The 288,358-nt window shown below is 35.5% G+C and overlaps 1 non-coding gene across 1 annotated transcript; it reads left to right on the top strand.

Annotated features, from left to right (window-relative positions):
• Positions 1-56,753: 56,753 nt before the first annotated feature.
• On the top strand, positions 56,754-56,825 carry TRNAT-AGU (transfer RNA threonine (anticodon AGU)). The gene has a single exon. It is a non-coding gene; the product is annotated as a tRNA-Thr (tRNA).
• The last annotated feature ends 231,533 nt before the right edge of the window (positions 56,826-288,358 follow it).

The raw sequence follows: 288,358 nt of genomic DNA, 5'->3' as shown, positions 1-288,358 counted from the left end.
ACATAAAATAATTAATAAATTTTATTAATAAAATTCCCTAAAGGAATTTTAATCTAACATCCATATTTAATTAAATATGAAAAATAACTATATAATATTCTCATTAACAACCCTTGTTAATAAAATTAATTCAATTATGCGATTAATATAACTATATAAAAATTAATCCCCAATTTAAATAGACCTAGATAATATAGACTATATTAAAAAATCAATTTCACCCTAGTCAATATTAGGAGTTACTAAATCTCGCATATTGACTATAGCTAAATGGAGGGATTTTTTTTTTCAAATTTTAAAAAGAATTCCCCCTCCACTCATTTTAACAATATTTAAATTCAAACCCTAGTTAGGGTTGATTTATCCCTTTACTAACCTATTCTTTTTATATTTTCTAAATACTAACCCTAACCCAAATATAAGCTAGGGTTGCATATCTTATTCTCTCTTTTATTTTAAAAGCTAACCCTAACCTGAAAATGGGTCAGGGTTGGATATTTTAACATATTTTAATCTTTGTTTTTGTTTTGCCCATGTGTGTGTGTGCAGGTTTACTGGAGGTGGCTTAGCAAGGGCATTATCTAAGGGGATGGTCGTAGGTTTATGGAGGCAGCCGCTGCAATGGCCACCACTGGGGGTTGCCACCCGCAGTGGCATCACAAGCATCCCTGTGGGTCTCGGCTCATAGTGGCGGCCAAGGTCACCCCTACGGGTCATGGCCCATAGTGGCGTCGAGGGTGCCCCTATGGGTTTCAGCCCACTGAGGGGGTTCGAGCCACCCCACTGCATGCTCGCAAGGGGCTGCAGGAGGGGGGTTTGAGCTCCCTCGGTTTTTTACTAGCATTTTTTTATTATTATATTTAAATTTTTATTTAAAGTTCTTATATATATATATATATATATAAGAACTTTAAATAAAAATTTAAATATAATAATAAAAAAATGCTAGTAAAAAACCGAGGGAGCTCAAACCCCTATATATATATATATATATATATATATATATATATATATATATATATATATATATAGATATATATATATATATAAGATTTTGGTTGACCTACATGATTTTAGTAAAAACCAGAAACTTAAAATGACAAGTATTTTTATTTCCAGGAATAGATGTATATATATAAGATTTTGGTTGACTTGCATGATTTTAGTAAAAACCAGAAACTTAAAATGACAAGTATTTTCATTTCCAGGAATAGATGTAAATAAGTAAATAAATATATATTTATATATACACCTATACATGAGCATGTTTATTTTACTTATTTACAGCAGCATACATGTCAATTTTATATATATATTTTTGAACGACAACTTAGTTTTAAATAATAAAAACTGCAGGCATTATCCCTTGTAAAAATATATATTTTTACATATGGAAATATATATAAGTTTACAGATTTGAGCCTGTATTTATATTATTTAGAGCAGGTTATTCTTTTTTAATAAACAGAGTAGATTAATTTTACTATTTTTATAGAATGTAAAGAAATGACATAATTAAGTTATTTTTCCTACTTAACATGCATTTCCAAAATAGAAAAATGTATAACAGCAATAAAGTTATTTACAGCTACAACTATCTTTTTTTTATTTACATTTCTTTATAACAATAAACAACAAGATGCAATGTAGATTTATTCTAGATCTAAAATGTCTATTTATTTCCTTCTTTTAACATGTATTTTTCAGAATGGAAAAAAAAAAACATAAACAACAATATAATTCTTCCTAAATCCATTGATTAATAACAACAAGATAATATGCAGTATTAACTGTAGATATCTATTTATTTTTCCCTTTTTTTTTTGTAACACACAGAAACAGAAAATAATTTTTGTTCCTTTTTGCATTAAAATTTTAAAACAGAATAAAACATCATTTTCCAGCAACTATAACAAAAACAAAAATAATCCAAAATGTATTCATTTTATTTAAAGGGCCAATACTTCAAATAAAATGCATTTTATTACATGGTAATACTTAGTCAATAATACATTTTCTTTTCTTTTTTATTTGGAATAATAATACAATAAGAAAAAATCCTTTCCTTCTTTTCAACTCAAATACAAAAGGAAATTATTTTCCTTTTTCTACAACTAAAATACAATAATACATAGGATCATTCCAAAGATTTTTCTCCAACTTTTTTCTCAAGCAAAACCTGCAATAAAAAGTTTAAGGTTGTGACCATGGAGGCTCACCTCCCAACCTTGGTTTACAAGAAGCCACCCCTAAGCTAGGAGAATCAAGGCTAGATAGGAAATACACATATTAACACATACATGTAAAAACTCATAACAACAAAGACACTCCCAACCCAAGGATTACACAATGTCACATATGTGACTTTTCAATGGGGTGAAGGTGGACTATGTACCTTGAGGAGAATTTTGAAAATACAAAACATAATGCCATAACAAGAATGAAAATAACACATCCACAAGTTCCAAAATTGTCCCTATAATCCCTTATGTCCCCAAGGCATACAAGCCAACAAAACTTCCCTTATGACCCTCATTGCATAAACAAAACATAATGCAGCAAGGGTCACAAAATCCCTTGTGAATCACTCTCTTCCAAAGAGAGCCTCTTACTCAAAGGCTATCAAACAACCCTTCACCCCAAGGCCACTCTACCCTCCCAAGGGTGAGTTTGGCCTTGAAAACTCCCAAAACAAGGAAACACAAAAACACATCAAAAAAACATAAGGAAGAATTCTACTCCTTACTACACATAAAAAACAACAACAACAATGGAAAACAAAAACAACGACAATCTTTTCAAAAGAAAACAATATCATAAAATAGTTAGGAGTTCAACCAACCTTAATATTCCAAAAGAGTAAGAGAATTTGTAGGAGAGGTACCCAATTCCACAACTTTTTCTCCTTCAAAGCTTATCCAAAATCTTCCCAATACTTTCAAAAATTCTAAAAATTTAAGTTTTCCAAAATGGAGAGTGGGTGATCAAACTTCTCTCTCCCAAACTATTCCCTATGAAGCCACACCTCACTCTTTCCAACCTACTTGGAAAGGGTGAAGGATGCTCATTGGTTGGTCTTCCCAAAGCCTTACACAATCCCTAACCAAGGCATCTCAAAGGGGGAAATGGAATGGGGAAGAGAAATGACACTCATGAAGTGGGTTATCTAACCTAGGAAGGCTCTTCTAAAGATGAAATTCGGCCAACTTGGGAAACTCACTTTTTGGGGAGGTTAAACAGGCCCTAGGTAGTGGACACATGGATAAATTTCACCTTCATCCATAGGTACATCATATGGCCCACTAAAAATTCCCCTAACTTGACCTTAGGAGTTATTTTAACCTCCTTGAAGTCCACCCAAAGTTTACCTATGGATCAACCCTGAGTTGACCCTTCTAATTGCTCCCTATCCAAGGTTTACTTGGGACCATTTTAGGATAATTGAAAATATATGCATTGGTAAAATAAATTTCCTCAAAAAGAGACATGACAATGCCAACTCATCTTACAACACATATGTCAAGTGACACTACAAAAAGAATTACACATCACTAAAACACACATGGCAAATGTCTATTTTTTTGAAATTTATAAATTAAACAATTTCCAAATTAAATACTCATTCAGGCATAACATTTACAAATTAAAACACATTTACAAATGAGGGGTTGTCTCTCCAAATGGACAACCCCTGGCTTCACAATCGCACATAGGCCTAGGCTTGATTCTCTGAATAATTTCCATGGTCACATGGAATAATTTTCCTGTGCCTCACTTTCACATTAGTAATTCCAAAAATCACGTATAATATTATCAAAAGAATACAATTCAGACATCGCATAAAATTTCAATTATAAAAATAAAGTATCCAATTATCTGATAACATCCACATGCAATCATCTACTAAATGGCATCATCCTCATAAACATGGAATTAAATCATATATAGAGCATGCATCTGATCTGTAATTTCAAGTATCAAAATAAAGTACTGCAAATCAAATTAAATGACATAATCATATCAATGTTATCCACCACACGAGATCATATAAAATATGTCCAAAATGCATCACCATATAGTATCCAAAATAGGTCCAACATGAAATTAATAGAAATGCTATGATAGATCGAGGTAGGGCCTCACACCTTCCCCCTCTAGGCATGAACTTCCTCCTGGAGTTCATCAAAAATATGGGGGTACTAAGATCTCATCTACACTGCGTCCTCCCATGATGTCGTAACCTCATCATAACAATCCCACTGGACCCTAACCTGGTCCAGCTCTTGACCTTGAAGAGACAGCATCCGGCTAGCCAAAATGTGGATGGGCTCCAAAGCTAGTTGCTCGTCCGACTCCACCTGCAAGGCATCTCAATCCAGAATATGAGACTCATCATAAATGTACTTCCTCAGAACTGATACATGAAACACATCATGGATGCATGACAGGCTAGGTGGAAAAGCTAGATGATATGCGACTGGTCCTATCCTCTCGAGGATCTCAAATGGTCCGACAAAGAAAGGTGCGAGATTAGAACCCTTTCCATAATGGATTGGACTCTTATGTGGTTGCACTCTTAGGAAAACTTTGTCCCCAACCATGAAGCTTCGGTCTATCCTCTTCACATCTGCATACTTACATCTGCTTATCTTATGCCTCTCTAAGGCACTATCTAATCAAAATCACCTACTACTCCATATCACGAACCATCTCAGGACCTATAGCCACTCTATCCTCAATACCATCCCAACTCAAAGGTGTCCTGCAAGTTCTTTCGTACAAAGCCTGAAAAGGTGGCATCCCCAAAGAAGTGTGATGCCCATTATTATAGGCACTCTACTAAAGGAAGGTACTCTTCCCATCTAGTCTAATGATCCATGACGTATATGCGGAGCAGATCTTCTAACACCTGGTTTACCCTCTTTGTCTATCCATCTGTTTCCGAATGATAGGCTATACTGAAGTTGAGTCTGGTACCCATGGTTGTCTGTAATGCCTTCTAAAAGGAAGAAGTGAAGAGGGAGTCTCTATGTGAAATAATCTTATGTGGAATGCCATGAAGTCTGAAAATATCTTGCAAGAATACCTATCCCACTACTAGTGTTGTGAAGGTAGTCCAAACTGGTGAGAAGTGGGCCACCTTGGTCAACTTGTCAACTGTCACCATGATTGCATCATGATGATGTGGTGACATAGGAAGACCCATGACAAAGTCCATCGATATAGTATCCCACTTCCACTCTGGTATCACATGAGACTGGAGCAACCCACCTGGATGGCGATGCTCCACCTTGACTCTTTGGCACTCAAGGCATCGGGCTACTAGTATAGCAACGAACTGTCGCATACCTGGCCAATGATAAAGGTGTCTCAAATCTACATGCATCTTCTTAACTCTGGGATGCACTACATAAGGAGCTCTATGAGCCTCTAACACAATGAAATCACGCAATCGTCTAGAAGAAGGTACATAGATGCACCCTCTATGGCATAGTAGTCCATCGAACTCTAAATAAGAGCCTACATATCTCCCTTCCAGGGTCTCTTGATATCGCACTACCTGGCATACCTCTAGATACCACTTGTCCTCTAACAGCTACATCAATATATGACCTCTCAAATCTGTGTCCATAGTCATGGATCATATCTCATGGCGTCTCCTACTCAAGGCATTTGCAACTACATTCTCTTTCCCCTATGTAGTGAACATCAAAATCATACTCACATAGAAACTCCATCCAACTCCTCTGATGGGCATTAAGATTAGGCTGGGTGAATATGTACTGCAAGATCTGATGATCTGAATGAAGCTCAAAATGATGACCCAAAAGGAAGTGTCTCCACCTCACAAGTGCATGCACTATTGTTGCGAGCTCAAGATCATGTGTAGGGTAGTTAAGCTCGTGAGTCTTAAATTTCCTAGACTCATATGCTATAGCTCGATCCTCATGCATAAGGACTACTCCTAATCCATCCAAGGAAGCATCTGTGCATACCATGAAATTAGCCAAGGGATTTGGCACAATAAGAATAGGTGCACTAGTGAGTGCCCTTTTTAGATCCTGAAAGGCCCTCTCACACCTTTTTGTCTACTCAAATTTCTTTCCCTTTTGCTGAAGGGATGTAATGGGATGTGCAAACCTAGAGAACCCCTCAATGAAGTGTTTGTAGTACCCTACTATACCCATTAAACTCCCGACCTCTATCACACTAGATGGCGATGGCCAATCCATAATAGCTCTGATCTTTGATGGGTCAACTGGGATCCCATCGCCAGATATAACATGACCTAAATATCTAACCTCTGATCTAAAGAATGTACACTTCGACAGACTATCATATAACTAATTGTCCCTCAAGCACTACAATACCTATCTCAAGTGCTCCTTGTGCTCCTTCTCATTCCAAGAATATATCAATATGTCATTGAGGAACACAATCATAAACCAGTCAAGGAAAGTACAAAATACCCCATTCATGAGACTCATGAATACAGTTGGAGCTTTCATAAGACCGAATGGGACCATGGTGAACTCATAGTGGCCATATCTGGTATGAAAAGAGGTCTTGTGGATATCACTCTTTACAATCCTCGACTGATGGTACCCCAATTTCAGATCTATTTTGGAAAACACTTTAGCATCCTAAAGTTGATCAAATAAGTCATCGATCCTGGGCAAGGGATAACAGTTCTTGATGGTCACTTTGTTCAACTTCTTGTAATCCATACATAATCGAATGGACCCATCCTTCTTCTTCATGAAGATGACTGGTACGCCCCAAGGGGCAATACTAGGATGAATGTGACCCTTCTCCAAGAGTTCCTCAAGCTACATCTTGAGCTCATTAAGCTCATTTGTGGTCATCCTATAAGGTTCTCTCACAACTGACTCGGCTCTTGGTATAAGATCTATGTGAAAATCAATCTCTCTGCTAGGTGGCATACCAGGTAGCTTAGAAGGAAACACATCTACAAACTCCTCAAGGATGGGATGATCATATAGGGAAGGCTCCTTCTCATTCTCTTCCCCTCTATCATTGATGGTGATAGAAAACAACTGACATCCCTTTCGCACACTTCGCTTAAGCTACATAGCAGAAATCATATGAAGTGACATGGGCCTCTAAATCCTTAAATAACTATGGAGGTACCCTGATCGTCCACACACTCAATCTTCTTCTCGCGACAATCCATCTTGGCTTTGTGGGCATATAGGCAATCCATGCCAAGAACAATGTCATAAGATCCTAGAGGTGTGACTCGAAGGTCTACTAAGGTGGTCGTACTCCCAATCTGAAGCTAACAACCCCTATCCACTGACTCAATAGACACTCTAGCTCCTAAAGCCAACTCCACTTCCCAACTAACACCTTGCCTAGATGCCACTAGCCCACAACACTCCACTACCAATGGAGATATAAAATAATTAGTAGCTCCTAAATCAAACAAGATAGAAACATGGCTACCTCTGATCATACTTGCAGCCTCTATGACTATGGCCTGATGTTCTACCTGGCAGTTGTCAACCACTACAAAGACTCTATGAGACTTACCCATGTCCCCAATTGTAGGCTCTAAACCTGCCATCCTCTGATTACCTACCAACTGACCCTATGGACACTCTCTCTCCATGTGCCCCATGGCCCTAGAAGTGAAACAAGCACCATGTGTCTGATACTATGCACCCTATGGCCTAGAGAATCCCTATCCTCCTATCCTTCTTGAACCACTGAAACCACCCCTAGAGGATTGTTGAGTCTGTGTCGTAGGTGTGTAAGGACCCTATGATTCTACAGTGACTTAAAGCCACTGCTTGGGCTTAAAGCCCTTCTGTCCTTGTGGAGGCCTTTGCCTCTTATTCTGCAGTGACTACTATGGAGGAGGGTGTTTAAAGGACCCCAATGAATTCTTGTGGTTACCCTTCCAATGGGGTTTCTGAAACGCAAAAGATTGTGGTGCAGGGTTTTAATTCTAATGTTGATCCCGCATGTCCTATGATCTACCCTGAATCTCCTCTAAAATCAAGGCCTTCTCCATGGAAACCCGAAGGCTCCCTGGAGCTACCATCCTAACAGGTCCTACTATCCTGACATTCAATCCTCTGATGAATCGGTTGATGAGTAACATCTCATCTTTCAGGTAGTCTACGTAGGGTAAAATCTCAAAAAACTTGCTTCCATACTGGGACACGGAGAGACCCTTCTGCTGAAGGTCATGGAACTCATTTATCATGTGTTTCCTATAATACTCTGATAGGTACCTATCTTTGAATCTCTCTATAAAGATGTCCCAAGTAATAGTGTCTCTGGATAAATCATTCTTGTACTCCTCTTGCCTCCACCATGTGGAAGTCGTCCCTCTCAGAAAGTGAATGGAAATCCGTGCCTTCAAATTTCTTTCATAGGGACGCATTTTGAAGCACCTATCTAAACTCAAAAGTCAAGCCTCAGCCTCTACCCCATCGGTAGATCCTGCAAAGGATAGTGGCTGAAGGCATAGAATCTCTCTGATCTGATCCCCGGGATCACAGGCATAGAATCTCTCTGAAAAATAACTTGTGCCACTACTGGAGGTGCCTTAGGTAGATGGACTAACTCAAGCTCATGCTCAGCCTGAACCTCTATATGGTTAGGAGGTGGACTCCTACTCCACTCTCTAGTTATGAATCTAGGACTCCCAGAACTCTGGTGTTCTACCTATCGATCTATTGTTGGGAGTCTATCCTAAACTATGCCTAGCAGGTTCTGGAGTGCAACCAAAATGTCTCTATTGGGGTCAACGAAATGCTCAGGAAGATCTTCTGATCCCCTTCTAGATCTGACTCATCCCACACAACGTCCTTCCATGCCATGTGAGCACGTTTAGGACCCCTACCACGCTTACGAGCTTGTTGTGTAACTAGCAACATCCTTAATGATCAATAAAATAAAATAAAGTAAATAAATAAAATTTATAAGAATTCTTTAAAGAAAAATAATTATTAAAAGCGAAATGTAATGGAGAAAGGTTCCTATTGTTGGAAACCTTGCTCTAATACCAAAATGTCAAGGCCAAACTTTTGGGCAAAAACTGAATAACAATTTTTTTTTAAACCAACATAAATTCAGTAAGTAATCTACTTCAAAATGGAATTAAATAAGTTTTATCTTAACTAAGGGTTAACTCTGGGTTAAATAGAATCATTTACTAAAGTTGATTTAATTAACTAAATCAATATGGGGACAATAATTAGAGAAGACTAATTATTCCCTAAGAGGGTCATCTCAACTTAATTAATTGAATGCACGCAATTTCACTTTTAAATATAACTAATAAAGTTAACTAATTCAATTATGATATTTGCCAAATAAATATATTTTATATTAAAGTCGATTTTAAATCCCCCTAAGACATTTAAATTTCAACTATTAAATAATCGGCCAATAATGACCTCATAGGCTAGAATTTTACCTAAAATAATTAATAAATTTTATTAATAAAATTCCCCAAAGGAATTTTAATCTAACATCCATATTTAATTAAATATGAAAAATAACTATATAATATTCTCATTAATAGCCCTTGTTAATAAAATTAAATCAATTATGCGATAAATATATCTATATAAAATTTAATCCCCAATTTAAATAGACCTAAATAATATAGACTATATTAAAAAATCAATTTCACACTAGTCAATATTAGGAGTTATTAAATCCCACATATTGACTATAGCTAAATGGGGGGATATTCTTTTTCAAATTTTAAAAAGAATCCGCCCTCCACTTATTTTAACAATATTTAAATTCAAACCCTAGTTAGGGTTGATTTATCTCTTTACTAACCTATTCTTTTTACATTTTCTAAATGCGAACCCTAACCCGAATATGGGCTAGGGTTTCATATCATATTCTCTCTTTTATTTTAAAAGCTAACCCTAACCTGAAAATGGGTTAGGGTTGCATATTTTAACATATCTTAATCTTTTTTATTGTTTTGCCCCTGTGTGTGTGTTTGTGTGTGCCGAGCAAGGGCATTATGCAAGGGGATGGCCACAGGTTTATGGAGGCGGTGGCGGTCGTTGCGTGCTCGCAAGGGGCTACGGGAGGGGGGTTTGAGCTCCCTCATTTTTTTACTAGCATTTTTTTATTATTATTATATTTAAATTTTTATTTAAAGTTCTTATATATATATATATATATATTTGAACAACAGCTTAGTTTTAAATAATTAAAACTACAGGCATTATCCCTTGTAAAAATATATATTTTTACATATGGAAATATATATAAGTTTACTACAACTGCAACTATCTTTTTTTATTTACATTTCTTTATAACAATAAACAACAAGATGCAATGTAGATTTATTCTAGATCTAAAATGTCTATTTATTTCCTTCTTTTAACATGTATTTTTCAGAATGGAAAAAAATAACATAAACAACAATATAATTCTTCCTAAATCCATTGATTAATAACAACAAGATAATATGCAGTATTAACTCTAGATATATATTTATTTTTCCCTTATTTTTCGTAACACATAGAAATAGAAAATAATTTTTATTCCTTTCTGCATTCAAATTTTAAAACAGAATAAAATATCATTTTCTAGCAACTATAACAAAAAAAAAATAATCCAAAATACATTCATTTTATTTAAAGGATCGATGCTTCAAATAAAATGCATTTTATTACATGGTAATACTTAGTCAATAATACATTTTCTTTTTTTTTCTTTGCAATAAAAATACAATAAGAAAACTTCCTTTCTTTCTTTTCAACTAAAATACCATAGGAAATTATTTTCCTTTTTCTGCAACTAAAATACAATAATACATAGGATCATTCCAAATCTTTTTTCCAACTTTTTCCCCAAGAAAAACCTGCAATAAAAAGCTTAAGGTTGTGACCATAGAGGCTCACCTCCCAACCTAGGCTTACTAGAAGCCACCCTCGAGCTAGGAGAATCAAGGCTAGACAAGAAACACTCATACAAACACATACATGCAGAAACCCATAACAACAAAGACACTCCCAACCCAAGGATTACACAATGTCACATATGTGACTTTTCAAATGGGGTGAAGGTGGACTATGTACCTTGAGGAGAATTCTGCAAATAGAGAACATAATGCCATAACAAGGTTGCAAATAACACATCCACAAGTTCCAAACTTGTCCCTATAATCCCTTATGTCCCCCAAGGCATACAAGCCAACAAAACTCCCCTTATGACCCCCATTGCATAAACAAAACATAATGCAACAAGTGTCACAAAATCCCTTGAGAATCACTCTCTTCCAGAGAGAGCCTCTCACTCAAAGGCTATCAAACAACCCTTCACCCCAAGGCCACTCCACCCTCCCAAGGGTGAGTTTGGCCTTGAAAACTCCCAAAACAAGGAAACACAAAAATACAACAAAAACACATAAGGAATATTTCTACTCCTTCCTACACATAAAAAAACCAAGAACAATGAAAAACAAAAACAACCACAATCTTTTCAAAAAAAAACAACATCATACAATAGTTAGGAGTTCAACCAACCTTAATCTTCCAAAAGGGTAAGAGAATTTGTAGGAGACCTGCCCAAATCCACAACTTTTCCTCCTTCAAATCTTAGCCAAAATCTTCCCAATACTTTCAAAAATTCTAAAAATTCTAAGTCTCCAAAATGGAGAGTGGGTGATCAAACTATTCCCTATGAAGCCACACCTTACTCTTTCCAACCTACATGGGAAGGGTGAATGATGCTCATTTTTTGGTATTCTCAAAACCTTACACACTCATAATGAAGGCACCTTAAAAAGGAGAAATGGAATGGGGAAGAGAAATGACACTCATGAAGTGGGTTATCTAATCTAGGAAGGCTCTTCTAAAGATGAAATTCGGCCAACTTGGGAAACTCACTTTTTGGGGAGGTTAAACATGCCCTAGGGAGTGGAAACATAGCTAAATTTGGCCTTCATCCATAGGTACATTATATGGACAACTAAAAATGCCCCTAACTTGACCCCAGGAGTTAGTTTAACCTCCTTGAAGTCCACCCAAAGTTTACCTACGGATCAACCCTGAGTTGACCCTTCTAATGGCTCCCTATCCAACGTTTACTTGGGAACATTTTAGGATAATTGAAAATTTATGCATTGGTAAAATAAATTTCCTCAAAAAGAGACATGACAATGTCAACTCATCTTACAACACATGTCAAGTGACACTACAAAAAAAATTACACATCACTAAAACACACATGGCAAATGTCCCTTTTTTTGAAATTTATAAATTAAACAATTTCCAAATTAAACACTCATCCAGGCATAACATTTTCAAATTAAAACATATTTACAAATGATGGGTTGTCTCTCCAAATAGACAACCCTTGGCTTCACAATCACACATAGGCCTAGGCTTGATTCTCCAAATAATTTCCGTGGTCACATGGAATAATTTTCCTGCACATCTCACTTGCACATTAGTAATTTCAAAAATCGCATATAATATTATCGAAAGAATATAATTCTCAATTATAAAAATCAAGTATCCAATTATCTGATAACATCCACATACAGTCATCTACTAAATGGAATCATCCTCATAAACATGGAATTAAATCATTTATAGAGCATGCATCTGTAATGTCAAGCATCTAAATAAAGTACTGCAAATCAAAGTAAAAGACATAATCATATCAATGTTATCCACCACATGAGATCATATAAAATCTATGTCTAAAATGAATCACCATATAGTATCCAAAATAGGTCCAACATGAAAATAACAGAAATGCTATGACGGGTTGGGGTAAGGCCTCACATGTGGTGTTTATGTCTTATGTTTCCTTTTTAATTTAGCATGTATGAATGACATTATGGTTAAAATGTATAATGTAGATTAAATGATGTTGACCTTAAATGCATGTATGTAGTCATCCTATTAAATGCAATAATTTGGATCATGAAGAATGTAGATTTGAATAATGGAAAGTATTCATAAGTTTATAATGCAATTTAAGTATGTAATGAGATTGGATGGATGTCATATGTTTTGAATGTAAGATTGAACATAATGTATGGTTATATTGTAATGGATGAACTTAATCATGTTATCTATAATTTTATCTTACCGAACAAATTTATCCTTGTTTAAAGTATTATCATGTCATTAAGTTAATCAACTTAATTGGATTAATTAGCGTGAGTTGAGTTAAGTGTTGAATTAAGTAATCATGTTGGGAAACTCTTTAGGTGTTATTTAAGTCTTTCGTTGTGTTATTTGATCTTATGATAACTCATTGTATCATTATGTTGTGTTTAATTTTTTTTAAATAAATTATTTGCACTCTATTCTTGTGTTTTAGCTTTATCCCTTTGGGGTTTCCTAGCGGGGCATTACAGATTCTCACAAGGCTACCAGGAATTTTTTGACAAGTGTTTACTACTACTATTTATGGATTCTTTCAATCTTTCGATCTCAATAATTGTTCATGAGAACAGTTCCTAAGGGGGATTGCATCATCTGCCATGATAAATATGATGATAATATATAGATCTAGTACACCAAAAGGATAATTTAAAGTCATATGAACATTCTCTTAGACAAAATTACTGGATATGTATTCAAATTAATTCTAAGATCTAATATTTAAATTTTGTATGAATTAAAATGAAAAATTTAATTTTATTCTAAATACAAGATAGTAAGTTCTTAAAAATTTCAAGATATATTAAAAATTAAATATTAAATTAAATTGAACACAAGATCATAAATGTTGAAATCAATTTCATATCATCTACAGTCTACTAGATCTACAAAAATCAAGATTACATCGTGTACATGAGAACATAGAATGCATGCATCATAGTGTAAATGTACATGTATGTGCATCGCACTTATTCATGCATCAATTATGTATTATAAACATGCATGATGTGAGTATTAAATGTATGCACATGAGAGAGAGGGAGTCTTAAGGGGAGATAAAGAGAGATTGAGAGAGAGATTGTCCACAAGGTTGAGGGGAGAAAGAAAGAGAGATCTAGAGAGAGAGAGAGAGAGAGAGAGAGAGAGGACCCGTGAATTGAGAAATTTAAGGAAAAGGATCAAAACATAAGTTTTTTAGGAGATCTTTAAGCCTCAAGTGGTAAATCAAGGATAATATGATAAGAATATACAAATTTAAAGAGGTCACATTTTAACAAAAATGTGTCTAGTTAATTGGTAGTTCTTTCATTGGTAAGTTCTTTATATTTCATGTTTTGATAATTACAAAATAATTGAAGGTTCTAGTTAATCTAAAAAGTTTAATCTCTTAAATGAATATATATTTATGTTTAATGTTTTATGCCTCATTTGATTTAGTTTCAAGAGATTAAATTAACATTTAATATTTTATTTAAAATAACTAAAAATTTCAACTTTTTCTAATCAACATATAATATTTTAAATCAAACATAAAACATCAACATATAACATACATGTACACACAATTTTTTCTATCATGAAACATAAAACATAACACATTTTAACACACACACACATGTGTGTGTGTGTGTATGCGCATATATGCATATATACATTATATATATATGTACATGTATATACACATATATATACATGTACATATATACACACATAACTACATATATACATACACATAACTATGTATGCATATATATGTATATATACACATATACATGTATATCTAATACACACACACACACACACACACACACACACATATATGTACATATATACACATACATATATAGACATATACATACACATACACACACACATGTATATATGTATATATATGTATACATATACATATACATATAGACATACATATACATATGTGTATATGTATATGTATATGTATATATACATATACATATGCATATACATATACATGCATACATATATATATATATACATATGTATATGTATATGTATATGTATATGTATATGTATATATGTGTGTGTGTGTGTATATATATATACATACATATATATATACACATACACACACACACATATATATACATACATATACATACACATATACATATATGTATACATATATATATATATGTATGTATGTATGTATGTATGTATGTATGTATGTATGTGTGTGTGTATTTATATATATACACACACATATATATACATACATACACACACACACACACACACACACACACACACACACACACACACACACACACACACACACACACACACACACACACACACACACACACACACACACACACACACACACACACACACACACATATATATATAATTGTTGCCATAAGTGATGGTGTTGGCACAACTAGTTCATCAGTTAGTATTGTCATTGATGACTAACACTTACCGGTGAATAAGGCCAAGCTCGTAGGCAAGGAGGTGTTATAAACCTTAATGGTTTACTCATGGCTGCAAACAGTATGGAGGATTCAATGCTTCCCTAATATGCATTATTGACACACTTAAGTAGTGTGTTGGTCAAAGACTAATCCGTTGAAAGATAAACAGAGTAGCTTACCAGTCATTCAAGCATCTGATAGGTGTTGAGATTAGTCTCTTAAACTTATAGTTGAAAAGATGACTCGGTCATAGGAGGTGACTCATAATATAGTTAAGAATTCTTATGTATGACTGAACACTCTAGATAGATAGGTGATCGGTCTTCTTGATGATCAATGACTAGTGGCAAAAGATGAAGAGTTACACTGGTGAACCGGTGATACAGGTTGAAGGATGCTTTCCACCAAGAATCTCAGAGCAATGACCGGTAAGTTGGATGTGATGACCAAAGGTGAGTTAGTTAGGATGAGATATCATCAAAAAAATTTCTAGTGAAGTCTACAACAGTTAGCAATCAATTAAACTGATATTTGTGCACTTTTTCTAGTTCGCATTAAATAGGAAGAACATGACCTATAAGTTGCTAAAATTATGAGTTGTGATGGCAGATAAGGATGAGTTATTGACGAGAATGATGGAGAGAAAGAAGAGAAAGTGCAGGAAGATTTGGGAAGATTTGAATTTCAAATCTACCAAGTGTTAAGTGTAAACTCATTTAGGAATCAACAAGTATGTGTTGGAAAAAGCATGGTATAAAGGTTTTTGGTGAAAACCAAAAAATTTGATTGTAAAATTGCTAGGTGTAATTTTGAAGAGAGGCAATCCAGCAAGGTGAGAAGAGTGTAGAACTGCTAAGTGAATGATAGACTAGTGAAGAGAGTTTGCAGAGCTTGGATAGTGTGAAGAGTAGAGAGAATGCAGAGAACTAGTAGAGTGCAGAGAAAGTGTAATGTAGAGCACCAGTAGAGTGTAGAGAAAGTGTAATCGATGGTCAAACCAAAGAGATTTAATTGGACCTGATTAAGATAAGAGTAGCTATTATAGAAGATCATTCTCTTTGTTATTTTATAATAACTACAACAGTAAAATCCCTTAACCGAGTTGACTTTAACAACTCCCTTTGTAAATTCCCTTAACTGGGTGACATCTTAATTGATGATCCTAAGTCCTTTAACAAAGCTACCTCTAATAGGGTAAAGGTTCTAAAAAGCCTTCAAGAATGTCCCTTAACTAGGTGGCACCTGACAGTGTCTTTATAATCTCCTAACAAGGATGGCTCCTCATCGGGCGTACTCCAGAAGAATGCAGATTTTGTGAGTTTCTACTCACACCGTGGTTTTCTCCCATTTAGGTTTCCACATGATAAACCTTGTTGTTCAGGTGTGATTGATTTTAAGTGTGCATGTTTCTTATTAATGTTTCCTTTACTGATAAGTGTTAAGTTTGAGTAAAAACTCTGATAAAGGTTAAATCTAGTAAAATTAGTATAGTTCTAATTAACCCCTCTACTCTTAGCACCGATGGGGACCAACAATTGGTATCAGAGCCTTGGTCCTTATATTTAGAAGAGTTTAACTGCTTAAGAAAATATTCAAGATGATACGAAAGGAAGGCCCCAAGTTCTCTAAGGAGAATTACACATTATGGTGTGGTAGAATGAAGTTGTACCTAAGAACCCTATGAGATCATAACTGGAATCATGTAAGCATAGAGTAGAATGAACCTATAGGGGTTCTCATTATAGATCAAATCAAAGAGAAGCAAGATAACATCAAAACTATGGAGGTGATTGCTAGTACTCTATTTGATAATGAGTAGGCTGAGATTCAAGATCTAAAAATAGTCTCTAAGATGTGGAATAAACTAAAGACTATTTATGGAGGAGACCCTCATGTACAAAAGGCTAAGGTGGACAGTTGGAGAGGCAAATTTGATGAGATGAGGATGCAAGAAGGAGAGAATATAGAACATTACAACAAAAAATAAATGATGTGGTAAATTTAATTAGAAATGCTGGAGGAAAACTTTAGTTAGATGATGTGGTCAACAAAATCTTGAGAACCTTGCTGCCACAATATGCCATAAGGGTTTCTGCAATTCAGGAACTCATATCTTTGGGAACAGTTAATGTTACACTTGACTCCCTGGTCGGTAAGTTGATTGAGTTTGAATTGAGCAACTATGATAACATCATGCCAAAGATTGATGCTTCCTTCAAATCTTCCATGACACTTGCACCAACAATGAGATGAAAATAAATCAGAAGTAGTTCTACTACAAGAACTAATCATTCTCATGAACATGACAACTTGTTATCTAAAGAACGGGAACAAGATGATCTTGAATCTCTAATAGTAAGAAGGTTGCCAAGAGGAAAAGGAAAGTACAGAGGTAAACTACCCCTGAAGTATTTATCTTGCAATAAAATAGGTCATATTGTATCTAGATATCCTGACAATGATAGGAAGGATAACTTTAGAAGATACAAAGAGAAGAGAAATAAGGAGTGTTATCTTGCAGAAGAAGGAGTTACCGATGAACAATCAGAAGGATTTGATGAAGAAGGGATTGTATTTGTAGCAGTAAAGGAAGATAACATAGAGGAAAGTGATATGGCACTGATTTAGTTCAAACCGGTGTGGAGACTAGGTAATTGACAGTGGTTGCACTCACCACATGACTGGTGATGGAAACAAATTCCTCAGCATGGAGGACTGTGATGGAGAATTGATGAGATTCGGCAATGATGCTCCCTGTGCAGTAAAAGGTAAGGGATCTATAGCCCTAAATTATAAACCCAATTGTGAAGATGTTTACTGGGTAGAAGGGCTAAAGTATAGTCTATTAAGTGTTGTACAACTTAACAATAAGGGTTACCAGTTAGAATTTAATGAAGGAATATAAAAAATAAGTGATAAATCAAGAGGTCTAATTGCTACCGATAAACAAACTACAGGTAATATGTTCTACCTACACACCACTGTAGGAAGTTACCTAATGGAAAAGATAGAAGATAGTTGGTTGTGGGACAAAATATTGTGTCATGTTAATTTTGATGGCATAGAAAAGGTTAGTAAAATGAAGTCTGTCACAGGTATGTCTAACATTATGAAACTTGAGAATGCTATGTGTTTAAATAATGTCAAATAGGAAAGTTGACTGGATCTAGCTTCAACAAAAAATCTTATTCATCTGAGAATGTGTTGGACTTAGTGCATACAGATTTGTGTGGTCTTATGAGGACTAAGAGTTTCTATGGGGACCGGTACTTCATGTTGCTTGTAGATGACTTCTCAAGAATGATGTGGGTTGTATTTTTGAAAGAAAAATATGAATCCTTTCACATGTTTTAAGGTCTTCAGGGCTCGAGTGGAGAGAGGAACTGATAAGAGTCTAAAATGTTTGAGATCGGATAGAGGAGGAGAGTTCACCTCTCAAGAGTTCATAAATTACTATGAAGAACAGGGGATTATGAGGTAGATGTTTGCACCCAGAACAACTCAGCAGAATGGGGTTGTTGAAAGAAGAAACAAAACTCTAATTGATTGTGTGAGGACTCTAATGATTTAGAAGGATATTCCACATATGTTCTGGAGAGAAGAAGTGAGTACTGTTGTGTATACTTTGAATCAGATATAGGTGAAGAAGGGGATAAATAAGACTCCCTATAAATTATGGTGTGGATACTCACCCAATGTGCATTACTTCAAGGTATTTGGAAGCAGGTGCTACATCAAGAGAAATGAGTACTCTAGAAAGTTTGTTCCTAAGAGTGATGAAGGAATCTTCTTAAGTTACTCCACAAAGAGTAAAGCATACTGATGTTTGAGCAAAAGGACCAGTAAAATTGTGGAAAGTACAAATGTCAGAGTAGATGAGTTCTTTGAGGAAAATGAACAGGACAACAAGAGTGAATCAGAGGAATATCAAGGATTTGACTACACTGTACTGGTCGAACCTATTGTAGAGAATCCTAGTGTAGCTGCAAATGAGGAAGCATGTGAAGTAGAACCTACACAATTGATAGAATAAGCCCCAAGAAATGAACCGACACCACCAAGGTATGTCAAAAAAAATCATATTAGAGACAATATTATTGGTGATAAAAATGCAGGAGTATTGACTAGAAGAAAAGAAAGGGAGAGTACCTATCTTCTCTCTAAAATTGAGCCCAAAATAGAAAAGGAGGCTTTGAATAATGAAGACTAGATGAAAGCTATGGATGAAGAACTGGAGTAGATTGAGAAAAATGAAACCTGGACCCTTGTGTCCACACCGAAGAACGAAAATATGATAGGCACCAAGTCGATGTTTAAAAACAAAATGGATGAAACCGGTGAAGTAATAAGAAACAAAGCAAGGTTAGTCTGCAAGGCATATGCACAACAAGAAGGCTTGGATTATAGGGAGACCTTTGCATCGGTGGTTAGACTGGAAGGGTCAGAATCTTTCTTTCTTATGTTGCTTATATGAAGTTCAAGGTCTACCAAATAGATATCAAATCAGCATTCTTGAATGGTGTTCTAGAGGAATAAGTGTATATTGAGCAACCATAAGGGTTTTCTTCAAAAGATGGAAGAGATATGGTATGTAAGATGAATAAGGCTTTGTATGGGCTAAAACAAGCACCAAGAGCTTGGTATGAAAGATTGCACTCATACCTAATAAGTATAGGGTTCATGAGAACCAGTGACAACACTAACTTGTATTTAAAGATTAGAAAACAAGGAAAACATCTGATTGCAGAGATTTTTGTAGATGACATCATCTTTGGAGGAGATGATGAAATGAGAAAAGGTTTTGCAGAAGAAATGAAGAAAGAATTTGAAATCTCCATGATCGGTGAAATAAAATTCTTCATTGGTCTACAAGTATCTCAGCTAAAGAATGGTATATTCATTAGCCAGACCAAATATATAAGGAAAATATCGAAGACCTTGGGAATGGAAGATTCCAAACTTGTTGGAACTTTGATCATTATAGGTTGCAAGCTCTCCAAAGATGATGAGGCTAATGAAGTGAATGAGACACTATACTAATCCATGATCAGTAAGTTGCATTATGCAGTGCACAGTAGACTGAATATAGCACAAGTAGTTGGCTTGGTTGATAGATTTGTTGCAAATCCAAAAGAGACTCATATGGTGGCAGTTAAGAGGATATTCAAATACCTTAAAGGGGCTGATAAGTATGGTCTCTGGTATCCACATAAGGTAAATTTCAACTTAAGTGTCTTCACCAATGTAGATTGGGTAGGGAACATTGATGACAGAAAGAGCACTAGTGGAGGTACATTCTTTCTTAGAGATAGGATTATGTCATGGACAAGCAAGAAACAAAATTGTATCTCTCAATCCATAGCTGAGGCAGAGTATGTGGCTATTGCAATCAACTGTACACATGTAGTATGGATTAAGCATACCTTGGAAGGTATCCAAGAAAAGGTGATTGAACCTATGGTGATACACTATGACAATACAAGTGCCATCAACATATCAAAAATCCCGATAATGCACTCTAAAACCAAGCATATTCTAATAAAATATCATTATCTTACAAAACATGTGCAGGACAAATAAGTTAGACTGGAATATGTGCCAACCAAGGAACAAGTTGTAGACATATTCACCAAGCCGCTACCTAAGGATACTTTTGAGTATCTCAGAGGTAAGCTAGGGGTAATTCCTCTGCATGCTCTAACATGAGTGAAGATTGGAACAAAATCAATCCAGTATGACTGTCCTAAAAATTCTATGTATTTGGATTGATGATTATGGACTACTCCTATTAGGGGAACAATCATTGCAGTATGTGAAATAAAATGTCTAGACTACACCTTTGGCATTGATGTCAAAGGGGTAGTGAATTCAGATGAAACATGAAGGGAGATGAAGCCAGATGTGACATGAATGGAAGCCATTGAAAGGGGGAGTAAGATTTTTACTCAAGATCAAACAGATAAGTTGATCGGTACAGCAGAAGCAGAAGTGACTGGTTTCTAAAAGAGAAGTTTTAAGTGTTGCCATCAATGCCAAAAGGGGACATTTTTGGCGTAATTGATGGTGTTGGTACAACCAGTTCTTCAGTTGTCATTGATGACTAACACTTATCGGTGAATAAGGCCAAGATCATAGGCAAGGAGGTGCTGTAAACCTTAATGGTTTACTCATGGCTACAAATAGTATGGAGGATTCAATGCTTCCCTAATATGTATTATTGACACACTTAAGCAACGTGTTGGTCAAAGACTAATTTGTTCAAGGATAAATAGAGTAGTTGACCGATCAGTCAAGCATCTGATAGGTGTTGAGATTAGTCTCTTAAACTGAAAGTTGAAATGATGATGCAGTCACAGGAGGTGACTCGGAATGTAGTTAATAAGTCTTATGTATGACCAAAACACTCTGGATAGATAGGTGATTAATCTTCTTGATGATCAGTGACAAGTGGCAAAAGATGAAGAGTTACACCAGTGAACCAGTCATACAGGTTGAAGGTTGCTTTCCACTAAAAATTTTAGAGCAGTGAATGATAAGTTGGATACAACGACCAAAGGTGAGTCAATCAAGATGTGACATCATCAAAAAAAATGCTAGTGAAGTCTACAACCGTTAGCAATAAATTAAAGAGAGAGTTGTGTGGATTTTCTGATTTGCATTAAATAGGAAGAACATGACCCAGAAGTTGCTAAAATTATGAGTTATGGTGGCTAATAAGGATGAGTTGCTGGTGAGAATGATGGAGAGCATGCAGAGAAAGTGTGGGAAGATTTGGGAATATTTGAATTTCAAATCTATCGAGTGTTAGGTGTAAACACATTTAGGAATCAATAGGTATATGTTGGCAAAAACATGGTAAAAAGGTTTTTGGCGAAAACCAAAAAGTTTGATCGTTAAATTGCTATGCAATTTTGAAGAGAGGTGATCCAGCAAGGTGAGAAGAGTGTAGAACTGCTAAGTGAATAGCACAGTGGTGAAGAGAGTGTGCAGAGATCGGATATTGTGAAGAGTAGAGAAAGAATGCAAAGCACCAGTAGAGTGCAGAGAAAGTGTAATGCAAAGCACCAATAGAGGGTATAGAAAGTGTAACCGGTGGTCAAACCGAAGAGATTCAATTGGATCTGATTAAGCTAAGAGTAGCTATTATAGAAGATCATTCTCTCTGTTGCTTTCTAATAACTACAATAGTAAAATCCCTTAACTAAGTGGACTTTAACAGGTTCCTTTGTAAAATCCCTTAACCGAGTGACATCTTAATTCATGATCCTAAGTCTTTTAATGAGGCTACCTCTAATAGGGTAAAGGTTCTAATAGGCTTTCAATAAAATCCTTTAACCGGGTGGCCCCAGACAATGTCTTTGTAATCTCCTAACATGGATGGCTCCTCACCGAGCGTACTCCAGAAGAGTGTAGATTTTGTGATTTTTTACTGACACCGTGGTTTTCTCCCATTTGGGTTTCCATGTGATAAACCTTGTTGCTCATGTGAGATTGATTTTATGTGTGCATGTTTCTTATTAATGATACCTTTACTGATAAGTGTTAAGTTTGAGTAAAAACTTTGATTAAGGTTAAATCTTGTAAAATTGGTATAGTGTTGATTCACCCCTCCACTCTCAGCACCGGTGGGGACCAACATATGTATATACACCTAAAAAAAATTTAAAATATGATAGAGAAACAAAATTTACACCCAAAATGACAAAAAAATCCCAACCTATTTTCGAGGTTTGTGGGTGGGGTTTGATGGCCTCACTGTGGAGCTCTCACAGTTCAAATGGTCCCTAATTGTCAAAAATGACAATTAGGGATTTTTGTTTTAAAAAACCCCTAAATAAATGGGTTTGATTGAACCCATTTGAATATTGATTAAAAAAACAAAAAAGTACTTTTGATCAAATCCCATATTCGATCGAAAGTGACTTTCGATAGAACGTGCATAAAAATTCGATTTTGACAAAGAGTGAAATTCTTTCATCCGATTTTCCACTTTTATTTTTTTTAAAATAAAAATTCTTTCATCCAAAAGAGTGTAACCCACTATTGTGGGTTCACCCTTATTTAAATTCCTAAAACCCCTCCCCCACTTGCACTTTCTATAAAATGCAATTTTCAAGTTAACCTTCCTCCTAATCATGTCTAAACCCCTATTATTAGCCTGATCACCTTTTAATGCTTTGCACATTCCTAAATCAAAGGTTAACCCAAAACGCATCAACTCAAACCTTTAATGGTTTTCTTCTAGAGTCTTCAAGCCTTTACTCGTTTCCTTTAAAGTCTTGAAGCCTTTAATGGTTTCACTCTAGAGTCTTCTCAAGCCTTTAATGGCTTCCTTCTAGAGTCGTCTTAAGCCTTTAATGACTTCCTTCAAGTCTTAAAGCATTTAATGCTTTATCCCCTTTCTTTTCATTTAAATAAATTAAGATTTATTTAAATAAAATCCAAAATTAACATGCACATTTAAATAAATAAAAAATAATTAAAAATCCTATTTATCTTCACCCACTTGCATTTTCCTACAATGCCCTCTTGCACACTAACCTTCCTTCTAATTTATTTTAATCCCTTATAAATTATCCTAATCCTCTTCTAAGTGTTTGCACATTCCTAATTAAGGGATAAGTGAATAGTCACTTGTCGAAAACATTTAAGGCTCTTACAAAGCCTTAAAGGCCTTCTCCCTTCAACAAGTTAACCCACATGGGTCCTTGACCAAATTAACCCCCCTTGGACCCTTGGTTAAATTCTTTTTCTCTAACTCAACCATCCATCTAACCTTGAAGTCTCTTCAAGCATTTAATGCTTTGACTAAGGTAACCCTTTAACCCTTGCACATTTATTTATCCCTTGGATAAAAGATTTATCTGGATTAACCTAACCTTAACTCAACCACATGAGGTTACCTTCATGTCCCCTCAAGCATTTAATTCATCTTCCCTATCCTCTCAAGCCTCCTCATGATTCTACTTGTCTCCATGGCATTGGTGGAATTTGTAAACATGGATTGGAGATCAAGCCTCCTCATGCAATCCTAGCCCTTGCTAAGTCAAATCCATGTTAGCAATCTAATTGCTCATTTCTTCTATAAATAGAGCTAATTTTCTCATCATCAAGAGGCTGTACACATTGTTCTCTCATTAATCAAGTTTCTTTCATAAAAGTTTCTCTCACTCAAGCATTTTAGCATAGCACAGTAGTTTCATAAGCATAGCATAGTAGTTTCATTACCACAAGCATAATATTTCCATTATCATAGATCAATTTTAATAGCATGGTTATCATCATATAAGATCTTAACTACATAGCATGCATATCATTACATCATAATAGTTGTTCTTTGAGTTGTCATTCTGAAGGTTGATTTCTCAACCATTTGAGAGAAAAACCATGACTTGAGGAATCCTTGCGGATAGAGAACAATGAAACTCCTTTGAAGAATTGTTTGTTTAATTAAGTTTATGAATTAAATCCTTTTGTATATGGGCTATCCCACAATAATGGTTCCCACTTTTTCCAATGAAGAAAATTGGCAGAGATGGGGAAATTTTTTTGGCTAGGTTCGAACAAACTAGGGGTGTTCGATCGAACCTGAAATTGGACATGGGTTCGATCAAACCCCAGGTGGGTTTGTGGGTTCGACTGAACCCATTAAAATATTTATTTTTAATGGGTTCAATTGAACCCATTTTTAAACTATTTTAAAAAAAGATTCTATAAAAACCGAAAATGACAGCTTAACTATCATTTTCAAGTTTGGATTTTTCTATGTCTAGAGGGGGTTAGAGAGAACCAGATGTCGGCACCACGTCACCATGCCTTGTCAGCAGCAGCAAGCGCTTCTCACCTTTCAACTTTCAACCTACATTATTTCAGGTGCACAAAATAACCTTTTTTGTTTAGTAATGGTTTTTTTAATTAAATTTATTTAAAAATTAATAAATAATTTGTTTGTTAATTTATTTTTTTAATTAAATAATTATATATTTATTATTTTTCAGCATTTTAGAAAAACCTTTGAAAATTTAATGTTTTGATTTAACGTCAATTTGTTTTTAAAATTAAATAATTGTATATGTTTTTTATTTGCAACTTTTAAAAAAAATGTTATGAAAAACTTAGAAAACTAAGGTAGTAAATTAAAACATAGAAAAACATTAAGAAAAACATTAGCAAAATTAAAAATTAGAAAAATGTTACAAAACTAAATATAATAAATTAAAACATTAGAAAAATTAATAAATTTAAATTTAAAAAAACATTATAAAACTTAGATAACAAATTTAAACAAATTAGATAAAATAAAACCTCTACAACCCCTTTTCACATCCTATTACACACACAACTTGACCCCTTAGGACCCCTTAAGACCACATATGCCCCTGATGACATTATATGTTCCCTTAGGACCATAGAGGATCACATAGTGGACCCTAAGGGGTCATATGTGGTCCTAAGGGGTCATGCATGTGTTCTAACACATGCGTAACCCCTTAGGACCGGATGTGACCCCTTATAAAATCCTAGTGTGTACGACATACCCCTTAGTCCATCACATAGTGTCCTAAGGGGTCATATGTGGTCCTAAGGGGTCACGCATGTGTTAACAAATGCATGACCCCTTAGGAACACATATGACCCTTTATAACATCCTAGTGTGTACAACATACCCCTTAGGATCAAATAGTGTCCTAAGGGGTCGTATATGGTCCTAAGGGGTCACACATGTGTGACCCCTTAAAACCGCATATGACCTCTTATAAAATCCTAGTGTGAAAGACATACCCCTTAGTCCATCACATAGTGTCCTAAGGGGTCAAATGTGGTCCTATGGAGTCACACATGTGTTAACACAAGTGTGACCCATTAGGACCACATATGACCCCTTATAACATCCTATTGTATACAACAGGTACCCCTTAGGATCACATAGTGTCCTAGAAGGGGTCATATGTGGTCATAAGGGTCATGCATGTGTGTTCTAACATTGTACATGTGTGACCCCTTAGGACCACATATGACCCCTTATAACATCCTAGTGTCTATGACATACGATTTATTAAGATCGCATGTACAGTGTCCTAAGGGGTTGAATATGTGGTCCTAAGGGGTCACGAATGCGTTCTAACACATGTGTGACCCCTTAGGACCACATATGACCCCTTATAACATCCTAGTGTGTACACCATATGGTCCCTTAAGATCACATATATAAAAGTGTCATAAAGGGTCAAGAATATGTGGTCCTAAGGGGTCACGCATGTGTTATAACACATGCGTGACCCCTTAGGACCAAATATGACCCCTTATAAGATCCTAGTGTACATACGACATTCCCCTTAGGACCATCTATGACCCCTTATAACATCCTAGTGTACTAGTGTACATACGACATTCCCCTTAGGATCATATAGTGTCCTAAGGGGTCATGTGTGGTCCTAAGAGGTCACACGTGTGTTCTAACACATGCGTGACCCCTTAGAACCACATATGGCCCCTTATAAAATCCTAGTGTGTACGACATATCGGTCTCTTAAGATCACATATATTAGTGTCCTAACAGGTCAAGAATATGTGGTCCTAAGGGGTCACGCATGTGTTCTAACACATGCATGACCCCTTCGAACCGCATATGACCCCTTATAAAATCTCTCTTCCCTTAATTTGCATGACTGGCATGTGTTTTAATTTTTAAAAATTATGTTTTAATTTAGTACATGATGTATATATCTTTAATGATGTCTCTCTCCCCCCCCCCCTCTCTCTCTCTCTCTCTCTCACTCTCACTCTCTCTCTCTCTTTTGTCATGAAAATGATCTCCCTCTCTCTCTTGAATTAATGTTTTAATAATTTAAAATGTATGTATGCGATCTATATAGATAAATTTATATATGTTTTAATTTAGTAACTATATGTGTATATCTTCAATGATCTCTCTCTCTCTCTCTGAAATTAATGTTAGATCTCTCTCTAGATGTCATGATTTCAATGATCTCCCTCTCTCTGTCATTAATCTTTTAATAATTTAAAATGTATGTATGTAGTCTATATAGATAAATTTATATATGTTTTTGTCATGCTCTGTGAAGTGTACCTGTACTTGCGACCACAATGCACTCAATAAATCATTATAAGCAATAGTTAGTAAATTGAAACAATGACAGTTAAAACCATAGCTAATCGACTTATTGCCTCCTAGTAAATGCAAGTATGAAAATGCTCTCAAATCTGATTATGCATATTCTAGAGACTTGACTACACTTAGATGGAGGATTTGAATTTTGAAAATGCATGATCTAGCAATAATAGCATGATTAAGCTATATGAATGATTGATCTAGCATGATTAAGCTAAGATTTAAGCTAAAATTGAGCGTGATAACATTGCTAAAACTAATAAACTATAAGCTAGATGCCTATAATAACAATGCATAAGATGAAAATTAGATGGGATCCATATTGCTCAAAATGAGGTTTATTTATAGGATTTTCCAAGGCTAGGGGTGATGTGGCAAGAATCAATGGTCAAGATTGATCTGAAGATATCAATGGTTAAATTGGAGGAGGTTGGAAAAGGGGGTTGGATTAAAGGGAACATTTGTCATCTCTATGGTGACAAGTGTCAAGAGGCTTCTAGAAGGAGGTTAGATGAAAGGGAACACTTAGTGACAAGTGTCACAAGGTTCTAGAAGATGTTGGATGAAAGGGGACATGGAGGTAGGTAGAATGGGTTAGGTTTAGGAATGGTTAGGTTTAGGAGTGGTAGAAGTTAGGAGAATTTGAATTTAGAAATTCAAATAATATGAAAAGGATAATTAATCTCAACAACTCATAATTGATTTGTTTTAATTAATTAAGGGATTAGAAGAAATTATTTTGGTGGAGGGAATTAATTAATTTGAATTAATTAATTAAAGGGGATGAAATGAAATGAACCTATTCAATAAATCCTTAGATTTATTAATAAGTAGATGAATAGGGAAATTTAATCAAATTACTTAGTGAATTCAATTAAATTGGGAAGGGATATTAATTAAATAATTGCTTATTTAATTAATTATCTTCAGACCATTTTTAGGTGTATACATTTTGCCCCTCTTTGAAGTGAGGTGTAATGACGCTTTGATTCAAAGAATAATCTCATTTTGATGATGGTATTGATTTGATAGGATGCCCTAGCTCTTGATTGCTAAATTCTGGTATGATGATGCCCCCTCGGGAGATCAATTGAGATAATTGATCTTTGGAGTTTTTGTGAGATTGATATCCTGATAGATTTGATTTGATTTCTGCAACTGTGGTTGATGAAAATGTGAGTTCTTCAATTAGCTTGATTGCTTAGATTGATAAGATTGAAAAATATTTATTGATTAGATTCAGTCTGGTTTCAGGAAGGATTCATCCTGTATAAGACAACGATGATCAAAGTGTCTGAATTCAAGAAGGATTCATCTTGTATAAGATATGATCAGAACGTCTGGTTTCAGGAAGGATACATCCTATATAAGACATGAATCAGAATCAGATCGTCTAGTTTTAGGAAGGATTCATCCTGTATAAGACGTGATAGAATTGATTAGGTTTGATTGATTGATTTGATTTGATAAGGTTGATTAGATAAAGAACTGACAATTTGTTGATATCAAGTTACTGAAATATTTGGATATGTTGATTGTTGATTCTGTTGAGAGAGATAACATAAGATTTGGCTAGGTTGACGATATCATGAGAGAGATAAGTCATCATTCTGATTGCGTATACACCTGTGATGATACTTTAATGATTCCTGTGATAGATTTAACCTTGGATAAAAGGAGCTTTCAGGATCCCATACAAGAATGAAATGCAAACTAAAATGTGAATGAAAATGCTACGACCGGACCAGTCACTAGATTATTTTGTGTTTTTGTCATCATTGAGTTTTTGAAATGTGGGAAGTGAGTGAAAACATCGATGGTATAATTAAACCATGATGACCTGTGGGCACTTCTTTCCTGGATTTTGATATAGCAAGTTAACACAAGCATCGAGGTATAATTGAACCGAGATGAGTTGAGTGTTGTTTGCGTAAAACAGGAAATATTAATCATTTCAATACGCGAATCAAAAATGTCTTCGATGATCATGTCCTGAGACAAATTTGCATATATTAATGATTAATTTTCAGACAACAGACAAGAAAAATATCATGTTTCTTCCTTGTTCCTCTAGTCAATGACATCCTGGAGGCACTCAGAAATCATGATAGCGAAAAGCATTATAGAAAATTTGAACAATCATATTACAATCATTATCCAAAAGATATTATCCATTGAAAAGTATGTGATGTGCTTTGATTGATTTTGTGATAGCTTAATAGTTGATAGTTTGATCTTGTGTTCAATGTTGGATGTGTCTTAGTTTTCGCTTGATAAGAGTTGTCTAACTGTTTGTTCCACTTGTTTGATTAAGCTCAAAATGATCCAAAGTTTTGCCCCTAGCTAGGTGTAGGATTTTGCCCCAAGCCTAGAAACAAATTTGTTATGATATATCCAATGATCCAAACCATGGTAAGAAGCAACCTAGGATGTTTGCATATGTACAAAGGCTTAGGATAGTTAGCACTGATGAATGAATGCAAGCAGAAAAATGCATGAACTAATAGATGGAAGAGCTAGCTAGCAAGTAGCGTCTGTTTGCCAGGTTTTCACTATCTATTTTTATTGCACTTTTTCTGTTATTTGATTTTTTTTTTCTTTTTCTGCTTTTTCACTTTTTTTCATTTTTTTTTATTTTTCACTTCTTCTATTTTTTTCTAATTTTTCACTTTTTTTTCATTTTTTTTTATTTTTCCCTTTTTTTTATTTTTCTAATTTTTCACCGTTTTTTATTTTTTTGATTTTTCAGACATAGAATTTCTTCAGGTGCATGCTATTGATAGGTTCTTCAAGCTGATCTTCGTCTTGTGTTGATAGCTGATATGCTCCTGATCCAAATATTGTTGTAACCACAAATGGACCTAACTAGTTTGGTTCAAACTTTCCTTTCTTTTCTCGATCTACCTGGTTGTGTGGATTTTCTTTTAGCACTAGTTCTCCCACTTGAAATATTTGTGGTTTGACCTTATGATTATAGCTCCAGCACATTCTTTGTTGATATACCTTTAGATGATCAAAGGCATTTGTCTTCATTCCTGGATTAGTTCTAACTCTTGTAGTCTAGATACTTGTTGTTATTCATCTGGGATGAGACCTTTTAGTGATACACATAGAGAGGGTATCTCTACTTCGATTGGCAATATGGCTTCTGATCCATATACAAGAGAGAAAGGTGTGGCTCTTGTCGGTGTGCGGATACTGGTGCGGTAAGCCCATAGAGCAGGGTTCAGTTGAATATGTCAATCTTTCCCAGCATCATTCACTATCTTTTTGAGGATTTTCAGAATAGTTTTGTCAGATGCTTCTGCCTGCCCATTTCCCTGTGGAGAATTTGTGCTAGATTTTGAACTTCTCACATAGCTCTTGTACATCCTGATTCTTGAATGGTCGCCCATTATCAGTGATAATGGTCATTGGTATTCCATAGCGACAAATGATATAGTTTAAGATAAATGTAGCAATTTGTTTTCCTATGATATTGATGAGAGGTACTGCCTCAATCCATTTTTAAAAATATTCTATAGCTACAAGAATGAATTTGTGTCCATTAGATGAGGAAGGATTTATCTTTCCTACTAGATCAAGTCCCCATTGACAAAAAGGCCAAGATGTTGCTAAAGCATGTAGTTCTTGTGCTAGTGCATGGATCAAATTCCCATGGATTTGACATTGTTTGCATGTTCTTGCTATCTTAAAATAATCTCATTCCATAGCTGGCCAATAGTAGCCCAAGCGTATGAGTTTTTTTGAAAGGGTAAGACCACTTGAATGAGTGCCATAAATGTCATTATGGACTTCATGTAAGGCCTTCTCAGATTCTTCTTGTTCAAGACATCTTAAGAGAGTACCATCTAGACCTCGTTTAAACAGGGTATCTGCGATGAGAGTAAAATGGGAGGATTGGTGAATAAAGTTTCTCTTTTGGTTCTTTGATAAATCAGGAGGTAGGATATTGTCTTTCAGGTATGTGTAAGTTTGGCCATAATGGGAGGAATCGTGTCCAATAAGCTGACATATGGTTTGGGAATCATGACAATTATAGGCAGGATGAAACAACTCTTCAACCAGGAATACATAACATTGTTGATTTTTCTGTGTCTGCAATAGAGAAGCAAGTGTAGCCATGGCATCTGTTGCTTTATTGTCATTTCTTGGAATCTGTTCAAAAGTTATTTCTACAAAGTACTTCTTGATATCATCTACTATCTTTTTGTAAGGCATGAGTTTGTCATCTTTTGTTTGATAGTCATCATTGAGTTGATTAATGACAAGCTGAGAGTCTCCAAAGACTTGAAGTTGTTTTATATTCCATTCTACAACTATTTTGATACCTGTTACCAATGCTTCATATTCTGCTCCCGATCCATGATGTGTTCCATTATTGATGTCTGCTCCTGGACTGATATTTGGGTGTTGTATTGTAAGATATGGATCAAACCCTAGAATGTTTGTATATGACCAGGGTAGGTTGACTTGCCATATTTTGAAGGATTCAAAATATTTTTGCCTTGCTGGTTCTGATAAAGAGATTGTTGTTGGATGTAGATCAGTTGTGCTAATGATAGTTGCCTTTGTTGGTGCTATTATGATAGATAACTTCTCTTGATAACAATCAGGTAAGGTGTCAAATCTCCCATCTTCCGGCACCTGAAGGAGGTTTTTACCGTTAGATGTTTCCTTTGTTTTTACTTTTTCCCAGTCTAATGTTGCCAATAAATGGTTTTCAGCATTAGACTTGATATTCTTTTCTTGATTTTCACTTTTTCGACTAGGAGATCTGGCACCCACTTGACTCAAAGATACATTAGTGGAATCCTTGGTGAAAGTTGTTGCAAGTTTGATTTCATTAAGATATAAGGATATGGCATGGTCATTTGGAAAGGTATCAATAGTAGTATGTCCTTCACTCTCCCAGTCCATAGGTTCAGGATAGCTTAAGGATAAAGGATCTTCAGGTTGAATAGTTTCAAAGATATTAGGGGTCATGATAGAGACGACAGAGGTTTCAATGTGTATTTCAATGTCTAGAACGATACTCTCATCAGAATGACCTTGTATATGAAAATCCTGATCATCCTCGGTTACTTCCATGTCAACCAAATATGATTCTGATTCAAGTGGGCTAGTTCCTAATGTTTGTTCTGCATACATGTGAACTACATCGACTACTATATCTGCTTCTTCCCTTTCAATTTCAAGTTGCTCTTGTTTGTTTTTCCATGATAGAAAATATTCTCCAGTCCCTTGATCTTTTAGCTGCATTTGTTCTTCCATGTTTGATGCAAATGATTGTTCCTTGGATTGTGTGCTTGAAGGTACTGCCTCTTTGTTATGTGAAACTATGATCTCTTAAGCTGATCTCAGATTACTACAACACTGCAATGGATTTGATTTTGCTAATATTATGATTTCATGTCCATTGTATGGAAATTTTAAGCATTGATGACATGTTGATGGTATAGCTTGTATGTCCTGAATCCATGGTCTCCCCAAGAGTATGTTGTATGGTAGGTCCACATCTAGAACTTGGCATGCTATATCCTTTTGCAAAGGTCCCACTGTGATGGGTAATATCACCATTCCTTTAGATGAATGTTCTTCTTCATTATGTGCTTTGATTTTTATCTTTTTCTGGGGATCGACTACATCTTCTGAATAGCCTAGAGCATGGACAAGGTTCATAGAGAAAATGTTCAAGCCAACTCCCCCATCTATTAGGACATGTTTAACAAGCGTTCTATGAATGAGGACTTCAATTTTCAAGGAAGTGCTATGGGGATGTTGCAATGAATCAATGCTTGGATATGAAGGAGATGAGCTTTGAATAGGATCTTCTGAAATAGGTTTGATGGCAATCCTGGATATCCCTTGGGAAACTTCAGCTTTGGATGTATCGTTTGGCAAGGATGCTATGGAAGGTTCTTGCAAGCTTTCAGGAGGTGTAGGAATAGATGCCTTTGGAGAGTCAATTTTCTTATGGATGGATGGATCATTGTTAGACATGGGTGCACGATTTTGATCTTCTTTAGCCAAATCCTTTAGGAATCTCTTTAAGAGGTGCATAAAAGAGCCACCTTTCTTTTGAGATGTATTTAAATCCTTGTGAGGTTTTAACATAGTTGGATTTTGATTTTGAACTTGTTTGATTGCTCTGATATGTTGGTTTCTTTTGTTTTCTTCTTGTGTTTTTATTTGGTATGTCATGTTGATATGATTTTCAGCTATTGCAAATGTTTCTATTTCTATTTCAGGGGTTTGATTGCCAAAATGTTGTTTTGGGTAACTGATCAATAGTCAATTTCAAGGCCATAGAGTGATATGACACTAAAAGAGGATTCAAGTGTTTAAAGGTTTGCAAGTTTTTCTATCTTCGGTTTAGGAGTGCAATGATGGTGATTTGATAAGAACCAAGTCTAGTAGGAATGATCTATCCTACGATGTGGGACAAGGTTATCCTGACCAAACATTTCAGTTTCGTGATAAAGGATGATTGATCCTGATGAGAAACTATGTTTGATTGATCAGTTTATCAAAGAGGGTGATAATGCACTTTAAGATGTTTAGATCTTGAACTTGTTGGGGGTAAGCACTTGAAAATATTGAGGTGTTTATCTTCTAAAGTTTGATTTTGATAGATGATAACTTGACCAGGCAAACCAAGCAGACAATCTAAGCATGGATTGACAGATAATAGGTGTTTATGTTTACTGCAAATTGATTAGGCAGAAATGACAAGTCTGAAACAGGCATGTAAGACACAGTTCTAGACTGACAGATGCAAAGTTTCATATGACAGATTATGTAGCATGGAATGATAAGAGATACAAGACAGAACAACAGACTAGTGACTTCATGTGAAAAATAGTGTTTCGTACGACATAGAACCTTGACTCGTACGATAGATGATCAAGCAGTACGACAAAATATCTTGACTTGTACGACAGGTATTTTAACAGGTGTAAAAAGTGTTTGTTTGTTTGAGTTTTGATCACTGAATTTTGATGTTTTACTTTGGTTTTCCAGTTGTAAGTGTCTGATTTTTCAATTTAGGAATGAATACACAGCAAACACATGATGTGATAAATGACTCCAATCAAGCTAAACCCTAAGGAAGTTGGCTGAGAATGAAAACCTTTGCTTACTGACTTAGGTACACACCCAATAGCTAATCAGAATACAACCACTGAGTCTCGCGCAATGGATTCTCAACACCGTATTATCCAACTCCAAACACTAATGGGGGCATGATATGGCAAGTGTCTTGGGAGAGTTACTATCTCTCTTGCACAAAGATTATCACCCTTTCAGAGGTGAATCGGGTAGCTTCTATTTTAACCGGCACTAGCAAGGGATCCGTTCAGCACGTCGGGGTATAAACTCAATTAAGAGGTCTCCCGGCCTTGAAAACTAAGGTTTGATATACCCGAAGGTACGAAGGAGAGCTATTCCCGAGCACTGTCGTTGCTTTGATTTTCATCAAAAACACATTTATTTTATAGTGGGTTGGATTACTTTGTGTTAGATGTTCCCACTTAGGTCATTCCCCTCTCACCAGCCTTAAGGGCTAAGAGTTAATAACTCCTCAGGAGGGCAGGCCTGCTAAAGAGACGCACTAATGAAAGTAAAAGGATGAGTCTAGCTTTTTGATCACCTAAGAAAGGTGAGAGCATACTCGCCTATCATCAAAGACATGAAATACATGGTTGCTCATTTTTATCCCAAATTGAAGTGTGCCTAAAAATCTTAAAGAATACACAAAGTTTTCTTTTGTTGAATCCTTAGGCAACCTACAAAATAGATCCATTAGTAGTCATGATTGTGTTTTGAATTTGTCTTTGACAAGCGTATCTTTGACAAGCATCCTGTAGAAAAGAGTTAGGCTGCAAACATCTCATAGACATAACAAGATTAGCATCAGTGATCCGAACTATGAAATTTTCAAAAAAATCTTATGAAATTTTAGCCTAACTTCAAATAGGCATAACTTTCTGCTTGGGACTTGAAATTACGAATCATTTAACTCGTTCAAAAGGTCTCCAAGAGTTGTAGATGATATTTTGAAAGAGCATATGCTAGAAAGAGCATACACTAGCTATGCTCTTTCAGCACTTTCAAGGGCTAAAATGACCAGAAGGCCTTCAAAAATGCAAATTACCAATGTATAGACAATCTTGAAAATTCTAATTTGCAGTTTATGGAAAAACACAGACGTAGAAACTCGTACGACATGATGTACTAGTTAGTATGACACAAATTTAGATTTCGCACAGGAATAAAAGTAAACTCATATGACATAAGATTTTGAAGCCAGAAATTCATATGAAACAAAATTAGCTTTAGTATGATAGTGAAAATCAACTCGTATGACACAGGAATGAGCTAGAACGAATAAAGAATTTTCAATGTAAAAGCTCGTACGAGTCAGAATTATACCTAGTATGAGTCAGGATGAAGTGTTGTCTGAAGCTAAAAGGAAGTTCGTACGAGCCACAAAGAGAGCTTGTACGAGTTTCTGATTCTATCTCGAGTAGAGAGGAAGATTGATGCAGCTTGAGAGGTCGAAAATGATGATTTATGCCCCACAGTGGGTGCCAAAATGTCACACTCTATGAAGTGTACCTATACGTGCAACCACAATGCACTCAATAAATCATTATAAGCAATGGTTAGTAAATTGAAACAATGAAAGACAAAACCATAGCTAATCGACTTATTGCCTCCTAGTAAATGCGAGTATGAAAATGCTCTCAGATCTAATTATGCATATTCTAGTGACTTGACTACACTTAGATGGAGGATTTGAATGTTGAAAATGCATGATCTAGCAAGAATAGAATGATTAAGCTATATGAATGATTGATCTAGCATGATTAAGCTAAAATTGAGCATGATAACATTGCGAAAACTGATAAACTATAAGCTAGATGCCTATAATAACAATGCATAAGATGAAAATGAGATGGGATCCATATTGCTCAAAATGAGGTTTATTTATAGGATTTTCCAAGGCTAGGGGTGATGTGGCAAGAATCAACGGTCAAGATTGATTTGAAGATATCAATGGTTAAATTGGAGGAGGTTGGCAAAGGGGGTTGGATTAAAGGGAACATATGTCATCTCTATGGTGAAAAGTGTCAAGAGGCTTCTAGAAGGAGGTTAGATGAAAGGGAACACTTAGTGACAAGTGTCACAAGGTTCTAGAAGATGTTGGATGAAAGGGGACATGGTGGTAGGTAGAATGGGTTAGGTTTAGGAATGGTTAGGTTTAGAAGTGGTAGAAGTTAGGAGAACTTGAATTTAGAAATTCAAATAATATGAAAAGGATAATTAATCTCAACAACTCAAAATTGATTTTCTTTAATTAATTAAGGGATTAGAATAAATTATTTTGGTGGAGGGAATTAATTAATTTGAGTTAATTAATTAAAGGGGATGAAATGAAATGAACCTATTAAATAAATCCTTAGATTTATTAATAAGTAGATGAAAGGGGAAATTTAATCAAATTACTTAGTGAATTCAGTTAAATTGGGAAGGGAGATTACTTAAATAATTGCTTATTTAGTTATTTATCTTCAAACCATTTTTAGGTGTATACAGTTTTAATTTAGTAAATGATGTATATATATCTTTAATGATCTATCTCTCTCTGAAATTAATGTTATCTCTCTCTCTCTGTCATGAAAATGATCTCCCTCTCTCTCTCATTAATGTTTTAATAATTTAAAATGTACATGTATGCGATCTCTATATAGATAAATTTAAATATTTTTAATGATCTCCCTCTCACTCGAGCTTCAAAATTATTTATTTAAAACAGGCTGATGGTGTGTACAAGAGTACATGTGAATCCATTTTTGATAGTTTGCGGACATTGAGGGACCACCTAGTTAGTCACACCTCATTTTCACTTGAGGTTATAGCTGATATTTATAGACAGTTGAGGAGTGAGGTGAGGGGTCATGATTCTTTTGCTGATGTGGTGAGGGTGGTCTCAAAGGAGACCATCAAGGAGAGATGTTTTCCACAATATCAGGAGAAGAGTAAGGTGATGGTGTAGGGGCACTAGAAAATGCATGTCTACTTCACTAGGACATGTGTCTACATCATTTTGATTCATGGTTATGTTAGGAATAGAATGTGCAATGTGTGTGTTTGAAGGCCTATTGATTAGGCCTAGACAATGTAATAAGCCCTGAGGCTCCAAGGTGTGTCAACCTTGTCAAAGGCCTTGTATAGGAATTTATATGTATTTTTTATGTTTATGGGTCTGTAATGTGTGGTATGTTCATTCTTGACCTTTGGTGTGAAGGTGAGACCAAATTGTATAAATTTGTCAAAAGTTGCAAAGTTGCATTGTTGTCTTAAGCAACTTTTCTTGCAAGATTTTGAAATATGGTCACCCCAATGGTTAGTTGGTTGTTTGTATGAGTTGGAGTTAGTTGGAAGATTTCCTTGGCATTATATAATCCTATAGGAATTATTCCTACTGGTTAGAGATGAATTTGAATGAATTTCTTATCTTCAAAGTAAACAGTTATTGTGATTTCCTACATTCTTCTTGAGTTTTTTGTTCTTGCATAATTCCTTGTGAATGGTGGGAATGAATTAAAGTTTTGGAAAGTTGTAGGATAGATTCACCATCCATTTGGAGTTTATTTTAGGTCTTGTATCCTTCGGGTTTGGAAGAAAGAGAATTTTCTATCCCACTAGCCTGACAAAACCCTCAAAACCAGGGTTTGGATGCAAACAGTGACCCAAATCAACATCTCTCTATGGGATCGATCTGAAACCTAGGAGAATGTTTATTTGAAATTTATAATAGATGTTCTTTGTATTTTTGGAGACAATAAGTGTCATTTGTCTTTCCTAAGATGATGCCCTTGGCTTGACATTGCTCATGTGGCAAGCCTGTGCAATAGGAAAAGAGGGTGGAAACTTTGAAAAATAGATTGAAGGATGGTCAAAATTGGAATAAGAAGTACCCTTGAACAAGTATAGACCCTTGGAAAGTGTTATCCTTACATTCCTTTATGAGTGGTGAAGCTTTTGAAAGCTTAAACCCCAATACCAACTGGAAGAGGCTAAATAGGGTTAGTAGGGTTTGACCATCTGTACTAAAAATCCAGATGTAGAAGTTTGGAATATTATAGAATTCCCAAAAGGGTATTCTAATATAAAATTTATTTAGGGGGTTGTTCAGGTAGGTTGTGAGAAAAATCAAGAAAAGTACAAATGGAGGGCTAATTGCTTGTAGCCCTATTTCCTAGGTCCAAAAGAGGAAAAGGTACAAAGAGATAGTAAACACCTATCTAAGGGGTCAAGATTAGTGAAAATTCCATATAACACATGTGTAAACACTCACATAGGTTAGATTCCACCTTTTGAGTAAAGATCATGTTGCTTGGGGTTTGGGGTTGTTAGGTGTCCTTGGTTGAAGGGTTGCAACCTTAGGGGTAGGAGACTCCTTATCAATTGTGAGTTGTCCCGAGTGAAGAAATCCTTGGGAATGATCTAGGGTAAGCTTTAGAAACCTTGAGAAGGTTAAAGACATTGGTCCATTGGATGGTACCAACTGGAGACCCTTTTTTTAGTAGAAAGCAAGAAAGTGAAATAACATCCCAAACCCTCTGCATCAGGTGAGAGGATATCAGGTCACGAGATGTATTGATCCATGGGTTATATTGTTGATTTACCCACACTTCTTAGCTGCCCATGGTTAGTATCCTAATAATGACCAGATACTAATATACTTTGCACAACAGGTATTTGTTGAGGTTCGTTGTCAAATGAAACCAAACTACCTTGATACTCTAGCATATTATGGACAAGGGAGGGGCAGGATTGATAATAGAGATGCATATCATAGGTGTGATAGAGCTCCACCTAGACACAGGGACCTTGTTGGCGAGAGATTTCTAGTAGTAGTCCCAGCCCTCACCCCCATAGCGAATCACGTTGGGATTGCTTTTAAGAGAGAAGAAATTGATAGGATTAGACAGATTGCATCAACAACAACCACCATATCATCTGATAGGTTGGGCAGATATATGATGAGCCGACCATGTTCGAGATCATCCACAAATCATGTATCTTCTAGTCACTGAGTGGCTTCAGATTCAGATGATTGGTATATTACTATTGGCATCCCCTCCCCAAATGAGATAGTGGCTATAGTAGGAGGCGGTATACATGTACATATGTCGTAGTATTTAGCCGAGGACCTACTACATTCTTACCATTTTAATTCATCTCGACTTGGGATACCATTGGCTGTTGTTAGAGGGGAGATTCTCAGAGACGGGCAGGATACCACTGCATCGATGCATACCTTGAGGCAGTCAAAACATTCTGATCACTCTACGCATGCTTCGGGCACTCACCCACCTACAGATCACTTTGTTGTTGCAGAGGAGGAGATACGAGTTGATAAAGTCCATATCACAGATGAGGGATTGGATTCATTTGAGGAGCAACTGAGAGGTTTAATTCATACTGGGTTTATGGATATGTTACTATAGTCAGACACTTCACCCATGATGCCTAGTCATCTAGTTAGCCCTTTACACTCCTTAGTCATATGTACAACCAGAGAGAGATATGCAGGCATGAGTGATGTGGTTGATATGATCACAAGACATGATCAGACTATACAACCTACTCCTAATACATAGGTATGTACATGTGTGTTTAAATTTTTAAAAGATGTATATGTTGTAATGTATGATAAATCTATATAGATCATTTAATAAATAATAGAAGTTAACTTGTATCATTTAAATTGATCCTGGACTAATCCTTAAATACATGTATATACATATGCATAACAGTTAGCTCATGTCACTCCTAGCTTGAGCTTTGAGAATGTGTGTAGGAGAGATTCTTTTGATGCTACACAGGTTGTTAGTGGACAAGTTAGTTATGGTTTTTTGTATATATGTACATGCATGTATGTGTGTTACAATTTATATTTTAATTTTAATTTAACTAGTCGGATTTGATTATATTTAAAAATATGCACATATGTATATGTGTAGAGATCTATATTTAATATTTAAATAAATTCTACTTTTTCAGGGGTCTATTGGACATCCAGACTCTCACCAAGTCTCTGCCTCAGATGGCCGCTCTATTCGTGGTTGACATGATGCATGTTGATTTGCTAGAATTTATAGCTCATTTGTTTATCTTTTTATATATGTACATTTTAGACTTTCATATTATATATTCATGCATGTATGAAGTTATAGATTATACTTTATACAGTTTGTGTTTGATCAAATTATATATTTCATGTATGTATGTTAGATTATGTACTTTATACAGTTTGTGTTTGATCTTGAATTATATATATCATGTCCATGTATGGTTAGATTATACTTTATATGTATAGTTTGTACATTTGATACTGGATTATATATCACATCATTTGTATTCAGATTATATATGATCATGCACATGTTAGATTACTTACACACACACACACACACACACACACACACACACACACACACACACACTATATATATATATATATATATATATATATATATATATATATATATATATATGCACAGTTTGTGTTTGATCATATTTGCATGTTTGATATATATACTTTAAATATTTATTTAAGTTAAATGATGTGTTTGATTATATGTAACTTATTAGATCACATGTGTATATGTATGTGCATGTTTGATTATTCTTTTAAATTATATTATATAAGATCATCTAGATTGAATAATTGGTGTAAATTTCCAATTTAAAAAATGTTTTTAAGAACTCTAAAACTTTCAAATTTATATTTCTCTGATTGAATTTGTGTAAATGTAGATAGATTATAAAAAGATTGATATGTTTATTTAAATTTTAAGTTTTACTACATGTAACATGTATATGTAGATATGCATTGAATTTAAATGAATTTGTGAACAATATATCCACTCCATTGTGGAAGCCATGAACAATATAAAAATCACACTTGATCATATCAAATGAACAAACTCAAGTTAATAAACATATTCAATAATTTAAATTCTAGAATTTTCATCTGGAACAAGTTAAGTAGAAGTGAACATTCTAAAGTATCAAAAATTAAAAATTCATACATGTAGGTTCAAACACGTGTACTTCTAGGTGTACTAAATAGTTCACACCACATCAAGTGGTTCAGACGGCTCTTCAATTATTACACACATGTCCTAATTCAATATCAAATTTACACATACATCCTAATTTAATATGCATTTTTAATTAAATTTACACATGTGCATTTTTAATTAAATAAATACATGTACTAATTCAGTTTACATACATGCTAAATTATTTCAACAACTTACAAATTACATATGCATACATGCATTTAGAATTAGATAGACTATGCATCCTAATTGTACATGTGACCCCCTTAAGACCTATTCAAATTTACACACATATGTATCTTAATTTAATATCAAATTTCATACAAATGCATTTTTAAAATTAAATGAATACATGTACATCCTAATTTACTTAAAACATACATACATGCTAAAATATTTTAACAACTTACAAATTATGCATGTGCATTTAGAATTTTATATATATATATATATATATATATATATATATATATATATATATATATCCTAATAAAGTGCATACATTGGGCCTTAACACATTTTCAACTCATCCACATGTCCCAATTTACTTTACATACATGCACGTAAGTATTATTTAACATGTACATTAACTTCATACATCCTAATTTAATATAATTGAAAATTTCATATTTAACTAATGGGTTGAAACACATGTACTTTGGTTTACTAAATAGTTCATACCACATCAAGTGGTCCAGACCGCTCTTCAATAACACTTAATATTTTCTCATGATCTTCACTATCTAGTCTCCACTTTTGAGACCGCATGCGACGTGGAACTATATGAAGAATTAGGCCAACAACAATGACCTAGTGGCTATACTGATATACCTTGTTGTCAATTTGGTATTCAGTGAAATGAATCCCATGCTGAACAATTTTAAATTGTTTGAAATATGTCCCTTTCACTACAACTGAGCATGCATGTACATGTATATAAGAAACGAGAAATTAAAAATTTGCACGTAAGCGAGTTGTGTACATATAAAAATTAAAACATGTGCAAATGTACAAATGTTCATGTTTAAAATAAATTTATTTAAAATAATTTAAAATTTCAAATAAGTTCAAACCTGTGGGAGAGGAAATTCCATCACTCATTTCAGATTTTGTTAACCTCTTCATCTCTTCTATGCAACAAAATAAATAATAACTAACACCTTCTATATTTCCATCTTCTGCTATGCCTGCAAATATATCTCTTGCAATTTGAAACAAGTTAAATAAATTTAAAATGTATGTACTCGATTTAAAACTTATATAATTTATTTACATGTATGCAACATTTTTAAAGGAAATAAATAAATATATATATATATATAATTTAAATATATGTGTATGTCATATACCTTTTTTTAATCAATCCTGAAATATGGTCATAATCACCAGAAATCAAAGGAATGTCTTCAAAGATTTCATCCTCATTTGAATCCTCATATGTGTCAGAAACATCTAGTGGAACCAATTTCCATTCACTAACATATCCAAGCTCTTGGTTCTTGAAATCAACATGGTTTTCCAAAATGCAATCAGAACAAAAACATGAATAATCCCTAGTATACAATGTCCATGGGTCATTATCTGTACTCGTGACACAATACAAAGATCTTGTCTCTCCACGCTCTTGCATCCATGCATTGATCTTCTATCCACATCTACAAAATGTACATGTGTACATGAACATACATGTAGATCAAGTTGTTAAATTAAAACATTTGAACAAGGAATATTTTAAAAAATTTAAAAAACATTTAAATAAAATACTAAAAGAGAACACGTACCAGTTATCTCCCAAAACACTCTATATGGAATGGGCTTGTATGTTCTCGATGATGATTCACCATAATAATTATATTGCACAAAGTGTTTCTTACACCATTCAACAACATCATGTGAATCATCTATATGTTCTCCTATATAATTTATTTGATTCTTTCTTAGAGCACATTTGATACAAGCTCTTGCACCATCATGTTCACCCTTTCCATGACCACTCTAAAAGAAACTCCAAACATGTGGTATTTTTTCATTTCGATGATATCTACATAGTACATAAAATGGTATCAAAGATTTGAATTGTGTCTCACATCCATCAGACCAAATAAAATGTTTAACTATTGTTATGCCTCTCTCTTTCAAATATTCAAAAAACTTCTTAAAGCAATGTTGTACAAAAAGTGTGTCATGCTCCTTATCATCACTAATATAGAAGTGGTACTCTTTCTTAATGACACTTGATTTTAAAATATACTATCAACACCATCCAAATACATTTGTGCATGTCAATAACACACATGCACCATAATAGTCATTTGCTTTGAAATATGTGGTCATGTTATTAAGTCACAATAAGACCACGTTATTATGACTTAATAATAGTGATTTGCTTTGAAATATGTGCTTAGTAATACATGGTCATGTTATTAAGTCATAATAAGACCTATCATGTCATAATAGGTTCTATTATGTCATATGTAAGATAGGTATTATCACATATAATAGGTCTTAATATCACATAATAAGTCCTAGTATCACATAATATAGGTTTTAAGGGGACTCAAGTAAAATGTGAAATATTTTTGCATACACTTGAAAACAAATAAGACACAATGTTTGTTTGTTTGAAAGTGTTTGATTGTTTTTATCATGCAAGCACAAATCCTAGGGTTGGACGAGACAATAGTTGTTGAATCTGACTTGGGGGGTTACCTCGAGCTACACAATTCAGAGCGAATACTTAGGTGTTTGAACCCATTGGCTCCCCTCCATGACACTCACTTCTCTAGGGAAGCCAAGCACCAGTCCCCATGAAAACTCCTTGTGGAAAACTTTGTATCTCTACTAAGAACCATAAGAATGTGAGCTGCTTTAGAGGTCTGACCTCCTGCACCAACAACTAGAAGGTTTTTGGCTTCTAACATAAAAGGTGTCTAGTAAGGGCATCCATTCGAGTGGCTATAATCAGTAGTGTGTTAAACTCTATTAAATGGAAGGCCTCCCAGCCTATAGAGGTTGTGCTCTATAGGGTTTATGGGGAGTCATAATATCATTATAAAAGCACAAACACATTTATTTATAGTGGCTTGGAAGAGCTTGGCTTTAGCTTGTTACCACTTTGGGTCATTCCCTCTCACTGAGCTTTAAGGGCTACTCGAGAGGCAGGCCCCTTTCTAAAGAAAAAACAAAAAGAGCCTATTGCTAAACACACAAAAGACAAGTTTGTTAATTTTAGAGCACCAAATGAAGTGTTTGCTAAACTATAAAGACACATGGCTTCAAAATCTAAATTAAATTATATGTTTATGGACTATCTAAATTAAATTATAAATTATAAATAATAAATAGGAAAGAGAGGGATCCTAAAGATCTAAATTTTAAATTAAAACCATGATCTATTATAAATGGACTTAAGGGGGTAGAGAAAATGTCAATTACACAACAAACAAGTTAATGGAATTTGAAATTTGCAAATACACATTATTTCAAATTAAAACATAATTATTTTTAATTAAAACAAGATTATTTTTAATCCTACTATTTCCAATTAATTTAATAAAAATAACATCATTTAGAGTTAATTAAGATAGAATTATTATATAAATTAAATTAATTTAATTTAATTAATATTATTTAAAATAATTTTCATAAAAATATTAAATAAAAAATATTTAACTAATACTAACAAATAAATACAATTTTTGGTACATAATGCATATAAAATTAAATAGAAATAAAAATAAAAATACATACTTGCATCGTGATATCTTTGCCTTCTTTGTTCTCAATATCTTTCTTCCATTTCGGGAGAATAATTCCTTGAAGTCTTATTTTGCCTTCTCTTCTTGTTCCTCATGCTTTTAAAATAACCTTCTAATATCTTCAAATTATTGCCCTCAAAATAACTTTCAAATGTCTTCTTTCATCCAAAAATGCGAATTGTTTTAATCATTTGTGAGTAAAAAAATGAAAAAAATTATGTATATTTATATGATTGTACAAAAATGTAAAAAAAAAATGGGTCGGTCAGGGTTTGAACAAACGCCGATAGTTACAAAAGGTTGGGTCCGTTCGAACCCGACCGTTACATGAAAGTACACGCCATTATTTTTCCTAGGGGATTCGATCGAACCCCTTATGGTTTGATTGAACCCCCCTTCCCTCAAACTATTGTTCGTTCGAACCCCCTCTTTAGAGATCTCTCCCCAAATTTTTCAGAGTTCTAAGAAATTTTTGCCTTCGGACCTCTGGTTCAAGGCACAAATGAAAGAATCTTGATAACCCAAAAATATAAGATAGTAGTGCTCAGAGCAAGCTTTCCAATGAGTATAATTTTATTACATTGTGAATTTAGTATGTTCTTATTTTTTTAGTTTTATGGAATATTGGTTTTTCACTGAACATGAACTAATCTGTTCAATGCATTGGGAAAAATAGGAAACTAATTCAAAAAAATTCTGAAAACTATCTATGCCCCAAGTATCAATGTCTTATTTTTAACAAAAAAAATAAAAATGAATTTCGATATATAGAGAACAAGTTATGTGTTCAAACTTAAACCTATGTTTGAATTATACCTAGTTGGACTTCAAAACTTAATAAAATGAAAAATATTCAACATATCATGATCAAACCAACAAAAAGCCCTGGATATTGATGTTACAAACCAAAATTCAAAAGAATTGAGTTTTTATCATTTATAGGAAAAAAGATATGCGTTTTGGGAGGCATATCAGTCTTAAAAAGTGTAGTTTGTTGTAAAAAACTACTTTTTGAAGGAGATGGAAATTTTTTAAAACAAATCTTCAAAAAAATTGAAAAAAACATATTTAGAATCTATAGAAAAAATTCTACAAATCACTAATTTACATCATCTTCAAATTCTTAATAGTTTAAAAGTTATAGTTGTTGGAAGTTGAATATTATTTTAAAAATGTTCATCTCATTGTCAAAAGTGGAAAAAAAGTGGAAACCATTATTGTGAGTTCACCCATATATTATTTCATTGGTATGTTATTTGCTTCATTTCTATTTGATTGATTAATCATAATTTTAGCAGACAGTGAGTATTCTGAAAGGAGTTGGTTGCTCTCTCCATCAAGGGCTTATTTATGCCCTTTACTAGTATGCCTTCGACCTTTCCCCTACCAAACTTTTTTTCTTACTCTTCCTAGGCATTCTGAGTCTAGAGATGATGCCCCTCACTCCTTTGTTTGAATCAATCTTATAAAAACTAACCCCTTTCTAGCTAATGAGTAAAGCCCTGCTTCAAAGATTAAGGGTAAAAAACTCAAAGAAGAGCCTATTTCAGAAAACCTGAGGTTGCCCTACTTAGAATGACCCTTGAAAAATGAAGAGTTTCTACCCCCAAAAACAACCAAGCTAAAGTGAGGAAAATTGGGAAAGACTCCAGTATAAAATAGATAACAATTGATTTAGACATGCATGACTCTCAAGTGGAGGAACACCCTGCATGAATATGAAAAATAGGAGGGTAGCTCTACGGAAATGTATTCTACTGACCTCCCCGCAAAGGATAAAAAAGAGAAATTTGAAATGAAAGGGGCTTCCTCTGAGCTTGCAAAGGTTGTTACCCATAAGGATGATGATGGCTCCTCAAATTATGACTTAGAGGATGATGATTTCTAGGAAGCAGAGGAGGAGCAAGTGGGTGATAGTAGGGAGGATTCAAAGGGTTTAAGTGAATCAAAGGAAGAGAAAGATAGCTTTCACCAAACTTCCCCTTCTCTGGTGGCATTTGAAGATGATGAAATCGTTGCATATTTCCAAAAAACCCCTATTGATAAGAAAGAGATCAATGCCAATCAATTGAAAATTCATATTATTGACCTCCAAGTTAAGGTCATGAATTTTGAGGTGAAGGTCGAGTATAGACAAGGCTATAGGTTGATAGGGGTTGACTTGATTTCCCTCCATGTTATCACTAATTGGGTAATGCAAAAAGCAACCATGGGATTTATTTCTAGACAGAGGTGAATGAAGACGAAAGCCAAAAAATTGCAAGGCAAAGACAACAAGCAAGTGGACGAGTAGAAGGAGAACAAGCTGAGCCCTGAAGTTTGGCAAGAGCAGATGAAGAGACTGGTCAAGAATTGGCATCTCATCAATCAAGACTAGGCTATTGTTTGATGGTGCAACTTTTTTGCTAGTTTTATATATGAATACTAGTTTAGATAGTTTTAGTTGTGTCTACTTTTGGTTAATTAAGCTCTTTTTTATTTCTCTGGACTTATGGTTAATTGGGCCTATGATCCCTCTAAGACTATTATTATTAACTTTGAATATGGGTGCTATCATTAGTATGAAATTTTATCAGTTATATGCTAGCATATTTAGGTTTGGTAGGAGATGGTATGGTAGGTTAATTTTGGACAACTACATTCGTACATTTATTTTTTATTACTTCTAAGGCCTAGCTTTTTTGTCTGTGATGATTGTCTGGCTATATGATGCCTAAGGTTGTTTTGTTGCTCTCTATTTTTGTTGTTTTCTGAGGGTTCGGGGCCCTTTCCTTGCTAAAGTAATCAAAAACATGAATGACACATGAGGTCATAAAAAATATCTCATCTAAGCTATCAATAAAAAAATAAGGTCGATTTTTTACATATGATTGTGTCTTTTATGGACATATACTTGCATTAAGATATCCTTTAAAATGAAAATCGAAATAAATCAGCATTGACTTGTGTATGCAAATTTCATCATTACAATAATAAAATCAAAATGATAATAAATAGTATATATAAAGATGTTTTTTTTTAGAATTATAAAAAAATTATAAGTTAAATATGAAATCATTTAACTATCATTAATATTATAGGGTTTTTTTTTAAATTTTGAAGTCGTACAAAATGAAGGTGAGTTGATCTTAAAACCTTTTAAGAGGATTTTTAAAATAATGATATGTGTTATTTGACCCTAAAACTTCGCTTATGAAATCAATGGCCTTATCGTCACTTTGGCAAAGACATTTTCAGACCAAGTATGACCTTCTTTTACGATTATAGTGACATCCCCAGACCAAGACATTGCCATAAGACTCAACCATGGAAAGCAGAAAACCATTACCAGATGATACACATATTATATATAAAATGAGGGTAAGAATTGTAGAGCATCGATTTCAAAACCTATTCTTTGTTTGCAGCTTAAACTTCCTCTAAAACCAACGCCCCCCTCTTCAATCAATCCCTTCTAGAGATGGATTAAACCGATATACCAATGCCTCTTTTGTTTATTATGATACAAATTGTGCTGATGATGGAAAATGTGCATAGATGGAAAGAAAATATCATATAAACAACAAAAGAGTTTTTCAGCTATGGATATGTGAAACCCTTTGCACAATCAACAAAAATGTGAAATGTAATGTCACAGATTAACCACGTAAATGACCTTGCACATTTCCACGTACTTGAAACTTGCAAAATGCCTGCTTGATTTTCTATAGTCATCCACCTAATTTTTTAATTGTTAAAAAAAACCTCAGGCAAAAATGAAAACCACCAATCAGAAATAGAAATGGATATCAAAAATTTGATTTTAATAGGAAAATTTGTACAGACTATAGGATAAACTAACACTACATGAGACTAACATAACGAAAATATTAGTCTCTGCCTATAAAATAGTAAGGGACTAAAAACAATAAAAAATATTTTATTATCATAATACCTCATGTTTCTTTATCCCTAGCATTCGTAAAGGGGACTTAATAAGGAATGCTTATGTTGTTCAGTTCATGTCTTATTGTTTACCCCTCCAATATTTTAATTGAAATGCACATAGTGAAGAAATATGCATGGGTTTTAATCTTTGCGTGAGTGAAACCTCTCCTCTCTGTAACCAAAGCATTTGGTACATTCCTTCAAAATAATTTTCACACAAGTTTTGTGAATTAAATAGATAGTTTTAGAAATAATGTTTATCATTGACAAATTTAAAGAAAAAAAAAAATTAATAAAATATTATTTATCTTATTTCGATGTAATTTTAAATTGCATTGACATTCACGCATTTCTCTTTCTTTCTAAGAGTGTATATCCTTACTTCAAAGACAAGCTTAAGCTAAACACCAAAATCTCATACTTAATTGGAGAGACACTAACTCGATTTTTTCATAGAAATATCACAAAATTTCCTCTTACAATATAAACCTAGGATGACCCCCAACTAAATTTCATAGTTCCAAATGATAAATATCACAAACATTTCCCTTATTAATTCAAATTCATAAATGTCGCTTGTTGACCACTTGACTGAACTGCTCAATCTAAACATCCATGAATAAGACTATCAAAATTTAGGGATCATTTCTAGCATTCTTCATGAGACTTTAAAAGTCACTGTAATACATTTAAAAACCTAGCAATATATATTTACAGACTACATTTTTTAATACATATATCTTGAAAAAGGATTATGTTCAGTTTTTTATATTTCCCTTTAGATTGTGGTATTTTCTTTTTACAACCATGTCTACTATGATTGAATGAAAAATATTGACATTGCTTCTCAAAGCTTTTTCTCTACATTGAAAGTATTGATATAGTACTCTTTTGTGGATGCAACAACTTCATACAATTTATAGAGGTATTTCATATTTCAAAAGCACAACATTTATGAGCATATATAACTTGGTAATCAATAAATCCTTTACAATTATATAACTTCTATTAAAAAGGAGCGATGGATTTGTAACATTGTTCAAATGAGTGGTGTTTAAGGTTAGCCTTTAGATGTTGTTTGTTAAAAAATAACTTTAGTTTAAAAACATACCCTCAAATTTTATTCAAATCATTGCAAGTCTTCATTATATCATGTCATATAATGCAAACAATGCAAACATTAGCTATTAGAAAATGAAACTTAATGATATTTATCCCCTTCAACCAAACACCCACTATGAAATGAGCAAATTACCTATAGACTGAAATATTTAAATTCTAGTTCCAATATATACAAGATTCCATATATTGACATTGTTTGATTTATCTTCGTTTAAAATATAATTTATTTTATTATATTAATCTATATTTAAAAAGGATTCATTTACTCTAATTAGTGCTTTCTTTCCTTGACTCATGACATGGAGTATTCATTGGATTTCATCGAGCTTGCTTGGACTAAATTTATTAATACTAAATAATAAATATTTAAAGTTTTCTCCTATAGTATAAACCCATAATGACCCCTAAACTGAACTCCATAGTGTCAAATGAAGATTACATCAAAATTTTCTTTTTAATTAACTCAAATTGGCAAAGTTATATTACTGATTACATGTTAATTATATGTAATTTTCTTTTTTACAAGATCAACTTCTGCAAGGGAAAAAAATCCCCAATGCAATATACTTCTCTATTATTGCTTACTTCTAACTTCATATAACTTACAAATTTTACTTATGCACCAAAAGACAGTCAATACATCTTTAAATTTATACTCTATATATTTCTCACTTCAAAGCGATTTTCTTTGTTAATTTCAAATTTCAAAAAATGAGACATCAATATCCACAATATTGTATTTACAATACATTTAAAATTTTCTCTATAAATACAATTTGTGAGTATTTATCTTCCTCAATTCCAAATTTTAAAAAATGAGACATTAATATCTACAATCCATTGCATTCATTGTTATATTTTCAAAAACTAATAAATGTGACTAATATCAATATGACATATTTTTATAGCTCATTGGGGTACAAAATTGAGTGACTATGTGTCCGTTGTAGAAATATTTTTAGGTAAATTAATCTGGAAAGACCCAATTCTTCTCCCAATATCCACCCATCAATCTTCCTCCTTGGCATCTATCTTATTGAATAGGACAGTTCTCATGTCTAACAGAGAAGATGTGTTAATTTGGGCAGCTTCTGAATCAAGGCAATATTCAATTAAAGAAGGTTACAAAGCCATACAGTAGGGTTGCAGCAGTAAGGTCAGTAGTCGGGCATACTCATTCTGTTGGAATGATATTGTTATGCCAAAAGCAGGTTGTTTTGCATGGTTAACATTAAACAAAAGAATCCTAATAGCAGATAGACTAGTAAAATTGGGCATTTCACAAGATTTTAATTGTGTACTTTGTGGCCTAGAGGAAGAATCAGTTGATCACTTATTTTTACATTACACTTTTGCCTCCCAATGTTGGTTCTTCATCATGAATAAACTCCAAGTTATGATGCCCTTCCCGAAATCAATTTGGGATATGTTTAAATCTTGGCCTCTTTTATTTTTTTCATCAACTTTCTCAGGCATTTGGAAATGTGCTCCTGCTCACATCATTTGGGCCATTTGGTGGGAGAGGAATAAAAGAATTTTCAAAAAAAAATCCTCTTCTCTAGAACAAGTTCTGATCAATTTGGAAAATTCGATTGCAGAAATTATAAATTCTTCTCTCACTAATTCCAAGGACATTTAGTCATTCACCCAATGGGATAAAGTAATTGCAAAAACATGGAATGGTATTATTTTGTCAATAGGGATTCCTCTGAATTGGTCCTCAGTTCATGTTAGAGATAGGTCTTCCATAAAATGGGTACCCCCAGAACCTAATTTCTTTAAGATCAACTTCGACAGCTCTTCCCGTGGAAACCCAGGGAAGTTAGGAATTGGAGTTTGCATTCGAGATCAATTTGGAAAAATGTGTGCTTTCCAAGCTTCTCTCATCCCTTTGGGTGCCAATAACTTGGCAGAGGCTAATGCCTTACTAGCTGGCCTGGTGCTAGCAAGGAAATGTGGTTTCTCCAACATACATATAGAAGGGGATTCATTAGTTATCATCAATTCAATTACCTCAAAAAGATCTAAGACTTGGCAACAATCGTATGTTTTGAAGCATATCTTGGATTTACTTGACACATTTTCGGATTACATTGTTAGCCTTACATTAAGAGAGGGCAACTTTGTAGCTGAGAAATTACCAAATATGGGTTGCGATGGCATTTCAGTTGAGTCGGTTGCATCTCCCATCAAACTATCTTCTTTTCCCGAATTGCTTGAATTGGTACAAAAGGAAAGTACAACACTTAAATTATAAATTACATCTTAATAAGTACTCGCATGTATGCATTTAACCTGAAGCCTGCGAATAGGATGACTGACAGGAAACTTGCATTTATGCATTTAAATGTAGATTGCGGATGGTATGATTGAAAGATTAGTACGTGTACTCTAAGATTTTCATGATGTCATTTCACATGGGGTAAAAAAGATTTTGGCCTCTCACACATCCTCTCGACTGCATTATGGTCACATGTTAATGCAAGAAATCTTGAACTCATTTTTAAAGACCGATTAATTATCGCATTTCGAGATATTAGGTTTTGTTTATAAAAGGAAACTCGCCTGTTTTTATATACATAGTTCTCAACGAAAGTTTTTGAAGTTCTCGATTTTTGAAGTATCTCAGTGTTCAGCAATATGGAGATTGGCTCTTGCAAAGGGTGTAGGAAAATGCATTGCGAGTACATGCCATGGAACGACCATGTTACAGTACGAATTACAAAACCCTCGGTGGCTTTTCATGGACAAATCAACAATAGGGACCTCGATCAACTATTTCTTATGCATAATCCACAACTAAGAAGAGCAGTCAAAGATTTCATTGGTGAGGAGATTTTGTCTCCTCAAGCCAAAAGAATTATTTTCCCTTATCAACTCCTCAATTCTTTCCTGTCCAATGCTCTTGACCTCTTGCAATCGATTCCCCTGCTAGAATTAGTGTTTTTTAAGTTGGTAAGGTAGAATGTGCTTGCACCTGCCTCATTCCAAGAAGCCTTGGTCAATTATAATCTATGGCAGGGGTCAACTCTCCTAGGGGGCTTGTTTCCACAACATTATATTCAATCCAGCCATGCTTACATGGTGCTTTATGAATGAATCAAGAATGCCCTCAAAAGGCAAAAATTTCATCATGTAAAGAATGGTCTGCAGCAATTTGGCAGACAATTGGATGAGCATAATGTGCACAGAGTCAGAATCAAAGTTGGGGTTCTCATGGTGATCCTGAAACTAGAAAATGTTGATGCCTATCTGCCAATTCCGCAACTGGTGGAAAGGGGACGGGCCTCAGATAGGGTGCCAGACCTCAATGCACCAGTGCAGGATGGGGCACCGGGATGGACTAGCTCTTCTCAGCTCGAAGTGGTTGAGGAGTGGGAAAATATTACATCGCCTCCTTTGAGAGATGCCAGACTACGACAATACACGGAGGTCAATTTGTGGGAGGTCCTTCTTCACCCTCAAGAAGATGCAGTGCTAGTGTGATGGGAGGTAGATATTCCAACCCTCGATGCCCCTGAAAATCAATTCTAGGGTGATGCTACCATGGAAGAGTAAAATGACTCTGGCTCTATTTTTTGCTGATTAGTATATGCTCCACTTTGATGTATAAGGAAATCTGTTGGCAACCAATTGCCCGAAATTTATTTTTTGCTGATTAGTATATGCTGCACTTTGATGTATAAGGAAATCTATTGGCAACCGATTGCCCGAAATTTTTTGACTGCTTCTTGTTTTTACCGGTGTTGGTCTGTTCGTTTATTTCCACTGGTATAACAGAACCGGTAGTGGAAACACCTTGTTAATCAGCAAGGTAGTACTGGTAATGGAGGCTCTTTTATGAACCGGTTAATAGGACAACAAACCGGTATCAAAGTTCTGGTATAACACAACCGGTAATCAGTTGTGGCAGCTCTACAATGTTTCGGCAACTAGTATTTTGCTTCCCAAGTCTCCATGACAACCAGTTGAGGGGGTGGTTTTTTAAGGTTTCTTTTGGATTTGTCCCAACCTGTTTCTCTCAATTTTGGCCTCTATGAGGTTTGTACTATGGGCAAGTTCTATCTTTCTCTTCAGATCTTTGGGGGGTTCCTTCTTTTGGCCTCGATTCCTCTTTGTTCATTGTATCTAAGCAAGGATATAGAGTTTTCTTCCTAGTTCTTTCCCTATTGAGCTCTTGAATCAGTTTTCTTATTAATATATATATTTTAGTGGCTTGCCACTTTTGTTTACAAAACAAAATATGATATATTTTTCAATTATAATTAAATTATACAGTTTTAAAATGCTTTCTTTTTTATTCTTTACATCAAACACTAAACTTCACCTATACAATTTTAAACTATCAAATGACTCTTTGATGTACCCATTGCACACCAATGTGCAATTGCTAGTAATAAATTCAATATGATCTCGCATCAAGAATCAAAGTAACAAAATGCAGAAACCTCTTTACTAAAACGAATGCAATGCCAGCCGAAGTGACCTCAGTGAATTATTGTGGAAAAAAAAATGTAAAAGAACAACTGGTAAACTAGATCAGGCTTAAAGTTACTACTTAGATGGTCGAGTCAATGTGGGTCCCATTTAACTTGCCTTTCCCTATGCATTTTTTTAACCCAACTTAATTCTCTATTTCTGTACATGTCATCATTACAATTTACCTTTTTTGTTCTCATTTTTCGTAGCAATTTACATGTATCTGAGATTTTACCTTTAATCCCACATTCATTATTTAAATGGTTGGGGTGATTGCAACGCTTTATACTAACCACCTCTGTAGCAACTTTTGGTGATATCATAGAGGTTTCTATTGCTTCTCAAAAAAAAAATTGAAGAATTTTTATATTTATTTATCATATTCTTACATATTAATTACTATTTTTTTTATTACAAGTTTTCATTTTAAAAACTTTTATTATTTGTTAATATTTAGAATTTAATTGTTTTCAATTGATTATTATTTGTATTTGATATCTACTAATAAGTAATAAATAATATTAAATTATATATTTAATATTTTTTATTGATTTTATTTAAAATACAATAAGTAATGTTAAATTATACAACCACTAGACTTATAGAATCCACGGGAGGTGGTTAAGCCATGTCACAAACTTGAGTGTTATACTATACAACACAAGGAGACCAAGGGCACACACCTTGCAACAATCCCCCCAACACAAGCAAGGGGTTTATGACCTAGGCTTTGATACCACTTGTTAGAAGTACGGTTGTCATTGCACCAAATGATCAACCTATTAATGCCCAATACAACGACTAGACTTTTATAATCCATAGGAGGCAGTTAAGCTATGTCACAAACCCAAGCGTCGCACTGCACAATGCAAGGATACGAAGGGCACACACCTTGCAATAGATATATGTTATGATAAAATGATATTATATTCCTCTCAGTGAAAGTGATCATTTGATAAATCTCCTAATGATATTTCATATTTTTAAATGGTTGAGTGAATCTTAAAATAAAATATAGCATGTAAGTCAACATAAATGTGCACTAGGTAAGCTCACAATGATGAGTGGGAGGGTGATGTCAAAATTTAAAATGAATTATGGATGACCTATAGTAGATTTTATTCAAAACAGGGTAAAGTCGTGAGATAAACTTACAAAAGAATATGCCACTTGTAGACTTCTTATTACACAACTGAAAATCTCCTAAAATTGTGCCAAAGAAATGTGGAAAAGGGCAATCGATATATCATCAATTTTTTCTCCACTTTGATGTGCATACAAACTTCTATGATGATGGATGTCAAATTAAACAAGATATTAACAAAGAAATTATTTAAACAAATTTTTAAATACTAAAAGGATATAGATTTACTTAAAATGGATAGTTCACCATTATATTCTCCTTCAAAAAATAACTCCAAAAAAAATGCAAAATTGAAAAAAGTATGTAATGAACATTTATCAAACATTTAAAATAAATATGGGGACTTAATTTCTAGCAAATATAAATTGAAATAGGAGAGAGGTTTGGTACCACCCTTGAGATGAGTTAGAAAAAGCTTGTATGGATTGTTTCTCATTCTTAAGTGGATGGTAATCTCTCTTGAAATATTATGCAAGCTAGTTAATTAGGTTTTAAAGATAAATTTGATTTAACAAAAGATATCTTCATATTTTTCAAACTTATAATAAGTCCACCTCAAATATCATAAACATGCATATATGATGCTTAATTTCTTACAATATTTCACTATTTAATTATCTTATCTAAAATCAATAAATTCTAACTATTGGTGTTGGAAATAAGCCACACCCGGACCGATGATGGACTGGTTCAAGAGGGGCCAGTAGCTCAGTGGTAGAGCACTCCATCAGTGTATGGAAGGTCCTAGGTTCAAGTCCTAGCTGGTCCATGTCTCAACATGGTATCAGAGCCAGGTCCAGGCTAGGAGCCCCAAGCACACGAGAGGTGTGGCTTAAGGGGGGGTGTTGGTGTTGGAAATAAGCCACACCCGGACCGATGATGGACTGGTCCAAGAGGGGCCAGTAGCTCAGTGGTAGAGCACTCCAGCAGCGTATGGAAGGTCCTAGGTTCGAGTCCTAGTTGGTCCATGTCTCAACATGGTATCAGAGTCAGGTCCAGGCTAGGAGCCCCAAGCACACGAGAGGTGTGGCTTAAGGGGGGGTGTTGGTGTTGGAAATAAGCCACACCCGGACCGATGATGGACTGGTCCAAGAGGGGCGAGTAGCTCAGTGGTAGAGCACTCCAACAGCATATGGAAGGTCCTAGGTTCAAGTCCTAGCTGGCCCATGTCTCAACACTAACCAAATATTAAATTTTGCATAGGTTTGATAGAGCTTCCTTAGATTTGTTCCTTCACAAAATATTTTTTTATAAAATAATTTTACTCTAAAAAATATAGGGGAAGAGCACCAATAGATAACATAGTTCTAATAACCGTCACCTTATTGTCATGTTGACCTCCCAGTAGTCGTCATAGTGAAAAAAACATTAATAAATTTGTTTTGTACCAATAGCCGATCATTTTTTGTAATTAATTGGTCCATTTGTGCACCACTATTGGAACATTTGTCCCATTTGTGCACCACTATTGGGACATTTGTCAACAAGTACTAGTGATTTTGAGTTGACGGTTACTAGAACATCTTTAGTTAGGTATGAGGCAACACTTTGAAATGAGTGTGCATCATTACTACCCAGAAGCCAGATCAACATCTATAAACAGTGAAGTCGCATACGAAAACAACTTAAAACAAAAATCAAAATTCAATATACCGTTTAAGATTTGTGAGTGCACAAAATTAGCTATGACGACGAACCTATTGATCTTGATAGATTTACTAGAATGGACTTTAGATGAGTGCCGACACCTATGTGAAGCGCATACGCGTGCATGTCTTATGTCCACTGCTGTTTTAGACTTAACTGCAGCTCTAAAAACTAAAGTGCCGCCACCGTTGTGAAGCCTATACGCGTGCATGTCTTCCTCACACAATCGTTTGGAAATTTTATATATATCCACTCCCAAGAGGCAGCTTATTTCATTTTTTTTATTTTTTTTGTTGCAGCATCTGAGATTAGGGAAGCAAAGAAAAGCTCTTTCAGACCAAGAACAACAGAGTGGCGTTAAAAGGCGTGAAGATTTCTCATCTGAATATCTTTGAGTTAAAACACAGGTCAAAGCATACAAGTTATGGACGTGGGATTCTCCAGAACGAAGTAAATCAATGACTTTTCTGTCAATTTTCTATTTCTTTGTGACAATTTTTCAGTTCAGTTCATTTGTATTATAAGCTTAAATATAGAGAAGCCAAAGAAAAAATTGAGACAACTGCTCTCTGCTTTTTTGGCTTCTCTCAAAAGTTCAAAGGTAAGTCGGAATATAGAAAACTACTGCTTTACAATGTCTTTTTTATTCACCCTTCAAATTTGAGAAAACTGCTCTATGCCAACCGAGAACTTTTGTCCTTGGCTTCTTTATATTTAAGCTTGCAATACAAATGAACTTCAGATTACATGCTTGTATTTAAAGAGATTAGATATATATGGTATAGGTTAGGAAATTAATTTTATCTTTATCAATCAGTGATATATAGTAATGTGTATGAATTATATATGCATATATATATAGCATATATATACACATATATATATTATTGTATATGTATATATACATATATATGTGTATGTCTGTATGTCTATATATGATTAATTTTATAGTGATATATTTTGTATTGTGATTCGTGATTTTTATTTAGATATCCTATTATCCTACCCTACCCATCACTTCTTGTCAAATTATGGTTTGAATTTTCTATTTTGATAACCTAGCCTAACCTAACCTACTCTAATCTCTCACTTCTCTCTCCACTCTCTAGGTCTCTCCCTTCCTCCCTCCCTCCTTATCTCCTCTCTCTCTTTTTCTCTTTCTCCTCTATAAGCCACTAACTCTCAGACCTTCTATCCTCTTTCTAGGTCTCTCCTTCTCTCTCTACCTCTCCCTCACCACCTCCTTAACCGACCCACCTCTCTCTCTCTCTCTCTCTCTCTCTCTCTCTCTCTCTCTCTCTCTCTCTCTCTCTCTCTCTCTCTCTCTCTCACACCCACTCACTCACTCTCAAGTATTCATGGTTTAGGGTTTAGGGCCTAGGTTGTAGAGTTTACGATTGATGATGTAGGGTTGAGGGTCTACCTCTCCCTCACTTCATCCTTCTCTCTCTAGTAATCTCTCCCTTTCTCGCACATCTCTCTTGGACCTCTCTATATTGTTTGTAGCACCCTTCTATGTTTGATCCCTATTTTGTTTCTGATGGACTCATGATTGTTTCTTTGTTGAGTGGCTTTCTTGGTCTAGTGTGTGTGTGGACATATTTATATGATTCATGTTGATAAATAATTCATGACATTTCTGTTATTAGGGTTGATGATGTTTTATGCCCATGAGTACTTATGATGATATTAAGGTTTCATATTCATGATTGTCATGACCTACATCTTCATATTGTACATATATTGATGTGTTGTCAAGAGTTGTCAAGCCTACCCCTATGTGTAAAATTATGACTCCTTGTCAAACATGTTTAATATTAAAATACATAACTTTTATGAAGTGTGGCGTGCTATGGATTTTGAGAATTAATCATATGGTATCTAATTATCTCTTCCTTTTTCTCCTTAATCAAAATTTGAGGATCATTATAAGAAAATGGTATGTGCATTGTATAAATTATTGAATTAAATTATTAGCTTGGGAGTTAGTGGAGTGGTAAATGCAAATAGTTAAGTGTTGAACTTATTGGATGAGTTTCTAAACATTGATAGGTTTTTTATGATTTTGGATTTTAAGATTGGTTTAATGATTGGATATAATAGTTGGTGATTGAGATTCAACAGTAAATTACCAAGCTGTAAAAAAAAAGTAAAGTAAGTGAATACAAAGAGATGCTTGATTTAATATTGATTAATTAATTCTACTAAGACATTGCATTGGTCTTGATGAGGGGACAATTGAAAGGAGGAAGAGCTTTATGAAATTTCCAAATAGTTCAAGAAGGGCCAACACAAACTAGATTAGAGGATGAACTTCAACTATGTATAAGTGGTAAGTTACACATAATTGATTATTACTCTTCTAGTAATTAGATTAAAGATAATAGTAAGGCAACCAATGGTTAATTTAATTTGAGTGATCTTACTCTTTATGAAGATGTGTTTGGATTATGGTGTTGGATAAATGCTACTAACTAATTTATAGAATAACCATGGGTAGATTAATCATTATCAAGATATATCAACGATTCTCTTAAATCAGAAATATAAATGTGATAGCTAATATGGAGGGTATAATGCCAACGGGAGGCAAGGGAAATTCACCAAAACCCTATAAGTACTCAACTTTTTGAATTGCTAGTTGAGACATGGCTTGTTAAAATATGTTCAAGTGTTGCATTTATTTATTTATTCATTTTGAAGTCAAGCTAATTATTATTGCTATTTCTTTAATGTTGAACCCTTTTTATGTTGGTAATAATATTCTTAGCTTTGTGTTTGTGGTACCTAATTTTATGGGTTGAAAATACTCTAAATTGAATATTTTTTCTATTATTTATATGGCTTTATGGACCCTATGTTGGCCACTTGGAAGAATTGATTGTGTTGCATTGATGTTTTGTCATTGATGTCAACACTAGTTATTTTGGATGCTTTACCGACACCCTTCTAGTCTCGATAGGCTGTGTGGTTTCTGGTTGGTTTGGATCTGGCATGACCCGGTATGCTCTGGTATGATTTCGTTATGGAATTGGCTTATTCATGCTACTCATGTTCATATTTAGTGAATTGGTTTTGTTCTAGTGATCGGATGCTATCCTATTTACTTGGAAGCTTGGTTTGTGGTTTCGACGAGTGTTCCACCGGCAGAGATTTGATGAAGATTTTTTTGATGATATGCATAAGTCATGTTGGTGCAGCATCTGGTATGGATTCAGGATGTTGATGGTAATCATGTTTGAGACTTGGTTGATGGAGATTATTGGTTTGTCGTGTATGGACCTATATTGGGTCCCAGTGTATCTATTGGTATTTTGGTATGGTTTTGTCATTGATGTCAACACCTACTAAAACACTAGCACTTTGGAGATCCAACAGCATTCACCAGCAAGCAAGTAACTATTGCACAGTTACTGGTATATGGTTCACGGGCAGGATATAATGATCACCGACACTTGGAATGATATGGAAGACATCATATGGACACTTTGTTTTGAAGAATTAATCATTGGTATATTCATATTTGCATATTTGCTTTTACCGGCAAATAGGTCCAGGGTTACCTAGGGTTACACCGACAGGTTTATCTTTTCTAGATCAGCATGGCACACAGTGGAGATGATTAATTATTGTTGTAAATGCTTTAAGCCGACATGTTTAATCGGTTATTGCATCAGTTATTATATTATTTGTAAAATGTTTTTATTGTAATATCTTGTAGAGCCGACCTACTAAAATTGGTCTTAGGTTATGGTATAAATGCAAGATCTTAATTGTAAGATCAAGTGTGGAATGCGAAGAAGGTTGTGTGTGAAGGTATGTGCGAGATTAAGCAGAGCTATACACGAAGACATCATATGAAGGTAAAGCTAGGGTTTTGTGAAAGCATATCAGCATTACACCGGTATTGAATCTAGCATATGAAGATGCTATTTTGTGCAATACATTCTTATTGGATTTAACCATCCAACTGTAGTTAGTGTGACTCCCATTTGTGTTTGAGCAGTGAGCTCTAGGCACTTGGCCTTTCTGCATGTGTAGACCCCATTTATGTACACTTACTATCTGCAGTAGTATCATCTGATTGTGGGTAAGTTTTCCCACCGTGGTTTTTCTCCTTACAAGGTTTCCACATCCAAATATTGGTGTTATGTGTTGTGGATGATCTTGTCTTTTTGTTTTATGCATTAATCTTTACCGGTATTGCATTTATCAGTTAACCGGTATTACAAACTATTTCACCAGTACTAAGCAGTAATTTGTGTAAGTGATTTCTGGTTTAAAATTATTAAACAACTGATCGATTCACCCCCCACCCTCTCAGTTGTCTACAGGACCTAACAATTGGTATCAGAGCCAAGTCCTCTTTTGCAAAAGTTTAACAGCTTGAGGAGATCCAATGTCTAGGAACTATTTCAGGAAGGAAAGTCCTAAACTTGATGGAACTAACTATGGGATATGGAAGATCAGAATGGAAACACATCTAAACTGTATTGGAAAAGATATCTGGGAGGTTACAAAGAATGGATATACTGCTCCTACTACAACTCAACCTAATCCTCCAAATCTAACTAAAGATGAAGAAAATGATTGCAAGGCAAGAGAAGCACTTCTAAGCGCATTATCAGATCAGCAAATCATGGGACTATCAGATAGGTCTACTAGTAAAGCTATTTGGGATCATTTGGAAACACTGAATGAAGGAGATTCCATAGTCAAAATTGCAAAACTTGAAAGCTTCCGGGTCAGGTATGAAAGTCTGAAAATGGAAGAAGATGAAAGAATTTCTGCTTTTATGGAAAGAGTAAATGAAATTGTTTTGGGTATTAAATGTTGTGGAGGAACCTTAAGTGAATATGAGATTGTTTCAAAAGTTTTAAGAGGATTGCCACTGGCATATAAAATGAAGGTTAGTGCCATAAATGAGTTGAGAACAATGCCTAATACATCAGTAACTAGGGATATATTGATTGGAAAACTTTCAACTTTTGAAATTGAGGAATTTGGTCCTGTTGCTACTATAAAGACAAATTTGGCCTTTAAAGAATCAACATCATCCACTCCATCATTTGAAAAATCAGATTGGAAAGCCTTTTATGCAAGAGAACTTGAAGAAACTAGGAAGGAGAATGAAGAACTTGAAGAACTTGAAGCACTATTTGCAAGGAAAATGCCTAAAGGTCCAGTTGGGAGTAAGTATGAAGGTAAAGCACATTTTAAATGTTTTAATTGCAATAAGATTGGTCACATGGCTTTAAGATGCCCTGATAGACATGCTAGACTAAGAGAAGTAGCTAGAAGGACATACAAGCCTAACCCTGAATATCAGAGATACAAATTCAAGAAAAATAAGGACAAATCCTGTTATGTAGTTGATGAAGGAGTGACTGATGATTCTGAAGAAGATCCGACAGACAATGGATGGGTTTTTGTTGCTATAACAGAAGATCAACCGACACCTACAATGCAACCAGTAGAACAGGCCTTGGCAGCTAAAATTGAGGTAAAAGATGAATGGATAATTGATTATGGATGCTCACATCATATGACAGGTGACAAAGGAAAATTCTTGAACTTTCAAGAATACAATAGCAGTTTAGTAAGATTTGGAGATGACAAAGCTTGTCAGATCAGAGGTAAGGGTTCAATATCTCTTGATGGTAAACATAACACTAACAATGTCTACTATGTTGAAGGTTTAAAGCATAATCTTTTGAGTGTTGGTCAATTAGTTAAGAAAGGATTTCAGTTACAATTCAAAAATGGAAAATGCAAAATCATGAATAGAACTGGTTTAGAATTTGAAACCAGTAATCAGACTAGAGGAAATATCTTTCATTTGAATAACAGTGAAAAGGCATGCTTGATTGCACATATAGATGAAAGTTGGTTATGGCATAAGAGACTCTGTCATGTAAACTTTGATTGCATGGTAAAGATCAATACTTCTAATGTAGTTAGAGATCTACCTAAAATTGTGAAACCTCAGAATACAATATGTAAGGAATGTCAATTTGGAAAACAAGTTAGATCTAGTTTCAAAAGTATTCCAGAAAAATCCAATAATGCTCTTGATTTGATTCACACTGATTTTGTTGGCAATATAGCATTATAACAGACAATGAAAGATTGTTGACATTTCAATAAGGATATTGAGAAGGTTGTTGATGATTATGGATATAACTGATTAAGGATGTTTACTGTCTTGATATTATTATTTTGTCATTGATGTCAAGAAATTGATTTTCTAATTCAGTATGATTTGAAGAATATAAAGATGTCGGTAAAAGACACAAGAAAGATTATGATGAATAAGAGGATGAATAAGGTATTTAATGGGCAACTATTACCGAGTCAGACAATGATGAGATCATGATGTTTAGATTGTTTTGACATCATACATATGTTGTAAATTGTAAGGTTAATACTATACTATGTTATCAAGCAAGGAACCTAGTCAGTAAACCCTAAGGTTATCACTATCGGTTAATGAAGGCGGAATGTCTACTGAGTAAAGTTTAGTATTTACCCAGTTGTAACTGAGTTGTAACCGAGTTGTAACAGAATGCATTAAATGTTTACATGTGTTATTTAATGAAGGAAGCTGATGAGCTGGAACTGATTAAATGATTGGTATGCCGTAAATATAGTTTGTTAATGAATCTATGGCAAAGGAAAGTCAACATAAAGATCTACAGTTCAGATTGAACTGCAATACCATAGCACAAGTTCCAAGAAATATATGCAAGTTTCTAGGCGAGGTAAAATATTTTCAAATCGAAAGATGCATTGAACTTGGACAAGATTGAAGATTTGATGGCTATGATTGATCATGAGAAATGTGATCAAGGAGATTAAGTGGTTAGCTAATTGTTTATAAATAGGGAATTGTTGATAAACAATGTATGTGGGCAAGTGTATGCACAGGGATGCTACATAGTGATTACCAAGCACAGAAGCTTGAAGACTTGTTTGAATAATAAAGTATAGAAGCCCAGCAGATGGACAAGATTAGTTCTATGTCTAGATTGTATTGAACAAATAAGAATCTGCTTTAGCATTTTAGATGTGAAGTTGCAGATAGATTTTTATTACTGTTATTTTGTGAAAGTGACAGAAAATCTCTTAATCGAGTGGACTTAACAGTCTTATTTGTAAAACCCTCTAGCAAGGTGACATTCTGATTGAGTGTTTGAAATCCTTTAACAAGGTCACTTCTAACAAGGTGAAGATCCTAACAGATCTGAGGGAAATCCCTTAACCGGGTCACATCTAGCAATGTGTTTATAATCTTTAGCAGGATTTTCTTTTAACCGAGCATACTCTAGAAGAGTATATTTCTTAGTGGGTCTGAAATCCCACAGTGGTTTTTCCCTATTTGGGTTTCCACGTTAAATCTGGTGTTATGAGGTTTAAGATGTTTATATGCTTTTGATTTTGCATGTTTAACAGTTTTGGTTATATTATTGAAGTATATGTTACCGAGGTTGAATCTGATGTTTTTATGGAAGATTAAGTTTGTATGATTCACCCCCCCCCCCCCCTCTCATCTTGTTGGCTATTGGATCTGTACTTACATTTAGTATCATAACTATCAATTGGTATCAGAGCATTGGACTCTAGAAGAAAAGTTTAAAGGCACTTGAGTTAAAGATCCAAAGATGTATAAGAGGGATGCACTGAAGCTGAACAAATCAAGTTTCTCTACATGGCAGAAAAGGATGAAGCTACATCTATCAGGAGTTGGAGAATATGATGTATACTATCTAGAGAATGATTTTGTTACACCGAACACCTATCCATTGACTATGGAAGAGATAAAGGAAAAGAAAGAACATATCCAAGCAATGATTGAAATAACATCTGCATTGACTGATTCAGAGTTTAATGATATAGAAGGCTACAATGATGCAAAGGCAATGTGGGATAAGCTCATATCAGTATATGCAGGAGATGAACATGTTCAAAGAGAAAAAGTAGATAGTCTAAGAGGACAACTTGAATCTATGAGGATGAATGAAGGTGAAAAGATAACTCGGTACAGTACAAGACTAAAGGAGATTGTCAATCAAATCAAAGGAGCAGGTGGAACTATTGAAGAAAAGGATATAACCAGTAAGTTGTTGAGAACCCTTCTACCAGCTTATGCAATCCGAGTCTCTGCAATCAATGAATTGAGGTCTATACCTAATATGCCAGTTTCTTTAGATGCTACTATTGGCAAGCTACATGCATTTGAATTAAGTAACTTTGATAACAGTGGATCTTCGGTAAATAAAGTTGAATCTGCATTTAGTTCTTTTCATCTTGATGAATCTAATGATTTCAATGAAAGAAAGTATAAGTACTCTGAAGGAGATCACAGTGGATCAAGTGAAAGATTTCGCAAGAAAATGGAAGAAGTACACAAACTGTATAAGGAAATCAGAAAGAAGGAAGAGTTTGAAGCACTATTAGCTAAAAGGTTACGGAGAGGAAAAGGTAAGTACAAAGGAAAACTACCTTTGAAATGTTTCAATTGTGATAAAATAGGACATATGGCTTCTAAATATCCTGACAAAGATTCTACTAAAAAGAGAGATTACCGAGATGACAGACAAAAAGATAATCATTACAGAGGACACCGAGACTTGAGAAGAAGAGATAGAAAGACATGCTTAATAGCTGATGAGGAATCCAATGATGATAAATCAGATGAAACTGATACAGAGGAAGTAGTTTATGTGGCTATCAAAGATGGATCAGATGAAGAAAGGTATCTCACATAAACACTAATGATTCTTGGATCATAGATAGTGGATGCTCACATCATATGACAAGAGATAAACACAAGTTTGCTATATTAGAAGATTATGATGGAGGCTATGTTAGATTTGGTAATGATGCACCATGTCTGGTGAAAGGTAAAGGATCTATAACACTTCTTGACAATTCAAGATGCAATGATGTTTATTGGGTTGAAGGTTTGAAATACAATTTGTTGAGTGTAGCACAGCTAAACAACACAGGTTGCCGAATAGAATTTTAGAAAGGAATTGTCAAAGTTCATGACAAGAATGGAAAGTTAGCTGCTATCGGGACACAAACAAAAGGTAACACATTTCATCTTGACTCAACTTGGAACAAGTGTTTGTATGCAAAGATAGATGATACCTGGTTATGGCATAAAAGGTTTTGTCATGTAAATTTTGATAATCTAATCAAAATAAGCAAGAAGCACCGAGTAATAGGTCTACCGAGTCTTGAAAAACCTGAGAATGCAATGTGCCGAGGATGCCAGATGGGTAAGATGACAAGATCAAGATTTACAAGTCTTACACTTCTAAGGGAACTTTAGATCTAGTGCACACTGATCTTTGTGGTCCTATTAAAGTTCAAAGTTATTATGGTGATAAATATTTCATATTATTTGTGGATGACTATTCAAGGATGATGTCAGTAATGTTTTTAAAAGAAAAATCAGAAGCTTTTCAAATGTTTAAATGGTACAAGGGAAGAGTTGAAAATGAAATAGGAAGACAACTGAAATGTCTTAGATCAAATAGAGGAGGAGAGTTCACATCTGATGAATTCAACTTATTCTGCAATGAACATGGTATTAAAAGATAAGTATCTACACCAAGAACTCCACAACATAATGGAATAGTTGAGAGAAGAAATAGATCTATTGTGGATTGTGCTAGAACACTGATGATTGAAAAGAAATTACCACAAACATTTTGGAGAGAAGCAATAAGCACAACAGTTTACACCCTGAACCAAGTACAATTGAAGAAAGGTACTTTGAAGACACCTTATGAAATCTAGTATGATAAGAAACCTAATGTAATTTATTTTAAAATCTTTGGAAGTAGATGCTATGTTCACAAAGATGATAGAAATGGCAAGTTTGATCAGAAAAGTGAAGAAGGAACATTTCTAGGTTATTCCTCTAGAAGCAAAGCATTTAAATGTCTGATCAAATCATCTAACAAAATAGTAGAAAGTGCAAATGTGAAAATTGATGAATTTGTAGAAAGAAATGATGAAGGAAATTCCAAGGAACCAGAGGACTATGATGAATTTGTCTATGTTCAACTGACAAGTCTTACCGAGAAAACTATTGAAGAAAATGAAGAAAATATCCAATTACCAAGTGATGAAGAAGATCATACAAAGCCTACTGAGCCTGTATTAGCCAAGTATGTCAGAAGACAGCATGCACCAAGTTAGATTATAAGAGATAAGAATGATCCAGTGATGACAAGGAACAAACTGAGACAGAAAACATGTCTGATATCTAAATTTGAACCAAGAATAGTGAAAGAGGCATTTAACAATGAAGATTGGATAAATGCTATGACATAAGAGATTGATCAAATTAAGAAGAATGACACATGGACACTAATCCCAAGACCGAAGGAAAAAAATGTAATCAATACAAAGTGGATTTTCAGAAACAAGCTAAATGAAAAAGGAGAGGTCATTCGAAACAAAGCAAGACTAGTTTGCAAAGGTTATGCTCAAGAAGAAGGAATTGATTATGGTGAAACTTTTGCACCTATTGCTAGACTTGAAGGAGTAAGAACATTGTTGGCATATGTTGCTTTCAAAAACTTCAAGGTATATCAAATGGATGTCAAATCTACATTTCTGAATGGAATATTAGAAGAAGAAGTTCTTATTGAACAACCTGAAGGATTTGTTGAAGACAATAATAAAGATCAGGTATATAAATTGAACAAAGCTTTATATGGTTTGAAACAAGCACCTAGAGCATGGTATGAAAGATTGCACTCTTATTGATTGGTTTTATAAGGACAAGTGAGAACAACAATATGTACATGAAGAATGATGAAAATGGAATACTGATCTCAGCCATATTTGTTGATGATATTATATTTTGTGGAAATGACTCTTTATGCAAAAACTTTGGAAATGAAATGAGCAAAGAATTTGAGATGTCATTAATCAGTGAGATAAAGTATTTTATAGGTTTACAGATACTGCAAATGAAAAATGAGATTTTCATTACTCAATCCAAGTACATAAAGGAAATCTTGAAGAAATTTGGAATGGAGGATTCAAAACCAGTAAGTACTCCTATGACTACCAACTGTAAATTATCAAAGAATGCTGAATCTGCATCTGTTGATGAGACACTTTACCGATCCATGATTGGAAAACTACAATATGTTGTTCACAGCAGACCAGACATAGCACATGTAGTAGGTATAGTTGCAAGATTCTTTGCAGATCCTAAGGAAACACACATGACAACAATCAAAATAATTTTTAGATACTTGAAAGGCACAGAGGATTATGGCTTAGTATATCAGAAAGGAAATGATTTTGATTTAAAAGTTTATACTGATGCTGATTGGGCAGGCAACATTGATGATAGAAAAAGCACAAGTGGAGGAGCTTTCTTTTTAGGAGAAAGACTAGTGAGTTGGCTTAGCAAGAAACAAGGATGTGTTTCACAGTCAATAGCAGAAGCTGAATATGTTGTTGCAACATTGAATTCTACCAACATTGCATGGATCAAACAACTGTTGGAAGGTATAAATGAGAAAGTTATCGAGCCAGTAACTATATTCTATGACAATACTAGTGCCATTAATATTTCAAAGAATCCTGTTATGCACTCTAAGACAAAGCACATCTCTATCAAATATAATTATCTTAGAGAAGAAGCTCAAGAGAAGAAAGTGGTGCTGGAGTATGTTAGCACAAAGGAACAAATAGCAGATATCTTCACCAAGCCACTACCAAGGGACACTTTTGAATATCTCAGAAGTAAGTTAGGCATCCTACCCCTATCTTCTACTCACTGACCGAGTTTGGTGAAAGCATCAATCTGATGACTCTATCGAATATCTTTTGGGAGTTGATGTTGATTTACACACTTTAGGATCTTTTCTAAAGGTGTACAGGAAATTATACAAGAATTGAAGACAAAATGCTCTGACCGAGACTAAATTGACACATTTCAGTAGGAATTCACTTCATACAGGAAGAAATTATGTTTTAGTTCTTTACTTTTTGGCATTGTTGTCAAAGGGGGAGAAGACTTATATAAGGGGAGAAGACTGAAGTTTGGAAAGAAGAATAAGAAAAGAGGAGAAGTCTAATGTATGGGGGAGAGCATTTCAGCATTTCAGAATCACATCAATCTGAATCTTTTAAGGTCAAATCAATTGGTTTTGCCATCAATGCCAAAGGGGGAGATTGTTGGCAATATAGCATTATAATAGACAATGAAAGATTGTTGACATTTCAATAAGGATATTGAGAAGGTTGTTAATGATTATGGATATAACTGATTAAGGATGTTCACTGTCTTGATATTATTATTTTGTCATTGATGTCAAGAAATTGATTTTCTAATTCAGTATGATTTGAAGAATATAAAGATGTCGGTAAAAGACACAGGAAAGATTATGATGAATAAGAGGATGAATAAGGTATTCAATGGGCAACTATTACCGAGTTAGACAATGATGAGATCATGATGTTTAGATTGTTTTGACATCATACATATGTTGTAAATTGTAAGGTTAATACTATACTATGTTATCAAGCAAGGAACCTAGTCGGTAAACCCTAAGGTTATCGCTATCGGTTAATGAAGGCAGAATGTCTATCGAGTAAAGTTTAGTATTTACCGAGTTGTAACCGAGCTATAACAGAATGCATTAAATGTTTACATGCGTTATTTAATGAAGGAAGCTGATAAGCTAGAACTGATTAAATGATTGGTATGTCGTAAATATAGTTTGTTAATGAATCTATGGCAAAGGAAAGTCGGCATAAAGATCTACAGTTCAGATTGAACCGCAATACCCTAGCACAAGTTCCAAGAAATATATGCAAGTTCCTAGGTAGGGTAAAACATTTTCAGATCGAAAGATGCATTGAACCTAGACAAGATTGAAGATCTGATGGCTATGATTGATCATGAGAAATGTGATCAAGGAGATTAAGCAGTTAGCTAATTGTTTATAAATAGGGAATTGTTGATAAACAATGTATGCGGCCAAGTGTATGCATAGGGATGCTACATAGTGATTACCGAGCACAGAAGCTTGAAGACCTATTTGAATAATAGAGTATAGAAGCCCAGCAGATGGACAAGATTATTTCTATGTCTAGATTGTATTGAACAAATAAGAATCTGCTTTAGCATTTTAGATATGAAGTTGCAGATAGATTTTTATTACTATTATTTTGTGAAAGTGATAGAAAATCTCTTAACCGAGTGGACTTAACATTCTTATTTGTAAAACCCTCTAGCAAGGTGACATTCTGATTGAGTGTTTGAAATCCTTTAACAAGGTCACTTCTAACAAGGTGAAGATCCTAACAGATCTGAGGGAAATCCCTTAACCGGGTCACATCTAGCAATGTGTTTGTAATCTTTAACAGGATTTTCTTTTAATCAAGTATAATCTAGAAGAGTATATTTCTTAGTGGGTTTGAATTCCCACAGTGGTTTTTCCCTATTTGGGTTTCCACGTTAAATCTAGTGTTATGAGGTTTAAGATGTTTATATGCTTTTGAGTTTACATGTTTAACAGTTTTGGTTATATTACTGAAGTATATGTTACCGAGGTTGAATCTGATGTTTTTATGGAAGATTAAGTTTGTATGATTCACCCCCCCCTCTCATCTTTTTGGCTATTGGATCTGTACTTACATTTAGTATCAAAACTATCAGATTTATGTGGTCCAGCTAGAACTAAAAGCTTACAAGGTGATAGGTATTTCATGCTAATTATTGATGATTATTCTAGAATGTGTTGGGTTACTTTTCTTAGAGAAAAATCAGAAGCACTTGGAAAATTCAAACTATTCAAAGTAATGGTTGAAAATGAAACCGGTAAGAAAATCAAATGTTTAAGATCAGATCAAGGAGGAGAATTCACATCTAAAGACTTTAATACATTCTATGAAGTGAATGGAATCAGAAGACAACTATCAGCACCTCAGACACCTCAGCAAAATGGAGTTGTTGAAAGGAAAAATAGAACTATCTTGGATGTAGCAAGAACTATGTTATCAGAAGCAAATTTACCACATGTGTATTGGAGAGAAGCAGTAAGCATAGCAGTCCATACATTTAACAAAGTTCACATCAAAGGTGAAACTGGTAAGACCCCTCATGAACTATGGTTTGGTATTACTCCTACTCTTAAATATTTCAGAATACTTGGAAGTAAATGTTACATTAGAAGAGATGAGTATATTGGAAAATTCGATGAAGGAATATTTTTAGGTTATTCATCTAAGAGTAAAGCATATAGATGTTTTAACAAAAGATTTTAGAAAATTGTTGAGAGTACAATTGCAAAAATTGATGAACAATTCAGAGGAACTTCAAGGTTTATGGACTTTGAACTGGTAACAGAAATTTTGTTAAATGAATCTACACTGAATCCACCAACACAGAATGAAGATCCAGTTACACCAGTATCATCTGAAGATTCCATAGTAACTCCGGATCAACAGCAAACAAAGACACCCCGGTATGTAAGATTGAATCATTCTGAAGATCAGATAATTGGAAACAAATATAGAGGAGTTATGACAAGAGGAAGATTGGCAAATGAAGAGGCATGTCTTATTTCTCAAATTGAACCATCATCTGTTAATGAGGCATGTGAAGATAAATTTTGGATTAATGCTATGGAAGAAGAATTAGAACAAATTGAGAAAAATAATACTTGGACATTAGTTCTCTGGCCTAAAGATAAAAATGTAATTGGAACCAAATGGGTATTTAGAAATAAACTTAATTAAGATGGTAAGGTTGTCAGAAATAAAGCAAGACTAGTGTGTAAGGGATATTCTTAGAAAGAAGGAGTTGATTACAATGAAACCTTTGCACCAGTAGCCAGAATTGAGGCAGTCAGATTATTCTTGGCATTTGCAACACATAAGAACTAAAAAGTATATCAGAAGGATATTAAATGTGCATTTCTGAATGGAGATCTTGAGGAGGAAGTTTACATTGAACAACTTGGTGGATTTTCTTTGATAGATGACAAAGATATGATTTGCAGGTTAAGGAAAGCTTTATATGGATTGAAGCAAGCTCCAAGAGCTTGGTATGCAAGATTGGATAAGTATCTTTTGAAGATTGGTTTTTCTAAAGGTAATGCTGATAGTAACTTATACTATAAAGTGACTAATGATGACATCTTGGCTATTGAAGTTTTTTTTGATGATATAGTATTTAGAGGAGAAGATGGATTGTGTAAAGACTTTTCTATCAAAATGCAGAAAGAATTTGAAATGTCTATGATTGGTGAAGTAAGATTCTTTTTAGGATTGCAGATTTCACAGACTGAAAAAGGTATATTTTTGAGTCAATCAAAATACTTAAAAGAGTTGCTTAAGAAATTAGGAATGGATAACTCTAAACCAGTAAGCACACCTATGACAACAAATGACAAATTATCACAAAGGGATGAATCTACACCTGTGAATCCAACTAGGTACAAATCTATGATAGGAGGTTTACTGTATTTGACACAAACTAGACCTGATATTATGAATGCAGTATGTATTGTTTCAATATTTCAGAGTAATCCTAGAGAAAATCATGAATCAACAGTAAAAAGGATTTTCCGGTACTTACAAGGCACCCCAAATCTTGGATTATGGTATCCTAGAGATGAAAATTTTGATCTATGTGCATACACAGATGCAAATTGGGCAGGAGATGTGGATGATAGAAAAAGCACCACCGGCAGAGCATTCTTTCTTGGAAAGAGATTAGTTTCTTGATTGAGTAAGAAATAGAGTTGTACATCTTTATCAACAGCAGAATCAGAATATGTTGCAGCAGCAACTAACTGTACATAGTTACTTTGGCTTAAACAAATGTTGAGAGATTTCAAGGTAAAATGCAAAGAACCTATAACTATCTATTGTGACAACACTGCAGCAATTGATATATCTAAGAATCCGGTATTACATTCTAAAACAAAACATGTTTCTATCAAACTGAATTTTCTAAGGGAAAAAGTTGAAGAAAAAGAGATAAAACTGGTTTATGTGAATACTAAAGAACAACTTGCAGATATTTTCACAAAACCTTTGCCTAAGGAGACTTTTGAATATCTCAAAGATCAGCTTGGAGTCATACCACCACCGGTAGAGACTTAGATAATTGATGATTATCATCAACCAACAGAATTTATAGAGAAATCTTTTACTTCAGTCTTTGATGAGGAAGCTACTTCTCAGGGGGAGTAGTTGGTATAATAAAACTGGTTGGTATTTTGTATGTAACAATTGGTATGTTGTAACTTTGGCATTTGATGTCAAAGGGGGAGAGATATCTATGGAAAAACGCATTATCTTTATTATCTTTTGAGGAAAGATTGGTATGGAGAAACTTTTGAAATCACATGTTGCTCCCAAGGGGAGAGATTGTTATTTAGGAGATTGTTGATCTTTGATACTTGGCAATTCTGTTTTGGCACTTTGATGGTTTTTCCATCTTGTGTTGCCATCAATGCCAAAGGGGGAGATTGTTGGTATTTTGGTATGGTTTTTTCATTGATGTCAACACCTACTAAAACACTAGCACTTTGGAGATCCAGTAGCATTCATTGGCAAGCAAGTAACTATTGCACAATTATAGGTATATGGTTCACCGACAGGATATAATGATCACCGACACTTGGAATTATATGGAAGACACCTGGTAATATTGAAGACATCATATGGACACTTTGTTTTGAAGAATTAATCATTGGTATATTCATATTTGCATATTTGCTTTTATCGGCAAATAGGTCCAGGGTTACCTAGGGTTACACCGGCAAGTTTATCTTTTCCAGAATAGCATGGCACACTATGGAGATGATTAATTATTGTTGTAAATGCTTTAAGCCGACATGTTTAATCGGTTATTGCATCGGTTATTATATTATTTGTAAAATGTTTTTATTGTAATATCTTGTAGAGCCGACCTACTAAAATTGGTCTTAGGTTATGGTATAAATGTAAGATCTTAATTGTAAGATCAAGTGTGGAATGCGAAGAAGGTTGTGTGTGAAAGTATGTGCGAGATTAAGCAGAGCTATACATGAAGACATCATATGAAGGTAAAGCTAGGGTTTTGTGAAAGCATATCAGCATTACACCGGTACTGAATCCAACATATGAAGATGCTATTTTGTGCAGTACATTCTTATTGGATTTAACCATCCAACTGTAGTCAGTGTGACTCCCATTTGTGTTTGAGCAGTGAGCTCTAGGCACTTGGCCTTTCTGCATGTGCAGACCCCATTTATGTACACTTACTATCTGCAGAAGTATCATCTGATTGTGGGTAAGTTTTCCCACCGTGGTTTTTCTCCTTACAAGGTTTCCACATCCAAATATTGGTGTTGTGTATTGTGGATGATCTTGTCTTTTTGTTTTATGCATTAATCTTTACCAGTATTGCATTTATCAGTTAACCAGTATCACAAACTATTTCACCAGTACTAAGCAGTAATTTGTGTAAGTGATTTTTGGTTTAAAAGTATTAGACAACTGATTCACACCCCCCCCCCTCAGTTGTCTATGGGACCTAACAGTATCTAGGTTACGGGTTGGCTTAATTTAACGTGTGGATTGGACCTTTCGATGTGTTTTTGGGATGTCTTATGGGTTGGATAGTACTTGTTTGGTCTAAGGTCGACATGTTTTGTAATTATGTAATTGGTTTATTATCTAGTAGCCGACATGATTATTTATGGTCGAGGGTTTGTATATATATGATGTAAGATCTCATTTTAGATCATCATGGTATGGGATATGGATATGTAATGTGTGAATAATGTAATATCATTCAAGCAGAGGATTTCTATGTACTCGATGAGAATCCTTTTATGATGAGCAGTGCGCTCTAGGTTGTTGGCCTTCCTATAAGTGTAGGCCCCTCAATTGTAATTCACATACTTACTGCAGAAATATTATCTGACTGTGGGCATTCCAACCATGGTTTTTCCCTTTACTGGGTTTTCCATGTATAAATCTTAGTGTCATGTGGATGGTGTTTATTCTCTAATTATTATTTATGCTTAATTGGTTTAACTTCTATTTCGGTATTTGGTTTAAGCATTCCAGTATTAATGTTTTGGGTTCCGGTATTAAAGTTTTAATTACTAAATATTCTTGTAATCTATGACAACTGATTCATCCCCCCTCCCCCCCTCCCAGTTATCTTTCAATTATGTCTAACACCCTAAGGGTTAGGCATGTTGTGGAACCTTAAGTGTTGGTTTTTTATTCATTTTTGGACATTTTTTAATGGTCATTTTTGTTGATGATTAAATTTGAACGTTGCTAGATTGAGTGGGTGATGTGTCCTAATCTTATTCCATCCACCAATGTTTGTTTGGGAGTGGGTTGAGTTGGATAACTTATTGGCAAGAGATATTGTTCTGGTAAAGATTGATGCATGAGAGATTCTTCGAGGTTGTCATTTATGGTAACTTAGTTCAGAAATCACGTCTAGTGTACATAGACTTGGTTTATCACGTTATTTTTTTCATAAGGCATAAGTCTGGAAGGTGGAACATAGTAACTAGTGGAATGTGCATATCTTGATTTTGATTGGACAATTTTGCTTACAATGATTAAGGTAGTTGATTCTAGGATCAAGGAAAATTATTTCATGATCCTGATATCCAGTGTTGATTTGTGTGTAAATTTAGAAGTCTAGTATCCGATAATTTAGTTAGAGTAGAGCTATTTTGGTGTACCATATGTTGCAAAATCTTAGGGTTGATTTCGGTGATTGGTTTCATGTTAAAGGTGATTGGGTCGACTTATGGGAATCTTATTATCATCTATTTTTGGTCTATTTTTGGATTTGTGGATGGATTAAGCCAACTTGGTGATACACGTTTCATGTTACATGTTATGTGGTTTTTAGAAGCCAACATGGTTAATGATTCTTTTTGTTGGTGTAAATATATAAGATCAATTTGGTTGATCATTTTGATGCATGCTAAGAGAAAGGGAAGAATGTATGAGAAAATTTTCAAGGTTGGTGAATGCAATTGAATATTTTGGTGCTACAGTGTATGACAATGTAGGAAAATAAAGCAAAGAGATAGAATAGTTGAAGAGGTTGATTTGAGCCTAATCGAAAATGCTTTTTGGCATATTAGATGCTATACTTTGGTTCACTCATCATTATAATCATTTTTAATAGCCTATAAGGTAGTGATCCTTCCTCTAGGTTGTAGCCCCTTTATAATTGAGCAATGGGCTCTAAGCATTGTGCCTAAATGCAAGTACATTCCCCTTTTGTAATATAATAATACTTTTGGTCATAATGTAATAATATTGTGGGTTCAAATCCTACCGCGGTTTTTCCCTTTTTGGCTTTCCACATAAAAATATTGGTGTTATGGTTGTGTGTTTGTTTACTTTATGTTTCTACATTTTGTTTTCATTCATATGCGTTTGATGATTTAAGGATTAACTTAATAAGTCTGCAAATTGTAAAACACTGATTCACGCCCCCTCTCAGTGTTCATTGATTCAAACAATTGGTATTAGAGCCTAGTTCCTCGAAAGAAGTCTAAGAACTTGAGGAATATCTAGAATATTGAATCAATGGACTCTGGTTCGTAGAGACAACTTAGTGTGGCACTTGAAGATCTTGATGCAACAAGAAAAGAAGTAAGTTCCCTGAAAAAGAAACCTGAATGCAACTAAAGACTTCATTGAGACATTGAAAGATCAAGTGAGGACATCTAGAGAAAAGAGAAAGGAGTTGATGAACAAACTGAAGGAGAAAGAAGAAAAGAGCATTGATAATCAATCCCTACAAGACATGACAGATGAATGTGACAAGCTAGCTAGAGAGAATGCAGTCTCTTGAAAAATGTCATGCATTTAAGAAATTTGTTCAAAAGCAATATGATCTTACGCGAATTTGTCTTACAATAGATATAGTTGTATTTCTTGGTGAAAACATAGTGCCTTAGCACTTCTTTTATCTTCATGTTTCTCTTCACCCTATGACATGAGTAGCCAACTTAATTGGGGGATCTTTATCATTTGTGGTGGTGTTATTTCAATTTTAAATACCTTGAGGTAGCAACATAAAGTTCACTTTCCTTCTTCTTTCTATGGATTTATCTCTATCTTCATGCATTATTCATTATTATATCTCCTTTCTTGCATAGAGTTATTCTTATATGAGTATATAATTGTTCTTTGGTTTTCCTCTTTGCTAGGAGAAGAGAATCTTTAATTAGTAATCCACTTCTTCTCTTGCCTTCATTCTCTTGGAAAACTTACCTCTTCTATGGTTTCATTTATTCAAAAGTATGATATCCCCCCTAGCATGGAATTATTTCTTGTGAAGTACATGTCCCTTTCTTGAGAGGATTTGTTCCATTAGGAAGGCATATCTGATGGGGTTCACCTAGCTTGCTCACACTTCATCTAGTTGGTGTTGCTCAATTCCACCAACTCTCCAGGTCTAACTATGCTCTAAGACATCCAAGTCCTTCTCAATCTCTTCTAGGGCTTGCTTCTTGTTAATCTCAAGGTGTTTGCTTCAAGTATTTAATTAGGAACCCTAACAATTCACAGTGTTTCCCATGTGCTCATTATGGTTGTCTTGACTTCAACTTGTCAATTTGACCTCCTACTATTGTGAGTTGATGTAGAGGTGTGGAGGTATTTTCTAACATGATTTGAATACCTTTTGGGTCCATTTGAGGTTTTCATCCATTAGCTTTCTTAGTGATTTCACTATTTTGCCTAGAAAAGGGCTACAAGGATTGAGCCCCTATTAGGCCTCCAAAATCCGGTTTTCTAGGGTTAGGGGAAAACGGTCCAAAAGACCCTACAACAAGATTGGTTTTTCTTAAAACACTCAGCTAACCCCAATTTATTATGGTGTTTTTGGTTTCCCAACTCACCGTACAATGCCCTAACCCAAAAATGAGGGTTTTGAAGGGTTTCTAGGCCTCCTAACCAGCAGTGACTGGTCAAGTTTGGAAAATGAGCACCAAATGGTTTTTTCAAGGCTTCCCCTTGAATAGGAAACTCTGTATGAACTTCATGGACCCCTCCAAAAGGTTATATTGTGGTTTTGCATTCACCCCTACACTTTACACACCAAATTCACCCTGTCTCCTCTAGTCGGGTTGCTCGTGGACTCGCCTAGAACAAGGTGACAGTCATGTTAATCTTCATCTCCAAAACTTGTCCCTGCATCTATACACTATACAAGTGGTTTCCTTCCATTTCCCAACATGGCATGATGGTATCACGGAGGGAATTCATGGGGCAACCATTTTACACAAAATTGCTATGTACAAGCCAAAACTGGTTGTTTACAAACTAAGCAATGAAAACACTAACACAACCTAACTACAAAGCTTGAAATGAATTAGATGACACAAAAACACTCCAAAAAACCTCAATCCATTACTGGATCAATGGATTCAGTCCATTTGTATTTACAATATGAGCAAAGTAAGCCAAAATAGTATCAAACAGTCCGAAAATGAGTAGTTTCAGATTGTTGATCTTACAAAAACAAAACTCCAACCTTGGTAACCATGAAAGAGAAGGTTTTTATAGTCTTCCCAATGTGTGGAGGCATTCTATGGTTTTGGGCTATCCCTAACTCCATCGCTAAGCAATTTAGGACAAAAATTATCATGACAACTTTCAAAAGTTGTCATGACAACTTTTGCAACTTTGCACTTTTTTCACTTTTTGCTTTTCTAATCCATGAAACCTATTCTAAGTCATTACTCATGACTTTTAAAGCATTCCTAAGAGTATTTTAACCCTCCCTAATTCCTATACCAATTTTTTCCACTTTTGACCATCAAGAAGGTCAATTTCCTACTCAAACCACTACCTATGCACAAAATGCAAACCTAGGAAGAACCTAACTCAACTAGGCCTACATTTGACTCCTCACACCAACTCTTGGACCCTCCTGGAGTCCTTATTAAGTACCTAACTTGGATAAGGTTAGTACAAGACAAAATTGAGAAAAACCTATAAGCCTAAGTCCTAGGTGCTCCTGCACCAATATCGCTTGAAAATAACCACCATTAGAAGATGTGTAATGCTTCTCCTTGTTATTCTCACTTGGGGGGCAAGGATTTCGATCTTTTCTATTTTATTTCTATCTCATTTACCATTATTTCCTTTAGGGGCTGTATTTTTCATATGTGATTATCATTTCTTACAATGGTATGTTCTTATGACTAATCCCCCTTTGGGAATATGTGATGCCCTTTCTCTCTTCTCTTATAAGATTACCACTTCTTGAGACATGTATTTTACATCTACTAATGTCTTTTCTTGCATGCATTCATGTAAGGACATTGTGTTTTTGCTTATGTTTAATCTATCTCTAGAAGATTGTGTAAGCTCTTCTCATTGTCCCTACACTTGGGGGGGAAATGATCTCTCTCTCTCTCTCTCTCTCTCTCTCTCTCTCTCTCTCTCTCTCTCTCTCTCTCTCTATATATATATATATAAGGATACACTCTTTCCTATTTTACAGATGGTTTGAGTTTTATTACTTGATGTCATTCCTTGTGTGAGATTGTTGTTGTTTTCTCAAGGGTTCTCTCTTATACAAGAGGTGTAAGTCCTTGACTATAACCCCTTTACTACTTCATAATTTACATCTATAATAAATTCACCCTCCTCTGTTGGGATAAAAAATGAGTCATCCTTCATCAATAATTTATTTCACCTAGCAATAGGAGGAAGGATTAAATTATTGTTCTCTTTTGCACTTCATTCTAAAAGATGTTAGTTTTGTCTAAGACAACTCCTCTTGTAGGTAGATGTCTTTTGAGAAAAGATCTCTTCTCCTCCAAGGATTTCCTTTACACCTATAGAAAGATATCTCTTTTCAACTATCTTATCCTTTCTTTAAGAGTATGCCCTCTCTTGCTTGTATTTATGACATTGTTCATAATGGATATCTTCTTTGTGTTGAAGGTAGATATCCTTGTTCTACTTTTCTTAAGATATCAACATTAAAATACTTTGACATCTTAAGGGGGGGCACCCACACTGCTCCTTTTGTATTATAGTTCTCTCACGCATTATTGTTGGTGTAAATAATTATTCATCTTGGATATTATTACACTTACTTAAGTTTACTTAGGAAATGCATTTCATAGTAGTTTGGGTATGAGACACTTGGGTGTTTGTGCCACATTGGGATAGTGTGTGTAGGAGAATTTCCACCTTTTATGGTGTTGATCTTGTTGTTACACTTCACATTCAATGGGTGATCCACCTCATGTGGACTATTATATTGTTTCTCCTACCTACCCACACCTATTTCCTACCTACCCTTGTTTCTTATTGAGCCACATATCATGTTTGTGTGCTCACATATCCCTAGCCTTGCCTATATAAGCAGGCTCATCTACATTGTATGTATTGGGAACAATTGATCATTTATCTATTGATGAGAATATAGTTTATTCTTATCCTATATTTTATCTCTATTGTAATTTTCATTGAGCTCTTGATCTTGGAAAAATCTCACATGGTATTAGAGCTATTGGGGCTTCATTGATTGGTTTTTGGAGACATCGTGGAAGGCTTCTATTTTTGGATCTGAGGGACTGCATTTTTTGGAGGCATCTTAGAGCATTTTTCAACCTCACCATTGCATTCGGGAGGCTGTTTCCATAAAAATCAAGTATAAATTCGACCTATTTTGGCAAAAATTGATTTTTGGGTGTGGAGGAAATTTTCTGCACAAATTGGGCAGTACGGTACGAAATTTTCGGATTTTTTTTCAAAAAAATAAAAAATAAAAAATATTTTTTTTCTGAAAATTATTTTCAAGTTTGAAAATTTTTTGGAAATTGTTTTTGGAATCCGTACCTTCTGCCCAGTCAGCAGCGCACAGTTAGCGCCATGTCAGCAGCTCACAATTAGTAGTCCAGTTGGCTGCCAAATCATCCTGCCACGTCAGCAGCCCAGTTGGCTGCCACATCACCTACCAAATCACTTGCATAGTCAATGCCAAGTCAGCCATGAAGTTTGGGCGACGGTCATACGATCGTCAAATTTAACCCCGCAGTCCGCTGATGTCATCATTTTTTCAAAAATTTTGCAGGCCCCTCTCATTGAGCTTTTTGATTTTGCAGTTCAACTTCAAATGGCCATATCTTGCTCATTTTTGCTCCTTTTTTGGTGCAATTTTTTTTGAAATGGGCTAGAATTTTGTGTACTTTCACGTGGTAGAATTGGTTTCTTATTTTGATGGACAGTTTTTAATAATTCTCAGCTTTTGGTGAGTGTACCTATCAAATCCTCATTTCTGCAACTTCCAGGTCTCCATTTAGGCTCATACGAACTCCTTTTCAGGTGCCATTTTTTTTTACAGTGCATTATTTTTTGTCTACTCTCAGGATATGTAGATTTAGGAGACACCATTGATGACATTCATCTTCTCTTTGATGAAGATGATCCTTCTTTGATTGTTGCGAGGGATAACTCTGACCCTCTTGTGAATTCTCTAAATGATCAATCTTTAGAGGTTGACATGATTGTGGATACTTTTGTACAACACTTGGAGGAGGTCTCTTTATCTTTTGAGGAGACATATGAGTCTTTGGATATTATTCTACATTCATCTCCACTAGATCTTATATCTCTTATATAGTGGGTCATTGTTGGAACCAGAGGGCAGCCTCTTAGAGTGAGATGTTGCTACTTTTCTCTTATATAGTGGGATATTCTCGGAACTAGAGGGCAGCCTCTTAGAGCGAGATTTTATCACTTTTTTGACATTAGTACTATACATCTTGTACAATTTGTAGCATACTTGAGCATATGAGGTGATTTCAACCTCATTTGTACACACGCGCACAAGGTTGAGTGGAACTAACGATGTTCTCACTCTCCTCCCTTACATGGATCACCTAGATAAAATCTAGGGGCTAGTTTTCCATGTCCTTTTTTCTCCATGGCTCAACTAGTTCTAGGGGTGAGATGGGTATATGCACAAAGTTGTGGTACCAAAAAGGTGCCACACTTTAAAAAAATGAAAAATGCTCATAAGGCGCACACCTTATAAGGTGCGCGCCTTATAAGGTGTGCGCCTTATGAGCATTTTTCATTTTTTTAATGTGTGGCACCTTTTTGGTACCACAACTTCGTGCATATACCCATCTCGCCCCTAGAACTAGTTGAGCCATGGTGTGCACCTTATAGCCTTAGGCTTGGCACACCAAGCCTATAAGGTGCGCACCATATAGTGTGCGCGCCTTATAAGGCATGCACCCTATGAGAGAATGTGGGCTTGGATCACGGGTCAAGGGTCCCATATAACCATTTTTTAGTGCAGCTCATTTGACTTCCATTGAAATTTTTTAACCTTTCATAAATTTATACTCTATACCCTATAATCTATACTCTATACCCTATAGTTTGATAGCCACAACCATAAAAATTAAACCATTTCAAACCTATAACAAATACCCTAGATCGTATGACCAAATATGCTAAATCCTCGACCCTATACAATAACCATAGACCCTATAACCCAATATGCTAAACCATATGAGGTTGTTATGGGTTGTACGGTGTCCTATGACACCTTAGGACACCATATGACTCCTTAGGACACAATGTGAACCCTAACGACATGTAAGGGGTTATATGGTATCCTAAGGGGTCATAGGACACTATATGACCTGTTAGGAGACCATATGACTCCTTAGGACACCATATGACCCATAACGACACTATATGGTGTTCTAAGGGGTCACATGGTGTCCTAAGGGGTCATATGGTGTCCTATGACTCCTTAGGACACCATATGATCCATAACAACACTATATGGTGTTCTAAGGGGTCACATGGTTTCGCAAGGGGTCATATAGTATCCTAAGGGGTCATAGGACACTATATGACTCATTAGGACATCATATGACCCCTTAGGACACAATATGGTATCGTTATGGGTCGTATGGTGTCCTAAGGGGTCATATGGTATCCGAAGGGGTCATATGGTGTCCTAACGGGTCATATAGTGTCCTATGACCCCTTAGGATATCATATAACCCCTTACATGTTGTTAGGGTTCACATTGTGTCTTAAGGGGTCATATGGTGTCCTATGACCCCTTAGGACACTATATGACCCCTTAGGACACCATATGGTGTTTTTATGGGTCGTATGGTGTCGTAAGGGGTCATATGGTATCCTGTGACCCCTTAGGACACCATATGACCCCTTAGGACACAATATGGTGTTGTTATGGGTCGTATGGTGTCCTAAGGGGTCATATGGTGTCTTATGACCCCTTAGAACACCATACGACCCCTTAGGACACAATATGGTGTTGTTATGGGTCGTATGGTGTCCTAAGGGGTCATATGGTGTCTTATGACCCCTTAGGACACCATATGACCCCTTAGGACACAATATGGTGTCATTATGGGTTGTATGGTGTCCTAAGGGGTCATATGGTGTCCTATGGGGCCATAGGACACCATATGACCCCTTAGGTGTTGTTAGAGACCATATTGTGTCTTAACAGGTCATATGGTGTGTTATGACCCCTTAAGACACCATATGACCCCTTAGGACACCATACGACCCATAATGACACCATATGGTGTCCTAAGGGGTCATATAGTGTCCTAAAGGGTCATAGGACACGATATGACCCCTTAGGACACAATGTAAACCCTAACGACAAGTAAGGGGTTATATGGTATCCTAAGGGGTCATAGGACACTATATGACCCCTTAGGACACCATATGACCCCTTAGGACACAATATGGTGTCATTATGGGTTGTATGGTGTCATAAGGGGTCATATGGTATCCTATGACCCCTTAGCACACCATATGACCCCTTCGGACACAATATGGTGTCGTTATGGGTCATATGCTGTCCTAAGGGGTCATATGGTCTCCTATGACCCCTTAGGACACCATATGACCCCTTAGGACACAATATAGTGTTGTTATGGGTCATATGGTGTCCTAAGGGGTCATATGGTGTGTTATGGGGCCATAGGACACCATATGACCCCTTAGGTGTCGTTAGGAATCATATTGTGTCTTAACGGGTCATATGGTGTGTTATGACGCCTTAAGACACCATATGACCCCTTAGGACACCATACGACCCATAATGACACCATATGGTGTCGTAAGGGGTCATAGGACACCATATGACCCCTTAGGACATGATATGAACCCTAACGACACGTAAGGGGTTACATGGTATCCTTAGGGGTCATATGACACCATATGACACCATATGACCCCTTAGGACACAATATGACCCCTTAGGACACAATATGGTGTTGTTATGGGTTGTATGGTGTCGTAAGGGGTCATATGGTATTCTATGACCCCTTAGGACACCATATGACCCCTTAGGACATCACATGACCCCTTAGAACACAATATGGTGTTGTTATGGGTCGTATGATGTCCTAAGGGGTCATATGGTGTCCTATAACCCCTTAGGACACCATATGACCCCTTAGAACATAATAAGGTGTCGTTATGGGTCGTATGGTGTCCTAAGGGGTCATATGGTGTCTTATGGGGCCATAGGACACCATATTACCCCTTAGGTGTCGTTAGGGATCATATTGTGTCTTAACGGGTCATATGGTGTGTTATGACCCCTTAAGACAACATATGACCCCTTAGGACATTGTACGACCCATAATGACACCATATGGTGTTCTAAGGGGTCATATAGTGTCCTAAGGGGTCATAGGACACCATATGACCCCTTAGGACACAATGTGAACCCTAACGACATGTAAGGGGTTATATGGTATCGTAAGGGGTCATAGGACACTATATCACCCGTTACGACACCATATGACCCCTTAGGACACCATATGACCCATAAATACACTATATGGTGTTCTAAGGGGTCACATGGTGTCCTAAGGGGTCATATGGTGTCCTATGACCCCTTAGGACACCATATGACCCCTTAGGACACAATATGATGTCGTTATTGGTGTATGGTATCCTAAGGGGTCATATGGTATCCTATGGGGTCATATGGTATCCTATGGGGTCATATGGTATCCTATGGGGTCATAGGACACCGAATGACCTATTAGGTGTCATTAGGGATCACATTGTGTCTTAATGGGTCATATGGTGTGCTATGACCCCTTAAGACACCATATGACCCCTTAGGACATCATACGACCCATAATGACACCATATGGTGTCCTAAGGGGTCATATAGTGTCCTAAGGGGTCATAGAACACCATATGACCCCTTAGGACACAATCTGAACCCTAACGACATGTAAGGGGTTATATGGTATCCTAAGGGGTCACAGAACACTATATGATCTTTTAGGACACCATCTGACCCCTTAGGACACCATATGACCCATAACGACACTATATGGTGTTCTAAGGGGTCAGATGATGTCATAAGGGGTCATATGGTGTCCTATGACCCCTTAGGACACCATATGACCCCTTAGGTGTCGTTAGGGGTCATATTGTGTCCTAAGGAGTCATATGGTGTCGTATGACCCCTTAGGACCTAGAGAGAGGAGGGAGTGAGGAAGAAACTGAGGGAAAGAGGTGAGAGAGAGAATTAGATGGGTGTAAGGATGAAGAGGGAGATAGCTCGAGGGATAAGAGAATAAGGGAATTGTGAGAGCTAGAGAGGGGAGGGACAAAGAAGAGTATGTATCTATAAGAATGAGGAGTCCGAGAAGAGGTAAGGGGAGAGAGAGAATATGAGATCTAGTTCATAGAGAGAGATGGAACTACGAGGCAAGGGAGATAAAGAAGGGAGAGGTGAGATGGGGGTTTCTATGTACACATTTGGCACTCTCCCTATTTGGCGCACACCAAATGGAAAAATCCATTCATCACATTTGGCATGTGCCAAATGGCCTGCTTTGGGAAACACCAAACCTATGGGTTGGATTTTCCTTGGGAATCCAACCAAAAGGTTTGGACGACCATTTAAGGCTAGAGACGTGTTTTTATCAGAACATTGAAAATTTTGACATATTTTTGGTCGTGCTCTCCGTCAGGTTTGCACGTGTTTCAATGAAGTTAAAAAAAAATATTGCGGTAAACTTGAGATCCCTCTTAGCTATCCAACAATGTAATTTATTTCAAATTTTGATTTCGTTAAGTCTTTCATCTATAATTTCTTTTGTCAGTGTCTCTATTTTTTGTCAAAAACCAACATGTACTATTTTGGGTATAGATTTTTACACGTTCATCAGATTTTGAAAAAACTTACATTTTTAGAAACTAGACTCCATTATATACAATTTAAAAAAAAAAAATTGATTGGTTTTCAATGATTTTAGGGGGGAGCACGCTCAAATTTGTGTTTTTTCAGGATGTGTCCACTTCGAAAATTAGTAAAAAATCATATACTCATTAAAAAATTAGCTCAAAAATCTGGCATAAACTAAAAAGTGTTAGCTAATTTCTCACTGAAGCGATTTTAAAAATTCAAAAAAAGAGTTAACATTTTAGGGGGGCCACAACAGACACTATGTTATGTTTTTTGCATAAAAACAGGACCACTTTTTGAGGCCCCCCTTTTTCAAGCCCTTAATCTCCACCATTTTAAATAAAAATTAGTAGTTTAGAAAGTATACTCGAAGCACTCTGACTCTTATTCTTGTTGCTATTGGCATTACAATAGAAAAGGAGATTGTTGGCATTACAATAGAAAAGGAGATTGTTGGCATTTCAATAAGGATATTGAGAAGGTTGTTGGAGATCATTGATATAACTGAAGAAGGATGATTACTATCTTAATAATATTATTTTGTCATTGATGTCAAGCAATTGATTTTCTGACTCAAAATGAAGTTGCCATATCTTAAGAAGTATGTTTTGATGAAAATTAAGAGGTTGGTAAGTGACTCAAAAAGAATGTGATAATAAGGGGAATAATAAGTTATTCAATGGGCAACTATTACCGAGTTAGACAATGATGAGATCATGTTGTTTTGATTGTTTTGATATCCTACATATGATGTTTAATATTATACTATATCACCGAGCAAAGAACCTAGTTGGTAAATCCTAAGGTTATCGATATCAGTTAAAGAAGGCAGAATGTCTACCGAGTGAAGTTCAGTATTTACTGAGTAACAACCGAGTTATAATAGATCGCATTAGATGGATAAAAGCATTATTTAATAAAGGATGCTGATGAGCTGGAGATGAATAAATGATTAGTATGCTGCGCATGAAGTATGTTGAGGATCGATGACATGGAAAATCAAAAAGGAAGATCTACAGCATAGATTGAACCGCAATAACCTATCACAAGTTCCAAGGAAGGAATACAAGTTCCAAGGCAAGGTAAAACATTTTTCAGATTGAAGGATACATTGAACCTGGTCAAGTTTGAAGATCTGATGGCTAAGATTGATCATAGGAAATGTGATCAAGGAGATTTAGCGGTTAGAGATTGTTTATAAATAAGGAATCGTTGATGAACAATGCATGTAGGCAAATGTATGCACAATGATGCTACAGTAATGTTTCCTGAGCATAGAAGCTTGAAGATCTGATTGAAGAACAGATTGAGAAGCCCAGCAAGCCCAACAAGGGACAAGATAAGTCGTATGACAAGATTATTTTGAGCAAATAGAATCTACTTTAGCATTTCAGATGTGAAGTTGCAGATATATTTTATTACTATTGTTTATTTTGTAAGTAACAGAAAATCTCTTAACCGAGTGGACTTAACAGTCTTATTTGTAAACCCTCTAGCAAGGTAACATTCTAAATGAGTGTTTGAAATCCTTTGACAAGGTCACTTCTAACAAAGTGCAAGACTCTAACAAGTCTAAGGGAAATCCCTTAACCGGGTCAAATCTAGCAATGTGTTTGTAATCTTTAACAGGATTTTCTTTTAACCGAGCATACTCTAGAAGGGTATATTTGTTAGTGGGTTCGAAATCCCACAATGGTTTTTCCCTATTTGGGTTTCCACATTAAATCTAGTGTTATATGTGTTATGATATTTAAGTGTATATGTTTATAAGTATTGAATGATTTACAGTCTTAGTTGCATATCAATAAAGGCTACCGAGGTAGAATCTATTGAATATATTGAAGATTAAGTTTTTATGATTCACCCCCCCCTCTCATCTCAACTAACAACTGGTATCAGAGCTTTGGACTCTGGAAGAAAAGTTAAAAGGTACTTGAGGCAAAGATCCGAAGACGTACAAAAGGGATGCACGAAAGCTGAACAAGTCTAGTTTCTCCACATGGCAGAAAATGATGAAGTTGCACTTATCAAGAATTGGAGAATATGCAACATATTATCTGGAGAATGATTACATAGCACCCAACACCAACCCGATGACAATGGAAGAGTTAAAGGCAAAGCAAGAACATATTCAAGCAATGATTGAAATAACATCTGCATTAACCGACTCAGAGTTTAATGACCTAGAAGGCTACAATGATGCCAAAGTGATGTGGAACAAGCTCATATCTGTGTATGGTGGTGATGAACATGTTCACAAAGAAAAAGTAGATAGCCTAAGAGGTCAACTTGAATCCATGAGAATGAATGAAGGTGAGAACATAACCCAATACAGTACAAGGTTAAAGGAGACTGTCAGTCAAATCAAAGGAGTAGGGGGGACTATTGAAGAAAAGGATGTAACAAGTAAGTTGCTTAGAATACTTCTACCTGCTTATTCTATTCGAGTCTCTGCAATCAATGAATTAAGATCTGTACCAAACATGCCAGCTTCTTTGGATGCTACTATTGGTAAGCTACATGCATTTGAGTTAAGTAATTTTGATAACAGTGGGTCTTCGGTAAATAAAGTTGAATCTGCATTCAGTTCTTTTCATATTGATGAATCTAATGATTACAATGATAGAATGTATAAGTATACTAAAAGAAATCACAGTGGAGCAAGTGAAAGATTTCGCAAAAACATGGAAGAGGTACACAAACTAAATGAAGAAGTCAAAAAGCAAGAAGAGTTTGAAGCATTATTAGCCAGCAAGTTACCGAGAGGAAAAGGTAAGTATAAAGGAAAGCTACCTTTAAAATGTTTTAACTATGATAGAATAGGACATATGGCTTCTAACTATCTTGACAAAGAATCTAGTGAAAAGAGAGAATACCGAGATGACAAACATAAAGACAACCAATACAGAGGACACTGAGACTTCAGATGGAAAGATAGAAAGACATGCCTAGTAGCTGATGAGGAATCCAACGATGATAAATCTGATGGAACCGATACAGAGGAAGTTGTTAATGTGGCCATCAAAGATGGATCAGATGAAGAAAGGTATGAAGAAAAATCCCTATTATCTCACATAAATAAAAATGATTCTTGGATCATAGATAGTGGATGCTCACATCACATGACAAGTGATAAATACAAGTTTGTTAAATTAGAAGACTATGACGGAGGTTATGTAAGATTCGGTAATGATGCACCATGTCCGGTGAAAGGTAAAGGATCCATAACACTTCTTGACAATGCTAAATGTGATGATATATACTGGGTTGACGGTTTGAAATACAATTTATTGAGTGTAGCATAGCTAAACAATACAGGATACCAAATAGAATTTCAGAAGGGATGTGTCAAAGTTCATGACAAACATGGAAAGCTAGCTGCTACCGAGACACAAACAAAAGCTAATACATTTCATCTTGACTCAACTAAGAACAATTGTTTGTATGCTAACATAGATCATACCTGGTTATGGCATAAAAGGTTTTGTCATGCAAATTTTGATAACCTAATCAAAATAAGCAAGAAGCACCGAGTAAGAGGTCTACCTAGCTTGGAAAAACTAGAGAATGCAATATGTCATGGATGCCGGATGGGTAAGATGACAAGGTCAAGTTTTACAAGTAAGTCCTACACTTCTAAAGGAATTTTGGATCTTGTGCACACTGATCTTTGTGGTCCTATGAAAGTTCAAAGTTATTATGGAGATAGATACTTCATATTATTTGTGGATGATTACTCACGAATGATGTCAGTTATGTTTTTAAAAGAGAAATTAGACGCCTTTCAAATGTTCAAATGGTATAAGGCTAGAGTTGAAAAAGAAACAGGAAGACAGTTGAAATGTCTAAGATTTGATAGAGGAGGAGAATTCATTTCTGATGAATTTAACCTTTTTTGCAATGATCATGGTATAAAGAGACAAGTGTCTGCACCGAGAACACCTCAGCAAAATGGGATAGCTAAAAGAAGAAACAAATCAATTGTAGATTGTGCCAGAACCCTAATGATAGAAAAGAGGGTACCTCAAACATTTTGGAGAGAAGCATCAGCACTGCAGTTTACACCCTGAACCAAGTACAACTAAAGAAAGGAACTTTGAAGACACCATATGAAATCTGGTATGATAAGAAACCCAATGTAAGTTATTTTAAGATATTTGGAAGTAGATGTTATGTTCACAAAGATGACAGAAATGGAAAGTTTGATCAGAAAAGTGATGAAGGAACATTTCTTGGTTATTCTTCTAAAAGCAAAGCATTTAAATGTCTGATAAAATCATCTAACAAAATAGTAGAAAGTGAAAATATGAAAATTGATGAATTTACAAAAAGAAATGATGAAGGAAATTCCAAAGAACCAGAAAATTATGAAGAATTTGTTTATGTTCAACCGAGAAATCCTATCGAGAAAGTTGATGAAGAAAATGAAGAGAATACTCAGTTACCGAGTGATGAAGAAGATCATATAGAGCTTACCGAGCCCATATTATCCAAGTATGTCAAAAGAAATCACGCATCAAGTCAGATTATAGGAGAATAGGATGATCCAGTAATGACAAGGAACAAATTGAGACAAAACACATGTCTGATATCTAAATTTGAACCGAGGATAGTAAAAGAAGTATTTAGTAATAAAGATTGGATAAATGCTATGACAGAAGAGATTGATCAAATCAAGAAGAATGAAACATGGACATTGGTCTCAAGACCAAAAGAGAAAAATGTAATCGGTATAAAGTGGATTTTCAAAAACAAGCTGAATGAAAAAGGTGAGGTCATTCGGAATAAAGCAAGACTAGTTTGCAAAGGTTATGCTCAAGAAGAAGGAATTGATTATGGTGAGACTTTTGCACCTGTGGCAAGACTTGAAGGAGTGAGAAAATTGTTGGCATATGCTGCTTACAAAAATTTCAAAGTATATCAAATGGATGTTAAATCTGCATTTTTGAATGGTATACTAGAAGAAGAAGTTTACATTGAACAACCTGAAGGATTTATTGAACACAAGAATAAAGATCGGGTATGTAAGTTGAACAAAGCATTATATGGTCTAAAGCAAGCACCCAGAGCATGGTATGAAAGACTGCACTCTTATTTGATCAAGATTGGATTTATAAGGACAAGTGAAAACAACAACATGTATATGAAGAATGATGAGAACAATGGTATATTGCTTTCAGCCATATTTGTTGATGATATTATTTTTTGTGGAAATGACTCCCTATGCAAGAACTTTGGAAATGAAATGTGCAAAGAATTTGAGATGTCATTAATCGGTGAAATAAAGTATTTTATAGGTTTACAGATACCGCAAATGAAAAATGAGATTTTCATTACTCAATCCAAGTATATAAAGGAAATCCTGAAGAAATTTGGAATGGAGGATTCTAAACTTGTAAGTACTCCTATGAATACCAGCTGTAAACTATCAAAGAATGATGAATCTGCATCTGTTGATGAGACACTTTACCGATCTATGACTGGAAAGTTGCAATATGTGGTTCATAATAGACCAGATATAGCATATGCAGTAGGTATAGTTGCAAGATTTTTTGTAGATCCCAAGGAAACACATATGACAGCAATCAAGAGAATTTTCAGATACCTGAAAGGCACTGAAGATTATGGCTTAGCATATCAAAAAGGGAATGTTTTTGACCTAAAAGTCTATACTGATGTTGACTGGGCAGGAAACATTGATGATAGGAAAAGTACAAGCGGTGGAGCTTTCTTCTTGGGAGATAGACTAGTAAGTTGGCTTAGCATGAAACAAGGATGCATTTCACTATCAACAGCTGAAGCTGAATATGTCGCTACAACATTGAATAGTACCAACATAGCATGGATCAAACAACTGTTGGAAGGTATGAATGAGAAAGTTACCGAACCAGTAACTATATTTTGTGGTAATACTAGTGCCATTAACATTTCAAAGAATCTGGTAATGCACTCTAAGACAAAGCATATATCTATAAAGTATCATTATCTTAGAGAAGAAGTTCAAGAGAAGAAAGTTGTACTGGAATATATCAGTTCAAAGGAACAAATAGCAGATATTTTCACAAAGCCACTACCAAGGGACACTTTTGAGTATCTCAGAAGTTAGTTAGGGGTCCTACCCCTATCTAGTACTCACTGATAGAGTTCGGTGAAAGAATCAATTCTCTGAATCTAAAGAATAACTATCTATGAAGTTGATGATGCTTTACACTTTAGGAGGTCACCTAAAGTTGTACAATAAAAAGTGATTGACAACAAAGATGTTCTGACCGTGAATGAGACTGCAAGGATATTACCTCACAAAGGAAGAAATCATGAATTAGTTTTTTCTCTTTGGCATTGTTATCAAAGGGGGAGAAGACTAAATAGAGAAGACTAATGATAGGAGGAGAAGACTTCAGAAGAAATCTACATAGCTGGAGAAGTTGACACAGCAATCAGAATCCAAATCAATTGAAGAATCAAATCAAGTTGGTTTTGCCATCAATGCCAAAGGGGGAGATTGTTGGCATTACAATAGAAAAGGAGATTGTTGGCATTACAATAGAAAATGAGATTGTTGGCATTTCAATAAGGATATTGAGAAGGATGTTGGAGATCATTGATATAACTGAAGAAGGATGATTACTATCTTAATAATATTATTTTATCATTGATGTCAAGCAATTGATTTTCTGACTCAGAATGATGTTGCCATATCTTAAGAAGTATGTTTTGATGAAAATTAAGAGGTCGGTAAGTGACTCAAAAAGAATGTGATAATGAAGGGGAATAATAAGTTATTCAATGGGCAACTATTACCGAGTTAGAAAATGATGAGATCATGTTGTTTTGATTGTTTTGATATCCTACATATGATGTTTAATACTGTACTATATCACCGAGCAAAGAACCTAGTCGGTAAACCCTAAGGTTATCAATATCGGTTAAAGAAGGCAGAATATCTACCGAGTGAAGTTCAGTATTTACCGAGTAACAATCGAGTTATAATAGATCGCATTGGATGGATAAAAACATTATTTAATAAAGGATGCTGATGAGCTGGAGATGAATAAATGATTAGTATTTCGCGCATGAAGTATGTTGAGGATCGATGACATGGAAAATCAAAAAGGAAGATCTACAGCACAGATTGAACCGCAATAACCTAGCACAAATTCCAAGGAAAGGTAAAACATTTTTTAGATCGAAGGATACATTGAACCTGGTCAAGTTTGAAGATCTGATGGCTAAGATTGATCATGGGAAATATGATCAAGGAGATTTAGCGGTTAGAGATTGTTTATAAATAAGGAATTGTTGATGAACAATGTATAAGGGAAAATGTATGCACAATGATTCTACAATAATATTTACCGAGCACAGAAGCTTGAAGATCTGATTGAAGACCAGATTGAGAAGCCCAGCAAGCCCAACAAGGGTCAAGATAAGTCGTATGAAAAGATTGTTTTGAGCAAATAGAATCTACTTTAGCATTTCAAATGTGAAGTTGCAGATATATTTTATTATTGTTGTTTATTTTGTAAGTAACAGAAAATCTCTTAACCGAGTGGACTTAACAGTCTTATTTGTAAACCCTCTAGCAAGGTAACATTCTAAATGAGTGTTTGAAATCCTTTGACAAGGTCACTTCTAACAAAGTGCAAGACTCTAACAAGTATAAGGGAAATCCCTTAACCGGGTCACATCTAGCAATGTGTTTGTAATCTTTAACATGATTTTCTTTTAACCGAGCATACTCTAGAAGGGTATATTTCTTAGTGGGTCCAAAATCCCACAGTGGTTTTTCCCTATTTGGGTTTCCACGTTAAATTTGGTGTTATATGTGTTATGATGTTTAAGTGTATCTGTTTATGAGTATTGAATGATTTACAGTCTTAGTTGCATATCAGTAAAGGCTACCGAGGTAGAATCCATTGAATATATTGAAGATTAAGTTTTTATGATTCACCCCGCCCTCTCATCTCAACTAACAGTTGCATCTTCAAATTTGGAGTGTAACTATCTTCAATTTGTCGTTGATGTTTAGACTTTGCTGATTTTAGAAAAAAAGTGGCATCTTAAGACCACCTTTTGGTACCACAACTTGGTGCACATACCCAGATGTCCATGGTTCCTTTTGTTTGCCTTTCTTCTCATGGATCACCAAAGTGTGTATTCATGTTCTCTCTCTTCTTTTTCCCATGGATCACCAAAGTGTGTATTCATGTTTTCTCTTTTCTTCCTCTCATGAACTAATTTACTATTGGTGGTTCATGGATGATGTCAAATTTTCTCTTTTATGTGATTATTTGTGTTTATGTGATGGCATTTGTCTTTGTGTTCCAATTAGTTGTTGAGACATTTGAGTATCGAGGTCTCTTCGACTAGTTGATTTTTGGTCTTGTGTTTTTTTTTGTCATGTGTCTTTTGTGCTTTATCTTGTTTTGTTTTTCTTGTGTGCTCTTGCATATATTTGAGTGAGTTAAGATCCTAAGATTGGGGGCTTTTGTTCCTCAATATTAGTGATTTCTTATACTCCTTGTGTTATTTCTCTGCATCTCTCATATTCATCTCTCTCTTTCTTCTACTTTACTAACAGTATTGGTATGATCCATATACTCCTGCTAAAGTGGGGAATAAATATAGAATCATTAAATTGCAACCCTTGCAATTTTGACCACATTTTAGGTCCTCACCCTAGCGACTGCATCTCCCTACTCAACTGGGACCCCTCTCCACATCATTCTTCTAAATCTCCTCCTGTTTAAACCCTTTTGTCACCTTGTGACCCTATCCAAGCCCCAAAATAGGAAAGGATAGGGGTGTGGCACCCCTGTTCCCATTGGATAGGGGTGTGGCACCCCTGTTCCCATTGGATAGGGGTGTAGCACCCTTGTCCTCCCTCTTTGGGTGGCCCTAAAATGGGTCCATCCAGCCCTTGAACCTAATTTTCTTTTCAAGATTTAATTCTCCTATGTCAGCCTTCAGTGAGATTATTAACCCTCTAAGACATGTATAAAAGGGGATCTAATCCTCTCATTTGCATAAACGAAAAATTGGGTAAACAAGTTGAAGGTTTCCATTATCGTCATCAAGCATTCGTCAAGCGTTCGTCAAGTCTTATTCTTCATGTGTCTTCTTCATTCATCCATTGGGGTAACATTACAACATTCATTTGCAAGCATGTGTGTGTGTGTTAGGGTTTTGTCATGTTACATACCATTTCATGCAACACTTGTGATTACATTCAAGAAGCAAAGCAACCATCATCAGCAAATTGCAGATCTACAAGGTATAGATTTCCATTATTCACATTTAAGTATTTGCAATTACTTTCTTTTAAGGTTGATTCCTCAACCGAGGTTTGACTAAGGAAAACCCTATCCACAACCCTTCTTTTTTGTGTGTAGGTTGCAAGTGCGCAGCTATAATTGCAGATTTAGGCTTCATTTGCAGAGAAGGCAAAACCCTTTTCAACTCGCGGATTTTTTGGAGGACCATGCATAACTTCTGCACAGTCCTGATGAATTTTCTCCAAATTTGCAGGGCAGATCTGTATCAGTCTAAATATCTCAGATCCGAAGTTACAGTGTGATCCTAAATAGATAGCTCCTTATTTCATCCATTTTGTCTTCCTTTTCTGCATAGTCAACATATCTATTTACAAAAGAGGGCAAATTATAATTCAATAACTAGCAATCCACTTAGTATTCACATCCTTATTTCCCTTGGATTTTGATCTAGTGGAATCAATCCCTATTTTGAATGTAAAGTGCATTTTTGCATCAAGTGAAAATCATCCTAGCGGTTTCCTTTCTCTCTCCTAGGTGGGGAACCACTAGGATCCAATTTTCCACTTTACACCTACTTCTCAATATTTTTCTCAGAATGCATTGTCTTAGACTTATCTTTCTCCTTTGGTTGTTCTTTATTTGTGTAATCTCTAAACTCCTTGAAAATTGCATCTCTATAAAAGATATTTATAGTTAGAGGATTTCAAAGCTTATAATAATTTACATTCTCATCATAACCAACAAAGATGCATTTCTAATATTTTGGATTCAATTTAGATCACTTCCCTTGAGAAGTATGAAAAGAAAACACACAACTAAATACCCTTAAGTACAAAATTGAAGGCTTTCTATCTATCCACACTTCATACGTGGTTTTATCAACAAGAGATAAACAAAGAGATCTATTGATCAAATAACAAGTAGTACCTACAACTCCTTCACAAGAGAGTCTATCAAGTTTAGAAACACTTAACATGCTCTTAGCTTGTTCCATCGAGGTTTAGTTCATTCTTTTTTCTACCCCATTTTTTTGGGGAGTATAAAAAGTATTTTTCTACCAAACAATACCTATATGCTTAAAGAGACCATCAAATTTCTTTGAAATTTTTCACTTCCATTGTCATATCTTAACACTTATCTTATTTTCAGGATTTGATTCTCAAATAAAGCCTTGTATTTATTAAACTTAGTGAAAACTTCAAATTTAAAATGTATAAAATAAATCCAAGTGTATCTTAAGACTTCACCATTAAAGGAAACATAGAACTGAGTTTTACATCAAAATAAACACAATTGCATTAGAGGGTAGTTTAAGACATTTTTAGATCCTACCAAAGACATGATACTATTGCATTCTTAGTTTAACCAATGAATATAAGGAATTTATTTATTTTTATCAAAATTTCTATAGTTTAAATTTAATTTTTATTTTATATGATTATTAAAATATCATTTATTTGTATTGTTATTGGTTTGTGTGGGTGAAAACTTCAATTTTCCATTAAAAAAACCACAAATTTATATTAAGACATTATTACACTTACAAAAAGATGAATGACATTAAAAAAATGTACTTTGTGTTGACACCATTTTCCACTCTTGTAGATCATGTAATTATAGCCTATTTGTTATGCATGTTTTTGAGAGGGTAAATTTTTATAAGAAATTTTCTTTCTTTTTCACCTACAAATTTCATTCCCGTTTATCCATCCATAATTATTATAAATTTATTAAAATAATATAATTGAGTGTCAAAATTGGGTGTAAGTTTGTTCTAATAAATATTTTTAAAGAAATATTTTTATTTAAAATTATATTTTATAGATAAGAACTTTTGTGAAAGGTTGTATAGTTGTGAATTTGAAAGTTGATTATATGTATTTTTAAAATAGATATTTTATGTACATTATTAATTATAATTATTAAATTTATATATTGTGTCACTTTTTGCTTAGTTTTATGTTTGCTTGAGTGAAAATGTCTTAATGTAATAGCATATGAATGGGTGATATATTCTTCTATTTGGTTTAGTTCATGTTCTTATTCATATTAATATTGATCGTTATTGTTTGTCCTTGAGTAATTAAGATACTTGATAAAAACTAAAGGTGAAACAAAAATAAATTAACTTATATTTAATTTTGAATTTTACTAAAATATTGTTTAGGTTTTCTTATTAAGTTGGTAGCATTTAAAACTATTTTCAAACATGTGCATTCATACCATACTCTCATAAACACACTAGCCATTCTAATAGATCTCCTTTAGATTTTTTTTTTTTATTAATTATAATAATATTAAAAAAATCATAATTATTATAATATTATAAAAATTATTCATTATATATATATATATATATATATATACCTTTCTAAAATATTTAATTTTATTTTTAACAATTTTTTTTGTATATTTTGGTATATTTTTAATAATTTATTTGGAGTGTAGTTTTACTTTTTAAAATTTAATTTTTCTTTTAGCTGATAAGCTTTAGTGTGGGCTTTTAGGCTGGACTAGGCCAAAAACATTCCCTTTAGGTTTCTGGTGAGATTTTCTCCCACCTAAAAAACTTTGCACCATGTGTCTTGTGATTTATTTATTAATATTTATAACTTCACGTCACGCGTCTTATCATTTATATATTAACATTTCAAGGCATTGCTCTGTCTTCACTTGGTGATCAAGAAAACAAGATATTTCAAGTCATTACTGGCTTTGTTGTGTAGACTAATTTATGCCCTTTGTAGGCTTCATTTTTCATTTTCCCCCGCTTTCTTTTGTGCATGTTGTTTTGTTTTATTTAGCAGAGAACTTAAGGTAATTTATTTTCTGTTTTGCTTTTTGAAAAATTTAATGTCCTGTGAAATGTTTTGACACATTTATGTAAGGTTGTGGAACATTTTCACCTCGAGAATGAATTCAAAATATTTGTTCACACCCAAATTGCTATTATTTCTCAAATTTTAAAGACACCCAGATCAAAATTGCATATTGCATGTTATTTGTGCTGTGAGGTTGGGTTTGTGTGCCTGTTGTTTTGTTTTATTTAGCAAAGAACTTCGGTAATTTATTTTTTGTTTGGCTTTATGAAAAATTTAATTTTTTGTGAAATGTTTTGACATATTTATATAAGGTTGTGGATCGTTTTCACTTGTAGAATGAATTCAAATATTTTTGCACACTCAAATTGGTATTCTTTCTCAAATTTTCAGGACACCTAGATTAAAATTATATGCCATCGGACTGATTTTGGCATTTACAATTTGTGGGCTGAGAGGGATTTTTGCTAAAAATGCATATTTTGATTCACAATTCCTACATGAGTCACTCAGTCTTAATTTATTACAATCTCGTCTATTGTCAATGGATAGAGTTTCAAGGGCATCACAAGACATAAAAGGCACTTTGTAATAAGTAAGGTTGGGGTCCCATGGAGGGGGCTTCCTAAAAAATAAAGTGGGTGTTGTAGAGATTTTTTAGGAATTTTTTTAAGCGGGTGGTACCATAAACTTCCACTTAAAAATTGAAGTTGGTGGTCCCATGAATAGTGCAATTCAAATTAAAAAATTTAGCTCCTAAATTTAAGGATTAATTGTGTCTATTTTTGTAATCTGCAATTTCAATAATCATTTTTTTATTGAATTATAATTGACAAGTGCCATAAATTATAGCTAAGTTGTAGGGGCTAATTCCAGCCCCACCCCATTTGCACCCGCTCAAAAATGAAAATCTAAAAAGTAGGAGCTTCTACTTCTTAGGAGAAGATTCTAAATAATCGTGTAGCCAAATTTTTCTTTTTCCATGGGACTGCCTTTTCCATAAAAATAGAGCCCAAGCCCCTCCCATGGGACCCCCAACTTAAGTCAAATTCAATCTCTTTAATTTCATCTGGATCTAGCATTTATCCTATACATTTCAACAAAGCACATTTACTAATATTTTTCATTTTTATGAATGATGTTTGCACACCCAGATTGGTATTATTCCTCAAATTTTTAGGACATCCAGATGAAAATTGCATGCCATCAAGGTTGATTTTGAGCTTTACAATTTGCGGGATGAGAGGGATTTGCCCAAAAAATGCATCTTATCTAAGTTGTTTTGTTGTTCTTATACAACTCACATATCTCACAAGATCTTAGAACATTATTAGTTTATTTATAAGTTCAGACTATCTTAATTTTGTAGATTAAACTTTAATCATGTTTTGTCATCATATTGTTTTATCTTTGAACAAGCTAATGTCAATATGTTGTACATGATCGGATTTGATGTGTTTGTGTATGATAAAATATGGGATTGTGGGGAACCAAGATCCACAATTGCAAAAAGGTGGTGTTTCTCAACTATATTGTCACAATAAATTATCATATTACTTTTCTTTTCTTTTCATTTCTTTCTTGTTTCCATTTTAAAGATTTGTTGACATGCATTGGGGAGGGCATTACATTTTTCATAAAATCTTGAAAGGAACTCAAGTAGAGAGAGTTGATGAATCCTGAAGAAAAATTTAGTATCACATAGATAAAATAAATAGGACTTCCTCAAAGAAAATACTGGGCTATGTGATTGAAATAATTCTCATACAAGATTTATGAGCATCCTATCCGTGGTGGTTAAAAATTGACTAGTTATTATAATATTCTAAGCACACAAACAAGACAAGTTGAAAAGATTTATTAATAAAACCAAATCAATACAACCTTTCTCTCGTGCAAATGGAACTTACCCTTGATTTCATTTATAGTGCAGAAAATCTATCAGCATTTTGAAATAAAGTAACAGAAATCAGCAACCTTCCAAGCAACTCAGGTAAATGCAGAGCATTGAATACTTAAGTACGGCATTGAATAATCAGACATGAATGGTGGAGGATGGATGGATATTCAATAAATAAATCAATGTAGAAAAACTTTCATTTCAAGCAATTCCATTAACAAAAAAAACATATGCATTTCAACGAACAAGTTAATCAAAAGGCAAGGCTAAAATTTAGTTGTTTTCTTCACAAGGGCCCCATTGTAGAAGAAATGAAGCTTAGAAAGACCATGACCTTAGATCTATTAATCTTGATCACAAGTTGGCAAGGATCATATTTGCTTGGTTAAAGTGTCTGAGAAAACCCTCAAATCATCAATATAATTGCCAATAGATGAGAATATTAAAGTAGACAGGGATTTGAGGAAAAACATTTTTTTATACATAAGTAGTTGTGAGGTAATAAATGTCTTGGAAAATATTATTTGGGGATTTTACAAAGGTATATTTGTCAAATATATAATCAACGAACTTACAAATGCAAATCTAAGATGGCCATGGGAACATCCTTGTGTGTTGCTTATGGATTGCCTTCAAATTTATATTGAAATTCTTAAAGGCAAATCAAAACCATGATTTATGTATTTAGCACACCATTTAACCTACAAGAAAAGCAATGTGTAATGCCCTACTAGGATCCTTAAATGTAAAAACCACATTAAGTGCTTTAATTACTACATTGCACGTTTATTACACAAGGGGAAGTTTAACACAAGAATTCCTAAAGGGTTACCAATGAAGAATTATTTGAAAGATTAAATTTCATTATTAAGGTTATGTTGACCACTAAAATTGCTTTGAGGACTACAACCTTATGGGAAACTCAATGATGGGGGACCTGCATGCTTTCATTGAGTGACCTCCATGATTTTAGAAGCTGACTCTTCATTCATTTAGGGGGGAGAAAAGGAAAGGAAAGGAAAATTGAAAGCAAAACTATTTTAATGCGATGCGCCGAACTAATTTTGATGCAATAAGGAGCACAAAGAACTTCACATACATGTTATCCCGGGGCCCATTCAACAATCTACATGCACAAACAAAACCATAATCAAGATATAACCAAAATTCCTTTTAACATAAAGCAATACATACCATGCATCCACTAGATAAAAAGTGCAAAAACATAGTTTAATCGGTAGAGTATTAGGCATATATTTCTAAAGTTATATCAGAATTTCACATATGCACAAAAACCTATCCAATCCACACTGAATATCAGCAATCATAAAGCCCGCGGGCACAGTTTTATTATCTTGTCTTCAGAAATACAAAACAACATATTAAAGGCTAAAAATCCTATAGAATATTAGTCTATCTTTAAATTAGGTTCTGAACCCTTTTAACAATGTGCCCGTGGGCTTATATAATGAAAAAATCTTTGATCTGGAATGATGATTTCAGCCAAACAAGATTTTGCATGCTCATCGCATGTCCATTACCATCAAGGAGGTTGTTGCAACTATCCAAATTGTAATTGTTGTTTTCCTTTCATGCGCGTGACATGGATGCCACCTGGAAATTCCCGCCCTCTAGTTTTACTACGCGATGCCTCCTGCGGCCTTTCGCCCCCAAAAGAAACAATGACGTGCTTTTTAAATATCCATGGGCTAAAAAAAATCTCTGGTCCCATTCTTTGTCGACACGTGGCACGCAGACGGAGCACTTGGAGTCCTCTTTCCCTTCATCATCGTAGAACACCCCGCGGTGTTGACACGTGGCACCCCCGCGTGCCTTCAAGAGAGTGCGAAGCCGTGGGTATGAGAGAAACTACGCCATGCTAACATGTGGCATGCTTGTACCTACTCCCCGTGAACAACAACAAATTGGTCTTGACTTGGTGTGATCATAACTTTCTGCTCGATGCTCGAAATCTCAAGCCGCTTACACCGTTGGAAAGGTCTTCAAAAGATCTAGTTTCAGTCCCTTAACACTATGCCTTTGGCTATCAAGTTAAGGGACCGGGAATAGTTTCGACCCCAAATCTTACTCTGAAGGCCTCCGAAAATACAAAATACTGAAACATAGACAAAATATCGAAAATTGGATTTTTCAATTTTTCTCACCTCTGATCGATTTGGATCTCCTTCAAGATGATTTTGATTTGTTTCCATCAATGCCTTGATCATAAACCCCCAAAAGTATAGATATTATCTATAGGTTTATCCAATTATCATCATTACCTATTGAACACAAATAAATCATATTCATACAACAAATTTCATCATTGGAAGATTGAAAGTATTACAATACATTTCTTTCAAGAAAGCATTTGCACATTGAATAAAGATAACTAATATAATAAACATCCATATAAACAAAGATTATATAAATCTTCTATTACATGGCTTCCAATAATACATATAAGATTACATCTTTACCAAATCCCAAGGTAACATAATCCACTGATACAAATGACCATGTAGGTCTCAAGGTACAAAAATCTCCAATGTGAGATGATACAAGAATCATGAACCACAAAATATCTGCGAAGCCAATCCTTGCATGAAGACATGAACACAAAAATCCGATGGGAAGTGGCACTACCACCTGACCATGTGATCCCAAAATGGAATCACCCCACCATGCTAAGAGATAGCAAAAGACCCTCAAGCAAGCACAAGCAAAACATCATCGACAATATAAGTGTGACTCCACAATACTCCAAGTGAACTTAACATCACAATACACTAGTGACCCTAAAGAGAGAGTGTCATCGCATGACTTGAGATAGTTACCTTAGGTAGGCCTCCATAGGTCTTGGCCCCCAACTTGGGTTATCCTGGTAAACTTTCTCGAACCCCCGGTTCCATCCAAGACTCATGCAGACCCTACCAACCCTTCATGAAGACAAGGTGGTTGGTTTGCCATTCCAGGCCTTCCCACTACATCTTGATTCTATACGAGCACTCAATCATGCGCGGGCTACAATATCTAATTTAATGTTAAGAACTACCCACCCCCTAATCAATTATTAGGTTATCACTTATTAAATCACTTTTGAGGGGTTATCTAGCCAACCACTTCGGGTGCGGCCCCCACTCAAAAGCCACTAAACACAGTCTCTCTACAAGAACCCTAAGGCGATACTGACAGCCATATAACCACTATAAAATACAGGTGACGAAAATGCAATCTTACTAACCCTTGGTTAACCATATGGGACATAACACAACATGGTTTACATCAACAAGGTTATAAGGACAACACTTGATCAAGAGGGTACAACAACCACTACAACATGACGACTAAACTTTTACAAGAATTGCAACAAAATAAGATCTTGCTAAGAAATACCAAATTTGCTAAAGATCATAATTCAAACAATCTTTGAAAACAATAAAATCATTATATACTTGCAATTCGACATTTAAAATTTAACAAAACACAACCACACTTTTTAAAATAAATTCAAAGTCATCATTAATCTAATAAGGCTAGAATTTAAACTAACCTCAAATAACCAATTTCTCCCTTTTATTTTTGAACAAGAAAAAAAAATCATAATAACTTAATAAATAAAACATCCCATATTAAAATAATTCATCTTTCACATAAGCATCATTTAATTTAATATTCCAAATAATACAATTCTTAAAATAATAAAAATCACATTAAATATATATAATAATATAAATATAAGTATATAATTATATATTCGTCGAATATATATACTTATATACACATATTAGATTATGTATATATATCACATCTAAAAATTAACTTAATTCACGGATAAAGCTCATTCCAACAACAACCATTAAAAAAAATACTTTTATAATATATATATATATATATATATATATATATATATATATATATATATATATATATATATATATATATATATATATATTTATATATATATATATATATATATTAAATCAACATTTAAAGAAAACAAGCAAAATCGTTATAATTTTTCCCACGCTGCAAAAAGAACAACGAAATATTATTATAGCAAGCGGTGTTAAAAGACTGTGGACTGCAGTGTTTATGTTTGGTAATGTTGCTACCATATGGTAGCAGAGACTACCAATGGTCAGGGAAAACTTTAAGAACCCCCCCCCCTTGGACAAGGTGTTAAAACTTGGCAAAAGTTGTATAATTCTGAGGAAAATTTTAATTTTACTGGCGAATTTTTGCGGTTTACGGAGAAAAATAATAATCTCCATTGGCGAATTAGCCATGATCACTCAAAGTTTATGAAAAATCCTGGCGAATTCTAATGTTTTTAAAACCCAAAAAATATTTGCATGGGAGAATTGTAATGTTTTTAAAACCAGAAAAATATTTGCATTGGCGATTTCAACCTATTTTCAAACCATAAAAAATAAAATATTGGCGATTTCAAGCTATTTTCAAACCATAAAAAAATAAATATTGGCAATTTCAGGATATTAACTTTAAGTCATTAAAACACGTGGCACACAGTCATCAACTCTCTGCCTGGAAGACTGCCCATTAGGGCATCTCGTAACCTAGCGACAAGCCCTTACGACTCTCTCTATCTCCAACTCACAAGCTGAAAATGCTAAGCCTTCGTAACCTCGAGATCTAGTGACTGAGGGAAACTGAATTGCCACTCACCAATTCTCAACCACAAAATGTTAAGTCTCGTCACTGCAACGACTTGGAAATAGTGGTAACTTTAACCCTTGTCGCGTACTCGCCAACATAAAATTGTTTATCTCTTAACCGCTAGCACTTCACTCGCAAGCTCGCGGCTTGATCAGGTCTTCAGACATTTAACTTCGCGAGATGGCGATAACCATTAAACCTAACCACAAACTGTCTAGTCGCTAGCTTGTGACCTAAAAATGCTAACATTAAACAAACATGAGAGCTAGTGACGACTGTATGAAATGAGTTACTCTCTAACTCTCGCGGCTATATGTTACTATTTACTAAGTTGCCATTAGTTTTATGTCCAAAGTCATTTTATATACTCTAGTCTGTTATTACTACCAAATCATGCAGTCGGTAAGTATAGAGCAGTCGGTTATAGAAAAAAGTAGTCATAGAGCTTAGTATACACCGAGTTGTCTACCGAGTAACACTCTATGTCTACCGAGCAGCAAAAATGATATACTGAGTGAACACACACCGAGTGAAACATGTTACCAGATTCATTGAACCTAGACACATATGGGAAATGTGTTACGAGATCAAGGAACAGGGAATTATTATCACTTAGGAAATTGCACCTTAAAGATTTTGTATGATCTTGAGGTCATCTATCCAATGAAATATTTTGTACAGCATGAACAAATCACTGACATAAGATATCTATTTATACAGCATGAATTAAGGATCAGATATAGAGGTGTATGAAGCAAGACATGTGTAATAGATAAGGAAGCACTAAGTATTGTGACTATTAGAGACACAAAATGTCATCGAGAAAGATTTCAGAGAACAGTCAAGGAACAGAGTAAATAGAAGAGTTTATCAAGTTAATCTATGGATTATCGAGGTATGCTATAAGCAAGGTAATCTCATTTTGAGCACATAGAATCTGCTATAACATTTCAGATGTGAAGTTGCAGATATTTTGTAATATTGTGTTGTAATATTTTGAGTTGTAAGAGAAACCTTTAATAGGGTAAAATACTCTAACAAAGTCTATAAATTGTAAAGCCTTTAGCCAGGTGCAACATTTAGAATAAGTGTTGTAAAATCCTTTAGCAAGGTAGATGTAATGATCTTGATACTCCTAATAGGGTAAGCTATTAGAAATAGCTAAACATGTAGCTCTAACCGAGCAACCTTTATTATTTGTAGTAGTGAAGTTGTGGGTGCCATCCCCACCGCAGTTTTTCTCTCTAACCAAGAGTTTCTGCGTAACCAAAATATATGTGTTATGGAGTGAATCATGTATGATTGTTATTTATTTGTTTTAGCATTATATTATGTTACAATAGTTTTTGGTTTATGCTTAAAAATAAAAGTTATTGTTGAAGAAAAGATTTGAAGTACTGATTCACCCCTCCCCTCTCAGTACATTAGCTTTCCATATTGGGCCTAACAATTGGTATCAGAGCTTGAATCTTGGAAAAGGGTTTAATTGCCCAAAGAGAAAGATCTTATCAATGGAAGGCTATAGACAATCTCGGAGAATTGTGAATCTTCAAAATGAATTAGATCATGCTAATCAAATGATTGCTGACATGCAGAAACAAATGCAAAAATCTCTGAAAGTTAGAAGAAGATTATCTGATGATTTGCAGGACTCTCAAGAGTTAGTGGAACAAATTGAGACATCATATGAGAATAGTATATCTCAAGAGACTGAAGAAATGATTGGAGAACTAAAAGAAAAGAACAAAGCACTGACTGATCAGCTAAAAGCAATGAAAAGAGATCATGAATATTTCAGCACACAGATGACTGAAAATCTTGATGCATTGAGGACAACCGATGATAAATTAAGAGATCTAGAAAGAGAAATACAATAGCTTGAAGCATTAGTATCTAAAAGGAATGATGAAATCACAAGGATGACTGGAATCCAACAAAATCTGTCAGATCAATTGGGTTATGCACATCATGAAGCAAATCTGAAAAATGATGAGAATCAAGCATTGAAACTTGAAGTATCAAGGTTGACCGATGAACTTGAAATAGAGAAGAAATCCAAAGAAACACTAAAGAAGAGTTATGAAGCATCAAAGATGTTGGTTGAGCAACTTAATACAAAAAGACCCAACAAAGTTGCAGGACTCGGTTAAAAAAGGAAAAGACTCTACCGAGAAGGGAATCCACACTACCGAGAGAGGAGAATCATCAAAGCAAGTTGGAAACAAAAAGAACATCAAAGGAAGGAAACTTATTTGTAATTACTATGGAAAACAAGGATATACTGCCAACATGTGCCAAATCAGAAAAGGTAAGAAACTGAATGTCACAAGGTCTAATGGTTATTGTTACAATTGCAATAAATATGGTCACACATCTAGCCAATGTAGGAAAAATTCTGGTAGCAATTATGAGAAGGCAAATTTCAAAGGGTTTTGTAAAAACTGCAATAGATATGGACACAGTACCGTGATGTGTTGGTTTAAGCAGAAGAACTATATGTGGTCTGCACACCGAGCAAATAATAGAAGCTACCGAACTCGCACAGATCTTAACCAACAGTATACTGTAGTACCATGGGATTACAATACAAGGATATGGTGTGAATGTTGTGGAAGATATGGACATATAAGTGCCAACTGCTCTATAAGGTTTGGAATAAACAACCAAAGATCATGGAGAAATCCTGGTATGGCATGTTTTCATTGTCACAAAGTTGGACACTTGGCTAGAGATTGTAGAGATCAACCTAGAGGAGACACTGCGGAAATAAGAAGTAAATTATAGATGGTTTTGAAAAAAAAAAAAATTGTGTCAAATGAAGAAAGCACCTTACCTACCGAGTTAGGTGCACCTATTCCAAATTAATCGGTGAAGGTATGAAGGGATTGCATTCTCTCAAGGTTAAATCTTAACAGTTCCTATTTTAACATGTACTTAATTCAAAATCTGCATAGCTAAAGATGCATCTGGAAATTTGAAATTTTATCAAGTCTTTTGGAAGCCTGCTTAGTCAGTAAATACAGGAAGTCTGGCTACTCGGTAAAAGCAAAAAAAGTAAGTGGAACCGAGTGCATTTAATGTTTTCTTACCTAACTGCACGAAGCCCGATAAGGTAAAATTGTGTACTTAAAGCTTTTACACGGTCATTTTACACTCACCAAGTTTTCAAGAAAGCAGAGCGAAGCGATTCAAAGGTGATCAAACCTCTTCTAAAGCGAAATTCAAGGTATTTACATCAATCACAATGCATTGTCAAGCTAGTTTACCGATCATATCAGTTGTGAATATCTGTTTACTAAGTGGAAAGCGTCTGTTGTTTAAAAGTTTTCAAACCCTAAGGATCTTTTGTTAAGTGATTATCCAAAATTTGAAATGGCACCTAAGATACAGAAGCCCGTTGTTGTTGAGAGAATTGACAAGCCCTCACTAAAATACTCTCTAACTCCCAAAGTAGCACCTGAACCGGATGATAAAATTGCATTTTCACTCATTCCGGATAGGGTTTTACTAGTTGAGGATGTCAGATTCTTCACTAAGTGTCGTGTTGAGGAACTAGGTCATGTTGAGATCAAGGACACATATGATTAATTCTATACCAATGGAAAACTAGATAACAAGTTTGAACACATTAAAGTCAAGGGATTGACCGAAGCCCTAACCTACCTGTGAGTCTTCAAACCCCAGTGGGTTAAATTTGTTTTGAGCAGAGTTCATGATGACTTCATATGGTTAGAGGAGAAACCATTCAAGATCACCAAGGAAATCATCCACTTGATCACCGATTACCCTATTTATGACCATGCTCGAGCTCAGAAAATGATTTCACAGAAGGAATTGATCATTTTAACCGGAGTTGAATCCAATTGCAGAGGTCTAAAACTGAATAATGTCATAGATGTAGAGCTGAAGTTTGCCATTAGAGTCATAGGCTATTGTTTCTTTCAATCAGCAAGGGAAAACAATGTACCATGTTCAACTGTTGATTTAGCCTATAAAATTGTGAAGAAAGGTATGAAGATTGATCTATGAAAAGTGTTGTTGAAAAATATCTTTGAAATTCTCAACACCATAAGGAAGCCAAAGAAGAACAACTTGACAAACACACTGAAGTTTGGATCACTTTTGGTATGCATGTTTTTCTATTTTGAGAAATTCTTTCCATCAATCGGTAATGTAGTTTGGGAGATACACTGACCAATCACCCATCAAATTAATGACTTCATCAAACAGCTAGGTGATAACTTCAATGAAATTATGGATGATTATTTTAGCTAGTTTCAAGAAAAGATGCATAACAGGTATAGGATTCCACCCAAGTTAGTGGAGAAATACAAGGATGATATATGCTTTGAAGTAGACACCGACTACTGCTATGTCAATGCGGTGGAACCGAGAACTCAATCTTTGCCACCTATGGGTTATGAGATTGATTTTGACATTACACAATAACAGATAGATGCTTTTCTTTCTCTACCAAGGCATGCTACTGAGATGAGATACGGTACATATGAAGAAGTTAAAGAGAAAGTTAAAATGAGCATTGTAGTACCAAAGGCTACAAGAAAAGAAACAAAAATGATTAAGGCATTAACAGAGAAATTTGGAGAAGATTCTTCCTCCACACCTGTCAAGAGCATTCAAGTCATCACCGAGGAAGAATCTGAAGCCCAAGAAGCAGCTATTACATTAAGCACTGAGTTGCCAAAAGGGAAAATTTTGAAAAGGAAGAAACATGATACATCAAAGGTATCACCGACTCCTTCAGTAAAGCACCCAAACACAAGATCATCTACAGTGTCACCGAGTAAGAAACCAAAGAATGTTGCAGTACCAAAGGTAACAAAAACTTATAAGAAATCTACTCGGAGACTAATTTTGACTAAAGAGTCCAGTGACACCAAATCTGAAGACGCAAGCAAATTTCATATTGTTAAGAGTCAAAAGAAAGATGTACATAGTGTAGATAATTTTTGTGCTAATCTGAAACAATATGGTGGATTTGGAGCATTTGGATATGTTAAGTATGAATCCAGAAATGATGAAGAAAAGAGACAAATAGAAGAAGTTGTAATCTGCACACTTCTGAAATTCCGATTGGTCCCATTGGAAGTAACTAATTCTCTTCCAAAATAATTGTATTTACATATTGATAATAGGTGGAAATATGCTATGGACTTGGAAAAATAGATGAGAGAAAGAAGTCTGGTACATCTCTTCTCAGACATGTCGGTAGATGAGATAAATGAACATCTGAAAAACTACCAGACAAACTTCCTAGTCAAACAAAGAGCCTTGAAATTGATGAATGGCCTTTATCTTGAAGTAGAGAATGAGACCAAGGAAAAGTGGCAGGAAATATTTCGAATCAAGAATGCTGGTGAGCAAGTTGAACTTGAAATAGTTGATGCCACTGAGCAAGATCCTGATATCACTGAGCAAGACCCCGCTGATACTATACAAATTGATGAGGATATCATGGACACCGAGGTACAAGAACAGGAAATGATTGAAGGGAATGCTTATGCCAAACTGGTATCTAGTGATTCAGTTTTGGAACAAGTTCAACCCTATCCTCTGGTCACTCAACATGTTTCAACTGATACACCTAAGGATACTGAATAAGGAAAAGAGGGTCACAAGTCTACAGACAGAGAAGCTACTTCTCAGGCCACCGAGGAACAGACTTCTCAAGCCCCTTCTAGCACTGAAAATGTTACAACTGAGACCCAGAGCAAGGATTCACTGAAGGCTACATCTAAGGTTAAAGAAATTGACAAAAGTGTTGCCTCTACCGAGCAACCTATCAAGGGTCAACAAGCCTCCCAAGCCATTGTATTAGTTCAACCGGTGAAAACCTCCTCATCTAAAGAAAAGAAAATGAAAAAGCATAGTTTCAAGTTAGATTTGTCAAAACCAATAGTGTTGCTGAATGTAAACATATCCAAATTAAAAGGGCAAGCACTTATTGAATTCGGTGAACTATGCAAATCCAAAGCAGAACAAGAGAAGCAAATGGCTATACAAAAGAAAAACAGAGTACTTCAGAAGGTGAAAGCACTATTAATAGATATGCTACTTGAAGCTACAGTGACAAAAGATACAACCATCCATGTTCAACTGGATGAATTCCTAACTAAAATCAAGACATCTGGAGTAGACACATCTGAATACTTGTGTAAATTGAAGGACAAAGAGCTCACTGCAAAAATGATTGAAGAGGTATAGAAAGCCATTGCTATTGGCAAAGTAAAACTTGTCAAATTTATTGCTGAGTTGTCCCCTCAACTCAAGCACATTCTTTCTTTATTTCAGAAACTCTGTAAATTTTCTTTATTCATTAAAGACATCAAAAATAAAACAGACGTGATTGGGAAATAAATCATTGATCTCTCCCATAAATTGACCACTGAGCCAAATTCTATTTAGAATTTCTATACCAAGTTACAAAAGCTCATGGCTCAACAATTGGAACTTAGGAATGAAGAGCACAAAATAAGGATGGACATTATGACTCTTCAAACCTTATTCATTCCACACTTGTCCTCTATCCAAGAATAGATCAACAAGGCTACCTCTTTATCCACTCAGCCAAAGGGAAGTACTTTAGATGGACTGATTTCACTGTTAGCCGACATTACAACTCAGAATTCACTCATGGATAGTGTCAAGGATGCCCTCTCTATAGCTCTCACCGATGAAAGGAAAAAGTATAAATCCATTTTTGACTAGTTGCCTCCACCGAATGGTAACTAAGTTTTGATGTTTGCCAAAAAGGGGGAGTATAGTATATAGTGTATATAAGATAACTTTGACAGGGGGAGCAGTGAACCAAGCAGTTAATACAGAATATTGATCACAATGCATGCAATCAGAGTTTTGTACAGTATATTGATAAGGGGAGTATATATGAGTATACTATTTATTGACAATTGTATATACTGTCAATTTAATCAAATTTTGTAAGTATATAGATTTTTGAGTTATGACTTTGAAAGAAGTTTTGTCAAACATCTCAACTAATGTCAAAAGGGGAGATTGTTACTATTTACTAAGTTGCCATTAGTTTTATGTCCAAAGTCATTTTATATACTCTAGTCGGTTATTACTACCAAATCATGTAGTCGGTAAGCACAGAGCAGTCGGTTATAGAAGAAAGTAGTCACAGAGCTTAGTATACACCGAGATGTCTACCGAGTAACACTCTATGTCTACCGAGCAACAAAAATGATATATCGAGTGAACACACACCAAGTGAAACATGTTACCAGATTCATTGAACCTAGACATATATGGGAAACGTGTTACAAGATCGAGGAATTGGGAATCATTATCACTTAGGAAATTGCACCTTAAAGATTTTGTATGATCTTGAGGTCATCTATCCAATGAAATATTTTGTATAGTTATTCATTCGATGAATCATGTTTGTAAGATCGAAGCATGAACAGATCACTAACATAAGAGATCTATTTATACAACATGAATTAAGGATTAGATATAAAAGTGTATGAAGCAAGACATGTGTAATAGATAAGGAAGCATTGAGTATTGTGACTGTTAGAGACACAAAAGGTCACCGAGAAGGATTTCAGAGAACAGTCAAGGAATAGAGTAAACAGAAGGGTTTATTGAGTTAATCTATGGATTACTGAGGTATGCTATAAGCAAGGTAATCTCATTTTGAGTACATAGAATCTGCTATAACATTTCAGATGTGAAGTTGCAGATATTTTGTAATATTGTGTTTTAATATTTTGAGTTGTAAGAGAAACCTTTAATAGGGTAAAAGACTCTAACAAAGTCTATAAATTGTAAAGCCTTTAACCAGGTGCAGCATTTAGAATAAGTGTTGTAAAATCCTTTAGCATGGTAGATCTAATGATCTTGATACTCATAACAGGGTAAGCTATCATAAATAGATAAACATGTAGATCTAACCGAGCAACCTTTATTATTGCAGTAGTGAAGTTGTGGGTGCCATCCCCACCACAGTTTTTCTCTCTAACCAAGAGTTTCCGTGTAACCAGAATATATGTGTTATGGAGTGAATCATGTATGATTGTTATTTATTTGTTTTAGCATTATATTATGTTACAATAGTTTTTGGTTTATGCTTAATAGTAAAGTTATTGTTGAAGAAAAGATTTATAGTACAGATTCACCCCTCCCCTCTCAGTACATTAGCTTTCCATATTGGGCCTAACACTATAACTTATGACATCAGACCAACTCGAGACCTCGCAACCAAAGCAATTTCACTAACAATCTTCAGCTCGGTAACATAAAATGCTAACACCCAAAAAGCTAGAGACCTCGTGATGTAAACCCAAACCCACTTGTCGTCAGCTTGTGGCTTGATCACGTCTTCAGACATTTTACCCCGCGAGCTAGCAATGACCATAAAACTTAACCACAAATTATTTGGTCGCTAGCTCGCAACCTAAAATTTTTAAGGCTTGTATGCTGACTCATTCCTGAGAGACTAGTTTGAAGGTTTCTCCTAAGTCGAGGTTGATTAGACAAGCGAGGAAGATGGTTTCAGAGGCTTAAAAGGATTGGATAGCTTCTGAGTTAGTGATGGGAGATCACAGATTTCTCTAAGAAATAAGAGCTCAGGTTGCTTGTTGTCAGGGATTCTAATTTCTGAAGCAGAATTTGTCCAATCAAGGAGGAATAAAATCATAACAAAATTGTTCACAATAGATGAGCCTTAGCAGGATGTAGTGGATTTGATAGGCATGACATGACTTCTAGAGTCTACAATCATGTTGAAAAACACCAAAATGATGATTTTTCACATGAATGAGCATCACCAATTGAAGTGTGAAAAATTGAAAATGTTATAAATACAATGGAGTGGTGAGTTAATTGGTAGAAGAGAAAAGAAACCTTTTTCATTTTCTGAGAGTGTTTTTTTCCTCAGAAAGGAAGATGATGTTTGAGCAGGATCATGCATGGAGTTGTTGTGTGCTCTATGATACCGGATGGGTGTTTTTTTGTTTTCTTCTGTGTGAGTTTGTTTATTGTCAAAGGGGTTATGAAAGAGAGAAGGATTGCCAGAGGGGGTGTGAAAGTCTTTTCTTGTCAAGAAAGGCCAATCATGGCACATCCTCTACTTCTACTTTTCCATAGGATGGCAAGGGGTTTGAAGAAGAAGCCCATAGAGGAATGAAAGGAGGACTTGTTTGGGTGAGGAGTGGCAGCCAGTCATCTTTGTGACGACATGGAAGTTGTGACCCCTCCCCAACATATTACATTTACCCTAAAGCTCTTGTTTCCACTTTCCCTAATCATGGGCATGAAGGCTCGAGCTCCTCTTTCCATTAAACCATTTTCTCTATTCCTGGGCATGAAGGCTTCCTCCTCTATTTGGAAATGATCTATTGGATAGAACGTAACATCTCACATTCCATCCGAAGGCATTAGGGTGATAATGGCATGGCTCAAGTAGTTTTGCAGGTTGTATAGTCATTGGGGTTCCTTTTCTGGTTCCAGTAGTGATTCTAGACTGTAGGTGAAGGGAGCAAGTTGTATACTAACATACTGTATAGTCATTTACATAGGAAATGAAAAGCATTTAGTGTCAAGCTTTGTGTAGGTTCTTGAAGGAGTTATACATAAATTTATTTTGTGTATAATTATATCTCTTTCAAATGATCAGAATCATGAGTTTCAACCTTTTTCATTTGTTGCATTGTTATGGTGTATGTAATTTTTCATTTAATGCTTCCTATTAATTATTATGCCTAGGAATGCAAAATTTATGTTACTGTTAGTTTGGAATCATATTAAGGATTCACCTCATTATAATTGGTCGGTGGATTATAGTCATAGAACACCTCCATATATATTACAAAAACATCCATAGCATATAAAATCATAAGAGTATTAAGAATGAAAGTATTATACACCACAATAGATAGGAATACAACATAATTAGTAAGACATGCATGCAACTTAATTAAAGGGAATATCTTTTGAGGATCCAATTCCATGATAGATGTTATAGAAAATCACAATTTCATAATCAAAGACAAACAAGAAAATATATTCACCCACAATGAATCAACTATTATAATTGGAAGGTCACTTCACCAAGTCAACATCAAGACAACAAACCAGTGCCTTATCCTAGGGCATAAAGTCACTTACAATTCAAAGACAACCTGATAATAAACTTCAATAAGATTCATTTGCAGATAAATAGGAATGAAATTATGAATAATGCTATTACATACACAACCCAGATTCATATGTAAACTAAAAAACCCTTGACCATTCAATTCAAAGTGAAAACATAAATTCAACACAAAGACAATTATGTGAAGATCTCAAACTGTAAATGATATTGATATTATATTCATAATGATATCAGAAAGTAAATTCACAATGTGATTCAACTATGCACTTATCAAATTCTTGAATAGTTGAGCTATTATAACTATATAAGAGTTTTCAAGTTCAACATCAATAAAAATTGGCCAACTGGCCATCACTCTCTATCGATCAAAAATAAAAAGTGTCCATCCCTCTCAAATTAATATTGGAATCCTTTTATAAGATGAGGATTCAACAAACTTAGGATTACTGTGAGGAATCTTGGGTAGCAACCTCCACCTGAGATTTCTTCTTTGGCTTTAGCATGGCTTGCCACCTATCCACCTCTTTGTCTGTTGGCCAACTGAATGTCTTTACCTCTTCCAACTTTGCAACTGAATCTATCCATCTGGCATCTGTAATTGCCCTGGACTTAATAATAAACTTTGCATGGTCAACCTCAACCTTGAATAGTAAATGAAGCATACCGTTAAGGAAAAGAGCATCAACCTATTCATTTACATGCTTGATTATTTCTTCTTGCTCCAAAATCAAATCAAATTCACTGGTCCAATCAGAAACTAATTTCAAATCTCCATTACTATCATAAATTGAAGGCACCAATTTACTATAACCTTCCCCAAATGTCTGCAATTTTTCATTTATAAGCACATTCTTCCCTGTGAAAAATACATAAGCTGCATTCATTACCTCCACCATGTCTTTAGCGTCACTGATCTTGGGAGGGAACTCATCACTATAAATCATTGCATTATCTATGTTATCCATTAATCTTCTTCTTCCTGACCAAACATTGAACAAAGATCCAAGAAAAGCGACAACCTCAGAGGATGTTTTACTTGCCTCTTTCAAAGAAATGTGCAAATCATGCAGTACCATCAATTTTCCTTTCAATACATTAATCCCGTGTTTCAAAATTCCTGACACAATAGAGATAGCCTTGACATTTTGTTCCTTTTCAAGTTTTCCAATTTTCCCTGTGTATTCCTCCATTTTTGTTGTCATATCAACTGGTATTTCTTGTACTTGTTCTGTAATCTGTATTGGAGGGGGCTCATTTGCAATTTTTTCTTTCAACTCCACTAACTCTTCCTCTAGAGCGCCCTTCTTCATCAGTGTCTCTTCATATTTTTTAGACAATGCAACCAATTGGGTATATGTTTCTATGTATCTTCTTGACAAATCCTCCATTTTTGATAAATTCATGAAAGAAACTTGAGTAAAAAATGAGGCAATCTATGTGTCAGTTGTGTTCTGCAAGTTCCAGATCATTCTGTCAGCTTTCTTTTCTACTTGGATATTTAGAAGATAGGCCTTTTGAGTGGAAGGGGCCAAAGACCAAGTAGCAAGTGTCTCTGACTTAAGATTAAATCCTGATCCTCTTATACATCTCCAATTTCAAATTTAGTTTTAAACATTGGGTCCTCTTGCTTCCTAATCTGATCAATGATAAAAGTAGACTGGATATCCCAGTCAGGCATCATAATCATACTAGTACTCTTAATCAATTGTCTTTTCTGTTCCATAGATATTTTCTCCCTATCAGGATCATATTCCTACAGTGTGTTGATGATCTCCTATTTCTTTTCTTCATTTGCTTCCTCTATGATCATATTTTATCTTAATTGTTTTTGTTTCAACCTTGTCAAAAAACTTTTAAATTCATATGACTTAATAAAGTCATCATCTTTCATGAACTCATCTGACAATATCACATGCTCATCAAAGACTTGAGCAAGGGCTTTGTTTGTTTCTCCATGTTCTTCATTCTGCCTTGCTTCTCTGAGATGTGTCCTTATTTGATGAAAGTATTGTCCTTTTTTTGTAACAATTGCTCTAGCAGGGTCTTTCCTCACAATTGTACGGACCTCATTTGTTTTTTGTTTCTTTGCAGCTGGCACTCAGGTAGATTGAACTTCATCCCCACTCTCTATATCTTGAGCATACACACTAAGTGGCCTCGTGCCATGTGAAGAATGTCCATCTTGGGGGTCTTGCTACTAAGCAACCACTTCTAGAATTTGAGGCATTTGTTCCATCAGAGTTTCATATAAACTCAACATTTTGTTAATCCTCTCTAGGTATGGGCTATCAGGGCAAAAACCTGAGAAACTAGGGTCAGCAACCTTAAATTCTACTTCAACTCTCATCAAATTTTTCCATTTTCTTCTCCTTTCTTGTACTTCATCTTTTCTCAGCAAATTTGTAACCACATCTTCATCATCCAATGGTTCATGGTCCTTTATTGTGTCCCAAGGTGTCATTTTTGGCAATGCAACTTTAATAAATTGTTCAGGATCACAAAATCTAGACACGACATTAACCAACCTATAATGTTTAAGGAAATTGTTTACTTCATCAAAGGAACTCCTACCAATGGTAAAATCAGATGCAACCCAAATCCTAGGAAGAAGAGAACCCTTCCTGTGTTTATCAAGGTATTCTTTTTCAACTAGGGTCAATTGCCAGATAAACTCCATAAAACCAATCTTAATTGGAACAAATTTTGGTAAAGTATGGGGAGGCTGAGGATGCCCATAGACTCTGATCATAGTAAAGTTATCAAAAAAATAAAATTCCCCCCAATTATGTGAAATAGACCAGTTTGGAACATACTAGTAAGGTCTCAAAACTCTCCTAACATTAATTGACAATCGTTCCCTATTTATTCCTAGCATTTCCATAATTGGTGAAACAATCCAATTTTCAAAGAAAAGGAAAGAAGAATGGGGAGAACTATTGTCCCAAACCTGGGTCCATCTTTGTATTGGCATTAAGACACCCAATTCTTTTTTGAAAAGCTCCAATTCTTTATCCATGAACTCAACATTATAGAACAAGATTAAATGCATCAGCAATGAATAATGCTTGAATGTAGGGCTAGGTGTACCACTCTGAAATTCAACTAGAGCATTATGAATGTGTTCAACCACATATCCCACATAATCATAATCTTTGTTAACATCTGGGTGTTGAATGTCCATAGCCATCATTAGTAATTTAGATGACACTGTTGAATCTCCATCAAAACCCAACACTCTACATAATCCATAGATTGTACAATGCATATAATGGTGGAAAGGTGTGATGTCAAATGGTGGTCCGATACTCTCTGGAATTATAACTGGCTTCCTATTCACCCTAGGCATGTATTTTGGCATTGCATGCTTCTTGATAACACCTTTGTATTTGTCATAATCCTCTGCAATCCGCTCTAAATCTATATCTATACATGCAACACTAGTAATCTGGAAAGCTTCAACAAAGCTAGCTGTATTAATTGAAACTAGGGAAGACTGGTTCTTTCTTTAGATTACCCTAGATACTGGGCAATAGCGTTTGGCCAACTCTCTAATCAAATCCACATCAACATACACATCTGGCACAATTAACTTTGCCATATTTAAATCCCAAGGGTTTGACATCGAGACACCCTTAACCCTATTATTCCAGAAATAATGAAACAGAGCAAAACCAATCATATTAAGCATGGTAGGGCTTTTGCATTGGCTCCATAAATCTCTCCATGCCAAATTATTTGTATTCAAAGCAACGAAAGTTCCTGGAATCAAATCTACAAATTCTTCTTTGTATTTCTTAACCATCTTTTCCTCAGTGGTACTGGCCTTGGAACCTCAAGTCCTCTTGCTCCACTTGTCGTGGCCTTGGGATTGGGCTTGGAAGCTCCAGTTCCACTCGTTTCCTGACTCATTTTAGCTGGAGGAGAAAAACTTAACCAATTTTCTAAAATTTTCCCACACCCAACACTCTGAATTCTCCAACGTTGTTGCAGAGCTCAATTCATTGGATTACCTTGAAGATAGAATGCATTAATGCAATTATAAAAAATCTCAGCTCGATCAGGCAATTTGTGGTATTTGGGCACCGTCATTTCTCTCAAGTCTCAAGTCTCATTAATTGCCACACTTGCATGAACTAGCTAATGTGGCATTAATTCAAATTTCAAACTTCAAAGCTGAAGTACTTGAGCAAAATTTGAATTCATGCCCTTCTATTTGATTGGCGATTGCCATTCAAAACTTTTACAGAACCCGGCAAACAAGTCCACATGTTAACCACAATGCTACCAAATCCTCTTAATCATGAGCTCACAACCCCTTTTACGAATCCTCAAAGAATCTCACGAGTGAGAGACAACCGTTGATCTTCATCAAGCCCTTCAGTCACAACCTCACAACAACATTTGTAATATTCTTTCTTTACCTAGGAGTTGGCAACCACTTCAAATCTAACAAAACAACTTATTTCATCGCAAGCTCGCAACTAGAAACTTAACTTGACTTAAACCCTTGAGATCCCGCAACAACAAGACACTTAACTGTCGTCGCATGCTTGCAACACTTTTTGACTTAAGACTTACAAACCTGCGAGCATGTGATGACCACAAAATCAAACCAAAAATTACCTATCATCAGATCGCAACTTAAAATGCTAAACAACTTCAAAACCTGCGAGCAAGCAACAAAAAAAACTAAGTTGTGATACCAACCACATCACATGATCACAAATTAAAATGACTTAACCGCGAACACCTCACGACCTTCTGATAACATAAAATCACACCCAGTCACAACCTCGCAACATAAAATGGTATTTGGGCACCGTCAGTGTCACTTCTCTCAAGTCTCATTAATTTCCATTTGCCACACTTGCATGAACTAGCTAGTGTGGCATTCATGCAATTATATAAATGTCAAAATCTCGGCTCGATCATGCAATTTATGGTATTTGGGCACTGTCACTTCTCTCAAGTCTCATTAATATTAATCACACACTTGCAACTGGTTATAATAATTTGGAAAGGAATCGGCGAGTTAGTGACAATGCTACCAAATCCTCTTCATTGCAAGCTCACAACCCCTTTTACGAATCCTCAAAGAAGCTCGCGAGTGAGCGACAGTTGTTGATCTTCATCAAGCCCTTTAGTCACAACCTTGCAACAACATTTGTAATATTCTTTCTTTACCTGCGAGCTGGCGACCACTGCAAATATAACAAAATAACTTATCTCATCGCAAGCTTGCAACTAGAAACTTAACTTGACTTAAACCCTTGCGATCCCGCGACAACAAGGCACTTAACCACCATCGCATGCTCGCAACAATTTTTGACTTAAGACTTACAAACCCACGAGCATGCGATGACCACAAAATCAGACCAAAACTTACCTGTCGCCAAATTGCAACTTAAAATGCTAAACAACTTCAAAACCTATGAGCAAGCGATGAAGCCAACTAAGCTGCAATACCAACCACATCGCATGACCGCAAATTAAAATGACTTAACCATGAACACCTCGCGACCTTGCGATAACCTAAAATCATACCCAGTCGCAACCTCGCAACATAAAATGGTCAAGTGCAAAACATCTTGCGAGGTAGCGACAACTAAAATCTCTCAGTACTCGCAAACTCGCGACTTAAACTGACTTGATGATAAAGGACTTGCGGGCTAGCGATAACCATAAAATATCAAAACTTTTTATCTCTTGGCCGCATCGACCCAGCGAGTAACAACAAAAATCGATGTTTTATGTTAATTTACCGTCATAAATAGGCACGAGAAGTGGTACAGAGACCATTAATGACTTAGTACTTACTTGCTAACTCTCTCAGCTATAATGCATGACATCAAACCAATTCGAAACCTCACGACCAAAGCAATTTCAATAATAATCTCTAGCTCGCTAACATAAAATACTAACACACAAAAAACTAGAGACCTCACGATTTAAACCCAAACCAACACTCGCTAAGTCGTCACTTAAATTGTTAAACATGAAATTTATCTGCGAGTTAGAGATGAAACATTAAACACGTCTGACCAACCGTTTGACCACACTTGACATTGACATGGACAAATAAAGAGAGGACAACTTAGATTTTCAACACATGACAACTTCGGTTTACTAGCCAACTAAGACAAAAAACAAACACAAAACCCTAATCGCCATGAACATCATGTTAAGCATTTAATATAGAACAGTAGAAAGGTTCTAGCAATAACAGTTATGCTATATGAATAATTTTATGGATCTTGTGAAACAAATTGTTGCATTTCATGCTCAACATAATGTGGAACCAAATACCAATTTAGTAATAATTCAATTGTTTACTAATAATTCAAATTCACAATTAAAAATAAGAAATAAGTATCTGTTCTGATTGACAAATTCAAGGAATACAATATCAAAAATCATCAATGACAACTATAGTATTGCAATTTTGCAAATTGAAATTGTAATATGACTCAAGAACTATAGTATAATTATAAATACCTATAAAATGACTGCTAATTCACTTCAGTGACTCTGAGGCTTCTATATCCTAAATGGACTCAAGATCTAGAAAATGACTAGTACTAACAGGTCATCTTCATTCTGAGTCGGGTATTCAAAAATATCTTTCTCTTCATGCTGACTTTGAGTCTGTGATCCATCATATTCATTTGTCTCAGCACTAGCACTAGTAGTAGCACCACCAACTTTTAAAGTGTTACACACCCCTCATCTTTCACGCATGGAATCCCAGATTGCCAATGTTGTATCATATGGAAAATATCTAACATTATACTGGGTTACAAATAACCTCAAGCAAGTTTTCAAATTCTTGTCTAATTTGTTTCTGATATTTGATTTCAAAAGCCCTAATGCACTAAAAACTCTCTCATCTTCCATTGACCCCAATATCATTGTTTGACATAAATCAACAAGTTTCAAATATTCTGGTATTGCAATATATAATGCTTCACTTTGATCTATCCTTTTCGAAAGCCTTGTGATTGATTCAAGTTCAAATGGATTCTCCAAGTTAACCAATTGTTGTTTCATAACCAATGAAAACTATTTACATTGTTTTCTAAGATAATCTGAATTTAAAATTCCTTCTATTGGTTGTCCATTGTAATATGCGTCTTTTGAAAATGTCAATATCAACTCCTCTAGTTCTTTATGATACATCTTTGCATCATTTGGATTATCTCCAATTGAATGCCAAAATCGAGGATACACACAACCCATGGCTTCAAGTATTTCTTCTCGAGGGAATATTTCATGAATCTTAGTTGAAATTTCAAATGCAATAGACTTCAAATTATCACTAAGAGATTTAACAATCCTGTCAAAATCTTCCTTTTTAACTGGTAGTGCTCTGCCTCACTTGTCTGTCTTAGATTGGTGCATTGGTATCTGAAATCCTTTTACAAATACACATAACACATTTTTTGTATTAAAATATAAAAAAATTTAAGCATGATTCAAATCTATAATTATCTGCCACCTAAAAAAATTTGGGCTTTGCCCTGTTAGATCTAAATATAGACCATCCAGGCTCAAGCATGTCATTTTACATAGAGTGCTTACTCATTGATATACATAGTTCTATCTTGGGCTTTCTTAACAAGTTTGTTCATTGAATCCAACATGGGGAGAAGACTAGCTAAAGTTAACAGAGTCTCTATATCACTTAACTTATGTAAGAAATCAGGAGCTTTGTCTACTGTGAGGCGTTGCTCATACATTAGTCCGATCAAGGATTGATATTATGTTATAACTCGTTCTGCTGGTCCATGCAAGGAGATCCATCTAGTCTCAACATCCTTGAGAAGCTTGTTTCCTCCTGTTACTCCCTCAGCAAAAATCTGAAATTCTGCAAAACATTTAGGACTTCGGCAGAAGTATGAGTGGAGCTCAGGGACCAGATCTTCAACTTTTGACACTGTACGGAAATTGCTTACAATTCTATATGCTAAATTCATTCGATGGGCCATGCAGTAAATGCCAACCATGTATGGTGCAATACTAGTTTGTAATCTTGCGCAAAGATTGGTCCTTTGACCTTGCATTACTGCAGCTCCATCAGCTCCAACACACACCAACTTCTTGGCAATTGTCAAGTCATCCATACCAGCAATTTCATTCAAATCTTTCTTAACTTCCAAATATAAATTTTTTGTTGTTGAATTGCCCCTCATTTTATGAACATAGAGTAGATGAGCTTGACGGATGTGTTCTTTTACGGTATACACATGCATACAAACCCAAGTAGTGTTATCTACCGCAGTAACTTCATCTATGGATAATGAAATGAAATTTGACTCTTTTACACTCTCTTGTAAATTTTTCTTTTCCACCTTAGCGAGACAGTTTGCCATTTCCCATCCAACGTTTATTAACCAATGTGACATAGGATAGTGAGGAACATTCAAAAAAGATAATAAATTACTAAATTCTGGGAAATCTTTCATAGAACACCCTCTCGACATAATATGAAAAACAACACTCATCTGAACAATCTTTGCTAGGTTTGCATCTTTCGCTACATGTTCAAGCCCAACCTTGATTGTATTTCCAAATCCACTATTACCAATCAGTGTCATTTTGTGGTTATGCTCTTCATATTTCGTGGCATACTTAACATGAGGACATTCTTCCTTTGATTTCCATCTTACTATTCATGTTTCCTTTCCATCTATGATTTGTTTTTCGTAAACCTTACCAATATACTTTTCTATGGTGTCAATCTTTAGCTGCATCTTCTTCTCTGTTTTAGTTTTCCAGCTACAAATCTTACACCCGCATTCTATTGGTTGTTCATCATTGTTTGGGACCGGTTCAATGAATGGGTACTTTGCTACCCAATCAATCTTAAAACTCCTTATCATCTCCCACTCTCGCCCCAGTTTTACTTTCCTTATCTTTTCTTCCTACCAACATTATCTACAGTACTGCATTTTCATCCGAGTGAATTATCTCATTGTGTGTATCCCTTACAACATCTTCTACTGTATCAGTATTGTCATCCTCATTTGATGCATTTAACTCAATGACAATCCCACCTTGTGGTGGTGGTGAGCTACTGTGAGTGGCATCTGCAACTACAAAAGTTGATGGACCAGAAACTTTGTAATTCCAAAGAAAAACTTTATGGTAGTATCTTTAAGTTTAATTTTTGGGCATTTTGATGGCCTCTCAATCCCTTTAGTTTCACTGCCCTGAGGAGTCTTATCCTTGTCTGACATCCCAATCCCTTCACCACCCTGAGGAGTCTCAGTCTCACCCTTGTGTGACATCTCAATCCGTTCACCACCCTGAGGAGTCTCACCCATGTCTGACTATGACAACTTGAGTCTTGACCTCTCACTATGAATTAAAAGTTAAAACTAATACTATCAAATATGAAGAAATGATTACTCACCTTTATGCCTTCTCAATTCTCTAAATCAGGAATCAGGAATGCTTGGGCCTGTGTTGCAGGATTGTAACTCTGGCCCTCTGCCCTATAATGTGAATGAACTTTGACTTTCCAGCTCAATTTACGGAATGCGAATCAAGATTCAAGAGCTCCCAATTTACTAATCAGACATGAACAAATTAATAAGAAAGAGTGTATTTATAGCAATCCATGATTACTTTTTTGGTGAATTGCGCGGAGCCCGGGCGTCGCAATTGCCAATAAACATTTAATTTAATTGCATTTTTGGCGAATTGTGCAGGCATGCAATGAACATTTAATTTTCATGGGGCTAAATGGGTCCTCAAATGCTTATAATGTTTTAATTGATATTGGTGAATTTGGTTGATGCGTGCAATGAACATTTAATTTACCATTGGCGAATTAGGTCCTGGGTACATGGTCGTTTTACTATTGTTGGAAAATAACAAAGGTGATCTACTACCCACATCCGAGTGATTCTAGGTGAATATTATGGGCATGCACGTCAATGATGTGTGGTCAATGGCAAAGCTAGATTCTATAGTGCACCGTTAATCCTAAAATTCTGGGTGATTTGACCATGATTTTGCCCCCAACTATTCGCACGGAATTCGCCAATTGGCAAAGATTCACCACTAAAAACTCTTTGCCAATAGTATCTCTACTACCATATGGTAGTAGCGCCTACCATATGGTAGTGCATTGCTACCTTATGGTAGTGCAACTACCATCCCAAAACCAATCTTAATCAAATAAGAGTGCAATCTTTCATACCATGCTCGAGGTGCTTGTTTTAGACCATATAATGCTTTATTCAATTTACATACCTAATCTTTATTATTATCTTCAACAAATCCTTCAAGTTGTTCAATAAAAACTTCTTCTTCTAATATTCCATTCAGAAATGCAGATTTGACATCCATTTGATATACCTTGAAGTTTTTGAAAGTAGCATATGCCAACAATGTTCTTACTCCTTCAAGTCTAGCCATAGGTGCAAAAGTTTCACCATAATCAATTCCTTCTTCTTGAGCATAACCTTTGCAAACTAATCTTGCTTTATTTTGAATGACCTCTCCTTTTTCATTTAACTTGTTTATAAAAATCCACTTTGTACCGATTACATTTTTGTCCTTCGGTCTTGGGATTAGTGTCCATGTGTCATTCTTCTTGATTTGATCAATCTCTTATATCATAGCTTTTATCCAATCTTTACTGTTAAATGCCTCTTTCACTATTCTCTGTTCAAATTCAGATTTCAGACATGTTTTCTATCTCAATTTGTTCCTAGTCATCACTGGATCATCCTTATCTCCTATAATCTAACTTGGTGCATGATGTCTTCTGACATACTTGGCTAAAACAGGCTCGGTAGGCTCTGTATGATCTTCTTCATCACTTGGTAACTAGATATTTTTTTCATTTTCTTCAACAGTTTTCTCGGTAGGACTTGTCGGTTGAACATAGACAAATTCATCATAATCTTCTAGTTCTTTGGAATTTCCTTCATCATTTCTTTTTGCAAATTCATCAATTTTTACATTTGCACTTTCTACTATTTTGTTAGATGATTTGATTAGACATTTAAATGCTTTGCTTCTCGAAGAATAACCAAGAAATGTTCCTTCTTCACTCTTCTGATCAAACTTGCCATTTCTATCATCTTTGTGTACATAGCATCTACTTCCAAAGATTTTAAAATAACTTACATTAGGTTTCTTGTCATACCAGATTTCATATGGTGTCTTCAAAGTACCTTTCTTCAGTTATACTCGGTTCAGGGTGTAAACTGCAGTGCTTATTGCTTCTCTCCAAAATGCTAGTGGCACTTTCTTTTCAATCATGAGTGTTCTAGCACAATCCACGATAGATCTATTTATTCTCTCAACTATTCCATTTTGCTGTGGAGTTCTCGGTGCAGAGACTTCTCATTTAATACCATGATCATTGTAGAATAAGTTAAACTCATCAGATGTGAACTCTCCTCTATTTGATCTAAGACATTTTAGTTGTCTTCCTATTTCATTTTCAACTCTTGCCTTGTACCATTTAAACATTTGAAAAGCTTCTTATTTTTCTTTTAAAAACATTACTGACATCATCCTTGAATAGTCATCCACAAATAATATGAAATATTTATCACCATAATAACTTTGAACTTTCATAGGACCACAAAGATCAGTGTGCACAAGATCTAAAATTCCCTTGGAAGTGTAAGACTTACTTGTAAAGCTTGATCTTGTCATCTTACCCATCTGGCATCCTCGACACATAGCATTCTCAGGTTTTTCAAGACTTGATAGACCTCTTACTCGGTGCTTCTTACATATTTTGATTAGATTATCAAAATTTACATGACAAAACCTTTTATGCCATAACCAGGTATCATCTATCTTTGCATACAAACATTTATTCTGAGTTGAGTCAAGGTGAAATGTGTTACCTCTTGTTTGTGTCCCGGTAGCAGCTAACTTTCCATTCTTGTCATGAATTTTGACAATTCTCTTTTGAAATTATATTTGGTAACTTGTATTGTTTAGCTATGCTACACTCAACAAAATGTATTTCAAACCTTCAACCCAATAAACATCATTGCATCTTGCATTGTCAAGAAGTGTTATAGATCCTTTACCTTTCACCGGACATGGTGCATCATTACCAAATCTTACATAGCCTCCATCATAATCTTCTAACATAAAAAACTTGTGTTTATCTCCTGTCATATGATGTGAGAATCCACTATCTATGATCCAAGAATCATTAGTATTTATGTGAGATATTAGGGATTTTTCTTCATACCTTTCTTCATCTGATCTATCTTTGATAGCTACATAAACTACTTCCTCTATATCAGTTTCATCTGATTTATCATCATTGGATTCCTCATCGGCTATTAAACATGTTTTTCTATCTCTTCTTCTAAAGTCTCGGTGTCCTCTGTAATGATTGTCTTTCTGTCTGTCATCTCGGTAATCTCTCTTTTCAGTAGAATATTTGTCAAGATAGTTATAAGCCATATGTCCTATTTTATCACAATTGAAACATTTCAAAGGTAGTTTTCCTTTATACTTACCTTTGCCTCTCGGTAACCTTCTGGCTAGTAGTGCTTCAAACTCTTCCCGCTTTCTGATTTCCTCATATAGTTTGTGTACTTCTTCCATTTTCTTACGAAATATTTCACTTGCTCCACTATGATCTCCTTCAGAGTACTTATACTTTCTTTCATTATAATCATTAGATTCATCAAGATGAAAAGAACTAAATGCAGATTCAACTTTATTTACTGAAGATCCACTGTTATCAAAGTTACTTAACTCAAATGCATGTAGCTTACCAATAATAGCATCTAAAGAAACTAGCATATTAGATACAGACCTCAATTCATTGATTGCATAGACTCAGATTGCATAAGCCGGTAGAAGGGTTCTTAACAACTTACTTGTTATATCCTTTTCTTCAATAGTTCCACCTGCTCCTTTGATTTGATTGACAATCTCCTTTAGTCTTGTACTATACTAAGTTATGTTCTCACCTTCATTCATCCTCATAGATTCAATTTGTCCTCTTAAACTATCTACTTTTTCTCTTTGAACATGTTCATCTCCTCCATATACTGATATGAGCTTATCCCACATAGTCTTTGCATCATTGTAGCTTCTAGATCATTAAACTCTGAATCGGTCAATGCAGATGTTATTTCAATCATTACTTGGATATGTTCTTGCTTTTCCTTTATCCCTTCCATTGTCAATGGATAGGTGCTCAGTGTGATGAAATCATTCTCTAGATAATATACAACATATTCTCCAACTCCTGATAGGTGTAGCTTCATCCTTTTCTACCATGTAGAGAAACTTGACTTGTTCAACTTCAGTGCATCTCTCTTATACATCTTTGGATCTTTTCCTCAAGTACCTTTAAACTTTTCTTCTGGAGTCCAAAGGTCTGGTACCAATTGATAGTTTTGATACTTAATGTAAGTACAGATCCAATAGCCAACAAGATGAGAGGGGGGGTGAATCATACAATCTGAATCCTCCATAAAAACATCAGATTCAACCTCGGTAAGGGTTACCCTTAGAGGCCCCGTCAAAATTGATTTTCATCCATCCTCCGAGTGAGCTGATCCATCTCACTCCCTCTCTAGGGTTGCTCTGAACACTCTCTTGAGCCTTTAGTCTCCCCTTTTTATAGATACATTGATCCTCCTTAGTGTGAGGATTATCCAAACCACCTATGATATTCAGATTTTCCACTATGCTTCTTCTTATTTTTTCAAACATAATTTTAGCCTTAGTAGTCTTTTCCCTAAAAATTCTATCATTTCTCTCTTTCCAAAGACCCCAACACATGTGGGGTAAAGCAATTTTCCATAATAAGGTTGTGGTTTTGTTTTTTGAAGGATGATGCCAAGACTTGAGAATTTCTTGAATTGAATTAGGGAAGCTCCAACTAATATTGAATTGATCTAGACAACTTCCCCAAACATCAGTAGAGAAGGGACAATGGAAGAGCATATGATTTATAGTCTCCTCATTCTGCTTGTAGAGAATACGGAAACTAGGCATGTTGATACCTCTTTTTCTGATATTCTCAGTAGTGGGAATTTTGTCTTGAAGGGCTATCCAAAAGAAAATATTGATTTTGGGGATGAGGCCTTTCACCCAAGCTTTGGCCCAGGAAGGAATTCCATGTTCTTGAACTGTTGATGATATAGAGAAGTCATTGAAAAAGTACCACTAGCTATGAGTTTCCAAATTATTTAGTCTTCTTCTTCAATCCTCACCATAGAGTTCATAACTTTGTTCAAACTACCTAAAGACTGATCCACTTGAGATAATTTATGTAATGTTGTGTTAATTTGATCCCTTTCGGTGGGTTCATTTTGTTTTTTGAAGTGACAAGGCACTTTTTTTAGCAGTTCTTTCTCTTGGTTTGTACAAGGTTTGGGTACCTTTCAAATACCTGCTTTTACTTAATCAAAACATATACTTCAGTAATATAACCAAAACTGCTAAACATGCAAACTCAAAAGCATATAAACATCATAAACCTCATAACACTAGATTTAACATGGAAACCCAAATAGGGAAAAGCCACTGTGGGATTTTGGACCCACTAAGAAATATACTCTTTTAGAGTATGCTCGGTTAAAAGCAAATCTTGTTAAAGATTACAAACACATTGCTAGATGTGACCCGATTAAGGGATTTCCCTCAAATTTGTTAGGATCTTCACCTTGTTAGAAGTGACCTTGTTAAAGGGTTTCAAACACTCAATTAGAATGTCACCTTGCTAGAGGGTTTTACAAATAAGACTGTTAAGTCCACTTAGTTAAGAGATTTTTTGTCACTTTCACAAAATAACAGTAATAAAAATCTATCTGCAACTTCACATCTAAAATGCTAAAGCAAATTCTTATTTGTTCAATACAATCTAGACATAAAACTAATCTTGTCCATCTACTAGGCTTCTATACTCTATTATTCAAACAGGTCTTCAAGCTTCTATGCTCGATAATCACTATGTAGCATCCCTATGCATACATTTGCTCGCATACATTGTTTATCAATAGCTCCCTATTTATAAACAATTAACCAACTGCTTAATCTCCTTGATCACATTTCCCATGATCAATCATAGCCATCAGATCTTCAAACTTTGACCAAGCTCAATGTATCCTTTGATCTGAAAATGTTTTACCCTGCCTTGGAACTTGCATATATTTCTTGGAACTTGTGCTAGGGTATTGCGGTTCAATCTGAGTTGTAGATCTTCATGCCGATTTTCCTTTGCCATAGATTCATTAACAAACTTCATGCATGACATACCAATCATTTAATTAGTTCTAGCTCATCAGCTTCCTTCATTAAATAATGCATGTAACCATTTAATGTATTCTATTACAGCTTGGTTACAACTCAGTAACAACTCAGTAAATACTAAACTTCACTTGGTAGACATTCTGCCTTCATTAACCGATAGCGATAACCTTAGGGTTTACCAACTAGGTTCTTTGCTTGGTAACATAGTATAGTATTAACCTTACAACTTACAACATATGTATGATGTTAAAACAATCAAACATCATGATCTCATCATTGTCTGACTCGGTAATAGTTGCCCATTGAATACCTTATTCATCCCCTTATTCATCATATTCTTTCTGTGTCTTTTATCGACATCTTTATACTCTTCAAATCATACTTCTCAAGATATGGCAACATCATACTGAATTAGAAAATCAATCTCTTGACATCAATGACAAAATAATAATATCAAGACAGTAAACATCCTTAATCAGTTATATCCATAATCATTAACAACCTTCTCAATATCCTTATTGAAATACCAACAATCTCCCATTGTCTGTTATAATGCCAAATTCCAACACCCCAAACCCTAGTAATCCTATTATCCCAATGCAAGAAATAAGATTGATTTCCCAAGTTCTTATAGATATAAGACAAAGCAACCTCTGAAATAGAGGCTTCTATTTTTTGGAGAACATCTGATACTGAGGAACTTACCTTCTTAAAAATCCTATTATTTCATTCAAGCCAAATATTCCAGATGACAATAGATGGAGAGATAACCCAAAGACATGCATAAAAAGAAGAGGTAAACATGAGAGACCAAGAATAAAAGTGAGAAGCAAGGTCCTTGCCAATAACAAAAGATAAGCCCAATTTACTCAGCAACCAATTCCAATAGTCATAAGAAAAATCACAATGGAGAAACAGATGTGAGGAAGACTCCAGGTTCTTATTATAAAGAACACAAGGAAAAGCCATAGTAATGCCTAATCTAGCCAACCTCGTGCCTGTTAGAACTCTATCCTAGATGGCCAACCAAGCAAAAAATCCACCTTTGGGTAAACAAGACAAGTGCCATAATAGCTTATAAGGCCAATAAGAGCCAAAAGCTGTAGGTAAAAGGGAGATATAGCCTCCCTTAACATAGTATTTACCAGAAGCATTCCCATACCAAATAAGTTCATCTTTAGAGTCTAAGAGAGTAATAAACCTTTCACTCATAATCTTATCAAACTTTGCTTTCAAATGTAGATCCACATCAAGGTAATCAATCAACTTTCATTTGGCGAATTTCAGAGGGCCATCTTGAACAATTTCAAAATAATCTACCACAAACACACCCCAAAGAGAGGTGAGGGGACCAATCAAGGGAGACCAATCCCTAATACTAATCAAAGAGCAATGTCCATTCCATGATTCATCCTAGAACCTATCTTTCCTTCCATTATGAACAACCCATGAGAGGCGGGGAATAATAATTGATCTACATTTACATAAGAAATTCCAAATGATAGAACCGAAAGGTAAATTTGAAAATTCGAAAATACTCTCTTTGGGACCATTGTTTAGATATTTGGCAAACATAATCTGAGCCCAAAGAGAGTTTGGCCTCTCATACAATCTCCAAACCAACTTGGCCCCTAAGGCTAAATTTTGACTCTCCAAATTACGAACACCAATACCACCTGAATCCCGAGGAAGGCAAATTTTATCCTAGGCAACCAAAGGCAACCACTTTTTGCCATCTTTATTGTTATCCCAAAGAAACGATCAAAGGGTATCTTGCAAATTTACAATAACAGATTTAGGAGACTTTAAAACCGACATTAAATAAATAGGAACATTACTCAGAACAAATTTAATAAGTGTCAATTTTCCATCTAAAGTCAACCATTATTATTCCAAGAAAAAAATCTTTTTGAAATGGCCGAAGTTACCTTATCCCAAAAACCAAGCTTATCTTTCTTAACAAAGAAGGGAATCCCAAGATAGGAGCAAGGTAGGTTACCAATCTGAAAACCCCAAAAGGAATGCAACCTCTGCTACACCAATAGTGAAGTATTAAGAAAGAAGATTTTAGACTTATTAATATTGACTTTCTAACCCAAAAATGGGGCATATTCCTGAATAATATCTGATACAATTTTATCCTCTGACAAAGAAGCATGCCCAAACAATAGAGTATCATCAGCAAAGAGACAATGAGAAATAGCTTGAGGAAAATTCTGAATCTTAATACCTCACCAAAAACCCTCTGATCAGCAGCCCTGATTGCCTAGCTAAAGGATTCAACAAGAAGTATAAACAAAAAAGGAGAAAGGGGATCTCCTTGTCTCAAACCTCTGGAAGAGGAGAAGAAACAATAGGGAGAACCATTGAGGATTACTAAAAATCTTGCAGAAGATATACAAGAGTGTATCCATTTTACCCAAGCATACGAAAAGCCCAATCTCAATAAAACTTTATAGAAAGCATGCCATTCTACTCTATCATAGGAATTAATCATATCAAGATTAAGTATCATAGCCGAAGACTTATGGGAGGAGATAGAATGCAACACCTCATGTGCTACAATTGCTCCTTCTACAGTTTCCCTCCCTGGAACAAAACCCCCTTGCTCCAAGGAAATGAGCTTAGGTAAAATATTTGCTAACCTTAAAGAGATATCCTTAGTGAATATCTTATATAGGGTATTACATAAAGAAATAGGTTGTAAATCCACAAAAGAGTTGATATCCTCCTTCTTAGGAATAATAAAAATCAAAGTAGTATTTAGTTCTTTCAAAATAAACCTATTCTACCTAGCCTCTTCAAGAGCCAATAGAACATCATTACCCACAAAATCCCAACATTTCTGAAAAAAAAATGGTGTATAACCATCAGAACCAGGAGCCTTATCAGGGTTCATGGCAAAAACTGCATGTTTGACTTCTTCTAGAGAAAAAGGTGCTATTAATATCTTATTATCTTCCATGGATACCAGAGAAGGGACATAAGAATCAAAATTGCTAATATTTGTTACTTCTGATGACAGAAGGGTTTTAAAGAACCTTACTGCCTCCTTAGCAATAACATCCTGCTCAGTCAATAATTGTCTTGTTGATTCTGAATACAAGTGATTCTATTCCTACTCCTTTTCAACTTGGTGGAGGAATGAAATAATTTTGAATTCCTATCCCCCTCCAAAAGCCATAACTCCCTAGACTTCTGTCTCCAATAAATTTCTTCCCTAGCCAAAATCTCATCAAGCTGAGATTTGAGAGACTTTAATTCATCAAAAACCAAAGGAACCATGCCATACTGAATCACATGGTTATTCAAACTTACTATCATATCCTGAATTCTCTATTTTTCTTCAAAAAAAAAATTAAATGAACCAAGTTCCAATCTCGAATTTTCAATTTTAAAAAACTGAGCTTTCTAACAACTTGAAACATTCTAGAACCTGAGACAAAAGGAGCAGAATCCCACCATTTTTTAAGCAACAAAAGAAAAGAGGGATCTCTAAACCACATTGGCTCAAACTTAAAAGGAGACTTATTAAGAGGTTTGTCTTCTAGAATGGAGAAGGAGATTGGAAAGTGATCTGAGCCCATATTGGGTAGAATAGAAGAAGAGAAATCAACATCCAAATCAATCCAATTCTCAGATAATAAGAACCTGTCTAATCTCTCAACTATTTGAGAAAATCCCCTCATCATATTAGTCCATGTAAAAAATCCATTCTGAGACTTACAATCAAAAAGACTCACATCTGCTATGAAGGACCTAAAATCATCTATAATCCCATTATTCAGAAGAATACCACCACTCCTTTCCCCTAAATCAGTAATAGCATTAAAATCCCCCCAAACATAACAAAGGAACCTTATCTCAAAGGAGAAGAGATTCTTCCAAGATCCCTCCATAATTTACTTTTACCTTAAATACCTGAAGGAGCATAAACATTGAAAAGCCAAAATTTGACACTAGAGACCTTACTCTTGACAAAGGACAACATGTAATTAGTATCAAAAGCCACAAGATTTAGATCAATATTATAACTATTCCACAAAAGAGCCAAACCCCCTAAGGCCCTTGAGGAAGAAACAAAAATATGATTCCACCTTTTCCAAGAAGAAAAAGCCCTATCTGTAGACTCTAAAGACAACTTAGTTTCCTGAAGAAAAAAGACATCACACTTAATTAACTCAATCTGAGACTTAATTAAGTGTCTCTTGTTAGGGGTCTTTAAGCCCCTAACATTCCAAGAAATGATCCTCATTGTCCTTGAGGGGAGGCAGAATCTCCCCTCTTCCCAAATGATGGAGTAATTTTACTATCTCCAAAAGAAGACTGCAAATTCCTCTTTACAGCCACCAACTGAGTAACTGGGGGGCTAGAGACTGAATTCTTAGCCCTTTTTGCCAATGATTTAGAAAAAAGACCTAACTTTTTAGGTCTACCCACAAAAGAAGAAAGCTTCCCTAACCTATCCATAAGGGATGGTGATAGGGTCTTTTGAATACCCGTATCAATCTCCATTTGGGTTTTATGGTTCTTCGGAGGTCTCCCCCTACGAGGATAAACCACTAGGGACGACAAAGTGATACTTGATTGGATAATTGGCAAATTGTTACCTGAATTAGGTAGCACCATTTCTCCTACAAACTCAGAATATTTAGAAGCCAGCACCTCAAAAGGATTCATAGAAGAAGATAAAGGAAGGGTCTGATTAATTTTATCCAAATCACATTCAATTGAATTAACCACCCACTCAGTTACATGCTCATCAAGGTGAAGATAGTGAGAATTCAAAAGCTCATTAACTTGAAGGACTGCATTAACATCTAGGATAATAACCGAATCATCTAAAGGCAAATCATTGCCCCTCCTATCGTGGTCTTTTACTAAGTCCCGAATCTGATGAATTAGGACTTCCTCATTTGGAAGATTCATAAATTTTTTTGAGGAAGGTGCCTTATACTCATTTGCAGACCTAAGACCTAAACCCAGATTATCATTATTCATATTAGGGTAGTTATCCATAAGCTCAACAGAGTTAACATCATTGCACTTAACAAGGGACACCATATCATTTAGATTCAGAGAAGACCTAGGAGGATCTAACATGTTAACATCAAGCTTAGGGAGAGAAGGAGACAAAATTTTAGTATTCAATAAATGTTCACTAACTTTAGGCCCAGTATCTTTGGTCATAGCAGAATGATTTACCACTCTATCTAAATTAATAGACTTGCCTATCTTAAAATCCATGAACAAACATGCATCTACAATTAAAGAACCCAAAGGGAGCTCATTACGGAACTTATCAATTGGTTGCCGCCATAATCCATCATTGGATTTGTTGGTGTAAATAATTATTCATCATGGATATTATTACACTTACTTAAGTTTACTTAGGAAATGCATTTCATAGTAGTTTGGATATGAGACACTTGGGTGTTTGTGCCACATTGGGATAGTGTGTGTAGGAGAAATTCCACCTTTTATGGTGTTGATCTTGTTATTACACTATCATATCCACTTATTGTGGAGTGATAATTCCACCTTCGGTGGGTGATCCACCTCATGTGGAATATTATATTATTTCTCCTACCTACCCACACCTATTTCCTACCTACCCTTGTTTCTCATTGAGCCACATGTCATATTTGTGTGCTCATACATCCATATGGCCTTGCCTATATAAGCAGGCCTCTATTCATTGTATGTAACTATTGAATCCAGTTGATTATTGATCATTTTCTATTGATGAGAATACAGTTTATTCTTGTCCTATATTGTGTCTCTATTTTGTACATTTCATTGAGCTCTTGATCTTGGCAAAATCTAACATGGTATCAAAATCATTTGGGCTTCATTGATTCGTCTTGAAGAGGCATTATTGCGACATCAAGAGGCAAATCTGAGGAGCAGCATCTTTTGGAGGCATCCTAGACCAGATCCGACCTCGCCATTGCATCCAGAAGGCCATTTCCATGAATTTTGGTTATAAAGTCGGCCTATTTTGGTGAGAAAATTTTTTTCTCCAATTTTGCTAGTATTGTACGGATTTACAAATTTTTTATTAATTTTTTCGGAAAAAACAATAAAATTAATTTTTGCAAAAAAATTTCTGAAAAAATCAAAAATAAAAAAAAAATCTGAAAAAAAAAATTGAAAAAAAAAAAAAAGGAAAAATCAATTTTTGGGGGGTCCGCAGACCCCCCCCCCCCGTGACCTGTTGTACCCGCAGGTTGCAGATTGCAGGTCTGTCATGTACCTCCCGAGCCGCCGCTGCCGTTTGTCTTCCATGCGCTGACGTCCATGCACCCGCGCCCGCTGAAGCCCGCAGCTGCAGCACCGCCCGTACCCAGCGCCGGCCCTCGCCTCCGCTCGCCCGTTTCCGCCGGCGCCCAAGTCCGCCCCCGCCGGCTTCCTCTCCGGCAGCGCTCGCTTCGCCATGCGGACACTAGTCACCAGACTGACGAACCCGCGCCCGCCACGTGGTAGGCGGCCACTGGCCCAGGGGTACAAACCAGTCGAATCATCCGTACGGTCGCCACACGTACACACAATCAGATTTCCATACATTGCCACATCAGCCCGTCTGTACAGTACGGACGCCCAGTCAGTAGGAAGGCGAAGTTTTTGTGACGGTCATATAGCCATCAAATTTAACCTAGTGACTTGCTGACATCAGCATCACATCAGCAAGGTTTGAAAATTTTACAGGCCCCTCTCATTGAGCTTTTTGATTTTGCAGTTCAACTTCAAATGGCCATAACTTGCTCATTTTTGCTCCTTTTTGGGTGAAATTTTTTTTGAAATGGGCTAGAATTTCGTGCTCTCCACAGTGATGAAGAAATTTTTTGATTTTGATGCACTAATGTTTCAAAAAATGCATTTTTTGGTGATTGTACCTGAGTAATCCCAGTTTTTGCAAATTCAGAGGCTTCATTTGGGGTCATACGACCTCCTTTTCAAGTGCCATTCTTTTTGAAAGTGCGTATTTTTTTATCTAATTTCACATGATGCTATCAGATTGATGCCATTGTAAGTAGAAATTGTACTTTTAGATTTTGGCCATTTTTGGCTCTCTTGGTACTTGTATATTTGCTTGAATCCCAGTTAGATTCATTGCACTATTGATTGAAGTCTCTTGTATCTCATTTGAGAAGTTGTAAAATTTGTATCATAAGTCCACTTTGCCTTGTTTTGCAAGTGGCTCATTGTAATCGCACTAAGTATAAAGTGCCAAAATCATCACTTTGGGGGGGGGTACTTTGATTGATTGAATTTGGGGGGGTGTCTCTTGTGCTTTTGTGCTCTTGTGTTCCTTCCTTTTTATTGCTATGGGTTCTTCTAAGTTTCCTCTCTTAACTCCACATAATTATGCTACTTGGAAAATTGATGCATGGAGTAAACTTATGGAAAAAGGACTCACTCATTACATTGATGGAACTATTGTTGCTCCAGCTGATCCTAAGGTTGATCCAGTTGGTCACTTAGATTGGCTCACTAAAAATATCATGGCAATTGGTACCTTAAGAAAGTATGTATCAAAGGATCTCATTTTTCATATTAAGAAGTGTACTCTAATCAAGGATGCTTGGCAAAAGTTTCAAGACTTGTATGGTCAAGTTGATGAGATTAGGGGATATCAAATTGATAGTGATCTCACCATGTTAGATCCCAAAAACTTTGATACTATACAAGATTATGTCACTAAGGCAAATGAGTTGAGGGCACAACTCAAAGATTGTGGCATTAATAAAAAGGATACTCAATTGATATTCAACTTGATAGGCAAGCTTCCACAAGAATATGTAGCATTTGTTTCTAGTTTCCAAACCCATAGGATGACAATGGGTTCAAGCTACAAAATGCCTACATTTGATGCTTTCAATGAAATTTTGATGATGGAACAAACTAAGTTGATAAGCATGGGCATTCTTAAGGCTTCTAAGTCTCAAGCATTAGTGGCAAATCAAGGGAACAAAGGAAATCAAGGAAAGGAAAACTCAAACAAGAAGAAATGGCAATCAAAGCCTAAGGACAAAGCACCATCTTCTCCAAAACAAGGAGATTCATCCTCTTCCAAGAGAGATAATTCACCAAAGAGGGAAAGACCTACTTGTGCTTATTGTAAAAATATTGGTCATGAGGAGCATCGTTGCCATTCTAAGAAGATTGATGAGCTCACACATATCATCAAAAAGCATAACATTGATTTGCCTAAAGTCTACAAGAAGGATGATTCATCAACTTCCACTTCCTCACATTCAAAAGGAAAAGGGCAAGCATTCATGGCTTCTACAAGTGGGAAGACTCACTCTTTTGGAACAAGAAAAGGAAAAGCTCTATGTGCTACTACCAGTCATAATTCAGAGAGATGGCTTCTAGATTCAGGGGCTTCTCATCATATGGCATCTTCGTAGTCTATGCTCTCTACATTTGAGCCTTGCACCATGCCACAGATTTTGATGGGCAATCATACATACATGGATGTGATTGGGAAAAGATCTATTGACATTGGGGATAACTCCTTCAATGATGTGTTGTGTGTACCCCACTTGACAAACAATCTCCTTTCTATCTATCAAATCACACATGGCGCAACTAAGAGAGTTGTGGAGTTCACACCTGACTTAGTTTTCATTAGAGACTTGGAGACTAGAGCTATCATTGCGACTGGGGTGGTTGATCATGCATCTCGGCTATACTCCTTTTCAGATTTTGTTGATGATGATGATTTCACATTTGATGATTCTACATATGATGATCACACTTATTGTGATCATTCAGATTTTGAGGAGAACTTTGGGCACTTGAACATGGGGATTCTCACATGTGAACCCGTTCTTGAGTCTTGTATTTCATCTCCTCATATTGATATCACATCACCTATTGCACCTGATGATGTAGATAGTGCGACAGTTTTGCCTTCATGTGATTCAGTGCAGCAGGATATTCATTGTCTTCCAGCTTCAGATTCATGGGATGATTACTTGACAGACATTGCAGGTTTATTTATGGAATCCTACATTGCAGATTTGGGAGACATCATTGATGACATTCATCTTCTCTTTGATGAAGATGATCCTTCTTCGATTGTTGTGAGGGCACACTCTGACCCTCTTATTCATTCTCTACATGATCATTCTTTCGAGGTTGACATGATTGTGGATACTTATGTACAGCAGTTGCAGGAGGTCTCTTTATGCTTTGAGGATACATGAGTCTTTGGACATTGTTCTACATTCATCTTCACTAGATGTTGGAGTGCCTTTTTTAGTAGTGTGGCACAGTTTACCACCTTTGGAGGGGGTATCTTTCAGCATCGACATGGGGACACTTAAGCAGTTTTTAGAGATTCCCTTCATCATGAGTTTTCTTCATACATCTTCCCTTCATGATTGGGGAGACTTCATGGATACACCTTTGGTTTTATTTCTTCCTAAGGGGAGGAATGTTGTTCGACATTCGTGGAGCAGTTTCTTCATACATCGAGCTTCTATCATTGGTGCAGATTCTCCATTAAGGGGGGGTCATAGTTTGACTTCTCTTCTTCTCTCATATGGGGGGAACTTTTTCCTCACATGGGGTTTTGTTCCTCACATACTTCTATGAGAGTTCTCTTGTATGTTTTTAATCTCTCTTTTGGGGGAGGGTTTTTTCCCATTGGGTTTTTCTCTCTTTCCCCACTTTGTGAGAGGTTTCATTGCATTGGTTTGCATGCATTTGCATTTGTACATGGGTACCTAACATGGCCTAGTAGCGAGGACCCATCTTGCATTGCTTAGTTGCATTGTAGACTTAAGTGCATTTCCCTAAGTTCCACTTAAGGGGGGGTGTTGGTGTAAATAATTATTCATCATGGATATTATTACACTTACTTAAGTTTACTTAGGAAATGCATTTCATAGTAGTTTGGATATGAGACACTTGGGTGTTTGTGCCACATTGGGATAGTGTGTGTAGGAGAAATTCCACCTTTTATGGTGTTGATCTTGTTATTACACTATCATATCCACTTATTGTGGAGTGATAATTCCACCTTCAGTGGGTGATCCACCTCATGTGGAATATTATATTATTTCTCCTACCTACCCACACCTATTTCCTACCTACCCTTGTTTCTCATTGAGCCACATGTCATATTTGTGTGCTCATACATCCATATGGCCTTGCCTATATAAGCAGGCCTATATTAATTATATGTAACTATTGAATCCAGTTGATTATTGATCATTTTCTATTGATGAGAATACAATTTATTCTTGTCCTATATTGTGTCTCTATTTTGTACATTTCATTGAGCTCTTGATCTTGGCAAAATCTAATAGGATTTAAGATTGCAAGTCCTAGGGCAGACACAATCAGGATTGATCAAAACACAAATTTTTACCAAAACCACCCCTCTGATTTAGAAGTTAAAAAAGAGCCAAACTTATCACCAATCATTTTTAACACCTTCAGATCCATGAATTCTAAAGGAAAATTAGGCAAACCAAACCAAACCGGACAGACCTTAGGTTTCGACCAATTAGGCACATAAAAAGGTTTCCAAGCCAAAACAAAGATCACATTATTCCCAAACCAGTGATATTCAGTTTTAAGAACTTGGTCTTTGGCCGAAGGAGAATAGAAAACAATGATGAACAAATTTGCAGATAATAACTAAAAAATAACACATACTTGATGTTAGGTCTCGAAGACAATTGAGAGGGGGGGTGAATCAGTTGTCCAAAAAATTCAACCAAAACTAACTTAAACAAAACTTAATGCTTAATATCGGTAAACCAAGATTTATACTGGTAGACAGTTTATTATTTAATTGCAGTATCGGTAAAGTTTAATGCATGAAACACAAAGACAATAACATCCATAACACATAACACAAGTATTTGTATGTCGAAACCCTATAAGGGGAAAAACCACGGTGGGAAAGCTTACCCATAATCAGATGATACTACTATAGATAGTATGTGTGTACAATATGGAGTCTACACGTGCAGAAAGTCCAACAACATATCAAAGTTCACTAGTCAATCACAAAATGGGAGTCACACTGACTACAATTGGATGGTTAAATCCAATGATAATGTACTGCTCAAAATAGCATCTTCATATGTTGGATTCAGTACCGGTTTAGCTCTGATATGCCTTCTTCAAACCTTCCTTCAATCTTGAATGATGTATGTATGTATATCTTTGCTTATATTTGCAATACCTTATTATAATCCTTTTCCCAATCCTATATCAATCTCACAAATGAGATCTTACATTTATACCATAACCTAAGACCAAATGAGTAAGTCGGGTCACTAAGAGATATTACAATAAAATCAATTACAAATGAATCAATATCTGATGCATGATGTCGACTCAATGCATTTACAATAATAACAAATCATCTTCATGACATGTCGTGCTGATCTGGAATAGATATGCTTGTCGGTGCATAACCTGGACCTATTTGCCGGTAACAACAAATATGCAAACCCGAATAAACTAATGAACAAATCACCAAGATAAAGTGTCCAAACAATGTCTTCGACATAACCAAGTAGTCATCAAGTCATTCCAAGTGTCAGTAAACAATATAACCTGTCGGTGAACCAAATACCGTTGAATGTGCTAAAGTCATTGAACATGCTGGTGAACATAACCAAATCTCCAAGTGTTGATAAGTGTTGACATCAATTACAAAACCATATCAACATATCCAAAATATCAACAATCTCCCCCTTTGGCATTGATGGCAACACAAGATGGAAAAACCATCAAAGTGCCAAAACAGAAATGCCCAAAACCAAAAACCAACAATCTCCCAAAGAGATCATTAACCATAGATCAAAATACAGAGAGTAAAAATCTCTCCCCAAAAAAAACAATCTCTCTCTCAAAGGATAATGTGTTTTTCCATAACCATCTCTCCCCCTTTGACATCAAATGCCAAAGCAATACATAAATCAGATTCAAATAGTTCATACAAAATACCAACTCATTACAAAATGCTAACTACTCCCCCTGAGAAGTAGCTCTCCTCATCAAAGCCGGAACAAAATATTTCTCTATTAATTCTGCCGATTGATGACAAACATCAACTGTCTAAGTCTCTACCGGTGGGGGTATAACCCCAAGCTGCTCTCTGAGATATTCAAAAGTTTCCTTAGGCAAAGGCTTAGTAAAAATATCTGCAATCTTCTCTTTAGTATTCACATAAACCAATTTCACTTCTTTTGCTTCAACATTCTCTTTTAGAAAATTTAATTTGATAGAAACAGGTTTAGTTTTTGAGTGAAGTACCAGATTCTTAGATATATCAATTGCTTCCATATTATCATAGTAAATTGTTATAGGTTCCTTGCATTTTACCTTTACGTCCTTCAACATTTTCTTAATCCATAATACGTGTTTGCAATTAGTTGCTACTACAACATATTCTGATTCTGCTGTTCATAAAGATTTGCAACTTTGTTTCTTGCTCAACTAAGAAATTAATCTGCTGCCAAGAAAAAATGCTCCACCGGTGGTACTTTTTTTGTCATCTACATCTTCTACCCAATTTGTATTTGTGTATGCACATAAATCAAATTTTTCATCTCTAGGATACCATAAGCCAAGCTTTGTAGTGCCTTGTAGGTACCAAAAATTCCTTTTCATTGCCGATTCATGATTTTCTTTAGGATTACTTAGAAAACTTGAAACAATACATACTGCATTCATAATATCAAGTCTTTTTTGTGTCAAAAATAGTAAACCTCCTATCATAGACTTGTACCTAGTTAGATTAATAGGTGCTTGTTCATCCTTCAACGATAATTTATCAGTTGTAGTTATAGGTGTGCTTACCAGTTTAGAGTTTTCCATGCCAAATTTCTTTAGTAGTTCCTTCAAGTATTTATATTGACATAAGAATATACCTTTATCAGTTTTTGAAATATTCAATCCTAAAAAGAATATTATCTCTCCAATCATAGACATTTCAAATTCTTCCTGCATCCTTTTAGAAAAGTCTTTACATAATCCATCTTCTCCTCCAAAGATTATATCATCAACAAAAAATTATATAACCAAGATATCATCATTAGTCACTTTGTAATATAAGTTGTTGTCAGCATTACCTTTAGTGAAACTAATCTTCAAAAGATATTTGTCTAATCTAGCATACCAAGCTCTAGGAGCATGCTTTAGTCCATACAAATATTTCCTTAACCTACAAACCATATCTATGTCATCTGTCAATGAAAATCCATCAGGTTGTTCAATATAAACTTCTTCTTCAAGATCACCATTCATAAAAGCACATTTAACATCCATTTGATATACTTTGTAGTTCTTGTGTGTTGCAAAAGCCAAGAATAATCTGACTGCCTCAATTCTAGCTACTGGTGCAAAGGTTTCATTATAATCAACTCCTTCTTTCTATGAATATCGCTTACACACTAGTCTTGCTTGGTTTCCGATTACCTTACCATCTTCATTGAGTTTATTTCTGGATACCCATTTAGTTCCAATTACATTTTTGTCTTTAAGTCGGGGAACTAATGTCCATGTGTTATTCTTTTTAATTTGTTCCAATTCATCTTCCATATCTTTAATCTAGTGTTTAACTTTACATGTCTCATTAATTGATGCTAGTCCAATTTGAGAAATAAGACATACCTCTTCATTTGCCGGTCTTCCTCTAGTCATAAAACTTTGATACTTGTTCCCAATTATCTGATCTTCAGAGTGGTTCAATCTTACATACCACGGTGTCTTTACTTGTTGCTATTCCTTGATCACTGTGGAATTTTTAGATGATGCTGGTGTGATTGGATCAACATTCTGTACCAGTGTACTCATTGTAGGTTCATTTGATATTATCTCTATTTCCGGTTCAGATTCCATGTACCTTGAATTTCCTCTAAACTGTTCATCAATCTTCACATTTGCACTCTCAACAATTTTCTGCAATCTCTTGTTAAAACATCTATGTGCCTTGATCTTAGATGAATAACCAAGAAATATTCCTTCATCACTTCTAGGATAAAATTTTCTAATGTACTCATCTCTTCTAATATAGCATTTACTTATAAATATTTTGAAATATTTAAGAGTAGGAGTATTACCAAACCATAGTTCATGAGGGGTCTTACCAATTTTACCTTTGATGTGAACTTTTTTGAATATGTAAACCGCTATACTTATTGCTTCTCTCCAATATACATAATGTAGATTTGATTTTGATAACATACTTGTAGCTGCCTCCAAAATAATTATGTTTTTCCTTTCCACAAGTCCATTCTGCTGGGGTGTCTGGGGTGCTAATATCTATCTTCTGATCCCATTCACTTTAGGGAATGTATTAAATTCCTTAGATGTGAACTCACCTCCTTGATCTGATCTCAAGCATTTGATTTTCTTACCAGTTTCATTCTCTACCATCACCTTGAATAGTTTGAATTTCCCAAGTGCTTCTAATTTCTCCCTGATAAAAGTAACCCAACACATTCTAGAATAGTCATCAATGATTAGCATAAAATACCTATCTCCTTGTAAACTTCTAGTTCTTGCTGGACCACATAAATAAGTGTGAATTAAGTCAAGAGAATTATTGGATTTTTCTGGTATACTCTTAAAAGATGCTCTAACTTGCTTTCCAAATTGACATTGCTTACATACCAGATTGTGAGGTTTAACAATCTTAGGTAAATCCCTTACTGCCTTAGTTGTACTAATTTTCACAATGCAATCAAAATTTACATGACAAAGTCTCTTATGCCATAACTAACTTTCATCAATATGTGCAATCAAGCATGTCTTATCACTATTATTCAAATGAAAAATATTACATCTAGTCTGATTACTGGTTGCAATTTCTAAATCAGTTCTGTTCATGATTTTGCATTTACCATTCTTGAATTGTAACTAAAAACCTTTTTCAACTAATTGACCAACACTCTAAAGATTATGCTTCAAACCTTCAACATAGTAAACATTATCAGTATTGTTCTTACCATCAAAAGATATAGTGCCTTTTCCTTTGATCAAACAAGATTTACCATCTCCAAATCTCACTAGACCTCCATTGTATTCCTGAAAGGTTAAGAATTTACTTTTATCACTAGTCATATGATGTGAACATCCTAAATCAATGATCCATTCATCCTTATCTTCAATTTTTGTCAGGGCCTGCTCTACTGGTTGAATAGTAGGTGCCAGTTGATCTTCTGTTATAGCAACAAAAACCCATTCATTGTCTGTCAGTTCCTCATCAGCAACTCCTTCATCAGCAAGGTAACAAGATTTGTCTCTATTCTTCTTGAATATGCATCTCTGATATTCAGGGTTAGGCTTATATGTTCTTTTAGCTTCTTCTTTCAATCTTGCATGTCTACCAGGACACCTAGATGCCATATGACCAACCTTATTACAGTTAAAATATTTCAAGGGTGCTTTACCTTTATACTTACTTCCAACTGGACCTTTAGGCATTTTTCTTGCAAATAGTGCTTCAAGTTCTTCCAATTCTTCATTTTCTATCTTGCTTTCTTGAAGTTCTCTTGCATAAAAGGCTTTCCAATCAGATTTATCAAATGATGATGATGATGATGCCTTGAAAGATAAATCTATCTTTATAGTAGCAATAGGACCAAATTCCCCAAGTTCAAAAGATGAAAGTTTTCAAACCAAAGTGTCTCTAGATACTGATGTATTAGGCATTGTTCTCAATTCATTTATAGTAGTTACTTTCATCTTATATGGTGGTGGAAATGCTCGTAAAACTTTTGAAACAATTTCATCTTCACTTAAGGTTCCTCCACAACATTGTATACCCAAAACAATTTCATTTACTCTTTCCATAAATAAAAATCCTTTCATCTTCTTCCATTTCCAAATTTTCATACCTGACTCGAAAGCATTTAAGTTTTATAATTTTGACTGTGGAATCTCCTTCATTCAATGTTTCCAATTTGTCCCAAATATCCTTAGTAGTAGATCTATCTGATAATCCCATGATTTGTTGATCTGACAATGCACTCAAAAGTGCTTCTTTTGCTTTGCAATCATTTTCCTCATCTTTACCCAAAGTTGGTGGATTAGGTTGACCTTGAGTAGGAACAACATAACCATTCTTTGTAACCTCCCATATGTCCTTTCCATAGCAATTCAAATGTGTCTCCATCTTGATCTTCTATATGCCATAGTTAGTTCCATCAAGTTTAGGACTGTCCTTCCTAAAATAGTTAGAATACATTGGATCTCCTCAAGCTCTTAAACTTCTGCAAAAGAGGACTAAGCTCTAATATCAATTGTTAGATCCCAGAGACAACTAAGGTGGGGGGGGGGGGGGGGGGGGGGGGTGAATCAGTTGTCCAATAAATTCAACCAAAACTGAATGCTTAATACTGGTAAACCAAACTTTATGTCATTAGATAGTTTATCAGTTAATTGCAGCACCGGTAAAGTTTAATGCATGAAATAGAAAGACAATAACATCCACAACACATAACACAAGTATTTGTACGTGGAAACCCTATAAGGGGAAAAAGCACAGTGGGAAACCTTACCCACAATCAGATGATACTACTATAGATAGTATGTGTGTACAATATGGAGTTTGCACATGCAGAAAGGCCAACTGCATAGAGCTCACTGCTCAATCACAAAATGAGAGTCACAATAACTTCAATTGGATGGTTAAATCCAATGATAATGTACTACTCAAAATAGCATCTTCATATACTAGATTCAATACCGATTTAGCTCTGATATTCCTTATTCAAACCTTCCTTCAATCTTGAATGATGTCTGCGTGTATAGCTCTGCTTATATTCGTATATACCTTATTATAATCCTTTTCCCAATCCTATATCAATCTCACAAATAAGATCTTACATTTATACCATAACCTAAGACCAAATCAGTAGGTCAGCTCACTAAGAGATATTACAATAAAATCAATTACAAATGAATCAATATCCGATGCATGATGTCGGCTCAATGCATTTATAATAATGACAAATCATATTCATGACGTGTCATGCTGATCTGGAGTAGATATGCTTGTCGGTGCATAACCTGGACCTATTTGCCAGTAACAACAAATATGAAAACCTGAATAAACCAATGAACAAATCACTAAGACAAAGTGTCCAAACAATGTCTTCGACATAACCAAGTAGTCATCAAGTCATTCCAAGTGTCGTTGAACAATATAACCTGCCAGTGAACCAAATATTGGTGAATGTGCTAAAGTCACTAAAAAAGCCGGTGAACATAACCAAATCTTCAAGTGCTGATAAGTGTTGACAAGTGTTGACATCAATGAAAAAACCATATCAACATATCCAAAATACCAACACCCGATCAACATTTTTTTAATTTATGAAGCAATTTAGATAAACATATCTGATGTCCCCAAAAAACCCCAGAGATGGCAATCGAATGCAAGCTACTTGCTTTCTTAGCAATGTAAGACCCAACAAGATCCAAATAAGGAATAGGAACCCAAACCTAAGGAGAGGAACCATCGACCAGATTAGGATCAGTGGTATTTTCACATACCTTATCCCCCTATGGATCAGAAGGAACCACCAAAAGAACCTTATCTGTCTTTTTCAATAGCATTTCTTCTGCATTTTTCAAGGGAGGTAAAAACCCCACCTGCTCACCCGCCTTTGAGGATTTAACAACCTTAGGAAAATAAGCTTGACCCCCCATCACCATAGTCCTCACTCCCGGCCGACCTAGAAAATGGTTCAGAAAATGCCCACAATTAAAAACCTTCCCGTAATAATGCTGAATATGCCCACGAAACCCTTGCCAAGAGTGGCTGCAAAAACCATGAGTACCACCGTGACTATTAGATTCCCAAGTTTCCGATTGACGAAAACCAAAGCCCTCTGGTTTCTTCCAAAAGCCCCAAAAATACCTAGAAGATGGCCTAAAAAAAATTGCATTATCTCTCCGACTAGCCGTTACTGCCATGTCTACCCAGTTGTCGTTCTTCAAAACCCATTGCGGGACATGTAGTGGGTCCTCCTAGGCCACATATGCCCACGCACCAACACCTCCCTTACTGCCCATTGAGAGCAAAAATTTGTAGATCAAATAATCCCAATATTTCTAAATAGATTATTAGCACAAGCAATTATTTAATTAATCCCCCTTCCCAATTTAATTAAATTTATTTAGCAATTTGATTAAATCCCTCATTCACCTGATTATTAATAAATCTAAGGATTTATTTAATAAGTTCATTTCCATAGTCCCTTTGATTAATTAATCTAAATTTATTAATCCTCCCCCCATCTAATTCATTTCTTCTAATCCCCTAATTAATTAAAACAAATCAATTTATGAGTTTGTTGAAAGTTAATTAGCCTTTTCCTATTATTTGAATTTTGAAATTCAAATTTCCCACATGCCTCCTAACTTCTAACCACCTAACCTAACCACCCCCTAACCTAACCCATTCCACCTAATCCTAGGTTTAGCTAAACCTATCCTCTTGTACATCCTAACCTCCTTATCCTAACCTCCTTTGGGTTGGATATTCTCCCCTGAGACACATGGCACTTATGCCAATGTATCCTCCCTTAGACACTTGCCCTCTTATGAGGAAGGATCCTTGACACTTGTCACCACAGAGATGAAAAGTGTCCCTCCCTCTAACCTCCTCCAATTCAACCCTTGATATCTTCAAAGTCAATCTTGACCGTTGATAACTGCCACCATACCCCTGGCCTTGGAGATCCTATAAATATCCCCATTTTGGAGCACAAAAGATCCCATCTCATCCAATCTCAAGCATTGTTATTATAAGCATATCATTTTTATCATTCTAATTTAAGCATTATTATTATAGGAAATTGCATCTTAGATCTAGCTTAATTTGATCGTCCTCTAGCATAATTGTTTAATCATATAACATAAGCAATCTCTCATCTAGCTTAATTGAATCATCATTTAGCATAATTAATGTATATCATTAGCATAATTAGCTTCTTGGATCAATTTATCTTAATCATGCATTCATCTAGCTTGCACATCATATCATTTTAAATCCTCCGTCTTGTTGTAGTCAAGTCACTCAGATTGCTCATCTAGATTTGAGAGAAAAATCCACACTCACATCTCTTAAGAAGCGATAGGTCGCTTTGCCATGGTTTATCTTTCATTTGATTTCAATTTTCTAACCATGCTTGTAATGATCTATTGAGTGTTTGTGTTGCAGCTATAGGTACCCTACTTCACACTCATGACACGTTGACACCCACCATGGGGCCAAACATATCATTTCTTGGCCTCTTGCATCTTCAAAATCTTCAATCTCACAGATCTCTGGCCGCACTATCTTCAGAATCTCATACGAGTACATTTTCAGTACCGTATGAGTTTCTTTGTGCACTCGTATGGGTATGTGGGAATACTCATACTACTAGGTGAGGAAACTCATACGATTTTGTATTTCTGGATTTTCATAAACAAGGTTCATTTTAGGGTTTTTATGCTTAAATTTGGCTATTACTAATGCTAACCTTGGTCTGATTTTGAGTTTTCTAGCAACCTAACTGGTTTTCTACAAAACATCTTGTCCAATATTATGCGGGCCAAAGAATCAATTAATCAAAACAACATGATTACTAATGTATTGGTTTTGCACGTTGCCTAAGGAAACTCAACCAAACTTTGTGTCTTCTTCTTAAATTTTTATAGGCACACTTAATTTTCTATTGGTAAATGAACAATCTTGTTTTGTATGCTTGAGAAGTTGTCTAAAAGGTAGGAGAGTATGCTCTTGTTCATATGGACAATCAAAAATCCTAACCCTTGAAGCGCTTCTATGTTTGAGATTTGAATACCTTTAGCGGGCCTATCACAATGGGAAAACGTAATCACCCTATGAGAATGACCCAAGTGAGTACAGCTAGACCTAAGCTTTCCAACTCACTCTAAAGAATAGGCCTCTCGGTATTAAAGTCTCAGAGGATGGGATTATTTGAGTTTTCTCTTTTGAGATCTCTCATATCGAACATTTAGTAGGGCCTTGCGGTCTCAATCACGCTTGCATGACTACTTCTTGTTCTGGTACCTTGTTGGGATATAGGCCTCAATCGCGCTTGCGCGACTGCAAGGGGTAATTCCAAACAAAAATACTTACTACGAACCCTAAGATAGAAGCTACTTGGTTCACCTCCAAAAGGGGGATAATCTTTGTGCAAGAGAGATAGTAACTCTCCCAAGACACTTGCCATATTGTACCCCCATTAGTGTTTGGAGTCGGATAATACAACATTGAGAATCCATTGTGTGAGACTTAGCGGCCATATTCTAATTAGCTATTGGTTGTGTACTAATTCTGCAAGAAAAGGTTTTCTCTCTCTTAGCCAACTTCCTTAGGATTTAGCATGTTGTGCTTGACGTCACTTATCATATCACGTGTGTGCTATGTTTTCATCATTGACACTGAAACTGAAACATCTAAAACTGGAAAACATAACCAAAACATGAAACATCATTGGTCAAAAATCTGTCAAAGTAAAAAAATTGTCTCTGCTTTGTCCTAAGTCGTACGAGTTTCCTAGTTTGTCGTAAGAGAACGCTAGTTCATCGTTATGTTCTATATAAATTGTCATACGAATCATATCAAAAAAAGTTCTTTGTTATCAGTTATCATATGGTGTTCTCTAAATTATTGTATGAGAGTCCTAGTCTGTCATATGGGAGTGTCTAAATTGTCGTATGGGAGTCTTTAGTCTGTTGTATGAGGTTCCGCCTCTGTCAGTCTAGAGCTGTCTTATTGCATGGCTTTTTTCAGATCTGTCATGTTTGCTTGTTCTATTTACAATGAGCATATACACTTGATATCTGTCATTCTATGCTTAGGTTGTCTTCTTGGTTTGCTCGGTTAAGTAATCTTTTGTCAAAACGGATTTTAGAACTAGACACCCCAAGATTTTCAAGTATTCATCTTCAACAAGTTCAAGATCTAACATCTCAAAGTGCATTATCACCTTCTTTGATAAAATTATCACTCAAAACATAGTTTCTCATCAGGATCTATCATCCTCTATCATGAAACTACAAAGTTTGATCAGGATAACATCATCCCATATCATAAGATATATCATTCCTATTGGACTTGGTCTTATCAAAATCATCATCATTGCACTCCAACCAAAGATCGAAAAACTTACAAACTTATAAATACTTGAATTATCTTTTCGTGTCATATCACTCTATCATATCTACATTAACAATTGGTCACTTATCAAAACACCTTTTAGATAATTGAATCCTTTCACAATATTCAACACACGCATATGCCCATTTTAACTAGAGCGTAAAGATGTAAGATTGTAGAAACGAAAACAGAAACATTTGAAATGACTGAAGATTATAGGAACATGGCATACCAAAGTGAAATACAATAAGAAGACATAACGGATCAACATATCAGAGAAATCAAATAAGATCCTAAATTCGATAAATTTATGGAGAAAATATTGGAGGGAGAAAAGGAAAAATACTTCCTAATGTTAGCAAAATATGGTGCTACACTCCCCCAAGATTTTGATGTGAGAAATTTAGGACAAAGGAGAAGTGACTCTTTCCATAATAACGAAGGACACGGGGATAATTCCGGTCACAAAAAGGATGACACTTAAATTCTTGATAACACAAGAACTAATGAGGAAATTTGCATTCCCAAAAAGGATGACGTAGAAATTCTCAACAATGCCAAATCTAATGAGGACACAAGAAAGAGTCGAGATGATATCATAAGAAATCAAGATCATACTAGAACACAAACTCATGGTTATACAAGAATAAATCATGTTGATAACTCTCTCACAACCCTTACACAACAAATTCAAATGATACAAACACAAATTCAAGATATGCAGAGAGGAACTATTAGAAGACACTCTCTTCAAGAGATCTGTCCTTACCCATTCAACATAAATCTAAACATGATACCATTTCCTACTAGTTGTGAAACTCTTAGATATAATAAATATAATAGAAGCACCGATCCCCAGAATCATATATGAGAATTTTGCATGATGAGTATGGAGTTTGCACATGAGGATACATAACTAATGAAATTATTTCCAAAGAGATTAAGTGGACTAGCTATGGAATGGTTCTCCAAACTTCCACCTGGAATTAGATCATTCACAAAATTGGTGGATAAGTTTGTTTCACAATACTCTTACAACATACAACATGAGGTCACAATGCTAGACCTATGTAATACTAAACAAAAGAGTGGAGAACCTTTCATGATGTTTATATAGAGATGGAGACAGTTAGCTTCATGATATCCTCGTACGGTGCTAGAATACAAGAAAATGGACATATTCATCGACAACCTAAATGATCAAATGAGTTATAATCTAAAAATGAAATGTCATCAAAATTTTGAAAAGAGGATTGACAATGTAATCAGAATGGAAGAAGCTACGGTAAAGAAGGGTGAGTTGAAGCTATACAAAGAAGGAGTTAATCCTCCTAACAACAATACCAGTACTAGCAACAATGATAAGCCCAAATGTTGGAATAGAAATAGAAATGTTGTCAATTATGGGATAGTGGATAATAAAAATGTAAAACTAAAGCAACTGGTTTTCAATTTATCCAATCACTCAGTAGTGGCTCAACAAAACAAAAATCTCCAAAAATCAACTTTCAACAATTTCTTTCAAAGGAAATTTACAAACATTGGTGAATCACTTGGGTTAGCATTAAAGACGCTTCTTACAAACAAGTTGATTACTTTGCCAAAAGGAAGAAACTTCAAACCTCAAGTGAAATCCTCTTGGTGAAATGAAAACCATTATTGAGATTTTCATCGAAACAAGGGACATCACACAGATAATTGTCAGAGGTTGAAACATGTCATCCAAGATTTGATTGATAATGGAGTGATAACTGTGGATGGACATACGACAAACGAATCTCATACAACTTTCAAAACTTCGCTTCCTAACTATGAGAAGGGTGAATCTTTAGAATCACATAATGGTAAGGGGAAATAAAAGGTGAACTATGCTTATACATATGCCAATGTGGTAAATTTGATTGTGGTTGAAGAGAAACAACATCAAGAACCTGCTTTTACTTAATCAAAACATCAAGAACCTTCTCATACTATCACAAGAAGCAAAGCCAAAGTTATTTTTCTGAGTCCTACAACTAACACGTCATCCACTGTGAAACAATACAGTCTAGTGGATCAAATACAGAAAACTCCCACACAAATATCCATCTTAGAACTTTTAAGGCTTATACTTGCACAGAAAGAAAATCTTGAAAGAGAATTAGTAGATACGACAATGTCCAAAGATCTTGATGTAGATCAATTCCAAACCATGGTGGAACATCTTACAACCCCTCAGTGCTTATCATTCACCAAAGAAGATGACATGTCCTTGCAACATCCCCATAACGCTCCCTTTCATATTGAAGTCTTCATTCATAAGACGCGTGTTAAATGTATCCTAATAAATGGGGAAGTTGGCTTAAACATTTTCTCATTAAGTCTTGTTCGTTCTTTCGGTTATTCCTGAAGATGCAGTTGATCCCTAGAAAAAGATCACAATTAAAGCATATGATGAAAAAGAGTGTTCCTCCAAAGGAATTGTGGCATTTCCCGTCAGAGTGGGACCTTTCTAGAAAGACACAACATGCCAAGTTCTAGACTTGGATTTATCATACAACATACTTTTGGGAAGACCATGGATACATGACATACCTGAGCTATTCCATCAACATATCATTAGTGCCCGAAGTTTCCATATAATGGGCAGGAAATCATGATCTCAACAGATTCAAATCCATTCTAGTACTGTAGTGATCTAAAATCGGCTCAAGAAGTCATTGTTCCTCATAATAGGTGTCATGCCTATGAAGTGTGCACCTGTTATACTTGCGTCTGCAACACAAAACACTCAATAAATCATTACAAGAAATGGTTAGAAAATTAATCAATGAAAGATAAAACCATAGCTAATCGATCTATTGCCTCCTAGTAAATGCGAGTATGAATTTTGCTCTCACATCTGGTTATGCAAATTCCAATGACTTGACTACACTTAGATGGAGGATTTAAATGATGAAGATGCATGATGTAAAAATGATAGCATGATTAATCTACGTTATTTCATGATTATTCTAGAAAATAAGCTAAGATTGAACATGGTAACATTGCTAAAATGATAAACTAGAAGCTAGATGCCTATAGTAACAATGCATAAGATGAAAATGAGATGGGATGGGATCAATCGGGGGGCCTTTGTGTTCCAAAATGAGGTCTATTTATAGGATTTCCAAGGCTAGGGGTGAGGTGGCAGGAATCAACGGTCAAGATTAAGTTTGAAGATATCAATGGTGAAATTGGAGGAGGTTGCAAAGAGGTTGGATTAAAGGGAACATCTATCATCTCTATGGTGACAAGTGTCAAGAGGAATGTAGAAGAGGTTCGATGAAAGGGAACTCTTAGTGACAAGTGTCACAAAGGCTTCTAGAAGAGGTTGGATGAAAGGGAAGACTTAATGAAAAGTGTCAAGAGGCTTCTAGAAGAGGTTGGATGAAAGGGAACACTTAGTGACAAGTGTCACAAATATTCTAGAAGAGGATAGATGAAAGGGAACACTTAGTGACAAGTGTCACAAAGATTCCAAAAGAGGTTAGATGAAAGGGAACACTTAGTGACAATTGTCACAAATATTTTCTCATGAGAGGGTAAAGTGTTAAAGGAAAGGGGACATGTGGGTAAATGGAATGGGTTAGGTTTAAGAATGGTTGGGTTAGGTGGTTAAAAGTTAGGAGAATATGAATTTAAAAATTCAAATAATAACAAAAGGCTAATTAATTTCAACAACTCATAATTGATTTGTTTTAATTAATTATAGGATTAGAAGAAATTATTTTGATGGAGAAGAATTAATTAATCAAAAGGGACTATTGAAATGAACCTATTAATAAATCCTTAGATTTATTAATAAGTAGATGAAAATGGAGGATTTAATCAAATTGCTGATGAATTCAATTAAATTGGGGAGAGGGATTAATTAAATAATTGCTTATTCAATTAATTATCTTCAGACCATTTTTAGGTGTATACAATAGGGAGGCGTCGTCTTCAAACACACAATCCAAGGAAAAATTATTTGCCACAATTTTTTCAAGTATGAAAAAACAAATGCAGCTAAGAGATTGAGGGAACAAAGAATATTCAATGTCACAGTTACTGCTTTCTCCTAAATCCTACGAAAAACCATCAAACTCTAAACAACAACCAATTGTGAAACATCTTTCAATATTTGATGGAGTATTTGTTAGTGTTGGGACCTTATCAGAGGAAACATAAGACAAAGATGTGTTATAATGGCTATACAAGGATGAAGAAGTCCAACAAAAGATCAACAATTTCAGAATACCCATTGAAAAATATGGAAAAGAATTTAACATCCTTCAAAAAATGGGATACATTGGAATGGGTCTTGTCAGAAAAATAAAAGAAGGTATCTCAGAACCTATCCAACCTCATACTCAGCAAGCTATAGACTAATCAGGCTTAGGGTATGGACAAGTTACTCTACAAGAGGACACATCTTCTAGCCAACAACAAGATGAACATGATAGAAGACAAAAACAATTTGCAATTGAAAGGGAAGAAACATCTTCCAAACAATGAGAGAAAACAAACATGAAATAACAAAGAAAGCTTCTAATCAACAGGAAAAACAAACTAAAGACACTTCCCAAGCAGAGTTAACTCCTAATCAAAACAAACAAGATGCTAGTACAAATCAAGGAGAGCTGATAGAAAGGTTGACAAAACTCAATATCAGCCCAGAGGAAGATGAATACGAGAGAAGAAAAGATATACAAAGAAAAACGAAAGAAAAAAATTAAACGCTATATGAACAAATCTGCATATTGCAAGCTACAAGTGAGACAAATTCCAATAAATGGGAATGGGATTCCTATCATTCTAAACAATTAGTGGAAGAAAATTTCTTTGAAGAAGATGTAGTTCATGCGTATGTAGGGAAAACATTAGGAACTAGCCCACTTGAATTAGAATCAAATTTGGTTGACTTGGACTTAATCGAGGACGACCAAGAGCTACTTGTGAGAGGTAATTTTGATGAGAGTATCATTCTAGATAGTGAAATACATATCAAAAACTTTGACATCTCTATCATGACCCTTAATACCCTCGAAGCATCTCAATCTAAGGACCCCTTACCTCTAATCCAAATGGAACTTATTGACTGGGAAAATGAAAGACATAATACCATTGATAACTTTCCTAATGACCATGCCATATCCTTATATCTTAATGCAATCAAACCTGCAACAAATTTCACCAGGGATTTTAACAATGCATCTTCCAGTCAAGTGGGTGCCAAATCTCCTAGTCACAAAAGTGAAAATAAAGAAAATAATATCAAGTCTAATGCTGAAAACCATTTATTAGAAACATAAGTCTATGCAACTCTCTTTACAAGATAATCTCCAAGGTTCTAACCTCTAGAATCCCGTAGTTGCTTCCCTCTATCATTTCTCCTTTGCAAAGTGGTTTTGTCCTTGGTAGACAAATCTTGGATTCGATAATCTGAGTCCATGAAAATATTCATTCTTTGTGTAATTCTTAAAAACAAGGCTTTCTTTTGAAGCTTGACCTATCTAAAGCCTATGATAGAGTGGAATGGGATTTTATGATGGAAGTTCTCTCTACTTTTGGTTTCTGCTCTAGAAGTATTAATCTTATCAGGCAATTAGTCTCTTTAGATTCTTTCTCTATTTTAATTAATGGATCTCCTTCCCCTTTCTTCAAATCCTCAAGGGGACTCAAATAGGGAGATCCTCTCTCCCCGATTATCTTTATAATTATGGTGGAGTGTCTGGGGAGATGTATAGGGAAGCTGGTTGAGAAGGGGAGTTTTGTGGTTTGAATCCATCTTCCATAGATCAAGTCTATTCCCATCAGCAGTTTGTGGATGATTCTATAATAATGGGGAGAGTTACAATGCAGGATTCTAGAAGTTTAAAGAAAGCTCAGGATAGTTATGGTTCAACTACTAGGAAACTTATTAATTGATCTAAAAGTTGTGTTTATTTCATCAATACCTCGGAGAGAAGGAAGATTAAAATGAGCAATATCCTGGGTTGTCAATTGGGGAGTCTTCCTGCTTCCTACTTGGGGCTTCCCTTATGTCATGATCCACCCAACACTTTTTGGGGAGCTTTGGTGGATAAATTCCACAAGAAGCTAACTGGTTGGAAGGGCGCTCTTCTTAGCCAAGCTAGTAAGGTTCAGCTACTAGAATCTACTCTTCAAATTATTCCTCTTTATTCCATTAGCATTTTCAGAATTCTTGTCAAGTATGAGGAGGCTATTGAAAAGATCCAAAGAACTTTTTTGTGGACAGGGGTTGAGGAGAAGAAGAGAATGAATATGATTGAATGGGACAAGGTCTGTAAGGCAATAAGAAAGGGAGGTCTAGGTCTTAGAAGAATAAGAGACATGAATTAATACCTTATGGCCAAGCAGATTTGGAGAGGGCATAGAAACCAGGGAGAATGGAAACTAATATGGGACAACAAGTATAAAAGGCAATGTCCAACTCTTCTAAGCTTCCCAAAAGTGGAAAATATTCCAATTGGTTCCAATATTTGAAAAAATGTTTCTAGAACAAGAGATTTAATTGTCAAAGATGCAAAATGGAAGATGGGGAAAGGGAATCTTATCCAATTCTGGGATGAATCTTGGTTGCTTGAGTCCCCTTTGACTAAAAATCCTGAGTGGAGTAGATTTTAGAACAAGTGCAAGGAAAGATTTGGATCTATGGTGGGTGATTACTGGCAAGATGGATAGTGGAAGGATTTATCTTAGGTGGATCAGTCCTTGGGAAGTTTGAACAAAATAATGAACTCTATGGTAGTGGTCAAAGATGAAGACCAACAGTATTCTAAAATGGAAAGCCCATGCTAGGCTAAGGCCTGGGTGAAAGGCCTTACCCCTAAGATTAATATTTTTTTATGGATATCCCTTCAAGATAAAATTCTAACAATTGAGAACCAAAAAAAAAGAGGTATGAGTATGCCTAGTGTTTGTATTATGTCCAAGCAGAATGAGGAGACCATCAATCATATGCTCTTTCACTGCCCTTTCTCTGCTAATGTTTGGGGAAGATGTCTAGATCACTTCAAAATTAGTTGGGGCTTCCTAGAGTCTATTCAGGAGGTTTTCATCTCTTGGCATCATCCTTCAAGGAACAAGTCTACTATTTTATTGTGGAAACTAGATTTACCTCATATGTGTTGGGGTATATGGAAAGAGAGAAATGACAGAGTTTTCAGAGAGAAGGTGTCTAAGGCTAAAATTGTGAATGAGAAAATTAAAAGAAATATAATGGAAAATATAAAAATCATAGGAGGTATTGATAATCCTCAAGACAAGGATGATCAAACTATCTTAAAAAAGTAGAGATTAAAGGGTCAATATCACTTTCATTTCAATCCTAGAGAGGGTGTGATATGGGTCAACCCGCCCAATGGTTGGATAAAATTTAACTTTGACAGTGCTTCAAAGGGTAATTCGGGTGTTGCAGGATGTGGGGTGGTCCTTAGGGATGAATGGGGAAAATGCAAAATTATAAAAATCATTCCTATAGGAAATCACACAAACCATGTAGCTGAGGCTATGGCTGCATACCATGGGATGGTCCTTGCTAAGGAAGCCAAATGCACTAGAGTCTAGTGTGAAGGAGATTCATTTAATATAATCAACTGTTTAAATAAGAAGTTCCCACCTGCTTGGTCAATTAGCAACGCTATCAAAGTGGCTAAGAACATTAGTGAGGAATTTGAAATGTGTGTTTTTACACGTGTATAGGGAAGCAAATTCCTGTACTGATTGGGCAACCAACCTAGCTTGCCAAACAAAAGACATCATTACTAGTTATGGTGAGAGTGAGATCGCATGTGAAATGAAATCCCTGCTCGATCTGGACCATAGCTAGACTAGGAAATGTGGCACTTTCAATTATAATTTCTAACCGTCTCTTCCACTTTTTTTGATGTAGGGTTATTATGGAGGTAATGAACATTTATGTATGTGTCTTCTCATAATTGTCTAGCATAGATTCTGGGCATTTTTTAGGGCATCTACAGAAACCAGAGAAGAGGATTTGGAGCCAAGAGAAGTATTTTCAGGGATAGCGCAGGAAAAATGGGAGGTAATAAAAAAAGGTTCGAACTAACCTCTTGCTCAGAATGGAGGAAGAACAGGGAAGTGTGGGATATCCTACAACAAGGGGGTCTAAATGTGTTTATGGAGAGGCTAAGTGGGAAAGATCCCACAATTACCAATTATTTTATCAAGAACTAGAAAAATAGCAAAATTCTGGTTGGGTCCCAAATGATGAATGTTGATGAGGAGGTTATTGCTGAAGCTACGGGGATGATGACTGAGGGCATGAAATTTTATAGGGACCACAACATCTCTGATAAAGTAGCAAACAAGTTCCCAATCATGGATGATTTGAGGAGGAAGATGGTGAAAGTTGATAATTCCTATCATTCCCCAAAAAGGATATGCAGGCCTTGGAGGTTTGTTTTTTTTGCTTCTATCCCCTATATCACTTTGGATGGTAGGTTTACTAGAGCCTATGGTCATCACTTTGTTTTACTCAACCATTTCCACCATGGGAAAAGGTGAGCTTGCCTTATTATCTAGCCTACTCTATGGAACACACTATCAAGGAAATTCAGAAAGATCCCAAAGGTGACCATGCCCTCCACCAGGGGCTTATGACACTGGTTTATAAAGTGCTTAAACAGAGATGCATTGAAAATCCTATTAAAGGCAAAAATGCAAGAGATGAGGACACAGAGAGTGAATTTAGTGGCTTTAACTTTGATTCAAAGACTGAGGGAGACTCAGAGAAGACTAGTAAAAAAGGGAAGAATAAGGCTAAGAGGAAAAGGATTGTGGTGGATTCAGATATTTCAGAGTCTGAAGCCGAATCCTTTGAGAAAAAAATTATTAAAAAAAAAGAAAGGGAAAGTTACACGAAAGCAAATTTAGAGGAAGAAGACTAACAAGGGAAGTAATAAAGACATCAGCTAAGTTCTGATTGATTCTGAGGAGGCTGAGGAGAAAAAAAATGATGAGGGTCAGGACAAGGAGGGGGAGGAGAACCCAATTATGGGAAAAATTGAGGGTTTGAACACCCAAGGTCTGCAAAAAGGAGGATAAAGGGGACAAAAGTGGTATTGGTGATTATGAGACTATAAAAGGTTTCTGTGGCACCGTTGGAACTATGGTGAAGGATATTGACATCTTGAAGAGAGATATGATGGCTAACACAAAAGCAACAATTTGTGAGAAACCCCTGTTGGAACATGTTAAGGAACTGGCAGTTGCAATTAACAATGCGGAAGCCATTGAAAGTATGGTGGGTAATATTATTGCAATGGAAAAAAGTTTAAAGAGATAGAAGAAGATAAAGAGGTGAAAGGGATGGAAACTGCATTGAACAATTTGGGTAGTAGAATCGACAAAATGGAACTCAACGTTAAGAAGATTGTAGAACAAAACTTCCAGATCCTCAAAGCTTCAGTGGATAATATGAACATCTTGATCAATAGATTTGAGAACAATACAAAGAAGGATGGTGACAAGGATCAACTGAACAAAAAGGGTCATGAAAAGAGAACCAAAGCCAATACAAGGATCAAGGGCGACATCAAAGGTCATGAGTTGGAGGAGTTAAAGACCTTGGCATACAACATGAAGCAAATGGTTGTTCATGTCAAGGATATCATGAAAAGTATTTAGTTGTCTCTGTCTTTGTTTCGATAGGGGTCTTGGTTCTTATCTTTTTGTTGTCATTGTGCTGTCCTAAAGTTGTCTGTTTTTGGTTTTTTATGTAATGTGTGTTGATCCCCTTTTTGTTCAGGTGTGATGTTTTTGTCATATGAAATGATCAGGCACAAATCTTTCTAGTTCTTTTGATCTCCTACCTTGTACAAGGTTCGGGTACCTTTCAAATAGCTGCTTTTACTTAATCAAAACATTAGACCCAAGAAAAGTAAAAAGAAAGGGCACATCTAATAGTGAAAACCTCCTTGAGGCGCCAGAAGATGGGAGATTTTACACCTTACCTAAATACTATCAAGAAAGGTCATCCATCTTGATCAAACCAATAGAGGCAGTTAACATTGGGACAATAGAGCAACCAAAGATTATACATCCAACAACTTCTCTCTCAGAACAAGAAATGCAACAGTATATAAAATTATTCAAAAGATGACAAATCAATTTCACTTGGTCATATGCAAACATGCCAGGTTTGGATCCAAATCTTATTATGCATCACTTAAATGTTAGTCCAAGAGCCAAACTAATTAAACAGAAATTAAGGAAGATGCATCCTCATAAGTCTCTTCTTGTCAAAGAAGAACTAAAGAAATCATGGACGTGGGATTCATCAAACCTGTAGCATATCCTCACTGGGTATCAAACATAGTTCCTATTTCCAACCCAAATGAAAGTATCAAAGCATGCAAAGACTTCAAAGATCTCAATAATGCATGTCCAAGGGATGACTTTCCTTTGCCTAATATTGACATCATTATGGATTTAACCACTAGACATTCCATGTTTTCTCTAATGGACGGTTTCTCGGGATATAATCAGATTAAAATAGTACTGGAAGATCAAGAAAAGACAAATTTCACATGTCCATGGGATACTTTCTACTGGAACGTCATGCCTTTAGAATTAAAGAACATAGGTGGTACATATCAGAGAGCCATGACAATGATATTCCATGGCATGATGCATCCATTTATGGAAGACTATGTTTATGACATATTGGTAAAATCATACAACAAAGAAGAACATATACGAATATTGGAAAATATCTTTGACTGGTTATAATAGTACAAGCTACGGCTTAATCCCAAGAAATGTGCATTTGGTGTCACTTTAGGCAAGCTATTAGGATACATTGTTTCAAATAGTGGTATCGAAGTAGATCCAACTAAGGTCAAAGCAATCATGGAAATGACATCTCCCAGGAATATCAGTCAACTAAGATCACTCCAAGGAAGACTATAGTCAAACATAAGATTTTTTGCTCAGTTAGCAGATAAATGTCAACCATTTACTCATCTATTGCACAAAAATGTTAATTTCAAGTGGGACCATCAATGTGAAGAAACATTCAACAAAATCAAAGAATATCTCATGCAACCACCAGTCCTAATGCCACCAATTCAAGGAAAGTCATTGTTACTATATGTATCAACCACATAAGTATCGTTAGGAGTTCTTCTCGAACAATAGGATAATGAAGGAAAAGAAGGAGCTATCTACTACATCAACAAAGCATTAGTGGGATATGAGCTTAACTATTCACCAACAGAAAAAGAATGCTTGGCGATAGTGTTTGATTCTCAAAAATTGAGACACTATCTACTATCTCACTCCATCAAGCTGATTGCTAAAATTGATCCATTAAAGTATTTTCTCAACAAGATGACATTAACATGAAGATTAGAAAAATGGACCATGATCTTGAGAGAGTTTGATATTGAGTATGCGGATATAAAATCTATCAAGGGATAAGTCATTACAGACGAATTAGCAGAGGCACTGCTTCAAGATGTTCGTCCTTTACACATTGAATTTCTAGATGTTGATATCCTAATGGTTACCACAAAGAAATGGCATTTATACTTTGATGGTTCATATACACAACATGGATTAGGAGTAGGCATTCTATTCATTACACCACAAGGTCACACAATTCCAAAGGAGTACAAATAAAGATTTCCGTGCACCAATAATACAACAAAATATGAAGCTTTGGTCACAGATATCAAGATGGCCATAGAGTGGAACACTACACAACTTCAAGTCTTTGGAGACTCTCATCTCATCATCAATTAGATCAATGATGATTATCAAACAAAGGATGAAAAGCTCATGTCTTATAATAAGATGGTTGATGATGTTAAGAAACACTTTGTCAAAATAACTTTTGAGTATATTCTGAGGAATGAGAACAAAGAAATAGATGCCATGGAAATACTTTCTTCTCTATTTCAGACACATGAAAATCAAGAGCATTACGAATTCTTGGTGGAAGAGTTGTTTTACCCTGCACATAATTGTCTCGATTCCCAAATTATCTGTCACCTAGTTGGGCATAATTCCTCTCGCTATGGCCAAACTTATACATACCTAAAAGATCATATAATCCCTCTCGACTTATCAAAGAACCAAAAGAGAAACTTTATTTTCCAATCCTCCCATTATACTCTTGTCACATATACCCTTTTTAAACGCGGTCTGGACAGTACTCTCTTAAGATGTCTTGAGCAAGAAGAATTTGAGAAGGCCTTAAATGAAGTCCATAACATCATTTGTGGCACTCACTGAAGTGGTCTTACCCTTTCAAAAAAACTCATACGTTTGGGATATTATTGGCCAACTACGGAACAAGATTCTTTTCAGATAGCTAAAACATGCAAACAATATTAGATCCATGAAAATTTAATTCATGCACTAGCACAAGAGCTTCATGCATTAGCAACCTCTTGGCCTTTCTACAAATGGGGTCTTGATCTAGTAGGAAAGATACATCCTCCTTCATCCAATGGTCACAAATTCATCCTTGTCAATACAAAATATTTCACAAAATGGATTGAGGCGGTACCTCTCACAAATATCATAGGAAAATAAATTGCCGCATTTATCTTAAACTACATCATATGTCTCTATGACATACCCATGATCATTATCACTGATAATGGGTGACCGTTCAAGAACTAGGATGTACAAGATCTATGTAATAAATTCAAGATCCAACATAGATTCTCCACACCCTACTATCCACAAGGGAATGGACAAGCTAAAGCATCAAACAAAACTATTATGAAAATCCTCAAAAATATAGTGAATGATACTGGCAGAGATTGGCATGTTCAATTAAACCCTTCTTTATGGGTCTGTCATACTAGTATCCACACACCAAAAGGCGCCACACCTTTCTCTCTTGTCTATGGATCAGAAGCAATAGTGCCAATATAAGTAAAGATACCTTCTCTATGAATATCCTTAAAAGGCCTTATCCTAGATGAAGAACAATGAGTATATCGACTACAAGAGTTAGAATCAATCCATGAATGAAGCCAAAATGTCTTTGATAATTTAAACATGTATCAACAAAGAATGCATTGAATTTATAATCACAAGGTCAAACCAAGAGCCTTTCAAGTTGGCGTACTAAAGGAAAATCTACACAACCAGGCAGATCAAAAAATGAAAGGGAAGTTTGAACCAAATTGGTTGGGTCTTTTTGTGGTCATAGCAGTATTTGGGTTAGGAGCATATTAGCTATCAACTCCTGATGGGGATCAACTTGAATAACCCATCAATAGCATGCATCTGAAGAAGTTTTATGTTTGAAAAAGAAGAAAAGTAAAAAACAGTGAAAAAATTAAAAAATAAAAAAATTAGTGAAAAGGCAGAAAAAACAGTGAAAAAGAATAAATATAAAAAACAGTGAAAAATCAGAAAAATAAAAAATAGTGCAAAATCAGAAAATCCAAAAAAAAGTGCACAAACAAAAAAAACAAAAACAATGAAAACAGAGAAAAAAAATCACATATGAGAAAAAGTGCAATAAAAAACAGATGGTGAAAACCTGGCAATAGGCACTATCTGTCAGCTAGCTCTTCCATCTATTACTTCATGCATCCTTTCACTTGCATTTCATTTTCCATCAGCATTGTTCATATCCATAATAAGCCCTTGTGCATACGTAGGAATTGGAGGTGATTTCTCACCATGGTTTGGATCATTGGGTATATCATAATAAGTTGGTTTCTCGGCTTGGGACAAAATCCTGCACCTAGCTGGGGGCAAAATTTTCCATTGTTTTGAGCTTAATCAAATAGGTAGAAAAATAGTTAGCCAACTCTTGTCAAGTGAAAAATAAGACACATCCAATGTTGAACACAAGCTAAAATTATCAACCATCAACCTATCACATGTCAATCTAAGCACGACACACACTTTTCAATGGATGATATCTTTTGACTAATGGTTTTAATACTTTATAAACTTTGGTTCAACTTTTATATCTTGATTTTCGCTATCATGATTTCTGAGTGACTCCAGGATGTCTTTGACTAGAGGAACAAGGAAGGAACATGATATTTTTCTTGTCTGTTGTCTGTACATTAATCATTAATATGTGCAAATTTGTTTCAGGACATGGAGTATCATTGAAGATATTTCTGATTTGCATATAGAAATGGTTAATACTGTCTGTTTTACGCAGGAAACACTCAGGTCATCTTGGTTCAATTATACCTTGATGCTTGTGCTAAATTTACAATATCAAAATCCAAGAAAGTAGTTCTTAGGTCATCATGGTTCAATTATACCATTGATGTTTTCACTCACTTCCCATTATTTAAAAAGCTCAATGATGACACAAAGCAATAACCCAGTGACTGGTTCAATCACAACATTTCATTTGCATTTAGCTTGCATAACTTTTTTGCATAGGATCACAAAAGCTCATCTTATCCAAGGCCAAATCTATAGCAAGAATCATCAATGTATCATCATATGTGTATACACAATCAATTTGATAACTCATCTCTCTTCAGCTATTGTCAAACCAAAATGAATCTTATGCTATTCCCCTTAATGCACTAACATCAACATATCTGAATCTTCCTGCAACAAGATATCAACAAAATGTTCGTTCTTTATCAATCAATCTTATCAATTCCTCTCATCTGATCCATTCTATCATGTCTTATATAAGATATATCATTCTTGAAACTAGACGCTTTGATCATCTTTGTCTTATATAGGAGATGTCATTCCTGAAACCAGACTTGATCTCAATCTTATCAATATAATCCATGTTATCAATTCATTCAAACTCTATCAATCATCACATCCAAAAACACATCATAGTGATCAAAGAGCTCACACATTCATCAATCAACGTTGCAGAAATCAACTTGTTTCTAATTGGGAAATCAATTTCGCAAAGATTCAAACACTCCACGGGTCAATTATCTCAAAGGACATCATCATATCACAATTTATCAATCAATGTCTTAGGAATCCTATCAAACCAATATCACATCAACATCATCAAATTGAGATTATTCTTTGAATCAACGCGTCATCACACCTCGCTTTAAAGAGGGGAAAAATGTATACACCTAAAAATGGTCTGAAGATAATTAATTAAATAAGCAATTATTTAATTAATCCCCCTTCCCAATTTAATTGAATTTATTAGCAATTTGATTAAATCCCCCATTCACCTACTTATTAATAAATCTAAGGATTTATTTAATAAGTTCATTTCAATAGTCCCTTTGATTAATTAATCTAAATTAATTAATCTTCCCCCCATCTAATTCATTTATTTTAATCCCCTAATTAATTAAAACAAATCAATTTATGAGTTTGTTGAAAGTTAATTAGCATTTTCCTATTATTTGAATTTTTAAATTCAAATTTCCCACACGCCTCCTAACTTCTAACCACCTAACTTAACCACCCCCTAACCTAACCCATTCTACCTAATCCTAGGTGTAGCTAGACCTATCCTCTTGCACATCCTAACCACCTTATCCTAACCTCCTATGGGTTGGATATTCTTCCCTTGAGACACATGACACTTATGCCATATGTCTCCTCCCTTGGACACTTTCCCTCTTATGAGCAAGGCTCCTTGAAACTTGTCACCACAGAGATGAAAAGTGTCCCTCCCTCCAACCTCTTTTCCAACCTCCTCCAATTTGACCCTTGATATCTTCAGATCGGTGAAAACTTTAGTGGCTAATATTCACCAATTGGCTATTTTTTGAAATTTGGGAATCAAATTTGGCTAATAATTTCAACTTTTAAGGCGACCCAAATCGCCACATTTTTACAAAAAAAATTTAATGCTATTTAAATTGCCAGAGAATTTATTTTATTAATTTTTTTAATTTAAAGATTCGTAACAATATTTGATACATGATTGGATCAGATTTGCCAATATTTTATAATTTATTGTAGAAATCCAAATTAATTCACCAATAATATATCATAATTATTAATTACTTTAGGGTTATATCAACAATATTTTGTTTCCACCATTGATTTAAAATATAATCTAATGATCTTCATTGCATTCCATGAGGTAATATGTACCTACAAGTTGTAATGCTTGTGGGGTTTGAAATTGCTTTTGAATTCTTGAATTCAATGAAAACCAATGGTCTAAAAGCAATTTTTGGCCCCATAAGTATTACAAATTGTTTGTAAATTTTATCTCACAAAATAGAAAGAGGGATATTAGATTATTTTAAGTTAATGGTAGAAACCAAATAAAGTATAGTCTAACCCTTAAACTCATTAATGATTTCAACCTTCATGCCTTTACTTTTTTTATAAAATATTATTTTTAAATGAAAGGAAATGCAATAATAATTAATGCATACAATGATTATTTTCCAGGATTCGCCAATATTCTCTACCCAAAAAAATTGATATAAACAAATTCGCCAATTAATTTTTTTTTTATTTTATAAAAAGGAAAGATTCGTCAATAAACATTATTATTATTTTTAGAAAAGATTAAATATTCGCCAAGATTTTATATAGTTTTTTGAGGGGGGGTTTCTTAAAGTTATCACTACTTCAGACTCAATCTTGACCGTTGATTCCTGCCACCTCACCCCTAGCCTTGGAAATCCTGTAAATATCTCCCATTTTGGATCCATCCAATCTCAAGCATTGTTATTATAGGCATATCATTTCTAGCATTCTAGTTTAAGCATTGTTATTATAGGCAACTGCATATTAGATCTAGATTAATTTGATCATCCTCTATCATAATTGTTTAATAATATTGCATAATCAATCTCTCATCTATCTTAATTGCATCATCATTTAGCATAATCAATGCATATTATTATCATGATTAGCTTCTTGGATCAATCTAGCTTAATCATGCATTTATCTAGCTTGCACATCATATCATTTTAAATCCTCCGTCTTGGTGTAGTTGAGTCACTAGGATTGCTCATCTATATCTAAGAGAAAAATCCACACTCGCATCTCTTAGGATGTGATAGGTTGCTTTGCCATGGTTTATCTTTAATTTGATTTCAATTTTCTAACCATGCTTGTAATGATCTATTGAGTGTTTGTGTTGCAGCTGCAGGTACCCTACTTCACACTCATGAAATTTGCTTGCACCTTTTCCTTCAAAAATTTATACTTGATAGATATGTTCTTTGTCTTAGAATGAAATACCAGATTCTTTGATATATCAATAGCAACATAGTTATCACAGTGAATAACTACCGGTTCATTACAATCTAGCTTTATATCCTTCAACATTTGCTTCATCCATAGAACTTATGTACATTTGGTTACAACAACATACTCAGCTTCAATAGTAGATAAAGAGGTACATGATTAATTTTTGTTGATCCATGAAATAAGTTTATTTCCAAGAAAGAAAGCTCCATCAGATGTGCTCTTTCGGTCCTCAACATCTCCAGCCCAATCTGCATCTGTATATGCACATAATGTAAAGTCATGATTTTTAGGATACCACAAACCATATTCAGTTGTTCCTTGCAAATACTTGAAAAATACTTTTCACCGCACTCTCATGATTCTCTCTAGGACCACTATGGTATCTTGTTACAATACAAACTGCATTCATTATATTCGATCTAGTTTGAGTCAGATATAACAAACCTCCAATGCTAGACTTGTACCTAGTAGGATTTACCGGTGCAGATGCATCTTTCTTTGTGAATTTCTCACTTGTAACCATTAGAGTACCAACCAGTTTAGAATTTTCTAACCCAAATTTTTTCAACAACTCTTTAGCATACTTAGTTTGACTAATGAAAATACCTTTATCAATTTGAGTAATCTACAAACCTAAGAAAAATTTCATCTCGCCAATCATAGACATCTGAAATTCATTCTTCATATTTTTAGAGAATTCCATACAGAACTTGTCTTCACCTCCAAAAATGATATTATCAACAAATAATTCAATCAATATGTCATCATCAATGATCTTATAATATAAATTACTATCATCATTACCTTTAGTGAAACCAAGCTTCAAAAGATATTTATCCAGTCTTGCGTACCAAGCTCTAGGGGCTTGTTTCAATCCATATAAAGCTTTCTTTAACTTGCAAACCATGTTTTTTATCATCTAAAAGTGAGAATCCATCAAGTTGATCAATATAAACTTCCTCTTGAAGATCTCAATTCAGAAATGCACACTTAACATCCATCTGATAAACCTTGTAGTTCTTATGTGCAACATAAGCAAGAAATAATCTCACAACTTCAATCCTAGCTATCGATGCAAAGGTTTCATCATATTCAATTCCTTCCTTCTGAGAATATCCTTTACAAACCAATCTAGCTTTATTCATCACAACTTGTCGATCTTCATTCAATTTATTCCTAAAAACCCATTTAGTTCCAATAATATTCTTATTTTTAGGCCGGGGAACTAAAGTCCTTGTGTTATTATTTTATGTTTGATTTAATTCTTCTTCCATAGCTTTCATCCAACATTTATCTTTACAAGCTTCAATTAATGATGTCGGTCCAACTTGAGAAATTAAACATACCTCATCAACTACCAACCTTCTTCTTGTCATCAGTCCTTTGTTTTTGTCTCCAATGATCTGATCTTTTGAATGATTCAACCTTACATACCTAGGAGTCTTCTAATTTTTTGTTTCTCTATCTTGATCTTCAGTTACTGTTGAATTTTTTGATACTGTCGGAGTAACTGGTTCAACATTCTATTTTGATATAGGTGCTATCGGTTCAATTATGATCATTTCCATTTCCGGTTCTCTCTCATAAGTTTTGATTTGACTTTTGTTCTTCTCATCCACCTTGACATTTGTGCTTTCCACAATTCTTTGCAATCTTTTCTTATAACATCTATATGGTTTTCTTTCATCAGAATAACCAAGAAATATTCCTTCATCACATCTAAGATCAAAATTTCTAATGGAATCATCTCTTCTGATATAGTATTTACTACCAAAGATTCTGAAATACTTAATTGTCAGTGTATGACCAAACCATACTTCATAAGGTGTCTTAGTGGGTTCTCCTTTGATATGAACTCTATTGAATTTGTATACTGTCATGCTTACAAATTCTCTCTAGTAGAAATGAGGTAGATTATCTTCCATCATCATAGTTCTAGCTACATCCAAGATAGTTTTGTTCTTCCTTTCCACAACTCCATTCTGCTGAGGTGTCTAGGGTATAGACAACTATCTCCTTATCCCATTTTTCTCACGCTAGCTGTTAAATTCACCAGATGTGAATTATCCACACTGATATGACCTTAAGAATTTAATCTTCAATCCTGTCTCTATCTCAACTTTATCTTTAAATATTTTAAACTTTTCAAATGTTTCAGACTTCTCCCTTAGAAAAGTAACCCACATCATTCTTGAATAGTAATCAATTATTAGCATGAAATGTCTATCACCCTGAAAAACTTTTGATTCTAGCAGAACCACACAAATCAATATGAATAAGATCAAGAACATCATTATATTTGTTTTATATACTCTTAAAATAAGTTCTGACTTGCTTTCCCATTTGACATTCCTTACATACTGGATTATAGGGCTTTACAATCTTAGGTATATCTCAAACTGCCTTAGTAGAATTGATCTTCATAATGCAATCAAAATTCACATGACACAACCTCTTATGTCATAGCCAAATCTCATCAATTTTTCCAATCAAACATGTCTTCTCACTGGAGTTCAAATGAAAGATATTATCTTTAGTCTTTGTGATGAATACTAAGAGGGGGGGGTGAATTAGCATACTGAAAAACACTGTACTTAAACACTTAAACAGTCTAGTACTAAACCGGTAAAATAGTTTAGCAAACAAACTGGTTAGCACACATGCAAACCAAATAGCAAATAATGCATTCACCCATAGAAGCACAAACACCATAACACAAGAGATTTTGATGTGGAAACCCAAATGGGAAAAACCATGGTGAGATGAAACTCACAAGTAACTATCTGCAGAATAGAAACCAGGCCAGTTAAGGTCAAACCAGTTAAGATCATAAAATGTTCTTTACCAAAATAGATCCTATTAGGAATCTCAATCTCTATTAGGAGATAAGTCCAATTAAAGACTACCTTGCTAGAGGATTTTAGATCCACAGATGTGAACCACCTTGTTAGAGGATTTACAAATGGCTTTTGGGCCTACCCCGTTAAGGGCTTTAGACTTTTCAAATATGTGAGTAATCAACAAGTGAGTGATCTAGCAAATAGCACAGATTGCTTGGTTAGATCCTTGATAGCTCATTCCTAATGCATTCTAGCATTACTTCAGTCTTCAGTAACCCTCACTCTGTTACAGCTCACATACTTGATCTTCTTAGTTAAGATCGCACTTACAAAAACTCATCAACCACCTTAAACCCTAGCAACCACCTAGAACCCTAGACATGATGTCCTTATAAAGGAATCTGATTTCATGTCGGTCCAATAGGATTAAAATACAATTTCCTAGGTTCAATGCATCTAGACATATTTGGTAAAATCACAAAAAAAGCACTGCCAGAGTGTCGGCACCACCAAACAATCGGTGGATGGTAACTCATCACAAAGTATTACCGGTTCATATAGAATATCGGTTTAAGCAAAATACCAGTTGCCGGTTTGACAAAATGAAGAGTGGGAAATATGAGTTGTGCCACTTCATTCCTTTGTACCACTAGATATCCTCAAACCGCTTGGGGTCTTCATACCGCTTCAGATCAGTAAACACTTTCTGCAAAACACCGATAATATGAAGACTATAATACGTCATACTGGTTGAAACAAATATCGGCTGAGCTTTAACTTATACATACAAAAAGTGATCTCAAATCAAGTGTGTGTCCATCAATGACAATCACAACATCAATCATAAAAAATGCCAACAATATCCCCCTTTGGCATTGATGGCAACACTTAGGAAAATTTTGACATCTAAGTGTTTTACAACAAACAATATGCCATAAGCAAAATTACTCCCCCTAAGCATATACACTATCCCTTTTGCAAAAAGTACAATGTATACTATTCTTTATCAAAGATAGACATGAAAGTATGTATCAAACCATCAAAATTTATATACTTCTCCCCCTTTGTCAACAATGACAAAAACACTACAAACGAACCCTTGTTCCATTAGTAGTAAAATAGTAAATGTTTATGACAATAATGAGTAAAATTTGTCAAAAACTGATTTAAAGTCCTACAAAAATTGCTTCATAGATAAGGACCATGACTCAAGTAGGGAGGTAGCCACCTCTTTCTCTGTCTGCATCTGGGAGACATGTTCTTCCATGGCATCTATCGTGCTCATTTCTTGAGTGACCATTAGGGCATCAAGATTTAGATAGCATTTCTGGAGAATTTGCAGTCTTGGCAGAAGGACCAGTTGAAGTTCCTACAAGTTCCTTGTTCGGTTGCTTATTTTTGCCTCAATTCATGCAGACTGGAGTTGAAGCCTGTGAATGGTTTGTCCATATGTGGAGAAGGAATCATATGGCATCTTGAAGGTACTTATGTATAACTGCAAGTCAGATTGTAGCTTTTCCTTCTATACAAGTACATCATCACATAATAGATGAGGTTGACATATCTTGCTGAGAAGTAGATGTCCTTCTGTGCCTTCTGAATTTCTAACCGAAGCTCATTCAACTTCTTCACTAGGGCAGTGTTCAGAGTCTTTTGATGTTCTTTCTTGGCATTTGCCTCTGCAGCCTCTTCTAGGCTCTGCACCTGATCATCTACAACTACACATAGGAGCTTCAATTGTGCCAGTGAGGAATTAGTACTGGGGAGGTTTGTACTAGGTATCAAACCGGTAAGAGTGTCCACCACAGCTTGGATCACATCTTGCTCCTTCTTCCTCCTTATCCCTTCTAGGCATTCTTGAGCAACCTTAATGCTTTATAGTAGCTCCATTTCATTTGCAGACTAGAGGTCAATAGGACTTAGCCAGTTTGGCTTGACTACCGGTTGCCTTTGGTGTCTCCATCTGAGTGCTTTTTGCCACTTCTTCTTTCTCTTCTTCCTTCTTTTTCTTCTCCACTTCCTTTTGCTTCTCCTCTTCCTTTTCCTCCTCTGCTTTCTTCTTCTCCACTTCCTTTCTCTTCTCCTCTTCCTTTTCTTCCTCTTCCTTCTTCTTCTCTGCTTCCTTTCTCTTCTCCTCTTGCTTATCCTCTTCTTCTTTCTTCTTCTCTGCTTCCTTTCTCTTCTCCTCTTCCTTATCTTCTTCTTCTCATCTTCTTGTTTCTTTTTCTCTTCTTCCTCTTTTCTCTTTTCCTCCTCTTTCTTTTTCTTCTCATCCTCTTTTCTCTTTTCCTCCTCTTTCCTTTTCTCCTCATCCTCTTCCTTTTTCTTCTCCTCTGCTTGCTTCTTTGCTTCCTCTTTTCTATCTTCTGCCTCCTTCTACTTCACTTCCTATTCTACCTGCTTCTCCTGTCTTGTTCCTTCTGATAGTGTACCCTGAGTAACATCCTCTACATCCAAAGAATCAACATCAATAGTCTCTATTGGTTCGGTAACCAGGTTTCCTTCATTATCATATACTTCATCCGATTTTGTTATTGTCGGTTCTTGCTCAGCCTTCTTGATGTCTTGAAGCACTTTATGAGTATGTACAATAGTTGTCATATGAAGATGAGTGTCCTTTTCAACATCATCAATTCTCCCTTCTAATAACCAGAGTCTTCTCCTTCTAGTGAAGAAGAATCCTTTATTTTGGTTAATGACTTCAAATAGCTCAGAATTGGATAGATCAGGAAAGTGTTGGGCAAATACTTTCTCCCTTATTTCCCATTCCTTCTCTATGGAGATGTGCCATTTATTGTCTAAAGACTTATACAAAGAATCCGGTGTCTCAGATCTAATTTTCGAAGGTGACCGGTCATTAGCACATAAATACTAAATGATTTCTTGTTCAACTTCTTCCTTTTCTTCATCATTAAAATCATCAAAATGATCTACTAAATCATTCAATAACTTTCTCCTAATATTTTTAATAGTTCTTTGACAATGTGTCAAAGGTTTGTAGGAAGAGATGTCAATATTTACCAGTGCCAATGTTGCTGGTTCATTCTTTGTCCTTTTCTTTGCTTGCCTAGTCTTTCTAGGCTTTTCTTTAGAGACAGTGTCCTCTAAGTCTGGTGTATTACTTTTTGTCTTCCTCTTCCTCTCGAAGACTTTGGCAGGTGTCGCTTTCAATTTTTTCTTAGCTAATAACCGCTTGGTCACTTTGGGACTAGCTGTAGTAATCTATGCTGATGCAAAAGGCACTGCCTTTCCTTTCTTTGCTGAGGGTTCTTCAACATGCGTAACTCTTTCTAAATAAGTGTTGGTTCTCTTTGCCTTAGGATCAAGGGGCAACGCAAGTAGGGTAGAAGCATACCCATCCAGCATATCATACATCACCTCATAGCCCATGGGCTCCACTTCTTCTTGTTTAGGCTCAATCGCCTCCATTACGCACACATCAATTTTGATGGTGAAGCATATGTCCTCCTCATACTTCTTGACTATATCACTGAATATCCTTATCCTTTGGCACATCTTCCATCTGAACTCATCAAAATATTTGTTCAGTGCTTCTAGATAGCCAGTTCCAACTGCTTGTAGACTTTCCTTGATTTGTTTTGTCATCGATTGATTGACAAACCATTGAATGTCTCCTACTCCTGGAAAGTAGCCTTGGAAGTAAAAGAATAAACCAACCAGCAGTTGTTCGAACTTGAATCTTAGTGCATTGTCCTGTTTGATCGACTTAAGATTCAACATAAGTTGTCTTTGCATACAAGTGCATAGATCAAACGATGCATCTTCCTTGATCATCCTGTAAGCGACATTTACCACTACAACAAAGACAGAATTAATTCTGCTAGCAGAGAACATCCGCTAACCTATCACCATACAGGCATACTTGACCAGATCATCCTTGATTGAGTTGACGGTCATACCACGTGAGTCACTCACTAAACCGATGAGCTTGGACATTTCAGTCTTGCTGACCTTCCTTAAGGTTGGCACTTCCCTTGTATTGCAAAAACTGGTGACGACAAGAATCGTTTTTGGTGTGATATCATGTGTCCGCTCTAGGTACATCTTATCACCGTGTACCCTTCTTAGAATAATGCGAATGTGATCATCCAAAAATTCTTCAAGAAAGTAAACTGAATTTTGAAGTTTCTTCTTTTCCAGAATGCTGAATTCTAGTTTAATCTTCTTATTCTTTTCGTAGAATAAGCTCAACTGGGAATGGATTACAAGAGACCCTAGGTCTTCGATTTTGCAGTTTATGTAATCAAAAATCCCTTCTTCTACTATAACACTAGCCGGTACTTGAGATAGGGCGTTGCATTTCGACATTCGCTTAATGAAGTCCATAGAATCAATAGTTGCACTAGAGCTATCATGAGATGCGGAAGCCATGATAAACGAAGAATTATGAAAAATACCTTCACATATTGAAATTTAGGGCTTCGCAATTTGGACTTCGCTTCACACTCCTTTGGTTGTAGAGATACCGCTTTGTGTCCAATAGATGTTTGCTTCAGATTCTTCTTCAGGAATTTGATAAATTCTTTGATTCGCAGTGTAAATTGTTTTCCTTCGCTCTGCACTTGAAAAACTTCTTTACTCGAAAAATGATAAGTGAGAAATGATTTCAAAATTCCTTTTAAACAGGTTCTCCACCTACCATAATAAATGCTCCAATATTAGGGTGTAAACCCTAATTTGCCTTTTACCATTTTCAGTCTTTTGTCGATTGACAGGTATCTCATATTGGTTAAGGTCTTTTACCGGTGTAAACCGAGGGTTCGAAGTATTTCGCCGTTTGCTCCCCCTAAGCTTTTCTAATGCTTAGTTTGTCAGTTCTGTGATTTCCACACTAGATGCAGAAACCAGTTCTTCTTGCAACTTCGCTAATTTCTTTTTCCAGTTTTTGTTCATATCTGCTTGAATAGTTTCAATATCAATCTTTCCTTTTAGAGTGACTGGTATGTCATCCGATATGTTCTTTCTACTTTTGCAGAATCTTGTTGAATGACTCGGTTTGTTGCAATGATAGAAAACCATTCAAGGTGCTCTCCAAGGTCCATTATTCATGTTTCCATTCTTCCTTCTACATGTTGCAATAGTGTGACCATGACCATGGAAAATCCAATAGTTTTCTGTCCATTCGGTTGCCACTTGATAGCCACTGCTATGCGACTGATGATTATAGGTATTAAACCAGTTGGGATTCTGGTTCACAAAAGGTTCCGGACCAGCTCCTTGATTCCTCTGAGGATATCTTCCAGTGTTGTTCATAATAGACCTACATTCAGATGCTCTATGCCCAAACTTTTTGCATGCATAACAATTACTATTGAACTTATTGGATCTAGGTACATTGTTTATAAAGTAAGGAAAATTATTGTAGGCTTTTCTCCTATACACATTAGTAGTATGTCCTTTAAGATAGTTAAAGCAAACAAGTTTGAATTTTTTCTTACCTTTACCTTTGAATGTCGGTTGCTTCTTCGATGCTTCAGCATTTGCACCAGTGGTCTCACCTACCTCATGATCATAGAAACCAAGTCCATTGGTATTCTTTATTGGTTTGGCTAATTCAATCTTTTGTTCTAGCTTGATAGTACTCTTGTTGAACTTAGCAAGTATTTCCTTTGACTCAAAGAGTTCTTTGGAAATAGCAGCATTGAATTCCTTCAAGGTTGCATTCTCAGAGATATCCATGTTTAGTTCACCTTGTACTTCTTCTTTTTCCATTTTGCTCTCATGAAGGTGAGCAGTAAGTACACTAATCTCTTGCTTCAATTTGGAGATCTCATGATCTTTGTCCTTAACCAGATCTTTAGTTTTCCTTCGGTTCTCAAGCTCTTGACACATTCAGATAGTCAGTCCTTCCAACTCCTTTCTTAGGTTGGAATTGGATTCATTCAAATTTTCTACTTCTTGAATTAGGGCTTCCATGTCCACTTCATCAGAAGAACTATTTTCAGATAGCTCCATCATTTTTTCAACATATCCTCTCCTTTTTGCCTAAGAGGCCTTATATTTGATCATAAGATCATCATAGGCTTGCTTAGACTGAGTGAGTCGATGAGTAAGCTCCCTCACAGTGTATTCCCCCATATCTTTTTCCAGTTGGTTAGACTTATAGAAAGGTTGGCTCTGATACCAATTGATGAATACTAAGAGGGGGGGTGAATTAGTATACCGAAAAACACTATACTTAAACACTTAAACAATCTAGTAATAAACTGGTAAAATAGTTCAGCAAACAAATCGGTTAGCACACATGCAAACCAAATAGCAAATAATGCATTCACCCACAGAAGCACAAACACCATAACACAAGATTTTGGCATGGAAACCCAAATGGGAAAAACCATGGTGAGATGAAACTCACAAGTAACTATCTGCAAAATAGAAACCAGATCGGGTAAGGCCAGACTGGTTAAGGTCATACAATGTTCTTTACCAGAATAGATCCTGTTAGGAATCTCAATCTCTGTTAGGAGATAAGTTTGATTAAAGACTACCTTTCTAGAGGATTTTAGATCCATAGATGTCAATCACCTTGTTAAGGGATTTACAAAAGGCTTTTGGGCCTACCCGGTTAAGGGCTTCAGACTTGTCGAAGATGTGAGTAATCAACAAGTGAGTGATCTAGCAAATAGCACAGATTGCTTGGCTAGATCCTTGATAGCTCGTTCCTAATGCATTCCAGCATTACTTCAGTCTTTAGTAACCCTCACTCTGTTACAGCTCACAGACTTGATCAGTTAAGATCGTACTTACAAAAACTCATCAACCACCTTAAACCCTAGCAACCACCTAGAACCCTAGACATGATGTCCTTATAAAGGAATCTGATTTCATGTCAGTCTAATAGGATTGCAATACAATTTCCTAGGTTCAATGCATCTAGACATATTTGGTAACATGACACAAAAAGCACCGCTAGAGTGTCGGCACCACCAAACAATCGGTGGATGGTAACTCATCACAAAATGTTGGTTGGTAACTCATCACAAAATGTCAGTTGGTAACTCATCACAGAGTATTACCGGTTCATATAGAATATCGGTTTAAGAAAAATACTGGTTGTCAGTTTGAAAAAATGAAGACTAGGAAATATGAGTTGTGCTGCTTCATTCCTTCGTACCTCTTGAGATCCTCGAACTGCATGGGGTCTTCATACCGCTTCAGATCAGTAAACACTTTTTGCAAAACACCAATAGTCTAAAGACTATAATACATCATACCGATTGGAACAAATATCAGTTGAGCTTTAACTTATACATACAAAAAGTGATCTCAAATCAAGTGTGTGTCCATCAATGATAGTCATAGTATCAATCATCAAAAATGCCAACACTTTGTACTGGATGCAATTTCCAATCCAAATCTGATGATAATCTTGCATTTTCCATCCTTGTAATGTAACTGAAATCCTTTATCCACCACCTGTTCTACACTCAAATATTATGCCTTAAACCTTCAACATAATAGACATTATTAGTGTTAGTCTTACCATCCAATGGTATTGTTCTTCTTCCCTTGATCATGCATGCTTTGTCATCTCCAAATATAACCAGACCACTATCAAATTCTTGCAAGGATAAGATCTTCATTTTATCTCCAGTCATATGATGTGAACATCCACTGTCTATCACCCATTCATGCTTGTATTCAATTTTAGCAGCAAGGGCCTTCTCTTCAAGTACCAGATCATCTTCCTTGATAGCCAAAAATACCCATTCCTTTCCATTTTTGGATCCACTAGTAGAATCTTGTGTCGGTTCATCATCAGAATCAGTCACACCTTCCTCATTAGCATAGTAGCATGATTTGTCTTGGTTCCTCCTATACTTAGGCTTTTTTTTATAATCATGGTTAGGCCTAAAAGATCTTCTAGCTCTTTCCTAAAATATTGAACTCCTTTAAGGACATCTAGATGCAAAATGACCTATCTTATTACATGCAAAACATTTGAAAGGTGATTTTCCTTCATACTTACTTCCGTCTGATCCTTTAGGTACTCTTGTAGCAAATAAGGCTTCAAGTTTCACAAAATTTTCATCTTCTTTCTTCATATATTCTACTTCCTTTGTATATAAAGATTTCCAATCACTATTGCTAGTAGATGATGTAGATGCATGAAAAACAAGTTCAAATTTTATAGCTCCAAAAGGTCCAAATTCCTCAAGTTCAAAAGTAGATAATTTCCCAGCCAAGGTATCCCTATTAACAGAGGTTTTTTCCATAGTTCCCAACTCATTAATTGTAGTAGCCTTCATCTTATAAGCCAATGGAAAATCTCTCAGTACTTTAGAAACTATTTCATCTTTGCTCAGAGATCCACCCCAACATTGAATTCCTAGAACAATCTCATAACTCTCTCCATAAAAGCAATAATCCTTTCATCTTCTTCCATCTTCAGGTTCTCATACCTCACCCGGTAACCATCAAGTTAAAAAATTTAAACAGTATGGCCACCTTCATTTAGAGTCTCCAATTTTTCCCATATAACGTTTTTAGTTGATTTATCAATTAGTCCCATCATTTGCTGATTAGGAAGTGCACACAAAAGGGCTTCTCTAGCTCTACAATCATTCTCAAGCTCCTTATCCAAGCCTATTGGAGGAGCACTACTAGATGCCTGATTAAAAGGGGTAACACCTTTCTCAGTGATCTCCCAAATTTCTTTTCCAAGACATCTCAGACGAGTCTCCATCCGAATCTTCCATACCTATAATTTGTTCCATCAAGCCTAGGAATTTCTCTCCAGAAAATAGTAACATATGAACTTGATGAAATTGCACTATTAGATTCCATATGATCTTCCTCAAGTGGTTAGAGAGGACCAAGCTCTGATACCAATTGTTAGACAACTCAGATAACTAGAGCACAGCTGTGAGGGGAGGGCGGGGGGGTGAATTAGTTGTCAACAGATTACAAAACTTTAAGCATTCAAATACTTATTACTACGATACATAAACCCAATACCAGAATGCATAAACCAAATACCATAATAAATAATATAGAAATTAAGCATAAACATAAATAACATAATAGTTACCATCCATCCACAAAACATGACACCAAGATTTGTACGTGGAAAACCTGGTATAGGGAAAAACCATGGTGGGAAGCCTACCCATAGTCAGATAATACTTCTACAGTAAGTATGTGATTACAAAATGAGGGGCCTGCACATGCAAGAATGCCAACAAACTAGAGTGAACTTCTCATTACAAAAGGAGTCTCACTGAGTACAGAAAACATCAGACTACAATCCAGAATGAAGAGTGAACTGCAAAGATAGCATCTCCTATGCCTGAGTACAGTTCCAGTTCAGGTCAACATCGAAGGCCTTAAAAATCTTCCACAAACCCAATTTGATCACCTATGATTGACCAAAAACTCTGAATATAGTTACAACATTATTCACACAAAGATAATCCTATATCCCATACTATACATTATCTACAAAGAGATATTACATCATATTTATACCAACCCAAGACCTAAACAATTAGGTCAACCACCTAAAAGATAATACAATAAATTCATAACATAAACTTGCAATCCAATGATCAACTAAGTCAAATTAGGACAAAAACAATGTAAACCACTTATTAAATCCCATTGGTAATGCATTGGGATCATCCACCAACATGTTACATAAATTGGTCCATAACCTAGATAACACCGGACCCAAAATAGGTCGCCATAAAACAAATCCAAAACCACCAATCAATAGGAACATGAATGAGATAACCAACAACATCCCAAAAGCCATCTAGAAGCTGCACCAACACCACTTATAACATGCATCAAAAAATCTTCAACAAAGCTCTACCGGTAAAACCCTTATCAGTAACCAAAAGGCTTACTAGAACAAATGATAGTATTTGAGTCATCAAATCCCAAACCAACTGATCATGATACGTATCTGAATATATTGAATGATAGATCTAAACCAATTCCACAAACTAGAGCATACCAGATCAATATCATAATCCAACCACTGTATTGGAAGCCGGTAAACAACCAAAACAGTTGGTGTTGCCATCAATGACAAAACACCAATGCAACACATAATCAATTCCTCCAAATTGCTAATGTTGTAAAGATAACATCTTCTATGTCTAAGTATAGTTTCGATTAAGCTCAGTACCAGAGGTCTTAAACCTCTCTTACCAACCCAATTCTATCACCTATGATCAACCAAAACCTATGCATATGATTACAACCTTATTCGCACACAGATAACTGCATAACCCATAACCCATAATCATGATATACAAAGAGATCTTACATCATATTTATACCAACTTGAGACCTAAACAATTAGGTCGGCTACCTAAAAGATAATACAATAAATCCATAACATAAACCCATAATCCAATGATCAACCAAGTCGACCTGAGACCAAAACAACATAATCCACTCAATAAATCCAACCAATAATGCATGGGAATCATTCACCAACACGTTACATAAACCGATCCATAACCTAGCAGAATAAGACTAGACCCAAAATAGGTCACCATAAACCAAATCCAACAACATGAATCAACAGGAACACAAACAAGATAACCAACAACATCCTAAAATCCATTTAGAAGCCGCACCAACACCACTTATCAAGTGCATCAAAAGATCTTCAATAAAGCTCTGCCGATAAAACCCTTACCGGTGAGGCTTACTAGAACAAATGATATCTCCTGAGTCATCAAATCTTGAACCAACTGATTGTGATACACATCTGAATAGCATGAATGACAGATCCAATATAATTCCACAAACTAAAGCATATCGGGTCAATATCATAATCCAACCACCCTACTGAAACCAACCAAAAACCGATAAACAACCAAAACAATTAGTGTTGCCATCAATGAAAAAATATCAGTGCAACACATAATCAATTCTTATAAATCATAAATCATCTAGAATGAAGATACACATGAACATCCCAATCAATATCCAAAAACTATAACTCAAGATCTGATCACAATAGAATATACCAGAGGAAATACTGATATCTGCAAAGCACTGATCAAAATAACCAAATCATAAACCAAATCAAATGATATGATTGAGAAAACTCCTAGATCACTAAAACCAATAAGGAATGACACAAGGATACTGGAAATAATTCATTACTAAATCACAAACCCAATAAACCAATCTACAACTACTAGAGAAACATATCCTAGTAGCATCAATATCCAACCTGAAGAATATGTTTCCTTGAATATCTCTGAAAATTATTGATGATGGATACTTCAATGATTTATGGTCGAATGCTTAAGATGCTTGGAGACTTAGATTGAAATGAATTGATTGATGTCTTTATATAGGGGATCCTAGGTCAATTTTATTGATTAGGCCAACCTCGTACAGTCATATAGAACCACCAATTTCATTTCCCACTGGATAAATAGGTGATGTACTCTATTTCAAAATTGGGCCCCATTGAGGGGGATCAGGGTGCTTTGGTCCTAGGACTAGGGTAATAGTGCCCTTGGCCTCCTTAATCAAGGACCACAATTAAGTCCCAGAGAGGAGGGCACCCTTCCATAGATTCAGTTGATAGGTGTATATAGAATCAAAATGAGAGTTAAGGCACTGAGTGGACTAAGATAAGAGATGAGGGTGAGACATGCCAAAGTAGGGGCACAAACATGAGATCTAAATTGTTGAATGAAGTTTAGAATACCAAGAACATAAATAACATCTAAGTTGTGGGACTTTTCTTGTTATATTTTCATTGGGATTGCATCTTCTTTGTAGCAATACTGAAGTTAATGAGTCATATGTTAAGATTATTGCAAGTCTACCTACCTAGGTTTTATACATCCTGAAGGGCACGAGGTCATCAACATTCTAGTTGAGACCTCATTCATTCACCACTGACCCAAATGTCTGTTAATTGTGTTGGATAAACTCATAGAAATCCTTCAAACAATTTTTTGGATACTCCAACACCATACAAAAAATTGACATTAAATGATCAATAGAAACCCCCATGAGAGGTTAAGCAAGAAGCTATATTACTAGTTATAGATTACAATTCTTCCACACAACACCATGGAATAAGAGATCAAATATATGTAGACATACAAGAATGTGTTATTTTGCATGCAAACATCAAATGTTTTAATTTGGGGTAGTGTTTGTAGATAAGAAATGAGGAAGGCATTTAAATTATAAAAGAAAAAGAAAGGTGTGAGATTCTTGTGAAAAGTTTGGTGCTGACCAATGATGAGCCATCCCTCTATTTCCATTAGTATTTGAAGACATTGAAAGCATTTTCTAGTGTAGAAGAATCAACTTGATAAGTGTTTCTTGAAGAAGGCACAAAATATGCACAATGGTGTAGGGTTATTATTGCAAGAATTTGAAGACAATATAGCACGAGAGAATGAGAAAGTAAAGAAAGTAAAGATCAACCAAGTGCATAGTTGATTTAATACAAGCATAACGTGTGTAAATTCACAATCTCATTTTTATAGTGAGGTTGGTTTTTAGTTGTTCCTTATCAAGTATAGTTCATGTTAAAAGTGACTAGTGTTTTGAAGGTATAAGGTTAATATTAGTCTACATTTGAAATAAACTTATTTGTATATCAATAGATTTTCAAAACTATTGTGATTAGAGTAATCAAGTTGTCTAAATGGAAAAATTAGTTACCATTGCTAGATTTGAAGGATATGAATTTCATATATGGCAAATCAAAACACAATTATCTTAAATTGAAAAATATTTATGGGATATTGTAAGTGGAATTGTGAAAAAGCCACAAAATATAGATGAAGCAAAAAATGGACAACTAAAGTTTGTAGGGCTTCTTTATTGATTAGTCTTGGCTTATCTAATACATATTTGCATCACATTCATCTAATGAAGACATCAAAGGAAATATGAAATGGGCTTAGTACTTTATTTGGTTCACATGCTTCAAGTACTAAAATGTCTATTAATAAAAATTGTTTTAGTTGAGTATGAAATAGAGAGATAATATTGTTCAACACATAAGTACATTTCATTCATCCCTTAATCAACTTGCAAGTGTAAACTCCAACGTCAATGATGACGATCCCAAGGAAATCTTACTTGGTAGTAGGGTATATGCGGGATTATGGGGGGCCAAAAGTTGGTGATATGAAAAAAATAGCCTTCTCCACTCGCCTAAAAATGCGAAAAATCCATGTTGAATTTTTGCTTGGCTTGGGTGTCAGTACACCATGCCATGACAAACACCCAACCAAATCAGATATCCAATAATGATGACATATTAAATTAAAAAATATATATTATATTATATAGGATAGAATATCTAATATCTAATATATATTATATAATATATATTATATATTATATATTATATATATATATTATATATAATATATAATATATATTATATATAATATATAATATTATATTCCACAATCTATGGATATGCAGTCCAACAATAGTAATCTGGGAGGTTTGGAAGGAGAGGAACATGAGAATATTTCAGGAAACAGAAATGAAGGTAGAAGACTTGATAGCAAAAATAGAAGCCTCCATCACAGAAACCTCCAATAATAGGAATATGACCATTTCACAACATGATAAGACATTTATAGAGTGGGATAGCTATATCGGAAAACAATGAAAGGGGATAAAAATCCCTCCTTTCTTTGGGAAGGGGAATAAAGATAAGATCAAAGATAGAAAAGCATGCAAATGGGTGCCCCCGGAGACTGGATGGTGCAAACTCAATTTCAATGGAGCATCCAGAGGCAATCAAGGGGAGGCAAGGGCAGGATGTATAATTCACTCACATGAAGGGATATGTATTGGATCGAGTTCACGATATCTAGGGCATTGTACTAACAAAAAGGAAGAACTATTGAGCCTAATAGAAGGTTTAAACCTATGCAAACAATTAAAAATAGCCAAATTATAAATAGAAGGGGACTCATCCATTATTGTTAATGCAATAAGGACCAGAATAATGACAAATTGGGAGCTCAACAACTTATTGGATAGAGCCCTATCGCTAATGGGAAGCTTCTCAGACTACATGATCAATCACATCTATAGGGAAGCTAACACATTGGTGGATAAGCTAGCCAATTTAGGGGTAGATGGAACAAATAGAACTACATCATCAACACATAGGCATTTAGAACTGGATACTCATACGCAAATAGAAATTGAGACATAATCCTAGAAACAGTATAGTCACAACACATTCACATGTATATTGGAAGGTATACATATGTACATGCACATATATATATATATATATATATATATATATATATATATATATATATATATATATATATATATATATATATATATATATATATATATATATATATATATATATATATATATATATATATATATATATATATATGTATACAGTTTAATTTATATAATTATATGTGTACACGTGCATATATATGATAGCAGAGATATATATAGATGCACATATACATATATAACTATATATATAGGTATATACAAACATATAAATAGTTATAAGCACATGCAATCACATATATACCTATCAATAATATCTTGAGAGAAGAGACTACTCCCTTCTATAGGTGCAAACGAATACAACACATACATAGACAGATACAGACAGGGTTAATTATAGACAAGAATATGCCAAAATTGTAGAAAATACATACACAGACAGATACACATCCATACTCACAAAGAGATATAGATAAATTCCTATATATAGAGACATATATAGGCTCAGAGGCTGAAATATGCAAAACACGGCTTGAACTCTTAACAAACTGGAGACACTAGGATATAAGACAAACATAGAATAAATGACAGAGTGATCAAGAACTTCAAATCGATACGACATGACAGAATTGGGATGACACCTCCGCAGATATGACAGATACACACATGCTCATCTGGACACATACAACAAAATTAAATATCCAAAGCTATATTTACATATATATATGCATATATATACAAATATATAAGTATGTATATAGATATATATGTGTATAAGCACATATATGTATATTTATAGATATATGCATATGAGTGCATATATGTATACATAAATCTACGTATATACACATATGCATAAAGGCATTTACATATATACAGACACGTACATGGACAAAATTTAATAGAGAAAATATACACCTTCATTGAAATATAGATATATATGCCCACACACACACATATGTATGTACATATATATGTATCAATGTAGTATATAACAATGATTAAACATTATCAGCCAGAAATCATCATGAAGATAGTGCTCGATTGCTTGAGTAATCATGCATGGATAAGGCAAGGGAATAAGGTGAACCAACAATCATGAAAAAGTAATCATCACTCCCGCAATCATACAACAGGGCATTTTGGGAAGGGAAATATGTCAGAATTAACAATAAACAATCATATTACATACTGAAAGGCAAATAGGTAAGCATCATGAGACTAGCCTGGCACAACCAAGGTCACAATTTGTAGAACCGATACTAACGGTTGACATAAGCAATATATCTTTGCATAGGCATACACCACTTCACTCTGCCTAAAAATGGATTCCGACATTTGTCTCTGCCCTAAGAAATGTGAAATATCCTTCATCGGAGAAATCTCTAACAAACGATGGTCAGTTATCTTGAAAATGGAAGATGATTTGGTCATACATGTGACCAAAAGGATTTTGGGTGATGAGATTATCCTCTCAGAACATAGGAAGAGTGTTAATAGTAGCATCCCAATAGGATTTGTAACAATATTACTCACAATGGGAGAAGGAAAAGCAGCCATAGCCACATTATGCAGGTTGATTTTCAAAGAAGAATACTTGGGCAACTTGGAAATGACGATAAAATGTGTGGATGATAATCTCCAAATTCCCTACCCAGAAGACTACTCCAAAGTGGCGGAAGCTATAGATAAGGATGAGGTGCTCAATGTAGAGTTCAAAAGGCCCATTCTAAGTAATAAAGATCAGAATTCTTGCCATCAAAGGCAAACAAAGATTGTAAGAAGCATTGCATTTCTTAAGCAATGGATTGGAGTGGTAAAAGAACCGAAAGGAAAATAGTGGGTGAGTTATATGGTAGAAGAGGGGTGGACCCCATTCTAGGATGATAACCCCACCAAATCACAAGCCTTTGATATGAAAGCTACAGAGGACAAGGAAGAAGATTAAGCTTCAATTACATAATTTTTATTTTCTATTACTATTATAATGAATCTTATACATAGAGATATAGGAACTGTAGTTAGAACATGGTATATAGTGAACTGTTTATTTCCTCTGAGATAGCATATGTAGCCAAGGGAAAGATACTCACTGTATGACACTATCAAAACATATAGTTATACTAACTAAGTAAAGTTTAGAATGAGGATGTTTTATGAAGTAGCCATAAACTAAAGTGCAGTAATAGGGAGTACTTTAAATTCTGGCATATTGGTTTACTTCAACATTTATACTTAAATAGATATAAATCTCGAATATCACTGTAAGAGTCTAAAATACAGGCTAGATAGGTTGTGTTAGTATCAATCCTTTGTTGGCCAGTGTTTACACTTCTGATATTATTGTAGATGGTAATCTTTCAAAATATAGCCAACAATTTCTGATGTTGATTTAATTTGAAAGACAACAGGGGTGAGTATACAGAAATAATATTGGCTTTTATTCTTCTCTTGGCATTAACAGTTAACAAAGTGGTTTTGCAGAAGAATGTCTTTACAATATGTTTTGCAGGATAAGCAGAAGGTGACAAATATGGCAACAATGAACCTAGAAAGTTTGGCAAAAATACAATATCCCATGTAAATCAAAGAGGCTACCTATGAAGGGTTTTTTGACAAGCCAGAATGCTAAACATGTAAAAGGTCATATGTAAATTAAATGTTATTAGACTGACTGGACCTATGGTCCTGGGAAAGGCCAGAGGGTTTCTCCTCTTCGCTCTTTCCTACTGGCACCCGCACTAAGCAGAGATTGTAACACTTTTTATTAATAAAATACGGCTTAGGCCTTTTTACCAAGCAAGAAAAGAAAATATAATATATGATATATATTATATATCATATATTATATAGTATATATACTATATTATAATATAGTATATATTATATATTATAATATAGTATATATTATACATATAATGTATTATATATTATATAATATATAATATATTGTAATATATAGTGATTTTTTAAGTGGCTAATATTCCCCAATTGGTTATTTTTTAAAATTTGGAAATCAAAATTTGGCTAATAGTTCAAGTTTTAAGGTAACCTAAATTGCCACATTTTTACAAAATTTTATTCTAGTCTTATTTAAATCACCAGAGAATTAATTTTATTAAATTTTTGAACTCAAAGATTCACCAAAATATTCGATACATGGTTGGATCAGATTCACCAAAATTTTATTATTTATTGTAAAAGATTAAATGAATTCGCCAATAATACATCATAATTATTAGTTACTTTAGGGTTCTACCAGCAATATTTAGTCACCACCAATGATTCAAAATATAATCTAATGACCACCATTGCATTCCATGAGGTAAACTATACCTACAAGTTGTAATGCTCATGGGAGTTGAGTTTCTTTTCAATTGTTGGCCTCAATGGAAATCAATGGTATAAGAATTTTTTTGGGCCCCATGAGTATTACAAATTTTAAGTACATTTTATCTAACGAAATACAAAGAGGGTTATTAGATTAATTTAAATTTATGCTAGTAACCAAATAAAGTAGTGTTTACCCTTTAAACTCATTAATGATTTCCACCGTAAGCATCTACTTTTCTATAAGAATTTTTTTTTTTTAATGAAATTATTTGCAATAGTAATTAATGCATGCTTGTGTTATTTTCTAGGATTCACCAATATTTTCTACCAAAAAAATTCGCTAATAAAATTAATATTTTTCTTTTAAAAAATGAAAGATTTGCCAATAAAAAATTGCCAATATTTTATATCTTTCTTTGAGTGGGCGGGGGGGGGGGGTTCTTAAAGTTAGATCACTGGTAATATATTTTATATTATATAATATATATTTTATATAATATATTATATTATATATAATATATTACATTATATGTTATATTAAATATTATATATGTTATCTAATATATTATATATTATATAACATATATAATATTTTAAACGTATTAATACTAAAGAAATCGGATATCCGATTTCGCTGGGCCTTTTTAAACCCACTATCACAAATCATGGGTCATTTTTCACCCATGGGTTACACGAAATTGTAGAAATCTGATTTCAGATTTATCTGGATATTTGATTTCTTGCAAAAAAATTGTCAATCTACCATTTGAGGTATGATTTATTATCTTTTTGATGATTTTTAAATAATTTTTTAATTTTTTTTTTAAACTAGGTTTTTTAAATTAAAATACAATCTTCTTTCAAATTTGTTGATTGTCGTGCCCAAACTTTTGGGCAAAAATAGAACAACATTTTTTTTTTTTTGAACAATATAAACTTGTTAAAATATCTGCATTCAAATAAGTTTTGACTTAACTAAGATGTAGATAGTATTGTTTACTAGGATTGGAATAATTAATTCAATCAATAGGGCGACAATAGTTAGAGAAAACTAATTTATTTCCTAAGAGGATCATCATAATTTAATTAACTAAAACAACCTAATTAATTCGCCGCTAATTAAAGTTGAGGGATATTTAGATATCTCAAATGCATTTAAATTTTCCCGGGCTAATTGAATGATGACGAGGATATCTTAAATTAAAAATTTAATTAATCGAGCGCACGTAAATTTCATTATTTAAATTTAACCAATAAGGTTTCAAATTCAATAATGTTATTTGCCAAATAAATCTAATTTATACTATAGCCAATTTTAATTTCCCCTAAACCTTCAATTTTTGACTATTAAATAATTTGGCCAAAAATTGGCCTCATAGGCTAAAAATTCGTATAAAGTAATTAATAATTTTCATTTACAAATTTTTCCCAAATTAAATTTAACTAAACGTCCATATTTAATTGAATATATGAAATAACTATATAGTTTCCTTAGTTAAATAAATTAAATCAATTATGCGATTAATGTAACCATATAACATTAATCTCCATTTTAAATTCTATAAAATAAACTATATTAAAATTAATTTTCTCCCAAATCAAATAAGGAGTTTTAAATTAATAACACATATAGCTAAAATTAAATGGGGGGAATCTTTTTCAAAATTTAAAAAGTATTTCCCCCTCTTCTTATTTTAATTAATATTTTAAATCTCAAACCCTAATTAGGGTTGAGTAATTATCTTCTCCTATATTTTATTTAAAATCAACTTAATAATCCCTCTCCTTTTTTTTTATATTATTTGCTAACCCTAACCCAAATATGGGCTAGGGTTGCAAATTCTAATTTTCCTTTATTATTTAAATGCTAACCCTAACCCGAAATTGGATTAGGGTTGCATTTTTAACAAGTAGGATTCTTTTCTTTCCTTCTTTATTGCTTTTACCCTAACCTGGAATTAGGTTAGGGTTTTTTTTTTTGTATGTGTGTCTTGTGTGTTTTGCAGGGTTTGGGTGGCCATGAGGCGGCGGCCGGATGGAGGCAAGGTGGCAGGGGGACGGTATCACGGGGCTCCCCATAGGGGTTGGCCGCAGCCGAGCCCTACAGGTCATGGCCCACAGTGTGGCTGTTGTCGCTATTGTGGGACGCCACCCACAGGGAACGGCAAAATCCGTTACCCCTGTGGGTTGCGGCCCACAGTGCGACTGCTGTCACCGTAGTGGGACGCCACACACAGGGAACGACTAAGCCACTTCCTCTCTAGGTTGCGGCCCACTGCGGGGGTAGGCCGCCCTTTGGGTCTCCCCGTAGGGTCCGAAGACCCCTCCTTTTTTTTTGGTAAGTTTTTTAAAAAAAAAAAAATTAAATATAAATAAATGCATATATATATAGAGTTGTATAAATAGGTTATATATATATATCAGTCTCTTAGGGTTAGAAATCTTTTTTTAAGTTTTCCCAGCTTGCCCTATATGCATACTTTCCTATTTTCTAGTTTACTCTTTACTTTTAAGAGGTAAAATTTGTAGAGTTTTATGACAGTAAAAGATAGCAGCAAGCAAAAAACTTTAAATAGGTTTTTTTATTATTATTTTTTGTTTATAGATGTAAGGAATGCATTTATCTATTGCATATTGGGATAAATGCATTTCTAATTTACTTTCTATGTCATAAAGTCATTTATAGGAAGAGATTAAATTTATCTACTTTAGCTTTCTGGTTTTTTTTGTTCTAAGTAAAATAAAATGACAGTAGACAACAACATTTAAATATTACAGGAAACTACTTAAAACATTTTCATTTCTTTTTCTGCATCTTTTTTTTTTAATATAAATTGCAGCGATAAATAATAACAGATTTCAGAGAAAAGAGACAATATTAACATTACAACCTTTCATTCACAAACACTTTTCTCATAATTTTTTTTTTAAAACAATAGTCAACTATTACAATGAGGGTAATTACCCCAACTGGTCTCTCATTACTAATAATGATGACTTAAATAAAATAATGCATTTCTTCATAAAAAAATAAATACAATATAAATCTCCTCACTTACATTTCTGCAACTCAAATATAATATTACATTTCCTACTCTTTCCATTTTAACAAATTACAATATTACATTCTTTTTCTTTCTTTCTGCAACTCCTAGCTTTCTTTTCCAAGCAACTTGCATTCAAAAATTGAAGGTTGTGACCATGGGGTGCTCACCTCCCAGCCTAGACTTACTAGAAGCCACCCCCAAGCTTGGAGAACCAAGTCCTAGACGGGTTACACTCAAGAAAATACAAATAAGCAAGGGGAAAAACACAACAAACACATTCCCATCCCAAAGCTGAAATTTCATCACATAATGTGATGTTTTACTAGGGTGGAAGTGGACCAAGTACCTTTGAGGAGATATGCTAGATAGTAACTCACAGCCAACTCATGGCATCCAAGAACACAACCAAAAATCATCTTAACCCCCATATCCTTATGACCCCCCAGAGGCATATATGCCATATTTTCTCCCCTTATGACCCCCGAATGTATAAACAAAACTATGTAGCAAGGATCACATAGACAAACCCTTGAGATCACTCTCATGATGAGAGCCTCTCACTCTAAGACTATCAAACTCCTTCCACCCCCAAGACCATTTTGCCCTCCCAAGGGTAAGATGGCCTTGGATACTCCCAAAACAAAAGAAAAAGGAAAAGAACCACATAAAAACTTTCACAAATACAATACAAATAAAGATACAATATTTACATTCAAGCATCTCTTCAAATAGATTTCAAATAAACAAGTAAGAAAAAACACCAACCTTGAATCTTCCAAGGGGTTTTCTAGGGATAGCTTGGAGAAGAGCAGCCCAATCCACAATCTTTTCTGCAACACTTAGCCAGAATTCCTATTCCAAAACTTTTTTTTTTTTTAATTTCAAGATCTCAAAAGATGGAGAGTGGGTGATAGCTCACTAAGCCTCAATCTCTAGCCTAAGAAGGCTTCTCTCACTCCTTCCAACCTCTTGGATAGAGTGAGGGACTCCCATTGGTTGGTCTTCCCTAGGTCGTACACACTCCCTAACCAAGGCACCTCAAGAAGAGGAATGAAATGGGAAGGAGGAATGACACAAACCAAGAAGGTTCTCTAACCAAGGATGACACTCCTATAGATGAAATTCGTCCATCTTGGGAAAACAACTTTTTTGGGTGGTTAAACAAGCCCTAGGGGAAAGACACATGGCCAAATTTGGCCCTCACCCATAGGTATCCCATGAGGCCTAATAAAAATGCTCCAAAATTGTCTCTAGGAGTTTATTTAACCCTTAGAAAGCCCACCTAAAGTTAACCTACGGGTCAACTCTGAGTTGACCCTCCTTATGGCTCACTATCCTAGATTTCTTGGTACCTTCATGGATAATTAGGAAATATAACAATTAAACAAAAATAAATCTCTCCAAAAAGGTGACATGACAATTGCCAACACAACATACAACATATGTGTCAAGTGACACTACAAAAATAATTCCACATCACAATTACACACATGACAATTGTCCCTTGAATGATTTAAACAATTTAATAAATACAATTTACACCCATGCAAACAATTATGTTTACAAATAAAATATGATACATACAAGGTGTTGTCTCTCCAAATAAACAACCCCTGGTTTTACGAACGTACATAGGCCTAGGCTTGATTCTCCATAATATTTCCATGGTCACATGGATAATTTCCTGTGCATCTCATTTTAAACATTAGTACTTTCCAATAGCCTCATATAATATTAAACACATAATTAATAATACAATTCAATCACTCTACATAGAATTGACATTATATAATACAATTTACCACATATCAAGGCAATTCACATAAGCAACTCATCATAATCCTCATAATTTAATCCATTCATAAGATATGCAACCATATTTCTAGCATCATAATAAAGTCCTGCAAATCAAATAATGACATACAACACCTCAATGTTACCCTATTCTAGAGTCATATAAAATTCTATATCTATAATGCATAGAAATGAAGCATCAATATATCAATGTTATCCAATTCTTGGGATCATATAAAGTCCTACATCCATAATGCAATAAAATAGAGCATCCATAATAGTTCCAACATGAAAATCACTAAAATACTAGGATGGGTCAGGGTAGGGCCTCACAGCCTCCCCCTCTAGGCATGAATGTCCTCTTGGAGTTCATAAAAAGATGAGGGTATTGTGATCTCATATGTGTTGCATCCTCCCATGAAGCTATAACCTCATCATAGCAATCCCACTAGACCCTGACCTGGTCTAGCTCTCGACCTCGAAGGGCCAACGTCTGGCGAGACAAAATGTGAATGGGCTCCAAAGATAGCTGGCAGTCCGACTCCACCTGCAAGGCATCCCAATCTAAAATATGAGACTCATCATAGACATACTTCCTCAAAAATGATAAATTAAACACATCATGGATGCGTGATAGGCTAGGTGGCAAAGCTAGGTGATAAGAAACTGGTCCTATCCTCTCAAGGATCTCAAAAGATCTGATAAAGTGAGGTGCGAGCTTAGAACCCTTTTCATAACAGATTGGGCTCTTATGCGGCCGCACTCTCAAAAAAACTATGTCCCCAACCATGTAACTCCGGTCTATCCTCTTGGCATCTGCATATTTCTTCTGCCTATCTTGTACCTCTCTAAGGCATTATCTAATCAAAATTATCTGCTGCTCCATATCACAAACCATCTTAGGACCTATGGCCACTCTATCCTCAATACGGTCCCAACTCAAAGGTGTCCTGCAAGGTCTACCATACAAAGCCTGAAAAGGTGGCATCCTCAAAGAAGTGTGATGCCTATTATTATAGGAAAACTCTACTAAATGAAGGTACTCCTCCCATCTAGTCTGATGATCCATGATGTACATGCAGAGCATATCCTCTAACACCTAGTTAACCTACTCTATCTATCCATCCTTCTCCAGATGATAGGTCATGCTGAGATTGAGCTTGGTGCCCATTGCTGCCTGTAATGCCTTCCAAAATGAAGAAGTGAAGAGGGAATCCCTATCAGAAATAATCTTACGTGGAACACCATGAAGCCTAACAATGTCTCGCAAGAACACCTGTGCCACTATTGGTGTTGTGAAGGTAGTCTGGATTGGTGAGAAGTGGGCCACTTTGGTCAACTTTTCAACTGTCACCAAGATAGCATCATGGCGACGAGATGACATGGGAAGACCAATGTGTTGGCAATATTGCATTATAAGGATATTGAGAAGGTTGTTGATGTTTATGGACATAACTGATTAAAGATGTTTTACTATCTTGATATTATTATTTTGTCATTAATGTCAAGAAATTGATTTTCTAATTCAGTATGATGTTGCCATATCTTGAGAAATATGATATGAAGATTATAAAGGAGTCGGTAAAGACACAGGAAAGAATATGATGAATAATGGGATAAGTTATTCAATGGGCAACTCTATTGAGTCAGACAATGATGAGATCTTGATGTTTTAGATTGTTTTAACATCATACATATGTTGTAAAATGTAAAGGTTAATACTATACTATGTTTTCAAGCAAAGAACCTAGTTGGTAAACCCTAAGGAACCTAGTCGGTAAACCCTAAGGTTATTGCAGTCGGTTAATGAAGACAGAATGTATACCGAGTGAAGTTTAGTATTCACCAAGTTGTAACCGAGCTATAACAGAATGCATTAAATATTTACATGTGATATTTAATGAAAGAAGCTGATGAGCTAGAGCGGATCAATGATTGGCAAGCTGTGGAAGAAGTTTGTTAAACGAATCTAAGGAAATGGAAAGTTGGCAAGAAGATCTACAGCTCAGATTGAACCGCATTACCCTAACACAAGTTCCAAGGTGAATGTGCAAGTTCCAAGGTGGGGTAAAACATTTTCAGATTGAAAGATACAATGAACCTGGACAAGATTGAAGATTTTATGGCTATGATTGATCATGGGAAATATGATCAAGGAGATTAAGCGGTTAGAAGATTGTTTATAAATAGAAAACTGTTGATAAACAATGTATGCAGGCAAGTGTATGCACAGGGATGCTACATAGTGATTACCGAGCATAGAATCTTGAAGACCTATTAGAATAATAGAGTATTGATGCCTAGCAGATAGACAAGATTAGATCTATGTCTAGATTGTATTGAACAAATAGGAATCTGATTTAGCATTTTAGATGTGAAGTTGCAGATAGATTGTATTATTCTTATTTTGTGAAAGTGATAGGAAATCTCTTAACCGAGTGGACTTAACAGTCTTATATGTAAATCCTCTAACAAGGTAACATTCTGATTGAGTGTTTGAAATCCTTTGACAAGGTCACTTCTAACAAAGTGAAGATCCTAACAGATCTGAGGGAAATCCCTTAACCGGGTCACATCTAGCAATGTGTTTGTAATATTTAATAGGATTTGCTTTTAACCGAGCATACTCTAGAAGAGTATATTTCTTAGTGTGTCCAAAATCCCATAGTGGTTTTTCCCTATTTGAGTTTCCACGTTAAATCTGGTGTTATGAGGTTTATATTGTTCATATGCTTTTGAGTTTGCATGTTTGACAGTTTTTGGTTATATGACTAATATATATGTTACCGAGGTTGAATCTGATGTTTTATGGATGATTAAGTTTGTATGATTCACCCCCCCCCCTCTCATCTTGTTGGCTATTGGATCTGTACTTATATTAAGTATCAGAACTATCAATTGGTATCAGAGCTTTGGACTCCAAAAGAAAATTTTAAAGGCACTTGAGTTAAAGATCCAAAGATGTATAAGAGGGATGCACCTACGCTGAATAAGTCAAGTTTCTCTACATGGCAGAAAAGGATGAAGCTGCATCTATCAGGAGTTGGAGAATATGCTATATACTACCTGGAGAATGATTTTGTTGCACCAAGCACCTATCCATTGACTATGGAAGAGATAAAGGCGAAGCAAGAACATATTCAAGCAATGATTGAAATAACATCTGCATTGACCGATTTTGAGTTTAATGATCTAGAAGGCTACAATGATGCAAAGGCAATGTGGACTAAGCTCATATTTGTATATGGAGGAGATGAACATGTTCAAAGAGCAAAAGTTGATAGTCTAAGAGGACAACTTGAATCTATGAGGATGAATGAAGGTGAGAACATAACCCAGTATAGTACAAGACTAAAGGAGATTGTAAATCAAATCAAAGGAGCAGGAGGAACTATTGAAGAAAAGGATGTAACAAGTAAGTTGTTAAGAACCCTTCTACCTGCCTATGCAATCCGAGTCTCTACAATCAATGAATTGAGGTCTGTACCTAATATGCCAATTTCCTTGGATGCTACTATTGGTAAACTACATGCATTTGAGTTAAGTAATTTTGATAAGAGTGGTTCATCAGTAAATAAAGTTGAATATGCATTTAGTTCTTTTCATCTAAATGAATCTAATGATTACAATGAAAGAAAGTATAAGTACTCTGAAGCAGATCACAGTGGACCAAGTGAAAGATTTCAGAAGAACATGGAGGAGGTACATAAACTGTATGAAGAAATCAGAAAGCAAGAAGTGTTTGAAGCACTATTGGCCAAAAGGTTACTGAGAGGCAAAGGTAAGTATAAAGGAAAACTACCTTTGAAATGTTTCAATTGTGATAAGATTGGACATATGGCTTCTAACTATCCTGACAAATATTTTACTGAAAAGAGAGATTACCAAGATGACAAATAGAAAGATAATCATTACAGATGACACCGAGATTTCAAAAGAAGAGATAGAAAGACATGCTTAATTGTTGATGAGGAATCTGAAGATGATAAATCAGATGAGACTGATATAGAGGAAGTTGTTTATGTGGCAATCAAGGATGGATCAGATGAAGAAAGGTATGAAGAAAAATCCCTAATATCTCAAATAAACACTAATGATTCTTGGATTATAGATAGTGGATGCTCACATCATATGACAGGAGATAAACACAAGTTTGTTATGTTAGAAGATTATGATGGAGGCTATGTAAGATTTGGTAATGATGCACCATGTCCGATGAAAGGTAAAGGATCTATAACACTTCTTGACAATGCAAGATGCAATGATGTTTATTGGGTTGAAGGTTTGAAATGCATTTTGTTGAGTGTAGCATAGCTAAACAATACAGGTTACCAAATACAATTTCAAAAGGGAATTGTCAAAATTCATGACAAGAATGGAAAGTTAGCTGCTATCAAGACACAAACAAGAGGTAACACATTTCACCTTGACTCAACTCAGAATAAATGTTTGTATGCAAAGATAGATGATACCTGGTTATGGCATAAAAGGTTTTGTCATGTAAATTTTGATAATCTGATCAAAATAAGTAAGAAGCACCGAGTAAGAGGTCTATCGAGTCTTGAAAAACCTGAGAATGCTATGTGTCAAGGATGCTAGATGGGTAAGATGACAAGATCAAGCTTTACAAGTAAGTCTTACACTTCCAAGGGAATTTTAGATCTTGTGCACACTGATCTTTGTGGTCCTATGAAAATTCAAAGTTATTATGGTGATAAATATTTCATATTATTTGTGGATGACTATTCAAGGATGATGTCAGTAATGTTTTTAAAAGAAAAATAAGAAGCTTTTCAAATGTTTAAATGGTACAAGGCAAGAGTTGTTTATGTGGCAATCAAGGATGGATCAGATGAAGAAAGGTATGAAGAAAAATCCCTAATATCTCACATAAACACTAATGATTCTTGGATCATAGATAGTGGATGCTCACATCACATGATAGGTGATAAACACAAGTTTTTTATATTAGAATATTATGATGGAGGTTATGTTAGATTTGGTAATGATGCACCATGTCCGGTAAGAGGTAAAGGATCCATAACACTTCTTGATAAAGCAAGATGCAATGATGTTTACTGGGTTGAAGGTTTGAAATACAATTTGTTGAGTGTAGCATAGCTAAACAACACAGGTTACCTAATAGAATTTCATAAAGGAATTGTCAAAGTTCATGACAAGAATGGAAAGTTAGCTGCTACCGAGACACAAACAAAAGGTAATACATTTCACCTTGACTCAACTCACAATAAGTGTTTGCATGCAAAGATTGATAATACCTAGTTATGGCATAAAAGGTTTTGTCATGTTAATTTTGATAATCTGATCAAGATAAGTAAGAAGCACAGAGTAAGAGGTCTATCGAGTCTTGAAAAACCTGAGAATGCTATGTGTCGAGGATGCCAAATGGGTAAAATGAAAAGATCAAGCTTTACAAGTAAATCCTACACTTCTAAGGGAATTTTAGATCTTGTGCACACTGATCTTTGTGGTCCTATGAAAGTTCAAAGTTATTATGGTGATAAGTATTTCATATTATTTGTGGATGACTATTCAAGGATGATGCCAGTAATGTTTTTAAAATAAAAATCAGAAGTGTTTCAAATGTTTAAGTGATACAAGGCTAGAGTTGAAAATGAAATAGGAAGACAACTGAAATGCCTTAGATCAGATAGAGGAAGAGAGTTCACATCTGATGAGTTCAACCTATTTTGCATTGATCATGGTATTAAAAGAAAAGTCTCTGCACCAAGAACTCCATAGCAGAATGGAATAGTTGAAAGAAGAAATAGATCTATTGTGGATTGTGCTAGAACACTGATGATTGAGAAGAAGGTTCCACAAACATTTTGGAGAGAAGCAATAAGCACAACTATTTACACCTTGAACCGAGTTCAATTGAATAAAGGTACTTTGAAGACACCTTATGAAATCTGGTATGGCAAGAAACCTAATGTAAGTTATTTTAAGATCTTTGGAAGTAAATGTTATGTTCATAAAGATGATAGAAATGGCAAGTTTGATCAGAAAAGTGAAGAAGGAACATTTCTAGGATATTCTTCTAGAAGCAAAGCATTTAAATGTCTGATCAAATCATCTAAAAAAATAGTAGAAAGTGCAAACATGAAAATTGATGAATTTGCAGAAAGAACTAATGAAGGGAATTCCAAAGAACCAGAAGACTATGATGAATTTATCTATGTGCAACCGAGAAGTCCTACCGAGATAACTGTTGAAGAAAATGTAGAAAATATCCAGTTACCGAGTGATGAAGAAGATCATATAGAACCTACCGAGCCTATATTAGCCAAGTATGTCAGAAGACAACATGCACCAAGTTAGATTATAGGAGATAAGGATGATCCAGTGATGACAAGGAACAAACTGAGACAAAACACATGTTTGATATCTAAATTTGAACCGAGAATTGTGAAAGAGGCATTTAACAGTGAAGATTGGATAAATGCTATGATAGAGGAGATTGATCAAATCAAGAAGAATGACACATGGACATTGGTCCCAAGACTGAAGGACAAAAATGTAATCGATACAAAGTGGATCTTCAGAAACAAGCTAAATGAAAAAGGTGAGGTCATTCAGAACAAAGCAAGATTAGTTTGCAAAGGTTATGCCCAAGAAGAAGGAATTGATTATGGTGAGACTTTTGCACCTGTTGCTAGACTTGAAGGAGTTAGAACATTATTGGCATATGTTGTTTTCAAAAACTTCAAGGTATATCAAATGGATGTCAAATCTGCATTTCTGAATGGAATATTAGAAGAAGAAATTTTCATTGAACAACTTGAAGGATTTGTTGAAGAAAATGATAAAGATTAGGTATGTAAATTGAACAAAGCTTTATATGGTCTTAAACAAGCACCTAGAGCATGGTATGAGAGATTGCACTCTTATTTGATTAAGATTGGATTTATAAGGACAAGTGAGAACAACAACATGTACATGAAGAATGATGAAAATGGAATACTAATCTCAGCCATATTTGTTGATGATATTATATTTTGTGGAAATGACTCTTTATGCAAGAACTTTGGAAATGAAATAAGCAAAGAATTTGAGATGTCATTAATCAATGAGATAAAGTATTTTATAGGCTTACAGATACTGCAAATGAAAAATGAGATTTTCATTACTCAATCCAAGTACATAAAGGAAATCTTGAAGAAATTTGGAATGGAGGATTCAAAACTAGTAAGTACTCCTATGACTACCAACTGTAAACTATCAAAGAATGATGAATCTGCATATGTTGATGAGACACTCTACCGATCCATGATTGGAAAACTACAATATGTTGTTCACAGCAGGCCAGATATAGCACATGCAGTAGATATTGTTGCAAGATTCTCTGAAGATCCTAAGGAAATACACATGACAACAATCAAAAGAATTTTCAGATACTTGAAAGGCACTGAAGATTATGGCTTAGTATATCAGAAATAAAATAATTTTGATCTAAAAGTTTATACTGATGCTAATTGGGCAGGCAACATTGATGACAGGAAAAGCACAAGTGGAGGAGCTTTCTTCTTAGGAGAAAGACTAGTGAGTTGGCTTAGCAAGAAACAAGGGTGTGTTTCTTAGTCAACAGCCGAAGTTGAATATGTTGCAATAGCACTGAATTGTACCAACATTGCATGGATCAAACAACTGTTGGAAGGTATAAATGAGAAAGTTACCGAGCTAGTAACTATATTCTATGACAATACTAGTGCCATTAATATTTCAAAGAATCCTGTTATGCACTCTAAGACAAAGCACATATCTATCAAATATCATTATCTTAGAGAAGAAGCTCAAGAGAAGAAAGTGGTGTTAGAATATGTTAACACAAAGGAGCAAATAGCTGATATCTTTACCAAGCCACTACCAAAGGACACTTTTGAATATCTCAAAAGTAAGTTAGGGGTCCTACCCCTATCTTTTACTCACTGATCGAGTTCGGTGAAAGCATCATTTCGATGACTCTATTGAATATCTTTTGGGGAGTTGATGCTGGAGTGATACACTTTAGAATGTTTTTCTGAAAGTGTACTAGAATTACTACTGGAATATTACAGAGAATGAAACAGGAAACAAGAATTGTACACAAATGCTTTGACTGAGACTTAGTTGATACACAATAGCAGGCAATAACTTCTTACAGAAACAAATTATGTCTTAGTTCTTTTTCTTTTTGGCATTGTTATCAAAGGGGGAGAAGACCTACCTAAGGGGGAGAAGACCTAAGGAGGAGAAGACCTACAAAGGGGGAGAAGATCTGAGAAGACTCAGAGAAGACTATAGATTGAAATAAAGACTAAAAACAGAAGAGAAGTCTGATGTATGGGGGAGAGCATTTCAGCATTTTAGAATCACAACAATCCGAATTTTTTAAAGATCAAATCAATTGGTTTTGCCATCAATGCCAAAGGGGGAGATTGTTGGCAATATTGCATTATAAGGATATTGACAAGGTTGTTGATGATTATGGACATAACTGATTAAAGATGTTTTACTATCTTGATATTATTATTTTGTCATTGATGTCAAGAAATTGATTTTCTAATTCAGTATGATGTTGCCATATCTTGGGAAATATGATATGAAGATTATAAAGGAGTTGGTAAAGACACAGGAAAGAATATGATGAATAAGGGGATAAGTTATTCAATGGGAAACTCTACCGAGTCAGACAATGATGAGATCTTGATGTTTTAGATTATTTTAACATCATACATATGTTATAAAATGTAAAGGTTAATACTATACTATGTTATCAAGCAAAGAACCTAGTCGGTAAACCCTAAGGAACCTAGTCGGTAAACCCTAAGGTTATCGCAGTCGGTTAATGGAGATAGAATGTCTACCGAGTGAAGTTTAGTATTCACCGAGTTGTAACCAAGCTATAATAGAATGCATTAAATGTTTACATGTGATATTTAATGAAAGAAGCTGATGAGCTGGAGCGGATCAATGATTGGCAAGCCATGGAAGAAGTTTGTTAAATGAATCTAAGGCAATGGAAAGTTGGCAAGAAGATCTACAGCTCAGATTGAACCGCATTACCCTAACACAAGTTCCAAGGTGAATGTGCAAGTTCCAAGGCAGCGTAAAACATTTTTAGATCAAAAGATACAATGAACCTAGACAAGACTGAAGATCTGATGGCTATGATTGATCATGGGCAATATGATCAAGGAGATTAAGCAGTTAGAAGATTGTTTATAAATAGAAAATTGTTTATAAACAATGTATGCGGGCAAGTGTATGGACAGGGATGCTACATAGTGATTACCGAGCATAGAAGCTTGAAGACCTGTTAGAATAACAGAGTATTGATACCCAACAGATAGACAAGATTAGTTCTATGTCTAGATTGTATTGAACAAATAGGAATCTGCTTTAGCATTTTAGATGTGAAGTTGTAGATAGATTGTATTACTGTTATTTTGTGAAAGTGACAAGAAATCTCTTAACTGAGTGGACTTAATAGTCTTATATGTAAATCCTCTAACAAGGTGACATCCTGATTGAGTGTTTGAAATCCTTTGACAAGGTCACTTCTAACAAAGTGAAGATCCTAACAGATCTGAGGGAAATCCCTTAACCAGGTCACATCTAGCAATGTGTTTGTAATCTTTAATAGGATTTGCTTTTAACTGAGCATACTCTAGATGAGTATATTTGTTAGTGGGTCCGAAATCCCATAGTGGTTTTTCCCTATTTGGGTTTCCACGTTAAATCTGGTGTTATGAGGTTTATATTGTTCATATGCTTTTGAGTTTGCATGTTTGACATTTTTTGGTTATATGACTGATATATATGTTATCGAGGTTGAATCTGATGTTTTATGGATGATTAAGTTTGTATGATTCACCCCCCCCCTCTCATCTTGTTGGCTATTGGATCTGTACTTATATTAAGTATCAGAACTATCACAATGATGAAATCCATGGATATATTATTCGACTTCCACTCTGGTATAGCATAAGATTGGTGCAACCCACCTGGATGGCAGCGCTCTACCTTGACTCTTTGACACTCAAGGCATTGGGATACTAACTTGACAATAAGCTTCCGCATACCTGACCAATGATATAACTGCCTCAAGTCTACATGCATCTTCTTAACCCTAGGATGTGCTATATAAGGAGCTCTATGAGCCTCCATGATAATGAACTCTCGCAATCCCCTGGGAGAAGGTACATAGATGCACCCTTTATGGCATAATAGTCCATCAAACTCTAAAGAGTAATCCACATACTTCCCCTCCAAGGTCTCCTTAGATCGGATCCTCTGACAAACCTCTAGATACCATCCATCCTCTAGCAATCGCTGCAATGTACGGTCTCTCAAATCTCTTCTCATAAATAGGGAGTATACCTCATGTCATCTCCTACTCAAGGCATCTGCAACTACATTCTATTTCCCCTTGATGTATTGGACATCAAAATCATACTCACAAAGGAACTCCATCCATCTCCTCTGATGGGCATTAAGATTAGGCTGGGTGAAGATGGATTGCTAACTCTGATGGTCTGAATGAAGCTAGAAGTGATGACCCCAAAGGAAGTGTCTCCACCTCACAAGTGCATGTACTACTATTGCAAGCTCTAGGTCATGCATAGGGTAGTTAAGCTCATGAGTCTTAAGCTTCCTAGACTCGTAAGCTATAACTCGACCCTCCTACATAAGGAATGCTCCTAATCCATCCAAAGAAGCATCTGTGCATACCATGAAATCAGTCGTGGGGTCTGGCACAATGAGGATAGGTGCACTAGTGAGTGCCCTTTTCAGATCCTGAAAAGCCCTCTCACACCTCTTTGTCCACTCAAATTTATTTCCCTTTCACTGGAGGGAAGTGATGGGGTGTGCAACTCTAGAAAATCCCTCAGCAAAGCATCTATAGTACCCTACTAGACCCATGAAGCTCCTGACCTCTGTCACACTGGTTGGCACTGGCCAATCCATAATAGCTCTAATCTTTGATGGGTCAACTAAGATCCCATCACCAGATATAACATGCCCAAGGTACTTGACCTCTAATCTAAAGAAAGCACACTTTGAGAAACTACCGTACAACTGGTTATCCCTCAAACACTGCAAAACCTGCCTCAAATGCTCCTCATGCTCCTTCTCATTCTAAGAATATATCAATATGTCATCAAGGAACATAATCACAAATCGGTTGAGGGAAGTGTGGAATACCCCATTCATGAGACTCATGAATACAGCTAGAGCATTCATAAGACCGAATGGGACCACAGTGAACTCATAGTGGCCATATCTGGTGTGAAACGCAGTCTTGTGGATATCACTCTCCACAATCCTCAACTGATGATACCTTGACTTCATATCTATTTTAGAAAACACTTTAGCACCTTGAAGCTGATCAAACAAATCATCAATATTGGGCAAGGGATAACAGTTCTTGATGGTTACTTTACTCAATTGCCTATAATCCATGCATAACCAAAGGGACCCATCCTTCTTCACGAAGATGACTGGTACACCCCAAGGGGAGACGCTAGGATGAATGTGACCCTTCTCTAAGAGTTCCTCTAGCCACATCTTGAGCTCATTAATCTCATGAGTGGTCATCCTATAAGGTACTCTCAAAACTGGCTTAGCTCCTAGTACTAGATCTATGTGGAAGTCAATCTCTCTACTAGGTGGCATACCAAGTAGCTCAGGTGGAAACACATCTGCAAACTCCTCAAGGATGGGATGATCGTCTAGGGAAGGATCCCTCTCATTTTCTTCCTCTCTATCACTGATGGTGATAGCAAACAATAGGCATCCCTTTCGCATGCTCCTCTTAAGCTGCATACCAGAAATCATATGAAGGGACACGGATCTTTGAATCCCAGTGATTACTATAGGAGCACCATGATCATCCTCATAGTCGATATTTTTTAGGTGACAATCCATCTTGGCTCTGTGGGCGTAAAGCCAATCCATGCCAAGTATAATGCCATAAGATCCGAGTGGTGTAACTCTAAGATCTACTAAGGTGGTGGTATTATGAATCTGGAGTGGACATCCCCTAACCTCTGAATCCATTGACACTCTAGCCCCTGAAGCTAACTCCACTTCCTAGCTAACACCTTGCCTAACTACTACTAGCCCGCAATTCTCCACAGCCAATGGAGATATAAAGGAGTTAGTCGCTCTTGAGTTGAACAATGTATAAATACCGATACCTCTGATCATACCTGCAACCTCAATGACTATGGCCTAGTGCTCTGCTTGGCGGTTGTCAACTGCTGTGAAGACTCTATGGGACTTGCCCATATCTCAAACTGTAGGCTCTGATGCTGCCATCCTCTGATTACCTTCCATCTGACCCTACGAACACTGTCTCACCATGTGCCCCATTGCTCCACATGTAAAACAAGCACCACGTGCCTGAAACTATGCGCCCTGAGGCCTAGAGAAAGGCTGTCCATCTGTCCTGCTCAAACCACTGTACCCACCCCTAGAGGACTATTGAGTCCATGTCAGAGGTGTGTATATACCTTGTGCTCTCTGGTCATGTCTAGGACCCTATGACTGCCACTACTTGGGCTTGGAGCTCTGATGTCCCTGAGGGGGCCTCTGCCTCTGACTCTACTATGACTGCTACGGAGGAGGGGGTTTATAGGACCCTGATGCATTTATGTGGTTTCCTTTCTAGTGGGGTTTCTGAAACTTGAAAGACTGGGGTGTCGGGTTTTGGTTCTGAAATCGATCCCTCATTTCCTGTGGCCTGACCTGAATCTCCTCGGCTATCAAGGCCTTCTCCACAGCAACCCAAAGGCTTCCTGGAGTGGTCATCCTCACCGGTCCTACTATCCTAACATTTAGTCCCCTGACAAAATCGTTGACAAGAAGCTTCTCGTCCTTTAGGTAATCCACATAAGGTAGGAGCTCAATAAACTTTCTCTCGTACTGGGTCACTGAGAGACCCTTCTGCTGGAGGTCATGGAACTCATCTATCCTACGCTGCCTGAAGTGCTCTGACAGGTATCTCTCCCTGAACCTTTATGTGAAAATTTCCCATGTGGGGGTGTCTGCAACTAGGCCACACTTGTACTCCTCTTGTCTCCACCATGTGGAGGTCATTCCTCTCAAAAGATGGACTGCAACTCATGCCTTCAGATTGCTTTCGTAAGAACGCAATGCGAAGCACTGATCTAGGCTCAAAAGACAAGCCTTAGGTTCTACCTCATCGATAGATCCCCCAAAAGATGGCGGCTGGAGGCACAAAACCTCTCTGATCAGATCTCCTGGTTCCCGACGTACTCTCTCAAAGTACACAGGTGCTGCTACTAGAGGTGGTCCAGGTAGATGAATGGACTCAGGCTCATGCCTAGCCTGGCCATCTATGGGATTAGGAGGTGGACTCCTACTCCATTCCCTATCTATTGATATATGGCTCCCTGAGTTCTGGTTTTCTGTATGACGGTCAACTATTGGAAGCCTATCCTGCACTATCTTAATCAGGTTCTGAAGTGATAATAAGATGTCTCGGTTTGGGTCAACCAGTGGTTCAAGAGGGGCCTCTGGGTTCCCTTCTGGAACCGGTTCCTCCCTATCAACATCCTTGTGTGCCATACGTGTACGCCTAGGACCCCTTCCATGCTTGCGAGCTTGTCGCGTAGTCGGAGGCATCCTTATGAGAAAATAAAATATAATAAAATAAATAAATAATTTTTTGGGGGGAAAATTTAATTAATTAAACAATTAAAGCGAATTGTAATGGAGAAAGGTTCCTAGTGTTGGAAACCTTGCTCTGATACCAAAATTGTCGTGCCCAAACTTTTGGGCAAAAATAGAACAACAATTTTTATTTTTTTTGAACAATATAAACTTGTTAAAATATCTACGTTCAATTAAGTTTTTCCTTAACTAAGATGTAGATAGTATTATTTTCTAGGATTGGAATAATTAATTCAATCAATAGGGCGACAATAGTTAGAGAAGACTAATTTATTTCCTAAGAGGATCATCGTAATTTAATTAACTAAAACAACCTAGTTAATTCACCACTAATTAAAGTCAAGGGGTATTTAGATATCTCAAATGCATTTAAATTTTCCTGGGCTAATTGAATGATGACAAGGATATCTTAAATTAAAAATTTAATTAATAGAGCGCACACAAATTTCAATATTTAAATTTAACCAATAAGGTTTCAAATTCAATAATGTTATTTGCCAAATAAATCTAATTTATACTATAGCCAATTTTAATTTCCCCCAAACCTTCAATTTTTGACTATTAAATAATTTGGCCAAAAATTGGCCTCATAGGCTAAAAATTCATATAAAGTAATTAATAATTTTCAGTTACAAATTTTCCCCAAATTAAATTTAACTAAATGTCCATATTTAATTGAATATATAAAATAACTATATAGTTTCCCTAGTTAAATAAATTAAATCAATTATGCGATTAATGTAACCATATAACATTAATCTCCATTTTAAATTCTATAAAATAAACTATATTAAAATTAATTTTCTCCCAAATCAATTAAGGAGTTTTAAATTAATAACACATATAGCTAAAATTAAATGGGGGGAATATTTTACAAAATTTAAAAAGTATTTCCCCCTCTTCTTATTTTAATTAATATTTTAAATCTCAAACCCTAATTAGGGTTGAGTAATTATCTTCTCCTATAATTTATTTAAAATCAACTTAATAATCCCTCTCCCTTTGTTTTATATTATTTACTAACCCTAACCCAAATATGGGCTAGGGTTGCAAATTCTAATTTTCCTTTATTATTTAAATGCTAACCCTAACCCGAAATTGGATTAGGGTTGCATTTTTAACAAGTAGGATTCTTTTCTTTCCTTCTTTATTGCTTTTAACCTAACTCGGAGTTGGGTTAGGGTTTATTATTATTATTTTTTTTGTATGTGTGTCTTGTGTGTTTTGTAGGGTTCGGGTGGTCGTGAGGTGGCGGCCATGGAGGCGGCGACCGGATGGAGGCAAGGTGGTGGAGCCACCCGAAGGGAAGGCACAAACGGGGGGGTTTGAAGTGAGCGGTATCGTGGGGCTCCCCATAGAGGTCGGTCATAGTTGAGCCCTGTGGGTCATGACCCATAGTGCGGTTGTTGTTGCCACTATGGGACGCCGCCCACAGGGAATGACCGAAGTTGTTACCCGTGTGGGTTGCGGCCCACAGTGTGGCCATGGCAGTCATAGTGGGATGCCGCCCATAGGGGACGACTGAGCCGCTTCCTCCCTGGGTTGCAGCCCACTGCGCGGGCAGGCTGCCCTTTGGGTCTCCCCGCAGGGGCTGAAGCCCCACCCCCCCCCCTCTTTTTAATTTTTTTTTTTTTTAAATATAAATAAATGCATATATATATATAGAGTTGTATAAATAGGTTTTAAATATGTATGTGTATGTGTATGTGTATGTGTATGTGTATGTGTATGTGTATGTGTATGTGTATGTGTATGTGTATGTGTATGTGTATGTGTATGTGTATATATATATATATATATAAACATAAATATTAGTCTATTAGAGTTAGAAATCTTTTTTTTTAAGTTTTTCCAGCTTGCCCTATATGCATATTTTCCTATGTTCTAGTTTACTCTTTACTTTTAAGAGGTAAAATCTGTAAAGTATTAATATACATACATACATGCATACATATATATATTAAATTTTCATTAAGAATGCATGAATTCAAAGTATAAGACTGGAAAATAGCAACTGGTAATTTTCTGTTATTTTTTATTTTTACTTTAATACAGTAATAAAACATAATTTATGACAACAAAAGATAGCAGCAAGCTAAAAAATTTAAATAGGTTTTATTATTTATTTATTTTTGTTTATAGATGTAAGGAATGCATATATCTATTGCATACTGGGATAAATGCATTTCTAATTTACTTTATATGTCATAAAGTCATTTATAGGAAGAGATTAAATTTATCTACTTTAGCTTTCTATTTTTTTTTTGTTCTAGGTAAAATAAAATGATAGTAGACAACAACATTTAAATATTACAGGAAAATACTTAAAACATTTTCATTTCTTTTTCTACATCTTTTTTTTTATATATAAATTGCAGAGATAGATAATAACAGATTTTAGAGAAAAGAGACAACATTAACATTACAACCTTTCATTCACAAACACTTTTCTCATAAAAACATTTTTAAAAACAATAGTCAACTTTTACAATGAGGGTAATTACCCCAACTGGTCTCTCATTACTAATAATAAGGACTTAAATAAAATAATGTGTTTCTTCATACAAAAATAAATATGATATAAATCTCCTCACTTACATTTCTGCAACTCAAATATAATATTACATTTCCTACTCTTTCCATTTTAACAAATTACAATATTACAATCTTTTTCTTTCTTTCTACAACTAAGTAAAATCTGCAACTCCTAGCTTTCTTTTCCAAGCAACCTGCATTCAAAAATTGAAGGTTGTGACCATGGGGTGCTCACCTCCTAGCCTAAGCTTACTAGAAGCCACCCCCGAGCTTGGAGAACCAAGTTCTAGATGGGTTACACTCAAGCAAATACAAACAAGCAAGGGGAAAAACACAACAAACACATTCCCATCCCAAAGTTGAAACTTCATCACATAATATGATGTTTTACTAGGGTGGAAGTGGACCAAGTACCTTTGAGGAGATCTGTTAGATAGTAACTCATAGCCAACTCATGGCATCCAAGAACACAACCAAAAATCATCTTAACCCCCATATCCTTATGACCCTCAAAGGCATACATGCCATATTTTCTCCCCTTATGACCCCCAAATGCATAAACAAAACTATGCAACAAGGGTCACATGGACAAACCCTTGAGATCAGTTTCATGATGAGAGCCTCTCACTCTAAGGTTGTCAAACTCCGTCCACCCCCAAGACCATTTTTCCCTCCCAAGGGTAAGATGGCCTTGGATACTCCCAAAACACAATAAAATGCATAATAAAAGAAAAAGGAAAAGAACCACATAAAAACTTTCACAAATACAATACAAAGAAAGATACAATATTTACATTCAAGCATCTCTACAAACAGATTTCAAATAAATAAGTAAGAAAAAACACCAACCTTGAATCTGCCAAGGGGTTTTCTAGGGATAGCTTGGAGAAGAGCAGCCCAATCCATAATCTTTTTTGCAACACTTAGCCAAAATTCCTATTCCAAAACTGGTTTTTTTTCAAATTCCAAGATTTCCAAAGATGGAGAGTGGGTGATAGCTCACTAAGCCTCAATCTCTAGCCTAAGAAGGCTTCTCTCACTCCTTCCAACCTCTTGGACAAAGAGAGGGACTCCCATTGGTTGGTCTTCCCTAGGTCTTACACACTCCCTAACCAAGGCACCTCAAGAAGAGGAATGAAATGGGGAAGAGGAATGACATAAACCAAGAAGGTTCTCTAACCAAGGATGGCACTCCTATAGATGAAATTCGTCCATCTTGGGAAAACCACTTTTTTGGGTGGTTAAATAAGCCCTAGGGGAAAGACACATGGCCAAATTTGGCACTCACCCATAGGTATCCCATGAGGCCTAATAAAAATGCTCCAAAACTGACTCTAGGAGTTGATTTAACCCTTAGAAAGCCCACCTAAAGTTAACCTATGGGTCAACTCTGAGTTGACCCTCCTTATGGCTCACTATCCTAGATTTCTTGATACCTTCATGGATAATTAGGAAATATAACAATTAAACAAAATAAATCTCTCCAAAAAGGTGACATGACAATTGCCAACACAACATATAACATATGTGTCAAGTGACACTACAAAAATAATTCCACATCATAATTACACACATGGCTATATCTATAATGCATAGAAATGAAGCATCAATATATTAATGTTATCCAATTCTTGGGATCATATAAAGTCCTACATCCATAATACAATAAAATAGAGCATCCATAATAGTTCCAACATGAAAAACACTAAAATACTAGGATGGGTGGGGTAGGGCCTCACATTGATTAAATTTAAAATTTCACATTCAATCAAGTTAAATGGGGGATAAGAATGAAAATCCCGAACAACCACAACCACCACAACCACCAAACCCTCCTTTAGTAAACCCTCCATTGCCAACCCCCCCTCAATTCACAATTTAATTGCTCAAAATTTGAACCAATTGAGGGGCATTGCAGATGTTTATAGTAGAATCCCTTGTCTAGCCCCAATGTTTGATCCCCTCAATGCCATAATAAATAATGTACAAACCATCACAGAGGGGCATAATGCCACTCTTTTGTGGCAAGATTCCATGAGGGCAAGATATGTAAATGGCTTGGCCTATCAACAGGTTAAGGATCTTGAGATATTGAAAGCTGATATTGCTACATTTTTCATCAATCCCCGCACTAGACAACCTATTAACCCTCCCCCCCCCCAAAAAAAAAAAAAAAATTCAATTAAATGGTGCAAAAATTATGATATTGTAGATAACTTTTGGGATTGTTGGTGGATAAATTTTTATAAAGCATCCAACAACAATCTTGATGTCCCCTTCTATTTCATCAAAAAATTGTATGCTGAGTTTGTTTTGGGAAAGCATGTCAACTACTTTGACAGATATGCCTCAAGATAGACCTGGGGCAGTTTGAGTGGTTGTTATCTAAATTTTGCACTAGCTAAATTTAGTGGCCTATTACAAGCCTTTCATATGAAATTAAAGGAAGGTACACACACCAAAAAAAATTCAAAAATTCAAAAACTTTCTTCATTTCATAAGTTTGGCAAGAATATGAAAGTTTTATTCATTGTGCAAAGTATTTCAAAGAATATATACAAAAATGATTGCATAGAATGACTTTTTATTTCATAAATGTATAAGAACCCACACAAGCCATGGGTATAACTAAAAAAGTGCAGAAGAAGAAAAAAACACTTGTAAAATAGAATATAGATGAGAGAGGGATCTATCATTGCCTTGCAAATGATGAACCGTTGAAGTTGATAAAGCCACATCTTCCGCTCTTGAGCATAGGTGGCTCTAACAATACCTACAGAGATGAAAAGAGATGTACTAGAGCTTAGGGACCTTATCTCTAGTATATTCTACTTTACAAGTATACATCTACTACAAATAAGTCAAATCAAATGATAAAGCACATCACAGTACGTGGAGTAAAATGGGCTCCCACAAGGGTATAGCTCAGCATATTGAGTATTTATGCCAAAACAGTTAGATAAAGAGTATCAATCATTATATGAGTCATCAAAGAACAAGTACCTACATCTTTTAGCACACACACTGACACATAATGGGATCAAATCATCAAATGACAATGGGTGTACTAGTAGGTACAAATACAAGTCCTAGAGAAAAAGACTATCACAATGAATTATTTCACTAATATTATGATGAGAACAGTCACACAATAATACAAAATTTTAGGCAAGATAAATTACAAATATAAAGAGAACAAAAAAATCTAGGGGTGTCCTTATCTACCAAAAAATCAGTCCTCATAGCCCAAACTCAGTCCAATGCATCAGAGCAATAGATATGAGATATTTATAGCAGCATTATGGAATATTAGAAGCATTATCATATAACATAGGATCTCCAAAAAGAGCTTCTACAAGAGTCTCATATGGTCTAGAGACATCAATAAAGTGCAAACCATCTTCAAATCAGTGCACTAAAAATACATAATAAAGAGAGAGTACAACGAAAAACTCAAGGATATGTCATAAAACAACCATTTCTAAGGTTAAGAATAGCTACAAGAGTTAATGAAAAAGAGCTAGTATCACATCACAAAATACAAGAGTCAAATACAAATTTACAAAAGTCAGTATATGCTGCCCACAACAAGGTCATAATAGTGGATTAGTGATATGGAGGCAACCATAGGTCATAAGAAATTCAAGTTAGTGGACATTATAGCAGCAGTCCCATTTCACTGTGACAAGGAAGAATGACATTCATAGCAAGTCAATAAGACATTCCAAAGGGCGATCAAGATAAAGACAATCAATATAAGATACAATTTGTTCTTGAGAGTGAAAATAGAGGACATCCATTATTGGGTATGATAGACTATAAAGAAGGAGACAAATGGACCCATGTGAAGTAAAGATGTGCCAATTAAATGACAAAATTGATGTCATAATATAATATCACTATAAAGATCTTCAAATTGAAATAAGGCTTTCACAGTAGTGAAAATGCATACACAGTCACTTAGAAAGCACCATTGATGTTGACAAAAATAAAGAAAGAGTGGTATCAAGCACTATTAGAGAAAATTACTATTGACAAAGATAAATCATCAAAGCATCTAACACTGAGCTACATCAAAAGGTACAAAGCAGTGCCATTCAAGAAATCTATAGAAAGGGCAGCCATAGATTTTTAAAAATATACAATCTTATATAATACATGGTAGAGCATGTGAATAAAAAGCATGATTAAGATCTTTATGATGCCCTAGATGATGAAGACAACAATGAACATAAGAAAATTTAAGGACAAATTTTTAACCATGAAAAGGAATCACTTATAATAATTATCTACCCTAAAATAGAGAGTTAAGGTCAAATCACTAAGCTAATACACAATACGACTACCAAAAAATCCAACATATGGAGTAGTATATGTACATAAATGGTAAGTGACAGTATCATTAGCAAATAGAGTCAATTATATTGCAGTCTCAATAGACCAACATAGTTGAATATACCATTTCTAGATGAGGAGCTAGGGAATCAATACACAAAGATGACATTCAAGATGTCAAGCATAATTCATGTAGCAACATACAAGGTAGTGTTAAGATGTATAATAATAATACGGTCCTAAAATACAGACAACAATGATCAAGCTTATTCATAGATACACATCACATTCACTATATCAACACCATTAATAAGAGCAATGAATGGTATAATAGTCACAAGAGAGCAGTGATATTTATCCAAAAGTGATAGCCTCAAGGTCATTAACAATCTCAATCATGAGGATCAACAAAGAATTCATGCATAGTGATCAGCTATAGATGTGCAAAAAACCTTCAGAGATCTTTGAACCTAAGAGAACAATGAATGGAGGTAGTCCATGATAAACACAACAAGAATATAGTCATGCACTAGAGATACAATTAATAGTGATAGCGGGTAACAATTTTTTGAAAACAATCATTCACAATCATGAGTCATAGAGATTTCTACAGGAAGAGCATATATAGCAGTCACGTTCCTAGATGTCATAATTCATGTTCATGAAGATAAATCCAAGCCTTCATCAATGGTGTCTAGTGATATAAATATTCCAGACGATGCATAGTAACAGTCATCAAACACCATAGAAAGATTGAAAAACAATAGATGACAAATTTGGTAGCCGTTTGTAGACAAAACATGTAGAAATATAGTGCACATGGTTTCAAAATATGCATACGTTTAGGGTTTTATCCTAGAACCCTAAAACGAATGCATAACTTGAAACATTTTTAAGAAAAAATTCTCACAGGAGAAATAAACAAAATAAAGAATATAGTGAAGGAGCTCATTACAAAAACCCTAATATTTCCCAAAATGTTTTATCAAATATCAAGCATGAAAAGTATGGTGAATGAGGAAATTTAGTAGAGTCTTTTATTTTCTATCATAAAAAAAGCCTTTGTAAAGAAAAACTATTGAAAGATAAGAGAGAAAATATGACATACCCGACCAAGAGAGTTCCAGTTTGATATTCACTTCAGGCCCAATGCTTAGATGTAACCCCAGTTAGAGTTCCAAACCCTCAAAGTGCAAGGTGGCTACAATGAACAATCTTCTTTAGGGAGACAAAGATAAAATAATGAAATGATAAACTTACAACTTTTCCTCTTCTCTTTTATTGCGTGCCCCAAGTCGAAAGGGATTGTATGGGCTTTTTAGTTTTTATTTGTTTTTAGAGAAACAAATAGATGCATGTAATATGATAGCCATGGGAAGGCTTTAAAAAACCCAAGTCTTGTAAAAGACTTTGTTAAAAAATCAAAAGTTTGTATTATTTCAAATAATATTATTATTAATTAATATTTTAATAAGAGGACAATAGTAGAGTCTATCTAGAAGAGAGCGCTCTACAATTGGTACAAATCCATGAAGGTTGTCTTTTCACCCTCCTTGGATTTTGGACCTGGTTTGTTGGGGCTCGTGCGATCTCCTTAGTGTCCTACATCAGCCTATCATGTGATTAATGTTTTCCCCATGTTGCCTTGGTGTTTGAATGACTAGTTTGTGGATGCTTTGTGCTTTGGTTTATTCGCTACATTGTTTCTTCAAATTTTTCTCCCTTTGCATGATCTTTTTTCTCTTAATAGATTGCCCCTGGGCTTAGGTTACATTGATGCCCCTTCCTTGAGGCCACTCGTGTGAAGACAGATGGGTGGTCTAACTAATGGTCATCCCATTCGCAAGAATGATGAGGAGGCCATCATTAATAATAGTGGGGGTTTGGAGGATGAGGCTATTAATTCTCAGAAGGGTAAGCATGAGAATTTATCTTACAAAGCAGTGGTCTCAGAGCAATAGGCCATGATTTGCCCGCATTCTGCTAGTTTCGATGGATCTTTCTGCAGGCCTCAGCACATGGACACAGAGACCGGTTCGGGAGGGACCGCAATCGATGGACATAGACTCGGACCTGGTGATGGAAGCATGATCGACAATCCAGAGGGGGAGGAAATGGTAAGTCTCATCCTCTCGAGTTGAATACCCTTTCCTTGTGACCAAATTAAGATATGGTTAAAGCCATTAGGACTGAGTAGTCACGCTTAAGAAATATTGCAATCTTTTTTGTTTGCATGGATAGAGAATCTTTACATTCATGAATTTTTTTTTACGACTGGATTGCTAATGTTTGGGGCAAGAAATTAGGTATTCATGTTAATTTTTGCAGAATGATTCGGAAGGGTTTATTTGTAATTTGTTTGAAATCACATAACATGCAAGATAGAGTCTTGAAGAAGAATTTTTGGAATGTTGGGCGCTCTTTGTTTAGGGAATTTCCTTGGTCTCCCAAAGGAAATTTAGAGAAGGTTATTCCTCACTCCTCCCCTAACTAGGTTGAAATTAAGAACCTTTAGCCCGAATTTGGCCATTCATTCCTCATATTTTGAAGTCATTGGTCTCGGTTCTGAAAGTTGAGGATTTGAGAACCACTCTCCCTCATTTGAATGCTCGGGCTCTTGTTTCTCTTGATCTCAAGGTTGTGTTTCTCAACATTATCTCTCTGGATTTTGAAGGAGATAGCTTTTCTTGGGAATTGTCCATGTTGGGCAATTTGGGGATCTGTTTCTTCTATAAAGTTAATGAACATATGAGAAAGGATTTCCCTTCTATGAAAAACTCTCACAATGCTAATTTTAATATTGATGATAAAAACAAATTGAGAAGTGATAGTAGTAAGATGCAAAACTCTATTTATTCATCTAAAGAAGGCAGCTCTTTACTAGTGGATATCCCATCTGATAATGGCAAGGAGATGGTCAATTCTGGCCTTGAGTGCCCGAATGGTGATAGTAATGGCAATAAATTTATTAGTTTATCCAATCCTCTGTTCAAGGATGAGTATTAGGTTTTCCAAACCCCTCTCTTGAATGATCCCCCCAACATCCTTATCGGATGTCACCCAATACAAGCTAATTCTCCTAATTGTGAGCAAGTGAAGGTTTTGAACTCCTCCCCCCAGCCCAGATTGAATGATCAACAACTTGCCCTTGCAAGTATTAAGGAGAAGGTTGGTTTATTAAGAAATGCCACACAAATCCCATCTGAATTGAGGATGAGCAACTCCTTAAATGGTATCATGAATTCCATGGTGGATGGTTCTCCTAATAAACAAATTGTGCCCTTTGGTGCGGATGGTATGGTTATCAGTAATGTTGAGCAGTTTATAGAGGTGGTTAGTAAAAACATTAGAAAGAAAAGGAAAACATCTAATAGGCAATATCTTTCTAATGATAATAGTAAAAAATCCAATGAGGTTCCTGAGTGCTTTAATAGACTGTACAAGAATAAAAACCCCTCCACAAAATATTTCTTATGATGATGCACATACATAGCTAGAATGTTAGGGGCCTAGAGATGTCTGATGGAAAATATGTGGTCAAAAAATGGTGTAACAGTATCAAGGCGAAAGACATTATATGTTTCCAAGAGATCAAAGTGGTAGGGTTCCATGCTTATTGAGTATTTCATACCAAATTATTACAAAATTACTAGCAAGGAGAATTGTTGGGCTACTGGATAGTTTCATCTTGTCCACATAGACTAGATTCATTATAGGTAGATATATTATGGAAAACTTGGTTACTAGTTGGGAAGCAATGCACTGGGCTAAATCTTATAAACAAAATGTTGCAATGGTTCTTTTGGACTTTGAGAAAGCATATGATAGAATTGAGTGTCCTTTTGTTAGAGGAATGTTGCAAGCTTTTGGTTTTTCTTCCTACTTTTGTAGATGGATATATATTATTTTTAAGAACTCCTCCACAATTGTTAAGGTTAATGGTGAACTTTCTAAACCTATCCCTCTAAGGAGGTCTATCAAGAAAGGGTGCCCCATTGCTCTGACCTTGTTTGTCATTGCTGATGATGCTCTTTATTACATTCTAAGGGCTCCTGAACTTGGGCCCTCTATCAGAGGTCTTACTCTTCCTAATACTGATGATCTGATCAATGCCCAATTTGCTAATGATACTACTTTATTTTTAGCCTTGAATGAGGAAAATTTTGATAATGCTATGGATAGATTTTAGTTTTTTTGTTTGACCTCTAGAGAAAAGGTAGGTCCTCATAAATCTTCAGTGCTTGGGTGGTCTGAGGTTCCTTCAAGTTGGATCCCCTACAAAGGTTGGTAGTGGGCAGGTCCAAATTCTATTGTAAGGTATCTTGGTATTCCCTTTTCTATTAACACTTCTACCCAAGATATGTGGCATTGGATATACTCTAAAATTGAAAGGAAACATCTTAATTGGTAGACTCATCTTCTCTCCTTGGTTGGTAGAGTGCAGATTGTTCAAAAGGTTCTCTCCTCCCATCATATTTATTGTGCCTCTGCATGGGTGTTTTCCAATTACCAATCCAATAAGTTGAAAGGATTATGAGGGACTTTTTATGGTGTGATGGGATGGGTCATAATAAGAGGCACCTTGTGAACTAGAATTGGTGTAGCAGATGAAGGAATATGAGCAGATTGGGTATCAAGGATATCAAGGCCCATGACACTACCTTAGCTTCCAAATGGATTGTCAAAGCTTTGCATGGTAATGAACCTTGGAAGGTGCTGATAAAAAATAATAGTGAAAGGTCGGTTATTAAAAAGGGCAAAAAGTGGAGGAATATCCCTTTATGTGATATTGTATTAGGAGAATATATAATGAAGGTGTTTGATTCTAATGTATTTTCTTCATTATGGAAGGCATGGTCACAAGTAAGGAGGTTACTCCCTTCTAAGGATGCTATAGGCAACTCTCCAGCATATGCTATTGTGGATAGATCCATCTGGTGGGGGGTGAACTTGAATAACAAACCTCTTGCTTTGACTCAAAGCTGCTCTACTAAGATCTGGAATGATAAGGGCATTTCTCTTACTAGCAATGTACTGGTTGACAACTAACTTGGCTCTTGGGCTGAGATTAATTCTAAATATGGGATTCCTCCCTCACAAAAGAAAACATATTCTCTTAGTGGTAAGGCTATAGGTTGTTTCTTCCCTGGAAAGATTATGGATACTGACTCCTTTTTGAAGCAACTAAAATGCTTGAATGGTTCTTCCTTTCTGTACATCTCTACTAAGTAGATCTATTTGATGTTGAAGGATGATTACTCAATATTTTCTAGAGTTAATCAGTTTTGAGCTCTTGATTGGACTAAGTCTAGGTGGCAATTTTTTTTTGAGTTCTTTTGGCATTCTCCCATTGATCCTAAGAAGTCTTGTTTTAGATGACTTCTTCTTTTGAAAAATTTGTCTATCGGTTCCTTTTTATCTATCGAGGGTCTCAAGTCTATTAGGTATGGTGTGTGTAATGTTTAGGAATCCTTTGAGAACTTTTTTGTTGACTGTGAGTTTTATCGTGGTGTGTGGTCCATCTTCCTTGGCCCTTATATTGTCTGGAATCACCAGTATGGCCCTTTTTGGAGTGAAATCCCCGCTGGTTTTGTAGAATATTTTTACCTTAGGATGAACTGGTTTTGTTCTATCTTTTCTTGTGAAGTCTTGTGCTTTCTATGGAAAGAGAGAAATGGAGAGGTTTTTCAAAACAAGAGGATGAGGCTTACTGAGTTTAGTAGAAAACTCACTCATTTTTATATTATGTCATAGGTTTCTGTTGTCTTGGAGATTTCTAAAGATAGGTTCATGACTCTGGTTTGTGAAGGTGATCTTCAAATTTACAAGGAAGATATCCAATTTGTCTAGTACTTCAAGAAACATATGGATATGTTACAGCCAACTAAGATTGAGGATTTGGTACAATACATGCAGAAACTTAAGATTGAAGACCAAGATGAGATTTCTCCTATAAATGGGGAGAAAGGTGTAGGAACTCATTGAACAGTGTGGTTTGTTTGATATGTGTATACTGACACAAGAGACATTTTGTTGTATTAATCCTCTCCATATTATGTTCATATTGTAATACCAAGTGGTCTGACACAAGGCTACGAACTTTTTGATATACATGTGAAAATGATACTATAGATAGAAGAATACATGTAAAATGCAGGGTACCAGAGGTTATGGTGTATATGTTTTGAACTATTTTAATATAAAAAAAATTAATATGTTAATAACGGTTTTTTTTAATATATATTCAAAAACACATAGCATTATAGTATATTAATTAATGATAATTAGTATTATTTAATTACTTTAATATGTATATATAGGGATTTAATCCTATATATATATATGAAAATAATTAATAATGGCATCATAATGGGTATCTTTGAGCTCCATTTTTAGCATGTAGACACAATAATTTTTTTTGTAAAATAAATACTTAAGTTGGATGAAATTATGGTTCTTAGTATTTATTACTTAGGTGCATGAAGAGAGGGGAATGCCTTAGATATTTATTTTAGAAAATCTCCCTATTATGCATACATGCTAAAAAATATCTCATAGGAAGAGTTATATGGTAGCTCTAGAGAGCGGATTTGAGTTTGAGGTAGAGTTTTGCATGGATTGTTGTCATGATTTTGGGGTTTTGGTCCTTTAATTTGAGTGCCACATGGGTCAACTATGAGTTGACCAAGTGATAGAGGTGTGATTCACCCTTGTTTTCATGATTTGAAGCCTCTTTTAGTGGCCTTTCATTTTGGCTCATGGATCAGACTTTGGAGGAGATAGTTTCAGTTGGAGTTCACTTCATTTCACTTGGAGTTTGATTTCTTTGCCTCTTGTAAGGCCTTTTTGTATAAAGTGGAAAAAAATTTATCTTTTTTTCACTAGCTCTCGAAGAAAGATTTCATATTTTTGCCTTCAATTTAAGGATTCATTTTATTTTGTGCATGATTGAGAGTATTTTATTTTGTTATTCTTTATAGCCTTTCAAATTTCGTCTCATGTATATAAGATCACAACTTATGCTTTGTGTTCAGTTAATTCAATCTTGTTGGTTGTGAAAGGTCTCATTCCTATCAATTGATTGAATTAAAGATCCTTTGCATGAAATATTTATGTGTAATGAATCAAGAGTTTCATTGTGCAAATTGGTGGTTTGAGGAGGAATTGATGTCATTTTTAAAATCAACTTGGTGCATCACCTCCTAGAATAGTTTAAATTTTTCAGTTTTATTAATTATTTCTCTTTCTTTTCCATACCCTTCATTAATTTTAGGAGGTAGCCGAAGGGAGCCAACCCATAACCCAAAGATTCGTTTCTCATTCTGAGTTTACCCACAACTTAAGATTCATTTCCATGTTGCATGAGATTGGTTAGGCATTGGTATTGATTTGGTTAGGAGAAGTGGGTACATCTTTCATGACAACAATAGTACAAGGCCCATATGTCCCCCCTCCTATTGATTCCCCACCTCCAGTGCAACATCCATATGTCATTATTGAGGCAATATCATAGACTATATCACCTATTCACTCTTTGAGTAGCCTTTTGGTTTCTTAGGCTAGGGCACTAGTGCAACCTTTTAGTTATGGTAGTAGTGGATCTGATGGTGCCAACATGTCCTCTTTAGGTCCACATATTTGTGTGCTGCATAGTTGTGTTATGTGTGGGCATCTATGCTTGGGTCCTATTAGAGAGCCTGTTGATCCTCCTGCAGACACTACAAATTATGAGGTGCATGAAATGCATGATGCACCAGATATGATGATAGGGAATGGATTATACCCTAGAGAGTCCTTGCATGGTAGAGGCGAGGAGGTCCCTTCATCATACACAAATGATGTAGTGGTAAGAGTTGTATTTTCGTAGTGCATTTATTTTAAATGAATATTTATAATCTAGATATTATTAAGTACTAATGTTTATATACATGGTTATTTAATAATTGATGACAAAGGGGGAGTTGACACATGTCTATGATGGCACCTTGATGACCATTTCATTTGGCATTGAAAATTATATGATACATATATTATTGCACCTATTCGTTTACATTTTACTGTACATACATGCTCATCATTTATAATTGTATTAATTAGATTATGTAGTAACTTGCATGTTTATCTTATTTTACTATTGTTGGACACAAGTAGCATGAGTGCGATGTTGCACGATTCAGGCTCTGGTAGTGAAGTTGGAGACAAGGGAAAGGTAATTGAATGCAAACATGATTGAATTAAGAGTTAAAATAACTTATAATGATTATACATGTCTACATAGATTGATAGTTTCACATACTTGTTGTCTTTATGTACATAAAATTGTTAGCTTTACATCCTTGTTGACTACACCCACTATACCTGAAGATGAAGAATTAGAAGAAGAGATGCCTCAGGTACATGTGTTTATTTTATTTTGTGTTTAGTAGATATAATTCATTCTTATCGATAACAATTATATGCTAACTTGTATCAATGTTATGTTTGTGAACATATGTAGGTTGTGTATGAAAATCTTCATAACATACCTCCTCTATTGAAGACATATATCAAGAGTTCTTTAAAGATGAAGAGGAAACATGGAGATGACATAAACAAGAATTCAATTTTAGAGTTCAATTATGGTTCAATGTATATTGATTTTTATGTTAACTTTTCAAGTGTGAGTTATATAATATAACTAATCTTAACTGTGGTTTGTTTTTTCTTGTGTAGGATCCTTTAGAGTTGAGAAATACGGTGAAGAGGATCAATTTTGATGATCCATAAGTAGTTTAGGATGTTATAGATCATTTTGGGATACTTACATATCTAGTTGACATGTATATTTTGTATATGGACATACATTTACATACATTGACATACATTTTGTTTGAGTTGGTGTTTATGCCATCTTTGTATATGGACATACACTTGTAATTATTTGACATTTTGATATATAGAAGTGGAGACTTGATATAAATTGTTCCTCATGTGCATGGTGTTATTATTTTATACTTTAATTTTCAATTCAATAATTAACAATGGTTAATTAATGAACAATACAATGTTTGTATAACCTTGAGATTGTATATAATTCATTTCATCTAAATACTAAGAGTTAAATTTGGTTGCCTTTGGAAACTTCACCAAATTTAGTGATCAAATTGTTATTGGTAATGATGATAACATGAATACTTAGTAATGACAAATAAAAAGTAGCACAATATCTTGTACAACGAAATGCAATTTTTCATGCATTTGGTTGGTTACATTTAGCAACAATCCACCATCATTAAAGTCCTCTCAATAGGGAGATATTGTGAAGAGGTGAATTAAGGAATTCTTACCCTATTCATGCTTCTATTTTTCCCCCCCACTCGGTCGAACGCTCAGGGCCATACCCTACTAACGTCGTCCCTTGAACGCCCTCAGTGCGAAAAAATTGTCAAACTTTGACAAGCCCTATCTTAGAATTCATGGCACCTGTGAATGATCCATTTGAACCTACAGGGTCATGTGAGGGGTTTCTACAAAAGGCTATCTTGGTTTTTCAAGATTCGGAGTGGCTTTCTTAGGGCAATGTTTTTCAATTGGCAAAAAAATCATCAGTTTCATTTAATGAAATGTTGTCATGGGGCCAATTTCTTGTTCTTTTCATTGTGAGCATAAACCATTGGTTCCAAAATGTCTGGTTAGACATTCTTACCCTACTCATGCTCCTTCCCCCCCCCACTCGATCGAATGCTCGGGGCCATACCCTATCGACGTCGTCCCTTGAGCGCCCTAAGTGCAAAAAATTGTCAAACTTTGATAGGTCGTATCTCATAATTTGTGGAACCTATGAAAGAACCATTTAAACCTATGAGATCAAAAGAGGGGTGCCTACAAAATAGTATCACAGTTTTTCAAGATTCAGAGTGGTTTTCTTAGGGCAAATTTTTTTCAGTTGGCCAAAAAATCATCAGTTTCATTCAATGAAAAGTTATCACAAGGCCAATTTATTGTTCTGATCATCATGAGCATGAATCATTGATTCCAACACATCCAGTTAGGAATTATTACCCTAGGAATGCTCCTATCCCCCCCCCCACTTGGTCAAACGCTTGGGCCATACCCTATTGATGTCGTCCCTCGAGGGCCCTAAGAGTGAAAAATTGTCAAACTTTGACAAGTACTATCTTGAAATATGTGGCACCAGTGAATGAACCATTTGAACCTATGGGGTCAAAAGAGGGATGAATACAAAAGAATATCTCAATTTTTCAAGATTCAGAGTGGTTTTCTTAGGGCAATGTTTTTTTCAGTTGGCCAAAAAATCATCAGTTTCATTCAATGAAAAGTTGTTATGGGGCCAATTTCTCATTCTACTCATCATGAGAATGAGCCATTAGTTCCAACATGTTTGATTAGGAATTATTACCCTATGTATGCTCCTATTTCCCCTCCCCACTAGGTCGAGTGCTTGGGACCATACCCTACCGACATTGTCCCTTGAGTGCCCTAAGTGTGAAGAATTATCAAACTTTGATAGGTTGTATCTCAGAATATATGGCACCTCTGAATGAACCATTTGAGCCTATGGGGTCTCAAGAGGGGTGTGTACAAAAGCCTATCTTAGTATTTCAAGATTTGAAGTGGTTTTCTTAGGGCAACATTTTTTTAGTTGGCTAAAAAATCGTTAGTTTCATTCAATGTAAAGTTATCGGGGCCAATTTATCATTCTTCTCATTGTGAGCACAAATAGTTAGTTCCAACATGTCTAGTTAGGCATTCTTACCCTAGGCATGCTCATGTTTTACCCCCCACTCGATCGAACGCTTGGGGCCATACCCTACCAACACCGTCCCTTGAGCGCCCTAAGTGTGAAAGATTGTCAAACTATGATAGATCGTATCTCAAAATTTATGGCACCTATGAATGAACCATTTAAACATATGGGGTCATGAGAGGGGTGCCTACAAAAGCCTATCTCAATTTTTCAAGATTCAAAGTGAATTTCTTAGGGAAACATTTTTTTAGTTGGCCAAAAAATTATTAGTTTCATTCAATAAAATATTGTCACGGGGCCAATTTCTTGTTTTGATTATTATGAGCATCAACCATCGATTCCAACATGTCTGGTTAGGCATTCTTACACCCCACTCGGTTGAAATCTTGAGGCCATACCCTACTGGCGTCGTCCCTTGAGCGCCCTAAGTGCGAATCATTGCCAAAGTTTGACAGGTTGTATCTCAGAATCTATGGCACCTACAAATGAACTTTTTGAACCTATGGGGTCACAAGAGAGGTGCCTACAAAATAATATCTCATTTTTAAAAGATTTGTAGCATTTTTCTTAGGGCAAAATTTTTTCAGTTAGCCAAAAAATCATTAGTTTCATTCAATGAAATGTTTTCATAGGGCCAATTCCTCATTTTGCTCATCATGAGCACGAACCGTTGGTTCCAACATGTCTTGTTAGACATTCTTACCCTAGGCATGCTCTTTTTTTCCCCCCACTTGGTCGAATGCTCATGCCAATACCCTACCGGCGTCGTCACTTGTGTTCCCTAAGTAATAATAATTGCCAAACAAGTCTATTTTAAATGATAATGAGGATAAAAATGATAAATATATATTAACAAGCATTAAATTGTAGACACATAATGATTATCAATATTTCCATATATTGTAGACACATAATTACCATTACACTTGCATGTGACATTAATGAACTACATTATCAATATGCATCTTTTTTTCATCACTATCAATACACCTAAACCAATGTACTCATGTACAAATACATTGTATATCATCAATACAACTAAACCAGTTTACTCATGTATAAATACATTATATATCAACAAGACAATTACACCAATGTGCTCATGAGTAAATACATTGTATATATTTGTACTCATGTAGAAATACATCGTATATCATCATAATAAAGTTGCATCAATGTATTCATATACAAATACAACATCCCAGTTAATGTGCATCATACATCCTCATGTCCTAAGAGCAAAGCTTACGTAAAGCAATGCTTGCATATAAATGAAGACCAAATTAAGCAATGTGAACAACATAAAAAAGACCTACATTTTTAAGAATTGTTTATCTACACATTAAAAAGATGATAATAAATGGAGAGGTGGGATTATATCGATTGTATCCACTATGTTGATGCAATGATCATGATGCAATAATGTTTTATATCATTAAAAAGCATTGTATTTCTAAGACCTGTATTTTTAAGAATTGTTAATCTACACATAAAATGCATGAACATAAAGGTTTTATGATAATTATTTGATATGAAATGCATGATAATAAATGAAGAGGTAGGATTATATACCATGAAGATACTTTTCTTTCAATTATATCGAGTGTACCCACTATGTTGATGCAAAAATCGTAATGTAATAGTGTTGTATATCATAAAAAAGACCTACATGAGCATAAAGGTTTTATGATCATTATTTGAAATGAAATGCATTATGATAAACAAAGATGTCTGATTAACAAAGAGGTAGGATTATACAAATTATGTTGAGTGTACCCACTACGTGCATGCAAAATCCATGATGCAATAATAATGTTCATCAAAGTAGACCTACATTTTTAACACATCCTTAGTATACACATAACAAACTTGAATATTAATGTTTTATGATAATTTATTTGAAATGAATACATGATTAAAAAAAAAGAGATAATAAGGACCTACTACTCAAGTGTGCCTGAAGGGTCATCTCTTTGCTTAACAATATCTAGTATTGCTTCATGATCAACACTAGTCATTGTCCATAACTCTTTGGTCTTTAGTTTTGCTTGATGCTTCAACAAATTGACATTTGTGGATATAATAGGATGTAAATACATGTGAATGGTTTTGTGTCTCTTGTAGTCTTCAAATGCAAGTATGCCATTCTTTCTAATCATGTATGTTCGCAATCAAGTTCCTATAACAACAACTAAACCTGTAGGATACATGAACCCATCATCATTTGTCATCAGTTGTGTTAGCTTCTTCTTTCCCTGTACACACTATGCCAACCAATAGTTTGGTCTCTCTTCATTCCCTTGCAGTGAAACCACTCCAAAAACATGTCCTGGATGTAGAAGATCTGAAAGATGGTCATACTCAAGTTAATTTTCCATGTCATCATTTGACAAGGATATTGTTTGATATAAATGAGTTAGATATTATGGAACTCACGTATCAATCCATTCATTTAACTCGCACTGATCCCAATCACACTGACCATAACTCTAACAAAAACAAGCCAACTCTCGTGTTCAAATGGTCAATGTACTTGCATCCGAGTTGTGAAATGAATGCATCTTTGAAGAATCTTTAATTGTATGACAATCCAATTTGTCTCCCACTGTGCCCTCCTCAACCAACCAAAAGAATCTGCTCACTGTTGAATCAAGAGTCCCTCCTTGTGACACTACTAAACTATACCAATCAATAATAGAATGTGCATCAAATAAATTTGTACTTGAAATCCTCTATTGCTCCTTAACTAGAGCACTCTTCAAACATGCACCCGATCCATCATGCTCCCCCTTCCCACACCTTACTTCAAAAAAACTCCAAATATGATGTATATGCCTCCCTACATGCATTCTACTCAACCAATAAAACATATGAGAATTATTGAATTGACCCATGTAGTTATCTAATCATATGAGATGTTGATCAATTACAATACCTTTCTCATGAAAGAGTTCAAAAAATTCTCAAAACAATTGCAAACTTGGATGTACTTCACAAAAAAAAATTTACAACATTGTTTTGCTTGATTCCAAGAAATGTTTGGGATGCGATGTGTGGCCTTGGTTGCTGATTCTTAATTTAAAAATATCCTTTACATTGGGTGATACTCTAGAATTAGAGGGCCAAAATTGTTGAATTTCCTCCTTCACATTGTCGGTTAACTTTCTATCAACACATGAAAGCCTCTCACCAAATGCCCATGTATCATGTTGAAGTGGATCATCAAGTCATTATCTTCTTACAAGTTCTCTATCCAAATTTTTACAGTCTATGTTCAAATCAATGCAAGTTTGTCCCATAAAATGAGCCTTCCTCAATTGATCACTTACTAAGGAGGTTGTAATCACTCTTTGAGTGGCTCTCTTATCTCTTTCCTTTGTATTCTTTCCAATAGAATTAAGAGAATAAAATAAATTTTTGACAATAATAGAAATTTTCTCCATCTTCTTGTTCATACGAATCTTCAATTTGGTTAGCAATGGTCTCATCTTTTGCATCTTTAGCAATTGAGAAAAATGTTGGCATTGCTCGGTCAATGTCTTATTGCTAAAATTTTGGTTGAAAAGTTGTGTAGCTCACAATCAAATGGTTCTTGTTGACCTCTTGACTTCAAGATTTGCAATAATATTCTCATCAAATTCAAGTAACCATTTTGGGGTTCTTGAAGGTCTTGAATTTTGAATTTGTCTTTCATCCATGAGAGGGTCTTCATTTCTCATGTAATTCGGTGTTACATATTCTTCACTTGGTTGAACAATTGCACCTTCAATGTCAAAAGCTTCCATATTTTGACCTCCAATGTCAAAAAATTTCATATTTTCACCTCCAATGTCAAAATTTTCCATATTTCACCTCCAATGTCAACATTTTTCATATTTTCACCTCCAATGTAAATTTTTTCCATATTTTCACCTTCAATCTCAACACCCAAATTATCACCTTCATTGTCAACTCCCACATTTTCACTTTCAATTCCCACCATTTAATTCATAAATTCAATATCATGTTGAGCATTTTCATTATCTATTTCAACATTGTCATTTCCAATTTGAATATCATGTTCAACATTTTCAGTTCAAAATCTATATTTTGATATTCATTTTCAATAACTTGCTCAACATTTTCAAATTCAATTTCCTCTTCACTTGAAGTAACATTTTCAATATTTGACATACCTTGTCTTCTCCTCCTATGATATTCTCTGTCTCTTTCTCTATATAGTTCAATTTTGTCATTTGAAAGCCTTCTTTTGTGTTTATACTTCCAATGACTACTGCTCCCCATTATACCTCCACAAAGATGCTCCTAAATGATTCACAATGTTAGATTTATCTTCAATAATCTCTCAAAAGCATAATTTTGTCGCACTATGTTTGAAAACTCATGATTGTCACATGAAACAAGAATGTGGGCCATTGGAATGCACAAAATCGCCCACAAGGGGGCCATTTTGTGTCTTACAAAAATCAAATATCTGACAAAATCAGATGTCTGATTTCTATACATATTTTTTTGGGTCCCCACAAAAAAATTTCATTGCTGCCTTAATGGAAACAAATAAAGTATCCAATATAATTGGATATCCAATTTGTTTAGGAATAGAGAGAGAGAGAGGAGAGAGAGAGAGGGAGTCATATGGTGTACTATGAGAGTGGGTCGTATGGTGTCCTTAGGGGTCATATGCTTTCATGTGACCCCTTAGGAAACCATTGACCCTTAGGTGTCATTAAGGGTCATATTGTGTCCTATGACCCCTTAGGACACCATATGGTGTCCTTAGGGGTCATATGGTGTCCTATGACCCCTTAGGTGTTGTTAGGGGTCATATTGTGTCCTAAGGGATCATATTTGTTTAGGAAGAGAGAGAGAGAGAGAGGTGAGGGGAGAGAGAGAGAGAGGGAGTCATATGGTGTCCTGTGAGAGTGGGTTGTATGGTGTCCTTAGGGGTCATATGGTGTCTTGTGGCCCCTTAGGTGTTGTTAGGGGTCATATCATGTCTTATGACCCCATAAGACACCATATGACCCTTAGGACACCATATGGTGTCCTTAGGGGTCATATGGTGTCCTATGACCCCTTAGGAGACCATATGACCCCTTAGGTGTCGTTATGGGCCATATTGTGTCCTGAGGGATCATATTGCATTGTATGACCAATTAAAACACCATATGCTCTTTTAGGACACCATATGGTGTCGTTATGGGTCATATGGTGTTCTATGACCCCTTAGGACACCATATGGTGTCATTATGGGTCGTATGGGGTTCTAAGGGGTCATATGGTGTCCTATGACCCCTTAGGTGTCGTTAGCGGTCATATTTTTGTAAGTAGTATTGTTAGTGCTTTTTATATTATAATAATGTTTCATCTTGCCACCTTAGGACAAACTATGACCCCTTAGGACACCATATGGTGTCATTATGGGTCATATTGTGTCATAAGGGGTCATATTGTATCCTATGACCCCTTAGGACACCATATGATCCCTTAAGACACCATATGGTGTCGTTTTGGGTCATATGGTGTCCTTAGGGGTCATATGGTGTCCTATGACCTCTTAGGACATTATATGACCCCTTAGGTGTTGTTAGGGGTATTATTGTGTCCTAAGGGGTCTTATTATGCCATAAGGGGTCATATTGTGTCCTATGACCCCTTAGGACACCTTTTACCCCTTAAGAAACCATATGGTGTCATTATGGGTTGTATGGTGTCCTTGTAAGGATAACCGATGGACAACTGAGAGGGGGAGTGAATCATTTGTCAGTATTTTATGTGAATTAAAGCACTTAAAACCTTTTACCAGAATATAAAAAATGGATACTAGAATAACTGATAAAGCATTAACGCATAATTGAAAACTAGAGAATCAATATCATGCAACCATAACACATAACACCATTATTTGTACATGGAAAGCCCGGTAAAGGGAAAAACCATAGTGGGAAACCCTGCCCATATTCAAATGATACTTCTGCATAAAGTATATGATTACAATAGGGGCCTACACATGCAAGAAGGAACACTTCCTAGAGCACACTGCTCATCACAATGGAGTCTCACTCACTACAAAAGAGGTCAACCACCTCAAATATTCTAAACAACAATCAGGAAAGAAGAATTGTCTATGATAGCATCAAACATGCCAGATTATAGTTCTGGTTAAGTTCAATACCAAAGGTCTAAAACCTCTTACATAAACCCAACTCGATCACCTATGATCGACCAAATCCTCTACACAAATGATTACTACATTATTCACTCCTTTCCTGTGATCTACAATGAGATCTTACAAATATTTATACAAGCCCTAAATAATTAGGTCGGCCACCCAAATGATAATTCAATAGATCCATTACATAATCTTGAAATAAAATCATAAAACACGTCGGCCTAAGGCCAAACAAACATCATCCAATCAATAAAATATCCCGAAAGCACATTCGAAGGATCTACCAACATGTTTCATGAAACTAGTCCATAACCTAGATAGCACCAGACCTAAATTAGATCCACACACACCAAAGCAATGACATCAATCAGTCGAGGCATGACAACAATCACCATCAACATCTTGAATCCCTTCTAGAAGCTGCACCAACACCACTTAGTATTACATAAAAGATCTTTAGTAAATCTCTTTCGGTGAAACCCTTACCGGACCTACAAAGTAGGCTTACTAGAACATAATATAGCATCAAATCATCAAGTCAATAGCAACTAACTGAAATTTATTTCGGAAGCATATGAACCATTCATACAAACTTATTCAATCATTAAGATCATACCGGTGACAATCAACTAATAATCTTCCCAATCCAATCCTTTTACCGTGTTGGCAGCACATATAAAATTTCCATTCTATTTGTTTCCTTGCTAGAATAATGCCTTGTCAGATCCGTTGGTCAAGTCATTTTTTTAAAATTCCTCATATAATTTGGTCATTGTTATATTGTTTAAGTTTCACTGCGTTGAACTTGAACCTTTTTGGTTCAAGGTTCAAGGTTCAATGGGCATTGTTTTAAATGTTTTTCCTCTCATGCGGTTTTAAAGTCTTCACTAGTCCTTGTCGACATTTTACATTCTTTGAACCTTGAACTTGAACCTTTTTGGTTCAAGGTTCAAAGTTGAAGACTTTTCATGTTTATAATTTGTGTCGTGATTGTTTGATTTCTACGCTTCTTGGAGATCATGTTACTTGGTATGAGGTGGCTGCACGGATTTTAAGATATGACAAATGGTGGTAGAGGAGAGGAATATTCCTTCTTTAATGCCTTGAAATATGACATTTATAGCAAGTATGGTGTGAGGATCCGTAGTGTCATATATGAAGTGGCTTAGCATTTAAGGCATGCTAGAGCGCAATCATTTCAGAGTAAGGTCACATGAACAAAGAGTAATGGGATAGTTCATGGTTATCATGGGTAAGATTTTATCAGCTTTAAAATTGAGTAGTTCTCATGTCAAGATTATCATTTTCTTTAGATAAGTTTTAAGAAGAATTTTTTGGAGTGGGAGAAATAGACTGTGATAGCGGTTTGCAGATGACAAAGGAAGGTATGTTTGACAACTTTCTAAATTGTTGTAGTTTGTTTTAGGAAAGCTCTGGATATTTTGTTAGATATTTGTTTATATTTCCCTTTTCCCCTTTGTCTAGGTTAATTGGAGAAAACCATGAGCAAAACATGAGGCCTACTTTGCCCAAATTAGTGAACTCATCTTCCCTTGTAAGTTCTTTACCAGAGTTGGTTGATACAACATTAGTCCAACTGGATTTAGATGATTTCCTAGAAAGAGTACGGAACCCAACTGTTGATCCTATGATGAGAGATATTGCATAGAGTGGATTATTGAAAGTAGCCACATTTCCCACAACTGCTCCTTGCCCTGAATTGGTTTAAGAATGCAGGAATCACTGTGACAAAGGTAATAGATGCATAAGGAAAAACAATGGTGAGGTTTTGTTATCCATTGATAGACAAACAGTAATGGCTGCCATGGGTATCCCACATCAGGAACCCTATGAAGATAGGACAATTGGAAAATCTTATGGAATTTTCTCTGAGAAAAAGCAGTATTACAGAACTGTCATTGCACAAAATTGGCTTTTGAAGTTCCAAAAAGGAGGCTCAAGGTTGTTGAGACCCCTAACCTGTGAACATTTAATTCCTACAATTCAAGATTTGGTAGTATTGTTGAGCAGATTAAAGGTTAACTCACACTCCTTCTATTGGGAGGACTAGATGTATTTCTTCATCCAAGTCACTCTCAACAAAAATTGGTTCATCGACTGGGGAACTGTTATTGTGGAAAGGTTACACGAGGGTTTGAGTAATTATCCTGGGATGTCAAACTTCTATATGTATTCCTACCTATTATGCATGCTTTCTTGTGTAAGGGAATGGTCTGGATTGTCTCATGCAAAATGGGTTCAAGGCATAAAAATTTATGAGTATCACCCAAATTTGACTTTAAAAGGACAAGTGGATGATTATCTCCACTAGAATGATATTTTTGCTGGGAGGTTGACATTTGAATTACAAGGTAACTTGCATAGGAGGATGTCTACAAAGGCCGTTGAACTAGTTAACATCTATGGCAGTTTCTTTACACAGTTTAATCACTTCACTTACCTAAGGGTTTGAGGTTTTAAAGGCGAACCCTTTAGGATACCTAGGTATGTTTCAAACTCCTGTATTTTGATTGAAGTTTCGAGGCAGGTGGCCTATGTCACAAAGGATTATGGTGAGGATTCTGACACAAGTGGAATTTTTCCCATTGATTTAGGCCATTACAGTTGTAGGTTTGTCTCTGATGCGCTGAATCTTGAGCTAGAATTCAAGAGATTTCATTTGAAAACCTTTTTGAAAAGGGATAAATTTGATAGTAAAGGGTTTATCGCTCAATATATGAAGAAGATGGTGCCTGACCAACGTGTGTCCTAGTTGGAGGATTATTGGGAGGATTGCTCAGATGAATTTGAAGTAAAGAAAAGGAGTTGGTCCAGGTTAACCTTGAAACAGATTCATGACATGAAATTACCAATGGATACTTCAGGTGTCACCATTGATAATGAAGATGTACTGGATTCAGAGTTTATGAAATGGGTACATAATTAACCTCTCCCAGAGGTGGATTGGAGTAAAAAGATGGAAGATACCATTCAGAAACGCACTTTCAACGTAATTCGCAAGACAAAAAATTGGCTTAGGAGTTGCTGATTTTGTTCCACGAGGGCAACCAACTCAAGAAAAAAAAGTGTGAAGAGGAAGATCGCAAGAAAAAATTCTATTTTAACTAACATCCATATTTCTGTTGTAGGAAAGGGGTAGGCAAATATTAAAGAAGAGAAAATTGACACCGAAGCTAAACTTTCTATTGGTGGTTGGGTTACCAGGTCTAGGTCCAAGTAGACACTAATACATTTGGACTAGATTTCCGACTAAGGTTTGCAATGGAGAAGGTATATTGTGGCCAAATTTGATTTCTTTTTGAAAAAATGCCCGCATTCATCGTAATTCCGATGAAAATTTCCCATTTGTTTTCGACGAAGAAGGCATTAGTAATGAGAATTTTCTTTTTTCCAAAAAGTGCTCAAGTTCATCATAATTCTGACGACAACCGCCATTATCTTTAAAAAAAAAGAATAGGAGAATTCATTTGTATTGCAAATTTCCCATGTAGGCATCTGTGGTGACTTCAAGCCTCAAGAACATCAAACCCGTGTCGAAGGCATTTGTGGCATTGCTTGCAATCTCGCGCAGGAGGTAGATTCAAATTGCCCTAGTTTTTAATTTCGTGTTGCAAAATATATACATGTGGTGGTTAATTGCCCTAGTTTAATCTTGTAAAACCATAGAACTGTGATTGAGGAGTGAGCGTTCAATTTTGTAGCAGCAATCCCTTCCTCCTGTATATGCGTGTGTTGATTATTCACATGAGATCACATCTCTTTATGGCATCGTATCAAACAATTCACGAGCCTTGTCCATGTTTCCACATTTTGCATTCATGTCAAGCAGGGCATTTGCAAGTACAACACCTAACAAAATTCCTCTATCCGTTATGCTTTGATGGATGTCCATACCCTATTCCAAAGCTCCCATTTTTGCATAGGTAGGAAGGATGCGGGCAAAGGTTGTGGAATTTTTTCTTTATGCCTTCCAATTTCATTTTCTTGAAAGTGTCTAAAGCCTTTTTGACAAATCCATTTTGTGCATATCCAACAATCGTTGCAGTCCACGAGACAACATTTCTTCTAGGCATTCTATCAAATAGTTCACGTGCCTTGTCTATGCTTCCACATTTGCATACATGTCTACCAGGATAGTTGCAACTACAACATCTGACAAAATTCCTCTATCCTTTATGCTTCAATGAATGTCCATACCCTATTCCAAATCTCCCATTTTGGCATAGGCAAGGAGGATAGTAGCAATGGTCATGGAATTTGTCTTTATACCTACTGATTGCATTTGCTTGAAAGTTTCTAAAGCCTTCTCAATAAATCCATTTTATGCATATCCGACAATCATTGCAGTCCAGGAAATGACATTTCTTTGATGCAATCCATCAAACAATTCCCGTGCCTTGTCTATGCTTCCACATTTTGCATACATGCTAACAAAGTAGTTGCAACTACATTTGATGAAATTCCTCTATCTTTTATGCTTTGATGGATGTCCATACCCTGTTCCAAAGCTCCCATTTTGGCACAGGCTGAGAGTACACTGGAAAACGTAACTAAAGAAATGCAATGATCAGCTTCAAAGACATCAAACCACTACTAACAAAACCGAGAGTCTAAAATATGATAGCGAATAGTGTGAGCTGTCCTGAAATAAAATATTTTATTTTCAATTTCAACTAAAACATGATTACTCAGCCATTTAATGTTATTAATAAGTGTTTAATTTATGAAAGAGATAAATGGTTGGCCACAAGTACATGAGTTACTAAATGCACACAAATAAGTGAACTTGATATTCAAAACTATCTACAATGAATTCAATTCTTGTCCATTAGTCATTTATGTTTGCAATAAGCATCTTTCTTTGTTTTTCTTAATCTTTATTCATAGTTATGTGCATATTTCACATTCTATAATTAGGATATCAATTGCTATGGCTGAACACTAGCATGATGTTTGTGTTGTGGTATAGATGCGTGGAAACATAATTATGGGATTGTTATATTATAGAGATCATAAATCTAGATATCGCATATTAGTTCTAGCTCTTCTTGGATTGAGTCTAAAGTTGACATACAGTCATAAAGCCATTATTAGCAGATCTATCAGTTTCTAGTAAAGACAATTGAGAAAGTCATTTTGATATTGAGATTTTCTTATTTGTTTACCTATTGATCATTATTAAGCCATAATATTTAGGTCTATTTATCTCTCTTGCAAAACCTCTGTAAGTGTCCTAGATTGTCCCCACTACTTACTCTTCAATGAAATAGTGGAGTTCTAAAGATCTATTGCACAAGATGGTGTTGAACGTATCAACAAGGCTAGCATGGAAGGCATGTTCAAGCTTCCACTTGTACAACTTACAACAAATGATTTGTTGATAGAAGAAATTCTTAAAATAGGGATACAATCGAAAGACAAGTAAGTACATTCAAACCTCCTCAATTGAAAGTAAAATCTGTGTATAAAAAGAGTACATTGAATCCCAATCCATAAACACAATAGAGATACCGATGGAGACTTAATTGGATGTAGAATGTCGCACTAAAGTTGTTAGAGTATTCTAAGCTAGTACATAATGTTTCCTAAAGCCACATTAGTATTTTACCCAGATCATTATCTACCAAAACTAACTATAGTAATCCTTTTGAGGATTCATTTCATGGTGCTAGATCTTCATTTAGTTCCACTACTTGTTGCAGAAAAGAACAGTTATTTCTTAAGGTAGATGAATATCCCATAAACAAAGGACAAGACCCTTTCTAGAATATAACAAATTCTACTCCAACAAAAGATTATGGGGGTTTCACTAGAGATATTGACTAAGAGATAGACTTCTACTGCTGCATCAAAAGCATTGGCATGTTCTTCATTTATTGGTGTAAACTCTCTGTGACGCCACCACAACCAACAAAGGTGTAAAAATTTGTTTGCAATGCATGGATTTTTAGGATTGTCCTTTGAGAAAATAGAATTAAAGTATGGAAGTAGGATCTGCCAGCTCCTAAGGGAATCTTGATGAAAAATAACTGTAAAATATTTGGGCGAGCTTATATGCAAAAACTCATGCTTCCTGATGGGTTTATGTACATAAATAAGCATGAATTAAGTAGTAAAGGGGCTTCTGGAAACAAGACGGATAGAGAGGCAGTGGAAGTGGAATTTTCTGGTGTTGTGTCTGCTCCATCTCAGAATGGGAATGGTGAAGGTGTTGTAAGAGGAGCTGAGAAGGGTGTTGGAAGAAGAGGGGGTGTTTACATTCCCCCATTTAAGCTTGCTCAAATGATGAAAGATGTGGAAGACAAGAGCAGTGTGGAATACTAGCGCATGACATCATTCTAGAGTTGTTTGCAGAGAATCTCATATGTGGGAGGGGTCTATTTTGTAGGTCTTGTATGAAATCCCAAATGGCATCCCTTGGATTTATAGATGTTTTTGCTGCGTTGGTTGCTGTGGTAAATACAAAATTTCTTGAAGTTGGCAATCTACTTTTGCGAAGAATCATTTTGCAACTTAAGAGGGCACACAAATGCAATGACAAGCACATGTTGATAGCAGCAGCCAAATTCATAGGTCATTTAGTGAATCAACAAGTTGCACATGAGATCATTGCCTTGAAACTTCTCACCCTTTTACTAGAGAACCCCACAGATGACAGTGTAGAGGTTGTTGTTGGGTTCATGAAAGAATGTGGTTCTTTGTTGCAAGACCTTTCACCCAAAGGTCTCTATGGGATTTTTGAAAGATTTAGAGGTATTCTCCATGAGGGGTAAATTGACAAACAAGTACAATTTTTAATCGAAGTCCTTTTTGCATTTCGCAAAGCTAAGTTTGAGGGTCATCCAGCTGTGTGTCTAGATCAGTTAACACATGAATTTTTCCTAGAAGATGAACTTGATCAAGAAGTTGGTTTGGATATTTTCAAGCCAGATCCTGATTTCTTAGAGCATGAGGCAACCTATGAAAAACTGAAGAAAAATATCCTTGGAGTTGCTTCTTTAGATGAAGCAGAAGGGGAGAATGATTCAGGTGATGATGATGATGATGATGATGATGATGATGATGATGATGATGATGATGATGATGATGATGATGATGATGATGATGATGAGGAAGGTGAGGAAGCACTAAGAATATAGGATGAGACAAAGACAAACTTGGTCAATTTAAGACGTACAATTTATTTGACAATAATGTCAAGTGTTGATTTTGAGGAAGCTGGTCATAAGCTACTAAAGATCAAGCTTGAACCTAGTCAAGAGAGAACATACCTTCGTTATTATGGTCTTCTTGGGAAAAGATTTTGTATGATCAATAAAATTTATGAGGAATTTTTTGATGTGTTTTGTACAATAGTATTCTATGATACATGGACTGGAAACAAATAAACTATGTAATGTTGCAAAGTTTTTTGCCCACTTACTTGGTGCGGATTGTGATAATATTAGATTAATGAATCCTATTATTTATTGAGTATTTATTGTTTTCCATGTTGTGTGATGTACCATAAGCAAACTAGAAATCTAAATTCAATAAGATGCTTTGTTAATTGATGGTAATTTCTATTTTCTTTCCTATGAAGAAAGACCATGTCAGACAATATCAATGAACAACAAAATAAGGAGACAATTGCTAGATTGTGGTCTAACTTGAAAAGAAAAGGTGATGAAAAATATTATTGTCCATGAAAAATTTGTAAGGGGTTAAAGACTAGAAGACTTCTAATCAAAACAATGAAGAAATATTGTAGGCTGCATGGTCACATTGAAGGTGGACATGATTATCATCCATTGGTAAGTTTCTCATTATATCGTTTTGACAATTTATATACATAATAAATCACGTGATGATGAGATCATGATCATGGTTTATTTATGTTTATCAATTTTATATAGCTCGAGCACCCTGAAGTACACAGTATGGATCAACACAACCCTAAGAATATGGTTTTCAAAGTGGATGAACATGGAGGTGTGAATATCAAAGCTGAAGATAATGATCCCATGGAAGATGACAATCATGAGCCAGAAAACACAATTGAGGATGATGGTACAAATACATTGATCGATGAATCATTTAGTACTCGTGTAGCTGATCATGATGATGAAGATGACTTTAATGTTATTCATGATGTCCCTCTACTTGGGATGGCAGCTGAGGCCCTTTACGAAGGCTTGCAGGGAACTCTTCTCTCCGTTGTATTGTTGTTGGTGAACTTGAAGGTTATGAATGGTTTATCCAACATAACAATGTAACATATGCTAAGGTATGTCATATATGTCATAATAAACTATGAATCATGCTATACCATTAATATTCTTTATTATAACAAATTATATTTTTTCGGTGTAGATTGATAGGTAAGTTTTTGTAACCACCATCAAATATTCTACCTCGCTCATACCGAGAATTATTTGCCATTATGAAAGATATTGGAATGGAGTATCAAGAAATAGATACTTGTCCCAATGATCATATTATATATCACAAACAACATGAATTTAGAACTGAATGCCCTGAATGTCATATCAGTAGATATCGAACAGATCAAATAACAAAAAGTGTTCCTCGTAAGGTTCTTCGCTATATTCTCATTATTCCACGTATGCAACGAGTATTCAAGTGCACTAGCATGGCATAATTTATGGATTACCATGCATGCAATAGAAGTCGAGATGGCATTATTCAAATACCTATGGATGGTTCAACATTTATGGACATAGAGGAAAAGTGGCCACACTTTAAAGAAGAACCTCGTAATCGCATGCTTTCATTGGCAGCGGATGGTGTCAATCCATTTGGAGAGATGAGATCTGTTTACTCAGTGTGGCCTATTTTTGTTATCAACAATAACATTCCTCCATGGATGTCAATAAAGAGGGAGCACATAATGTTGGCAATGATTGTTCTAGGTATTTTATCATTTAAATATAGTCATCTAAATTTAATTATAAATATTGCAGTAAAATGGTCATAATAATTATGTAATGTTTTTGTTCATTCGATTAGGTAAGTACCAAGTTAAAGATATGAATGTATATATCGAGCCTCTTATCGACGAGTTGCTGGAGTTATGGAATGGTGTCACTATTTATGATGTCTCTAGACCAATAGGACAAAGACAATTTCAATTCCATGTGATGATTCTATGAACAATACACGATGCCCCGAGGCTAACACATTTTTGTGGTATGTTATAGTGTTTAAGTTGTGCATGAACATTATAATTCAAAAAATTATCATATTTAATCCAATTATACATTATCTTGTAGGTCTTCAAACAAGGGAAAATTTGCATGTCCTGTTTGTGGTCCAAAGATGAAATCTCGTCATTCAAAAAGTTTAGGAAAGCAGGTGTTTGATGAGTATAGGCACTTTCTCCACAAAAATCATAAGTATCAAAATACTGAAAAACATCTTTTCAATGGGAAAGAAGAGAATACATCAAAGCCATGAAGAATGACACCTCACCTATGGAAGTTGGAATATAATAGAATTAATCATCCAGGTAATGCCATTCCATCTATTGGTTTGTCATAAAACATCTTTTCTATTTTTTTTGTTTACTGATGATGTGATTGATGATCATGAAGGTCGTGAAGACATAAATGACCACCTTCCTAAGGGAATAAAAAGTTATCCCCGACAATTTAGTAGGTTGCCCTACTACAAGTAGTTACAAATTGTTCATTTGTTTGATAGTATACATATTGGAAAGAATATAATAGAGACATTATAGAAAATATTGGATGGAAGGCGTGACAAAGAAAAAATTGTCAAAATATGTAGTGACATTCGGGATTCCAATCATGGAATGATAAATGTCATTCAAGAAAATAGACATGGAGACTAGATTAATATAAGTGAGCTTCCTTGGTTATTAATGGACTAACAAAGAAATTCTATAAAAGAAGTCATACGAAAAATTTGATTTCCCACAGGATTTGCTGCGAACATAAACAATCTCATATCAAAGAAAAGTGAATTTGGGTCAGGGATGAAAATGCATGATTGGCATACCTTCATTAAGGTAATTCATGTTCTTGTGTTTTTAGTATGTATTTAAGTATTGCGCGTATGTGTACTTTTCAGTATGTTACAAAAAAATGAAAAGATAATTTTATAATTGTTGCAGTACGTTCTACCTCTATCTCTCCCAGACAACTTCGACAATAATGTCAAGCAAGTCATATATGATCTTGGAGAATACATGAGGTAAGTAGTGATATTTGTTTAGTTCATTGTATAGATAGTATATTTGCGATTTATTTTACTTCTTATGTAATATATTTTTTTGTGTCTTGAATACCTTGTAGGTGGTTGTCATGTAAAGAAATCCATAAAGATGATATAAAATATTGGAAGAGAAAAATTCCTCATTTAATGTGTGAAATGCATAAGTGTCTACCTCCAGCTTTTTTCAATGCACAAGAACACTACCTCATACACCAAGTTGAGGAGATTGAATTGTGTGGACCTGTACACACTAGGTCAATGTGGATGGTTGAGAGGCACTTGAAATTTTTGAAGGATTTGGTTCGACAAAGAGCACATATTGAGGGTTCTATGGTGGAGGGATATATGGTATACCAAACTATGGTGTACATTTTTTAATATCTTCCTAAGTTTGTAGCAAAGATCCACGTGGATCACATTTGGGATCTCAACACCATTAACAAATTCGAAGGGGAGTACTTGACGGGGAAAGGTAGATTGAGGAAAGTGAGAGGTAATTATAAGATGTTATTGTAGTTAATTAATTCTTAATCTTCAAAATAAATCAATTGTAAGATGTCTATTTATTTTTTGTACAGTTGGTCAAGAGTGGGATGCACTACATTTGAATATTGCAAACAATCTTGATTGGATGACGGTATGGATTGAACATTGTCAACATTCTAGATGCATATTAACATGGGAAGGTGTGGCTCCATTGGTTAAAGAAGCACATCGTAATGGAGATTCTAATGTTACGCAAAGGGAAATTGATTTAGCATATGGTTTAAGAGATAAACAGGTATGTATAAATTTATTAATCACCCATATGTTTATCAACTCACAATGAAATAAATTTTACATGTTTGACATATCGCAAGTCAAACACCACAACGCTATGTGCTACAATGGTCATAAATTTTGCATAAAAAAGTTGGATGACATGAAGAAAACTTGTGATTCTGGCATCACTGCAGTCTTTGAGGTGATAAATATTTCATCGAGAAATGACATTCATCCTCAACAGTCTCAAAATTGATACTATGGCATTTTGGATGATATACTTGAGTATGACTTTAATTCCTCCAAATTATGGTATAGGCTATGATTGAATACAAATGATCTTGATAGAACTGTTATTGAACATGATAATGGTTTTATAATGCTAAATATAAGGTCATTTGAACCAGTTGGGGATAAGCCCTATGTTCTTCCAAGCCAATGTGAGCAAGTATTTTAGTCAGAGGTTCCACATAAACTAGGTTGGTTATTTATTGTTAGACATGATCCAAGAGGAAGGCAGATAAATTATAATGTGATGGAAGAAGAAGATCTAAAGAAGAAGATACCGAAGCAGCAGAAGATGAAGTGGATGATGATCATGATCAACAGTTTCTCAATGACGATGAAGAAGAAGAAGAAGAAGAAGATGATGATGATGATGATGATGATGATGATGATGATGATGATGATGATGATGATGATGATGATGGTGAGGGTGATGGTGATGGTGATGGTGGTGATGGTGATGGTGATGGTGATGGTGATGGTGATGGTGATGGTGATGGTGATGGTGATGGTGATGGTGATGGTGATGGTGATGGTGATGATGGTGAAGATGATGATGATGATGATGATGATGATGATGATGATGATGATGATGATGATGATGATGATGATGATGATGATGGTGATGGTGATGGTGATGGTGATGGTGATGGTGATGACGATGATGGTGAAGATGATGATGATGATGATGATGATGATGATGATGATGATGATGATGATGATGATGATGATGATGATGATGATGATGATGATGATGATGATGATGATGTCGATGATGATGTCGATGATGATGATGATGATGATGATGATGATGATGATGATGATGATGATGATGATGATGATGATGATGATGATGATGATGATGATGATGATGATGATGATGATGGCGATTGTTTATTACCTATGTGATGGATGGTGATTTATGATACATGTGATGGATTACATGTTTATGATGACACATGATATGTGATGCTCAATTGCATATACGATGACACGTCATGTGATGCTTCTGATGCTTATGATATGTATGTATTTATTATTTATCAACTTACAAATGTAGTAATGCTTATGATGCTTAATTGATGGTGTTAATTTTAGGTATAGTCCCTGTGTGATTTTGTCACCCTTGGTGGGAACAGGTCATTGACTACAGACATCATCAACCATTTAGTTGAGGATCCTGCATAGTCTACATAAAGAAAAGGTAAGGAATTAAAAAATTTACAATGATTTTGATGACAACATCTTTTTATTATTTAATACTCTTTTTGTCTACAAAGTTCATGTTGTTCATATTGTGTACTATGTAATTTCGCTAACGTTTTTTTATATTTTTTCTTTGTCACAGGCCGACATGGATCCATCACATATCACAGACAGAGATGTAGCTTGTGACACTTCTACTGAGTAGGTAAACCTCATTGTAATTGAACAAATTAGATAGAAGCAAACTGTTACATTATTATGTTCTTTTTTTAGTGATTTATACTAATTTTGTAATTGTTAATGATATTCTTGACACAGATAGATGTTCGAGGAAAGGGAAAGGGAGTTGCAGTACTTGAGCACCTTTCTATGGATGTGGAATCATTAGGGTTAAGCAATGATGACCCTGAAGATCTCATAGACCTTGTGAAATTCTTTAAAATGCCTCTTATAAAAATTAGAAAAGAGATTGTTGCTTTGGCAGCCGTGCATCCTACCACTGATGAGATATGATAGAGGGTGGAATTATTGTTTAAGACAGTAGGAAACTTTCAAGTAAGCAGTAATGAAAGCTTTAATTATAAAAAAAGTTCAATAATGGTTTATATTTTATTCTCTTTTATGTCATTAACTAAAATATGTACGTATTGTTTTTACAACAATTTATCCGCCCTCATGAAAGTCGTTCCCACGATTAGGGTGTTGCAAGATCTTCAGGTGATGATGATTTTCTTATATTATCACTTGCTTGGCTTATCACTCTGAGTACCCAAAACACATCATACTTGATACTGTCAATTTTCAAAATAAAGGTTCATCCTTGTTTACAATTCTTGCACTTTTCATATATTTAATGTATTATTCTTTAGGTGTTGTCAATGTTACTGTGCAAATGCCGCCGCCACCTTATCAGAGGTCACCCTCACCTGTATTGCCAACTGCAATGTCAGCAACATGTAGCATGCAGACATCCTCTAGTGCACGTCATATTGGCCCACCCACTATTGGTAGATCCCTCTTTTGCTCTATCTTTTGTCATGTGTTTATTTCCCTTCAAGTGTTCTTTCTTGAATTCTAATTCCATTTCATAGTGGATTCATTTTTTGCAGGAGGAGATGCACATGAGGATGTGCCAGAGGTGACTACTACTAATAACATACCATCATTTCTTGGATATTCTCGTATTGCTAGTATGAGAATGTTGCAGGCCACATTGGTGGTGAGCGACGAAGAAATGCTTCCCTTAAAGATACAAAAGGTTCCAGGTACTTTAAAATTATTATTATATATACTCTAATTGTAATTTACTTTATGATCACTCATTTTGGACTAATGATCCCATGAATTTTTGGCAGGCAATGATATTTTCTATAAACATCTTTGTGACATTGCATTGCAAATATTTGGGCCCACCATACGTAAAAGGTGGTACATCATATGTGAACTAACCCTTATCCACTTTTGATTTCATATCATTGCTAGAATAGTTTTCCTTTGATCCATTTCTTGAAGTGTAATAAATGTAGCTTCAATTCATTTTTGAATCTAACAGGTTTGTTTTTGCTTTAAAAGGTGGAATGACCAAGAAAAAAGGTTAAAAGATGAATTGACAAACCAAATGGTTGAGTGGTTTGGAAATGACATCTTTGACAAAACCAAGCTCCTTGAAAAAGTTGGCACATATCTAAAGTATGTGAGGGACCAATATAGGACCCATTTGGAGAGGAACCTAAAGTATGAGTGTCCCCCCATGATTCTAGAGAGGGAGTGGAAGGACCTGATTTTGGATGCCAAGGAGAGAATTGAAAGGAAAAAAGGAAATACACCACTAGATGTCAAAAGATGGTATGGGATACTATTAAGAATGTAATTATGTACTAATTAATTACTCTTTATATTTATATAATCTAACATATTTCAAACTTTTTGTAGACTGAGTGACACATCAAAGGCAACCAAGGCAAGGCAAGAAAAGCACGGGCAACACAAACTCGGCTCTAGTGGTTACATGAAACTTGCTACATGAATTCTAAGTATCTCATGTAAACGAAATATTGCATCAAAATATTAATAAATTGCAAACGTTTTTTTTTATCAAACAATGCAAGCAAAATTCATGGTACCAAGCAAAAATGTAGGGCTCTAAATTCAATAGAGAACCCACAAAAGATGACAAGAGAATTGCCTACAAGCAAGGCTATTCAGTCGTGGCTAATCGGCTACAAGAATTGAGTGGGCATACACAACATTCGAGTGCATCTATCACATAGTAAATATGGTAAATGGAAGTTGTTTCAAATTGAATACTTTACCAATAATCTAATTGATGTTGAGTTCCAACATAAAGTGACTATATTTGTTTTAAATAAGCAGGTAATGATAACAATGTGCATGTCATTGGAATGCAGCCTACTAATTATGAACCACCGCCTACACATGAAGGTCTGGATGTGCATCCCAGTAGTGGAGGTATTCATTTGCTATTCAAATTTATTTATTTAGCTATTAATACAATTAAACATCTTAATTTGTTATTAGAGTAGTAATTAATGTAACCTTTTTTGTTAATATTTTAGAGCATGTAGTCGGTGGTGAGCAAGTGGAGCATGATCTGGGTACACAACCTCAAGAACGTGATGTTCCCCACTCAGGTAAAGAGGACCACTGTTATTTCTTTAAAAAAATATAATTGCAATTGTTGTTCAACATTAATGTAACCTTTAGTATTTCAACTCGAGATGATCTAGAGGGTGTTCAACATGTTGAGGTTGAGGCTGCACAAAATGATGTGGCCCCATCAGGTAAAGAGCACAATAATTATGTTCTCTAAATTAATGAAATACTTGTAACAATAAAAAAATTTAATTTTAATTTAACCCATTTCTTTGTTATTGCAGAGGACCCCTCTTTGCTGCAATGTCCTCATCCTCAGTATAGGACTAGGCATACATTGAGATCATGAGCAGTTGGTGGAACATTTGCAGAGGGGGGAATGATGAAGAAACCAATGTTCCACTTAGTCTTTTCATAGCTTCAAAGAAAAAACAAAGAAAGAAATGATTATAATCTAACTTATTTGACAATGACTGATTTTTATGTGTTAGTGAATGTAATTATGTGCTAATTAAAGGTTATGGATGATATGTGTTAATTAATATTGATGAATGTTGTGTGTTAATTAATGTTAATCAATGTTATGTGTTAATGAACGTTATGTGATATTAATGAATGAATGGTATATTTTATTAATGGTAGAAATAACTAATGAATGAATGTTATAAGATGTTAACAGGGAATTTAGAGTGATGTTAGGGGGGGGGGGGGAGGGGCCAAATGAGCTTCCACCTTCACGTGGTTGGCCCTGTTAAGTAGAGAATATTAAACTATTCTCGAAACCAAGCGAAGCTCAACAAGGTAACACACTTTTCAATATTTCATTATGTTACATAGTTAATCTTATTAAATAATGTATATTCAATCTTAATTGCAGGGTGCAAGTGGAGCCAACATGAAAAACAACACCACAAGTTGTTGGGTATAATGAACTCCCATATTGTCTTGTCTGTACATGAACAATATGAGTTGCTTCTAGTGTTGATATCCAAGGTAGGACTACAAAAGTTATGAATATGCCTCATCCTTTTAAGTTTTTTTATTACTTGTAAGTAATGAATATGCCTCATCCTTGTAAGTTTTTTTATTACTTGTAAGTCATGAATATTGCTCTTTAGTTGATTAAAATTAAATGAAAATATTTAATGAATACACAAAACTATATACATATGCAGGTGTACCATGGTTGAGATGGTCCAACTCCCTAGTCTCACTCTACGACTAAGCTCATGCCATATCTAAATCAAAGACATCTCAAATACATGGTCGGTGGAAAGCTGCAAAATGCCATTTTCATACATAAGCAAGACATACACAATTGGGCACAATCACCAAGAGAACGGTAAAAAGTGTGTTTGAGATTGTATCATGGATGCTTTTAAGGATTGTATCATGGATGCAAAAAATCTCTTCATTAATCCTTGACTCATGATTGCTATAATACTTCTTTAGACTTCTCATGTCATTTGTTGCACTTCTTCACTATTTTGGATTGAGTTTCAACTATGAATTTGCCTTGACTTGTGACTGTACCTAGCTTTGTCCTATCTTTGTAAGCTTCCTCTTTGAATTGTGGTTGTAGCTTTGTAATACCTTTTTACTGTTGCAATATTTGTAAGGAGGACAACTCCTAATGCATGTTGTAAATTGTGTTCTAATGACTGAGACTAACCTAATGCATCTCAGAATGGCATAAATTACTATGATGGAGATATAGTAGATGAGTTCAATATTGTTGTTGTAGAAATTATTCAATTTTTGTGCTTGAAATTTATGTATTTACACTATTTATAGTCTACTCTATATTTTCGACTCAGCTACTCCTATTGCTTTAAAATGAAATGTGAACTGATGAATTGTATTCTATAGATGACCAGTGCCTTTCTTCGCTATTTGGGCTACAGAGTCTTTATATTTATTTAGGACTTATTGTGTAAACTTATGAGACAATTTTTAAACCCACCAACTCTCGATGAGTCTATCAGTTACATTATTACCAAGTGTTGTGGATTTTCAACATATAACCGGTAACCAGCATTTTTTGTTTAACAAACTAGAAGATAAACAAATTGAGTATTGTTGTCTCCTGACTGATACCTATCTAGTATCCATCAGTCCCTTTTTATGTCAAAGAAACCCTGGGCTTCGGTGACTTCCTTTAGTTTTCCATCGAAATTCTTTTTCCATCGATATCACTATGCTCCTTCGATGAATGGGTCTGTTGTCTCACTGAAGCCCCTTTTATCCTCTCTTTGTCATCTTCCACCAATAAAGTTGTATCGATGAAACCATGTGTATCGGAGACATGCCTTTTAGTCTCCTTGAAACTCATATTCTCACTGAAATATTTTTGTTGTCCGTCGGGTTTCATGTCGAAGAGACTTTTGGATTTTGGACTTCGATGACTTCTTTTGTACAATAAGCTTGCTACTTTCTCAACTTTTGATATATTGGAGGCTCCTAGGATGGTTTCTATCTTATAGTCACAATACCTTGCTATAATTTGTAGCTATTCTATGTTTATTTTTTTTCTATGTTTATTTGTTTTCCACTCTTAACCCATAGTTCAACCGAATATGGTTCATCTTGGAATCAATGCACATCAGTTATAATCAGATTATAACCAGTCTCCATGGTTGCAAGACCTGAAGAAGGATTCTTATCATCAATTAGATGCATACTTTTGGGAATATAGAAAGACAAAAAAATATATTAGAACCGTATTTTTTGTTGAGTCATAATATGATGTGTTAATTTAGCTAAATAAGGGAACCAATGTTGTATTAGGTTTAATTCCATGATGACAGTTGAAGCTTGTTAGAGATAGGGGATTTGTAGCAGTTGGCTTGGTAGGTTATGTCACAATCCCATGAAGGTCCTTGTAAACCGTTAATTTCAGTAGACATGAGACTATTATGTAACTATTTGGATCAACTAAACCTAGAAGTTCTATAACCAATGAATCAACTGACTCAAGTGTATGTTAATTATCTTATGATGGTCATTTATGACAGTTATTCTTAGTAGACATTAAGCAATTCACTAAATAGTTGGTTAGTAAACTAGTGAGTTAGTTGGCTCAAGTGTATGCCAGATGTGGAATATTACATGTGGTATCAGAGCAACCAAGTTTGACATTGAACCTCAGGCTTTCCACCTATAAACAAAACTATATACATATGCAGGCACACCATGGTTGAGATAATATGTAGGCACACTATATACAAAACTATATTCGCAATTAAATCTTTTATTCAAATCCACAATATGAAACATAGAGTTTTATTGGAAGAACACAAGTAACCTTATCTCCTTTAGATAATATCACAAGAAACTGCCTATAGAAAGATGCAGTAATCCACAGCACATACACAAAGGAAAGATGATAGATTATATTATGTATGTTCACAAAATGGTACAATAGTAAGCCTGAGGCTATATTCTACTTCTCTAATGATCCTTATTGTTACAAAAGTTCCCTCATTTATATGAGGGTATACATTGTCACCAAGCATTGTGGCTTTTCAGCACATAACTATTAATTAGCACTTTTGTTAACAAACTAGAAGATAAACAAGTTTAGCATTCCTATGTGCTGAATGTACTTATCATCTTTATACATTAGAACATCATTGTTTAGTGTCCTCATGTCGCTTTCTGTCTAGAAATGATTAGATAGACTATCATTAACACAAAGTGACAATTCTTTGTCCCGATCCAACTCTGCTACTACTTGATTATTCTCATCAATGAACTCTTGTTTCCACTGTTTGAATGATACTAACTCACCATTACTATAAAAAGAGGGAACCCTATGGGTATTCCCATCATCTAGCCTCTGAAGCTCTTTCCTTAATTGATTTTCGAATTCATCATGGGACTTCAAGTAAGCCTCGGCTTCAATTTTCTCACCTGGATTAATCAGAATGTTGACATTCATTATGTCTTCCAACCAATACTTGAGCCTTTCATTCTCTTTCAAAACTCTAACTATTCCAGTGTATGTTTTCCAATAGATTTCTGCAACTTGCATCATACTTCTGAACCTATGTTCAATGATCTCCAGAATCAACTTATCCATCTTTTGTTGTACCTTTTCTACTTGTCAAGATGTCTTTTTGGCCCTGTTCCTCCAATACATAGCATCTATCAAGGCATCCATGGCATCTCTACCAACACCGTATGACATCCCTATTTGACTGGTACCTGTATCAATCTAAAGAAATCTTGCTTGCAGCCTCTATTTTTGTTCATCGGTTTTCTCATATAGGCTTTTGTATGTAGAATTTTCTTAGACTAGAAACTCTATCTGATCTTGGTTCAGTTTAGCGACATCTAAATTTAGTTTGGTAGTTGTTCTAGGGTCAGTCTTTCCAACCTGCTACACCATCAAATGTCCAAAAGCTTATTTTGTATCAACCAATATAGGTCTTTTATCTTTGGGATAGATAGCCCACTGTAGAAGAGCCTTCTGATCTGGATCATATCCTGATCCTCTAAAGAGTTTATCAGTCTCTTTTGGCATCATTTGCCTACTTGGGTCTTATTTCTTGAGGAATCCATCAAACATCAAGGTAGAGTTCATGTCCCATCCAAAGTATAATAGCACACTAGCTTCCTTAAGCAACTGTCTTCCCTTCTCAGGTGTCATTCCTCTCATCACAAGATCCATCTCCTCTTGTAACTTTTGAAGCTGCTGCTCTTCTTCACTATTTCTCATTTTATTCCTAATTTGAGATCCTTTATGTTGATAGAGGAATGCGGTGAACTCCTTGGAAGCAATGAAGTCACTATCAGCAATGAAATCCTCATACTCCAGGAATCTGATGTCAGCCACTTCTCAGACATTCAGTTGTCTTGTTGCCAAGTCTATCGATGTATCCTCTTCATAACCAAGGGGTAATCCTCTCGAGGAGTGAATGGAACGATGCCATATGTGGAAGCAGGAGACATATGAGCCAAAGGCTCTGTATTCCTAATAGTATCAATGTAATCCCTAAGAATATGAGGCAGGACTCCCTCAAGTATTTCCAATTCATGCTCCACAAGTTTGTTGGAAAACTCCAAGGGGTCTTCAATCTTTTGTAGCACATTCTCATCCATTTTCCTTCTAAAAAGCTTCCATTTATAAGCCTGCATTGCTTTCTCAAACTTTATCTGCTTCACTCTGGCCTCTTCTTTGCCAATGTTCTTAATGAGGTCATCCGGTAGGTAAGATTTATGCTCTCCAGCCTTCAACTTTTGTGATGACCAAGCTATCCTTATGTATCCTTTAGGATTGAAATTGGGCCTTGGATCCCCCATAGCCATGCCATAATAATTCAATTTTGTCTGCAATAGGCCATAAATCTTTGAACTTTTCACAATAAAATCTGAAAATACTAACAACCCAGGTACAATTGATTGTTTCCCATGGCTTGTCAGATGTTTTGTACTCACTATTGGTAGTTGCCTCACAATTTCAAGACAAGCCACTCTGTTAGGGACTGTAAGTGGTAGTAAGTATGGTCTTCCTTCGAACCCGTATACCCTGACTTGTGTGCAGTCTGAAAAACAATACCAATCTCCCCAATTATGTTCAATTGAGGGATCTTTAGCGAAACCTTTTGGTCTTAGGAATCTTTGAACCTCTAGTACAAGGGCATGATCGCACGAGCATCCCAACAGTCTATATAATGGCTTGACAAAGAACTTCTCAAAATGCCAATATTGATTATTCACATACCTCTGGTCCCATGAAGAAACCCATAGTTGCACTGGTTTTCTCATCCCAGCATTGTCATATGTCCTGACACATAACTCTTCTGGCTATAACCCTTGATCTTGGCCCACATACAATAGCATATGCATAAGTAAGGAATAATTCTTGAAATGAACATTGATGACATCCCCCTTTAACTTTTCCAACCCATGATTCAAAACCTCAACCAAATAAGTAGAAAAATCAAAGAAGCGAGGGTCCTTATACTATAAATCGGCACAAATGACCATGGCTGCAATATCCATCAAAGGATGGGCTTTTATCCCTAGCACTTGGACAACATAGTAATAGGTATACTTTAAATATGTATGGAAAGAGTTGACATCATAGGGAGCTTTGTCATCCTGACCTAGTGGCACTAAGGACCCTGCATTCCTAGGTCTATGTATAGGGAGTCTCCACATTTTGTAAATGTGCTCTAGGTTAAAATATTCACTTGTTAACTTCTTGAGGTCAATCAATTCTTCAAATCCCCAATCCAACTCGAACACGGTGTCAATAACCTCCTTTCTGATTGCAAGAATTGGCTCACCCATGTAGTTATATATGGTCCTCGTTTTAGGGTCATAATTGTTTGCCAATGCCTTCATGAGCTCCACATTCACAAATACATTAGCCACAACTAACCTTCCTAAGTTCAATCGCCATAAATTGTTGATAGGTTGAGGGGAAACTCTTCTATTGTACCCATATATGAATAATTTATACCCTCTCAATTCTGTCCATATGTCTCCAAGATCCTCAAACCAGTCCTCTAGGCCTTCCTCATCAGCTCTAATCTTCTTGGACCTCAAACTGGATGATGGGGACTGGTCAATCAGGTCCTGGGCCAAAGAACGCCCTTCCCTTTTCTGTCTTTTAGGTTTTTCTTCTGCAGTGATAGGTTCTTTTCCCTTTCTGGTCTTATTAGTTTTAGATGATGATCCCATTTGAATTTTAAAAAAGAGGTTTGTGTGCAAATAACTTACTTGGAATTACTGAGCTTTATCTATGAATTCGCCCAATTCCTACTTTCAGGTCGTCACCTGTGAATTCCTTAATGTTGTGTCCTTTGATGTTGATCCACTACTTATTGCATATTTAATCAGTTAGTAATGGTCATTTTGGACAACGGCCACTCAGGCACACATTCAAATTTAATGGCAATGTGACCTTTCATGGGATTTGTTTTTGATTTTCGTTGCAATCAATAATCATTTCGATGAGGATATGTCTTTCAATCATTTGTTTCTATAGTCCATCGATCTCTTTGTTTCTATCAACAATACTTTTGTTTCGAATATTACTTTGATCAAGTATTTTTTCCTTTCATCAAAATACTATAGTCGGTCAGTATGGTTGTCTCCTCATCGAAAAATATCTGATATCCATTGGGTCTTATGTCAAAGAAACCTTGGGTTTCAATGTGCTCCTTTATTTTTCCATCGAAATACTTCTTTCATCAATATCACTATGCCCCATCGATGAATGAGTCTATTATCTCACCAATAAAGTTACATCAGCAAAACCACACATATCGAGAACATGCCTTTTAACCTCCTCAAAACCTATATCCTCATCGATATCTTTTATCCATGTATCTTCCTTTTGTCTAATCGATATTATTCTTTCGATGAAAATGCTCCTTTTGGTGGGTCCTTTTTATGTTGCACCGATAGTATTATTTCCTCGAGAACTTTTCCCGTCAATGAAGACCCTCTCGGCTTTCTTTGATATCTTTTGTCGATGAAGTTATTATCTTTGGTGAGTCCTTTCTAGAATTCATCGGCATTTCCTTCCTTCAATGGCTCTTTTATATCGATGAGATATCGCTGGGTCTCATCGATCCGAATTCAAAAGGTATCGATGAGACCTAGTGATGTCTCATCGATATAAAAGAGCCATCAAAGGAAGGAAACACCAACATTGATAATAATTATTTTTTTTTTATAAAAATTATCATCATCAGAATTACGATGACTAAAAAGCTTTCAACCAACGATGTAATTGGCGGACATACAGCATCAGCAGAGTCCATTGGGTTGTCATATTTCTGATGGGCATGGCATCATCGACCAATCCGATGCTAAGTTTTTGACGGTTGATTTTGTCAGCAGTCTGACAAAAATTCATCGCAAATCTGACAAACAGTCATCAAAAATCAGCTCTGAATGTACTAGTGAGAGTTTTCAGCTGTCGACTCCCCATCTCATTCTTGATTTGGACATAGAGGAAGTACTGTGTGATATGACATCCCCTGCTTTTAATATAGAAAAGGTTTCAATTGGCAAAGATGCTACTTTCTAGGACTCAGGGATGCTTGATATCCGGTCTCATGCAGACAGTGCCACATTATTGCCTTGAGAAGGATCTCCCCCCATGCCATCTAAGGAACTGACTCTAGAACCTAAGTGGTTAAGTGACTCAATTACAAGGAAAAGAAATGTGGTTCCTATTTCAATATCAATGGAGGATGCTGTGAGTAAATGTCTGGGAAAATCCACGAAGCACAAAAGGCCAAAAATGGAGGCTATGATTGGTTTTGCCTAAAGCACAAAGCACTGGACTGCAAACATTGCCAAACCCACATCTGATAAAGATGATTTTACTGCTTCAGAAGTAGATTATACCATTGAACAAGTTGATTTGGGGGTCGGAACCAAAGTCGTAGATGTGAAGCATTTGGAGACTTCAACCAAACAGATTATCTCTCATACTTGGAAGGACGAAAGAGACAAGGCTGAATTGAAGCAGAATTTAATGCAAATGGCTCAGTATATTCATGCTCTATAGAACAACCCATTATCGTTATCTCAAAGCTCAGTGCCATTTAGGTTGAAATCACTAGGTAATCAAAAATTCTTTGATGAGGTTCAACGAAACAAAATGATCGCAGAGATTTTCTCTGAATGGCTCACCTCAATTGTGCATCAAGGGACCAATTACAATTCAGATTTGGTTTAGATTTTTCAAGGATGCTAATGAAGTCACCAAAGAATTGGATGCTGACTTAATCTCATGGTAGAAAGAGAAGACTAAATGGGCAATGATTTCGAAGCAAATGCACGATATTCAGCGTTATCGCCTGATGAATTTTCTTGTCGAAAGGCAAGTGCCAGGGTTAAATGAAGACATAATGTTTATTTGCAAAGAACGCATTGAGTGGTGCAACCAGATCATTGAACAAGGCCATAGTGAATCAGCTAGTCTACATGGTGAATTAACAACCTTGAGGTCGACCATGCAGAAGGATTTGCATTGCGTGGATGTCCAATTGCTTAAAGAAGATAGCCAAACTCTGGAAGATACTGCAGAAATGATTAATTAGTTTAGCAACCACATTAAACAATTCAAAGTGGATAAATCCTTAGTTGTGGAGGATTTCCAAAGTTGAATCAATGCTCACAGTTTGTCTGGATCACCTGGACTCACACAGGAACAAAGTGCAGATGGTGAAGAGAAAGAAAGAGCTCTGGAAGCAAAGAGTAATACACATTAGCTTCCCACATGTAACTCTAATTCAGGAATTTTTGAAGGTGCATCGAGAGTGGAGTGTGGCAAAGGCAGTGATGGTGTCTGTCCAAAACACCAATCCGGGCAATCCGATGAAGACTTAATCAACGACATGACTAGCACTGCTGGCAGTTGTTTGCCAGCAAGTCTAGTCATTTTTAATTTTGGTTATGCAGTTAGGGTAGTTTTTCTATTAACTCGTAACTCTTACGAGTTAATATTTCTTAGGGTTAAAAGGAAAAAAAATATTGGTCTTGCGACCTATTTATATGTTTTGAAATGACTTTAAACGGGTTCACTAAGTTTTTGGAAAACTATCTCTTGAATTTTTGTTGAAAGACTCTGTGTATGGAAAGTTGATAATCATCTATGAATGAAAATCGTATAACAATTATCTTTGACTTCAAAGCTATGTATTTGACACCTTAAATTTGATTTCTGTGTGGATCTATTTCAAGTAAAGATCTATTATAGCTTTTATGTGCGTAGAAGATTACCAGTAGGATTCACCTTATAAGCTTTTCATTTTGTTTTAGTGTACATGTGAAGTCTGTCGGATTTATACAAAAAGTTATATATAAATCAATGCTTGCATTCATTTGGTGTTGACTTGTGAATGCAATAACCTTTTCTATTATTTCTGGTGAAAAGTATAATATCGGTTTCATGTAATTTGAAGTTGATTGAATATTTGCTAGAGGGAGTTGTACCTTAACTCAGAGGTAAATCAATATAATGATTTTCCAATTGTCTAGTGAAATTTGTCTTTCATTTCTTGGTCTTAAGGGTATCCAAATTAAATAAAGTACAAAGGACAAATCTTTTTACCAATAGAATTTTGGCGACTCTATTGGGGAGAAGGAGAAAATTGGTTTTAACAAAAGTTGTCATTATAGTGATGCTTTGTTCTTTATAAATGGTGCTGCCTCATGAAGGGTTCTTACCTATTTTACAACCAAATTTAAATTGGGTGCAAGAGGATCAAAACAATATTATCTCCAAGTTAGATACTTTATCTTGGAGACATAGAAGAATTCAAGCTAAGTACTATAGAATAAGTACATTCCTCGATGAAATAGAAAGACAAGCGGATCATCCTGTATTAGTTTTTGAGAGAGTGGCCATTCCTAGACTTTTCTTTATTCAAATTCCTGATAATCAACAACAAAACCCCAGACGCTTGTTACCCTGACTACTTTTCACACTGGAGTTCAAGCCTTATACCCGATCACAATAGAGGGAGGGAATTGTTGATCACACCTTCCAGGAACTTTTAGACCTCGGTTTTGTTTCTTAGGTTACACCTAGAAGGGCTAGAAGTAGACCCGTATCTCCACCAAGAAAAACCAGTTCACCTATCTCTCAAGCCTTAACTTTACATGGTGTTGTACCCCTAATTGTTATAAACCTTACCCCTTTGAATACTACTAGAACAATGGCCAATAATCCATGGGGTACTATGATTGGACCTTTAGCTTTGGGAGTTGCTCATAATCTTCCTAAGGGAGGAAAAGAACATTTGCCCAAGTTTAGTGGTGATGGCAAAGTAACCACTACTGAACACTTAAATGCTTTCAAAGTTGCGTGTGGAGTGTTAGTAGTTCAACATGAAGATGTGGCGGTGAGGTTATTTGTTCAAAATTTTACTAACGTAGCCACTGATTGGTTCTACCATCTACCTGATGGGGCAATCACAAATTGGCAGGTTTTAACAGATAGTTTTGAGGCTAGATTCAAATTGACATAGGATGAGCATTCACTTATTGCTCAGCTGGCCCAATTAAAGAAGGAGATAATAGAGCCTATGAGGGACTTTTTTGCCCGTTTCAATAAACTTTGCCATAAAATTCCAACCGCACAAAAACCCTCTGCTGAAAATATGAAGTGTTTCTTCATGAACTCCATGCCCACTGAAATAAGTTTCTTGATGAGACGCGAACACTTACAAACCCTTGATGATATGAAAGCTTTAGCTGTAAGTCTAGAAGATGATTTAATCATGGAAGGCAAGTGGAAAAGAGAAGTGAAAACTCCTACTTCTCAGGTTGCAAATGGTTCTACTTCTTCAAATCCTGTGATTCAACAATTAATGAATGATATAATTTCCCTAAAAAGATAGGCTCCTAAAACAGGTGCTGCATATTCTTAACCTTACCAGGACTTACCTAGAAGATATCCCAATCAACAAGGCAAAAGACAACTACAATTGCCTCCTGCACAACAAAGACTTGCTATTGAACTGCCACCTCCTAAGACAAACTCATGTGTGTTTCATTTAACTGATGAACAGGATAGTTCTTCATGTCCAAACATGGTCCATTTTTCTCAAATGATTTGCAAAGGAGAAACAATTTTAGAAGCTGATGAAGGAGGCTCCCAAAGTATGCCTGGGGACTCTAAAATTAATTATATGGAATATGTTTCTGACTCGAAAAGGGGAGGAAACATGTTGGTCTCTTTGGAAGATTCTTCATATACAATTCTTACCAGAACTCAACAAAACTTGAAGTCACAAGATGTAGTAACATCGGTCCATAGCACTATTAAAGGTAAGGAAATTTTGACTCGACCTGGAAGTGTTTCAAAAGTTGTTCAAGAAGTTGTTTCTTCAAGTTCTAATTCATTTAACAATTCTTTTGATATCATTGAGTTTTGTAAGTCATCATGTTTCCAGATTACTTCGGCAGAGTATCTGAAGTTGAACCCTAAAGAGTTATATAGGCTGGTTGAATTTATCAAGGGAAACGATGCTAATGCTTTAGCAAGTGAAACCCAAATGCCCATGACTTGTAATTCCTTAGCATAGGAAAATATCAGTCCTTCTTTAGTACTTCCTGAAGTCTCATCAAAAACTATTCCTCAACAAGTCGAATTGATTGAACCTAATTTTGAAAATAAACCCGAACCTTTCTATGTGTCTTTGTATATTAATGGGCATAAATTGAGAAATTGTATAATAGATTTAGGAGCATCAGATAATGTCATTCCTTCCGCTGTAGCAAAAGCTTTTGGTTTAACCTTAACAAACACTTTTGGCAAATGTTAGTCCATGGATTCCAAGCAGGTTCCTTTATTAGGGTAGATTAAGGATGCGTAGGTCGCTTTAGTAGCACACTCTGACAAGAGAATCAAGTTAACAATTCTAGTGGCTGACATTCCTGCTAGTTACATCATGCTATTGAGTCGCACCTTTTGTAAAGATATGGAAGGGGAAATCAGAATAGATTGGTCACAGGCAATGATCACATTGGAAAACAGAGAGTTATTTTGCACCCTAAAACAAAAGATAAATACACAGTCTTTCCCTTAGATGATCTGAAAGCTCAGATATTGTATCAAGATTATGGTTTTGGAAATTACATGATATTAGCTGATCCTCATGGGGAGAAAGAAGCCCTAGGTGCAGATATGTCAGATGAACTCTGGTTTATGGAATTCGATGGGAGTTGTTCATCTTCTAGTTCAGGGGCTGGAGTTGTATTAATACCTTCTCAAGGAAAGGTTATGCCTTATGCTTTCAAATTGGATTTCCAAAACATGAATAATACGGCTGAATACAAAGCTTTGTTATTAGGTCTTGTTGAAGCGAGGAGATTGCATATCAAAATGTTGAAGGTTAGAGGTGATGCAGAACTTATTGTAAAACAAGTGAGAGGTTTATTTGCTTTTAAAAATGAGAGATTGAAGCATTACAGGAATCTTGTTTGGGACGAGATCAAATAATTTTATGATTTCTCAATTGAAGTGGTACCAAGGGAGTTTAAGTCAAAGGTGGATTATCTGGCAGTATCTGCAGCTTTATTAGTGCCTCACCCAGATTTCACGACTGATACCTATAGGGTAGAGTTAGTTTATAGACCCAGCATACCTGCCAATTCTGAATCCTGGCAAGTATTTGAAAATGATAAACAAATTCAGAACTTTTTACACGGTGCTGAGGTTTTCACAACCTTGTTTTATGAAGGATCAGAGGTGAGCTATAAAAAATTTTCTCCCAATACACCAAAGGAGTTGCATGATGGAATGCTACAATTGAAAGGAAATAAAATCCCAAAGGGTTTAGTTTCTCTTGAACGCCTTTTTGGTAGGAAAGATGGGTATGTTAAGTAAAGGGAGAAAGAGGCTCCTGTAATTCAAAATTTTGGTGAGTATGACAAAATTAACATTGGTACTAATGAGGAGCCTAAATTTGTGAATTTGGGAAAGTGTTGTTCTGAAGAGGAAAAAAGAAGATTCATCAGCTTTTTGGTTGAGTTCAAAGATGTATTTGCGTGGTGCTACAATGATTTAAAGAATTTCAAGGATGGTAGTTTCCAACATCACAATCCCTTGAAACTAGGTGTTAATCCTTTCCAACAGAAGTTGAGGAACTTTAATCCAAAAGTAGTAGAGGCAATATTTCATGAGGTTGACAAGATGTTGAAAGCCCAAATTATTTATTCTCTACACAATTCCACCTGGATTGCTAACATAGTCCCTGTTTGGAAGAAAAATAGTGAAATGCGAATCTTTGTTGATTTCAAAAACCTAAACCAGGCAAGTTTGAAAGACAATTACCCTTTTCCTGCAATGGACCATATTTTACAAACCATTTCAGGATCGGAGATGATGTCCATGTTGGATGGCTTCTCTAGATATAATCAAATTAGTGTCTCGGAGCAAGACCGACACAAGACAACCTTTATAACTCCTTGGGGTACCTTTGCGTATAACAGAATGCCTTTCGGGTTGATTAATGTAGGGGCAACATTTCAAAGAGTGATGAATCTTTCCTTTGGGCATTTGAGGGATAAGATTATTGTGGTGTATTTAGATGATTTGACTGTTTTCTCCAGGAAAAGGAAGCATCATGTGCGGGATTTGAGAAAAGTTCAGGTGAGATGCAGAGAGCATGGAGTAGCGTTAAACCCTAAAAAGTCTATTTTTGGTGTCATGGAAGGAAAACTTCTGTGACATATCATTTCACATGAGGGAGTAAAAGTTGATCCACAGAGGGTAAAAGCAATACAGCAGCTCAGTCTCCCTTCCAACCGAAATGGAGTGAGGTCCTTCTTTGGACAGGTGAACTTCCTAAGGCATTTTATTCCTGATTTTGTTGAAACTACTAAATACATTGTAAATATGATGAGTGAGAAGGTAGCTTTTAAGTGGAATGAGGAGGGTAAAAGGGATTTTGAGGAAATAAAGAGAGAAATTGTGCATGCACCTACTCTGGTTAACCCAGATTTTAGTAAAGATTTTATTATTTATTGCTATGTGTCAGAGCATACTCTATCTGGAATTCTGGTGCAAAAAGGTGAAGATAATGAGGAAGTCCCAATCTTCTTCATGAGCGTACCCCTAAAGAAGCACGAGTTAAAATACTCATAGACAGAAAAGAAGGCTTATGCGGTAGTGAAAGCTGTGAAACAATTTAGGTACTATATACTTCATTCACATTCAACTGTATTTGTCCCAAACTTTGTAGTGAAAAGTGTTTTAACTCAGCAAGATGTTGGTATCAACAATAGAGCATCTTGGGTCTCTAAGATTCAGGAGTTCATTTTGGATCTCAAGCCCACTAAGCTGGTCAGAGGACAACGCCTTTGTAAACTAATGGGAGAGAATAAGTTTGAAGAGGAGGAAACTCTACCCTTAACTCTACTAGTGAGTCATCAGGATTCCTAGTTCAGCGATGTTGCCTATTATCTCACTTATGGAGACTATCCAAGTCATATTTCTCCTAGGGAGAAACATAATTTAAAGTTGAAAGCTACAAAGTATGTTATTTTCGATGACATGTTGTACAAGAAAGGCTTGGATGGTACTTTTCTCAGGTGTGTAGATAAACTGTATCAAGAAGCTTTACTGAAAACTTTTCTTGATGAGGCGTGCGGAGGTTATTTTTCTTCTACAGTTACTGCATATAAAATCTTGAGAAACTATTACTATTGGCTAGGAATGTTCAGAGATGCGTATGCATGGGTAGCGAGGTGTGAGTACTGCAAATTGTTTACAGGAAAACCTTAGCTGGTTTCCTTGCCCTTAAGACCTATGGTAATTGAATAACCCTTTAAACAATGGGGATTAGATTTTATTGGTCCTCTAAACCCAATTTCTAGTGCCGGACACACTCACATATTAATAGCAACTGATTATTTCACTAAGTGGGTGGAAGCTATTTCTATGAAAAAGACCACTACAGAGATTGTGTCTACGTTCTTAAAGGACAATATTCTTGTCAGGTTTGGGGTCCCTCACAAAATAGTCACGGATAATGCATCAAATTTCTCTTCTTCTGAGTTAATTTTATTTTGCTATGATCATGGGATTTCTTTGGCACATGCTTTTGATTATTACCCATAGGGTAATGGCCAAGCAGAATCAATTAACAAAAACTTGATTAATATCATGAGAAAGTTGGTTAATGAAAATTTTAGGGACTGGCACAAGATGTTACATGAAGCCTTGTGGGCAGATCAAACTTCACTAAAACAAGCCATAGGGATGTCGCCTTTTGAGTTAGTATATGGTATTGGCGCTCAAATATCTCTTCCTTTAGAGTTAGTGGCTTTTAGGTTGCAGACTGTAGTAGAAGATGTATTTTTTCAGAATTCCTTTGAAAAAAGAGTTATGTACTTAACTAAGATTGAGGAAGAGAGGTAAAAGCTAGTTGATAGGATTATGGAACATCAGATGAGGGTTAAAAATATTTTTGATCAGAAGGCAAGGCCCAGGAAGTTCATGAAAGGTGATCTGGTGTTACTATGGGACAAAACAAGAGAGCCTAAAAGGTGCTCATGACAAATTTGAGTCACTGTGGAAAGGACCTTATGTAATTTATGAAGTAAGGGGCCCCAATTCTCTTAAACTCGCCTACCAGGATGGTTTTGAGTTACCCCTGTCATATAATGGGCAGAAATTAAAATTGTATCAATTGTAAATAGGCATCCCCTGTCAGTTTGTACATGCAATTCTGTTGTGTTAGTTTAAGTGTGTGTTAGTTTTAGTGTATCAGTTTTGTTGTGAGTCGAACCTTTGTTTTAAGTCATTTTGCGAAACCAGAGATTTTGAGGTCCATTGCTTGGTACTTTACAGTTCCAGTCCCCATGCAAAGTCATTGTTGGCAGTACATATAAAATTTCTATTCTATATGTTTCCTTGCTAGAACAATGGCTCATTGGATCCGTTGGTCAAGTCATTTGTTTAAAATTCCTCATTTAATCTGGTCATTGTTATATTGTTTACTGTTGGTGTAAATAATTATTCATCATGGATATTATTACACTTACTTAAGTTTACTTAGGATAATGCATTTCATAGTAGTTTGGATATGAGACACTTGGGTGTTTGTGCCACATTGGGATAGTGTGTGTAGGAGAAATTCCACCTCTTATGGTGTTGATCTTGTTATTACACTATCATATCCACTTATTGTGGAGTGATAATTCCACCTTCGGTGGGTGATCCACCTCATGTGGAATATTATATTATTTCTCCTACCTACCCACACCTATTTCCTACCTACCCTTGTTTCTTATTGAGCCACATGTCATACTTGTGTGCTCATACATATCCCTAGCCTTGCCTATATAAGCAGGCTCATCTACATTGTATGTAACAACAACTATTGAACAACAATTATTGATCATTTTTCTATTGATGAGAATACAGTTTATTCTTATCCCATATTATGTCTCTATCTTGTACATTTCAATGACTTCTTGATCTTGGCAAAATCCAACATGGTATCAGAGCTATTGGAGTCTCATTGATTCGTCTTGAAGAGGCATTATTGTGACGTCAAGAGGCAGATCTGAGGAGCATCATCATTTGGAGGCGTTCTAGACCAGATCCGACCTCTCCATTGCGTCCGGAAGGCCGTTTCCATGAATTTTGGTTATAAAGTTGGCCTATTTTGGTGAGGAAAAAATTTTTCCCCAATTTTGCTATTCGTACGGATTTTTCGAATATTCCCATCATTTTTTCAAAAAAAAAAATTTTGCAATTTGTTTTCAAAAATTGAAAAATCAAAAAAAAATTGAGAAAAAAAAATAAAATTGAAAAAGGAATTCGAAAAAGATCAAAAATTTTGAAAAGCAAATCAAAAAAAATCAAAAAAAAAAAATTTTTTTTGGGGGGTCTGCGCCCCGTGCTCCGTACGTACCTGGTGTTGCAGGTATTTCGCAGAGCACGTACCTGCCGCTGACAGGGCCGCCCGTGCTGTCCTCCCGCAGAGTACCGCGCCGCCGCCGGCGAATCCCCCGGAGCCCGCAGCGTCCACCGCCACGCCGCTCCGGGTCCTATCACCGCAGCCGCCACCTTTTGCGCCCGCCGAGTCCATCACCGCAGCTGCGTTTCCCTCTGTTCCGGCGCCCATCCCCCGTCCGCCACTGCGCCGTCTCCAGGAACCTCCGCGTACAATCCTCGGCTCCTCCGCTTCGGCACCCAGCTCCGCCTCCTCCCCGGACTCCGGCGCCTCATCCACGGGCACCGCCGCGTCTCCTCTGCGCTTCCGGCAACAACAATGCCACGCGGCCTGCCACGAACACTGCCACGTGGAAAACCTCTGCCGAGTCAGATTCCGTACGCCACGCAGATCCTACAGTGACACGTAAGCAAGCCACATCGACAGTACGGACAGCCGCATCACTCTGCCACGTCAGATATTCCGTACAGTACGGACTGTACGATCAGCTGTCCACGCAGTCCGTCCGTACGGTACAGGACGCCCAGTCAGCCAGGCAGCGAAGTTTTGGCGACGGTCATACGGCCATCAAATTTAACACACTGTTTTGCTGACGTCAGCGCCACATCAGCAGGGTTTGAAAATTTTTAGACCCCCTCTCATTTGCATTTTTGATTTTGCAGTTCAACTTCAAATGGCCATAACTTGCTCATTTTTGCTCCTTTTTGGGTGCAATTTTTTTTGAAATGGGCTAGAATTTCGTGCTCTCCACAGTGGTGAAAGAATTTTTTGATTTTGATGCATGGATTTGTCAGAAAATGCAGTTTTTGGTGACTGTCCCTGAGTAATCCCAGTTTTTGCAACTTCAGAGGCTTCGTTTGGGGTCATCCGACCTCCTTTTTAGGTGCCTTTTTTTTTGAAAGTGTGTATTTTTTCATCTACTTTCACATGATACTATCAGATTGATGTCATTGTAAGTAGAAATTGTACTTTCAGATCTAGGCCTTTTTTGGCTCTCTTGGTACTTGTATATTTGCTTGAATCTCAGTTAGATTCATTGCACTATTGATTGAAGTCTCTTGTATCTCATTTGAGAAGTTGTAAAATTTGCATCATAAGCCCACTTTGCCTTGTTTTGCAAGTGGCTCATTGTAATCGCACTAAGTATAAAGTGCCAAAATCATCACTTTTGGGGGGGTACTTTGATTGATTGAATTTGGGGGGTGTCTCTTGTGCTTTTTTGCTCTTGTGTTCTTTCCTTTTTGCTGCTATGGGTTCTTCTAAGTTTCCTCTCTTAACTCCACATAATTATGCTACTTGGAAAATTGATGCATGGAGTAAACTTATGGAAAAAGGACTCACTCATTACATTGATGGAACTATTGTTGCTCCAGTTGATCCTAAGGCTGATCCAGTTGGTCACTTAGATTGGCTCACTAAAAATATCATGGCAATTGGTACCTTAAGAAAGTATGTATCAAAGGATCTCATTTTTCATATTGAGAAATGTACTCTAATCAAGGATGCTTGGCAAAAGTTTCAAGACTTGTATGGTCAAGTTGATGAGATTAGGGGATATCAAATTGATAGTGATCTCACCATGTTAGATCCCAAGAACTTTGATACTATACAAGATTATGTCACTAAGGCAAATGAGTTGAGGGCACAACTCAAAGATTGTGGCATTGATAAAAAGGATACTCAATTGATATTCAACTTGATAGGGAAGCTTCCACAAGAATATGCAGCATTTGTTTCTAGTTTCCAAACTCATAGAATGACAATGGGTTCAAGCTACAAAATGCCTACATTTGATGCTTTCAATGAAATGTTGATGATGGAACAAACTAAGTTGATAAGCATGGGCATTCTTAAGGCTTCTTCTAAGTCTCAAGCACTAGTGGCAAATCAAGGAAACAAAGGAAATCAAGGAAAGGACAACTCAAACAAGAAAAAATGGCAATCAAAGCCTAAGGACAAAGCATCATCTTCTCCACAACAAGGAGATTCATCTTCTTCCAAGAAAGATAATTCACCAAAGAGAGAGAGACCTACTTGTGCTTATTGTAAAAAGATTGGTCATGAGGAACATCGTTGCCATACTAAGAAGATTGATGAGCTCACACATATCATCAAAAAGCATAACATTGATTTGCCTAAAGTCTACAAGAAGGATGATTCATCAACTTCCACTTCCTCACATTCAAAAGGAAAAGGGCAAGCATTCATGGCTTCTACAAGTGGAAAGACTCACTCTTTTGGAACAAGAAAAGGACAAGCTCTATGTGCTACAACAAATCATACTTCAGAGAGATGGCTTCTAGATTCAGGGGCTTCTCATCATATGGCATCTTCACAGTCTATGTTCTCTACATTTGAGCCTTGCACCATGCCACAGATTTTGATGGGCAATCATACATACATGGATGTGATTGGGAAAGGATCTATTGACATTGGGGATAACTCCTTCAATGATGTGTTGTGTGTACCCCACTTGACAAACAATCTCCTTTCTATCTATCAAATCACACATGGCGCAACTAAGAAAGTTGTGGAGTTCACACCTGACTCAGTTTTTATTAGAGACATGGAGACTAGAGCTATCATTGCGACTGGGGTGGTTGATCATGCATCTCGGTTATACTCCTTTTCAGATTTTGTTGATGATGATGATTTCACATTTGATGATTCTACACATGATGATCACACTTATTGTGATGATTCAGATTTTGAGGAGAACTTTGGACACTTGAACATGGGGATTCTCACATGTAACCCAGTTCTTGAGTCTTGTATTTCATCTTCTCATATTGATATCACATCACCTATTGTACCTGATGATGCAGATAGTGCGACAGTTTTGCCTACATGTGATTCAGTGCAGCAGGATATACATTGTCTTCCAGCTTCAGATTCATGGGATGATTACTTGACAGATATTACAGGTTTGTTTGTGGAATCCTACATTGCAGATTTGGGAGACATCATTGATGACATACATCTTCTCTTTGATGAAGATGATCCTTCTTCAATTGTTGCGAGGGCACACTCTGACCCTCTTGTTCATTCTCTACATGATCATTCTTTCGAGGTTGACATGATTGTGGATACTTATGTACAGCAGTTGGAGGAGGTCTCTTTATTCCTTGAGGAGACACATGAGTCTTTGGACATTGTTCTACATCCATCTCCACTAGATGTTGGAGTTCCTTTTTCAGCAGTATGGCACAGTCTACCATCTTTGGAAGGGGTATCTTTCAGCATCGACATGGGGACACTTGAGCAGTTTTCAGAGATTCCTTTCATCATGAGTTTTCTTCATACATCTTCCCTTCATGATTGGGGAGACTTCATGGATACACCTTTGGTTTTGTTTCTTCCTAAGGGGAGGAATGTTGTTCGACGTTCGTGGAGCAGTTTCTTCATACATCGAGCTTCTATCATTGGTGCAGATTCTTCATTGAGGGATGATCACAGTTTGACTTCTCTTCTTCTCTCATATGGGGGGGACTTTTTCCTCACATGGGGTTTTGTTCCTCACATACTTCTTTGAGAGTTCTCATGTATAGCTTTCATCTCTTCTTTTGGGGGAGGGTTTTTTCCCATTGGGTTTTTCTCTCTTTCCCCACTTTGTGAGAGATTTCATTGCATTGGTTTGCATGCATTTGCATTTGTGCATGGGTACCTAACATGGCCTCGTAGCCGGGACCCATCTTGCATTGCTTAGTTGCATTGTAGACTTAAGTGCATTCCCCTAAGTTGCACTTAAGGGGGGGTGTTGGTGTAAATAATTATTCATCATGGATATTATTACACTTACTTAAGTTTACTTAGGATAATGCATTTCATAGTAGTTTGGATATGAGACACTTGGGTGTTTGTGCCACATTGGGATAGTGTGTGTAGGAGAAATTCCACCTCTTATGGTGTTGATCTTGTTATTACACTATCATATCCACTTATTGTGGAGTGATAATTCCACCTTCGGTGGGTGATCCACCTCATGTGGAATATTATATTATTTCTCCTACCTACCCACACCTATTTCCTACCTACCCTTGTTTCTTATTGAGCCACATGTCATACTTGTGTGCTCATACATATCCCTAGCCTTGCCTATATAAGCAGGCTCATCTACATTGTATGTAACAACAACTATTGAACAACAATTATTGATCATTTTTCTATTGATGAGAATACAGTTTATTCTTATCCCATATTATGTCTCTATCTTGTACATTTCAATGACTTCTTGATCTTGGCAAAATCCAACATTTACATTTCACTGCATTGAACTTGAACATTGAATTTGAACCTTTTTGGTTCAAGGTTCAAGTTTCAACGGGTGTTGTTTTAAAAGTTTTTCCTCTTGTACGGTTTTAAAGTCTTCATTAGTCCTTGTTGGCATTTTACATTATTTGAACCTTGAACTTGAACCTTTTTGGTTCAACGTTCAAAGTTCAAGACTTGTCATGTTTATAATTTGTATCGTGATTGTTTCACAAAATTCAGAGTTCGTTGCCTAGGCTTCTTGGAGATCATGTGACTTGGCATGAGGTGGCGCACGCAGATTTTAAGATATGACAAATGACGACAGAGGAGAGGAATATTCCTTCTTTAATGCTTTGACATCTGACATTTATAGCAAGTATAGTGTGAGGATCCGTAGTGTCAGATATGAAGTGACTTAGCATTTAAGGCATGCTTGAGCCCAATCATTTCAGAGTAAGGTCACACGAACGAAGAGTAATGAGACAATTCATGGTAATCATGGGTAAGATTTTCTTGTCTTTAAAATTGAGTAGTTGTCATGTTGAGATTATCATTTTCTTTGGATAAGTTTTAAGAAGAATTTTTTGGAGCGGGAGAAATAGACTACGATAGTGGTTTGTAGATGACAGAGGAAGGTATGTTCGACAACTTTCTAAATTGTTGCTGTTTGTTTTAGGAAAGCTCTGGATATTTTGTTAGTTGTTTGTTTCTGTTTCCCTTTTCCCCTTTGTCTAGGTTAATTGGAGAAAATCACGAGAAAAACATGAGGCCTACTTTGCCCAAATTAGTGAACTCATCTTCCCTTGTAAGTTCTTTACCAAAGCTAGGTGATACAACATTAGTCCAACTGGATTTAGATGATTTCCTAGAAAGAGTACGAAACCCAACCATTGATCCTATGATGAGAGATATTGCACAGAGCGGATTATTGGAAGCAACTGCATTTCCCATAGCTGCTCCTTGCCTTGAATTGGTTTTAGAATGTATGAATCACTATGACAAAGGTAATAGATGCATAAGGAAAAATAATGGTGAGTTTTTGTTATCCATTGATAGATAAATAGTAATGGCTGCCATGGGTATCCGACATCGGAAACCCTATCAAGATTGGACAATTGGAAAATCTTATGGAATTTTCTTTGAGAAAAAGGAGTATTATAGAACCGTCATTGCACGAAATTGGATTTTGAAGTTCCAAAAAGGAGGCTCAAGGCTGCCGAGACCCTTAACCTATGAGCATTTAATTCCTGCAATCTGAGATTTGGTAGTATTGTTGAGCAGAGTAAAGGGTAACTCACACTCCTTCTATTGGGAGGACTAGATGTATTTCTTCATCCAGGTCACTCTAGAAAAAAATTGGTTCATCGACTGGGGAACTGTTATCGCGGAAAGGTTACACGAGGGTTTGAGTAATTACCCTATGATTTCAAACTTCTATATGTCTTCATACCTGTTATACATGCTTTCTTGTGTAAGGGAATGGTCTAGATTGTCTCATGCAAAATGGGTTCAAGGCATAAAATCTTATGAGTATCACCCCAATTTGACTTTAAAAGGACATGTTGATGATTATCTCTGCTGGAATGATATTTTTGCTGGGAGGTTGTGTTGGCAATATTGCATTATAACAGACAATGAAAGATTGTTGGCATTTTAATAAGGATATTGAGAAGGTTGTTGATGATTATGGATATAACTGATTAAGGATGTTTACTGTCTTGATATTATTATTTTGTCATTGATGTCAAGAAATTGATTTTCTAATTCAATATGATGTTGCCATATCTTGAGAAGTATGATTTGAAGATTATAACGATGTCGGTAAAAGACACAGGAAAGAATATGATGAATAAGGGGATGAATAAGGTATTCAATGGGCAACTAGTACCGAGTCAGACAATGATGAGATCATGATATTTTAGATTGTTTTAACATCATGCATATGTTGTAAATTGTAAAGGTTAATACTATACTATGTTATCATGCAAAGAACCTAGTCGGTAAACCCTAAGGTTATTGCTATCAGTTAATGAAGGCGGAATGTCTACCGAGTGAAGTTTAGTATTTACCGAGTTGTTACCGAGTTGTAACTGAGCTATAATAGAATGCATTAAATGTTTGCATGCGTTATTTAATAAAGGAAGTTGATGAGCTGGAACTGATTGAATGATTGGTATGCCATTATTATAGTTTGTTAATGAATCTAACGCAATGGAAAGTTGGCATGAAGATCTACAACGTAGATTGAACCACAATACCCTGGAACAAGTTCCAAGAAATATATGCAAGTTCCAAGGTGGGGTAAAATGTTTTCAAATCGAAAGATGCATTGAACCTGGACAAGATCAAAGATCTAATGGCTATGATTGATCATGAGAAATGTGATCAAGGAGATTAAGTGGTTATCTAATTGTTTATAAATAGGAAACTGTTGATAAACAATGTATGCGGGCAAGTGTATGCATAGGGATGCTACATAGTGATTACCGAGCACAGAAGCTTGAAGACCTGTTTGAATAACAAAGTATAGAAGCCCAGTAGATAGACAAGATTAGTTCTGTGTCTAGATTGTATTGAACAAATAAGAATCTGCTTTAGCATTTTAGATGTGAAGCTACAGATAGATTTTATTACTGTTATTTTGTGAAAGTGACAGAAAATCTCTTAACCGAGTGGACTTAACAGTCTTATTTGTAAAACCCTCTAGCAAGGTGACATTCTGATTGAGTGTTTGAAATCCTTTAACAAGGTCACTTCTAACAAGGTGAAGATCCTAATAGATCTGAGGGAAATCCGTGAATCAGGTCACATCTAGCAATGTGTTTGCAATCTTTAATAGGATTTGCTTTTAACCAAGCATACTCTAGAAGAGTATATTTCTTAGTGGGTCCAAAATCCCACAGTGGTTTTTCCCTATTTGGGTTTCCACGTTAAATCTGGTGTTATGAGGTTTATGATGTTTATATGCTTTTGAGTTTGCATGTTTAACAGTTTTGGTTATATTACTGAAATATATGTTACCGAGGTTGAATCTGATGTTTTTATGGATGATTAAGTTTGTATGATTCACCCCCCCCCCCCTCTCATATTGTTTGCTATTGGATCTGTACTTATATTAAGTATAAGAACTATCAATTGGTATGAGAGCATTGGACTCTGAAAGGAAAGTTTAAAGGCACTTGAGTTAAAGATCCAAAGATGTATAAGAGGGATGCACCAAAGCTGAACAAGTCAAGTTTCTCTACATGGTAGAAAAGGATTAAGCTACATGTTGTATACTATCTGGAGAATGATTTTGTTACACCGAGCACCTATCCATTGACTATGGAAGAGATAAAGGCAAAGCAAGAACATATTCAAGCAATGATTGAAATAACATCTGCATTGACCAACTCAGAGTTTAATGATCTAGAAGGCTGCAATGATGCAAAGGCAATGTGGGATAAGCTCATATTAGTATATGGAGGAGATGAACATGTTCAAAGAGAAAAAGTAGAGAGTCTAAGAGGACAACTTGAATCTATGAGGATGAATGAAGGTGAGAACATAACTCAGTATAGTACAAGACTAAAGGAGATTGTCAATCAAATCAAAGGAGGAGGTGGAACTATTGAAGAAAAGGATATAACAAGTAAGTTGTTAAGAACCCTTCTACTAGCTTATGTAGTCTGAGTCTCTACAATCAATGAATTGAGGTTTGTACCTAATATGCCAATTTCTTTAGATGCTACTATTGACAAGATACATGCATTTGAATTGAGTAACTTTGATAACAGTGGATCTTCGGTAAATAAAGTTGAATCTGCATTTAGTTCTTTTCATCTTGATGAATCTAATGATTACAATGAAAGAAAGTATATGTACTCTGAAGGAGATCATAGTGGAGCAAGTGAAAGATTTTGTAAGAACATGGAGGCAATACACAAACTGTATGAGGAAATCAGAAAGCAAGAAGAGTTTGAAGCACTTTTAGCCAAAAGGTTACCGAGAGGCAAAGGTAAGTATAAAGGAAAGCTACCTTTGAAATGTTTCAATTGTGATAAGATAGGACATATGGCTTCTAACTGTCCTAACAAATATTCTACTAAAAAGAGAGATTACCGAGATGACAAACAGAAAGATAATAATTACAGAGGACACCGAGATTTCAGAAGAAGAGATAGAAAGACCTGCCTAATAGCTGATGAGGAATCTAACGATGATAAATAAGATGAGACTGATATAGAGGAATTAGTTTATGTGGCTATCAAAGATGGATCAGATGAAGAAAGGTATGAAGAAAAATCCCTAATATCTCACATAAACACTAATGATTCTTGGATTATAGATAGTGGATGCTCACATCATATGACAGGAGATAAACACAAGTTTTTTATATTAGAAGATTATGATGGAGGCTATGTTAGATTTGGTAATGATGCACCATGTCTGCTAAGAGGTAAAGGATCTATAACACTTCTTGATAATGCAAGATGCAATAATGTTTATTGGGTTGAAGGTTTGAAATACAATTTGTTGAGTGTAGCACAGCTAAACAACACAGGTTACCGAATAGAATTTCAGAAAGGAATTGTCAAAGTTCATGACAAGAATGGAAAGTTAGCTGCTACTAGGACACAAACAAAAGGTAACACATTTCACCTTGACTCAACTCATAATAAGTATTTGCATGCAAAGATAGATGATACCTGGTTATGGCATAAAAGGTTTTGTCATGTAAATTTTGATAATCTGATCAAAATAAGTAAGAAGAGCTGAGTAAGAGGTCCATCGAGTCTTGAAAAACCTGAGAATGTTATGTGTCGAGGATGCCAGATGGGTAAGATGACAAGATCAAGCTTTACAAGTAACTCTTACACTTCTAAGGGAATTTTGGATCTAGTGCACACTGATCTTTGTGGTCCTATGAAAGTTCAAAGTTATTATGGTGATAAATATTTCATATTATTTGTGGATGACTATTCAAGGATGATGTCAGTAATGTTTTTAAAAGAAAAATCAGAAGCTTTTCAAATGTTTAAATGGTACAAGGCAAGAGTTGAAATCGAAACAGGAAGACAACTTAAATGTCTTAGATCAGATAGAGGAGGAGAGTTCACATCTGATGAATTCAACTTATTTTGCAATGATCATGGTATTAAAAGACAAGTCTCTGCACCAAGAACTCCATAATAGAATGGAATAGCTGAGAGAAGAAACAGATCTATTGTGGATTGTGCTAGAACATCGATGATTGAAAAGAAGGTACCACAAACATTTTTGAGAGAAGAAATAAGCACAATAGTTTACACCTTGAACCGAGTTCAATTGAAGAAAGGTACTTTGAAGACACCATATGAAATCTAGTATGATAAGAAACCTAATGTTAGTTATTTTAAAATCTTTGGAAGTAGATGCTATGTTCACAAAGATGATAGAAATGGCAAGTTTGATCAGAAAAGTGAAGAAGGAACATTTATAGGTTATTCTTCTAGAAGCAAAGCATTTAAATGTCTGATCAAATCATCTAACAAAATAGTAGAAAGTGCAAATGTGAAAATTGATGAATTAGTAGAAAGAAATGATGAAGGAAATTCCAAGGAATCAGAAGACTATGATGAATTTGTCTATGTTCAACCGAGAAGTCTTACCGAGAAGACTGTTGAAGAAAATGAAGAGAATATCCAGTTACCGAGTGATGAAGAAGATCATACAGAGCCTACGGAGCCTGTATTAGCCAAGTATGTCAAAAGACATCATGCACCAAGTCAAATTATAGGAGATAAGGATGATCTAGTGATGACAAGGAACAAATTGAGACAGAACACATGTTTGATATCTGAATTTGAACCGAGAATAGTAAAAGAGGCATTTAACAGTGAAGATTGGATAATTGCTATGACAGAAGAGATTGATCAAATCAAGAAGAATGACACATGGATACTAATCTCAAGACCGAAGGACAAAAATATAATAGGTACAAAGTGGATATTCAGAAACAAGCTAAATGAAAAAGGAGAGGTCATTCGAAACAAAGCAAGACTAGTTTGCAAAGGTTATGCTCAAGAAGAAGGAATTGATTATGGTGAAACTTTTGCACCTGTTGCTAGACTTGAAGGAGTGAGAACATTGTTGGCCTATGCTGCTTTCAAAAATTTCAAGGTATATCAAATGGATGTCAAATCTGCATTTCTGAATAGAATATTAGAAGAAGAAGTTTTTATTGAACAACCTAAAGGATTTATTGAAGACAATAATAAAGATCAGGTATGTAAATTGAACAATGCTTTATATGGTTTGAAACAAGCACCTAGAGCATGGTATGAAAGATTGCACTCTTATTTGATTAAGATTGGTTTTATAAGGACAAGTGAGAACAGCAACATGTACATGAAGAATGATGAAAATGGAATACTGATCTTAGCCATATTTGTTGATGATATTACATTTTGTGGAAATGACTCTTTATGCAAGAACTTTGGAAATGAAATGAGCAAAGAATTTGAGATGTCGTTAATCGGTGAGATAAAGTATTTTATAGGTTTACATACACTGCAAATGGAAAATGACATTTTCATTACTCAATCCAAGTACATAAAGGAAATCTTGAAGAAATTTGGAATGGAGGATTCAAAACCAGTAAGTACTCCTATGACTACCAACTGTAAATTATCAAAGAATGATGAATCTTCATCTGTTGATGAGACACTTTACCAATCCATGATTGGAAAGCTACAATATGTTGTTCACAGCAGACCAGACATAGCACATGCAGTAGGTATAGTTGCAAGATTCTCTGTAGATCCTAAGGAAACACACATGACAGCAATCAAAAGAATTTTTAGATACTTGAAAGGCACTAAGGATTATGGCTTAGCATATCAGAAAGGAAATGATTTTGATTTAAAAGTTTATACTGATGCTGATTGGGCAGGCAACATTGATGACGGAAAAAGCACAAGTGGAGGAGCTTTCTTTTTAGGAGAAAGACTAGTGAGTTGGCTTAGTAAGAAACAAGGATGTGTTTCACAGTCAACAGTAGAAGTTGAATACGTAGCTGCAACATTGAATTGTACCAACATTGCTTGGATCAAACAACTATTGGAAGGTATAAATGAGAAAGTTACTAAGCTAGTAACTATATTCTATGACAATATTAGTGCCATTAATATTTCAAAGAATCATGTTATGCACTCTAAGACAAAGCACATATCTATCAAATATCATTATCTTAGAGAAGAAGCTCAAGAGAAGAAAGTGGTGTTGGAGTATGTTAGCACAAATGAACAAATAGCAGATATCTTCACCAAGCCACTACCAAGGGACACTTTTGAATATCTTAGAAGTAAGTTAGGGGTCCTACCCCTATCTTCTACTCACTAACTAAGTTCGGTGAAAGCATCAATTTGATGACTCTATCGAATATCTTTTAGGAGTTGATGTTGATTTATACACTTTAGGATGTTTTCTAAAGGTGTACAGGAATTATTACAGGAAATATTATAGGACATATTACCAAGAACAGGAATTAAAGACAAAATGCTCTGACCGAGACTGAATCGATAAACAACAGTAGGAAATCACTTCATACAGACAGAAATTATGTTTTAGTTCTTTACTTTTTGGCATTGTTGTCAAAGGGGGAGAAGACTAATATCAGGGGAGAAGACTTAAAGAAAACTAAGATGATTACAGATTGAAAACTGAAGAAAACAAGAGAAGTCTAATGTATGGGGGAGAGCATTTTAGAATCATAGCAATCTGAATCTTTTTAAGGTCAAATCAATTGGTTTTGCCATCAATGCCAAAGGGGGAGATTGTTGGCAATATTGCATTATAACAGATAATGAAAGATTGTTGGCATTTCAATAAGGATATTGAGAAGGTTGTTGATGATTATGGATATAAATGATTAAGGATGTTTACTGTCTTGATATTATTATTTTGTCATTGATGTCAAGAAATTGATTTTCTAGTTCAGTATGATGTTGCCATATCTTGAGAAGTATGATTTGAAGATTATAATGATGTCGATAAAAGACACAGGAAAGAATATGATGAATAAGGGGATGAATAAGGTATTCAATGGGCAACTAGTACCGAGTCAGACAATGATGAGATCATGATGTTTTAGATTGTTTTAACATCATACATATATTGTAAATTGTAAAGGTTAATACTATACTATGTTAGCATGCAAAGAACCTAGTCGGTAAACCCTAAGGAACCTAGTCGGTAAGCCCTAAGGTTATTGCTATCGGTTAATGAAGGTAGAATGTCTACCAAGTGAAGTTTAGTATTTACCGAGTTGTTACCGAGTTGTAACCGAGCTATAACAGAATGCATTAAATGTTTGCATGCGTTATTTAATGAAGGAAGCTGATGAGCTGGAACTGATTGGATGATTGGTATGCTGTTATTATAGTTTGTTAATGAATATAAGGCAATGGAAATTCAGCATGAAGATCTACAGTACAAATTGAACCGCAATACCCTGGCACAAGTTCTAAGAAATATATGCAAGTTCCAAGGCAGGGTAAAACATTTTCAGATTGAAAGATGCATTTAACCTGGACAAGATCAAAGATCTAATGGCTATGATTGATCATGAGAAATGTGATCAAGGAGATTAAGTGGTTAGCTAATTGTTTATAAATAGGAAATTGTTGATAAACAATGTATGTGGGCAAGTGTATGCACAGGGATGCTACATAGTGATTACCGAGCACAGAAGCTTGAAGACCTGTTTGAATAACATTGTATAGAAGCCAAGCAGATAGACAAGATTAGTTCTGTGTCTAGATTGTATTGAACAAATAAGAATCTGCTTTAGCATTTTAGATGTGAAGCTGTAGATAGATTTTATTACTGTTATTTTGTGAAAGTGACAGAAAATCTCTTAACCGAGTGGACTTAACAGTCTTATTTGTAAAACCTTCTAGCAATGTGACATTCTGATTGAGTGTTTGAAATCCTTTAACAAGGTCACTTCTAACAAGGTGAAGATCCTAACAGATCTGAGGGAAATCCCTTAACCGGGTCACATCTAGCAATGTGTTTGTAATCTTTAGCAGGATTTGCTTTTAACCGAGTATACTCTAGAAGAGTATATTTCTTAGTGGGTCCGAAATCCCACAGTGGTTTTTCCCTATTTGGGTTTCCACGTTAAATCTGGTTTTATGAGGTTTATGATGTTTATATGCTTTTGAGTTTGCATGTTTAACAGTTTTGGTTATATTACTGAAATATATGTTACCAAGGTTGAATCTGATGTTTTTATGGATGATTAAGTTTGTATGATTCACCCCCCCCCCTCTCATCTTGTTGGCTATTGGATCTGTACTTATATTAATTATAAGAACTATCGGGTTGACCTTTGAATTACAAGGTAACTTGCATACGAGGATGTCTACAGAGGTCGTTGAACTAGTTAACATCTATGGCAGTTTCTTTACACACTTTAATCACCTCAGTTACCTAAGGGTTGGAGGTTTTAAAGGTGAACCCTTTAAGCTACCCAGGTATGTTTCAGACTCTTGTATTTTGATTGAAGTTTCTAGGTAGCTAGCCTATGTCGCAATGGATTATGGTGAGGATTTTGACACAAGTGGAATTTTTCTCATTGATTTAGGCTATTACAGTTGTAGATCTATCTCTAATGTGCTGAATCTTGAGCTAGAATTCAAGAGATTTCATTTGAAAACCTTTGTGAAAAGGGATAACTTTGATAGTAAAGGGTTTATCGCTCAATATATGAAGAAGATGGTACCTAACCAACATGTGTCTCAGTTGGAGGATTATTGGGAGGATTGCCTAGATGAATTTGAAGTAAAGAAAAGGAGTTCGTCTAGGTTAACCTTGAAACAGATTCATGAAATGAAATTGCCAATGGATACCTCAGGTGTCAGCATTGATAATGAAGATGTACTAGATTCAAAGTTTATGAAATAGGTACATAATGAACCTCTCCCAGAGGTGGATTGGAGTAAAAAGATAGAAGATAGCATTCAAACATGCACTTTAAGTGTAATTTGTAGGATAGAAAATTGGCTTAAGAGTTGACGATTTCATCCGACGAGGGCAACCAGCTCAAGAAACAAAAGTGGGAAGAGGAAGAATGCAAGTAAAACTTTCATTTTAACTAATATCCCTATTTCTATTGCAGGAAAGGGGTAGGCAAAGATTAAAGAAGAGAAACTTGACACTGAAGCTGAACTTTCTATTGGTGGTCGTGCTACCAGGTCTAGGTCCAAGTAGAGTTTTTAGCTGCTAGCTCCCCATCTCATTCTTGATTTGGACATAGAGGAAGTATTGTTCGATATGACATCCCCTATTTTAATATAGAAAAGGTTTCAACAGGCGCAGATGCTACTTTCCAGGACTTAGGGACGCTTGATATCCAGTCTCATGCAGACAGTGCCACACTGCCTCCTTCAGAAGGATCTCCCCCCATACCATCTAAGGAACTGACTCTGGCACCTAAGTGGTTAAGTGACTCAATCACTAGGAAAATAAATGTGGTTCCTATTTCAGTATCAATGGAGGATGCTATGAGTAAATGTTTGGGAAAATCCATGAAGCCTAAAAGGCTAAAAATGGAGGCTATTAGTGGTTTTGACAAAAGCACAAAGCACTGGACTGCAGACATTTCCAAACCCACATCTAATGAAGATTATGTTACAGCTTCAGAAGCATATTATGCCATTGAATGAGTTGATTTGGGGATCAGAACTAGAGTCGTAGATGTGAAGCATTCGGAGACTTCAACCAAATGGATTATCTCTCGTACTTGGAAAGATGAAAGAGACAAGGCTGAATTGAAGTAGAATTTAATGCAAATGGCTCAGTATATTCATGCTCTATAGAACAACCCATTACCGTTGTCTCAAAGATCAGTGCCATTTAGTTTGAAATCACTAGGTAATCAGAAATTCTTTGATGAGGTTCAACGAAACAAAATGATTGCAAATATTTTCTCTGAATGGCTCACCTCAATTGTGCATCAAGGGACCAATTACATTTCAAATTTGGTTTAGATTTTTCAAGGATGCTAATGAAGTCATCAAAGAATTGGATGCTGACTTAATCTCATGGTAGAAAGAGAAGACTAAATGGAGAGTGATTTTGAAGCAAATGCACGATATTTAGCATTATAGCCTGATGAATTTTCTTACCAAAAGGCAAGTGCCAGTGTTAAATGAAGACATAATGTTTATTTGCAAAGAAAGCATTCAGTGGCACAACTAAATCATTGAACAGTGCCATAGTGAATCAGCCAGTTATGTGGTGAATTAACAACCTTGAGGTTGACCATGCAGAAGGATTTGCATTGCGTGGATGTCCAATTGCTTAAAGAAGATAGCCAAACTCTGGAAGATACTGCAGAATGATTAATCAGTTTAGCAACCACATTAGACAAATCAAAGTGGAGAAATCATTGGTTGTGGAGGATTTTATGAGGATTTCCAAAGTGGAATCAATGCTCAAAGTTTGTCTGGATCACTTGGACTCACACAAGGACAAAGTGCAGATGGTGAAGAGAAAGAAAGAGCTCTGGAAGCAAAGAGTAATACACATCAGCCTACCGCATGTAACAGTAATTTAGGAATTTTTGAAGGTGCATCGAGAGTGGAGTGCGGCGAAGGCGGTGATGGTGTTTGTCCAAAACACCAATCTGGGCAATCCGACCGAGACCGAATCAATGGCATGACTAGCACTGTTGGTAGTTGTTTGCCAGCAAGTGTAGTCATTTTTAATTTCGGTTATACAGTTAGGGTAGTTTTTCTATTAATTCTTATGAGTTAATCTTGCATAGGGTTAAAAGGAATAAAAGTATTGGTCTAGCGACCTATTTATATGTTTTGAAATGACTTTAAATGGATTCACTAAGTTTTTGAAAAACTATCTCTTGAATTTTTGCTGAAAGACTCTATGTATGGAAAGTTGATAATCATCTATGAATGAAAATCGTATAACAGTTATCTTTGACTTCAAATCTATGTATTTGATGCCTGAAATTTGATTTCTGTGTGGATCTATTTCAAGTAAAGATCTATTATAGCTTTTATGTGTGTAGAAGATTACCAGTGGGATTCACCTTATAAGCTTTTCATTTTGTTTTAGTGTACATGTGAAGTATGTTGGCTTTATACAAAATTTATATATAAATCAATGCTTGCGTTCATTTGGTGTTGACTTGTGAATGCAATAACCTTTTCTATGCTTTCTGGTGAAAAGTATAATATTGATTGTGTTTAATTTGAAGTTGATTGAATATTTGCTAGAGGGAGTTGTACCTTAATCCAGAGGTAAATCAATATAATGATTTTCCAACTGTCTGGTGAAATTTGTCTTTCATTTCTTGGTCTTAAGGGTATCCAAATTAAATAAAGTATGAAGGAAAAATTTGTTTACCAACATACCGAAAGCAGGTAAACAACCATAACAACTAGTGTTGACATCAATGACAAAACATCAATGCAAAACATATAAATTATTTCATATTTCCAATAGTCCTTAAGGGTCATATGTTGTCTTATGACCCCTTAGGAGACCATATGACCCCTTAGGTGTCATTAGGGGTCATATTGTTTCCTAAGGGGTCATATTGTGTTGTATGACCCCTTAGGACACCATATGAGCCCTTAGATGTCATTGGAGGTCATATTGTGTCCTATGACCCCTTAAGACAGGATATGATCCCTTAGGACACTATATGGTGTCGTTATGGGTTGTATGGTGTCCTTAGGGGTCATATGTTGTCTTGTGACTCCTATGGACACCATATAACCCCTTGGTTGTCGTTAGCAGACATCTTATGTCCTAAGGGGTCATATTGTGTCCTATGATCCCTTAGGATGTCATATGACCCCTTAAGGCATCATATGGTATTGTTATGGGTCATATGGTGTCCTTAGGAATCATATGGTGTCCTATGACCCCTTAGAACTCCATATTACCCCTTAGGTGTTGTTAGGGGTCATATTATGTCCTAAGGGGTGATATGGTGTCATATTATCCATTAGGACACCATATGACCCCTTGGGTGTTGTTAGGGGTCACATTGTGTCGCATGACCCCTCAACATACCATATGGTGTCATTATGGGTCGTATGGTGTCCTTAGGGGTCATATGGTGTCCTGTGACCCTTTAGGACACCATATGACCACTTAGGTGTCGTTAGGGTTATATTGTATCCTAAGGGGTCATATTGTGTCCTATGACCCCTTTGGACACCATATGATCCCTTAGGTATCGTTAGGGGTCAGTCATAAGGGGTCATATTATGTTTTGAGGGGTCATATAGTGTCCTTTGACCCCTTAGGTCACCATATTTTCCCTTAGGGCACTATATGGTGTCGTCAAGGGTTGTATGGTGTCCTAAGGGGTCATACGGTGTCCTACGACACCTTATAACACCATACGACCCCTTAGGAAACCATATTGTGTCATTAGAGGTTATATGGTGTCCTAGGTGCTCATATGGTGTCTTATGACCCCTTAGGACACCATATGGTGGCATTAGGGGTCTTATTGTGTCTTAAGGGGTCATATGGTGTTCTATGACCCCTTCAGACACCATTTGACCCCTTTGGACACCATATGGTGTCCTTAGGAGTCATATCATGTCCTAAGGGCTCATATGGTGTTCTATGATCTCTTAGGACACCCTATGGTGTCCTAAGGTATCACATGGTGTCATATGACCCCTTAGGACACCGTATGAACCCTTTTAACATCCCAATGCATGACATGACTATTTAGGACCATATGATGTCCATATGGTGTCCTGAGGGGTCATATGCTATTCTAAAACATGCCTTGCCCCTTATGACACCATATGACACTTAACGACACCATGTGACCCCTCAAAATACCACATGACCCCTTACGACACTATATGACCCCTAACAAAAATATTAATAATATGTTTTAATTTACATATTTATATATTATAGTATTAATATATATCATGTTTAATATATATATATATATATATATATATATATTAATATATTATATATTATTATATTAATATAATAATATTCAATATATTATATATTTGTAATGGTGGGAAATGTTGGCATATATGTGTAGAGTTTGGTGACATGATGATAATGTATGTTGTCATTGATGTCAATATGTTGAAGTGAACTGGCAAGTGAACCGATATGATGAAGTGTGAACCAGTATATTGGAGTAAGTAAATTGGTAGTGTGAACTAGTATATGCAAAGTTTTTATTGGGGTCTCACTTGATATGACTACCGGTTGGTAGTCTCAGCTTCATGGTTTTTGGCTGATGCATTCCAAGTCTGTGCGATTCCACTGATGATATCCTATGATGAGTTAGCATTGAAATGAAGATTAGATTGCGTTTCCACATCAGCCTTGTGCACGTAAAGGATTTCCTTGAGGATCTTCCATGAGAAGATTGGTTCTATCTACCTCAGGAATGTGCAAAATATTAGTAAACGGTGGAGAGCACGTGATGGGTTATCAGCTTCTAGAAGCGGTGAAGAACGGACGATGAAGAACATCTTGAGATTTGTTCAAAAGTGTTTTACCCTATGTAATGTGATTAAATGGCCAGGATTGGACCGACTATATTATTAACCTAGATGCTTAGGGTTTTTAGGTTTTGGCCACCGACCTAATTATTATCTATAAGGTCGATGATGATTTTCATTTGAAGTTGTTGGAAAATGAATGTATGTGAGGTGTTTCTTTCCAGAATAGAGAAGTGAGTAGAGATTTGTAGAGTGTGATTGCAGATGTAAAGGAACTAAAGCGGATCTACCTTGGTATTAAGTGTTGTTATCAATACAGTGTATTAACTGTTGACTTCTATCCACTTCAGCAGATGGAAAATCCCTTTACCGGGTAGCTTTAACAGGATTTTTGTAAATCCTTTAACAAGGTGACTCAAAATCATTGATTTCTTCAAATCATCTTACGAGGTAACCTTTAATAGGGTTTTAACCTCTAATCGGGTATTTAGCAATCCCTTAATCGGGTGATCCCTATTAGGATCGGTTCCTAGCATAACCTGTTGTAAAGTCTTTAACCAGACTAGGCTCCTAACAAAGCAAACTTCAGAAGAGTTCAAGAATAGTTTCTGGGTATTCATCCCCACCGTGGTTTTTCCTAGTTGGGTTTCCACGTGAAAAATCAATGTGTTATGTGTGATTCTTTTTCATGTGATGTTTTAGTGTTTTCTATTAAGCGGTAATGCAAGCTGATCTAATGGTCATTGTATTTCTAATGTATTACTTGCTTAAGCATATGGGTGAAGTTGAGATGAGATATTAGATTTTGAGATGATCTAAGTGTTACTGATTTATGTCTTTTACAATCTTACTATGTTTTACCGGTATTGTTTTGGTTTAGGTTGGTGATGTTGTTTGCCAGTTAGTGCAACCTTTGTAGTTTACGTTGTTAGAGAAATTTTTTTCTGTACCAATTCACTCCCCCTCTTAGTACCTATTGGGGTATTTACCTATTCATCATTATTCATCAATTGGTATCAGAGCGTAGTCCAGGTCTTCAAGTGCTATAAGCTTAACCACTTGAGGAAAAGATCATATTCTAATGATGAAGAGGGAAGGTCCTAAGTTCAATAGAGATAAATTTAAGATATTGAAGGATAGAATGAAGATCTACATTAAAAGCATGGGTGCTCAATACTAGAACTATGTTGAGAATACTTATGTTGTCCCTACCGGTACTCTCACCGATGATCAAATAAGAGAAATTTAGGAGAATGGGCAAGTCATGGAATCTCTTATCAGTAGTCTATTTGATATTGAGTTTATAGATGTTCAAGATAAAGACAATCCCAAAGATGTATGGGATACTCTAGAGACTATCTATGGCAGTAATGAGCATGTGAAGCAAGCTAAGGAAGAGAGCCTTAGGGGAAAATTTGAATACATGCGGATGGTTGAAGGAGAGACAATTCAGCAATGTGAGATACAAATTAAAACTAATGTTGGAGACATCAAGAGTGCAAGAGGAACAATAGATGATCCCACCGTTGTTAGTAAAGTTTTGAAATCCTTGTTGCCAGTTTATGCAATAAGGGTTGCTGCTATAACGGAGTTGAGATCTATTGACAAGACAAAAGTATCCCTAGACTCCATCATTGCTAAGTTGATTACATATAAGCTAAATAGTTATGATGGTAGTGTTGTTCTCAAATTTTGATTCCACTTTTATCCCCTATAAGAAATTAATAACTTTGTCTCCAAATAGAGAGATCAAGGAAAAAGAACCTTAGAGCAACATATGACAAGGTTTCAAGAACCTTCTACACTTTGAACTTATCCAAATTTCAGGTGGGTATACCTCCTGTGAATAATTTCACACTTTTAAAATAGATCCACAGTAAACTAGTCCAAAACCAGTGAATCTTATCGCCTCAACACAAACTAAAATAATAAAAGAAAGCTTATGCTCATGTTCAGTATTGATCTTCAAGAAATGAAGGAAGAGAACTACAATTGATACCAGTGCTTTATCCAGGCCACAGAGTCATCTAAATTAAACAAGAATTTCACAATTAAACAAATCCTACATCACTTCGGCTTCTACCAACCCCATACATGCCTAACATATATAAGAGTCTTTCCTTATTAGACTAGACAGTGTTCATCAGATTCAAAGTCTCCAACAAAATAACTTACTGACATAGATATTCCTCGCGTATTTAATTCCCCTCCTAAAGAAGAAAGCTAAGAAACATATCTATAAAGACTGCATTACAATCCATGTTCAATTGAATAACCCTAGATTACCCAAATGAAACCAGTAATTATTTGAAAGCACACCAGAAGACAATACAAATTCTAGGCTTGAAATTTCATGGTTTGTATATTGATATTCATTTTGAAAAAAATTACAAAACTCAGAATATTCTCTGTAAACTCAGAAAAACCTAGATATATTTTTGCAGAGTTTCATTACAAATTCTTGTGATCCTCTTCTAACTAGTCCTGGTATCCATTTATAATAGTATGGATGCATACAAGCTTCGGACCCTTTTCAAAAAAGTTTGTTACGGTAATCTTCTTGTTTCAACAAGAAGTTACAAATCTTTTCTATTTTCTAACGGCCCCCTTTTGTCGGTTGTCATTATGTAGCTTCTTCTTTAACCTCTGCACCTAGCACTGCATAATTTCTTATCCACTCTTGGTACACGTCATCAGCAGGCCATGAGAAGTTAATAACTTTCCCACTTATCTTGGCTAATCTCTTCCAATAATTTCTCATTTTATTGACCTCTGAATTTAAAAAACCATAGTGTGATTTAATCTTCTCTATATCCTCAATTGTTTTGACAAATAGGGAAGTATCATCTATGCTAATGATTCCCTTTCTCCTTAATGATAGGTTGGCCCCTAATTCATTGAGCCATACTTGTTTGTCCTTCAACTGAGTTGGATTGGCAAAACCCCCAGGAAATAATTCAAATACCTGCTCAGTGTACTCTTTCTTATATAAATCGATCTTCCTCTCTGCATTATATATTCCTTCTGCTAGCTTTTCCAAATCCTTTGTCAAGTCACAAGTGGATTTGATAATGGGGTCAGCCCCTACTTCATCATAAGATACACACATAAGTTCTAAGTCTTCTTCCCTAGGCTTCCACTTGTCCAAAATAGGCATCAAAATAGCCTTGTCTCCATTGAGCTCATTCCACATGTCCAAAACTTTACCTATGCTGTTATACACCAATGATGATCCTATAATGTCAGCAAAACTCAAAATTGTGGCCCTCACTCTCTCTTCATACTTATTTGCAAACAAGGTTTGAGCCTGTTTTAACTTTTCCAACTCCTGAGCGATGATCTCAACTAATTGGGAACTGGAAGGTGCAAGAGAAGGTGGGAATTCAATGATAGGCCTAGTGGATGGAGGCTGTGTAGGAGAAGAAGCAATCATTGGTGTTAAGGACTCACCTTGATGGTATTGTCCTGCCAACTGGCTTTTCAACTTAGCAATAATGTTATCTCAGCTCATTACCTCTCCTTTAGCCTCATTGTAGGCTTTCAAGACTATCTCTAGCTTAGCCTGGAGATCTGCCTTTTCCTTTGCTTCTTTCTCTACCACTGAAACACTAAATTTTGTAGTCTCTAAGACTGAGCTAGCAACCTCCACCACTCCAATACATTGTACCCTCTTTACTATCATGCCTCAAAGGTAGCTAAACTCTGGGGTATCCTTTCTCTTTCTATTTTCATCTCTTTTCAGAGACCACATGACCAGGGTTACATCATCCTTATTGAAGGTTAATCCCTCCATAGGCTTGGTCTCTTTCTTGACTACCTCTAAAACCAAGGCATCTTCTATATCCCATTCAAGGAGGATGAGGACACTAGCCTTTGATACCATTTCCCTTCCTTGCTCAGGAGTGATGGTCTTAAATTCAGTGACCATTTCTTGTTTTATTTATTCCTCCACCATAGTTGCATCCTTGTGGGGCTACTCACCCTTCCTCTTCTCACATCTGGTATTGAAATTATCAATATTCTGCTTCCACACAAACTGCATGAAAGCTCATGAGGTAACAAAGTTGCTATTAGCTAATAATTATTCACTGGCCTGTTTAATGGCAGGATCTAGTTCCTGGCCTTTGAACTCATTGATGGTTATGTCCATCTCGGCATTTTCTGGGTCCTCAGGCATTTCGTGCTCTACTTCATCATAGTTATAGGCTATCTCTCCAAGACTCCCTAACTGCAACAATTTCTCAGCTACTTCTTGCTCATCTCCTATATGAATGGGGGATTGAGATGGGGAATACAGGGGCTCATTAGTTTGCACTTCCTTTCCCACCCTTTGCTTCTTTGGGGAGTCCTGAATGTCAATGACATCTTTTATTTTTCTCTTCCCTCTTTAAGTAGAAGGCTCCCCTGTTGTTGGAACTAACACACTATACTTGGATTTCTTATGTAATACATAATCACCTGGAGGGATTGCTTTAGCGGATGTAGACCTAGCTAGAACTAGTCTTTCCTTCTCAGGGTTATTTTTAATCACTGCTTCCCTCTTCTCTTTCAATGCTTGCATTACATCTTCAAAACAAAGAATTAGGAATTTTTCCTTTTCGTCAAAAGGGTGAAAACTGGACAAAGGGTCATAGCTGGTGTCAAATTGGTGCACAAAATCAAGAGCCTTCTTGTAGGCCACCCATTTCTCTTTCCTCAACTCCTGTTCATCCAAATCAATCTCATTTCTGATGAGGTCTTTAGGGAATTGGAATTGGTGAGGTTTGCCTTTGCATATTGCCCTTTTCCTAAACATACCATTAAAAAATTCTTTAGGGTCATAAAACCTTGACACTATAGTGGACAAATGGTAGGGTTGAAAGAATTCTTCAAAGTACTTCCATCCCCCCTTAGTAATCACAAAATAATGTGCTATTG

The sequence above is a fragment of the Cryptomeria japonica genome, chromosome 4 (genome assembly GCF_030272615.1).
Source record: "Cryptomeria japonica chromosome 4, Sugi_1.0, whole genome shotgun sequence".
Classification (NCBI taxonomy): domain Eukaryota; kingdom Viridiplantae; phylum Streptophyta; class Pinopsida; order Cupressales; family Cupressaceae; genus Cryptomeria; species Cryptomeria japonica.
The sequence above is the reverse complement of the archived record's forward strand: the minus strand, read 5'-3'. Positions and strand labels throughout refer to the sequence as shown.